The following is a 208,097-nucleotide window of genomic DNA, read 5'->3' as shown; positions in this document are numbered from 1 at the left end:
TCCTAGAAACAGTCTACTGGAAATGCCACAGCCAGTCAACTGGGACAGCACTGCACCCCCAGCGTCTCCCTGGCCACCCCAGCTACACAGGTGTCCTGATCCAGGAGGCTCAGCCAGGTGGTGGCAGCGTAGTGCCCCGACCAGAGTTCAGGCGAGAAGCTGGGCCATGTTCAGCTTTAATGGGCAGTGACACCGGCCCACCCTGTTACTGTTCTGTGCCTTGACCCCTCTCCACCTACCTACCTTCTGTGGGGCGAGCCAGGCTAATGACACCTCCAGTGAGTCCTGAGCTACTACCCCAGAGGTGGGGGCCAAGTGTGGGTGACAAGGGCCATGGAAATCGACCCCCCCGGTCATGATGCCTCTGCCCTTTGCTCACACCCAACTACCAGAGGCAACTGCCTGTCTTCCTACCCAGCCGCCTGCTGACCCAGTTCTGCCCCTTCCCGGGATTCAGATTCAAGGTCCTCCTCCACGGATCTTCGTTGCTGTGGCTGTGGCATAGGCCAGCAGCTGTAGCTCCAATTCAGCCCTAGCCTGGGAACCTCCATGTGTTGCTAGTACAGCCCTAAAAAGCAAAAAAATAAAATTAAAAAATTAAATAGAATATGTGTAACTGCATGAAGAAGAGCAGGAAGCTGAAAGCTACCCTGGTTCACAGCATCTGGTCAGGGACCCCTCTGCCCCCCTTGCCCAGCCTCCTGGACAAGAAGGTGAGTCTTAGGTGGTGCATTCGGAAGACGGGCCCTGGTCACTGTCTGACAGTGCAAACCCACTCTCCAGCCCACCCTGCGAGGAGGCCTCCAGGATGGCCTGAAGCCTGGCCCCTTTGGGCAGAAGCAGAGTGATCCCTGATTTCAGGCCTCACCCAGGTGGGGGGCAGGGCTCCATCTCAGGGTTAAAGCCCCTTCCCTGTTCTGGGGGAGGAGGGGGAAACCAGGATCTCAGCATTGCTTCCTTTTGAGTCACAGCCCCACAGGGAAGCAGTCCTTTCTTGGTTCTCCAGAGCCGCCTGCTGGCCACACTCAACCAGGTGACCCTTGCTCTTGATTTTGGTCTCCTTGGCCCCAGGCTGTTCTTCAGATTCCTCTCCCTCACTGATCTTACCCAGGGTCCTGGGGTTGAGCCATATCCACATGGTGACATCTGAAGCCCATCCAGAGTAGGGCCCCAGACCATTATCAGGAAGTTCACCATGTGGCTGGGGACGCCCCAGCACTGCCCCCGAAACCTAGGTGGACTCCTACCCTGCTCTGGCCTGTGTCTGCATCCTGCCAATTACTGCCCTATCTGTCCCTCCACTTCTGTGCCTGTAAGTAGAGACAGCACCTACCTCGGCGGGGGGGGTCATGAAGGGTGAATGAGCTGCAGGGCACTCAGGACACTGCGTACACACAAGTGTGCGAGAAAGAGGCTAAAATGAAAGACAAAATTTCCAAGTTTCTGACCTCTTCTGATGGCACCATTGCCCTGGACTGGATCATTCCAACCTCCTGGCAGTCGCCTGGACCTGCCTCCTCCTGCTTCTCAAACACACCAGCTACAGGGCCTTTGCATCTGCTCTTCCCCTGCCTCCTTCACTTCCTTCAGGCTTCGCCCCAACCCCAGTGCCAGCTTCTCAGGGACACACTCCCTGGCAGATCCCCCCACTCCCCATAACTCCCTTCCCACAGACTGGCTTCCCCACTTTCTGTCTCTACCTTCTGCACTGGGAAAAGAGACCAACTCGGGAGGGCTGGCACACAGAAGGGGTTGAATGGACATGTGGACAGCCTATCCCTATGGCAGGGATGAACACATCACCCAGGAACCCCCTCAGCGCCCACACTCCTCCAGATCCCTTGGGGCTCTGGCACTGAGAAGTATAAGACCTCGCCTTGGCTGGTCAGAAGTGCCATGGCCGGCTCAGCACACATGGATACGGTGTTTCCTTCCTGCCACCCCACTGGCAAGGTGAGTGCCACAAAACCCACACACCTTAGGTTACAGACAGACTGGTTCCAAGCTGCTTTTTAGTCTCATTTTTAAATATGAACAAACTGTCAAGGTCACCCAACATTTGAGGAAATCCTTTAAAATTACAGAACAGGGTGCACTTCCCATTGTGACTCAGCAGGTTAAGGACCTGACACAGTGCCCATGAAGATGCAGGTTCAATCCCTGGCCTTGCTCAGTAGGTTAAGGAGCCAGAATTGCCACAAGCTGCAATGTAGGTCACAGATGCAGCTCAGATCTGATGTTGCTGTGGCTGTGGCATAGGCTGGCAGCTGCAGCTCTGAGTCGACCCCTACCCAAGAATTTCCATATGCCACAGACGCAGCCCTAAAAAGAAAAGAAAAAAAAATTACAGAGCAGGGAGTTCCCATTGTGACTCAGTAGGTTAAGAACCTGACTTAGTAACCATGGGGATGAAGGTTTGATCCCTGGCCTCACTCTGTAAGTTAAGGATCCAGTGTTGCTGCAGCTGTGGCATAGGTAACAGATGCAGCTTGGATCCAGTGTGCCTGTGGTGTAGGCTGGCAGCTGCAGCTCCAATTCAACCCTAGCCTGGGAACTTCCATATACCAAAAATGCAGCCCTAAAAAGCAAAAAGAAAAAGAGAAAAAAAAAATTATAGGCCAGGGACAAAATGCAACAATCAAGGAACAAACAGATGAAAGAAAACTAAAAATAAATTGAGATGCTTTAAAAATCAGTTTGCGTCTTCTCAAGGGAAAGAGTCTGCAGAGTGGAACTGACCCATCATGCCCTCAAGGAATGGACAGTGTCAAAACAAAGAGACAGCACCTGAAGCTGCCAGGGAGGAAATCGGGTCACACACAGGAGACAGGACTTCTCGACACCCTGCAAGGTAGAAGCCAATGGAGCAACTCCCAGACTCAGCAGGAAAGTGATATTCAACCTACAATTCTATACCCAGCCCAACTACCACTCCACATCCTTCAAAAGCATTTTCAACATTGTCTCAAAAAATCTGCTTCCCATATGTTCTTTTGTCACGATGGTATGGAGGAAATATGCTACCAAAACCAGTATGTTGCCCAAGAAAAGATCACACAAGAGCCAGGAAAGAGTACTCCTGACACAGGACAAAAAGGCAGGACCACCCCCACCCCCCACCCTGTCCCAACTGTACAGGTCAGCAGGCTTCAGAACAGATGCTCCCTGGGAAAAAGAACAGATGGCATTTGATTCTGTGGAAAACTAGTGGGAGGCATTTCAGTGTCAAAGGGTGGAGAAAGCCTCAAAACAAAAGGAGCAATTGAAGGGGAGTTCCCACTGCGGCACAATGGAAATGAATCTGACTAGGAACCATGAGGTTGTGGGTTCGATCCCTGGCCTTGCTCAGTGGGTTAAGGATCCAGGGTTACCTTGAGCTGTGGTGTATGTTGCAGATGCGGCTCAGATCTGGTGTTGCTGTGGCTGTGGTATAGGCCAGCAGCTACAGCTCCAATTAGACCCCTAGCCTGTGACCCTCCATGTGCTGCAGGTGTAGCCCTAAAAAGACCAAAAAAAAAAAAAAAAAAAAAAAAAAAAAAAAAAAAAGGAGCAACTGAAAAAAGATTATTAAACCTCAAAAATTTCAAGAAAGGCCAGTACCCTGGTTAGCCCAGCAATAAACAACTGTACATAGTGATAATGAGTAAAGATTAGCCAATCATTCCAGCTTTCGTAAATGAAGTTTCATGGAATATGGCCACACCTGTCTACTTACACTGTTGATGGCTGCTTTTGCTCTGACCACAGTGGTGAGTCACCGGACTATTCAGCCTATAGTCTACCACTTGGCTACTTTACAGAAAAAGCTTGCCAACCCCTAGATCATACTAAACACCTGATAACCATCTGGGGGAAAACAAGGGAAGGGGATGAGGGTAATAAACTGAAATTATTTCCTACTGTAAACCCACCCTATGGCTGCCTGTACAACATGGGCACGGGCTTGGAAGGGCAGTCATTTTCATTTTAAGCCTTTTTAAAAGCCATTTGATCATTCTATGTTCAAGTATTGTTTTTGCTTTGGTTTTGTTGGTTTTTCTTTTTTTCTTTTTTTGCTTTTTAGGGCTGCACCCAGGGCATATGTAAGTTCCCAGGCTAGGGGCTGAATCGGAGCTGCAGCTGTTGGCCTACACCACAGTCACAGCAACGTGGGATACAATCCGTGTCTGCGTCCTACACCACAGCTCATGGCAATGCTGGATCCTTAACCCACTGAGCAAGGCCAGGGATGGAACCTGCATTCTCATGGATCCTAGTTGGGATCGTTAACCGCTGAGCCATGAAGGTAACTCCCGAATACTGTTTTGATAAACCAAAAAATAATTTTAAAACAATTGAACTTACTGAGAGCTAGAATGCCTGTATTCTTCTGGACATGCATCCACTGCTTGCCCTGTAGCCGCTTGGACATCTGCAGACCACGGAGTCAGTAGGCTAAGCCAGCTGACCACCCTCCCAGCCCCAATGCTGCTCCTCCTGGGTTTTTCCTCAGCCTGGGACACAGAGATCTTATAAGAGGGACAGTCCTTCAGGGAATAGGATCTACTGTCCCCAAACCTGGAAACTAAGATCACCCCCCCATCCTCACCACACCCAACCCCAAGACCAAGGGACAGGAAGCAAAGAGCCCTCCCTGCCCGGTCTGACTCTATCATTCCAGTGGCTGGTTCTGGACACGGACCACACCTCCTCATCCAGGCCACCAGGGCCACATCCCCTCTATACATACATCTTGTTCCCCAAACTGCCTCATCCACATTGGACCAACCTGCCCAAGATGATGCTGACTCCAGTGCTTGGCTCATAACCCACACACCACCACACGGGGCTCAGCCCCCTTAGGACGGTGGCTGGCTGATGTCTGCCACCCAGTTCCCACCCTCCTAGGTCTTGGACGCACTGGCAAGAGAAAGGAAAGCAGTTTGTCTCTTAGTGAGAGAACAGAGGCTCCACGCAAGAGTTTTCAATCAAGCTTTTAATGAAAAGATCATAAAATAACAGTTTCTCATCACTGTACATTAAGACTGCACGCTTCTGAATGGAGAGATGGGTGAACTGCTTTACTATGACACTTGAGGGCCGCATACCTGCAGCCCCAACCTGAATTTATCCAAACTCTCAAGGGAAGTGAAGATGTGACGACAGCGGCGGTGGCCGGTACAGGAGTGCGATCATGGTCCCCTTCCTGTTCCTGGGAAGGGTGCGTATTAGGACGTGGTCCCTCTTCCAGTTCCCATTAAACAAAACAGCTATAACCCCATCCCTCCCCTCCCCCTCGAGGTATTTGTGAACGGGCCAGTGCCCAACCTGGGGTCCCCCAACAGGGGAGGGGGAGCAAGTGATGGGTGGGGACAGAGAGGCTCCCCTCAGCACCTGGCCCCACCGCCCCCCAAGTGGGGGGGGGGGCCTGGGGACTCTCCCTGCCCCATGTGAGGTCTGTTCTGCAGCATATTTGAGGTCAATAAATACAGCAATAAATAGCAAGGTGAGGTAGGGGGAGGGGTTCCCGGTAGAAAATTCAAGTGGGGCGACAAGCTGGCGGTCCTGGGAAGGGGGTCCTGGGCAGCCTCCATTCGATTCCCACAATGAACACCCACCCTGATTTGGAATGTCAGACTGAGGCACCGCTCCGCCCCTCACTCCTGGCATCGGTCTCACAGGTTCAGTAACGCCCAACCCGACTCTGGAAGAGCGAGGCCTTGGTCCCTGTGCATGGCACAGCAGGGCTGAGACCCCCCTGGCGCCTCTGCTTTCGTCCCCCAGGCAAGGGGATGGGATGGATGAAGCCGCCTCAGCCCTGAGCCCTGCCCTCCTGGCTGCCCAGGCCTCACCCCAACTCAGGACAGCCAAGGGGAGGGTGGCCGGGGTCTGCCCACCCAGCCGGCCCGCCCGATCGCACTCCTGCACACGCGGGTCCAGTGAATACTGACGGGTTGGGATGGGGTGGGGGCAGGGTTAGCCCAGTGCCCCCAAGTGGCAATGGAGGGGTAACACACACGGCTGCGGCTCTGTCTGGGTCCAGGGTGTGGGTCTCACAGGCTGCAGTTATGGCTATGCCGTGAGTCTCTGAGATTCGTATTTGCTTAAAGGTTCATCTTTGCTTCTTTACCTTTTTTGCAATCCTGGAGGAGCCCTCGCGGTGGGCTCGGTCTGGTGGGAGCGTGCGGTGGCGGAGCCCAGCCTGCCGCTTGCTCACCCCGAGTCTGAGAAATAAATACATTCATCACTGCACAAACATATTGATACAAAAACAACACTGTTCAGAGTGTTTGCACCGTCTGTGTAGGTAAGGACCGGCCCAGTGAGCCCCTCCCACTGCTGGGGTGGGGGGGGTCCCCAGAGGGCGGAGACCCGCTGGAGTTGTGCAAAGGTCCTGGTTTTTGGCTTGAGAGGGACCCTCACATCAACCCACCTGAGGGTCGTGGGCAGGGCAGTGGGGTGGAGGCGCACCTCCCTCCCAGGGCCCAAGCCCAGACGCCAGTCCTGTGGCCAGAGCTGACGGTCACCCCTGCTGTGCCAGCTGGCCAGGACCGCCACGGTCTGACCAGGAGGCCTGGGGGCTGGTCAGCCCAGGCCCAAGCTCTTTGGTGCCAGCTGGACTGGGAGAAGCCCGGGCTGGGGAGGAGGCTCAGGCAGATGCGGGGCCTCCACGCCAGCCCCGGCCCCACAATGGCCCCTCAGCCCGAGAGCCATTCCAGGGCCGACTCAGAAGGGCCTCCAGCAGAAGGTTGGGATTCACGGAACTGGCCTTACAGCTGCTGAGGTCTGAAACTGTAAAAGTTTATGTAAACAATGAGATAAATATATTAGCATCTTTTTTCTGAGCCCATTGAGGTTCCATACGCATTCAAAATGTGCTTTGGTTTAAAAAATAGGTTTTGTGAATTTGGATGTGAGCTTCTTTTTTCTTTTTTTTTTTTTTTCTTTTTGTTGTTTATCCTCTTTCCTACATGACATCTGCTATTTTCTGTTTCCTGTTTCTCCGAAACATTCAGGAATTAAGTGACTAAAGCAGAGAACTGTGAGCCGCCCTCGGCCTCCAGCGGCCTAACCTCCTGGCGAGGCTCTAACACATCTCCACACACACAACTCGCGAGCACACGCTCCACTTGAAACCAAAGGAAAAGGAAAACAAAACCGAGTGTTGTGTTAACCCCGCCCACCCCACAAACCCTTAAAGTCTTAAATAGGAAACTAGTGTTTTGCTTTCTTGTTAAAATACAGAGAAGGCTCGGTACAATCCTCAGGTGGGTACAATACTACGTCGCGCGAAGGTCGAGTGAGGGCTTCTGGCCCCTTCCCTGAAGCTCTGCCATGAACCACCTGCTTCACCGGGGGCCGCGCCCGGGGTGTGTGTGCAGCTCCCGATACAGACTTTTGTCGTGTGGCTTAAGTGCTGACGGAGTGGGGGGCTGGGGAGCAGAGGGACTGGGACAAGTCCCCAGAGGGAAGAGGGCTGGTCTGGGCCAGGAGCACCACCAGAGGGATCAGCAGGGCCCCACGTGGCCAGAGTACCCTCATTCGCGACACCCACCATCCGGGTCCCTGAACTCAGGCTGTTTTCAGCTGGGGGGGTGGTCTCTGCAGGGGTGGAGGAGTGGGGGTAGGGAGTGACTCCGCAATTTTTTGGTCTGAACTTAAAGTAGAAAGAAAAAAAAAAAAAAAAGAAGTAAGAGCCAAAGCAAAACAAAAACGACAAAGCTGCTTGTCCAGCTCTGTGGCTCCAGGCGGACGAGGACAATGGGGCTGACCTCGAGACCTTGGTTTGGCCTTGGCAGCCTGGCTCTAGGCCCATGGAGGTGCCTGAGGCTGGAGGAGAACTAAAGGTGAGGGGCGAGGGTGGACTAGGGGCTGAGCCGAAGGGTGGCAGCCAGACTCTCACCAGAGCAGCCATGGGCCAGGATGGCCCAGAGGTGCCCTCTCTGTCGGGGCAGGAGGTAACACACCACTTTGGTCAGCCCCTCTACCCTGACCAGGCAGGAACTGCAGCCCTCCTGAGGTCAAGTTCTCATAGGCCTGGGTGACAAGATGGGAGGGGCTCACTTCCACCCCATCTGGGTCCAGAAGGAAGCTTTGAGGGCTTTGTCCCACAGCCAATGCTTGGGCTCCCTGGAGGCTGGGGCACTTGCACCCCGACTTGGCCCAGATTAGAGGGCTGCTCAGCACACACTCAGGGGCGGCGGCGGCGGCGGGAGGGCGGGGGGGGGATGGCTAGCTGCATAAGCACGGAAGAAATGCAGGCGCCTCTTCTGAGAGGACCCCAGGAGGCCCACTCATTTGAACGCACATCTTCCTGTGCACACTGACAGGAGGAAAACACAAGTGTCACGACCACAACTGCCATCACCAACGTCCTATTCTCGAAAATTCAAGAGGTAGCAAAAGGTCAGAAGTCTCTCCACCTTGATCGGGAAGGAAGGGAGGAAGGAAAGAAGGAAACGCAACGTTGAGTCCACACGCACCGCACACACCACACACACACACACACACACACACACACACACACACACACGAGAAAATGGAAACGCGTACCGACGCCCTGGCACCAAGTCCAGCCTCCCCCCCCGCCCCCCACCAGCCCCAGACCTTCCAGTTCAAACATTCACATAAACATTACATGGGGTTTCCTCTTAATAAAAAACAAGTACCTCTAAACAAAGAATATTCCTCGGAAACTATGGGAAAAGCACTCTCTCTCCTGAGGCAGCCGAGGCAGGGCTCGGGGCCCAGGAAGCCTTTGGCCAAGAAGGGCTTCTGGGGCCTGGAGGGTGGGTGCCCAGCCTGTAGCCAGGCAGGGCGGGGCAGGGCCCCGGTACATTCAGTCTGCAGACCCAGGCTCAGCCCCGAGGGGCCAGAAGGAAAATAAACTCTTGTTGGTTTTGGTTTAAAAAACAAAATTCAAAAAGAAGAAAGGAACAGATCAGTAGGAATAACAGCCACACAGGCCCAAAGGGCTCTTCAGTTGTGGAGAGGTAGGCGGTGGGGGCCCTGACTGTCCCAGCGCCAATGAGTGGTGACCCCTGGGCTCAAGGAGAGAGGGCACTGTCCCCCCCACTCTGGCACCACTCCCCTCAGAGCCAGGCTGGCTGCAGAGACACCCAGTCACGGCAGCCCTGCGCCCTCCGCCCCCCTCCCACAAGGAGGGAGGCCCCACTCCCCCTGCTCCGACCTGGCCTGCCGACCGGTGACCCACTCCCGCCAGCCCCACTCGGCCTTTGCCATCAGGATGGGGAGGCAGGTAGCTCAGTGGCCATCCTCCTCGCCCCCGGTAAGACTGGATTAAAGCTCTGGGGGTGGGGGCCACAAGCCGCTGGGGCCGGAGGTCTTTGGCTTCTAGGAGGGGGAGGTGTGCATGCGCAGGTGGCTGATGAGGTTGCGCTGCTGTGTGAACTTGCCCCCGCACAGCTGGCACTCATAGGGCTTCTCGCCTGAGTGCACGCGCATATGCTCGGTCAGGCGGTACTGGCGGGTGAAGCGCATGCCGCACTCATCACAGGCAAAGGGCTTCAGACCCAGGTGGCTGCGCATGTGGCGTGTCATGGTGCCGCGCTGCGTGAACATCTTGCCGCAGATGTTGCAGGGGAAGGGCCGCGTCAGCCAGTGTGTCTTCTCGTGCTGGCGCAGCGTGGCTGGGTCCTTGTAGGTCTTCTCGCAGACCGAGCACTTAAAGGGCCGGGGCTCAGCTGCATAGGCTGCACTGGGCGCTGACAGGTCCTCGGCTTCCTCCTCGGCGCCCTCCTCCTTGATGAGGAGCTCCTCCTCTGTGTGCGTCTCCACATGGGCATTGAGCTGCTCGGAGCTGGGGAAGCCCTTGGCGCAGGGAATGCACACATACAGGTTGTCCCCGTAGGACACTGTCTCGTAGCCCTCTGGCCGGTAGAGGTAGTGGGCACCAGCGTGGCCGCTGCCCCCCTCACTCCCACTCTGCCCACTCTCCTCACTTGCGTCCTTGCCGTTCTCCTCTTCCTCCTTGCAGGGGTATGGGGGCTCCACGTAGGGCCCACCTGCTGTTGCCATGTTGCTGGCCAGGATGCCATTGGGGACCCTGTCTCCAAGCCCCTCGGCCTCCTCCCCTGGGGAGGGGCCCTTGGGTGCCACTTCCCTCCGCTCAAAGGGGGAGGCCACCACCGGCTCTTTCTTGGCCCACTCTTTTTTGCGGGCTGAGTGCCGGAGGCTCTTCCGGGGCTGCCCACCAGGCCCCTCCAGCAGGCTCAGGTGGTTGTCCTCAGCCCCCTCCAGATCCATGGGCTCGCTGGGGGCACCCCCCAGCTCGGCATAAGAGGCACTATTGGAGACAGGAGGGGCAGAGGCTGAGAGGGGTGAGCCGTGCTGACTGTCGCTCAGGTGGGCCGGGTCGTCGGGGGTGAGGGGGGCCCAGGGGTAGTGGGGGGCAGTGGGGGCTCTTCTTGGACAAGTCCAGGCCCAGCTCCTGCTCACAGCCCCCACTGCTCCCATTGGTGCTGCAGCCCCCCAGGCCAGCCTCCCCGCTAGTAGGACACACTGGCCGGCCCAGGCCATGCACACTCTCCTGGCTGGAGCCACCCAGGAAGAGCTCGTCATCTGAGCCTTTGGCCTGGGGGAGCTCTTGGGGGGTGAGTGCCCCCTTGCGCCCATCCATGAGCCCCGGATACCGGGCCTGGATGACGGAAGCTGTGGACAGCCGCTGGCTGCGGGGTGGGCGTCCCAGGCCGGCCCCACCCCGCCCAGAGCTAAAGGGCTTGCCAGATCTCTTGAGTTTGCGGCGGCAAAGGGCTGCCAACTCAGGCAGCTGGAGGTAGCTGGCGGCGGTGAGGAGCGTGCTAAAGTTGGGCTCAGCTGGCTGATCGCTGGGCAGCAGCTTGCCGGTATAGATGAAGTCTAGGATCTGCTGGAACACCGTGGAGCTGACCATGTCTGTGTCCAGGTTGATGAGGTTGTCATGAAGGACCAGGGACTTGAAGTAGATGCTGCTGGCGGCAAGGACGTTCTTGTGGGCTCGGAAGATGGAGTTCTCCACCATGATGATGACGTCACACAGGAAGCCCTTGGTCCTCTGCTGGTTCAGCTGCAGCAGGAGCTGCTTTGAGTGGCTGGGCAGCTCCATGTCGGGCCCCATGTCCCCACGCCCTGCCCACACGCACCACCTGTGGGCAAGAACAGGCATGCACGTGTCAGCTGGGACCCTCCACATGAACCTGGCCACTGGCCGCCTCTTGAAGCACAGTGCCTGTGCAGGGAACTCATACTACCCAGACTGGCCAAGAAGGTGAGCGGCAGCAGCCCATATGCAAGCAGAGGACAATGAAGTCACGAGATGCCAAGCAGACAAACTGGGATTTGAATTTGGCTCCACAGCCCAAGGTACCATCTCTGCACCAAAGGTGGCCAACTCCATGCCTGGGGGGACCCAGAAGTAACCGGCAAGGGACTAGGAGATACTGGGTAGTAGCAGGAATTGAAGGGACAGGAGCCCCTAAGTGGGTGGACTTCCTACAAGGGCACACAGCTCCCCAGCTTTCAGAATAAGTCAGAAGGAATTCCTGTTGTGGTTCACTGAGTAAAGAACCCAACACAGTGTCGGTGAGGATGGGGGTTCAATCCCTGGCCCCACTCAGCGGATTAAGGATCCAGCAGTGCCACAAGCTGTAGCTCCAATTCGACCCCAGCCCAGAAACTTCCATATGCTGCAGGTGCAGCCATAAAAAGGAAAAAAAAAAAAAGAGTAAGCCGGAAGTCCAGATTTCCAGATGAAACTGCCCGATGCAAAGTGAAGGTTCTTTTTCCTTGAACACCATGTGGGCTAGATCAAACACGCAGCCTCTGGTCTGCGATCCCTGCTTTAGGCTGGGTCCTTCTCAACAACCCTAGAGGCTTCCCAGACTTTGAGGTCTGCCAGTATCACCTAACACTACAGCCTAAGGGCCACCCCTGCCCCCACCCCACGGGCACTGAGCACCTTCCTGGCCTGGGTCTCTGGGAGCTGAGAAGGAGAGGTGGCCTGGGAAACTCACCCAGCCTGGCCAAGATGCTAACTGGTGTCACTGAGTAGTAAACACGCCAAGGAACCCTGTCAGTGGCCATGGGGCACTGTGCCTGAACCATGTGCCCATACCACTGGGCAGCAGGGCCGCTGGGCAAGGCCGTGGCTCGCAGCCCCTCCAAGCACTCCCCCAGGTTCTCTGTGCTGTGAGGCCAATGAGGGGCCTTCAAGTTCTTCCATTCAGAACCTGACCTCTGACCTCTGAAAGGAACTGATTGCGGAGCTTCCCCACCCACATGGCACGCAGCCCTGCCTCCCTGTGACACAAAACTTTCTCAGGCCCGCATCTGCCCTCATTCTCAAAGATGCAGAGAGCCCTCCCATAACCTGTGCACCCTAAGGAAGGCTTCCAGTGCCCTGTGAACACTTTGGCCAGCACCCAGGGCTGACAGCAGGAGGCAGCAAGCACCTTGGGCCAGCTCAGCCTCGTCACACTGTTTCAAGAAACTCAGAGGCTGGAGCCTCCCCAGGGAACCAACCCTGCACCACTCCCTGCCCTTGAGCCAGCCAGGTAGGAACAAAGAGCCCAAGGCATGGTTCCACACTGGCCAGGACACCCAGCCCAAGGGAAATGCTATGTCAGCTTCACCAGTACCTGGGACGTGCAGTCTCCAGGTCTGGCAAAGGAACTGACGAAGGGCAGGAGGTCCCAATCTCCAAGAGCCTGAGCCCACAGTAGCCCCTCCTCCCCAAGCCCCAGCCTCTCCTCCATGCTCCCCAGTGCTGCCTGAACACAAAGGACTGCACTGCAGGCCAGGGTGCAGGCCCATGGCAGCTGTGGGCTGCCCAGAGTCTCCAGGAGAAGGCCCAGGCATCCTCCCTCTGCCCCTCTCCCACACCTCCCTGGCCCTCCCTCCCCAGCCTACCGGAGTGCCAGGGGCCCAGAAACCATGTGAGCAGCAGCCAGCGGGGGTGGCCTCCTTGAGCGTGTGGCCTCCCTGAGGGTGCATCAATGCCTGGTCACCTGGGGAGGAGAAGATGGACATGGTTACTTGGACAGGCATCAACTAGGGGAGGGGGACATGAGGGAGAAGTGCCTGGGGGCCCTGGAGCCCTCACTCCCAGGAAGGTCTGGGGTGTCTCTGGCTAGGACACCTGAACAGCTGAGCAGGAGACAGTGGCCACAGTGGCCACAGTCAGGCCTGGTGGCAGGGAAGAACAGAGGCTTGGGGAGCCCAGCTGCACCCTCCTCCCACCCTCCCCCTTCCCCGGAGATTTAGGACACTCCAAAGGCCACCTAGATCTGGGGGAACTGGTGGCAGGCATATAATTCCTGGTAGGCCGACAGGCCTGGTGGCAGGAGGCCTGGGCAAGGCCCTTCCCAGGCTGGCCACATTTACATAACAAAAGGTCAAAATTGGAGGCACTGGTGCAAGGGGCTATTTATAAGAACCAGTCTCAACCGCTTCTGGCTCTCCTGCCTCCTTCCCTTCCCTGCTCTCGCCCCCTCCCTGCCCAGAGCGCCCAGCCCCCTCCTGCCTGGCCCAGCCTGACCACATGGCTTTCGAAGGCTCGCCCTTTCAATACCAGCCCGCCAAGGCCCCTGGCAGCTGCCGCCAGATGCAAGCAGGCTCCCTCTGCTCCCCACCCCAGAGCTTTGGGAGGGGGTCCTGAGGCTCTGGCTCCTTGCCCCCAACTCAGGAAGGCCTAGGTTCCCTCAGAAGGGAGCCAGGGGTGGGGGAGGAAGCCTGTAGCAGCCTGAGCCCCTCCCACCTGCCCTTCCTCCGCCCCCAGGGCCAGGGAAGCTCAGCAGGTCCCTCAGGAATGTGGCCAGACCCGGGGTGCGGGGTGGCAGGGAGGCCTCAGCCCCAGCCTGCCAGCTGTCTCTCACCAGGCCCCCTGCACAGCACAGCTCCCCTCTGGCAGGGCTGGCGGGGGAGGGGGCACAGTTGTCCCAGAGGGCAGCAGAACCAGCTCTGTAGGTCCAGCAGCCTGAGTGCGTCCACATTTCATGAAGGAGACCTGAGCCCCTTGTCAGCCTCTCCCACCAGCAGAGGCCAGAGAGGCCATGGGACAGAGCCAAGTCCACCCTTGGGAGGGGCCAGAGACCACCGAAATGCTTGAGAGTGCAGCTGGGGAGAACAGACAGGAGCCACACCAGGGTCCCCACCTGACCCCAGAACAACCCAAGCCCCACCCAGGCCGTGCCCACCCAGCAGCCCCTCCTCTGCACATGCCAGACCGAGCAACCAGCGGCGCCCCCTTGTTCTTGCCGAGATCAGGCTGACCAGCTTGACCACTCCTCCCTGGGAAGGCTGAACTACTGACGAACTGACTCCACCACCCTACACCGGGGGAGGCTCAGCAGGACAGGGCAGAAGAGGCCTCACTGCACCCTCCACTGGGCGGGGGAAGGGGGGTGGCTGCCAGCTAGGAGGCCACCTCCAGCACAAAGCTGCCCTACCTGCCGTCCACCAGGTTCAGGCTGTATGGGGTATGGGCATAAGCTCATCACAGGTGAGAGCAGGACCCCTGCAAAGCTACCCTCCTCCCAGGCCCCTCAGCCCTATGGCTCAGAGGTGGGTGTGGGGGCAGCCAGCACCCACCTTGGAGAGCCCAAGTGGGATGGGGTGGGGGATAACTAGAAACATAGCTGTGGGGCTGGCCCAGCAAGCAGGCAGTAAAATGAGGCTGCGCCTGGCTCTGGCTCCTGGCACCCAGCAGCTGCCTGGCAGCAGGCCCTGCCAGCACGCCTACTGGCCCGAGGTTCCCACGCCCAGCACAGCCCGCTGCCCGTCCAGAGTGCTGGCTCCAGGATACCTAAGATCTGTGGTAGTGGGACAGCTCAGAAAAGTCCTCCTCGGGGTTTCCTTCGTGGCCCAGTGGTTAACAAATCCGACTAGGAACTGTGAGGTTGTGGGTTCAATCCCTGGCCTCGCTCAGTGGGCTGAGGATCTGGTGTTGCCATGAGCTGTGGTGTAGGTCAGAGACGTGGCTTGGATCTGGTGTTGCTGTGGCTGTGGTGTAGGCCGGCAGCTACAGCTCCGATTAGACCCCTAACCTGGGAACCTCCATATGCCGCCAGTGCGGCCCTAGAAAAGGTTAAAAAAAAAAAAAAAGACAAGTCCTCCTCAAAGGCCAGGACCGGGCCCTTCACAGTGAGTGGATGGTGGTCCCCAGCTGGGCTCACCCCTGTGGACGGGCTCAAACACGAGTCTGAGGAGAGGGGGGCAGCTCTGCCCCTTTATGAACAGAGACCTGATTTACATTCCTACTAGGTCCCTGCATAGGGACGGCCAAGGCCCACCTCCTCAGCAGCGCTGTTGCATGGTGACCTGGGGCAGGTCCAGGCCGAGTCCTGAGTTCCTTTTCTCCCCCTCCAGGCCCAGGCCATAGAAAAACCAGGAAGGCACACCTGTCCCCTGCCCCACCCACACACTGAGAACAGGCCCAAGGCTTGGAGTAGCACAAGCCCCAGGAAGGCCAGGCCCATACTGCTGAACTGGTGTCCCAGGCAAGACTGGGGCCCCACCTGCCTTAGATGGTCCATCAGACTTAGGGGATCCTGGCAGCCACAAAGGCAGGAGGTCTCCAGATGAAAGTGGTCCTTTTTAAGCAGAACACCGAGGAGAACGACTCTCAATCCCCATGCTGACAGGAACTGCCCCAACTCAGCCGGGAAAGCCACGGTGCCCAGAGCCCGGACTTTAGCCATGAACAGGTGGGCATCCCTGGTGTCAGAGGGCATCCCACAGGCACCCCCAGACCCACGAGGGGGCCAGGCTCAAGCTGTGGTTTCAGCCTTTAGTCATGCCCCCAGGAGAGTGCTGCCCTTTCCAGCAAGGCCCCACCACTCACATCAGGAACAGACCCCCCCAAAGGCTCCTCACCCAACCTGACTGAAATGCCTCCCAATTTCAGGTAATTGCCCTGCCCACATGCGGCTGGGATGGAGGGTGCTGAGGGGTGAAGAAAAGGTGCCGCCACCACCAGGTCCAGTGGCCCCAACCTGTGCCCTGCAGCCCTTCACTTCACTCTGGAGGCCGGAGGTATGCTGAGTCCCGGGTAGCACCTGCCCACCCAGGCCAACACCCAACAGGAGGCTGCACTTTTTCCTCAACCGCCTCCTGGCTGAGGAAGCCCAGTCACAGAGCTCACAGGGATCTTCCAGCTGAGAGTGAGGGCCGTCCACTGCCCACCGAGGGCCCACTGCCAAGGGAGACACAAGGATCCTAGGCAGCTGCTGCCCCCAGGGGCTTAAGCACATCTGTGTCTTTGAGGCCCCCAGACAAATGCTGGACACAGCCCCCAACCCCAGGCCCAGCTGACCCCTGCTGTGGCCACCTGGAACTCCAGAGGTGGCCCCAACAGGTGCAAGCACTGCACCTCCCCGTAGGCCCGGCCCCTCCCAGGCTGCAGGAGGGCAGCTAGACAGCAGAGTGAAAGGGTCCAGAAGCAGCCCAGGATCCAGAAGAGCCTAAAGTCCAGCCCCGAACCCACCCACCAGTCCAGGAGGCCATCATCCCTCCTCACTCAGGAGTGCCCCTGCGCCCAGGCCGTGCCACGCCCACCCCAGTCTGAGATGGCATTCTGCCTTTGGGGAAGCCTCCGGGGTATTATCACCACTTCCAGTGTCAGATAAGCCCACAGGTTCTGGGGGTTAAGCAACCTGCCCAAGGTCACACGAACAGGCAGGTAGCAAAGCAAGGACTTAAAGCCTGAGTCCAGAGCCAGACTTTCCTACCCTGGGGATGGACACTAATTCCTCCTTCTCCCAGGTCAGGGGAGCCAGCAGGGCCACGGTCTGCAGTCCCCCCAACCCCCACACCCCCTAACCTCAGGGCCCATCCCAGCAGGGCCTACCTGGGCTGCATTCTCCTGAAGAGTGTGAGGGTGCTGCATCTGCCCTGCTTCTCAACACCCAGAGCAGTGAGAAGCTTCTGGCTGGAAGTGACAAGGTGGGGCCCTGGCACACAGCATGCTTTGGGGACACCCCTGGCCTCTGTGACCTCTGGTCTCCAGGCATGGGCTGGTGGCAAATGGGACTCAGGGCTCCGGGCAAGCCCAGTCGGGTAATCCAGCCCAGACCTGGATGCCGGCCAGCAGTTCTGGCTCTTCTCCCAAACCAGCCTCCTGGAAAGCAACAGGCTCCATGAATGCCAGGAGCCCTGCCCTCCTTCTGTCACGGTGTCTATGAAACCCTCGGGCTCCATCAGCACACTGCCATTCCTTCTCCCCTCAGCCTGGCCAGCTGCCCACCCACCAGTTCACCCTGAGCTGTGAGGAGGTGGTGTCCACTCAGCCTGACCTCCCCGAGTCCATCCTAAAGTCTGTACTCCCCCTGCCCTCGCCCAGAGGATCACGGGGCCATGAGGAGGCCTGCACACTGGTCTTCCACCCAGCCCACACTCCCGCTGGGGGCCAACGAGAAGTGAGGCCAGGATGACCCAGGGGATCTGCAGCTGGACTTCCCCTGCTGGCACTGGCACAGCTGGCACCAGGGCGGGTGCAGAGAGGGGCCTGCTGGGAGGCCAGGAGGGCTAAGCCAGGTGAGACCGGGGTGCTGCTGGGGAGACGCAGCCAAGTGCTGCCCAAAGGGGAACAACAACTTAGGAGAATAATCATTATTATGAAAACTTCCAGATTCTGTGCCCACATTACCCTCACTCTGGGCCTGAACTCTTTCTTGGTAAGAGACTTGCTAGCAGCAAAAGAACTGGAGCCTGGAAGGAGGCAAGCCTGCAGGAGGCTGGCAGGGCAGGTCAGCCAACAGGAAGCAGAACAGGGGATGGTGCCACTCCATCAGGCAAGGAGCAAAGGGACACTAGCCCTGGTGTGCGGCTCCTGGACCCCCAGCCCCACTTCCTATTTGTCCTGCTGGTTGTCAGCCAGGTCCGAGAACCAATGGCAGCATCACCCTGGGTTTTGAGAGAAACGCAGACACTCTGGCCTAACTCTAGGCCTCAGAACCAGAACCACATTTAACCCCGAGGTTCTGCAGGCACACTGGGGTGGGTTACAAGCTTTCTACTGCCCAGGGAAGCCCAACACTTGGCAAGCAGTAATTGCTTGGCCAGTGGAGATCAAGAGGAAGGAGGTGGCCCCAAAACGGAGGACACAGGCCCAGGGAGTGACTGATCAACATGGCATCCCCAGAACATGAAAGCGAGGCCACAGAGGTGACCGCAGGCATCTTGGAGGCACGATGGAGGCTGCGGGCAGCAAGGGGTTTGGGGCACGGGTGGCAGGCAGAGGACCTGAGGGCTGGAGGAGAAGCAGTGACAGTCCCACATGGGGGAGCTTGGGCCACCTGCTGGAAGGGACTGTCACCAGGCATCCCTCACCTTTTTTAGGAGTCACAGAGGACACCGTTTTTAGGAGTCACAGAGCTGCAGCTGCTCAGGCTTCTCCCGGACAGAGAGTCCAATGTCACAACTTCAAACGGAATCCTAGAAGCTAACAATTTCTTAAACTAAGGACTAAAAGATTTAGAAAACAAAAACTACCATCTCCTATCATCATCACTTCCTGCAAGATGAGACCTCATGACTGATGAGCAGGAAGAACCACCTCAGTGTGGAGTAGTCCACCCCCTAGAAAGGGCAGTTTGCCTGTCCACCTGTATGGACACCACGGTGGCCATTATGAGACATGTTCATCTGGGGAAGCCAAAAACCAAGTGAGACCCAAAATCAACGCCAAACGCAACGATGTGGCCTGAGTAGCTGATCAGAGTACCTCCCAAGGAGAAAGGAGGACATCACATTTTTAAAAGACTAAGACTGCAAAGACACAGATCTGGCGCCCAGAAAGCGCACCTGAGGTGCGCACCAGCAAGACCCACCAGCACCAGGGCCACCCTGTGGGCCAGAGCAGCCGAAAGCCATGTGAATCTGCCTTTCAGGGTCAGAAAGAGCTGACCATTGGCAGCACCGCCCAACCTGACTCCCTCGCACGAAGGGCCTCAAACAATCGGCTCAGCAGAGTAGCCAGATCCAAAAGGTGGTTAAGTGGAAATCGGGGGAGGGGACTGGGCTCCCAGGACACAGGGGCTTCTGGGATTATGTTTCTCATGCTGGATGCATGTCCACCTGGGCCAAGGCCGTGGTGCCTCACAACTGTGCACATGGCAGGTATGACGTACTTGGATTCCACAGATGCACAGGGGCCTCCAGGACAGACAATAGGGCCCTCCCAGTCATGATGGGTGGGCCGACCTGAACTTCAGCTACTCATAACGATCCTGACCAGGAGCAGGCACCCACAGGACAAGTGGAAGCACCGCCTCAGGGGAGGGGAATCTACCCACCAGCAGGGAGCCACAGGAAACCGAGACCCCCTCCCCGCCCCCCCCCCCCCGCCCCTTCCCTGAGACCGATCAGTGTTTGCCAGCCAAAGGCAGCAACCACCCCTGGACATTCCTAATCATCCTAGTGTCCAGCTGACACTGCCAAAGGGGGGGTGTCTTCAAATCCTGCAGCACACCTGGGAAAGGAGAGGAAACCCGGAATTTAGCCGGCTAGGCACACACAGCGGCACCAAGGAGCACCCAGCAAGGACAGAGCAGGCAGCACTGAAGAGAAGAAGCCCGGAAGAAACTAGACAAGGCTCTCAGGGGTCAGGGGTCAAAGGAGGTTGCTAAGCAGAAGGAAAGGATCCTCTGCCCCACGTGGAGAACCAACACCAGACAGCAGGGCCTCTGAGCAAGGGCTCAAGGAGTTAAAGCCTTGAGCCTCTGGAGTTCCCATCGTGGCACAGTGGAAACGACTAGGAACCATGAGGTTGCAGGTTCGATCCCTGGCCTCACTCAGTGGATTAAGGATCCAGCATTGCTGTAGCTGTAGTGTAGGCTAGTAGCTGTAGCTCCGATTCAACCCCTAGCCTGGGAACCTCCATATACTAAGGTGCAACCCTAAAAAAAGCAAAAAAAAAAAAAAAATCAAGGATCAGATTGTTTTAGGGAAAATGGGGGAAAAAAATCGAGTAGAAGTTCCTGCCATAGCTCAATGGATTAAGAATCTGACTGCAGCAGCTCAAGTAGCTGTGGAGGCATGGGTTCAATCCTCGGCCTGGTGCAGTGAACTAAGGATCAGACATTCCCACAGGTTAGGCTGGGATTCAATCCCTTGCCTAGGAACTTAGATATGCCTCAGGTGTGGTTAAAAAAAAAAAAAAAAAAAAAAAAAAAATCAAATCTAGTAGAGAGGCCTAGGGCACCACCAGAGTTTTATGGTTTCCAAATGAGACAGGTTGGGGGGTGGGGAGGATGCACTGAGGGTTTGAGATGGAAATGCTATAAAATTTCGTTGTGATGATTGTTGTACACCATAAATGTAATAAAATTCATTAAGTAATTTTTTAAAAAAGCTATTTTTACGAATAAAATTAGATTGGAGTTCCTATTGTGGTGCAGTGGAAACAAATCCAACGAGGAACCATGAGGTTGCAGATTCAATCCCTGGCCTCGCTCAGTGGGTTAAGGATCCAGAGTTGTCGAAGCTGTGGTATAGGTTGCAGATGAGGATTGGATCCTGAGTTGCTGTGACTGTGGCATAGGCTGGCAGCTTTGGCTCCAATTATACCCCTAGCCCAGGCACCTCCATATGCCGCAGGGACTGCCCTAAAAGGCAAAAAAAAAAAAAAAGGGAGTTCCCCTAAAGTCTCAGCAGAAACAAATCTGACTAGCATCCATGAGGACACAGGTTTGATTCCCAGCCTCACTCAGTGGGTTAGGATCCTGCGTTGCCGTCGGCTGTGGTGTAGGCCAATGGCTACAGCTCCGATTAGATCCCTAGCCTGGGAACTTCCATATGCCATGGGTGTGGCCCTAAAAAAAGACAAAAAAGACAAAAAAGGAACGAGGTCTAGAGACAGAAAATAAACAGGCTCCTCTATGCCTGAGGAAGCAGAGCTGGGGGAGGGGTAAAAACTGGGCTACTGATATCACCCTATGATGACAAGAGGGGGGACAGTGCTACCTTGGAACACTGCTCGTGGGGCCAGAGCGAGGGAACCACAGTGACGCCCAGAACTGAGGTGAGTCTCAAAGCACCAAGTGCCCACCTCCATGGACAGTGCAAACCCATGGCAAGGGTGGGAGCTATTGACCCAGGATTCAGAAGGACAGCAGGAGGGAGCCGGAGGGCAATGTCCAGGATGAGGGGGTGTTTCTCACACAAGTGGGGATTGGTGTGTGCCCCCCATTCTCATGACTCACTTGTGATGATTGCAGCAGTCTCAAGCCTTCAAGGAGCCAGCGTGCAAGACAGGAGGACACAGGCTATCTAGATCTGGGAAGGGCTGAGCCCAGCCCCCTGACCACAGGACTCCACCAATGGCCAGATAGCCGGGGATGTGGCAGCAAGGCATGAATGAGGGCTTCAGGGAGGCCAGTCCCACAGGATGTGCCCGGAGAATATCACTCATCCCAACGGGTAGTAATGGAAGCCAGAGCCTCTGTACTGGAGGGTGGGCGGTGGACCCACAAGAGGAAACCTCAGGAATCCCCTGGGACTGGAGCCCCTCCAAAGCAAAGATCCAAGTCTAGCACACATCCCCCCGAAGTACTGCCCCTCCAATTCTGAGTCCAATGAGCCCTGTGTTATCGTCCTGAAACACCAATCTCATCAAGTCACACCCCTGCTTGAAGCTTTCAATGGAATCCTAGTGCCTGGATAAAGTCCACACCTGGCTGGCCTGCAGAAGGCTTCTAGAGGGCCAGCCACCTCAGAGCAGCCCTTCCAGTCACACCCGAGTGCCCCTCCTCGAGGCTGCCTGCACTTCTCTCCCAACCCAACATCAGCACCAGCTGCCCAGCTGCCTCTCTCTGCGTACCTCCCAACGGGCTCCCAAGGTCAGAGATCCTGTATCCCACTGACCTCTCCGGCCATACGGCAGGCCCTTGTGCATGTTCATTAAGTGAGCACATGCCAGAGTTGGAAAAGGCAGTGCTGAGGGGACAGGGTGAATAATACATGTGAGGAGGAGCAGAGGTGGGAGAAGGGAAGGTCATCAGGGAGCAGGCTACCGGCCCCCCACCCCCACCCCACCCCACCCCAACTCAGCCCATGGTTCCAGCACTGCCATTCACACTCTTGAAAATATAGGAAACCCAAAGAACTCTTATGTGACTTGTATGTTACTATTCTGTCCGCTGTGTTAGAAAGACAGGTAATTCAAGAAAAATACTTAGGTAGTTCTCCTGTGGCGCAGTGGGTTAAGGATCCAGCGTTGTCACTGCTGTGGCACAGGTTCAATCTCTGGCCTAGGAATTTCCATGTGCCAAAGGTGCAACCAAAAAAAATTTTTAATTGGCCTAAAAATCTCAACAATAAACCAATTTCATGTTAACATAAATAATGTTTGCATGAGGGGGAAAAACTATTCCAAAAAAAAAAAAAAAATCTAGGAAGAGTGCCACTGTTCCACATTCTTGCAAATGTCTGGAACGTCTGGCTTAAGAGAAGTTGCTGGATTCCCGCACCTGCCCCACACTCAGTCTGTCAGGGCACATGGTTTTGACTGAAGTCCATAGAGAAATCTGACCTTCCAAAGACAGAAGAGTATTTTAACCTCTGCAGATAAGGATGGCTCTTCTTCCTTCATATCCCACTTAAACACAAGTAGTAGTTTCTTAAAAGTTACAATGTGGAATATGAAATCGTATCAGTGACTAATTCATACCTGTTTACACAAAAATCCATCAGTCTACCCTGTGCTCACATCCACCCAGGATTTTGCAACATCGAGCACTGGTCATTTGGAAAATATCGTTTCACTGAGTTAATCAGATCCTCCCAATGTTGTCAGACTCCATCACACAGCCCAGGCCGTCTACAACAACACTGTCTCAGAAGAGGTCTGCCAAGTCAGGCTTTCCAAAACTCCCCCTCTCCTCTGGCTCTACTGCTGGCAACAAATATCATCAGCTGTTTTCCTTCTAGTGGCAAAGTTCATCTGAGAGAAGGTATAGCAAACTCTCCAAGTCTGAACAACCACCACCTTGCCTATTAGCCTATTAGCTCTTCTTTCAAGTAAAACTAATGTTCCCTGAGAAAAACTGGCTCACAGACACGAAGTGTTTTTTCCTGCAACAACGTCCTGCTTCCGTCTGAGGCACAAGAGCCTTCCACGTCCTCCCCAGCCCATCACAGAACACTAAACACACAAGTACCCCAGAGTCAAGACTCAACACTGGATCACCGGTACACAGGAGGGCAAACAGCGGTCACAGCGGTGTGCACCACGGGCTGGAGAACACGGCCCTGGCGGTGTGCACCTCGGGCAGGGCAGGACCACCCAGCACAGCTCTGCACAGATGGCCTGAGTGCCACAAGTCAGTAACTTTTAAGTATTTTGAAAGAGTCCTAGGACCCCCCAGGGGTCTGCAAACCACTTTAAGAACAGCTGATAGTCATCTCAAATATCTCTACCAACCCGTTTTACAGGCAAGAAAAATGAGGTGCAGAGAAACAGGCTTCACGCCAGAATCTTCCCACAAAATCACAGTTGTTCACCAAATGCTGAAATCCCAGGCAAGGAGCCAAACCTGAGAGTGACGCATTTCAAAGAAAGGAAAGGAAATGCCACTTCAAATGGCCTCGGAAAACACCCTTAGAGGCAGAGGTTGGGAGGGGGAGGCAGGGAGGGGGCTATAGGAAGCAGGTGTGTGCCGCCTGCCAGGGCATGTGCTCCGAGACCCCGCCTGGCTGGGCACCTTATCACTGTCAAAACGCGTGGAATGCAGGACTTTGGAAACTACCCTCACTCCTGCCCACACCCTCTGGGGCTCAGGCTCACCTCCCAGGCTACAGGGCCACCCCGGCCCAGCACCCACGACCCAGGCTGCTGCTGGTGGCCCAGGGCCCCCTCCCTCAAGGCCGATCACCCAGACTCCCTGGGCCCATCTCCCACACGCCCAGAGGGAGGCCTCAGAGGACACCAAGAGAAGGTGGGGCTGCCTTGCCTGAGGCCGACCTGGAGGTGGCAAACTCAGGCTTCTGAGGGGCAGAAGGGAAGAGCAGTGACCAGAGGGAGGGGTGCCTATCCACAGGCCTACAGTGGACCAAGCTCAGCTCCAGAACCAGACCCCTGCTCTGCTCAAGACCACCATGCCACCACCCCACTTAAAGGAAAATCCTTCTAGAAAGTTCCCATGTGGTGCAGCAGGTTAAGGATCCGGCACTGCCTCAGCTGTGCTGGAGGTAGCAACTGCAGCATGAGTTCAATCCCTGGCCCAGGAACTTCCACATGCTGTGAGTGCGAAAACCGCTGCCCTTAGGCCCAAGCACCACTCAGAGGCAGGGGCCCAGATACCACACCGCACACGTCCAGATGTGTTCGTTCCCCTCCTAGAACTTCTCTACCCACTTCCCAGCAGTGTAACCTCTCCCAGCTGCTCGCATAGTGGGGATGGTAGGGACTGCAGAGGTGTGCTCTGCATAGGTGTGGCCCACAAGGCCCAGCCCTCTCCTGCCACTACATCCCCAGCACTCCAGTCAGGAACTGTGCAAGAACCATCCTCCTCCCAGTTTGCAAGCACCTGCCAGAAAGAAACAAACCATCATCCCCTTTCTACCAAAGGGAAGCACCATGAAGTCCTGGGGTGAAGACACAGGACAGCCGAGGCAGGAATCCATCCCAGGACCATTCACTCTCAAGGCAGACCCACTGGCCCACCCACCAAGATGCACAGAAGCCTAAAACGACAGAGGACAGCTGACTGCCCCAGACCACCCGACCACTCAGTCCCAGCTCCTCCCTGGCCCCAGGCCAGGCTGCTCTTCGTGTTCTGAAGGACAGCACCTCCTACCCAGGACATCAGGCCCATTCCGAACACACCACGCCCAAGGGCTTTGGTGCTCACAGCACATGGTAGGTGGTCCAAAGTAGGCAGGGGCTGTCTTGCATCCTGTCTGCCCTCAGACAAGAATTAAACCCCAGAACAGCCCATTGTTTTGTCCCAGCAAAGGAGGCCAGACCAAGCTAGCCCGACCTAACCTGAAGCTCTACTCCCAGTGCCCCTCCCAGCCTCACTCTGTCCCCAGGTCTCTCGCACACCTTACCCAGACAAGAGCCCAGGGAACTAACCGCAGGAACCAATCCCCCTCTCCCAGGTACCTTGAAGTCAAAGAGAAAAAGAAGGGGCAGGACACAGTCCCAGTGGGTCCCTAGTATCTCCCAGGTCACTATGCCAGGGCAACCGAGGCCAAGCAGGGCCCCAGAATGTAACCAAGAGACCAGAACAGGCAGTCTCTGAAGGCCAAGCAGGATCAAGAGCCCTGGGGTCAAAAGTGGCAGGTGGTTAAGAGTTCCCACTCAGTGCAGCAAGTTAAGGATCTGGCACTGTCTCTGCGGCAGCATAAGTTTGATCCCCAGCACAGCCCAGTGATTTAAGGACCTAGAGTTGCCATAGCTGTGCGTAGGTTACAGCTGCCATTCAGATTCGATTCCTGACCTAGGAACATCCATATGCCCAGAGTACAGCCAAAAAAAAGGCAGCAGGTGGTTCCCAGGGGGTGCTCCCTTAGCACACACCCACCAGTCTGGGGTCCCTCCCACTGCCACCCAGTGAAGAGGAACCATAGAAAGGGTGAGCCCCTTTGTACCTGATGCTCTTCCAAGACCCTGGTACCTAACAGAATCAGCCAGCTGGCTCTGTAAATTCAACCCCACTGGGCCCTCCGAGTAAAGCAGTTAGTGACCACCTCTGCTGGTCTATTTAGACTCACCACTGCCTTGATTCTATTACCAACAAAGGCTTATCTCCTGTTAAAGCAGTGGTTTGCTGCCCATTAGATCCATTTCAAAAGCTTTAGGAAGAATGGCTGCCTGGGTGCACCCCAAATATGGGCTGGCTGGGCTCAGCCAGCTCCAGGGGATCCTGATTCACCAGGCTGAGAACCAGGGCACCACCAGGCAGGCCTCCACCAGACAGCACTGGGAACAGCACATACTCACGGAGTCAATGGGCAGCTCATGCTCATCACAGGAAAATTTCCCTGTGTCCACCTGGGGCGGCTACCCAAGCCCCAAACCCCACTCTCCCAGCCATCAACTCTGCTCTCCCCCTCTCATTCGTTCTCTGAACAAGAATTCACCAAGAGCTTGTAATCCAGAGCAGCACAGAGATGGGCAACACAAAGGCCTACACCAGGCTGATGAAAAGGCTGATTCCCTGGTGTGGGGAGTGGGGGTATGAGGGAGATCATTCCTGAGGCACTGGAGTAGCCCCTCCCCACAACTGCCTGAGAAAAGCCATCCCCAGAGGTGCTGTGGAGAACGAAGTCTAAAGGCCAAGACAACAGTCCTGACCCCTGGAGGTAAATGTGACAATGGTCTGGCCTGGACCAGAGCCAGGGAGCAGCCCCTCCACCTCCTTAAGACACCACCTCCCCACCTGGACTCCTGGCCCCTGCCAAGCCAAGCCAGAGCCCTGCCTTTCCTTAGGGGCCTTGAAATTCCCACGAAATGGAAGGGAGAGATGGCAGAGCACCTGAGGAAACCGGGTCACCTGCCTTCCACTTCCCACACCCACACCCATGCCCATGTGCTCAGAGATGGACTCCCAAACAGGAACCAGCACCCACTCTGCAATGGGCACTCAGCAGCCAGGCCCTTGGCAGAAGGACCTGCTCTAACCCCAAGGCAAAACCACCCTCCACTCACAGGAAACAGGCAGTCTCTCAGGGTCCCTCTTCCCACTCAATCTGATCACTCCCATCCTGCATAGCCCAAGGCCCCAGCCCTTCCCTCCAGGACTGTGGTGTGGGGCCTCGAGTCAGCTCCTGGTTTTCCCTTCCTTATCAAGCTCACCAAGGCCCACTCACAACCCCCACCTCGCCTCCGCCTGCTTTTCTTGCTTTGCCGCTCCCAGCTCCCACTGGGCACCCCCTCCCCCAGCTTAGGTCCTTAACCCTTAGGGCAGGGCCCCTCCCAGCAGGAAGCACAGGCTTTGCTGCCTGCCAGGCAACGTCAAACTGGCCAGGCTTGCTGGGAAGCCCCTGACCTGAGGGAGCCAGGGTAGGATCTCCAGACTCCACACCAGGCGGGCTCTGGAGCAAAGGCATTTACCCTCCAGCCCCAGCTGGACCAGCTGTATACCTGCAGCTCCAGAATGTCACGCGCCTGCCTGTGAGAGAGCTGAAGTGGGAGGATGCGAGAAAGCAGGCCAGTGCCTCTCCCTCCCGGCTTAAGGCCACTTGTTGGCAAGGCTATAGTGCCAGAGGGCGGAGAGCAGCATGCTTACACTTTGTTGAATGGAAACAAGCTTGTGCAAGAGCCTCACAGGTGCCTGGTGCACAGCAGGTGCTCCTGTGCCAGCTCCTCAGAACTCAGAATCATGCTCCTGCCTCCCCAGCCATACTCACACTGCCGCTGCTGCCTTTCCAAAACTGAACACACTCCCCACAAACACCCCTGAACACCCCTCCCCCACAGCTGACCCAGACATAGAACGGGCCCCCTCTCTTGGGGCCCCCTGCCCTGCGGTGCCCTCCATGCAGCACAGTGCTAGCCCCCACCACCCCATCCTCTAATCACTTGTTTGCTGTCTGTCTTCCCCAGGCTGAGCTCTGCAGAGCAGCTATACATGAATGTAAACTCTAGTTCTGTTCCCATTTTAGAAATGGGGACACTAAGGCTCAAAGAGTCCATCACTGTCCAAGGTCACAGGGAGAGTAAACAGCATTGAGCCCAGGCCCCCTCTCACTGCCTGCCAGGAGAACCCCCTCACTCAGTCTCAGAGGGCCAGGAGGAACCAGACTTTTGGTTTCTTCTCTGCAGAAGCAGCCAGAACTGAGAGCCCCTGCCCTCCAGTGATTGGGTCCTGGGGGCAGTGGCCCTCAGCCCCCGTGGGCCAGGCAGGCGAGCTGTGGGGTGGGGCTGACTGCAAAAGGGCAGGGCTGCAGGTCCCCTGGGTAAACTGAACTTTATTCCCTCCTCACTCCTGGCTCTGAAGAATTGCCCTGACAGCCCTCTCTGGGGGCGCACTGCCGAAGAAAAGGCACTGCCCCCACCTCACCCCACCCCCCAGGTCCAACCCTGGCAGACAATAAGGACTCTGGGAAGGCAGCAGGCCTGTCAGCTCAATAATGCAAAACCCTGTTGCTGAGTCCACGACAGCTGACTTCAAGTGGGTTGGAGACTGTGCTTATTAACAAAATGAGAAATCTGATCTATGGAAAGAAAACACTACGTGAGGATTAATCCAGGACCGCAGCTTGTGGAGGAGGCTGGGCTGCTGTCCAAGACCAGGCAGAGAGAAGGGGATGTTGCCTACCTGTCCCCGGCAGGTACCTCGCTACAGGACAGGGCACATCGCCTCCACCCCACCTGCATCTCCTCCTCTCCCTCCAGCAACTGCAACAATCATTTCGGTTTTGCTTTAATTAAAGGCCTGGATCCCTCAGGCTGCTGCTTCCTCCACTCAGGGCCTACAACCAGAGGGAGATTTTTCTTTTCAGGAATCGCTTGTAAAAGCTGAGTGACTAATCTACAAGTCCCAACAACTGGCAAGAAAACACTGCAGGAGAAATCCTGGGTACACAACAGCACTCAAGTCAAATGGCCAGGGAAGCTGGGCAATGAGCACTCAGCTACACCCCAAAACTGGCCTGCAGGAAGCCAGGAGCCAAAGGAAAGCAACCTGGGAGTGCAAACCCCAAGGCAGGCGGCCAGGTGGGAAACCCCCTCCCAGGCTTCCTAGGCTCCTCCTTGACCATGGGATCTAGAGGTTTTCATAATAAGCCCAACCACACACACCGGTTCACTCACAGGCAGGGAAGGCAACCCACTCCATGGCCAAAGGACTCGCTTCGGCCCCCAAGTATCCGCCTCCCATCCCCCCAGCCCCCCTTCGGTGCTAAGAGGCCACTAAACCAGCAATCTCACCACACAGCTTTGTCTCTGGAGGCCAGCCTGAGGCCGGCCCATCTGCTATTTTTTTTTTTTTTTTTTTTTTTTCAGACCACTCCAGCGGCCCTGCTCTGCTGAGCTTACGCCAGCTCCTTGAGCCAGGGCTACAGACCGGCCACATGGCCTGTGCTCCTGAAAATGTCTGCTGAAAGGCCCAGGGAGTCCAGACGCTGGCAGATGGGAACAGAGGGGAAGAAGTAAAGCCAGGAGCCAGGAAGCAATAAATGCCAGCTCCAGAAAGGTCCTGGGTTTGGGCGACCCAGCTCCATCCCTTCAGCCAGGGTCCCTGGGGAACAGCCCCAAGTTCAGCCTAGAGCTCTGGAGGCCCCTCCGCTACCTGCCAGCTCTCCCCCTCCCCCAAGCACAAGAGGCACAGCTATCCTCACATCAGTCAACAATCTTACAGCCACAGGATTCCTATGGGCAAGGCTCTGCCCCTCCCCCCCACCACCACATATGTCAGAGGGGTGGCCTCCCTGGGTTACACTCCTCCTGCTGGGAGCGGGGGGGAACCTAGCTTTCCAGATGTGCTTGGCCACTCTTACTAGAAAAGACACTTGAGGTGAACAGGAGAAACACCGATAAATAACTTCAAAACCGTTCCGGCCCATCCGGATCCTCACTGGGCTCCCTTCCCCAGGCAGTACCACGCTGTTCTGGGTGGGGCCGCAGGGAGCATTATCGGACCACGTTCCCTCCTCTTTAAGTCGCCACCCCCCGGGGAGAGGCATCCCCGCCTCCCCCCACCCCAACTAAGCCAGAGTGAATATGAACCAGCTCAGTAGATAAACAGAGAGTGACAAGCTGGGGCCCTTCAGCTCCCTCCCCCTGCCAGAGACCCCCTCCCCCAAGCCCATCTCTCTTCCTGCCAAGCCGCTGCCTACGGGAGAGATCTGGGGGCAGGGCAGCGAGCCCACCAGACGCAGGCCCGGACCTCGGGGAGCGGCCCCTCCAGGCCTGCCCCTGCCCTGCCCGCGCGCAGCCGTCCTCCCGCGGGGAGGGGGCAGGGAAGGGACGCGGACGGAGCGGGGCCACAGTTGTGGAAACCGCGAAACCCCCTGTGAGGGGCGGCGGCAGGCGCACGGCCTCCAGAATAATGGGAGCCCGCCTGTCAGGCAGCGCCGCTCCCGGACACTGCTCGGATTAGACCACTGAAGAAAAGGCACAAAGAGCCGGCGCCCGCCCGCCGTCCCCACGCCGCACACCCGCGCGGCCGGAGGCTTTGTACCCGGACCCCGCTGCCCGCCCAACATGCGGGGACCACAAAGCGCGAAGCGCCACAGGCAGTACAGCCAGCGGCCGGCAGGCCGGGGGTCCCGCCCCCTCCCACGCGCGCAGCCCCACGTCGCCGAGCGCGCGCCCGCCCACGCCCCTCTACCCGGGGGCGCGCCCGCCGCCCACTGCCCGCGCCCCAAGCCCAGCGCACCTCACCTCGTGTGCGTCGGCGGCGGCGCTTGCCCGCCGGCCGGCCAGCCCTCCCGCGGCCTCGTCCTCGGCGCCGCCGCGCCGCCCGCGCCCGCCCCGTCCGCCCGCCGCCGGCCCGGCTCTCCGCCCCGCGCGCCCGAGCGCCGCTCACAGTCGCCCGCCTGGCGCCATCTTGGAAGCTTGTGACGTCGGCGCCGCCCGCTCACCCCTGACCCACATCTGAATGGGCGAGCGGCGGGGCGGGGGCGGGGGCGGGGCCTGAGTGTCGGGGGCGGAACCGGGGCGGGGCTTGTGCCGCACGACGGCGCCGTAGAGGAGGGGCGCGGGAGGAGCAGGACCCAGACCTCCTGCGTTCGACTGCACCTCCTCAGGTGCGGGGTCAGCCGCGACCTCAGTCTCGGAACGTCGGGGCTGCGCTCCCACCGAAGGGGGTCTCGGCACTTACAGGCCCACGGCCAGCCCCCGAACACGGAGCCGACCCCGCCTTGAGCCTGACCCTGACCCCTGGCAGCCCCGCGTTAGTTACTCCTTCTCAGCCCGGCTCCTTGTACACCGCTGGCGGCCAGCGTCACCGCGCAGCTGCGGGCTGCAGACGGCGTGGTCCGGCCCGCTGGCCTGGCCGTCAGCGTCCGGAGAAAAGAAACCCCCTCGCCTATCCCCGGTCCCGGCGGCCCAGCGCAGCAGCGCCGGCCGTACCTGTTCAGAGGGCGCGGAGGTCGCCACTCGCCGTGCTCGGCCAGACTTTTCCGGTGGCCGCAGCCCCTCGCAAGCCCCCAGGGTCAAGCGAAGCACCCAGACCAACCCACCAGACCCAGACTGTTGGCAGGGGATGGGGTGGGCCCGGGGCCGCGGCCCTGTTTTAGGAGTCGCTTGATGGACCTCTCCCCACTTCGGACACCAAACGAAAGGGCTCACCATCTAAAGAGAGGGACCCAGGACTGTGGGGTCTCGGTTCCAGTCGAGAAAGCTGACTATGCCCCGGTTCTAACAAATTAACATATATGTTTACTGCAGTGTTAGCAGGATGGTTCTTGAGATTTTAAAATAATTCTAACTTCACCTGAAAGAATAAATAGCCAAAACCAGTTATCATTTCCCTTCACGACAAATTGTAAAGTTACTGCAGTGACTCAGTGCTAGCCAAGAAACAGACTACAAACAGATTCCAGAAATGGTAAGAGCCTAATGAAAAAGGAAGTATCAAAACATAAGTGAAGGGGAGGAGTTCCCAGTGTGGCGCAGGGGCAACGATTCCAACTAGCAACTATGAGGTTGCTGGTTTGATCCCTGGCCTTGAGCGGCCAGTTAAGGATCTGGTGTTGCCATGAGCTGTGGTGTAGGTTGCAGATGCTGCTCAGATCTGACATTGCTGTGGCTCTGGCGTAGGCTGGTGGCTACAGCTCCAACTGGACTCCTAGCCTGGGAACCTCCATATGCTGCAGGTGTGTCCCTTAAAAAAAAAAAAAAATCAGTAAAGGAGAAAAGAAATAACCCAGGAACAGAGCTCAGTGGAGAACTACTATTTGAAGAAACCGCTGAGAAACTGTCAAGGTCCTACTCACCAAAGATATTCAAATTAAAAGAAGTTACTTTTTTAGTTTGTTTTAACAGATTAGAAATCAGTTTCAGATGATAACGTTCAGGAGTTCCCATCATGGCTCAGTGGTTAACGAATCCAACTAGGAACCATGAGGTTTCTGGTTTGATCCCTGGCCTTGCTCAGTGGGTTAAGGATCTGGTGTTGCCTTGAGCTGTGGTGTAGGTTGCAGACTCGGCTCGGATCCCAAGTTCCTGTGGCTCTGGTGTAGGCCGGTGGCTAAGCTCTGATTCAACCCCTAGCCTGGGAACCTCCATATGCCGCAGGAGCAGCCCCAGAAATAGCAAAAAGACAAAAAAAAAAAAAAAAAGATAATGTTCAAATACAGACAGAAATCTGGCTGGTAATGACTCTGTTCAAAGCACATAAATTATCTGAAAATTCCTGAACATGAATTTGGCAGGATGAGCCAACAATAAAAATCCCTTAAAATGATCACAACACTTGGATCAGTAATCCCTCTTCTGGGATTTTGTTCTAAGGAAATTAACCTCATTTGTAGACTTCATGCATTATTAAAGGTCTCTCTAACCACACTGTAAGCTTGGGGTTTGGAATCCTGGTGTCAAGAGCACACCTGATGCTTAATAGACACCCAATGGTCATTTGTTTCATTGGCATTTGAAAATTAATGTATGATAGGAGTTCCCAGCATGGCACAGCAGAAATGAATCCAACTAGGAACCATGAGGTTTCAGGTTCGTTCCCTGGCCTCGCTCAGTGGGTTAAGGATCTGGTGTTTCTGTGAGCTGTGGCGTAGGTCACAGATTCAACTTGGATCCCGTGTTGCTGTGGCTGTGGCGTAGGCCTGTAGCTGTAGCTCTGATTCAACCTGCAGCCTGGAACCTCTATATGCCGCGGGGAGTGTGGCCTTAAAAAGCAAAAAAAAGAAAATTAATGTATGATCATATTTCCTTTTCTTTTTTTTTTTTTTTTTTTTGGTCTTTTTGCCTTTTCTTGAGCATATGGAGGTTCCCAGGCTAGGGGTCTAATCAGAGCTGTAGACGCCGGCCTATGCCAGAGCCATGGCAACGTGGCATCAGAGCCGCGTCTGTGACCCACACCACAGCTCATGGCAATGCCAGATCCTTAACCCACTGAGCAAGGCCAGCGATTGAACCCACAACCTCATGGTTCCTAGTCGGATTGGTTAACCACTGCGCCACAATGGGAACTCCAATCATATTTTCAAATGTCATTTATAATAATGAAAAAGTCATCATGCACAAAGTAAATGTCTGGCAATAGAAGACTGGTTAAGCTGTCTACATGATGGAATGTTAAGAGGCCACCATGTATGGTGTTTATAAGGACATTTTACAATCTAGAAGCATGCAAATTATATTAAGCCAAAAATAGGGAAAAAGCAAACTACAGAATGTATGTGCCTAATGCATACAAAATATTGATCCATGGAAAAGCGAATGAAGGGAGTTCCCGTCTTGGCGCAGTGGTTAACGAATCCGACTAGGAACCTGAGGCTGTGGGTTTGATCCCTGCCCTTGCTCAGTGGGTTAAGGATCCGGCGTTGCCGTGAGCTGTGGTGTACGTTGCAGACGTGGCTCGGATCCTGCGTTGCTGTGGCTCTGGCGTAGGCCAGTGGCTACAGCTCCGATTCGACCCCTAGCCTGGGACTCTCCATATGCCGCAGCAGCAGCCCAAGAAATAGCATAAAGGACAAAAAAAAAAAAAAAAAAAAGAAAAGAAAAGCGAATGAAGAAAATGCATCAAAATATTTACAGAGGAGTTCCCTCTGGTGCAGTGGGTTAAGAATCTGACTGCAGCAGCTTGGGTCACTTCAGAGGTGCAGGTTCCATCGAGTCCCAGCTCAGTAGGTCATGATTTGATGTTGCAGCAGCTATGGTGTAGGTCACAGCTGCAGCTCGGATTTGATCCCTGGCCCAGGAACTTCCATGTACCACCGTTGCCGCCATAAAAAAAAAAAAAAGGCTATGAGTTCCCATTGTGGATCAGTTGTAATGAACCCAGCTAGTATCCATGAGGACATAGATTCGACCCTTGGCCTGATTCAGTGTTAAGGATCCAGCATTGCCATGAGCTGTGGTGTAGGTCACAGATGTGCCTCAGATCTGGCATTGCTCTGACTGTGGAGTGGGTTGGCAGCTGTGGCTCCAATTCCACCCCTAGCCTGGGAACTTCCATGTGTCAGGGGTGCAGCCTGAAAGAAAATAAAGTCTACAAATAATAAATGCTGGAGAATGTGCAGAGAAAAGTGAACCCTCCTATACTGTTGGTGGGGGTGTAAGTTGGTACAACCACTATGGAAAACAGTATGGAGGTTCCTTAAAAAACTGAAAATAGAGGGGTTCCCGTCATGGCTCAGTGGTTAACGAATCCAACTAGGAACCATGAGGTTGTGGGTTCGATCCCTGGCCTCGCTCAGTGGGTTAAGGATCTGGGGTTGCCTTGAGCTGTGGTGTAGGTTGCAGATGCAGCTCGGATCTGGCGTTGCTGTGGCTCTGGCATAGGCTGGTGGCTACAGCTCCGATTCGACCCCTAGCCTGGGAACCTCCATATGCTGCAGGAGCAAAAGGAAATGGTAAAAAGACAAAAAACAAACAAACAAACAAACAAACAAACAAAACCCTGAAAATAGAACTACCATATGGGAGTTCCTGTTGTGGCACAGTGGAAACAAATCCGACTAGTAACTGTGAGGTTTCAGGTTCAATCCCTGGCCTTGCTCAGTGAGTTAAGGATCTGGTGTTGCTGTGAGCTGTGGTGTAGGCTGGCAGCTGTAGCTCTGATTTGACCCCTAGCCTGGCAACCTCCATATTCTGTGAGTGCAGCCCTAAAAAGCAAAAAAAAAAAAAAAAGAACTACCTTATGATCCAGAAATTCCACTCCTGGGCCTCTATCCAGAGAAAACCGTAATTTGAAAAAATATATGCACCTCAATGTTCATTGCAGTACAATTTATAATAGCCAAGATATGGAAGCAAGCTAAGTTTCCATGAACAGAGGAACGGGTAAAGAGGATGTGGTACATATATAAAATGGAATATTAGTCATTAAAAAAATGAAATAATGAGAGTTCCCATCATGGCTCAGTGGTTAACGAATCCGACCAGGAACCACGAGGGTTGAGGATCCGGCGTTGCCGTGAACTGTGGTGTAACCCACAGATGCGGCTCAGATCCCACGCTGCTGTGGCTCTGGTGTAGGCTGGCGTCTACAGCTCTGATGAGACCCCTAGCCTGAGAACCTCCATATGTCGCGGGAGCAGCCCAAGAAATGGCAAAAAGACAAAAAAAAAAAGCAAAAAAAACAAAAAGCATTACTTCTTTCTTTTTTTCTTTTCTTTTTTTTTTTTTGTCTTTTTCGAATTTGTTAACCACTTAGCCATGACGGGAACTCCGAAATAATGTTATTTGTAACAACATGAATGGACTCAAAGACTATCAAACTAAGGGAAGTCAGACAAAGACAAGTTTCATGTGATATCACTTATATGTGGAATTTAAAAAATTGATACAAGTGAATTTTTTTTGAAGGCTGCACCTGAGGCATATTGAAGTTCCAAGGCTGGGGTCAAATCAGAGTTGTAGCCACCAGCCTATACCACAGCCACAGCAACATCAGATCCAAGCCTCATCTGTGACCTACACCACAACTCACAACAATGCTGAATCCTAAAAAAATAAAATAAAAAAAAATTTAAAAAAAAAAGGAGTTCCCGTCGTGGCACAGTGGTTAACGAATCCGACTAGGAACCATGAGGTTGCGGGTTCGGTCCCTGCCCTTGCTCAGTGGGTTAACGATCCGGCATTGCTGTGAGCTGTGGTTTAGGTCGCAGACGCGGCTCGGATCCTGCGTTGCTGTGGCTCTGGCATAGGCCAGTGGCTACAGCTCCGATTCGACCCCTAGCCTGGGAACCTCCATATGCTGTGGGAGCAGCCCAAAGAAGTAGCAAAAGGACAAAAAAAGAAAAATGCTGGATCCTTAACCTACTGAGCAAGGCCAGGGATCAAACTTGTGTCTTCATGGATACTAGTTGGGTTTGTTACTACTGAGCCACAACAGGAACTCCAGACTTTGAAAACAAGCTCATGGTTACCAAAGAGGAAGGTGGGAGAGGGAGGGATGGATTGGGGGCTTGGGATTTGGCAGATGTACACTTTTGTAAATGGAATGGATGATCAATGGGGACATGCTGTATAGCACAGAGAGATCTACTCAATGTTCTGTGATAACCTATATAGGTACGGATGTATGTATATGTAGGGCTGAATCACTTTGCTATACAACAGAAATGAACACAACATTGTAAATCAACTATACTTCAAGAAAATTAATCATAAAAAATAAAATAAGGGAGTTCCTTTTTGGTGCAGCAGGTTAAGAATCCAGCATTTTCACTGCAGTGGTTTGGGCTGCTTCCACTTTGGCCTCAAGTGAGACCCCCCCCAAAAAAAAAACCCAAAAACAGTTTTAAATGGTTAATTAATTAAATCCCTAGGTACTCTTGCCTTTGCTTCCTGCAGTTTTCTAGAAGTAGAATCTATGGGTTAAATGCCATGTATGTGTTTTTAGTTTGAATAGTTCCTACAAGAAATACTTGCCCAACATGGTGTAGCAATTCAGATCCTGTGGGTGACGGTTTATTTTTCCTGCTTCTTTAACTTACTAAAACATTCCAAGTTTTCCATACTTAGTACATATTCCTGTCAAAGTCAGGGAAAGAAGTGGGGCAGGAGGGTGGGGGGAGTTTTTTTACATGGCAGTGACCTATACCCTCACCATCTCTGTCATCTCTGAGCAGCCTTGCATGGTGTCTCCAGTGTCCACCCCCAAGGCCATTTCCTGCCAAGCACTTTATAATATCCAAACATGGTTACTCTGACGTTTCTAGTGCACTATTACATAGACATTTAAACACTGAAAACTTGGAGGACAGACCTCAGATTCTCATACAAGTGAAGTAAGTCAGACAGACAAAGATAAATATCATATGATAGCACTTAGATGTGGAAACTAAAAAAGATACAGGAGGTGTTCCCATAGTGGCTCAGTAGTTAACGAATCCGACTAGAAACCATGAGGTTGAGGGTTCGATCCCTGGCCTCGCTCAATGGGTTAAGGATCCAGCATTGCCATGACCTGTGGTGTAGGTCACAGATGTGGCCCGGATCTTGTGTTGCTATGGCTCCGGCATAGGTCAGCGGCTATAGCTCCAATTAGACCTCTAGCCTGGGAACCTCCATATGTCTCGGGAGCGGCCCTAGAAAAGACAAAAAGACAAAAATAAATAAATAAATATAAAAATAAAATAAAAATGATACAAGAGTTCCCATTGTGACTCAGTGGTAATGAACCTGACTAGGATCCATGAGGACGCCAGTTTGATCCCTGGCCTCACTCAGTGGGTTGGATCCAGCATTGCCTCAGCTGCGGCTTAGGTTGCCACTACAGCTGGGATCTGATGCATGGCCCAGGAATTCCATATGTTAGGGGGCATCCAAAAAAGAAAAAAAAAAAATGCTGAAGTTCTGGAGCCAGCGGTTGAACCCAGGCCACAGCAGTGACAATGTCAGGTCCTTAACCTGCTGTGCCACCTGGGAACTCCTCAACTACGCTTCAGTGAAAATTAAAAAAAACAAAAAACAAAAAAAACTTTGGGGAAAGTTTTTGATATATTTTTTGGATATAATATGAGGTGAATTTGGAGATTTCAAAGTTTTGTTTTCACTGGCAGCCTCCCCATAAACTATACTTGATTGGAGAGTAACATGGAAATGGAGAAACCATACCATGGTGGAGATGGGAAAGCCAGAGAGAATGAGGTGTACTTTTCTTTTCTCAATGCCCTCTGGATTCTGTGGGTCTAGTACAGGACCTAACCTCTCTGATCTTCAGATCAGTCATTGGGGAATAACAATGGCCCCTTTCCCCAGGGGCTCCTGGGAGGATTCAATGAAATGAGGCTGGGCAGGATCTGGGAAGCCCTGGGTAAATTAACTAAGATTATATCCTGGAGGATGGCTGAAGTAAGGACAGGAGAACTGACCTGCTATTTTACCATTATCTTCTCTCAATTCAAAAACAAAGAAAAGAAAACACACAAAATATGCCCAGAGGGTAAATCACTATTTCTTAATATGACAGCAAGATTTAACAAAAATACAGGATGAGGAAGTTCCCTTTTGGCACAGTAGGTTAAGGATCTGGCGTTGCTGTGCTGTTTGATCCCTGACCAGGGAACTTCCAAATGCCTTAGGTGCAGCCAGAAAAGAGGGAGAGAGAGAGAGAAAGAGGATGCCTGGTTAAAAGCTGCAGTTTATTTATTTATTTATTTTGCTTTTTTAGGTTCTCAGGTTAGGGGTCAAATTGGAGCTGTAGCTGCCGGCCTACACCGCAGCTATAGCAACTCGGAATCTGAACCGAATCTGCAACCTTCGCCACAGCTCATGGCAATGTCAGATCCTTAACCCACTGATTGGGGCTAGGCGTCGAACCCACATTCTCATGGATCCTAGTCAGGTTTGTTAACGACTGAGCCTCGACGGGAACTCCCAAAATCTGCACTTCATTTTTATTTATTTATTTTTTATTACTCAATGAATTTTATTTCATTTATAAATCTGCACTTTAGAGAAACTGAAACTAATACTGTTTTATTTTATTATTTATTTATTTTGCTTTTTAGGGCCGCACTTGTGACATATGGAGGTTCCCAGGTTAGGGGTCTAAATCGGAGCTACACCTGCTGGCCTACACCACAGCTCATGACAACGCTGGATCCTTAACCCCCGAGCGAGGCCAGGGATCAAACTGGGAACCTCATGGTTACTAGTTGAATTCGTTTCCGCTAAGCCACGATGGGAATTTCCCTAATACTATTTTAGCATAAGTGCATCCCATGCAGTATCACATCTTGCCACCCTGCCCCAAGCTGCATCAAAAAACTCCATTCCTTATACATCCCAATTTCTCCTCCCACCTCTGGGTGTTGGGCACTCAGAGCTCCTGCTGCCTGGGCCACACTTCCTCCTCCCCACCTCTGCCTGGAGAGCTCCTATCCAGCTCAGACATCCCCACTTTCAGGAAGTTTCCCTGCCCCAGTCTCAGGCTGTTCACCCTATGAAGTCTTGCTTCGGTTGCTGGACAGATGCCACAGAGGCAGGGAGAGATCTTGTTCCTTCTCGTTTTGTTTTGCTTTTTAGGGCTGCATCTGCAGCATATGGAAGTTCCCAGTCTAGGGGTTGCATGGGAGCTGCAGCTGCTGGCCTATGCCACAGCCACAGCAACGCAGGACCCAAACTGTGTCTGTGACCTACACTGCAGTTCACAGCAATGCCAGATCCTTAACTCCCTAAGCGGGGCCAGGGATCGAATCTGCTTCCTCATGGATACTAGTCAGGTTTGTAACCTGCTGAACCACAACAGGAACTTCTGTTTCTTCTTGTAGACTCAGTGCCTGGCTCACGCCGGACATTGAAAAGTCACTCAATGAAAAGTCAAAGCAATGAATGAATGCGTTTCCTCTGGACTCCCCTTTTCTCCTGTAGCAAAGCCCAACCCCACCCAACCCCTGCTGCTTCCCAAGCCTTGTGCGGTTCCTTCATGCCCTTTCACAAGGGATGCAATGCAGGTGGTACACACAGGAGACAGAACAGCACTGCCGAATCTCTGCATTCAGGTCACTCAACTGGGAATCAGGATTGCTCTTGCAAGAGCAACAGCCCCACCCAAATTCTAGCTTCTGATTTGGCTCCGGACATTGATTCCTCACTCTAGGGAGAGGGGCTACTCTTCATTGCCACCTCTGATAGACTGAGAAAGCGGAGGTTCAAAGAGGTTAAGGTCATGTGCCCAAGATTACACAGCTGAGCTCAAACTCAGGTGCCTCTGACAGGCAAGAGCTTGGTGTAGCCTCTTCCATCATCACACCATCTGAAGGAAGTCCCCACCAACAGGCATATTCCCTCCAGCGAAGGACCTGCCTTGGGATAGGGGCCTTTCCCATACTTTGCTGTGAGTTCCTGGCAGGGAAATGACTGCCCTGGTCTTTGAAGCTGTGCAGTGCGCTCTGCCCTGCACGCTGTTCTTCAACATCAGCTCCAGAGCTGTTCCTGGCCCAGCAGCATCCCTGATGGCCCCCTAGCTCTCTCAAGAACCTGAGTTCCACACTGTCTGGTTCACTGCTGCTGCCCATGCCTAGGACCCAACACCACCTGTATGATGGGTCACGATTTGGTGCATACGTGAATAGGTGAGACCCAAAGGCCAAACTTTGGGTGTGAGGCAGGGTGAGGCCAGGCAGGGGAGGACCAGGTACAAACTCCTGAAAGGAGAGAAGGCTTTCTGAGGCACCCAGAGGAGGCTGGCAGGGCAGATGTCAAATGCAGGGGACCACGGGAGCATCATAGCCTGGGCCAGTATCCAGCGTTTTGAACAAATTTGTGCTAGAAGAACACAGTCCTCTGGTAGGGAAGCCAAGAGAGCTCTGGAACCCAGCTGAAAGTGGTGGCACTGTCACTAAGTAGACAGACAAGGAGGGGTGAAAGGTTTACTGTTAAATTGGCCAAGACATTCTGCTCAGTGGAAGAAGCAAGATCCAGAACACTGTGAAAATGTAATCACATGTATGGTTTTTAGAAATTACAGGAAGTTTCTGTTGTGGCTCAGTGGTAACAAACCCTGCTAGTATCCATGAGGACGCAGGTTTGATCCCTGGCCTCGCTCAGTGGGATAAGGATCCAGCATTGCCAGGAGCTGCAGTGTAGGTTGAAGATGCTGCTCAGATCCTGCATTGCTGTGGCTGTGGCATAAGCCAGTGGCTACAGCTCCATTTTTTTTTTTTTTTTTTTTTTTTTTGTCTTTTTGCCATTTCTTGGGCCACTCCCTCGGCATATGGAGGTTCCCAGGCTAGGGGTCAAATCAGAGCTGTAGCCGCCCAGCCTACACCACAGCCACAGCAATGAGGGATCCGAGCCACGTCTGCAACTTACACCACAGCTCACAGCAACGCCAGATCCTTAACCCATTGAGCAAGGCCAGGGATCGTACCCGCAACCTCATGGTTCCTAGTCGGATTCGTTAACCACTGAGCCACGACAGGAACTCCTCCTTTTTTTTTTTTTTTTTTTTTTTTTTTTTTTCGTCTTTTGTCTTTTTAGGGCTGCATCTGCAGCATATGGAGGTTCCCAGGCTAGGGGTCAAATCAGAGTTACAGCTGCCAGCCTACACCACAGCCACAGCAATGCCAGATCCAAGCCACATCTGCAGCCTACACCACAGCTCATGCCAACGCTGGATCCTCAACCCACTGAGCAAGGCCAGGGATCGAACCCGCAACCTCATGGTTCCTAGTCGGATTTGTTAACCACTGAGCCACAATGGGAACTCCTGTCACGTCATGTTTATGTAATTAGGAAGTATAGAAAAAAAAAATCTCAGTGAGTCCCCCTCCTTTCTTGGGAAGCTTTGCCTGCCCCCTCCTTGCTTGCAAACTCCCACAGGCCCTGGGCCTCTGCTCCTGATTAAACCGTACCTTGCTCTTTGGTTTTCTGGAGCTGTTGTGGGGTCTGTCTACAGGAAGCTATGGCCCCTGCACCTGGCCCAGGTGAATGGATAGATGAAGAAGGCGACCCAGACATTGCTCTGAGATGTAAAGGGCAGTTCTGTGTTTCTGGGGGGAAGCCGCAATTGGACCTGGGTCCAAATACTGGCTGTGCCACCAACCAGCCAGCTGCCTTAGAACTGACCTTTCTGAGCCTTAGTCTTCCCACCTGTACAATGGGCCCAAGAGCTGTGTCTACTCACTGGCTTGGGTATGCAGGCAGAAGCCCAGCAGAGCCTCAGGTGAGGAGTGGGGAGAGGCAAGGCCCGCAGAGGTGGAGTCAGGTGAGGCGATGCCCCACTTACCTAGTGAAGTTCCTCTTGGCAGCTGAGGGGCAGAGGGGAGAAGTCTGGCTCCTCCGAATTAGCTGTGGGCAGGGTCCGGGGGGCTCTGCTGGGTAGCCAGAGGGGCGAGGGCAGGCCAAGCCTGCTCAGGGTGCGGAGCACTTGGAATTTCCAGATTCCAGCTTTGCAGTCTCCTTTGGGGAGCCTCCTCTCTCCCCAGGGCCTCGTGGGGCTTCCTGTGCAATGGGGGAGGGGCCAGCTCCCTCATGGCCTGGACACCAGGAAGCCCCCGGGCTGGGATAGCAGCTTCTGGTCACAGTCACGAGGCAGGCTGGGCCCAGGGCCCTTATCTTGCCCGACCTTGTGGGGCTGACCACTCCCTCCTTCTGGAAAATGTGGCCCCCTGCCCTCTCTGAGGCCTCTTTCCCCTTAAATCCTGAGGATCCTGGGGTGGGGCCTTGGCGCCTAGTTCTACCCCTTGGCTCACTACTCTGGAGTGCTCACTGGCCCCAGCCTGCACCACCTTCCAGAAGCCTCCCCCTGGAGACCCTGGGGCATCTCTGACTCAGCAGTCTGTGCCTGCCCTGCTGCCCCCTCCCCCAGGGTCGCTCTCAGAGGGCCCTGTTGCCCAAGCCTTAAGTGCTGGCCACTCCCAGGCACCTTCCGCCCTCCCCCACCAGCTCTACCAATTTGAATTCCTGACCAGCCCTCCCTCTGGCCTCCTCCCTAGACCCAAGCCCTGCCCCCAGGCTGGGGGAAGGAATCCTCCAGATAAGGACAAGGGGCAAAGGGACACACCTGGGCTCAGACCCCCTGCTCTGCCACCTACGCCTACACGCTGAGTAACCTTGATGAGTGACCTCTCCTCTCTGGGCCTGAGTTTCTCTGTCTGTAAAAAGGGGAAATAATTATGCCCTCCTGGATACACTGGCCTGGGGTGGGCATACGTGAGCTAAAGCACTGGACCAGTGCTCTGGAAAGGTCACTTCTCATCAGGAAGGGCAGCCACCGGGAGCCCCAGGCCAACCCTTTCTTGAGGCGGCGTCCGGTTTGATGTCTGCTCCACACCAGCACAGGATGCCTGCATGGAGGGTGCAAGGAGGAGCAAGACAGCATGATAGGGAAGGCAGCAGAGTTAATGAGTAATTCCAGGGCTCCAGGACCATGCCTGGAGGCTGTCCAGGCACCTGGGAGGGGCGGCTGAATCCAGAGAGGGCGGGTGGGCTCGGGAAGGCTGTCCTATGACATGATAGAGGGCGCCTCTGAAGGACATCTTGGGAGTGAACTGGCTGAGGTGGTAGGGCCACCGCCAGGCCAATTTTAAGAAAGAGGAAATTGAGCAGGAGAAGCCCATCCTCCAGGGGGTCACCTCTGACCAAAGCACCCTGACCAAGGGGATGTGGCCCATGAGGTCAATGTCCTGGACGTCCAGCCAGGTGGGTACAGCCCAGGATCAGTTATTGAAGGATCTGAAGGGAATTTCCCTGAGGGCTCAGGGCACAATGGGCACACACACCTGTAGCCAAGTATCAGTGGGCTTTCAAGAGAGGGGGAATCTCCAACCAAGGGCATTCCCTCCCAGACAGACCCATGACAGACTCTACCAGCCACTGGCACTTGGCCGGGCTGGCTGGCTCCGTGGGCTGGCTGGAGTGTCAGTGGTGTCACCACTGCTCCTGGAACCCTCTGTACCCAGGATCCTGGAGCCAGCTCCATCTGGAGACACTAGATTTGACAAGACCTGAATGGGCCTAGCTGGTTCTACCTTAGTTGGAAAGACTGACCTCCTGCAAGCCTCATCCAGCCTCCAAATCCGATCTCCAAGGGATGCGACAGGGAGTTAGGGTGTGACAGAAAGGTGGAATGAGCTTCAAATGGGCCTTGAAGGTGTCTCTGGGCTTTTCACTCTGTGACTTCATGCTGTGCTCTTATGAACACAGGTGTCACATAAGGACTCTGAAATGTATCGGTTAACATTATGTTCTGAGAGGGTTCCCACTGTGGCTCAGCAGTAACAAAACCAACTAGTATCCATGAAGATGCAGGTTCAATCTCTGGCCTCACACAGCAGATTAAGGATCCAGCATTGCGGTGAGCCATGGTGTGTCACAGACTTGGCTTGGATCCCATGCTGTTGTGGCTGTGTTGTAAGCCCCTAGCCTGGGAACTTCATAAGCCTCAGGTGCGGCCCTGAAAAGCGAAAAAAAAAAAAAAAAAAAAAAAAACAAGCAAAAACTAACAAACAAAGAAACACCAAACACCCCACAAAAAATTATGTTCTGAAAATGGGCATTGACAGAGGGTGAGATGGGTGGGCAGATCAATGAGAGGCAGAGAGGGGTGACTGGGGGTCCCCCCAGCAGATGAGCCTTGGAAAAGGCTGGCCATGTTGAGGCTGGTTCGCTGTGGCGGCTGGCTCTTGTCTCCTTGTGGGTCAAGGGGGGTAACTGAGCCGGCGGCATGGGGAGCCAGAGCAGAAGAAGAGGTCTCTGATGAGAAATGACCGGGGGGAGGGCTGGCGAGGTGCTGAGACCTGACCGGAGGCCCCCAGGCAGAAGTGGCCGGCGCCAGGACAGGCGGAGTGACCCTTGCTCCAGAACTCTCCAGACTCTCTAGACACTGCCCGTTGCCCACCCCACAGCTTCCTCTGCCCTCTGGCCAGCTGGGCTTCCATCCCCCGTCCCTTCCTGGGCAGGCCTGGACAAGCTTTGGGCCTCCAGGTCGTCTCTGGGAAGGGGCAGGGCAGGCATCTGCCCCTTTCCAGCTTCTTACCTTGCGACTCCTATATGGCCTCCCCTGCCCCCGCTTAAAATCTTATTTATTTAATTTTTTTTTGTTTAAGAATCATAGAGTTTACTGTTTCTTTTCCATCATTTGGCACATATCCGAGGCACATTAGAAAATTAAAAATCATAAATTACTTTGTAGAAAAATAATCAGCCCCTCCCTTCTATATTTAATTTTTTTTTTTTTTTTTTTTTGTCTTTTTGCCATTTCTTCGGCCGCTCCCGCAGCATATGGAGTTTCCCAGGCTAGGGGTCAAATCGGAGCAGTAGCCACCGGCCTAAGCCAGAGCCACAGCAACTCAGGATCCGAGCTGTGTCTGCAACCTACACCACAGCTCATTGGCAATGCTGGATCCTTAACCCATTGAACAAGGCCAGGGATGGAACCCGCAGCCTCATGGTTCCTAGTCGGATTCGTTAATCACTGAGCCATGAGGGGAACGCCTTAATTTTATTTTTATATTATTTAGTTGATTTACAGTGTTTGTCAAATTCTACTGTACAGTAAATTGACCCAGTCGTACTATTTTTCTCATACGATTTTCCATCATGGTCTATCATGAGTGATTGGACATAGCTCCCTGTGCTATACAGCAGGACCCCATTGCTTATCCATTCTAAATGTAATACCCTGCTCAAAATCTTCAGGTCCCCAGGGTCCCTGGGGGAAGCAAGCTGGGCCCCGAACCATCTGCCCTGCCATGGACCCCCTTACCTGTGCCTTCACCAGCTTTCATGGTCTTCTTTTGGTTCCTGATCTGGCCAAGTGCTTTTTTCTTTTTCTTTTTACGGCTGCATCTGTGACATATGGATATTCCCAGGCTAGGGGTCGAATCAGAGCTGGAGCTGGTGGTCTATAACCCACTGAACAAGGCCAGGGATTGAACCCACATCCTTGTGGATACTATTCAGGTTCCTAACCTACTGAACCACAATGGAAATTCCTGGGACAAGTGCTCTGTACATATGACCTGCTCAGATCAAAGCTCCTGCCCCCAGCCCTGCCACAGATGAGGAAACTGAGGCTCAGAGAGGCCTCCCAGCTGTCCACAGGCTGGCTAGGTTCCGACCTAGTAAGCTGTGGCCTCAGGGAACTGGGATTTGCAGGTGGAGGCTTTGCTGTGGCTGGACATCCACCTCGCTGGGCCTCACACAGGGTACCTGTGGGCACGCGGGGGCTCCCCAAGTTGCTCTGGGGAGAGCAGTGGGGGAGAACAGGGCTGAGCAGGGCCTGAATCCCAGGCCTGCAGGGTCAAAGCGATTGTTTCTGCTGGTGCTGAAGCTGGGGCTCAGAGACTGAGCAGGAGGCATGGGCCTAGCGCCCAGTCCCTGGGGAGCAGCCCTCGTGCATGCAGGCTGCCCCCCGGCGGCGGCATGAGAAAGCTCTGGGGGACTGTTTCTGAGACCCTTCCAGGAGAGGAGGCCCTGGCCATCAGGTGTGTCCCGGTCCCCAATTCCTACGCGCCCCCCCAAATGCAACCTGTGCCACTGCTCACTGAGTTTCCCCAAATGAGCAATCACTTATTTTCATGAGTGGGGCCTTTGTTTCTGCAGTTCCCATTTCCTAGGATGCTCCCTCCTCACCCACTCCAGGGCCTATGGTCAGAATTAGAGCCTTCCTCTGCTGCCCAGGGTCCATGTCTGACTCTGTTTCAGGGGATGGGGAGGCCCAGTGCTTGGGGTGAAAACCTGGAGCCCTGAACAGGGGCCACACACAGAGGATGTCAGAAACTGCTTGCTCCTTCATGCCACATAAATTTATTGAGGACCTACCATGTGCCAGGCAATGAACAAGCCAAAGAGGTCCCTTCCTTTGTGGGGCTTACATTGGGCTAGAATGTAAGGGGTGGAGCTCAGATAACAGAAGAACCACAAGGAACATACCAGGTGTGGATGAGCACTCTGGAGAAAGATAAAGCAGGGTGGGGGCTGGAGTGGATGGTGGGGGTGCCACTTCATGGCCAGGATATTAACTACTCTGCAGCTTCTGGAAAAAGGCAAATGATCTTGGTCGATGATCAGGGAAGGAGGTTGTTCCCATTGTGGCTCAGCGGAAACAAACTCAACTAGTATCCATGAGGACGCATTTTTGATCCCTGGCCTTGCTCAGTGGGTTAAGGTCCCGCATTGCTGTGGCTGTGGCTTAGGCTGGCAGCTGCAGCTCCGATTCGACCCCTAGCCTGGGAACTTCCATATGCCTCGGGTACAGCCCTAAACAGACAAAGACAAAAAAAAAAAAAAAAAAAAAAAGACTGATGGGACAAAGAGTTCCCTGGTGGCTCAGCAGGTTAAGGACCTTGGCATTGCCAAGGCTGTGGCTCTGCTGCAGTCCAGGTCTGATCCCAGGTGTGGCCAAAAAAAAGAAAAGAAATTGTGAGATGATCTGGATTGCCTCCCCAAGCCAGCCAAGCAGCCTCTGAGTTGGCCTTCTCACTGTAAGACGCGATGGGTGTGTGACAGGTGATCATAGAGTTCAGTGGACAGGCCTGAAGTCTCAGCTCCCAAATGGTGATTACACTGCCCCCCTGCTGGTACATGTGTCAGGTGTCGGCATCCCACGGGCCTACCCCTCCCAGCCTCCTCCAGAGAGAACGTGCCCTGGCTCCAATCCTTCTAGCCAGGATGCTTCTGGTAGGTTCCTCCTGTCCCCAGGGAAGGTGGTGCCCTTCCTCTGACACCAGAGGAGACATGAGGCATCAGATAGAAGCAGAGAAGAACAGAGACCACCCTTGGTCTACACCCTCTGGGGAGCCCCCCAAAGGCTCAGCTCCATAGCCAAGGGGCCCTCTGAGCCTCAACTGCTCTTCTGTAAATGGGGTGACTGTGGACATGCCCTTCCATGGAGGCCCCTCAAGGACAGGCACTGGGGAAAGGGGGCCATTAATGCCTAACGCAGAGCAGGGAACCCAGTCTGGAAAGGGCTGACCCCAGGGGCACAGCCTGCTATAGGGACACCCACAGTAGAGGCTGGCGGGGCCAGGTCTTTGGGGTTCTGCTTCTCATCTCTGGCTGTTTGCTGGAGCCTCTGCAGCCCTACCAGCAGATACTGAGCTGAGCCCCTCTAAAGGGAACCTCCCCACTACCAGGAAAACATGCCTGAAGCCCTTGGAGACCCTTGGACAGAGAAAGGGAGGAGAGGCGGGCTTGGTCCCTGGTTGTGCTTTCACTTCTAAAATATTCTCTTTTTTCTGAACATTTTAATGAGGAGTTGAACATGAGATAAAAACTAACATTCTGGTTGCTTTTTTTTTTTTTTTTTTTTTTTTTTTTGAGGCAGGCTTTTCTTGAGACTTTCATACAAGGCAACAGGTGAATAAAGATAAACTCCTAACGAAGACGCATTAGGAGCACAAGAAAAAGCACTTCTCCAAATACCTGCTGCAGTTACCAGTCTGTGTCACACTCTGGGGGCTATCTGCTCTGCTTCTTTTTGGACACAGCTCAGGACAGACTCATGCCCTGCCGCTGGGGAAGCCAGGGAGGCCAGGGAGGATGGGTACTGTCGCCAGGTCTGCACAGCAGCATGTGGAGCAGGCGTTGCTCATGGAAATGAGGAGGGTGCTGGTGGTGGGTTGGTGTTCCCTGTTCCGCGGGGCTCAGGTGGCGGGGGTGCCACCACCCTGGCAGGGAGTGGCGCTCACTCTCTGGGGAAGCACATGTCATCCAACAGGTGGGCTGGGATCAGGCCCCTGTGGCCACCTGACTCCCCGTAATAGAATCCCTTGTCATCCACAGGCCCGTAGACAGTGACCACGTCCCCTGCCCTCAGTGACAGCATGCCCTTCACTGAGCCCCCTGCTGGCCCATCCCTGGGGTCATAGTCCAGAGCCGCTAACATGGTCTTCGGAGTCCACAGTGAGGGCCTCTCCTGGGACCTGGGGGAGGAGTGCTGGGGGCTGGGGAGCCCCCCCAAGTCACGAAGGTAGGCCCCAGAGGGCGGGTGTCCTTGCCCCAGCAGATGCCACCTTGTTCCAGTGCAATCTATGTCTGCCTCCACCTCAGCCGCCAGGTGCCCAGGGATGTTGCCCACCTGCTTGTCATGCTCACTGCGATAGAAGCCGTGGGGGTCCTGAGAACACCACACTCTCAGCAGCTGCCCTTTCCTCAAGGCCAGCTCCTCCTCTGCAGCCTCAGGGGAGGCAGACATCCCCAGAGGGTCGTAATCAGAGAGGGCCACAAAGATGTTGGTCGGGTCTGCCCTGGTCCCCAGAGGTGGGGCGCTGCCCCTGGACATCCTGACGACCTTGCTGGACAGAGCAGGACACAGTGACGAGCTGGGCTCCTGGGGCCACCGCTCTCTCTTGCCCCCCAGAGCCAGACCTCGCCTGCTCTGCCTCCTCGGCACCTTCCTCTGTTCTTGCCCTTCTGAGCCCCACAGACCGAAGCACCCTGCCTCCTCCCGCAGAATGTCATAGATGTCAGGCACGGATTGTTGGCTGGTGCCCAGTGGGAGAGGGGCATTTTGCATTTGTTTGGGGATCTTATCAAGGGCAGCCTTCTCCTGAAATGGCTCTTTTCCCGGTCCACCCTCAGGGGACAGCTGGATGACTCCTGCAGAGGGGCTTTGTTTGATGCCCATGTGCCGCTGGTAGTGGCTCTCTTCTCTCCACTCCTGGCCCCTAGGCAGAGGTGGCCCATGGTTCCGGGGACCCTTCTGAAAGAGCAGATCCTTTCTGCAGAGCCCCTGGGCATCTGCAGGCCCCTGGGCTTGGCTGCCCAGCCCTGCACATGGACATTCTCCTTCTGAATTCAGCATGGGCATCGGGGACCGCCTCTTTTGGGGTTCTTCAGGGAAGGCTACTAGAGACTTGACCTGCGGCTCCCCACAATTTCCAGGGGCATAGGGATTAGCCTTGGCACTCAGGGGAGACAGTACCAGTCTCTGAGGGCAGAGGGTGAAGGTCACTGCACAGGTGGAAGGGTCCCTGCAGGTGTAGCTAAAGGGAGACATCTTTGGCAGGCGGTCACAGGGGAAGCAGCTATGAGGAATTTCAGCTGGCACCGAGTCTAGGGACTCACCATAGAGCGACATGGTTCGCACCGAGACCTTCTGGCACATCAGGGGCAGCTGGAGCTGGGAGCATTCGATCAGGGTGCTCCCAGCAGTGGCATCGGTGACCTCTGCCACCTTGAGCCCATCAGCATACACAGCATAGCCAGTGACTTGGACTCCATTGGAGGACCCGACTGAGTCGATGGTGACAGGAAGCCAGCTGACCACCAGGAGGCCCGGTGAGGTGTGGTGCTCCACCAGCACATCCAGAGGAGGGTCAGGGGGTCCTGCCAAGGGGGTGTTGAAGGTGATGGTGGAGGACATGGTTTCCCAGTGCCCCTGCAATGATTCCTGTGGCAGGTACACCTCCACCTGTGCCTGGTACCTCGTGCCAGGATGCAGGTGGTGGAAGGTATAGCAGCTTACCCCTGCTGGGGTCAGGGCACTCTCCAGGTCATTGAGGTACACCATGTGGGAGTGGTTGCTGCCAACCCAGGTGATCTCGGCCCATGTGGCTGCAACGCTCTGCAGGCGAAGTTGCATGGGGGGCACACAAAAGACCCTTCTGGCCCCCAGAAGAGGTTTGGAGAAGCCCCACTCATCTGCACTCCGCTGAGGGCCCAGCCAGCCATCACCAGTCTTGGTACCTGAGCCCTCTCTTGCCAATTCTGTCTTGGAGCCCAGCCTCGCCATATGGCCTGGCACCCTGTCCACTGCCCCCTGGGCTTTCCCAGCTTTCCCAGTGTCTTCCTTCAAAGCTTTGCCCTGCCCAGGCAGGAGTCGAGTGGGGCCAAGGTCAGGGAATGCAGGGGGCAGGCAGCCCAGGATGTCTGGGTCTGGAATCTGCTCCACCAGGTTGGATGGCACCAGCCCCCACCGGCCGTCTTCAAGTTCCCCTTCATAGAAGCCATCCTCGTCCATGTCCCCGAAGATAAACACATACTCCCCAGCTGTCAGGGGCAGCTCACTTTCTGGGTGCTCGTTGGGCCCCTCGAATGGATTGTAGCTATACCGAGCTAGGAAGATTCTGAGCTTGGAGGTGGCGGGGGCCTCTGAGTCCCCCACTTCCTGGGTTGAGGACACACTATCAGGCTCCAGATCCTCCACCTCTCTGGCTGTGTCCAGAGTAGGGCAAGATGGCACAGTGGCCCACATGGACTCCACCTCAGAGGAGGAGTTGGATGTGGAGCTGGTTTTCTTTGCCGGGGGCCTGGAGTCCCGAGCTCGGCTGCCTGGTTCTCTGTCTGGCTCTTGGGGGTCTCTGGCTGGTTCCTGGGGGGCAACAGGCTTCTCTAGCAGAAAGTCTTCCTTCTCCTGTTTGTCTCTGCCAGGTGGTGACCATGTTTGGTCTTCAGGCCCTGACTGCAACTTGGTGCCCCTACTATTTCTCCCTGGAGGCTCTGTGGCTTGGGGGGCCTTCCGGGGTTCCTGGGGAGGGTGAGCAGGCTGACATTGCAGGGTCCTCATCTCCTCTGGGGCAGCCTGGAGATCACACAGGGCCTTCTGCAGGTCGTCCTGCAGCTGCTGCTGCCTGTCCTGCCCTTGAGCCGTCTGCTGCAGCAGCTGCCCCGCCAGCAAGCCGCCATTCTCAAGCTCCTGCCACGTGCGGCCCACCTGCCCGTGCACTTCGCTGTCCTCGGCCACCACTTTCCGCGTCCAGTCAGCCTGGGCCTGCAGCCGAGCGTTCTCCTTGGCCAGCCAGGCGCCCTCGTGTAGCGCCGCCTGCAGCTGAGCCTCGGCATCTTCGCGGCCTTGCCGTGCCTCCGCCGCCTGCGCGCCCAGCTCCTCGCACTCTCGCCGCCGCGCGTCCAGCTCGAGCTCCAGCGCCTGCACTTGGCGCCGCGCCTCCTCGCAGGGCGCGCTCTGGCCGCCCGCCTCCGCTCGGCCGCTGCTGGTGGCCTGCTGCAGCGTCAACTGCCTCTGCAGACGCAACACTTCCCGCTGGGATTCGCGCTGCAGCCGGTCCAAGTCGCTGAAGCTAAGCCATTCGGCGCAGGCGGCGCCCCCTCCGGGGAGCGGGGCGCTACCAAGGCCTGAAGCAGCGCGCGCCTGCAGCAGGTGGCACTCCTGCCGCAGCTCTTCGATCTGCTTGTCCTTGGCCAGCAGCGCGCTCGCCTGCTCCGACAAGTCCCGCGAGCGCTGGCGGGCGAAGGCCTGGCACAGCTCCAGGCCAGCGAGGCTCTCGCCGGGCACGGGCGCGCTCACAGCCCGCAGATTGGTCTCCTGCAGCTTGCGTGCACGGTCCTCCAGGCGTCGCGCAAGGCTGGCCAGCTCGGCGTGCTTCACCTTGAGCCGCTTCACCTTCTCTCTTGCCTCGTCGGGGAAGCCCGCGCGCCTCACCTGTAGGTTCTCTTCGAGCAGGACAGAGCAGTGGCGCGCCAGAACCTGCAACGCTTCGGACAGCTCCGAGTTCCGCTTCACCAGCTCGCGGTAGTCCTCGCCCTGCGGCAAGGGGCTCGGGGCTTCGCACGGCTTACTCCCCGACTCTTCCCCTTCTCGCATGTCGCCAGGTCTTCTGTGCTCCGACGGTGGTGGCGGCGGCGGGGGGCCTGGGGATCCTGGGATGAAGGTGTCTGGCGAGGAGGCTTCGGGGGTCTTGGGGCGACTCAGGGTGCTGCCGAGTGAGCAGGAATGCGCTCGGGCCAAGGAATCGAGGGAGCTGGCGCGCGCGGGGAGCAGGCTGTCTGGGGACTTGGAGCACGCAGCGGGCACTCGGTCGAGGGAGCGGGAGCGCGCGCGGGCGCCGGCGTTCCCGCCATCAAGGGATCCGAGTTGATGTGGGGACTTTGCGGTGGTCTCGTGGGACGGCTCTTCAGAAGAAGGCACGACCGGAGGGTCGGCGGCGCCGGACAAGGCGGGGTGCCCGCGGAAGTGCTCCAGGATATACTTGAGGAAGAGCTGGCGCTCCACGTCGAGCGCCGCCTGCAGGTGGCGGATGCGCGAGGCCTGCTCGCCGTCAGTTTCCCAGCGGAGCTGGGCCAGCACATCCTGGAGGCGACAGCGGCACTGCGCGGCGGCGACTTCGGGCGCCCCCACTCGGCTGCAGTAGCCGCGGTTCACCAGCTCCTCGGCCAGCTGGCGCTGTAGCTCCCGAGCCTGGCGCACCACGCCGTCGCGCTCGCGATGCAGCAGCTGCTGCAGCTGCCGCATCTCGGCCTCCTTCCAGCGCAACAGCTGCCGGATCTCGGCCTCGCGCTCCCGCAGCACCTCCTCCTGCAGCTGCCGCAGCTCCCGGCCACGCTGTGCCTCCCACTTGGAGCGCAGGTGGTCAACCAGCTGCTGCCGCTCCCGCTCGGCCGCCTCCTTCAGCTGGCGCGCTTCGGCTGCGAAGCGCCGCCGATCCGCCCGCCCGCGCGCCCGCTCAGCTTCCAGCTCAGCCCGAAGCTTCTCCAGCTCCCGCCTCTGCTCCTCCAGTGCCGCCGCCGCCGGGCCCGGAGTAGCCAGCTTCTTGGGTGTCGCGTGGCCGCTGCCCGAAGGGCTGGGCGAGTCCTTGGTCATGGTGGCCGCGGCCGGGCCAAACGTCTGACCTCTCCTGGCCCAGGCCGCCTCTCGCCAACGGCAGCCGACCTGGCCGCGGCCAACCGCCGCACGCGCCCCTTCCGGTGCCTGGCTGGGTCTCCTCGCGCCCCTCCTGTCTCTGGGTGCGTTCCCTACGACCTGCGGTGGGTGCACTAGCCTGCGCTCCACTCCCGGCTGCCTATGTCGGGGCTGGGCTCCTGACACTGGGCTCGACACTGCCTATGCCCTTCCTGGAATGCCCAGGACTCCCTCTGGCCCCAGGCTTCTCCCTGGTCCTACCACCAAGTCCCTAATGTCTCACCCCAGCCCTCTTCCAGGGACTGTATCGATCCCTTTCAGGCCCTGAACTCATGGGAAGTCTGAGCTGCTTCTTTGAGCTTGGAGAAGGGGGCTTGGTGTATGTGTCAAGATCACCAGTGGGGTGTGAGCACACCCCACCTGGCACTGCTGTGGATTCAGGTGGTCTGGCGGCTAGGAATCACCACAGGATATGCCCAAACTTGGGTGTGAGCCCTGGGCTCACCTGCAGGGGAGGGGGGAGCATCTGGCTCCTGCATCCCCACTGCACCTACCCTTCCAAAGACCCTTTCCAAGGACTTGCATGCATTATTTGTTTAAAACTCCTATTCCAAATTTACAGGGAAGTCTGCAGCCCAGGGGCTGGGCATGGTGCCAGGGGAGACAGGGGAGAAGAAGGGCTTGTTCAGGACCATAAGCCTGGCCTGCGGTTTCTTGGTTAGTTTTTACAATCACCCTGCAGGGTTGCTCAGGGAGATACGGACCTCCCCACAGTCACGTGGCCCAGAAGTAGCTGAATGTGGATTCAGGCCTGCATAACTCTGCCTCCTGATGCCATCTAACCAATCTCAGGGTCACAGCTGGGAGGGCCCCCCTCCCAGTCTTTTACCCAGTGTGGAGCCTCACATTTAACATGTTGCAGGAGAGTCAAGTGAAATCCGGAGGCAGGGTTGGAGAGGCAGGGTGGGAGATGAGAGGATGGGGCTGCCATGAGGGCCCGGCCTGCCCTTTGGTCTGGCTCAGAAGTGCCCAGGTCTGCCTGTGTTTCCAAAAAGTAAATGATTGGCTCGCTGGCTCCCCACACCACCTCCCTGGAGACAGCAAGGCCAGAGAGCTTTCCATGGTTCTCTAAAGGGCAGTGTGTCAGGTAGTTAAAGCTGGTGGGTCTTCAGAGTCAACTAGTCCTTAGCTTTTTCAGTTGCTCCCATGTTCTCATCTGTAAGATGGGCTAATAATGCAGCTCCCTCCTGTGCTTCGTGACCTCTCAGGGTTCCCTGACTTCTTGGAGCATTCATTTCCTCTGTTTATAAGGTTTCAAGGAGGTGAGAGTTCACAGTGCCCAGACAGAGCAAGGCTCCCTGGCAGCTCTCTAATTTTCATCCTAGTCCCTCTTTCACAGCTAGGGAAACTGAGGTCTGCAAGGCAGAAGTTTGGCTGGGGCCAGGCAGGGCTGCCATGCTGAAGGCAGGTACTCTCAGCCCCCTGAAACTCACTATGGATGCTCTGCCACTTTTTGGCTGAGGGATCACTGCTGGTTCCTTCACCTGTCCCAGCCTCTGCACAAGGGAGTATGTTGGTAGAAACAGACTCCCAGGGTTGGAGAGACACTGTCAGCCACAGGCTGGGTATATGGTAGGAGCTGCACTGAGGTCTGTGTAAGTTCCTATCTCCCCCATTCAGGCTCGGCCTGGACCTTTACAAGCTTCTTCCAGGAGTCTGAAGAGCCCCCTGGTTCAAAGGCCTCTGGGCCTTTGCATGTGTCATTCTCCCCTGTCTGGGATGCCAAATGGCCTGAAACAGAAATAACACTGCCCACTGTGGAACTACTATGTGCTATGCTCAGTGCTAATGCTTGCCTTTATTTATTTATTTATTTATTTATTTATTTATTTATTTACTTTAGGGCTGCACATACAGCATATGGAGGTTCATGGGCTAGGGGTCTAATTGGAACTACAGCTGCCAGCCTATGCCACAGCCACAGTAATGCAAGATCCGAGCTGTTTCTGCGAACTATACCATCACTCATGGCAATGTCAGATCCCCAACCCACTGAGCAAGGCTAGGGGTTGAACCTGCAACCTCATGGTTCCTAGTTGGATTAATTTCTGCTGCGCCACAATAAGAACTCTGGTTTAAACCACCCATTTTACAGATGAGAAGTTTTAAACTCCTATGGATTAAGAGTTTGACTCCAGGTGATCAGGCTAGTTAGTGGTTTTGTCCACTCACTTATATTAACCTTGTCTTATCCTTTGGCCTCTGCTTAGCAGTTCTTTCTCCTCCTTCAGGAAGCCTTCCCTGACTCTCCAGGCCAGGATTGGGCAACCCAGGCCTCTGCTGCCCTGATCGCACCAACTAATGCTTCTCCTTTTGGACCAGGGATGTATCTGATACACGTTTGGGTCCCTGCCCACAGGGGGCTCAAGGAGGGGTAAGTGAAAGTCCCTTCTGAGAAAGGAGAGATGGGAACCCAGGGCCAGGCAGGCAGGGCCTGAAGGGTGCAGACCTGCTTACTGCTCACCTGGCCTGCTTACTGCCCACATTCAGGTACCACCTAGAAGCAAGGGCTAGGACCCCAGGCCCCAGGCTGCCCAATGGGGCCTCAGGCAGAGGCATCAGGCTGGGCGGGGGGTGAGGCTCAGTCCTCAACAGAGATGTTGTTGGAATCCTAAGCTGTGGAACATGTGTGCATGTACACACACACACACACACACACACACACACACACACACACAGCTGTAGGAGCCCTACTTAAATCTGGCTCTCCCTGCCCTTCCTGCCCTGGCATCAAGTGGCTTCTGGGAGATGTGGATGGACATTTGGTACCTAGTCATTTGCATCCAGTCCCTAATGCTGTGACCACATTGAGACCCTTCTGCTTCTCAGTGTGTGGTGCCATCCTGGTCTGGGTTGCACCCAGAGCCTCTCACAGCTCAGGCTCTGCTGCTCTGAGGATGGCTTTCTAGCCACAAGCCACCCTCAAGGCCCCCAGGGTGAATCCCCCCCAGCCTCTCTTCTCTGACTCACCTTCCTGGGTTGCTCCTGGTGCAGAACAGACAGACGGGCCTCTCAATTTCATAGCCATTTCTCAGGTAGGTGGGCAGACCATCTCGGCCCCATCTTGCCGGTGGCAAAACCAAGGCTCAGAGAAGCACTTGCTGTGTTCATTCAGCATGTGGCCCTGTTGGCCCCACCCTTTTGCTGTACTCATGTTTTTCAAAATGGGTTCCCTTGAATGCTGATGTGCCATGGGTGATGCCATTGGGCAGTGGTGAGTAACATGAACATGGGGAATTTGGCTGCAGGTGTTCTTTTTGAGAGGTGAGGTGGATGCGGGGATGGGGAGTTGAGACACTGGAATGTCCAGGTGGTCGTGGGGCCACAGGGAGCATGTCTTCAGGAGACCCTCAGCACATTTCTGTTTGACAGAGGCTAAGGCCCTGAGGCTCAGCCAGAGCAGGTGGCTTACAAGGGCCCAAGGGCATCTGGATGGTCACCTCAGTGCAGTGGGTGGTGCTCTGCAGCCTGGCTGTCCTGTTGCAGCCCCGAGCAGTGGCTCCAATAGTCAGCGCAGGAAGGCAGGCTGCCACCAGGGAGAAGGACCCTGTGTGACTCTGGGAGCCCCACAGGCGCCATCCAGCCACCGCCCATGCTGGCACCACCCGAGGCACGTCAGAGGCATCTGGAATGTGGTCAAGTGGAAGAGCAAGCCAGGGCTTCACCGGTGCCAGGCTCCTGCCATCCCACACTCATCATGCTGTGCAGTGCTTGTGCAGTGACCTGCCTGTCACCCCCATGGATGACTTGGAGCACCAGGCTGCCTTCTCTGGGCCCTGGCTGTCTTGCCTAGAACATGAAAGGGACAGATTACTTGGGGTGGTTTTCAAACTGGGTTACTTCCCTACTGTCCTAGGGCTCCCGGACAAAACCGTAGGGGTGGGAAAGATTGACCAGAGCTGAAGGGGAGACACTGGCCCCATCTGCTTCAACAGGACACAGCCACTGGAGATCCCTGTTGTGGCTCAGTGGGTTAAGAACCCAACATAGTGTCCGGAGGATGCATGTTCGATCCCTCATCTTGCTCAGTGGGTTCAAGATCCAGCATTGCCTTGAGCTGCGGTGTAGGTTGAAGACACAGCTCAGATCCCGCGTTGCTGTGGCTGTGGTGTAGGCCAGTAGTCGCAGCTCTGATTTAACCCCTAGCCTGGGAAGTTCCATAGACCATAGGTGTGGCCCTAAAAAAGGGGGAAAAAAATAGGACACAGCCACTCACTCATGTCATTGGTCAGGTTCTAAGGAGGACTTTGGTTTAATAGTGTTTGAAAGAAGTGTGCTGCTAGGGACACATTTAAGACCATCAAACCTCTGGGTTAGAGGCTCCCCTGTCTATTATGAGCGCAGACACCACTGCCCCAACACCGTGTGACTCCAACGATCCTGAGAGGAAGCTTGTGCCCCTCACGTCTGGGTTCACCCTGTATTCCTGGTCACAGACCTCTGGGCCATGTGGTCATAGGGTCTGGGGTCCTGGGAAAGCTGATCCACAGCCCTCTTTTGTTGCCCGTGCCCTGAGCTTTTTGGAGCTTTCAAACTTGGTGAAGGTGTTCGGTTCCATCCTGGGGGCCCACCGGAGCATTTTAAGCTCCTACCTTCCGTGGCTACAGTCGGTCCAGGTTTCTTATTTTGGGTTAATATGTTTCCTATTGTTCTCAGACATCTCCCCAGCATTTAGAACAGTGTCTGGCACATGGTGCTCAGTAAACACGTGACTGAAGAAGAGAGAGGTGTGGCCTCTGTCTTCATGGAATTCACAGTCTAAGGGCAGACGCAGATGCTAAACACAAATGTGGCACAGGAACAGTGAACTTGGACTGTGGCAAGTGCCATGGGTGAGGGGTGTGGTGCTAATGGTAAGAGCACCAGCAGGGCAGGCTCCCCATGAGGCGAGGCCGGAGACTGAGGGCTGCCCACAGCTGAGATCAGGTGTCGGGCGGGGGGACCTGCAAGCCCTGCCCAGTGCAGGCTGTGTCCTTCTCATAGTTTTGTCGTGGTCCCCCTGTGCCTGAGGAGAAACTGGGGCTCAGAGAGAGCCACTCAGCAGCAGCCCAAACAGGGCTTCCTGCTCTAGGTGGTGGGAGGCCTGCCATCCTGGCTGTGCCCCTTTCTGGATGGATAGCAGAGGGGATCTACTTCCTGGGCCCCACAGCTGGCTTTGGCTGGTCCATGCCCTCCTGGGTGGCGAGAGGCAGCATGTGCCAGCTTCTAGTTCTCTGGCTGGGCATTCCCTGGCCTGCTGGGCTGGTCTCTCGCCCAGCCCGGCAGCCCTGGCCCTGCTCCCCAGGCGTGTGCCCCTGTGGGTGGCCAGCTGACTCCCACCTGCATGTGACAGGCCTTGCACCTGAGTCTTCACCACAGCTGGGGAGGCTGGCACGTCCCCTCCAGAGGAGGAAACTACTTGGGTTGCACAAGGCCTTGTGTCCAGGCCCATGTGCCCAAAGTCTGGGCTCTGAGCTGGTGCCCATAGAGCCTGGCCCATGGGCTCTGGCCACCCGAGTGTCCCGGTAATCCCCAAGCTGCTGCTCCGAGGACACTTCTATTGCCGGCAGCATTCTGACTTGCAGCTGCCTGCTGTGGCCAGGACGGACCAGACAGACCATCTTCTGCCTTCTGCATCTGCATTTGCTCTCTGCTCTGGGCCTTCGCCAGTCTCTCTCTCTCTGCAGCCTGCAGCATGAGGCCTTTGTCCATCTCCCCACTGACACCAGGGGCAATGCCTCTTGTCGGTCATTTAGTCATTGCTCTAGGTCATGGGATGATCTTTCCCTCATTGAATTTTTTTTTTCTTTGTCTTTTTAGGGCTGCACCTGTAGCATATGGAGGTTCCCAGGCTAGGGGTTGAATTGGAGCTACAGCTGCAGGCCTATGCCACAGCCACAGCAATGCCAGACCTGAGCTGTGTCTGTGACCTACACCACAGCTCACGGCAACACTGGATCCTTAACCCACTGAGAGAGGCCAGGGATCGAACCTGCATCCTCATGGATGCTAGTCAGATTCATTTCCTCCCAGCCACAACAGGAACTCCTTTCCTTCTTTGAACGTTTGCTGAGCACCCAATCTGGTCTATGCAGAGGGTGGTGGGCAGGTGGTATTTTAATTTCTGCATTCGCTAAGCACAGAGAACCTCCAATGGGGTTTATGAAGGAAAGGAGGAGGGAGCAAGATTGGGTGGAGGGGTAGGAGGGAAGTGGGGAGGGAAAGAGGGCACCCTTTGGGTTGACTAGGTCTCCCAGACCTTGCTTTAGACCTCATGGTTCAAGAACAGACTTGGGCTTCACCTTCTGACTAACTGGGTGGCCGAGAAAAACTTGATTTTTCTCAGTTTCTGCCTCTGCCAATGGGGCTGGTAAAACTTTTCACCTCAGAGGGTGGTTGGGGTGACAAAGGGAGGCTTGTGCATTCACACTGGTGGGACCCAGCACTCCACAGGCAGTCAAGTTCTCCAAGCAGGCATGGCAAGTCATGGCCTGAGGCATGACCAGCACTTGGCGGGTGGACAAGGTCCCACAAACAAAGGAGCTGCTTGGGCAGAGGCTTGGGTGCTGGGTGTGGGAAGGGAGGACTGTGGGGCACAAGGCTCTGGTCAGCAGAGGGACGTCAAGGCAGGGTCTCACTGCAGGGACCACATGGGGGTCTACTCCTGGGGCCCCCTTCCCAGCTGGAGGAGGCAGGGCAAGCTACTTTTTTTTTTTTTTTTAATTACTCAAATGAATTTATCACATCTGTAGCAAGCTACTTCTTTTGGGACTTCCTCACTTGTGACATACAGCATTTTAGCGTGGCTCTGTGGTGCCAGGGAGCTAGGTGACTGGTGCAAATGTCCAGCCCAGGCCAGTCAGCCCTAGTGAGTGTGAGTGCCATGGCTAATTCCCTGCCCTGGCAGAGGGACTTTCTTCTCCCTGCAACACCTTCTCCTGTCCCAGGCCCCTCCCCTCCCCTGTCCTCTGCCTTCATCAAACGTTCACACCTCTGTCACTTTCAAGTTGTTGCCTCCTCAGGGTGTGGCAAGCCCCTGGATGGCAGGTGACATTTTGTATCTCCCTCCCTGAACCCAGCAGGTGAGAACCTAGGACCTGTGCTGATTGGAGGAAGAAGCAGCATGTGGTAGTTTGAGCAGAAGGGCCAGGAACCTAGAAGGAGGAAGAGGCCTTTTAAAAAATTTTTTGGCCGTGTCTGTGGCATGCAGAAGTTCCTGGGGCCAGGGATTGAACCCCCGTCACAGCAGTTACCTGAGCCACAGCAGTGACAATGCCAGATCCTTAACCTGCTGAGCCACCAGGGATCTCCAGGAGAGACCTTTCTTTTTAAAATTTTTTATGGCCACATCCGCACCATGGAAATTCCTGGGCCAGAGATTGAATCTGAGCCACAGCTGCAACCTATGCTGCAGCTGTGACAATGCTGGATCATTTAACCCACTGCACTGGGCTGGAGATCAAACCTGCACCTCTGAAGCAAACTGAGCCACTGCAGTCAGATTCTTAACTCACTGCTCCACAGTGGGAACTCCTGGGAGAGGCCACTCTTGATGGGAGGCTTGAGGAGGTGGCATGAAAGGTCAGGTCTGGATGAATAGGGTGGCTGAGTGGAGGGCAGAGATGGTGTGATCACATGCCAGGCTTGCTTTAGGGAACAGGAAAGTTAAAAGGATGGGGGCCCCAACGACCAGGCAGCTTTCACATTGGGACTGTGTGCTTATGCACAACGGCACTCTGCTGCCCAGGGCCTACGGCACTCTGCTGCCCAGGGCCTCCTGTTCCCCATTTCCCAAGTCAGCACAAAGGAGCCATCTTGCTGGGGAGTTGCATTGGCAAACATTAGTTCTTGGCAGTCAGCCTCTCTCAATCCCACCCTCTATTCCTGGTTGAGCCTGTCAAGGTGAAGGGTATGCACTGTGCTTCCTCTATTGGCTTGCAATTCTTCAGGGCAGGGTCCCCTTCTTTCTTCTTCTTCTTTTTCTTTTCAGGGCCACACCTTCCTCATATAGAAGTTCTTGGGCTAGGGATCAAATTGCAGCTGCAGCTGCCAGCCAACACCACAGCCACAGCAACACCAAATATGAGCTGTGTCTTTGACCTACACTGTAACTTGTGGCAACGTTGGATCCTTAACCCACTGAGTGAGGCTGTTCTTAACCCAGTAAGCCACAATGGGAACTCCTCCTTCCTTCTGAGAAAGCAGTTTCCAATAGAGCTGTGCACTTTCTTTGACCTGAGTCCACCAAGCACCAAGCCCAATGCACACTAGGACCAGGAGTCAGATCCCAGGCCAGGCACCCAAGTCTTCCACGGCTCTAGGGAACTGCCTGATGGAGTCCCTCCTACATGTGCCATAAATTTACTGAGCACCCTCTGTGTGCCAACCCTGGGGGGAGATAAAGGGCAGACAGGGTCCTTGATTGCATGAGGCTTATTATCATTTAGTTTCTGCACCATTGCCTCCCCGTGTTAAGCCTGGGCTCTCAGGACACTGGGTGGGAGACTGGCTCCCTTCCAGGCTAAACATGTCTAGTGCCCTTTTCTTCTTTCCTCTCCTGACTGCTCTTAAGACAGAGGAAAATGCCTTCCAAAGCCAAACTGATCTGAAGCTGAACCCCCCCCCCCTTTGGCCTCACTGCCCAGAGGTCCAAAACACCATGACTTCTGCCTGGATACCTGCAAAAGGCTTACGAATGGCCCTGCTCCCCTTCTGACCCCTACCTATTTCAACCTCCATTCTCTAACCAGAGTACTCTCCTTACACCCATGCACCTGACTGCGGGCTGCTGTTCACATCCAGCATGTAGAAGAGGACCCAATTCCTCTCACTCCTTCAAGGCCCCAAGGTCACCGCCTCCCTGTACCCCTCAATCCTTCTTACTCCATTCTGGCCACTCAGACAGCCTCGTGGTGTTGGCACTTCTGCTTGAAGCATCCCCCTCCGGTCCTCAGAGCTGCTTCTCATTCTTCAGGTGCCAGCACCTGGAGCGGGCACTGATCAGCAGAGGAATTCCGCTCCTGGCCAGAGGCCAGACCTTGGGCAAATCGCTGGCCTCCACGGTGCTTCCTGAGAAATGGGGTTGTTCACTGTGTTGGATATAATTAATTCACTGTTTCCTCAGTGAGGCTTCCTGACCTCCCTGTGAGAAAGAAGTATGTCCCACAGCCTCTTTCCCGTCACCACAGCGCCTCTTGCAATAATCCTGCTCAGTCACCCATCTCACACAACCAATGTTCACTGCGCACCTACTGTGTGCCAGGCATCGCTTCCCAGTGCCACCTCCCCGGACGCCCTGCGAGGGCAGTGTCTCTGCGGGGGGCCCGGCTCTCGGGCCTCCAGCGTGCGCCGGGCGCACAGTAGGCGCTTCGCCCGCCCGCTGTGCCCGCCCCTCCCCCGCTCCAGGAAGTGCGGGGGCTCCGAGCCCGGCGGCCGCGCTGCATTCTGGGCCGGCAGCAGCACCAGAGCCAAGATGGCGGCCAGCAGGAGGCTGATGAAGGTAAAAGCCATTCTCCGCGCCGGCGGGCGGGGGGCGGCGGCAAGCCGGGGCCCCGCGGCCGCCCGGGCCCATCGGGGCAACCGCCGCCATTCCCCGCCCCGCGGGACCACGCCGCCCCGGGCCGCGAGCGCCGAGGGAACTAACCCTGCCGCTAGGCCGCAGCCCGGGCGGGAGCGCCAGGCCGCGCCGCCCTGGCCCCTCACTGGCCCGGACCAGCCGCCTGGCCGGCCCGCGGGCTCCCCACCGCGCAGCGGCGGCTCCCGGGCGGCGGCGGGGGGCGGGAGGCCCACCGGGCGCCTGCGGGAGGCCCCAGCGCCCAGCCAGGCCGTAGCGAGTCCTCGCCGCGGAGCCGCCCCGCCCTGGGCCGCAGCGCGCCGGGCTGGGCGCCGGGGGCCGCGCGGGCGGGGGCTGGGGGACGGGGGCCGACGGCGAAAGTTAGGCCGGTTTGTTGCGGCTCTCGGGCTTGCGCCGGGTGCCAGCGGACCGTCGCTGTGACTGCAGAGTCACACGGCGGCAAGTTGAGCACCGGGAGGCGGAGGGGCGGGGGACGGCCGGCCGCGACGCGGGCCTCTTGCCCCAGTCCCTCCCGGCCCACCTCTTGGTCCTCCGTGCCCCTTTTCCTGCTGGAGCAAAGTGCCATATGGGGGGTGGGATGGGTTGAAGTCAAAACCGGCTAAAGTTTATAAAAATAACTTGATACTTTGTATCTTGAATGCAGCCGGGTGCCTTCTTGCTAATTGGCTCCTCGGGTGAGGAACACAGATGCCACCCGGGCCTAGTTCTTTCTCGAGTGTGTTTGCCGGCGTCTCCCGGAATGGATCTCGCCTAGGTTTGCAAGTCGGCCGCCCTGCCGGTGGTGCTGCCCGGCTATGCCCGGCCGGAAATAAAAAGGAGCCAGGAGCTGGTTTCCTGAGAGGAGATAAAGGGTTGGGGTTCCTCCTGGACAGAGCAGTACTCCGCAGACCTGGACGTTGAACTTGGAGTCACAGCCTCTGGGCCCTCCCTCCCTGGAAACATTTCCTTTCTTTTGTTCGCTAAGGGTTAGAGACATTGAACTTCATAAAACTGGATTGGAAGTGGGCACAAAAGAACCGTGGACAGACTCGAGGCTTCTCTCTTCTCTGTCCCCGACACCACCGTTCTGCCAGTACTCTGGATGAGAGAACTGTTACTTATTTCCCTGCTCTATTCCCCAAAGGCAGTTATCTTTTATGCCTTTTGGATTTTACTTTAAACATTTCTCGAGTGTGTGCCTTCCTCTGTAATCTTAACTGAAATTAGTTGAATCCATACCCTCATCTCTCAGGTACCTTCCTGAGTTCTTCTGACTGTCTTCTTGGACACCATGGTTCATTTTCTAAAGCAAATATTTAATCCTTTCCCTCTCCTGTGGAAAACCTCTGTGATTTTATTGTCCTCAGAAGTTAATCCTGACTTCTTGGCATGCAGGACCCTTAGGTTGCTGGAAAGTAATCTGCTCAGCCACACCTCCTGATCCCTAGTTCCCCACCACTACACACCACTCTTGCACCTAATCACAATGGCTGCCTTTTCCCCCCAGCTTTTACTTTGTGCAGCTCTGTACTTCCCATTCATGATCATGTTTAATCCTGCCTGTGAAGTAGACCCTATTATTCCCATTTTGTAGGTGAGAAAATGGAATGCAGGCAGATTTGCTGGCTTGGCCCAGTTTTTTAGGAAGGGAGAGAGCGTCTCCTTCGTACATGCTGTTGGCTGTGCCTGAGAAAGGCGGTCTTCCCCTTGCCTTTCTCCCTTCCAGGGAAGTTCTGGTTCAACTCCAAGGCCAACTATGCTGAGGCCTCCCCTCCATCCCCCTTTAGAGTGAGTTGTTTCCTCCTTTGTGTGACCACACCACTTTCTTTATGTTTCTCTTTGAGCACTTGTCACAGTCTGATTTGTGTTAGACTTGCCTTTCCTGCTGGGTTCTGAGTTCCTCAGGGGTAGAGATCTTGACCTAATTCATCCTGGTATCTCTGAGTCTAGCTCAGTTGACCCAGTTTGGGGCTTCCAGGTTCCCAGGGGTCTCAGAGGGGAGTTACTATTTGTTTGTTTGTTTGTGTTTCACAAAATTTGAGCTTAGAAAGAAAAAAAAGTAGTGAAAACTGAGTACATATTAAGTGCCAGATCCTTTAGATAAGTTTTTCCTTATCTTTTCAATAACTCTTTTTTTTTTTTGTCTTTTTGCTATTTCTTGGGCCGCTCCTGCGGCATATGGAGGTTCCCAGGCTAGGGGTCGAATCGGAGCTGTAGCCACTGGCCTACGCCAGAGCCACAGCAACGGGGTATCTGAGCCGCGTCTGCAACCTACACCACAGCTCACGGCAATGCCGGATCGTTAACCCACTGAGCAAGGGCAGGGACCGAACCCTCAGCCTCATGGTTCCTAGCCGGATTCGTTAACCACTGCGCCACGACGGGAACTCCTCAATAACTCTTAAAGTTAGTGTGTTGTCATCTTTATTTTAGCGCACCATCCTGGGAAGAGATGAAATGCTGCCTCTCCCTGGTCCAAACCCCAAGTTCCACGCCCTTTGTCACACTGCTTCCTTTCTTGTTACAAGGATGCATGGAGAAGGATGCTGTTTCTTGAATTCTGGATGGAAATTTTTTAGTTCAGTAGGGGAATGCTGATCATTGGCTATGAAAGTTTAGGCCTGATTAGTTTAAAAAAACAAACAAAAAAAACTACTGAATCACGAGTTCCCATCGTGGCACAGTGGAAACAAATCTGACTAGGAACCATGAGGTTGTAGGTTTGATCCCTGACCTCACTCAAGTGGGTTAAGGATCTGGCGTTGCCATAAGCTGTGGTGTTGGTTGCAGACACGGTTCAGATCTGGTGTTGCTGTGGCTGTGGCGTAGGCCGGTGGCTCTGATTGGACTCCTAGCCTGGGAACCTCCCCATATGCCGCACATGCGGCTCTAAAAAGCAAAAAAAAAAAAAAAAAGAACCCCAAAAAACTACTGAATCAAGTTGATCAATACATGGCCTGGATTATAAAAGGGATTTTCAGAGGTGATAAGTAAACATGTTGAATAATCAAATGGATTAAGTCAAAGAACTTTAGGTTTCCTCAGAAAACAATTTCTGAAACACTTGGAGTCAAAGTGTAGCAATGGTCCGCCTGCAGATAGTGTGAAATACATTATTAAAAGTAGAGTCATGTGCTTATATCAGGCTGAGAAGTTATTTTAGGCAAAGTGAATATGATAAAGTCTTTAATTTAAAAAGTAGTTGCTGAAAGGATTAGCTTTTTTCAGAACACTCTTTTGGAACTACAATGTTAATAAAACATTAAATACATTTTAATTTGCAAGCAGCTAATTCAGCACTGATGGCAACAGCCAGATTGTAACCAGTGCTTTGGTCAGGAGGGGAAATAGCTACAAAAGTGAAACCAGTAGGTGTGGCTGTGGGAAAATTGCTCTCCAGCTGGGTATCTTCCCAGAATGGCTTTCCTCAGTGGGGAATTTGTAGGTTTAAAAGAGGTGTGACATTTTATTAGTTATTATAATGTAACTGTTGAGGTAAGGAATTGAGATTTGTAGCAATCTTCTAATGCTATTTAAATAATGCTCACTCAGAACTCCATATTGGTGTACTTTCGGCCCATAATCACATACGAATGAGTAGGAGGAGTTGCTAAATAACAGCGCATTCCTTGGAATTCACTGTACTAAGCAGCCAACTACATTGCTCTTCAGTACACGCTTATACTCCCTGAGATTGGGTCATTAACATGAAGGAGCCGTGTGTGTGTCTGGTGGCTGTGTTAACGTGTGAGGGAAGTTGTACAAATTGTGTCATGTCACTGTCACTGTTCCGAACCTACAGGGTTTTGGGGAAAAGAGGGAAGCATTGTGTTTTTTTACCCTAAATTCATGCAATCTAGTAAATTGGGACTATTTTAGCCTCCCTTAATGTTACTCTTTGTAAATGTTTTGCCATTAAGAGGTAATTGGGGTAAGCCCTGGGAAAGAGTAGGCTCGTTACTGCACTGCTGGGAGCTTTTCTTAAGGTGTACACTAGAACAGAAACACTCGTCTAAGGGTACTTGGGCCTTTTCTAGTCTTGTTACAGCTCTCAATTGAGAGGCTGTTGATTTAGCATTTTATTATACCGGGTCACTTGAGAGTATCCTCGTTCTTGGAAAGTATCACTAAATGTTCATGAGATACTTCTGTTTTCTTTGCTGAAATTGCACATTAGGAATTAAAGCTTAGAGAACCATAGAGACATCCCTCCTGGTCCTGTGTCCACCTGCCTTGGGAGTTTCCTTTGAATGGCACTTGGACCTGCAGGCCTCGGGGTCTCAGGCCCGCCTGTGCCCCCACCTCTGCCTCGCCTCCCTTAGTTAATAAGCCGCTTGTGTACTCCATCTCCATGGAAGAACCTGGGGGAGCCTGCCTCACCCCTTCCTCCCACATCAAGCTACTTGCCAGATTCTGCTGAACTAGGCCTTTATCTCCATCCCCTGCCTGTCTTTTCTGCATCCCCACTGCCGCTCCATCCCCATTTGTGGCTGACACCTGCCTCGGGTGGCTCAGTGATTTCTTTGTGCTCTGCTGTCTGCCTCCACAGTTCCACACCATTCCTATCGGGCTGTACTCATGTCCAGGCCCCGTTCCCTGAAACTGGAACCAAGTCCAGTAGGGCAGGACTCTACTAAGAAATTCCCGCTCCCCAGCATGGTCCTTCCAGGGTGGGTCTCGCCAGTTCTTTCTCCCCCCTTTCCCAGGGGATCCTCTCGATGTGTATGCTTTGGCCACTCCGCTCTGTGCACCAGGGCAACTCTGCTCCCGGGCCTCCTCTTCTGGGCTCTGCCCTGCAGGAACTCCGTGAGGGGGAATAACAGCACAGCCCAGAACAAAGATCCTGGGCTGCCCGTGTGTGCTGGATGTCTGCCAGCTGAGTAGTGGTGAACAGGAGGGAAAGACCTTTGAGTGGGAGGAGGGATGGAATTGACCAGGTCCTTCACAGAGAGTAGGGTTTAATAGTCCGCTTGGCAGCCAGTGAGCTGGAGGAGCTCTCCTTCTTCAGAACGGGTGCAGCAAGCCCCAGGATGGCCGCATGAACCTGACCTTGCCCTGTCCCTCCTTGGATTTTAGCTAGGCCAGCCCCTGGGGAACTGGCCTGGTTTTACCCATGTTTGGAATGCCCAACGTGCCTGGCCCTCCAGAACCACCAGCCCTTCCTCCCTCTGCCCTGGCAGGACCACGTCCTCAGGCTAGCCACTTGAGAGTTACTACCTCTCCCTGAGGGGGAACCATGGAGGGCGATGCTGGTGGGTTTGAGGACAGGTAGCAGCAGTGTTGTGTCTTTCAGTTCAGGGGTCTGATGTGTCCCCCAATGTGGCATTGGTAAGCAGCTGCTTGCTGGTGAGGTCTTGGCCTGCAAGCATCTGGTGCCCAGCCTCGCCCTCTCTGTTCTTGGGGGCTCAGATGAGCCTAGCCCTCCCCCCAGTAAAAAAGAGGGAGAGAAGTGTTTTTCATTCAGGGCAGAGCAACTGAGAGAGAGGATACTGTGCAGGGGTTAAGAGCACAGGTTATGGAGTTTGTGTCCTGTATCAGCCTTAGTTGAGTGAACCCAGGCAAGTTACCTAACCTCTCTGTGCATTAGTCAGTGTATCTCTGTAAAGATTAAGTGAATTAATAGGTATCAAGTTCTTAGAAGGGTGCTTGGCACCTACTAAGTGTGAGATCCATGTAGATGTGACGTCACCACTGGAAGCCAGGTGAGCAGCCTAGCAGGAGGGGAGGAGGGTGGAGGGTTGGGGCGGGTAGGGGTGGGCCTGCCCAGATGGGACTGGACAGCCGAGGCAGCCAGGGCCCTCCTCACCGCAGCACTCTCCCACTCCTGAAGTAACCTGTTCCTTAGGGCTAGTGAGAGGCTCACGAGACAGCTGTGTGAACGTGTCTTTGTTGAAAAACGCTTACTTTTTCCAGCAAAATTGCAAAGCTTTTGAGTTCAGTTTGTCCATCTCTCAGACTCTCACCCCGTGTCTCTTCTCTTCCCACCCTGATGTTACAGGGCAGTGAGCACCCCAACTGGGGGAAGAGGAGCCCCAGTGACGGAAGCAGTTGCCGCTGGCATTAGAACCACGGCCTTTCATCTTCTCTTCCAGCATTGAAGCGGGAGTGAAGGCAGCTTGCTTCTGGTGGCTGCTCCCCTCCTCCGGGCCCAGGCTGAGGCTCAGCGACTGCCAGGGGCTGGGGGAGCTGTGCACCCGCTGCTCCCAGGGTGTTGCTGCCGCTTGTCACAAGGCTGCTGTGGGTTTTAAGGAGGGACAGGACAGGGTGGAGAGTAGGATTCATCCCAGGTTAGGTGGCGGCTGGGTCTCTGCTGTTTGAGCAGTTGCGGGTCTTTGTGGGTGGTAGTTTTCTGGATTCTTTGTCTGCCAGGCTCGCTCTGCATCTGGCTGTTGAGCTGGGCAGGGGTGAGTGCTGGGCAGTGGTAGGTGCCATCAGGCAGCCCCTAGGCCCGCAGGCTTGAGCAACCAGATGGCATCCTGAGTCAGCTGCCATGTCCTGAGAGGGGCCTTTCTGAGATGCTTCATGGGTGCCTCCTGCCAACGTGCTTTCTGGAAAGACATGTCACACATGAGCTTCTGTCCTTGTCCTATGGCACTGAGCTCAGATGGAGTGTGTGACACAGCTCACAGGCCTGACTCACCCGAGTTGAGAGGGAGATACTCCTCCGGAGCAGGGCCTGCTCAGCTGGGGTCTGGCTGCGGAGCCTGGGGTGTGGGCTGTGTGCTTCTCTGAGCCTATGCTGTATTCTCTGCCGTGTGCCCTGAGGATGGCCTGTGCACGGTCGGCCCACCTCCCTGATGCTGTGGTCATTATTAGGGACCTGGGCTCACACCTTATCTATGGTGTGGACCTGTCTGTGTCCTCACCTGGAGCCTCAGCATCCTGATTTCTCCAGAGGCACAGACAGTGAAACTCCCATCAGGGTTGGGACAGTAGCTGAGTGTGCTAGTTGCAGTGACAGCTCAGGCTGAAGTAGTGTCCTGGAAGGGCGGCCCCTGTGGCTTAGTAGTTGCTGAAATAGAACTCGTGTTCTGGGGCTTTGAAGCCTTATGTTTAGATTTACAGTGTGTTGAGCTACATTAAAGTCACAAACTAGTGTCATTGCTACCTGTGGTTTTGTGCAAACTTGGAAAGTACATTACTGTCAAAATCAGTTACGCAAGCAGGAAGTAGCACTTTTCAGGTTATTGCTGTCCCATCAGTTGTGGAGCTGGTATTTGAGCCATGGGGGTACTCACCACTGTACTGACAGGACAGCACAGCTGCTGTTTAACAGAGATCCTATACATCGGGTTCCATCTGCTGACTTCCGTTCTGCCTGAGCAGGAGCCAGAAATGTTCCCTGCACAGCATAAACTCCTAGTTGAGGCAGAGGCTGTGTTGTCATGCTTTTGTCATTAAGAGCACGCTGAGCCCCACCATCTGCCCAGGGCTAGGACCCCTGAGCTCTCCATTTCCAGCAGCAACCTCTACCATCCTAATCCTCTCTAGGGCCCATCTGGTCTTGGCTCTGTCCTGTCCAAGGCCTGTCTGTGACTGGGCCTCTCCAAGCTTCTCCGTGGCCTTCCTGTCTGTGGAACAAAGCTGACTGGCCCTCCTTGGAGTGTCGTGAGGCTCCAGCCGTGTCCTCACTGAGCATTGTCTTCCCACCGCTGCTTCTTGTTCAGGGCCTGGCAGCTTTTCACAGGCTCCTTTGGGGGTGTACCTATTGCACAAAGGCACGTGTCTTCCCTAGTATCCCTTCTTTTCTGCTCTTTTTTGGGATTTTGAAGGTGCCCTGTGGAAAGGGGTATGATATGCTGTTGGCAAGCCCGCGTCTTATATTTCTTATATTTCTTTCTCTCTTTCTTTCTTTTTTTGGCTGTGCCTGTGGCCTACAGAAGTTCCTGGGCCAGGGATCAGACTTGCCCCACAGCAGTGACAACACTGGACTTTTAACCCACTGAGCCATCGGGGAACTCCTCTTTTTCTTTCTTAACTGGGATATAATGGGTCAGATCATTTCTGAAAACTTTGTGTTAACAACTGTAAACATATTCATTTCTAATTTAAGCCCTGTGAACTTTGATCATATGCTGTCAACATCAGTGACATCACTGTCATGTCTGTGTCCTATTATGGAGAACAGAGAATGTATGTATGTTGGTTTCCTGACACACTTAGATTTTAAGAAGTGTGGTGAGGAGTTCCCTTGTGGCTCAGTGGGTTAAGAACCCAGCATCACATCTGTGAGGATGCAGGTTTGCCCCTGGCCTCACTCAGTTGTTAAGGATCCAGCGAGTTGCAGCGTGGGTTGCAGATGTGGCTTGGATCTGGTGTTGCTGTGGCTGTGGTGTAGGCCAGCAGCTGTAGCTCTCATTTGACCTTTATGCCACATGCGTGGCCCTGAAAAAAAAAAAAAAGAATTGAGTTGCACAGTTGTGAACAGGTATAAAACTCACATTAGTTGAGGACCTACTAGGAGTGCTAGCTCTAAGCACTATCCAGCCTTGCTTATAATTCTCAGCAGGGCCTTACGAGGTCAGTTTCCTATCATTTTCAGGTAAGAGGTAGACTCAGAGCTTCAGGTGGTACGAAGGGTGGGGCCAGGGCTGATCTCAGGCCTGTCCAACTTCGGAGACCTCTGTTCTTCCTGGTCCACTGGTGATTTGTTGAAGCAAATAAATAGCATTTCTACATGTAATGTATAAAATGCTGAAGAGGATGGTTGGGGTTAGATTGTTTGGTTTTTACTGCCCATAGGAAGCTTCAGAGTAGAGAACAGGAAAATCAGCAACGTAAGTCACAGAAAGCAGTCACTTTCAAAGAAAAACTTAAGAATGATTTCAGGGTTGCTCTTAGTGCAGACTTAACTGCAGTCAGAGGATCCCTCGCCTTGCTTCTGTGTGCCTGGCTCAGTGGCCCATCTTTGCTCTGTGAGGAGCTGGGTTAATGGCAGTGAGGCTGGGTTAGTCAGGGCCTCCGTGTCTTCCTTGCTGAGAGCCTGGGCTGGCTGAGCGTGGTGGTTCCCTGGGGACCCCTGCCTCAGTGCTCAGTGTTCTCTAGAGGTTCTCGTTCCACGGGTTTGAGGTGGGCCTAGGCAGGAGTGAGTCCCCCAGCCCCATCCACCTGGGACTGGGCCCTAGCCCACACCCACACCCTGTGAGTCCTCCAGGGTTAGTAACCACTCCAGCCCAGCTTGGTCCCTCTGTGGCCCTTACCAGCAGGGGCTTTCTTCCTCCCGGGGCTCTGTGGGCCTTGCCCATGGGGACGCCTCTGTTCTCAGCCTCCTTCAGGCTGGTGTCAGGCCTCTCTGCTGCCACCTGCCACCCCTCCCTGCAGCCTGACCTGCAGGTCCCCAGAGCAGCTCCGCCCTCCTAAGCCAGTGCAGCAACGGCGGGGTGGGGGGAGGATATGGCCTTCAGTCGGACTTTCTGTATGTACTCTTTCAGGGCAAGGTGTGCCTTTTTCCTTTAGCAAGTAGGAAATTACAGCATGGTGTTAACTAGTACCTCCCTGGATCCTTCCATCCATAGTGTCGATTTGACTTAGGCAGCTGGGCAGCTGGTTTTTCCTCTGCATCTATCTGGATTGATCTTTCTTTCTTTCTTTCTTTCCTTCCTTCCTTCCTTCCTTCCTTCCTTCCTTCCTTCTTTCCTTCCTTCCTTCTTTCCTTCCTTCCTTCCTTCCTTCTTTCTTTTCTAGGGCCGCACCTGCGGCATATGGAGATTCCCAGGCTAGGGGGTCTAATTGGAGCTGTAGCTGCCAGTCTACACCACAGCCATAGCAACGCAGGATCCGAGCCGTGTCTGTGACCTATACCACAGCTCATGGCAATGCTGGATCCTTAACCCACTGAACGAGGCCAGGGGGTTGAACCTGTGTCCTCATGGATACTAGTTGGATTTGTTAACCACTGAGCCACAATGGGAACTCCTGTCTGGGAACTGCTGTCTGGATTTCTTAAAGAGGGCCCTGCCTCACGCTAATTAGGAACCGCTTTTGAATTGTAAAGGCCCATTATAGAGCCTTTACTCCAGGAGGAAAAAAAACAGAGACTTTGTTCAAATCTTTTCGGATTTGCTCCTGAGCTGGGGATGGGTGGTGGGTGTGTTTTACTGGGTCTCGTCCCAGGGGGCCAGCACCCACTTTTGGGCCCAGGCTCTGTCCTGGGCCAGCTCCTACAGGCCCCTCAGGTGGCTTCTGCCCAGAGTGTGGGTGACCAGTTGGGCAGCTCCCTCAGGTGAGGCCCACTCTGGGCTTTGAGGAGCGCATTGCTTCCCCCTCACTCTCGCCCTGCCTAGGAAGCCCACTCCTCACTGCTGGCTGTGCTTTCCCTGCCCCTCTTGCTCCTCTCACTCTGTGGGCTCTGTGCCAGTCACCCGGAGCAGCTGACTGCTCCTTTCCCAGAGCAGAACTGAAACAGACCTTTGTGGGTGTGTTTTGTAAGCTCCTGTGGTTCTTGGATTTGGCTTCATGACTCTATTCTGGAGCTGGGCCCCTCCTCCGCTGGGCCTTTTCTTCCATCATCTGTTTTACGTTCCAGCTCTGAACTGATGTTGCTTCCTTGGCATCCTTCCCCTGTCCTTCATCCTAAGCTATGAGGGGGCAGTTTTGCTGGATGGTCTGTCAGGCCTTCAGATGAACCTGCCTCTTCTCTGAATGACCCGGATTAGTCTTCAGTGGAGGCGTGATTGACATTTCGGGCTGCACAGTTCTTGTCTGCAGGACTGTCTTGTGCAACTCAGGACTTTTAGCCTCCCAGCCCCTGAGAGTATCAGTGGTTGTCAGCAGCTGGGGCGGGGTGGTGTCACAGGCCTGGCATCTAAGGGGTGGGGCTCGGTGCTCTAGTGCAAGGTCCTGCCGGATGCTGGTTCTGAATGCTGTGCCACCCTGTTGAGGAACTCTCCGGGACTGCCTGACATTCCCTGGAGATTACAGTCTGGCTGGCTGGTTGTTTGTCTTGGTTTCTCTTACTCCTGCCTTATACCCAGTTTTTATTGGTTAGAGTTATGCAAAGGTGCTTGCTGCTTCATCTTTGCTGAGCCTAACATGACAGTGAGATTAACTGTGCTCTGGACTTCCTGAGGCTCCCAGTCTTCTCAGTGGGAGGTGAGGACAGGGAGATGGTCCTCCTCACACCCTTATCTCTTGATATCTAGGTGTTGGTAGGTGTCCCTGCACCCCTGCCCACATACCCACTCAGTCTCTGGTTCTTGAGCAAGGTTCACTTTTTTTGCTACTCATTTCTTCAAAATTTACCCTTCTGTATTTATTACCCATACATCATGTTGTTAGTATATGAATTTCTGAAGCTGTAAAATGTATTTATAGATTATTTAAAAATTTTCTCTGTCCCATGTATATTATATCTGTACTCCTCTGTTGTTTTTGCTTCTTTTTCTCCTTTTTTTTCTTTTTCTTTTTAGGGCCGAACCTGCAGCATATGGAAGTTCCCAGGTTAGGGGTTGAATTGGAGCTGTAGTTGCCAGCCTATGACACAGCCACAGGAATGCTAGATCTGAGCTGCATCTGTGACCTACACTACAGCTCACAGCAATGCTGGATCCTTAACCCACTGAGCAGGGCCAGGAATTGAACCTGCATCTTCATGGGTACTAGTTGGGTTCCTAACCAGCCGTGCCACAATAGGAGCTCCTATTCTTTTTTTGACTCCAATTTCAAAATTCTATCTGGAATTTTTTTGCTTGTCTATATTTGGTTTAAACATCTTTTTTTTGTTTTGTTTTGTTTTTTTGCTTTTCAGGGCTCCACCCACAGCATATGGAAGTTCCCAGGCTAGGGGTCCAGTCAGAGCTACAGCTGCTGACCTATGCCACAGCCACAGCAATGCAGGATCTGAGCTGTGTCTGTGACCTACACCATAGCTCAAGGCAACACTGGATCCTTAACCCACTGAGCAAGGCCCAGGATAGAATGCTCATTCTCATGGATACTAGTTCGTTTTGTTTCTGTTGAGCCACAACAGGAACCCCCGGTTTATTTTATTTTATTTTGGTCTTTTTGTCTTTTTAGGGCCGCACCCAAGGTATATGGAGGGTCCCAGGCTAGGGGTCTAATCAGAGCTATAGCCGCCGTCCTACACCACAGCTACAGCAATGCCAGATCCTTAATCCACTGAGGCCAGGGATTGAACCTGAAACCTCATGGTTCCTAGTCAGATTCGTTCTTGCTGCGCCATGCCGGGAACTCCAGGAACCCCCTTGGTTTAAAACATCTTTGTTAGCTTGGTAGGATTCAGACCATAAGGGGTGTGGTATCTTTCTATTTCTAGCCAAGCATCTTACTCTGGTGTCTTGCCAAGGACCAGAAGATCAAAGTACATAGAGCCCTGCTCATCCTGAGCCCCTGCTTCCCATCCATTTCCTAACACGATCATTAAAGCGAGTGTTTAAGCATGACCCTGTCTTTGGGGTGATACCAGAGTGGGAGTGTGGGTATGAGACTTTTCTCTCCCTCCTGAACCTGCTCAGGTGTTAGGATCCCCAGGTGAGCCTTTGTGATGAATCCAGGCATTAGGAGGCAGGCTGGTAGGCTGAGTAGTCTCTCAGGCTCCATGCTTTCCCCCTGCAGGCTCTGGAAGAGAGGCCAGGCCACCCCTTCTCCCGCTGCAGGGCTCACAGCTATGGTTGCCAGCATTTTCCTAATGGAAGCTAAGCATTGCTTTTTTTTTTCCCCGTTTTTTGACACAGCATATAGAAGTTCCTGGGCCAGGGATTAGATCTGAGCTGCAGTTGTGACCTACGCCGCAGCTGTGGCAACGCCGCCGGGTCCTTAACCCACTGTCCTGGGCTGGGGATCAAACCCAAGTCCCAGTGTTCAAGACACCACCAATCCTATTGTGCCACAGGGGGAACTCCCTAAGCATTGCTTAGAAATGGAACTCTTCTTCTCACTGTGCAGCTCTTTAAAAATCCCCATTTCTTGGAGTTCCCGTTATGGTGCAGTGGTTAACGAATCCTACTGGAACCATGAGGTTGCGGGTTAGATGCCCGGCCTTGCTTAGTGGGTTAAGGATCTGGCGTTGCTGTGAGCTGTGGTGTAGGTCGCAGATGCGGCTCAGATTCCACATTGCTGTGGCTGTGGTGTAGGCCGGCAGCAACAGCTTCGATTCGATCCCTAGCCTGGGAACCTCCATATGCTGTGGGAGCGGCTCTAGAAAAGGCAAAAAGACAAAAAAAAAAAAAAAAAAAATCCCCATTTCCCTCCACCCCACACCTGCTGGGCAAGAGTTTCTGGCCCTGGGGCCCAGGCCAATGATTGTGGTGGGCAACTAGGGTTGACAAGCCAGAGTGCTCTGTCCCCTGCCATAAAACACCAGTCCATCCCAGCCGTGTCTACTGAGCGTTCATCTGACACGCTATCCTCGTTTTGCTCTAAGCCAGGCACACATGGATCCTCCAACTCAGAGCCTATGCCTGGCTCAGGCCCCTTTTCTTGGGAGTCTTCTCCTTCCATACCTTGTATTCCCCAGGGTGCCTGGTAGACTGGCTGTGTGATAGGAAGGTGGAGTGCAGAGCATCTTTTGGGCTGATGTGGGGGTTGATTCAGAGCCTCTGCAGTCATAAGCCACACCACCAAACACTGAGGGGCTTCCTAGTTCTAGAGGGCTGCGTTGGCTGGACCTGCAAAGAGGAGGCAGGGTCTGGCCAGATGGTGCTGTGGGATTGCAGAGAGAGGCACCCAGGAGGTAAAGAGCCTGTCGTGGACAAGAGGCTGGGTGGGGGCTTTAGGGGAAGCAAGCACCTCACTCTGGGGTCTGAGGATGGAGGAAGCTTGGGGACACAGGTTGGGTGTGCACGTACAGTGGGTAGCTTGTGCTGTAACACCTGCTGGACAGTCACTTGAGTTGTGGGGGAAACAGTGGGATATGTCAGGCTAGTGCCTGTCAATTGAGAAACAAGTGATAACTCTAGAGGATGCATTCAGGCTGGCTGTGCTTTCTGGGTGAAACAGCGTCTGCTGCACTGACCGTTTGTGTAATAACCCCTCATGTTTGCGGGGTGTCCTGTGGCTCACAACACAGTCCCCTCCTTGTCTACACTCGGTTTCACTACTCCTCTTTTGCACCTGAGGAAACGGAGGCTCAGTGAAGGTTTCCTATGCCCCACCCCCGCCCCGGCCTGGCTAGTGGTGTTCTTCACCTTAGTCCTGCTAGGTGGAGTCTTTCTGAGACCACGCTCACATCATTGGGTAGAAAACTCTGTGGGCATATATTTGCCCCTTGTCCCCAGCTCCGTCTTTTTCAGATCCCTGCCAACACATAGTCAGTGCTTCATAAATCCAAGTCCATGCCACGTGGGAACAGCCCAGGGGAGTGAGTGCACCCCAGGGGCACATAGATCTCCCCACTGGGTTCTCTGGGTTCACCAAGGTGGGGTCTTATCTTGGTCTGGGGAACAGGTTGAGGGGCCCAGCACGGCTCTGGGCCTCTTTGCCAGGCCTTGCCATCCTGTCCAGCAACGCCCTGGAGTGTCATCGTCTGCAGTGTTGGTGCTCAGTTTACTTTGAGGGAGTCAGGAGGGATCTTAATATGTGGTGCTTTCCCCTATTTGACACCCCTTTATGCTTTGTCAATCAACAGGAGCTTGAAGAAATCCGCAAATGTGGGATGAAAAACTTCCGTAACATCCAGGTTGATGAAGCTAATTTATTGACTTGGCAAGGGCTTATTGTTCCTGTGAGTATTGAACACCTCCACTTCCTACCAGATTATTCTTTAAGGTGATGTGTGTGGTGCGGCTTCTCTCTCTGCTCCCGAGTGGGCTCTGAGTTTAGGCAGCCAGCAGGTGCTCAGGGGCGGCTGTCACTCGAGCCTCCAAGGACAGGCTGCGCCTCGGGTCCCCAAGGAGGAGCCTGTCTGCTCTGGGGCCGAGCTCTCCAGGTCTGCGGTTATTGGCCCAAAAAGCAGTGTGCGTCGGTGTTGCTGATCTTCCCTGGCTCTCTGCCTGGCTGCCTTAGTGCAGGAGGGCTGCCTTCTCTGACCTCACCTCTCTTGGGAGATGGCTGATATTTCCATCTACATCTTTTCTTTGCTTTCCTGCCTGGTTTTACATCTGTGTCTCTAACCCTCTGGACACCCAGGTCTGGGCTTTATTGCTGGTGCCCCCCAGTCTGTGCCCCTTGTTGTTCTCAGATCCCTTTGCCTAATGGCCCCCGGTCATCCCTCTTCCTGAATCTTTCTGGAGCTTCTGTCTCCAGGTCTGCCCCCCCACGCCCCTGCTCCCTGTCACACAGACTTTCTTCAGGCAACTTGGGCCTCCTCCTCACTGCACTCTCCTGTGGCCTCAGTGCCCTCTTGATTCAATGTCTGCTATTTCTCCAGCCTTTCATCTCCTCACCCCTTAAGAGGCTTGTTCTGTGCTGACTCTAGTTGTGGTCCCAGATTCCCTGCCTTCCCGTCAAGCACACGCCTCTGGCTCGGCAGTCCTGGGGTGCAGAGCCCAGCAGTGTCCCAGCCCTGATTCCGTGGCTGGAGTGCCCTCCCTGCTGCTGCTTCTCTCTCTGTTTTATCTCTCAGGGACCCTGCTTCTCCCAGTGTCAGATCACGGGGTTGTCGTTTTCGGCCTCCGTTCCTGCTCGCTCCCTGGAGCCCCATGTCTGTCCTGAGGGTGGCCTTGCTCAGATGTCCTGTGCGTCCAGCATCCCTGGTTAGGGCCCTCTGTGTGGGTGCACCACTTCCTCCCCCCACCTTGCCCTGTGCCTGCCCTACCCTCTGTTGCATGAAATCTCTGTATATGAGCAGACTGGTCACTTTGCTGGGGCTGAGCATGGAGCGTGCTAACCCCAGATGCTGCTTCTTGATGCTCCTTGTAGGTGGTGCCTTTTTAAAGTCCCTGGGGAGTTCCTGTCGTGGCTCAGAGGAAACAAATCTGACTAGCATCCATAATGACGCAGGTTCGATCCCTGGCCTCGCTCAATGGGTTAAGGATCCGGCTGTGAGCTGTGGTGTAGGTCACAGGCATGGCTTGGATCTGGCATTGCTGTGGCTGTAGCATGGGCCAGCAGCTGCAGCTCTGATTTGACCCCTCGCCTGATAACTTCCATATGCCATGGGTGTGGTCCCAAAACAAAATAAAACAAAAAAAGTCCCTGGGGAGTTCTTGCTGTGGCACAATGGGATCGGTGGCATCTTGGGAGCACTGGGACACAAATTCCATCCCTGCCCAGCACAGTGGGTTAAGGATCTGGTGTTGCCGCAGCTGCAACTTTGGTCGCAACTATGACCCGGATCTGATCCCTGCCCTGGGAATTCTATATGTGGCCAAAAATGGGGGAAAAAAGTCCCTGGAACTTGAACAGCAAATACTTAATTTTGTAGTTTATTTTTATAACCATTTGGATAACTAAGGAAAGATACACTTTATAGCATTTCAGTACACACCAAAAATTATTAGTCTGGGAGTGTCCAGCCTGGTTTTGACCCCAGCCCTTGCTCAGTCTAGGGACCATTTAGGTGCTGAGTGGAAGGAGGACCAAGACCGTCTGACCCCTAACCCTTTCTAATTGAGACTTTGTTTCTTATGAATAAATTAGGTGGACACTCACTATGTGGAACTTCTGAAAAATGCTGAGAATGAATGGGACGGTTTTAAGTGGTCAGGCGTGGGCAGTTTACCTGGAAGCTCAGTGGCCTGAGACTGCGGGCTGGCTCTGGGGCAGGTGGCTATCCCGCAGGCCTCCCTTTGGTTTCATGTTGGCAGAGCCTCTGGAATGGCCTCATTGAGCCCATGGTAGAGGTGGCTGGTGTGCCTGGGCTGAGGCTCTGGGGTGCATCTGGGGAACCTGCACCTGGGACAGAGGCATGCCAGGGCTGCTCTCAGCTCTGTTCACACTGTGTCTTCCTACTTCTCTGTCTTCCTTCTTTCTTGTGCTCATGGCCCAGGGCCCCTGGGTGCTGTGAGGAGTTTCAAGTAAGCAGTTGGTAACTGATCTGTCCACATCACCATGAGTGCCCCACACTTGGTCTCCCTGTACCTCAGGGATTGTCAGGGGGTATTCTACCCAATCTTACCTGAGTTAAAAGTGCCAGCTGATAAAGACATTGCCCCCCAAAAGTATGCCTTGACATCAGGTGCTTGCTGGTCCTGGGAAAGCCACTTGGCAAATCCACCCTTGCTGTACTTCAGAGAGGGTGCAGACCTAGACCCTGAGGGAGGAGTAGGTGGTGGCCTGGAGAGGCAGTTCCTGAAGGCCCTTCATTGTTATTGCGGCAGTTCAGGTTGATTCCCATTATTATTGTTATTATATAATATTTTTATAATATAAAACTTATTATATAAAATTTTTCCACTTAAAATTCAGATGGGAGGCGTTCCTGCTGTGATACAGTGGGTTAAGGATCTGGCATTGTCTCTTTGGTGGTGCAGGTTTAATCCATGGCCTGGTGCAGTGTATTAAGGATCCAGTGTTGCAGCTATGGCTTGGATTCAATTCCTAGCTCAGGAACTTCCATATGTTGTGGATGCAGTCCTCCAAAAAAAAAAAAAAGAAAAAGAAAAAGAAAGAAAGGAAAAAGGAAAACAATGCAGATGTGAACTCTGAGGAAGAAAGAGTTCTATAATCTCATTATGAAGAAATTCAGTTTTTGGTACCTGCCCTTTAGGAACCTTCTTGAAACTTCTCACCCAATGAGCATGTCCATCCCTGACCTGGTACATACCCTCCAGCCTTGGCACAGGCCACTTATACTGGGAGGATGAGTAATGTCATATCTCCATCATTTTCTCACTCTTTTTTTTTTTTTTGCTTTTTAGGGCTGCATCTTCGGCATATGGAGGTTCCCAGACTAGGGGTTGACTCCGAGCTACAGCTGCCGGCCTACACCACAGCCACAGCAAAGCCAGATCTAAGCCATGTCTGTGACCTACACCACAGCTCACAGTAATGCCAGATCCTTAACCCACTGAGCAAGGCCAGGGATCGAACCTGCAACCTCATGGTTCCTAGTCGGATTCGTTTCTGCTGCGCCACAGCAGGAACTGCTGTCACTGCTTTGAAGCTCTTCATGAACCTAAGTTTTAATAACTATAAAATATCCCATAATATTTTTAATGATTTTTTTCCATTATAGTTGGTTTACAGTGTTGTCAGTTTTCTCCTGTGTAGCAAAGTGACCCAGTCACGCATACACATATACATTGTTTTTCTCACATGATCCTCCGTCGCAAGTGACTAGATATAGTTCCCAGTGCTGTACAGCAGGATCTCATTGCTTATCCATTCCAAAGGCAATAGTTTGTATCTATTAACCCCAGACTTTCAGTCCCTCCCACTCCCTCTCATGGTATTTTATGTGATCATTTATTTAATCATTCCTTTCATATTGGCTGTGTTGTTGCTGTTTTCCTTTTTTTCTTTTCTTTTCAGGGCCACACCTGCAGCATGTGGAAGTTCCCGTGCTAGGGGTGGAATCAAAGCTGCAACTGCCAGCCTATGCAATGGCCACGGCAGCTCTGGATCCTTAGCCCACTGAGCGAGGTCAGGGATCAAACTTGCATCCTCATGGAGACTAGTCAAGTTCTTAACCCGCTGAGCCACAACGCGAACTCCCAATTTTTTAAAAATTGTGGCTACACCCGTAATTTCCCAGGAAGTTCCCAGGCCAGGAACTGAATCCGAACCTCTGTTTCAACCTGCACCTCAGTTGTGACAATATTGGATCCTTAACCCACTGCACTGGGCTGGGGATTGAATCCTTGTCTCCACGACAACCTGAGCCACTGCAGTTGGATTCTTAACCCACTGCTCCATGGCAGGCACTTTTGTTTTTCCATTTTTAGAATAATTTACCCACAAACATCTTTAATTTATTTATTTTGGCTATGGTGTGCAGTAATATGGGATCTCAGTTCACAGACCAGGGATTGAACCTGGGCTGTAGCAGTAAAAGCACTGAGTTTTAACCACTAGGCTACCAAGGAACTCCCTATTTTATTTTTAAATTTTTAAATTTTTGTAGTGAAGTATCATTGATGTATATTATATAAGTTACAGGTGTACGATATAGTCACCTTTGTTTATTTTAGGTTCTACTCTTACAACATAGCATTCTGTATTATATATTCCATTAGGATCAGGGTTGTATTATATGTAAGGAAGGACCATCTGAGGGCTATTTACATTGTCAAATTATTTTTCGGAAGGGTTGTTGCCATTTTAAACTCCTGTGGGCCCTGTCTTCATAAGTGCCCACACATGTCTTTGGAGTAGTTCATAGTTCAGGCTGTGGCTTCTGGCTGCAAGAGGGGATTGGCATGGTGGTGGTCTTGTGCCAGCTCCACAGTTAGTTCCAGTACCCTCACCTCTAAAAGGAGTGCTTTTTAGAGTTCCTGTTGTGGCTCAGCAGTATCAAACTCGACTAGTATCCTGGGTTTGATCCCTGGCCCAACCACAGTCGGTTAAAGATCTGGCGTTGCCATGAGCTGCAGTGTAGGTTTGCAGACTCGGCTTGGATCCTGAGTTGCTGTGGCTGTGGTGTAGGCCTGCAGCTACAGTTCCATTTCCACCCCTAGCCTGGGAACTTCCGTATACTGAGGGTGCAGCCCTGAAAAGAAAAAATAAAAAAATAAAAGGAGTGCTTCCCCTCTGGCCATTGTCAAAGCTGGATAAGTGGGTGTGGTGGTAGTGGGGCTCTCTGGAACACTGTTTGCTGATATGTGACAGAGTCTGAAATAAACATGTGGAAAGAAATCATCATTGTCAGTTTTGATGGGTGCAGATGTTCTCTGGGTTTTTTTGTTGTTGTTGCTTTAGGCGCTGCAGGTGTGGCATATGGAAGTTCCCAGGCCAGGGGTTGAATCAGAGCTGCAGCTGCTGGCCTATGCCACAGCTGCAGCAACGCATGATCCAAGCCGAGTCTGTGGCTTACACCTTAGCTCATGGCAGTGCCGGATCTTTAACACACTGAGAGAGGCCAAGGATTGAACCTGCAGCCTCATGGATACTAGCCGGGTTCGTTTCTGTTGAGCCATGATGATAACACCAGATGTTCTCCTTTTTTTTTTTTTTTTTTTTTTGCTTTTTAGGGCCACACCCAAAACATGTGGAAGTTCCCAGGCTGGTGGCTGAATTGGAGCTACAGCTGCTGGCCTACGCCACAGCCATAGCAACTGTGGGATCCGAGTGCCATCTGCGATCTACACCACAGCACATGGCAATCCCGGATACCAAACCCACTGAGCAAGGCCAGGGATCGAACACGCATCCTTATGGATTCTAGTTGGAGTAATTTCTGCTGTGCCATGACGGGAACTCCTCAAATGTTCTCCTTTTGATTTGTGTCTTTGTGCCATTTGGGCTGCTGTATTCAATGGGGTAGCTTATAAGCCATAGGAATTCATTTCTCAATGTCTTGGAGGTTGGAGGTCAGAGGTCTATGTTGAGGAGGCCCCTAAAAAGACAAAAAGACAAAAAAAAAATTTCTCTCTCTCTTTTTTTTTTGTCTCTTTCTTTTTTGTCTTTTTATCTGCGGCATATGGAGGTTCCCAGGCTGGGGTCAAATCAGAGCTATAGCTGCCAGCTTATGCCACAGCCACAGCAACACCAGATCCGAGCTGCGTCTGCGACCTATACCACAGCTCATGGCAATGCCGGATCCTTAACCCACTGAGGGAGGCCAGGGATCAAACATGCAACCTCATGGATCCTAGTCCGACTTGTTTCTGCTGTACCATGATGGGAACTCCATAAGTTTCTCTTTTAAAAAATTAAAAATCTGGGGGGAGTTCCCATTGTGACTCAGTGGTAACGAACTTGGCCAGTATCTATGAGGATACAGGTTTGATCCCTGACCTCGCTCAGTGGGTTAAGGATCCGGTGTTGCCGTGAGCTATGGTATAGGTCGCAGACATGACTCAGATCTGGTGTGGCTATGGCTGTGGTATAGGCTGGCAGCTGTAGCTCTGATTTGACCCCTAGCCTGGGAAGTTCCATGTGCCACAAGTGCAGCCCTAAAAAGCAAAAAAAAGAAAAAGAAAAAGGATCCGGTGTTGCTGTGACCTGTGGTGTAGGTCACAGATGCAGCTTGGATCCAGTGTTGTTGTGGCTTTGGCTATGGTGTAGGCTGGCAGCTGCAGCTCCCATTCAACCCCTAGCCTGGGAATCTCCATATACCTCAGGTGCAGCCTTAAAAAAAAATGTAAAATTTTTCCTTCATCAATTTTTTATTGTGGGAAAATATATATAACCTAAAATTTGCCGTTTTATGGTCCTTTTTAAGTGCACAATTCAGTGACATTAATGACAGTCAAAATGTTTTGCAGCCAGAGTTACTGCTGTGGCACAATGGGTTAATGATCTGGCTTGTCTCTTTGGAGGCACAGGTTCATTCCTCAGCTCAGCTCAGTGGGTTAAGGATCCAGCATTGCTACAGCTGTTGTGTAGTTCGCAGCTCCAGCTCAGATTCACTCGGTGGCCCAGGAACTTCCATATGCCTCAAGTATGGCCAAAAACGAAAAAAATTTTTATAGCCATCATCATTTTGTACTTCCAAAATTTTTCATCACTCAAACAGAAACTCTATAACCATGAAGTAGTAACTCTCCACTTTCCTGACCCCAACACCTGGTGCATTCTAATCTACTATCTGTGTCAATGAATTTGTTTATCGTAGATTTCTTATAAGTGAATCATATAACTTAACCTTTTTTTATCTGGCTTATTTCAATGAGCATACTTTTTTCAATGTTCACCTACCCTTGTACCATGTATCAGAACGTCATTTTTATGGATGAATAATATCCTGTTATATATGAGCACCAGTTTTGGTTATTAGTCCATCCATGTACTGATGGAGACTAGGGTTGGCACTTTTGACCCTTGTGGGTAATGCTGCTGTGACATTGGTTTGCAGGTGTCTGTTCTCATCCCTTTGGGTGAGTGTAGAGGTGGAGTTGCTGGATCACATGGTAACTCTGTGATTAACTCTTGGAGGACCTACCAGACTGAGTCCCACGGCTGTTGCACAGTCTTATGTTCCCACTAGCAGTGCACAAGGGCTCCAGTTTTCCCACATCTTCGCCAGCACTTATTTTCCTTTTCCTTTTTTTTTTTTAGTTATAACCATTCCAGTAGATGAGAACTGGTTTCTCATGGTGGTTTTGATTTGCATTTTCCTCATAGTTAAGGAGGTTGAGCATCTTTTCATGTGCTTATTGGCCATTTCTATATTTTCGGAGAAATTTCCAAAGTTCTATTGCCCTTTTAGAGGCTTTTTTTTCAGAGCAGTTTTATGTTTACAGCAAAATTAAGAGGAAGGTGCAGATATTTCCCATATACCTCTTGCCCTCCAACATGGTCTCCCCATTGTCAGTATCTCCTCCCCACCCAGAACAGAGCATTCTTCTAACTGATGACCCTCAATGGTACAGTGTGATCATCTATAAGGCACAGTTCCCATCAGGGCTCAGTCTTGGTGTTGCACATTCTGTCAGTTTGGACAAATGTGTAATGACATGTACATACAATCATAGTATCATATAAAATATTTTCACTGCCTTTGTGCTCTGCCTAGTCAGCCGTCTCCGCCCATGCCAACCCTAAACTCCTAGCAACTACTGTGTTTTTGTTTTTTCCTGTCTTCACAGTATGGCCATTTTGAGAATGTCATATGGTTGAAATCATACAATAGCTTTTTGCATTGGCTTCTGTCATTGGTAATGTGCAGTTAATAGTGGTGTTGGGAAGGTTCAGGTAGTTGGACAGCCACATGCAAATCAATGAAGTTAGAACACACCCTTACACCACACATAAGCATAAATTCAAAATGGCTTACAGAAGTTTCTGTTGTGGCTCAGCGGTATGGCTAGTTTCCATAAGGATGCAGGTTTGATCCCTGGCCCCGCGCAGTGGGTTAAGGATCTGGCATTGCTGTGAGCTACGGTTTAGGTCACAGATGCAACTCAGATCTAACATTGCTGTGGCTGTGGTGTAGGTCAGCAGCTGCAGCTCTGATTGGACCCCTAGCCTGGAAACTTCCATATGCCACAGGTGCGGCCCCCCAAAGAAAGCTTACAGACTTAAATATAGGACATGACACGATAAAACTCCTAGAAGAAGAGTTCCTGTCGCAGCTCAGTAGTAATGAGCCATACAGTATCCATGAGGATGCAGGTTCAGATCCTGGACTCGCTCCGTAGGTTGAGGATCCGGCATTGCTGTGGCCTGTAGTATAATAAGTCAAAGATGCAACTTGGATCTGGCGTTGCTATGGCTGTGTTATAGGCCAGCAGCTGCAGCTCCTATTTGACCCCTAGCCTGGGAACTTTAATATGCTGTGAGTGCAGCCCTAAAAAGACCAAAAAAAAAAAAAAAAAAAAAAAAATCCCAAAAAAACCCAACTCCTGGAATGGAACACAGACAAAACATTCTCTGACATAAATTGTAGCAATGTTATCTTAGGTCAGTCTCCCAAGGCAGTAAAAGTAAAAGCAAAAATAAATGGGACCTAATCAAACTTACAAGCTTTTGTACAGCAAAGGAAACCATAAGTAAAACGAAAAAACAACATGCAGAACGGGAGAAAATAGTTGCAAATAATGCAGTCGACACAGTATTAATCTCCAAAATATACAGACAACTCATACAACTCAACAACAAAAAAAACACTCGAACAATGGGCAGAAGACCTAAATAGACATTTCACCAAAGAAGACATAGGGATGGACAATAGGCACATGAAAAAATGCTCAACGTCACTAATTGTTAGAAAAATGCAAATCAAAACTACGAGGTACCATCTTTCATGGGCCGGAATGGCCATCATCAAAAAGTCTACAAATAGGAGTTCCCTTTGTGGCTCAGTGGGTTAAGAACTGTATGCAGGTTTGATCCCTGGTCTCAGTCATTGGGTTAAGGATCCAGCATTTCCGTGAGCTGTGGTGTAGGTCGAAGACACAGCTTGTATCTGGTGTTGCTGTGGCTGTGGCGTAGGCCGGCGGCTGCAGTTCTGATTTGACCCCTGGCCTGGGAACTTCCATATGCTGCAGGTGCGGCCCTAAAAAAGATAGGAAAAAAAAAGTCTACAAATAATTAATGTTGGAGAAGGTTTGGAAAAAAGGGAACCCTCCTACACTGTTGGTGGAAATAAAAATTGGTACAACTACTATGGTGAACAGTACAGAGGTTTCTCAATAAACTAAAAATAGAACTATCATATGATCCAAGGATTCCACTCCTGGGCATATATTCCAAAGAAAACTGTGACTTGAAAAGATACTTGCACCCCAGTGTTCATTGCAGCACTGTTCATGATAGCCAAGACATGGAAGCAACGTAAATGTTCACTGACAGATAAATGGATTAACATGTGGAATATTTATACAATGGAATACTACTCAGCCGTAAAAAAGAAATAATACCATTTGCAGCAAGACAGGTGGACCTAGAGATTATCATTCTAAGTGAAGTAAGTCAGTGCTTACTGATTTAAGTGGGAGAAAGACAGATACCATGATATTAGGTATGTGGAATCTAAAATATTATGCAAATGAGCATATCTACAAAACAAAAACAGTCTCAGCAATTTAGAGAACAGACTTGTGGTTGCCAGTAGGAAGGAAAGTAGGGGAGGGAAGGATTAGGAATTTGGGATTAGCAGAGACAAACCAGTATACATGAGATGGATAAATTAGAAGGTCCTACTGTATAGCACAGGGAACTATATTCAATAGCCTGTGATAAACCATAATGGAAAAAACATGAAAAAGAATAGATATATGTATAATTGAGTCACTTTGTTGTCAGGAGAAATTAACAATGTTGTAAATCAACTATACTTCAATAAAATTTTTTTTAAATACAAAAAGATTTATATGGTTGTTTTGATAGTTCATTTCTTTTTAGCACTAATATTCCATTGTCTGAATGTACTCAGTTTATTTATCTATTCACCTGAAGGATATTGTGGTTGCTTCTAAATTTGGGTGATTGGAGTTACTGTTGTAGCTCAGTGGTTAACGAACCCAACTAGCAACCCTGAGAATGCAGGTTAGATCCCTGGCCTTGCTCAGAGAGTTAAGGATCTGGTGTTGCTGTGAGCTATGGTCACAAATGCGGCTTGGATCCTGAGTTGCTGTGGCTGTGGTGTAGGCTCTTGGCTACAGCTCCGATTTGACCCCTAGCCTGGGAACCTCCATGTGCCTTGTGTGTGGCCCTGAAAAGACAAAAGACCAAATAATAATAATAAATTTGGGTAATTATGAAAAAAGCTGCTATATACTTCTTTGATTTTTTGGCTGCACTCAAGGCATGTGGAAGTCCCTGGGCTAGGGATCAAACCCAAGCCTCAGCAGTGACAATGGTGAATCCTTAACGTACAAGGCCACCATGGAACTCCAAGCTGCTAGGCCCATTTTGAGTTGGGCTGCTTGTTTCTTTGAATTGTGGGAGTTCTTTATATATTCCAGATATTAAATCTTTATCAGAAATATAACTTGCAAATATTTTCTCCCATTCTGTTTGTTGTCTTCTCTTTTCACTGTCTTAATTGTGTCCTTTGCTACACAAAGTGTTTTGTTGTTGTTGTTTTTTATGTTTTTTCAGGGCCGCACCCTCGCCATGTGGAAGTTTCCAGGCTAGGGGTTGAATCGGAGCTGTAGCTGCCGGCCTATGCCACAGCCACAATAATGCGGGATCCGAGCTGCGTCTGAACCTACACCACAGCTCACAGCAACACCTGAGCGAGGCCAGGGATTGAACCCAAGTTCTCATGAATCATTTCTGCTGAGCCACAACGGGAACTCCTGCTGCACAAAGTTTTTAATATTTATTAGGTCCATCATATCTGTTTTTTCTTTGAGTGCTTTCAGTATATATTTGAGAAGCCATTTCCAAATCCAAAGTTATCAAGATTTTCCCTTGTTTCTTCTGAGGTTTTTATAGTTTTAACTTTTTTTTTTCCTTTCTGGCTACACCTGTGGCATGTGGAAGTTCCCAGGCCAGAGACTGAATCTGTGCCACAGCAGCAACCCAGGTTGCTGCAGTGACATTCCTGGATCCTTAACCCACTGCACAACAAAGGGAACTCCTAGTTTTAACTCTTAAACTTAGGTCTTTGATCTATTTTTAGTTAATTGTTTAAAATGGTGTTTTTGCATGTGAACATCCAGTTTTCCCAGGACCATTCATCAAAAAGACTGTGCTTTCCCATTGAATGATCTTGGCATCTTTGTCAAAAATTATTAGAGTGTATATGAGAGGGTTTACTTCTGAATTCCCAGTTCTGTTCTGTTGGTCTGAATGTCTGCCCTTAATACCAGTACCACACTATTTTGATTCTTGTAGCTCTTTTTTTTTTTTTTTTTTTTTAAGTCTTTTCTTGGGCCGCTCTCACGGCATATAGAGGTTCCCAGGCTAGGGGTCTAATCAGAGCTGTAGCTGCCAGCCTACGCCACAGCCACAGCAGCTCACGGCAATGCCGGATCCTTAACTCACTGAGCGAGGCCGGGGATGGAACCCAGCAACCTCATGGTTTTTAGTCAGATTCATTAACCACTGAGCCACAACGGGAACTCCTGATTCTTGTAGTTTTATAGTAAGGTTTTAAAATCAGGAAATGTGAGTTTTCCGACTTTGATCTTCGTCAGGACTGTTTTGGCTATTCAGGGTCCCTGTGTAACCGAGCAGGACACTGTGGGGTCTTCTAGATACAGACCCCTCCCTGCCCCATATCGTCTCTGCTTTAGCTCTTGTCCCAAGTTCCTAGATAATAGTATCTGATACACATTTCCTGAGCTTTCCATTCTACCAAATGGGAGAAATGAACTACTTGAAGACCATGAGCATGTAGCCCCCGGTCTGGCACTTAAGGATTGATAATGTTAATCTGTGACACCACCCAGTTACCTCACCATCAACCAGAGTTGTGCAGGAGCTGAGATAGTTTTTATCAGTTTGGTTTTTTTCTTTAAAAACATACTTTTCTGGTTTTTTTATATGCTTTGTGATTGTCGTCGAAAATTGAACACTTGAGGAGTTCCCATTGTGGCTCAGCAGTAATGAACCCAGCTAGTATGCATGAGGACTCAGGTTCAATCCCCGGCCTTGCTTAATGGATTAAGGATGTGGCGTTGCTGTGAGCTGTGGTGTAGGTTGTAGACTCCGGTCAGATCCTGCATTGCTGTGGCTGTGGTGTAGGCAGGCAGCTTGTAGCTCCGACTCTACCCCTAGCCTGGGCACTTCCATATGCCGTGGGTGTGGCCCTAAAAATAAAAGGAAAATTGGGCCCTTGAATATTATAATGTGGAAATCAGATTCTCCTCCTTCCCTGGGCCTTGCTGTTCTTGATTGTCGAAGGCTCTGCTTGTGTTTCACCAGTGTTTCAACTGAAATTTCCTTGAATGCCAGGATCTTAAAGAGTCTTCTCTGTCTTTGCACATCGGCTATGTGTTGGGGGACTTCTTTAACCTGCAGCCAGGCCAGTTACATTTGCTTCTCGCTTTCCTTGAGCCTGCAGTTAGCCATTGCTGAGAGGTTCAGATCTCCGTTCTTTTCTGAGTGTGTAACCTGTCCTAGGCACGTGTGTGACTTTCTCAACTTACCAGGGGACTTGGGACCTTCCTAGTGCCCTGATCTCCCTGGGTTTCCCTCCGGGTTTTCCCCTTTGGCTTCAGACAAGCTTCTGTGTCTCAAGTGCTATCCTTTGCTGTAGGCAGCTGTGGATTTCCATTGCCTTGCAATCTTTTGGAGCAGTTCCCAGCCCTTCCCACCTTCTGGATTCTTTGTGAGACAAAACAGATGAGGACCTTGGGTCAGCCCTTCAGGTTAGAATAAACGGTAACTTGCGAACAGGTTCTGCTCTGGTCCCTCTGGAGGCAGGGTCAGGATCCACAGTGAGCAGTGGGGCTGGGTAAGGGCAGTTTTCCTGCAGTGTTTTAGTTGCCTTTTTCTTGATTCTGCATCCAATTGGTTGCTGTAAACCTTGACCATTCTCCAGAGTTCTGACAAAGCTGGTTCTGACAGTTTCTGCGTGTTTTTGTTTTTATTTTATGTTTCTGTGCAGCAGTGGGGCTGCCTACTTTGCCATTTTGCTGAGGTCACTCCCTGATTGTTTCTCTTTTAATCAGGAATGAGTGGATTTCATTAAAGACCATATTACTTTTAATTAGGTTTCAGGAGTTCCTGTCGTGGCTCAGTGGTTAACGAATACGACTAGGAACCATGAGTTTGCAGGTTTGATCCCTGGCCTCGCTCAGTGGGTTAAGGATCCAGCATCGTGAGCTGTGGTGTAGGTCACAGACGCGGCTTGGAACCTGTGTTGCTGTGGCTGTGGTGTAGGCCGGCGGCTACAGCTCAGATTAGACCCTAGCCTGGGAACCTCCATATGCCGTGGGTACAGCCCTAGAAAAGACCAAAAAAGAAAAAAAGACCATATTACTTTTAATTAGGTTTTATGGTATGGGTTTTCTTACTTTTTTTTTTTCTTTTTTTGGTGTGGGTTTTCAAAATGGCAGTTTTCCTGCAGTGTTTTAGTTCCCTTTTTCTTTTCTTTTTTTTTATTTTTTTATAATTTTTTTTTTTTTTTTATTTTCCCACTCTACAGCAAGGGGGTCAGGTTATCCTTACATGTATACATTACAATTACATTTTTTCCCCCACCCTTTCTTCTGTTTCAACATGAGTATCTAGACAAAGTTCTCAATGCTGTTCAGCAGGATATCCTTGTAAATCTATTCTAAGTTGTGTCTGATAGTTCCCTTTTTCTTGTGTGTGTTCCTATGGTCATATGTGAGATTGGCTTGTGTTTTCTCTTTTAGTGGATTTTGACAGATGGCCATACTCTGACTTCATGTATCAAGAAGTAGAAATTTCTTTCTCTCTCTCTCTCTCTCTTTTTTTTTTTTTTTTTTTTTTTTTTTTTTTTTTGGTCTTTTTAGGGTTGTACTGGCTGGCATATGGAGGTTCCCAGGCTAGGGGTCGAGTTGGAGCTGCAGCCACTGGCCTATGCCACAGCCATAGCAATGTCAGTTCCCAGCTGCGTCTACAACCTACACCACAGCTTATGGCAACGCCAGATCCTTAACCCACTGAGCGAGGCCAGGGATTGAACCTCTGTCCTCATAGATACTAGTTGGGTTTGTTACTGCTGAGCCATGACGGGAACTCCCCAAATTTCATTCTTTTTTTTTGTCTTTTTGTCTTTTTTTTTTTTTTTTTTTTCTTTTTTGTTGTTGTTGTTGCTATTTCTTGGGCCGCTCCCGCGGCATATGGAGGTTCCCAGGCTAGGGGTTGAATCGGAGCTGTAGCCACCGGCCTACGCCAGAGCCACAGCAACGCGGGATCCGAGCCGCGTCTGCAACCTACACCACAGCTCACGGCAACGCCGGATCGTTAACCCACTGAGCAAGGGCAGGGACCGAACCCGCAACCTCATGGTTTCTAGTCGGATTCGTTAACCACTGCGCCATGACGGGAACTCCCAAATTTCATTCTTTTTATCTGTTTTCCAATTTCCTAATTTTTGCTTTTATGGTAATTTCTGCTTTTGTGTTGTGATGTCTTCTGTTTTCCTTTCCTGTTTGCTCTTTGTCCTTTTCTACCTTTATGATTTGAGTGCTTAGTTCTTTTTTTTTTTTTTTTCTTTTTTCTTTTTAGGGCTGCCCCCATGGCATCATGGCATTTGAAAATTCCTGGGCCAGGGGTTGAGTTGGAGCTGCAACTGCTGGCTTACACTACAGCCACAGCAACGCCAGATCCAAACCACGTCTGTGAGCTACACTACAGCTCATGGCAACATGGGATCCTTAACCCACTGAGCAAGGCCAGGGATCGAACCTGCATCCTCATGGACACTAGTCAGGTTTGTTACTGCTGAGCCATGACAGGAACTCCCAGGGCTTAGTTCTGTAAGGGGGATGTTGGTCCCAGCTTGAGTTCCTGTTTTGCCTGTGCTGCTCCCTGTCCATCTCGTTGTTACCCTGAATTTAATGATGGTGCTGCTGCTGATTTGATCTTTGACTGAGAAGGTAAGACATGCGCATGTGACAGCATTTCAATGAGAGCTTGTCTTTCTTCTGTCTCTGCCATTCTTTATTTGAGAAACGGAGCTAGTCAGTGCCTGCTTCTTGGTAACATTGAGTCAGACCGACCCAGATTTCTTTGCCTTTGGGCTTTAGAAATGCACTTATGAACGTGCTTTGTAACCCTAAGGCCTTTGTAGCCAAAGCTGTGTCGGTAGTTGTTTTGAAAATGAAGTAGTTGGGAGTTCCTGTTGTGGCTCAGTGGTAACAAACCTACCTAGTATCCATCAGGACGAAGATTCGATCCGTGGCCTTGTTCAGTGTGTTAAGGATCCAGTGTTGCTGTGAACTGCAGTGTAGGTTGCAGACACAGCTCAGATCCTGTGTAGCTGTGGTTGTGGCTTAGGCAGCTATAGCTCTGATTTGACCCGTAGCCTGGGAACTTCCATATCCCACAGGTGTGGCCCTAAAAAAAAAAAAAAAAAAAAAAAAGGACAAAAGAAAAAGAAATAGAGGTGCCTAGAGGGCCACATATCATCTTGGTTGTTGGGAGAGGAAGCAGTGTGTCTGCCATTGCAGTGTCTCTGGGGCTCTCTGCCCCTTTCAGTGCCCACACGCCAGCCCTGCTGCGCCCCTGTGTTTTCAGGGATGAGCATCAGGCCTGATTGCAAAGACCTGGAAAATACCTTAGCCATAGTTAGGTGTTACCATCCCAGGGTTCTTTGTAGCACCTCAGGCTCCAGTCTCCCCACCTGGGCTCAGGAATCAGCCTCTTTGGAGGAGCTCTGCACCCTTGTCCTATGGGCTGCAGGCCAGTGCCCTCTCCACCAGCTGCGATGGTCTGAGGCTGGGCTACTTGAAACCAGCTGATTGTTGAGCTAAATAGCTGTTGATTAATTTCCAGAGAGGGATGGGCCTTCTCAGGGACCACTGTGCCTCTTCCTGCTCCTGAAGCCACATGTCCCCCTTCCAGCAAGGCCTTCCTCCTGCTGCTAAGTCTCTGAGATGCTCCATCCCTGGTTCTGGGGAGTCACTCCATCCTCTGTTCCCTCCAGTCATTATTCATACCAGTGAGGTTGCTTTTGACTGAAAGTAAAGGAAAAGGGAGAGTTCCTGCACTTGACAGGTAGTCTTGTGGAGGTTCTCTGGGCTGGCTCAGCAAGGGTGCATTAATCCTACACGCTGCTGACCTGTCCAGCTCCCCCTGGTCCCCAGCTACCGCCACAGCACTAGACTCAGGGAGGTCCCACTGTTTCCTGGAAGGAGGAACCTTCTTTGCTCTCTTTTGGAGCTTTTTGTTTTGAGATAATTACAAATTTTAATGCAGTTGTAGGAAATAACAGAGATCCCAGTGGTTTTCACCTATTGCATTGCTAAACATAGTATCATAACCAGGAAGTGGACCGTGATCAATCCACCAGCCCTAGACAGACTTCCAGTTGTAACGTGTGTGTGCATGTGTGTGTGTGCAGGCAGTGACCAAGACAGACACACCCATCCCAGGGGCTTCTGCAGACCCCTCTCATGTCATTATCTAGAAGCAGGATATGTGGCCACCCCGGGTGTGTCACTGGCCAGGTGTGCGCAGTACCACAGTGGGCTGTGTTGGCCAGTAGGAATAGAGTGTGTGCCGCAGCTGTGCTTTTAAATTTTCTAGTACTCCCGTTAAAAATGGGACTGAAATTGGTGGAATTCACTTTGGCAAGTATTTTACCTAACACAGTGTATTAAAAGTATTCTTGTATGTAACCAATATAATGAAATATTTTATGCTTTCTTTTTGCACATCTGAAATCCAAGTGGCATTTTATACAAACAGCACACCTCAGTTTGGAGGACTCATGTTTCAGGTACACAGTGGCCACCTGTGGCTAGTGGCCACCACATTGGACAGCATGGGTGTAGATCAGTCAGGATTTATCTACTTCACGAGGGAGCAGTGTGTATGAAAACAAAACTGGGATTTTGCCAGCAAGGAAACAGCTAGGAAATGGCTGCTGCCCGGACAGTGTTAGGCTCTGCTGTGGTCCAGCCCCCCTCTGTCTGGGGCTCTTCACAGGGTGACTTCTGCTTAGAAAGTTGTGGTCTGGGCATCGTCTCAGTGGGTTATGGTTCAGGCAGATCTTTATCTGCTTCTCTCCTACTTCCTATCCCTAACATTGTGTCACACAGCAGGCACACCACAGTTTTGTATTACTGAACTTGTAGCAGTGTTTCTCATGGGATCGCACTGCAAAATGCATTTTGATATGTGTGTGTAGGTTATTTGTCTAGGACTGTCTGTTTCTTGTTCATTAGATGCTGGTAGCCCCCTTTGTCACTGGGACAACCTCAGACATTTCTCGACCACCCCAGGGGGGGCAACAATACTGTCCTCAGATAAGAACCCTGCACCTGAGCTAGCTTTGATTTCTTTTTTAACGGTTTTAGTGAGAGTCACAAATCATTTATCTCACCCATTTAAAGTGTCCAGGAGTTGCCACTGTGGCTCATCGGAATTGAATTCGACCAGTACCCATGAAGATGCAGGTTTGATCCCTGACCTTCCTCAGTGGGTTAAAGGATCCGGCGTTGCCGAGAGCTGCTGTGTAGGTCACAGACTCACCTCGGATCCCATGTTGCTGTGGCTGTGGCGTAGGCCAGCAGCTGTAGCTCCAATTCGACTCCTAGCCTGGGAACTTCCATATGCCACTGGTATAGTCCTAAAAAGACAAAAAAACAATTTTTTTTCCAATGGCTTTTAATAACTCACGGAGTTGTACCATCACCACAATTTTAGAACTTTTTTTTTTTTTGTCTTTTTGTCTTTTTAGGGCCACACCCGTGGCATATAGAGGTTCCCAGGCTTGGGGTCTAATCAGAGCTGTAGCCGCCAGATTATGCCACAGCCGCAGCAACGCCAGATCCAAGCCACATCTGCGACCTATACGTCAACTCATGGCAGTGCCAGATCCTTAACCCACTGAGCAAGGGCAAGGATTGAACCTGCAATCTTATGGTTCCTAGTCCTATTTGTTTCTGCTGCTCCACAACAGGAACTCCTTAGAACTTTTTTTTATTACTCCTCAAAGAAATCTCGCCTTCTTAGTCATCGCCCCCAGACGGGACTTCCAGGCATAGGCAACCACAAGTCTACTTTGTCTCTGTATGTTTAGCTAGCCTGTGTGTTTTTTTTTTTTTTTTTTTTTTTTTTTGGTCATGCCAGCAACATGTGAAAGTTCCCAGGCCAGTAATTGAACCCAGGCCACAGTAGCAACCTGGGCCATAGCAGTGACAATGCTGGACCCTTAATCTACTGTGCCACATGGAAACTCCATAGCCTTTTTATTTCATATAAATAGAATCATATGATATGTGACTGCTTGTGCATGGCTTCTTTCCTTAGCATAATATTTTCAAGGTTCATCCATATTGTAGCCTGCATTGTTTGTATTTCATTCCTTTTTATTGCCAAATAATATTGTCACAGATATATCATAGTTTATTTTTCCACTTGATAGTTCATAGGCATTTGGGTTGTTTCCACTTTTTAGCTATTATGAATGTTGCTGTGAACATTCATGTACAGGTTTTTATGTGGACATGTGTTTTAATTTCTTCTGGATATTTACCTAAGAGTGGAATTGCTGGGTCGTATGGTAACTTTACATTTAACCATGTGAGGAAGTGCCAGGCTGTTTCTACAGTAGTTGCACCACTTACCTTCCCACAAGCAGTTGTGTGGGGTTCCAGTTTCTCCACATCCTTGTTAACATTTGCTGTTGTCTTCTTCTTCTTCTTCTTCTTTTTTTTTTTTTGTCTTTTGTCTTTTAGGGCCACACCTGCGGCATATGGAGGTTCCCAGGCTAGGGGTCTATTTGAAGCTGGAGTTGCTGGCCTACACCACAGCCACAGCAACACAGGACCTGAGCCATGTCTGCTACCTACACCACAGCTCACAGCAACACTGGATCCTTAACCCACTGAGAGAGGCCAGGGATTGGATCTGCATCCTTATGGATACTAGTCGAGTTCATTAACTACTGAGCCACGATGGGAACTCCTGCTGTCCATCTTTTAATCACAGCCATTCTAGTAGATGTGAAGTAGGAGATCATTGTGCTTTTTTTTTCCCCCTTTCTTTTTTTGACCACTCCATGGCGTATGGATTTCCCAGGCCAGAGATCAGATCCAAGCCACAGTTGTGACCTCTGCCACAGCTGTGGGAACCCAGATTCTTTAAGCCACTGTGCAGGGCTGAGGACTGAATCTGTATTCTGGAGCTCCAGAGACACTGCTGAACTCCTCTCATTGTACCTTTTTTTTTTTTTTTTTTTTTTTTTTTTTTTGTCTTTTTAGGGCTGTACCCATGACATATGGAGGTTCCCAGGCTAGGGGTGGAATTGGAGCTATAGCCACTGGCCACAGCTACAGCAATGCCAGATCCGAGCTGCATCTGTGACCTACACTACAGCTAACAGCAAGGCCAGATCTTAACCCACTGGGTGAGGCCAGGACTTGAACCTACATCCTCATGGATCCTAGTCAGATTCGTTTCTGCTGAACCATGACAGGAACTCTCCTTGCCCATTTTAAAATTGGATTATTACTCTTGTGATTTCATTTTTAAAAGCTGTATGATCAGTTTTTCTTTCCTAACAAGAAGTTATTTTATTTCCATGTGAATGACCTGGAATTGAACCCCTTCCTCCTAAATGACTGTATGGTTCTCAAACTTCCTGCTTTATTAGCTGCCATAAGCAGTAACTGGTGACTGGGGTATTGTTTCCTCTTCTGTAGAACAAGCTCCAGGCTGGTTCTGAGGTCATGGTGTTCCAGGTACAGTGATAGACCATTGTTGTGAAAGCAGACACTCTTAACAATATTCAGAAGAATAACAAACTCGTGTTGATGATAGTTAAGAGGAAATGTTGATGGTTTAGCAGTTCAGGTAGCAAACATTTGAAGTTTCAACTTCAACTTCAAATGCCTCTGTCTCAGGCATCTCCTGGACTAAGGAGAAAACAGGGAAGTAGCTGCCAGTGTGCCGTAGGGTCCCACTGGAACCTCGGGGCCCTTCTCCTACCTTTTCCCATCTTAGATAAACCCAGGCCTCTTCCTCTCTGAAAACATCACCATGGACCTTGTGGCTTCCTGGAATGTGTGCAGCAGCCTTGCCACCCCTACTGCCCTTCAGTGCAGCCCAGTGCTGTCCTGGGAGTGTGTGGTAGCTTTATTTTTAATAAAGAAGCATTTGGGTTCTTTGGTGCTGTTGCAGACACTTGTGCTTCTGTTGCTTGTCTTCGCAAGGGAAACAGTTCCCACCCGGCAGCCAAGGGGGTGGTAAGGAAACCACTTTGGCTGACAGTGGAATTCTCTGTGACCATCTTGAAGGCCTGGATATGTAGAGGGCTTAAGTGATGGGGGTGATGCCAGCAACAGTGGGATGGTGGAGCTGACAGTCCTGTGTCTGTGCAGGGGCAGGGGGTCACCAGGCGGTATGTCCCCTCTGTGCCTGCCCACAGCCCACATTTTCTACAACAGATGTGGATTTCTCCGATTTTTTTTTTCCCTTCAGTCTTTTTAGGGCCATATCCGTGTCATTTGGAAGTTCCCAGGCTAGAGATTGAGTCAGAGCTGCAGCTGCCAGCCTATGCCACAGCCACGGCCATGCCAGATCTGAACCTTGTCTGCAACCTACACCACAGCTCATGGCAATGCCAGATCCTTAACCCACTGAACAAGGCCAGGGATGGAACTCGCATCCTCATGGATACTGGTTGGATTTGTTACCACTGAGTCACAACAGGAACTCCCTGGATTTCTCTGATTTTAGTGGCTCAGAGGCTGGGTCTTAGCGAGCAGAGTATGTTCTTCCCCGGCTGCCTGCCCCTTGCCGAGCACCCTTCCACCTCAAGCTCTTTCTTTCCTCCCCTCCCAGGAGAGGTGGGCTGCCTCTGTGCAGTGAGGCACAAGGTGCAGCTCACTGGACACTTGTATTGCCTGAGGTTTTTCAGTTGTTGCTTGATGAAACAGAGTGTGTTTCTCAGGTGTTGAGGTCTTGAGCTTAGAGACAGGTGGTGGCACAACATTAGGAATTTACTAAATGCCACGGGGGCTGTGCACTTTCTGATAATTTCACCTCAATTTAAAATTTTTTTCCCCACTTGTAACAAAACTTCAAAGCTGCCTGAAGCCAGGAAGGAATTTGGTCTTCTCTCTTCTGTTCCTGGGCTCTGATGGGGGTGGGGGAGGCAAGGAGCACCGGAAACCAACAGGGCTTGGTGTCCTTCCCTCACTGCCTGCAGCTCTGGCCCTTCCTCTTGCGCCTGCCCCTTCGCATTTGCGTCCCCACACCACCTCTGGCCTCCCTCCTGCACTGGTGCCTTCTGGAGCTTCTTTCCTCTCCCGCCGTGGTGTAGTGGTTGAGGCTGCAGGAGGGAAACCCTCTTTTCTGACCCAGAGCTGCACATGAAGTCATCTTGCTACCGCCCCAGGGAGGAAAAGCCTGCCTCTGTGCACCGCCCTCCCAGAACCCTGGTTCCTTAAACAGGGACAGCAGTTGGTGCAGCCATCCAGCAGGAAGAGCTTGCCACAGGGGCTCACAGCCCTATCCTGGGGCTGGAAGGTCTAGTACTACTTTTTTGGTGTGAATATTTTATTTCAATGAGAAATAATAGGACAGCTACCTCCATTCTGAGATGGAAAGTGGATCATGCCATGACCCATGAGTTTAGGAGGGAAGTTCTTGTTAAATTCAGTCTAAAGGAGACTGTGATTTTAAATTTAGATGTACGAGTTCTCATTGTGGCTCAGCAGTAACAAACCCAACTCTCGTATCCATGAGGACATAGGTTCAATCCCTGTCTTGCTCAGTGGGTTAAGGTTGCAGTGTTGCCGTGAGCTATGTGTGTAGGTTGCAGACTTGGATCAGATCCTGTGTTGCTATGGCTGTGGTATAGGCTGGCAGCTGTAGCTCCGATTCGACCCCTCGCCTGGGAACTTTCATATGCCGCAGCTGTGGCCCTATAAAGACCCCAAAAATAAAAAATATAAATAAATAAATAAATATATTCATGGGGTAGTTTGGTCATGAAAGATTGGAGAGTCAGTTCTAAGAATACTTAATTCCACTAACATTTATTTTTAAGGAAATATGATGGGGTTTTTTAATGTTTGAGTATTCATTGACAAAGATCTGTACTATGGAAAGTCCTACAAACCAAATTATTGAGAACAGTGCAAAGAAGTCATCCTTAGAAAGCAGAATTAGCAGAAGGTGAATCTGCTAATTGAGCAAATTTTGTGATTCAGGCAACCAGGAAGCTTGTTTTCAGAACAGATAAGAGAGATGAATACTTCACAATTTACAAAGGGGGCTCAGAGATCAGGAGCTTGCTTTGGCTTTTGACCACACTCTGGAATAGACCGTGAAGGTCTGAGAGCATGGAAACCAGCCTCAGGCGCTGGAACAGGGAGTCCTCCTCCTTGTCCCCCTGTCACAGGCAGGTCTGGACTAGACCTGGGCTAGACATCCTCCTTGCTAGGGAAAAGGGCGAGCCTGGCGTCACCCTAGTGGACAGCCTTCTAGGAAATGGACATCCTTCTAGGACCTGCCATGGGCTCTTGTGATTTCAGTGCCTCAGGGACTCAGTGTGGCAGCCAGAGAGCTATGTCATGTCCTCACTGAGTCACAGGGAAAACATTACTGTGGTGACACAAAACTGACTGATGGGGGTGCTGGAAGGACTCTAGGTCTTCGGTTAGTTAAGAAATGACATGGGGTACAGGTGGGCCTTGGGGTTCTCAGCAGGTTGCTATGGGAAGGAACAAAGTGGACACATGGTGGGGGCAGGGGCGTTGGTGCTGTGCAAAGGGAGACCCTCTTGGTCTTAGCGGCTGTGGCCTGGCCTTGTGCACTGGCAGGGCGGGTGAGGAACCAGTCTGGGGGTCTGGGGGTGCTCATTTGGTGGAGAGGACACGAGACTTCCCAGGCAGAGAAGGATAGTTTGAGGCAGATTCCTGAAATGTCGAACACCCTGTTTCTACAGCAGAACATTTTTTTCCCTGGGGTCCCTTCCAGTTTCTGAGCTGTCTTCCCACAGAATGAGTTTACATCTAACGTGGGAAACTCATGCATGCTGTTTTAGGCCTTAATCCAGAAGTATGTCCTCTGTTGAATTTTTGCACAACTTCCTTGACAGAAATCGCTAGGATGGACACATGGATAGACTGATTGACAGTTTGTGTGATTTGCACACACTTGAGCCACCCCTTTGGTCACCAGAGCCCTGGATAGGGACAGAGGCTCAGAGGAGTTAAGCTGTGCTTAGCCAGGTTCCCTGGGGAGCAAGCAGCCCGGCCTGTCCTGCCTTGCACAGCTGTCGCTGTGGGCAGCAGACATGGCAGGCAGCACAGATTGCTATGTGTCCCCGCCCCACTGCGCCACAAGTGTTCATGAGCATCCCAGCATGACTCTCCCTTGTCTCCCAGCTCCTGGCACGCAAATGGGCAGGTGGCCACCCTGGGGCAGCTGGTTGGTCCTGGGAGATGAATGAATAGATTGGCAGATCTCAACTTCCAGAAGTCATACTGTAAAGCTTTTTATGTGGCTTAAGCAAATCTCTTCTGAAAATCCCAAAGCAGTCTTCTCCAAGCTCCCCTGTGAGCTGCTGGTAATGTGGAGTGACTCGGGTGGGCAGGCAGGTTAGGGCCTGGGATGGGTCTACTGCCACTTTAACTTCTGGATAGTGTTCTAGAGAATTCTGCATTCCCTAAAGAAGAGACTAGGGGAGTTCCCATTGTGGTGCAGTGGAAACGAATCTGACTAGGAATCATGAGATTGCGAGTTTGATCCCTGGCCTCGCTCAGTGAGTTAAGGATCCGGCATTGCCATGAGCTGTGATGTAGGTCACAGATGCAGTTTGGATCTGGTGTTGCTGTGGCTGTGGTGTAGGCCAGTGACTATAGCTCCAATTTGACCCCTAGCCTGGGAACCTCCATATACCATGGGTGGTACGGCCCTAAAAAGACAAAAAAGAAAAAGAGAAAGACTAGGGGACATTTTGTTGGGGTGAAACAATTTTCCAGTCCAGCCTTAGCCCACCCTCCCCCAGATATGCGCAGGTTTGCCGCTCACACGGGCCCCTGTTAACCAGCTTCTGCTCCCACATCTGCTCCCTGAGGCCCCACCTTCCCCATGCAGTCATCTTCTGCCTTCGCACCCTGCTGCACACACCCTGCTACTCAGATGGGCGGTTCAGACCCCTAAATGTGGCCCCAGCCTCCTGTCTTGCCCCTTCTAAGCCCCTGCCATCCTAGTCTTGGGTCCTCTCTGCCTGCAAGGTGTCTCCCACCCCTCAGCCCTCCCTAATTTTACCTTCCTGGGTGGGAACAAAATGGGGGACAGTGTGGAGACCTGGGGTGTGCCAGCTTCACTCCCCTGCAGGGAAGTGGAGAATGTCCCTTGAGGCTTGGTCTTCTCAGGTGGGGTGGGATAGGTGGGACCCAGAAGAGCTGGAGTATGAGGGAAAGCAGACAGAGGGCTTGCTCAGCTCAGAGATGGAGAGTTGGAGAGAGGCTGGCTCCTTTCCCTGGGGCCATCAGTGTGCAGGCCTGGAATGCTAGAGTGATCCTAAGCACAAGGGGGTGGGATATGGTGCTGGCCTTGCCTGGTGACCAGACAGGGACCAGCTGTCCAGCTGGGTTCTGGCTTTACTCTGGGATGACCACTCTGGCCAGGATCTGGAGTCGGCCACCTCTTTGGCCTGTCAGCACTCAGTCTGGTCCAGGTTGGCTTCTTATTTACCCCTGGTGTGACTCTTCGAACCTTCAAAAAAGATAGAGATATTTGCAGAAGACATCATCTAAAAAAGGACTGTTACCCCAAATATACCAAAAAAAAAAAAAAAACCCTCTTAAAATAATAAGAAAACAAAGAACCTGATTTTAAAATGGGCAAAAAATCTGAAAGAATTTTACTAAAGAAGACATGCAAATGGCAGATAAGCGTATGAGAAGGTAGTCAGCACCATGTCATTAGGGATTTGCAAATTAAAACAATGAGGTGCCACTACCCACCTGTGAGAATAGTGGAACTCCAGAACACTGAGTACACCAAGTGCTGGCAAGGATATGAAACAACAGGAATTCTCCGCTGTTGCAGGTGGGAACGTGAAACAGTACAGCCGCTTTGGAAGACAGTGTTAACAAAACTTAGCATACTCTTAACCTACAATCCAGGAATCGTGCTCCTTGGTATTTACCCAAAGGAGATGAAAGCATATGCCCACAGTAGCTGCACATGAATGTGTACAACAGCTGTATTCCTAATTGCCAGAAGCAGCCAGGTATCCTTCAGGGGGTAAATAGATAAACTGTCCATCCAGATAGGAGAATAATATTCATCACCAAAAAAAAGTGTTCTAACAAGCCAAGAAAGGCCATGGTGGAATCTTACGTATTACTAAGTGAAAGAAGCCAGCTGAAAAGACTCCTTAGTCTGTGATTCCAGCTTCAGGGAATGATACCAGCAAGTGAAGCTGCCATGGACTGTGGATGAGGGTGTGTCCGTGGCGGTTGGTCAGCCATAACGGGCACCACTCAGCTGCAGGGTTTTGATGGGAGGGCAGGCTGTGTGTGTAGAAGGAGGGACATAGGAGAATCCTGTACTTTCCTCTCAGTTTTGCTGTAAACCTGAAACCTCTCAAAAAAATAATAAGTTTATTAAAGAAGAAAAAGGGTTCCTGTTGTGGCTCAGGGCAGCGAACCCAACTAGCATCCATGAGGACGTGGGTTCAATCCCTAGTCCTGCTCAGTGGGTTAAAGGATCCAGCATCACCGTGAGCTGTGGTATAGGTTGCAGACGTGGCTCAGATCTGGTGTTGCTGTGGCTGTGGTGCAGGCCAGCAACTGCAGCTCTGATTTGACCCCTAGCCTGGGAACCTCCGTATGTTGTGGTTGTGACCCTAAAAAAAAAAAAGAAAAAAAAGATAAAGAGGCCAGGGCATTAATCTTAGACCTTTTCACAGTTTAGCCCCTGTGGGGCTGCCTGGAGGGGGAAGTGGTCTCTAGAAATTGTTGTTTCCCTGAAGGTGATGAGACTTCAGGTCATATAACCTCTTGAAACAAATTAATTTTTCAGGTAAACAATTAGAACACTTCTGTCTCAGCTACAGGTTCGCTCTGACCTCTTTTCTTTCCCTTCAGGACAACCCTCCATATGATAAGGGGGCCTTCAGAATTGAAATCAACTTTCCAGCAGAGTACCCATTCAAACCACCGAAGATCACGTTTAAAACGAAGATCTATCACCCCAACATCGATGAAAAGGGGCAGGTCTGCCTGCCGGTAATTAGTGCTGAAAACTGGAAGCCAGCAACCAAAACCGACCAAGGTAAGGTGTCTTCTTACATTTTCTGGGGACACTGCTGCAGGCAGGGCCTCCTTGCTGCTGTACCAACCCCAGTGCTCAGGACTGATCAGGCCACCAGTCCCATGGTCATGGCTTGTCTCAGTTAAACTGTGCCCCTGCACGGGTATTCCTGTGCTTGCAACCCAATGGGGACACACATAGGCCAGCCCAGCACTGGCTGCCAGTGCAGTGACAGGGCATGAGCACTGTCCCTGGGAGTTTTCCTGAAGGTCTGTGGGGCTGCCTGGAGGGGGAAGTGGTCTCACAACAGCACTTGAAGTCAGACCTGGGAGTGGGTTGGGGCGGTGGAGAGGGCTCAGTAGGGTCACTGTGAGAGGGCACAGCCAGACTTGAGGGCTGTGTGCCCAGGTAAAAGCTCATGGGTAACTTTGGTGGGTTTGGGACTCCTGAGAATTGGATGTGGCCCTGGGTCCCTGTGTCTGTGTGCTACTCTGTAAACGTACATCCCATGCACATTTTGGGAAAAGTACTTGATTCAGTATTGTGGTTGGCCCCCCCTTTTGACCCCTGCAATAACTGACTTTGTTATAGACTGTATCTAGTTTTCATTCTCAATTAGAGAGCTTTCTTTTGTAATCCTAACTCATATTTGTGGTGGCTTTCTTATAAGACTCCCTGAACTACTCACAGTCTCTTTATTTTTAAATTTTTAAAAATTTTTTGGCCACCCAGCAGCATATGGAGTTCCCACGCTGGGGGTCAGAAACCAGCTGCAGTTGCGACCTAAGTCCCAGCTGTGACAGTGCCAGGGATCAAACCCGCATCCCAGCACTCCCAAGACACTGTTGGTCGCATTGCACCACAGTGGCAACTCTTTTTTTTTTTTTTTTTTTTTTAATTATAGTTGTTTACAATGTTGTGTCTCACAGTCTTGTTTTAGATTAAAGAGATTGCATGAGGCTGGAATTTGAGAGGCTGCAGGTTTCTTTTTTTCAGTGACTGATATGAACAGTCATTTTCTAGCAGAACCCCTGGAAGATGGATTGAAAAGCCTTTCACACGGGAAGGCTCACTGGAAATGGTCGTTGTGAAAAGTGTGCACTAGGCTCCCACAGCTGAGTAGCAGAAAGGAGTGGGTGCTGAGCGTGGAGCCACGGAGGGGTCTCCAGGGGACTTGGCACTTGGTCAGACACAGGTTGATATCCATAAAAGATTGACAACGTTCTTGTTGTTTTGGCCGCACCCTGGGCATGTGGAAATTCCCAGTCTAGGGATCAAACCTGCGATGCAGCTGCAATCTGTGCCACAGTCATGGCAATGCCAGATCCTTAACCTGCTGCACTATGCAGGAGCTTCCTGATTTTTCTATATAAATTCTTAGCTCCATGTTGGAATCTAGCTGTTACATTTGCTCAGGTGGCCAGACCACAAGGTTACAGGTCTCCTCCCACCCTAGAGCTGGGTTCAAATGCACAGGCTTTGCCTGCTCCTGTGGGGGTGGGGTGGGTGCCTAAGAGCGCTGTGTCAGCATTAGTCCTCTCTTTTGGTTTAGATCTAGGTGCATAGCCAAAATGCTCTGCTTTTCCAGGGTGTGGGGATTTTTTTGTTGTTGTCTTTGATTTTCATTGCCACACCTGTGGCCTATGGAAGTTCCCAGGCTAAGAGTCGAATTGGAGCTACAGCTGCCAGCCTGTACCACAACCACAACAACATGGGATCTGAGACTCATCTGCCACAGCTCACAGCAACACTGGATCCTTAACCCACTGAGCAAGGCCAGGAATCGAATCCACACCCTCATGGATCTTAGTTGAGTCCATGTCCACTGAGCCACAGCAGGAACTCCCTAAGAGAGGTTTTTCATTATTTTTGTGCTTGTTGACTTAGGTTTTGAAGATAAACATTTTATCTTAAACAGGGTGCTATTCTACATGCAGGGATGGGCAGAATTGCTGTTTTCTGTTGGAGGCAGGTTTTTTCCCTAGAAGATCATTCTGTAGATTTGTCTTGGCATGGCCCTTGATCTCATCCTCACACACGTCAGGAACATTGTCCCTGGCATCTGACAGCATGTCCCCATATTTCTGTTACTTATTAATGGTATTACAGACCACCTTGAAATTTAGTGATTTAAAGTAACAGTTCATTATTTCTCATTTTGTAGGTTGGCTGGCCTCTACTAGGTGGTTCTATAGCTGGTCATTCCTGGGGTCACTCAGAGTTCACTGTAATTCAGCATTCACAGCAACTTTATAATACATAACTGCTGCAAATAATGAGAATCAACCATATATGAAATATCCAGAACATGCAGATCTATAATTGAAAAGTAGATTAGTGTTTGTCAGGGGCTGGGGGAGGGGAAGAGGAAGTGATAACTAATAAGAGTGGGTATCCTTTTGAGGATGATAAATATGTTCTGGGGTTAAATAGTGGTGGTGTCGCACAATTTGGTGAATATCTTAAAAACAACTAAATGTTAGGAGTTCCTTGGTGGCTCCGCGGGTTAAGAATCCAGCATTGTCACCACTGTAGCAGGTGTTTGATCCCTGGCCCAAAGAACTTTTGCATGCCCTGGGCATAGCCAAAATTTTTTTTGGTCTCTTTTAGGATCGCACTGGCTGGCATATGGAGGTTCCTAGGCTAGGGGTCAAATTGGAGCTGTAGCTGCTGGCCTACACCACAGCCATAGCAATGCCAGATCCGAGCCAAGTCTGCAACCTACACCACAGCTCATGGCAATGCCGGATCCTTAACCCGCTGAACAAGGCCAGGGATCAAGCCTGCGTCCTCATGGATGCTAGTCAGATTCGTTTCCACTGAGCCATGACGGAAACTCTGGTAAGTCTTGAAAATGTTTTAAAACCCCTACACTTTGGAGGGAAAACATGCTTCTGAGTAGCCTTAGGGTCAAGGAGGAGATCAGGAATCCGGGGCTTGGTCATTTGTAAAACGTAAGTTTCCTGTCCTGTAAGTGACAATGACACGAGGTGGCCATGGTTGTAGTTTGAAAAGCATTGTGGCTCTCAGTGTTCTGTCAAAACAAGCTGAGCTCAGCTGGGTCTTATTATGGGTTAGCTCCCAGAGGAACAGAGAAGGGATGAAATACCATCTGAACTACACAGTAAACTTGAAAATATGTAGGCTTGATTGCATAAATAAAAGCAAGTTCTCAGAAAAAAATTAGACAAACTGCAAACTTGCAAAGTGCGTATCTTTTTTTTTTTTTTTTTTTTGCTTTTTGGGTCCTCTCCTGCAGCATATAGAGGTTCCAGGCTAGGGGCAAATCCCCACAACGGGAACTCCAAGTGCATATCTTTTGAAAAGCAAGTCTTAGTGATTGACAAATGGTTTATACTGATACATTAGGTATTAAGATGATCGAAGGAGGAGTTCCTGTTGTGGCCCAGCAGTAACAAACCAGACTAGTATTCATGAGGATGTGGGTTCAGTCTCTGGCCTCGCTCAGTGGGTCAAGGATCTGGCATTGCTGTGAGCTGTGGTGTAGGTTGCAGACACAGCTCAGATCCCTTGTTGCTGTGGCTGTGGTGTAGACTGGCAGCTGCAGCTCCAGTTGGACCCCTAGCCTGGGAACTTCCATATGCCACAAATGTGGCCCTTTAAAAAAAAAGAGAGAGAGAGAAAGAGAGAGAGAGAGATGATCCCAATGAAAGGCAGAGAGCCTGACTTTCCATAATAGAGGAAAACTTGAAACTCATCATTGTCAGCTCTGCCACAGAGCCATTTTTAATTCCAGACAAAGATGGGGATTCCCCTATTTACACTGTAGGGCTAGTGGGATTCAGGCTTCCCAAAAGTTAAGAACAAGAAAGGTTGAGAGTGGGGTGGAGAAGTCTCAGAGGGCAGCAAGCTGGGGTAGAGCTCTTGCAGTGCTGGCAAGTGCCGATTGGAGGCCTGGTTTGGGGTGCTGCTTCTTCTGGCTGGACCAGAGGCAGCTGCAGGGTTTGTTTAATGTCTGTTGATGCCTTCAGTTTACTGCAGTAGGTAATCTTAATTTTGGGGGGGGGGGGTCCTGCACCCAAAGCATATGGAAGTTTCCAGGCTGGGGCTCGAATCACAGCTTCTGGCCTACACCACAGCAATGCCAGATCCGAGCCATGTCTGCAGCCTACACCACCGCTCACAGCAATGCTGGATCCTTAACTCACTGACCAGGGCTAGGGATCAAACCCACATCTTCATGGAACCTAGTTGGGTTCATTTCTGCTAAGCCACAATGGGAACTCCTAAATATATTTTTGATGTGATTTAAAGCAATATATTATGCAAAGAATCATCTAGGCTCCATGTGGATTAATGGCAAACAAGGGGAAAGAAGAACAAATAGCTTTTTTTTTTTCTCCTTAAGTGTGGTTGGCGTACAGGGTTGTGGTAGTTTCAGGTAAGTCTTTTTTTTTTTTTTTTTTGCCACGCCTATGGCATGTGGAAGTTCCCAGGCCAGGGATCCAACCTGTGCCACCACTGTAACCAAAGCCACAGCAGTAACAAGGCTGGACCCTTGACCCACTGAGTCATAAGGGAGCACCCATATATGCTTTCTTTTTTAGATTCTTTTCCCATATAGGCTATTACAAGATTTGAGTAGAATTCCCTGTGCTATACAGCAAGTCCTTGTTGGTCATCTATTTTATATATAGCAGTGTGTATATGTTAATCCCAAACTCCCCTCCTTTCCTGCTTTGGTAACCGTAAGTTTGTTTTCTCTGTCTATGAATCTATTTGAATGCTTTTTTAGCCCATTCCTTGTGATGCTGGAATGAAAAGCATAGGCTCCCAATAAAGCCACCTGGCATTGGCAGTCCAAAGGAGAGGGGCCTTTTTGCTGGGACAGTGGGGTGCTGGTCCTTATGGGGAGTGGGGTGACTGAGGGGACATGTGAGAAGTGTGGAGGCTGTGTGCACTCTACTTCTGAGGGGGCCTGGGGTTCCTGGGCCTCCCGTGCTGCCCTTCCCTCCCTCTACTCCTTCCTGGCTCTTCCATCCCAGTCTTGCCCTCCAGCCCATCTGGGCCTTACTGCCCTTTAGGGGTGCATTGTGGACTCCCACCCTGAGCTATGGGTTCTCCTGCCTCTGGAATGGGCAGTGTGATGTTGCTCAGGGTTACAACCCCCAAGGGCTTAGACAGGATGGTTGAGTGAACCTTTCTTTTTTTTTTTTTTTTTTTTTTGGTCTTTTTGTCTTTGTTGTTGTTGTTGCTATTTCTTGGGCCGCTCTCGCGGCATATGGAGGTTCCCAGGCTAGGGGTCAAATTGGAGCTGTAGCCACCGGCCTATGCCAGAGCCACAGCAACGCGGGATCCGAGTCACGTCTGCAACCTACACCACAGCTCACGGCAATGCCAGATCGTTGACCCACTGAGCAAGAGCAGGGACCGAACCCGCAACCTCATGGTTCCTAGTCGGATTCGTTAACCACTGCGCCACAACAGGAACTCCGAGTGAACCTTTCTTGACTGTTCAAAGCTCTGTGGGCATATTATCCATTTACACAGTTCAGGCCTGTCAGCTCATGCTCACAGCACACTTTGAGCGAGAGTACCCTGAACCAAGTGTAGTTCTCCTGCTCTGGAGAAGCTCTCGACCTGCCTGAGAATAGGAGTTGGAGTGCCGGACCTGGCTGAGGTTTACAAAGTTTGGGAGGGGGTGAAATTGACAAGGCTGGGACATCCCCAGTGTGTCAGGACTGGAAGGCTTCCTGGAGGAGGCAGGGGTCATTCTGTACAGTTAGTCATCTACTGTAGTGCTGTCGTCCATCACTTTCTTTCTTTCTTTTTTTTTTTTTTTTTTGTCTTTTTGCCATTTCTTGGGCCGCTCCCGCAGCATATGGAGGTTCTCAGGCTAGGGATCGAATCGGAGCTATAGCCGCCAGCCTACACCAGAGCCACTGCAATGTGGGATCCGAGCCACGTCTGCAGTTTTTTACCACAGCTCATGGCAACGCCGGATCCTCAACCCACTGAGCAAGGCCAGGGATCGAACCCGAAACCTCATTGTTCCTAGTTGGATTCGTTAACCACTGAGCCACGACGGTAACTCCTCGTCTATTACTTTCTTCTAGTCACAGGGGAACCATGGGTGCATGCTGGTGGTTAGATTTTTTTCTTTTTAGGGCCACGCCTGCAGCAAACAGAAGTTCCCAGGCTAGGGGTCAGATTGGAGCTGCAGCTGCCAGTCTATGCTGCAATCACACCACCAGATCCTTAACTCATGGAGCAAGTCCAGGGATCAAACTCACACCCTCATGGATGTTAGTCAGGTTCATAACCCACTGAACTGCAATGGGAACTCTGGGGGTTAGAATTTTGGATAAATGGGAGGCCGCTTTGTGTAAAAAGCCTGTAGGTGTTTACTGGAAGCTGCATTCTTGCCGTGCCTCCTGGAGGCCTTCTAACCAGCAGTGCCTTGTCCTTTTCTTGGCAGTCATCCAGTCCCTTATAGCGCTGGTGAACGACCCCCAGCCCGAGCACCCGCTCCGGGCTGACCTAGCTGAAGAATACTCTAAGGACCGTAAAAAATTCTGTAAGAATGCTGAAGAGTTTACAAAGAAATATGGGGAAAAGCGACCTGTGGACTAAAATCTGCCGTGATTGATTCCAGCGAGTGTGAGCAGAGACCCCGAGCAGTGCATTCAGACACCCCGCAAAGCAGGACTCTGTGGAAAATTGACATGTGCCACCGCCTGGCGTCTGCTTGTGGCAGTTACTAACTTTCTACAGTTTTCTTAATCAGAAGTGGTCTAGGTAACCTGTAAAGAAAGGATTAAAAATTTAAGATGTTCTAGTTCTGTTTTCTTTGTTTTAAAAATCACTGCTTCAATCTACTTTAAAAGAATGGTGTTTCTTTTCCTGTCTAAATTTATCCCAAATCTTCAATTTATATTTAGCCCTAAGGTTTAAAAGAAAAAAAAGGAAAAAAAAGGTTGTGGTTCCCCTCTTCCCTTGCCACTCCCACCTTCTTGCATTTAGTTTGTTTTCCACTCACTGGCTCCCCAAGCCCAGGCACCGCCTCCTGCAGGAGATGGGACAGTGCTGGCATGTCTGCTCCTCTCCTCCGTGCTGCACAGCCTGGTGTGGGAGTCAGTTCAGATCTTGACTCTGACTTATAACATCCTTTTAAGAAGTTTAAAAAACAAGCAACCACCTCCACCCACCCACCCCTCTCCCAAAAAAACGCCGTGGAAAGGGAGGCCCAGCTCTTCTGTAAAACTCTGATCAGATGGGCAGCCTCTGAAGTCTGTGTTGTGATGGAACTGTAACCCAGCCGGCCTCCTCTAGGGAAACCCCCCAACACCAGGCCTGTGATGGTCCCAGGGGGGCCCGCCAGCCAAAGGATGGGGGACTCGTGGGAGGAATTTCTCACCAGAGGCTCCCGAGGCCACAGGTTGGCGCTTCTCCCTGCAGCTATTCTAGAAGATGTCCGGGTCATTGCAGACTAAAACCAGAGTGTCCATTTGAAATTTGATGCTCTCCTGTCACCGCGCTCCACCCGACCAGCCAACGTGGCTCTGGGCTCCCTCTTGCCACCTCGGTGCAGCAGGCCTTCATCAGCACGGTCTGACCCTCTGGCATTCTCCACTGTACCGGTACAAGCCTGGGGTTGCTGGCACCTAGCTGGCCCTGCCTTCGGAGCGTCCGGCCGGCCCAACCAAGGAACAGGATGGCCTTCTCCTCCCTCTGGACTCACGGCCTTCGCAGAGTCAGGATCTACTCGAAGCTCGCTCAGTAATATCCTTTACATGTTTTATATTGTTTTGACTGCCTTTTTTTGTAGAAATAAAAATTGACCGTAGAATTTATCATCAGATGAACTTGTAAAGATTTGAATGTTAATGTCTTCTCAAAGCAAGTGGCACTGTCCCTGAAATAGTAGTGAGTCCTTGTCACTGACACCCAGAGGGAGCCAGTGGTCCAAGCACTGGGTGTCACCAACTCCACTTCTGCCATGGGGACTTCCCTTCTGGGTTCTCAGGGGGCTAGATCCTGTGGAGATAACTTAAACTCTGCTTTCTGTTTTAGTTTTCCTTCTATAACTTGAGGTCTTTCTGGGGCTTGCAGACCTGTGAGGCAGCTTGGCTTCATCTGTGCAGAAGTGGGTGTGGTGGTGGTTAGGCCTTATGACCTTGTGTAGTTGTGCAGGCGTGGGGCCTACGGTGTGTTATGAACTCAGCTTCCTTAGTCCTAGGTACGTGAGAGGCAGGTTCTGGAGACTCCTATGCCCCTGGGATGGCAGGGGCGCTGGGCCAGCAGTCCACACCTGTCTCTTCATTAGCAGAAAGGTGATGATGGACTTTATTTCACCCACACGCAGATTTGTAATAAAATGCCAAATTCTGTCAGATGCTATCCAGACAAGCCACCATCTGTTCTCGTTGCTTCTCTGAATCCAGAAATGTTGCCATCCTTGGAAACTGTCCATTGCTTCGTATTTCCACCAGCGTAAATCTGCCCGCCTGTCGCACCCTCCCTTCTCCGCTCGCCACTGGGAGGTCGTCCACCCTGGTCAAAGCTGGCAGCCCCTCGGGGACTCATACCCTGGCCTTATCAGGGCAGTGGGTGGTCCCCGCTCCCACCTGGTGCCTGCTCCGGCAGCAGGCTGAGGCCGAGGAGCTCTTGTGGGCAGTCACCAAGCCCTCGGGCAGGCATGGAGCTTGCTGGGGGTGGCCTTGCTACTGAGCCCAGTCAGCTGGGTCCTCCAGAGCAGGGGAGAGCTGGCCAGCAGCCCACTGACCGGGCCCACTCAGGAATTCACACTCCCGGGTGGGGTTCCTCGAAGCACGCCCAGTCCCCCGCCCCTCCCCCCTTGGTGGGGACTAGGCTTTCTAAGATGCTGCGATCCGCTCTGCTGCCCTTAATAAAAATGCTCTCGGACACTGGTCTGGTTGTGTGGGTTTCTTCCTTGCGGGGTGTGTGGGAAGTGCCAGTGTTCTGTGCCCTGGGACGTGGGGGTGGGGCTGAGGCTTGGTGTCTCCTCGCCCAGCCTCCAAGAGTGGCACACAGTGTTTGGGCCATGCCAAGGAAAGCAGAAACAGCTGCAGGGCAACCCCTGGATGTTGGGGTAGGGGTGGTGACTTCTACACACAACGCTTCATGGCTTAATAGGGTTGGTCCCGTGACTACAGCTATAGTGCTGACTCAGCACAAGGCCAGCTCGTGCCCTGGACACAACTTTTTATTATCAGCTGAGTCCCCTGCCTGCAGTTGGACACCAGCTGGGACCCTGACGGCTAGGTCTACAGGCCTCAGAGGGAATTTCTGGGGTCATTTCACCAGCAAGTGGGGAGGGTAGGGGGCTTCTGTTCCTCAGTGGGACTCTGTCCCTGGTTACTGAGGACACCCTGTGGGCACAGTTCTCCCTACTTTCTCAGAGGACATGCTCAGTGACCTGGCCAAGAACACCTGGCCGGTGTTTTTACCTTTCACCACTTGGCCCTCTGTGAGCCAGACACAGCCAGTCCCTCTCCCAAGTCCATGGGACCCTCAACTTCTTCAACCCCCTGCTCACCATGCTCTTGCCTTCCTCGTGCTGTTCCTCATTCAGCTCAAAACACGCATCTACTTCACCACCTTGGCCAGCTTCTGGAGCCATCCTGCCCACTGGGGCTCTGGCCAGGGCCCTGCTGTCACTCTTTGGCAGCACTTTGTGCCACAGCCAGCAGGGCAGGCCTGAGCCAGTCTCAGTTCTTCCTGCCTTGTGTGTCTGTGCTGGCTCTCCCTCCTCCCCTGCTTCCCTCATGCACATCTGGGAACGGCACCTCCAGGAGTGGAGCTGAAGGTTGGTCCTGCACAGCAATGCCCAGCCCAGGCCTCTCTGGGTAAACGACTGTTTCCTGGATGCCTGGGCTCCTGGGGGTGCCACATGGACCATGACCATCCAACACTGCAGAGGCCACAGCCGATGGTTGGATGGCTGGTCAGGAACTTCCCTCTGTCCTCACACTGCTATGTGCTGTGCTGGTGTTCCCACCCCCTACTGCAGCCCAGGTCACACACAACTGTCCCCATCTGTGTACCAGACTGTGAGATCCTTGCAGGCTGTGTCCCAGCCCCCAGCCCTGGCCTGGCACAGAGCTGATCCCCCATGCCTGGTGAATAATGGCTAACAGTAAACCCCTAGCTTGGCCATCCAGTGCACAGCAGGTTTGACATGAAAAATGTCCTGTCTCCCCAGTGATCAGCCCCCAAAATGGGCTCTGTTCCACCTGAGGCCCTCTGCCTTCTTGGCACCTTCCCTCCCCTGACAAGGTGGATTTCCATCCCCCGATTATCCTACCAGTGTGGCCTGCCCCCTCTTCTCTCTGCTCTTGCATGCCCATGGTCTAGGGCTGGTTAGGCCCTCATCTCTGCTCATCCCTCTCATTTCCTGGGTGACAGTAGCCCCTCCAACAGCTTCATCTAGCATCTGTGCAGACCCCCAAGTCTCTCTGCTGTCACCCACACCTCTCTCCTGGGCCCCAGAGCCACATAGCTGCTTCCTCCCCTCAGTGCAGCAGAGCCCCCTCAAGAGAGGTGTCTCTGTGCTGCCTTTAGGCCACCCCTGCCCAACTCCAGCCAGCAGCCTGAGAGCAGGGCCAGACCCCAGTGGGCCAAGGCCAGGAGGCATAGTCGAGACAACCGGAGGGGCCAAATCACAGCCATTCCAGTTCACACCGCTAGATGAAAGGCAGGAGAAAGGGGCCAGTGGCTGGAAAAGTCATGGTCAGAGGAACGGTGGCGGAGAGGCTGCAGCCAGAAGGAGGGGGAAGAGGCCACCAGTCAGAGGGATGGGGCCACACCCTCACCCCTTCAGAAAGCTGCAGAGAGCTCTTGTGGCCTTGGTTCTATGCTTGGCACAGACTAAGGCCCAGTGTGTGTCATAAATGAACAGGAAGCTTCAGAGCTCTGCTCTGACTCCCTTCTCTAGGTTTGCAAAATGGGGACACTGGTCCCTGCGCATCATCACTGTGATGTGACATTACGTGAGTCAAGAAGGACCACAAGGTGTTCCATCTGCTCCCTGCATCTTCTTGACCCAGGCCACAGGAGCCCCAGGCACAGGGTATCCACACCTCCCAGGGATTCCATTTTTACAGAAGACCTTCCCTCCTGGCAAAACGTAAACACTCCTGCAAATTTGCAGGACCTCCTCAGGCCTGTCCCCTAGGATGGCAAAGGGCTGCTTTGAATAGGAGATATCTTCCAAAGTCAGAATTGAGATTATAACATGCCTCCCAAAAAGTAGACTGGTGAGACATTCTTCAAACCCCTCTCCCAAAAACAAAAACAAAAACAAAAAAAAGGAATGAAAGGAGCCTAAGCATAAGCAACACCAGATGTGGAGCATGTTGCAGGACTTTTCTGGAATGACCTCTGTCAGCCTGAGTTGCTTTGTCCTTTGTGTCTGGGAGGTTTTCCTGGGCACAGTCTATAAACACCCAAGTTTACAGGACACATGTTACTTTATTAGTCATCTCTGCCCAAGGAAGATGCTTACATGGCACCAAGAAAGCCCCCAGTGCTTGGAAGGCCCCAGGCCCAGAGGTCACCGCTGCTACCCGCAGCCAGAGGGCTTGCGGAAGCTCTGAGCCATCAGGACCTGCGTACAGAGATGGCAGAGTCCAGCCCAGGAAGTCACAGCCTGCTTTGCCAGGGTCATGGTGAGGAGGGCTCCAGCAAGGTTTCCAGAGTGGCTTCATTAGGCTTCCCCTCTCTGGACTTCTTGGAGTCTAGGTCGTCAAGGGCACAGAGTTGCACGCCGTCCTGGGCAAGTCGAGCCCGCAGCGCCGGGGCGGTGAGGACGCGCAGCTCGTGCAGCCGCTCCCAAGAGCAGGAAAAGGCATCAGGGCCCTCACCGCAGCCCCCAGCTGGAGGCACACTCGGGTAGCCCGGGTGCGCCATCAGCTCGGCCGTCACTGCACGGCGTGGAGGTATACCTTCCAGGGCCCGAGCTAGTGCCCCTGATACACGGTGAGCAGACATGTGCCGGCCACAGGTGCTCAGACCCATGAAGGCATCGGTCCACCTACGGATGCAGGGGCATCAGGAGCAGGGACCACAGGACCACGATGGGCAGGGCAAGGCCAGATGGGGGTGGGGACAACGTTAGTCCCTGCCTGACCCGCTTCGAGGTTGAGAAACAAGGTGAATGGAGGACGCACTGGGACCTGGACTAGGCAGGGGATGGGGACCTTACCGTAGGCCATGGCGGGCGAAGGGGCCGATGGCAGCCCGGGCGTCCTGCTCCACAGCGCAGGCGAAGGCGCGCGCTGGGCCCTCGAGCCAAGTGCAGCTGCCCACCCCGCGCTCCAGCGGCAGCCTGGTGAAGCGCACCCCGAAGGCCTGCAGCGCCTCGGCGAACACCTGGCACACGCCTAAGGGTGGGGCGGAGTCAGGGAGAGGCTCGTGCCGCACACGCCCACGCCATCCTGGCAGCACCATCCCTCGCACCTGGGAGCACATGAACGTGCTGGTGCCCGTCCACGTGAGTTGGGTCCCTGCCCAGTAATTCCCGGAAACGGCTCAGCTGAGCCTCCAGCTCTTCTCGCACCTGAAGAGAGAGGACCGCAGGCAAGCTGAACGTCTGAAAGCAGCTACGGAGGAGGACCCGCTCAATGGGCTCAGCCCCCTGTGAGCGCTCCAGTACTTGAATCTGGGAGGCATCCAGCGCGGGCTCTTGCCAGTAAGGGTTTCAAGATACTCTGGGGGCGGAGCCTTGGGGGAGGGTCCCCGCAAGCTTCTTCCCGCAGCCGCACCTGCGCACCTGAGGCAAGACTACGTCTCCGGCAGCCACCGCCTCTCGGAACCCCATCTTGCCGAGGAAGAAGCCTTTGGGGCTGAGCAGCGACGAGGAGCCTTGGCGGGCCGGGCCCACGGGGCGGCCCTCGGATAGGTTGGCGTGGAGGCCCGTGGGGATTCGGTGCCTGCGGGCGAAGAGCTATCGGGAGCACGGGCGACTCGGGCGGCGGCCCTCAAGCCCGCCCAGACCCTTCAGGGGGCTGCCGCTCACCTCCTGGCCAGCTCAGCCGCGCTCTCGGCGGCCGCGCCGTTGACCAGTAGGGACACGCTGGTCACAGCCCCCGCCAGAAAGGCTTCTACGATTCCCTCGTCGCGCCGCGGGCAGTAACCAAAGTCGTCGGCCGTGACCACCAGCCGTACGCGTGGCCCTGCCATGGTGCCTCCGCTCGCGGCTGGGGGAGGAGCGACGCGGTCCAGGCACTTCAGGCCCCGCCCCAAGCATGCCCCGAGGCCCCGCCCCCACGCAGGGACCCGGCGCACAGGCACTTGGCCTTTGTTCTCGCCGCCTGCTGGTCCCCGGGCTCCCTGCAACCACCAGCCTGCCTTCACAGCCATCCCAGCCGCTGCAGTGAGTCTTAACGCACTGCGCCACAGCGGGAACTCCAATGATGTAGCTGTCTTGATTTTCCTAATGGACAGTGCAGTATCTGAGCTCAACCTATGGAGCTTGTAATTTCATTCCTGTTTTACAGTTGAGGAAACAGGCTTCGAGAGGGGAAGTATCTTGTCCTACATGACTGCAGAGAGCAGTGGAGCTGGGACCGGCCTCCAGAGTTCTGGTCGGCTCTGATCTTCTCATCGGTTGGCCCCCTAGGTCAGGAGGAGAGCGGACAGAGCCAAGTTCGAGGATAACAGGTATACCCATTCCATGGGGGGAAGGATTTTAAGAATTGGAGACCTCAAAGAGCCTGTCACCAAGTTGGCAGGACTATTGTGTTCAATAGTGATTGTTAAATTGTGGTACCTCAACCGACCATCGTTCTCTGCTGGGAAGCTGGTCCTGGGAAGGCCATAAGCCCTGAGGGTCTCCGGATTGGAACGAGGAAATTCACATTTGCTGAGCACCTACTGATATTAGAAAGATCATAGATTAAGGATGAGCACCACATTTGCTATCCCCAAGGAGTGTGATCTGACAAATAACACAGTGTGGCAGAATCTGGGATAGGGCTGGTGATTCTCTTGGGGGACAGGCCCTCTGGGTAGGCTTCTCAGAGGAGGAATATCCCTAGCTGTGGGGAAAGGAGGGAGAGGAGGTAGAGAGGGATAGGGTCTAATCACGGTGCGGGTGTGTTGTACGGTGATTTGATTCAATCTCCAAACTCCCATGTGGATGGCGCTCAACTCCACTTACAGAGGAGGAGTGGGTGATCAGAGAGATTGAGTCACATTGGCAGGAAACAGCGGGGCTAGAAGTTGAAGCTAGTCTCTGATTTAGAGTGGGGACTCCTTCCACTGAGCTCCAGACAGACTCTGGGGAGTCCCCACTGGTCTAGGGGAGGACCCTGGAAAGGAGCCGTCCGCGAACCAGAGAAGAGCTGAGGAAGGTGCTTGTGTCACCAAGTGGGGGGTGGGGGAGGGAGAGTCCGTGGCTTTTTCCCTTAGGCTCCCCTCCAGGCGGGACCGAGTCCCTAGACCTCCCACTTCTGCTGCGAATGTGGGCGGGGCAAAGCCGGCCAGGTGGGGGAGGAGCCATGTGGACCCGCCCCAACCATTGTGCTGTGGCGAGTGATCGGTAGGTCGCGAGCCAATCAGGAAGCTACATGCAAATGAGCAGGCCTGCGGGCTGCACCCAGCGACGTGGCCACCCAGCATCGAGCAGGGATATCGACCAGATCTGGCGCCTACCTCGCGCGGGATTGGTGAGCGGGTCGGCAGAGGCCTGGCGTATGACTGGGCGCTGGGGCCGGGAGGAGGGAGGCGGACAAAACCTAGCCAGAGATGGGCGGAGACTGGATGCAGACACCCTCGGGCACCGCCCCGCCCCCGCGACTCCGGACACTGATGCTGCACAGACGCCCAGGGGCCTCCTAGCAGAGGACAGACCGGATGCATGAAGGACTTGGGGTATGGGGAGCCAGGGACCACCGGCTCCTGGGGCGGTGGACACAGTAGCCAACGGACGGACAGAGACTCGGATTCGTGTTGGCCTGCGGGAACCCTAACGCTCTCTCCCCTCCTGGCACAGAGTGGAATTCTCAGCTGCACTGCCGCACTGATCACTGACGAGACAGGAGGAGGGCATCGGGCCCGACCACCTGCAGCATGACCAGCTGTCGCCACCATTCGGGATATTTGGCCGACGACGAGGCTGGTCCCACCACCTACGTTCCTCGGGTAAGTGTGCCAGGTAGGGCCCAACTCTGAGGCTTCCAACTTGTTCCCCAGCAGTTCTGGCACCCCAGATCACCACTTTCTCCTCTCTGGGCCTCTTAGTGACCTGTCACCTTGACCACTCCTTTCCCCCTAGCTGGGCTCTAGTCATCTCAGTCTTATTCTCTGTACCCCTTCCCCCCACCCCCCCACCCCTTCAGCAGCCTGGGAGGAGCATGGTGGCCTGGGACCCAGAGCTGGAGCATGATGTCTATGGCTCCAGGTGCAGAGGCAACCATGGGGTGCACAGGGCTCAAGACTACAGTCTCCCAGAAGTGGAGACAGGGCTCAGAGCAGTTTTGTGATGCCTGTTCATTCCATGTGTGAAGGCAAAAGCTGGCTTTCAGACTTCCCTGGCATCTTATATATGTGAAATGTACTGGTCAGGAAATCTTCAGGGCAACCCAGAAGACATCCCCACTTTGCAGGAGGGGGAAATGGATCTTAGGAGGGGCCATAATGCCCACAGTCACATAGCCTGAAGCAAGCAGAGCCAGTATCCAAACCCAGGGATGGTTCACTCCAAAATCTAGTTCCTTCCAATGTCCACCCCCCACCCAGCTCCTGTGTCCAAGGAGGACCCTGGGGACCCCTCCCCACCATTGGGCATCCATGCCCACTGTAACATGCCTGTCTGCTCAGGTGCAGCCACCTAAGAAGCCTCTGTTCCCGGAAAGGGGACCAGCCTCCAAGGTGGGCCACATGCCACACCCGCCATCAATGCATAGTCCTGTGAGCAGTTCAGGGCTCCGTGGCCATTGCCGAAACCTCAAGGGCTCTCGACCATTTAGGAACTTCCTGGATTTCCTTGTTGAGGGCCAGGTGCTGGACAGCCTGCAGACAGTGGTGGAAGTGGCAACTGAGCGTATGGCCACCATGAAGACAGGAGCAGGATTGCCGCTGGTGGAGATACAGGACCCAGTGGAGGTGCCAAAGGTTGGGCGACGGGCATGCAGCCGGCCTAGCCTCAGTACCGTGCACCGGCACCGCACCCGGCCCAGTCTTTGTGTGGGGCACCCCAACAATTACCCATCCTGCTCCAGCTCCATGTCTGACTCCCACAGCAGTTTCAGAGCCTGCTGGCCAGGCTCCCAGTGCCGGGACAGTGCCCTGGATGCCCACAGCTTGGGCCCACTGCCAGCCGTGAAGGACAGACTCCTGCTGGAGAAGAGCCTCAAACGGCTGCTACAGCTGGAGAACAGGGGGGTGAGGACTGGGGTCCCAGCCCTGTTGTTGGGGGTGGACCCCAGGGCCAGGCCTTGCTTGGCTGCTCCCGGACGACCCTGAGAAGTCTCCCTCTCTCTGCAGAAAGGCCTGGGGCAGTGCTGCTCCCACAGGGACTCGCTGCCGTGGGACTCGCTTGACAGCCAGGCCAGCAGCCAGTGGACTCCAGAGACGCCCCTGTCCTGGTTCTCAGGGCTGCTGGGCTCGAGCTCGGGCACTCTGGAAGCATCAGAGCTGGGGCCTGGAGAGCAGGAGCTGGTCTTCCTCAAGCGAGAGTTCAACAAGCAAATTAAGTCCTTGCTGAGCCAGCCGGTGGCTTTTGACCTGCCTGGCTACTGCGCCATCCGAGAGCCCCATCGGACCCTGGACTTCCTGGCTGAGCACCACCTCTTCCCTGCCCTACAGAACGTGGTCAGTCAGGCTGTGGACAAGCTCAGTGGTGCCTGCCGGCGCAATGGCCGCCCTCTCTTCCCATCAGAATGGGAACCCACCACAGAGTCTAACTCCAAGCTGGCCACACCCACCAATGGAGAGGAGCCCGATAATTTGCTGCCCACCACAGCATCAAGCCCCAAGGTGGACCACAGAAAGAACGTCAAGCCCAGGGGACGCAGCAAGCCCAAGGGAGGTGGCTCCCCTGTGTCCAGCATTCAAGTGGACACCAGGTTCCGGCTTGAGATGACACCCACAGAAGACCCAAGGTCCCCTCACCCCACCTCAGGCACGAGGTATCTGACAGGGACCCCAAAGTACAAAGACCACCCACACCAGCTTCTGGGCCCCCGAGTTCCAGCCAGAGGTCCCGGCCCTGGCGGAGCCTGCACCTCACTCTGCCTGGCCCTGGGGTCGTGTTGGAAGTGCCCTCCAGACAGACCCACCTCCCAACCCTGGGCTCAGCTTCATTCACTTCTCCCTGCCCTTCCCCCTCCTACCACCTCCCTGCATTCTCACCATACACCTCCGCAGTAAGGGGCCTCTCCCCATCGCCTGCCACGCTATGTCCAGAGGTGACCTCCTCAAGATTGGGGCTAGGGGTCTTAGGGGTGGGTTTGCAGTGGAAGGGCTCCAACAGCCATCGCTCCTAGCAGCCACCATCACTGGCAGGTGCCCAAGGTCCAGGCTTCTTGCCCTGCCCTTGTGGAAACCACCTGAGCAGGAATGAGCTGACAGGGTCCCCAAGAATCTGAGCCTAGCTCCTGCCATGTGTTGTCAAAGATGAATAAAGGCTATTTTTTATTCTGGGTATTTTTTTTAACGTTTTGCACATAAATCTTGGAGGCCCTCCCATGCAGGGTAGGTCCTGTCCCTCGTGGACAGTAGCCTGATCCCAGGGTAGGACTCGTGGTCTAGCTCCCTCTGGTCCTTCTGCCCAGGACAGGACTCTACAGTGTGTCCTCCCTGCCCAGTGGGCATTGCTCAGGAAGGGTAAGGAGACAGAGATGGCTTCACCCTGGTGGCTCCCCAGCACAGCCCTTGACTCTGCTTTCACCCATTGAGCCCCAGGCATGCTTCCACCTCTGAGCCCTGGCCTGGGAGAGGGTGGGTGGTATAGGCTCCCACTCAGCTGATACTGTGACTGAGGTCACTGGCCTCCACCCAGGCCTGACCAGTGTGGCCAGCATGTCAACGGTGTGGTAAGTGTGTTCTGGGCCAATGCACAGGGCCTGTGCTCACCTCGCCTTCAGGAAGTCGCAGGATGTGGTAAGGCTGCACCCTGAGTGCAGCACCATGTGGGTGACCTGGAGGGTGTCTGGGTGGGAGGGTGCCCAGGGGAGCAGGAGTGGATGACATATCTGCCTTTTCCTCCCTGGCTGCCACACAGAGCCCAAGTTACACGTTCCCCAAGAAGAAGCCGCTGCCTTCCATCTTGTCCAAGTCCAGCAGTGTTTCCCACCTCTCCAACCCCTGGCAGGAGGAGCTGGTCAGCTACCTGAAGGACCAGGCCGTGTCCTTGCTCATCTATAAACACAAGTTTGAGAAGAACCTCACAGGGCAGCTGGGCTTCATCTCCTTCCCAGTCACCGAGGCACTCATGGACCTCTTCCTGGGTTTCAAGAGGGTGAAGGGCTCACGCATCCACTTGTCCTCCAAGATCAACTGGAGCTGCCTGTTGCGCCGGCTGGAGGAGGCCCAGAGCAGCCAGCAGGTGTCACAGAGGGCAACACGATGGGTGTCCCGGCCTGCATCCCAGGAAACCTCCCAGCACAACACCCCCCAGCGCAGCCCAGAGACTCCCACTGTGCAGCCTCAGTTGGCCACCAGAGCCACCAAGGTCCAGGACAAAACCACAGAACCCCACCTCGACACAGGGCTGCTGCTTACCCCACAGGAGAACGCAGTAGATGCAGGGCAGGAGCCCAGTGGGTTTCCAGAGCCCAAGGTGTCCACATCAGCTGACACTAGCGTGGCCTCCCATCTGTCCAAGCAAAAAGTGGACAAGAAGGACAAGCAGAGCATTGAGGAGGAGGTCAAAGAGGAGGAATTGGAGGAGGTGGAGGAGGAGGAGGAGGTGGAGGAGGAGGAGGAGGAGGAGGAGGTGGAGGAGGAGGAGGAGGAGGTGGAGGAGGAGGAGGTGGAGGAGGAGGAGGTGGAGGAGGTGGAGGAGGTGGAGGAGGTGGAGGAGGAGGTGGAGGAGGTGGAGGAGGTGGAGGTGGAGGAGAAGGGGGAGGAGTGGAGGAGGAGGTGGAGGAGGACGATTTCTTTGGAGACAAGGATGAGCCCCAGAGCTCCCCAGAGTCTCCACTGGAGGCCACAGGCAGCCCCTCCGCAGACTCAATTGTGGGCCCCAGTGACTCCCCGTGAAGCCCTGAGCCACACTGAGCACTCAATGTCCTGCTCCTCCACTCTGTTGGAATGCCACCCTCCCAGCTGCTGCCCTGGGCAGAGGCCAGCTTGTGCCCATGCCAAGCTTTGCTGAGCCTCTTGGGTAGCCAATGGGACCAATAAAACTTGTGTCGATGGAGCACAGTTGGTTTTCCTGTTGGAGATTTCAGCCTCCCTTTGCGCACCTGCCCCCAAGGTAGCCTTCAAGTCAGCGGAAGGCCCTCTGAGCCCCATGGCCTCACGTGCTCTGCTTGTGGCTCTCTTCCACTCCAGTCTGCATATTCCTGGCTCTTTGAGTCTCTTAGAGCTTCTGGTTCCTGCTCCCTCAGGGCCCCATGCATCATGTTCCCATTTCCCCAGGGCTGCTCCTCTGCCAGGGCCCATCTGCCCATTCCTGGGTGCCTTCCTAATTTGTAATTCCTGGCTCCGGCCCCTGAATCTTCTTCCCTGCAGGTCATGTCAGGGCTGCTGGTCAGTCAAGCTATGGATTGGCTGCCCTGGGCTTGCCATGTAACTACCCTTCCGCAGTTGTCCTGGGCAGGACAGCTCTTTCTCAAAGGGTCTGTGGGCATGGCTAGGTGCTATGGCTGGCAGTTCTCATCTCCCAGCCCTGGAGTGTCCAGCCGCTCGGTGGCCCCAGCTCAGCACCCTCCTCCCGTCTGCCTGTTCATTCCTATTCAGGCATTTTCACCCAGGCTTCAGCCCCTGGCTGCTCCTCCCCACCCCATGGGAAGGGAGCACTTGGAGGTACTCCACTCTGCCTCGCCTTGCAGGCTGCCACTTCAGGAGCCTGGTGTGGCTTGCCTCCCCTGGAGTTCGCTGAGTATGTGGAGGCCGGGCCAGCTCATCCTGGACTGACCATGCTCAGTGGCCTATGGGTGAGGACATAGCCACTGTCAGCTGCTTCTGCAGCCAGGCAGGAAGGACCCTCTATGTCACATCCATACACTGCGATTTGGCGGGGAGCACTTGCTCCATTGCCAGTCAGAGGGGCTGGTGTCCTGAGGTGGGGGATCAGGGACCCATTTTTCCACAGAGCTCTTGTAGCATGGATCTTTTACAGCACATATTTGACCTTGAGGCCACCCACTGCCCCCATCACCACCATTCAGGGCCACAATTGACTGCCATGTCACTTGGCTGCTGATTGGCCCTGTTGGCACACCCAATATCCTCTGGCTTCCAGGTGCCACTGTGTAGTCTCAAGGGAGTAGAGCACATGCCCCACCTCAGCCTCAGAGGTACACGTCTAGAGACAGTTCCTGGGGTGGGAGCAGCCCCTTTTGGGCACCACTGGCACATGATGCTAGAGACATCTCCCCGTAGCTCCTGTTTCAGGCTATGTAACAAACTGAGACTCAAGTGGCTTCAGGCAAAATCAGTGTTTGTAATGACACTGGTGTTTGACAGGCTCAGCTGGCAGTGGTAGAGCCAGAATGGCTGCTTTCAGCTGGGGTCCAGTCTATGGCTGGAACTTGCCACATGGCCTCTCCCCTTCCAGCATCTCTCTCCGTGTTGCCCCTGGCCATCCAGTGGTCCCTCTGGCCTGGGACCAGCAGGAACAGTGGCTGGCTTCCTAGAGGGAAGAAGCCAGACTGCTGGAACTTCCCAAACAGCATTTCTGCAGCATTCTCATGGTCAAAGACACTTGTGATGCCTGCCCAGGTTGGGGATGGGGGGAGGGACCCCATACTTTGAGGAGAGGAGCAGCTGGCACTTGCAAGAGTGGGAAGAATTGTTAGCAGACTTGATTGGAAACAAACTACCCCCCCCACGCGCCTGTCACTTATTACACCTTGAGTAGGGCCTGGGAATCTGAACCTGGAGACAAACCGTGGCCTCCAGGTGGAGGGTGCTGAGCACCTACCTATGAGGTGAGCTGGGGATGTGGTATACAGGAAAAGGGACATCCAGGAGGAGCCATGAGTCTCCAGAAACTACAAGTGGAGCCACATTGGCTTCCCCAACTCAGTCTTGGGGTCTCTGCTGCTATTGGAACCCTTTCTTTGCCTTCAGGGAGATTACTAACCCTGTTCTTGCCATCCCCTCATTCCCAGTGTAACAGGAAACCATTGGTAGCTTTCAGCAGACACCTGGCATGATCCAATTTATGATTTTTAAGGCACAAACCACTTTCCTGTGTAGAAAATGTCTTGGAGGGGCCTGAGTTATCAGAAGCAGGGAACTCTTCTAGGAGGTGGTGGTAGATGTGGAGGGGTGGGAGGCGCCTTGTATTAGGGTGGTGAGGGTGCTGGGGTTGGGGCAGGAGAGATGCCTCACAGCCTGATTTGGAGTCAGAGCCATCTAGACGGGGTGAATTGAAAGACTTGGAGTGAAGTCAACGTAGGAATGTTCCACAAATGAATAAATAGTGGTGTAAGTTTCTCCCCTTGAAGACTGAGCCCACAGACCTCTGAGAAGGCTATGGGTCTGAAGCCCTGGACGCAAAGTAACCGAGGCTTGGTCCCCAGTTACTTGGTCTCCCTCTGCTCTTGTTTCCTAAGACAGCTTGGTGGTGCTTTCTGGGGACCACCTGCCACTATCCTCTACACCACAGCTCCCTCTGCTGCCCAGCGGCCTAATGACCATGAGATTCTGCCCTGGAAGGGGTCAGTGAGTGGCCAAGGAATTCAGAAACTCCAGGGTCCAGGAACTGAGGTGACCCAATGCAGGAGAAGGGGTAAAGACCAAGCGACTGGGGAACCAGTCCATCCTGGGGTCCAGGGACTGAAGGACCAGGTGACTGAGTTTTTGAGATGTGTCCACTTGTGACCACGTAATCCAGTGGTCGAGCAACATCAAGACCCTGCAGCTGCGGGACTTAGGGCCCAAGGAAGACACCATGATTGAGGTCCTGGGGATCTAGGGCCAAGGACCTTCGTGAAGAGGCGAACCAGGTGTTCTGGGGCCCAGAGGCCACGGGAGGGCCGCCCTCACCTGCAGAGCGAGCCACCAGCTCTCTCCGCTCGGCACCGCCCCAGTCTTCCCTTGATACTCATTGGTGAGTCCTCGGAAGCGTGGACCAATCATAACCCTCCTCGTGTCTCCAACCCCCTCCCCGCCGCGTCTCTCGAAAGCTGGGGGCGGGTCCCTTCCACAAGGACTCAATAACAGTGCAGGCGGAGCGCCGTGCAGGCCGGCGATTGGCTACCGTGGTGGGCTCTGTCAGAGCCCGATTGGCCGGCAGCGGAGACGGAAGCGTCCACGGGCCGAGTTGCCAGAGCCCGGCCGGGGCGATGTGGAGCGCGGGTTGCCGGCGAGCTGCCGGACCGGCGCTGCTGGGGCTGCTGCTAGCGCTCTTGGTGCCGGGCAGCGGTGCCGCCAAGACCGGCTCGGGCCTCGTGACCTGTGGGTCGGTGCTGAAGCTGCTCAACACGCAGCACCGGGTGCGGCTGCATTCGCACGACATCAAATACGGATCCGGTGCGCGGGCTGGGGCTGCGGCATCCGGGCAGTAGCGGCCAGGGGTGGGGGTCTGACAGAGGTGGGGCGGGGGTCTGCCGGCCAGGGGTCTGGGAATCATCAGGGACTGAAGGAGTTGCGGACCAAGGGGCAGAGTCTGGCTGTTTGACGGGGTGGTCGCGATGTCATTCGGGAGCTTCGGACCAGGTGACTTGAGTCCCGCCCGGGCGGGAGGGGCTGAGGGAGCCACTGGGTCCCAGGGTTGAGCTTGTCCGGGAGAAATGATGGTGTCCTTGCCGAGGGTCAGAGTTGTCGCGTTGACGGCAACCCCGGGGGTGGGGTATCTCCCCCTAGGCAGCGGCCAGCAGTCGGTGACCGGCGTGGAGGCGTCCGACGACGCCAACAGCTACTGGCAAATCCGCGGCGGCTCGGAGGGCGGGTGTCCGCGCGGGTCTCCGGTGCGCTGCGGGCAGACGGTTCGGCTGACTCACGTGCTCACCGGCAAGAACCTGCACACGCACCACTTCCCTTCGCCGCTGTCCAACAACCAGGTGAGCCCCTGGAGTATATGTGAGGGGCCGGGCGCCGGCTCTGAGCCTCGACTTCCTCTGTGGAACGGGAATTTCAAATCAGAAGTGTTTGTTGAGCGCCCCCTCTGGGGACACCGAGGTGACTGCATGCGTCAGGGTCCTGTCCCCTGGAGCTCTCTGCCCAGGCAGAAAGAGCCATCTAGCTAGACAGTGCCATCCCTGAGGGGCAATCCGACAGCGGAGGAGGAGAATCCACTATGGCCACTGGAGTGAGGAATGGAAACCCTCCAGGGGAGGGGGAACTCAGGCTGGGCCTGGAAGGAGGAGGAGCCCCCCAGGCCACAGAGAGGAGAGTGTCTCTGAGGCCTAAGGAAGAGCTTGCATGTGGAGTTCATTGGAACTGGGTGGGAGGTGGGGCTGGAACAGAGGATGCTTTTGGACGGTTATCAGAAGAGAAAGTAGATTAATAGAACCTTAATCTTAAGCCCAGCCTGAGGTGTGGGCTTTATGCTGAGTGAGGGTCAGAGGGATTAGAACAGGAGGAACATGGAGGAGCGAGGAGAAGGTCTTGGCCCTGTGGGGGCCTGTGGTCGCTGCCCAGATGAGGTGGGATGTGCTGGTGTTTGAAAAATTTACGGAGGTGGGGGGTGGGGGGCTTCTGAGTGCTGGGGGTAGGAGTTGTGTTGTCCTATTTTGCAGCTGTGGAAACTGAGGCTCAGAGAGTTGCAAGGCAGGCCCCTGGGTGTGAGCGCAGTGCTAGACAAGTGTCTACAGGAGTCTCAGAGTGCCCTTCATAATGACTACTGTCCTCCCATCCTGCCCCACCCGCACCCACAGGAGGTGAGCGCCTTTGGGGAGGATGGCGAGGGTGATGACCTGGACCTGTGGACAGTGCGCTGCTCAGGGCAGCACTGGGAGCGGGAGGCTGCAGTGCGCTTCCAGCACGTGGGCACCTCTGTGTTCCTTTCGGTCACCGGTGAGCAATACGGGAGTCCCATCCGTGGGCAACACGAGGTGCACGGCATGCCCAGCGCCAACACTCACAATAGGTGGAAGGCCATGGAAGGCATCTTCATCAAGCCCAGCATGGACCCCTCTGCAGGTCATGATGAACTCTGAGTGCTCTGGATGGGTGGATGGAGGGCAGAAGGATGGGTTGACTGCAGACCCACTCTTGGGGGAAACTTTGGGTTTGTAGGGATTCTTAAGTGCCTTTATGATTAAAGAATGTTGGTCTATGGTTGTATTTTGCTGTGAGTCTAGGGGTGCCCAGCAAGCGCCAGCCCTCCCTGGCCTGGTTCAGCATCTCTTCCTCAGTGCAAAACCTCTATCTCCATAACAGTTGGCAGCTGAACCTGTCCAAACCTCTCTGATGCTCTTCTGTACACTCCCAACACTGCTCTGGGCCATCACAGCCCCTGCTCTACCCTCAGATGGTCCAGTGGCAAGTGACCCCAGCTCCCAGGCCCTGAGCTTTACAAACCTTCCTGATAAGGGTGGGGGCCAGGGCTGGGGTCAGGGGGAAAGCAGGAGCCCCACTCTCTGCCAGCTGGGATGGGCACAAGTTCTCCAGCCCCCTCATCCTTTGAGGTGCTCCCCCTCCTCTTGGCGCCTCTTGCAGTTGCTGCAATCTCACACGTCTTTGACCAAGAACCGGGTCAGGACTCTGCCTATCTGCTGGAAATTTGCATCACAGTTTCCCTCACTCTTGGTGCAAATAGCACTCCACACACCAAGCCAGCCCTGGAATGTAGCATCTCAGGCTCCACTACAACCCTTCAAAGTCCTGAGGCCATAGAGAAATTTCAAAAGATATCACAAGGGAAGTAACCACAGAGAACTGCCACCCTGAAGCCACTAACAAGTCTTCCTGGAAGACAAGACACAGTTTTTTCTTTTTTTTGGCCACACCTTCAGCATGAAGAAGTTCCTGAGCCAGGGATTAAACCAGTGGCATAACACTGACCCAAGCCACAGCAGTGGCAACACCAGGTACTTTTTTTTTTTTTTTTTTTTTTTTTTTTTAACATTTTTAGGGCCACACCCGAGGCCTATGGAGATTCCCAGGCTAGGAGTTGAATAGGAGCTTTAGCCGCTGGCCTACACTACAGCCACAGCAATACAAGATCCGAGCCACGTCTGCAACCTACACCACAGCTCATGGCAATGCTGGATTCTTAACCTACTGAACAAGGCCAGGGATCCAACGTGTGTCCTCAAGGATGCTAGTCAGATTCGCTTCCACTGAGCCACAACGGGAACTCCAGCACCAGATCCTTAACCGGTTAGGCCACCAGGGAACTTGGAAGAGGCACGATTTGAGCCAGCAAAACTTTGCAACTTAAGAAAAGGAACAATAAATAAATAGTGTTCTGATATACGAAGGTAACAGTAGTTTTTCTGGTGTGTGGGTGCCCTCTAGAGGTGATAGTGGAGATTACATCCCTAGAGGCTTTGGGGAGCTGCTGGAGGTGGAGGATGCGACTTTGCAGGATGAGAATAATAGAGCCCAAGGAGAGGATGGGGGTGGCAGCTGGTTGGAAGGGGCTTGGAGGAGGGTGGGCAGAGCACCTCACTTTTGAGAACTCATTGACCTTAGTGGGTGAGAGAAAAGCTCTAGTCAATGTGAGACCTGAGGGGAGGAGGGTCACGGTTAGGTCCTTTGCTCCCCCTGCCCTCTCCCCTATGAGCTCTTGCTCTGCTCAAGCCTTTTTTTTTTTTTTTTTCTTTTTTTGGCTATGCCTGTGGCATATGGAAGTTCCTAGGTTAGGGGCTGAATCGGAGCTGCAGCCACCAAACTACACTGCAGTCATAGAAACACTGGAGCCAAGCTGCATCAGCAAACTATACCACAGCTCATGGCAACATTGGATCCTTAACCCAATGAACCAGGCCAGAGATTGAACTCACATCCTCATGGATAATAGTCAGGTTCTTTACCACTGAGCCACAAGGGGAACTCCTGCTCAAACCTCTTGAATAGTGTCTACAAGTCTAGATTTCTCTACCATCACTCATATGACCTGAGACAGGAGTGCAAGCAGGTTGTTGGTAGGTGATCCCACAAAACACTGAGGCGGAGGAATAGGGCTTAGAGGAGCAGGAAGGCAGCCGATGAAGCCTTATTCACACTGGGGAGCTCTAGGACCCCATGGAGAACATACATTAGAGTTCTCTCCACCAAAGGCTAGAAAGTGGGGCACTCATCCAACCAACATATCTTCTCTCATTGTCTGAGGGCTGCTGGGGGTGGGGTGGGGCAGGGATTTACTCTGCAGCACTTCCCAATTGCCCAGTAGTCCTCAGCCAGAGAAGCATCCTTTCTGTAGAGGTGAGTGTCAAGGGAATGGAGGCGGGGCACCAGCAATGTGGACCACATTGCACTCCTCTGGCCCCTCTGGGCTGTAAGAGCCTGCTTCTGCTTCTGTCACCTCACTTTCCAATTACCACACACAGAAAAGTGAGAAGTATTAATTAAGAGCAGAATCCAACAGTGCACAGCATGTAGGAATCCTTGGGAAATCAAGGCTGAAGCTGTGGGAGCAGGTGAGATGGCTGCATGCAGAATGCAGGGCAAGACCAAGAATCAAAACTGCATCAGCAGCAGCCGTGGTGCTCTCATTTATTGAAAACTAAGTGCCAGGCCCTAGGTCAATGATTTGCACAGCATCTTATTTGCTCCTGGCAACACCTGTAAGAAGCACAGTTCAATTCTCTTCTTAATTCTGCAGACGAGGCAACCAAGATTGCTGAAGACTCAAACCCAGCTGCACCTTCCTGCGTAGCATTTACTCTCAGGCTTTGGACGGAGAATAAAAGAGGAAAGGGCCCAGATGCATGGTAGCCAAATCACCCCCCACCCCACCCCCAACACACACTGCAGCTCTGTGAGGGCCAGGAGAGCTGGTGTACATCATTCCGGGTCGTCAGGCTCCGTAAGAACTTAATGGAATGGTTATCCACAATCACGCAGGTACCCAAGCGAAGCCCCCTTCCCTGTGCCTCCCATCGTTCCACAAGGCTCCTGGGGCTCCAAGACCAGGTCCTGAAGCCCAGGCCTATTCAGCGGCTTCAAGCAAATCTCATTTGTGTCAAGTCCCGCGATGCCGTGGGGAGGGGGCTACCCCAGTCAGAGAGCCCACCGCAGGCGAACGTGCCCTTCCGGGAGGCCCAGGGAAAGATTTCAGTTAGCAAAACGAGGTAGCCAGCGGCCCAGAGGAGACGGGGTGGACTGCGGGTCTCAGCATTTTCCTCGGGTCGCAGCCACCTCCCCAGGGGGCTTGGTCGCGAGGTCTGCGCCCCCACCGGGCTTCCAAGCTCTCTTGCCGGCGCAGCCAAAAAACTCGCGGAGCCTGGAGCTGCGAAAAGGCGGGCAAAGTTCCTTTTGATAAGTTATGAATGGGGAGAAAGTGTTTGTAGAACTCATTGTTAAAACCGCGGAGCCGCAGCCTCGGCCCGCGCCCGGCCAATCCGGGCCCGCAGGCTATTTTGAAATCGCTCTGGCCTCAGCCAATGGGCGTGCGGGAGGCTAGGCCCCCGCAGGCGCTGGCCAATCAGCGCGGCGCTATGCTAAGAAGCCGGGGGCTGGGCCGCCGCCTGTCAGCGGGTTAAAGATGGAGCCGGCGGCGAGAGGGCGCCACGAGGTGCGGGGTGGTCCTGGGGGTCACCGCGGGCAGACTGCCATCCAAACCTTTCCCGGTAACCTCCCGAGTCCTGTCCCGCCCCGGGGCGTAAGGGGCATCCCGCCGTGTGAGTAGCCGGGGCCAAGGTGGGAGCGCGGGCAGGGCGGCCCTACCCGGTGGAGTGTGTGGAGGGGCGCAGCCAGGACTCCGGGCGTCCCCTCCGGGCAGGGAACCCCAGAGAGGCGGGAAACACCCCCCGTGCTTCTTCTTCGCTCTGGGTCGCCGGGCAGGGAATCTACTGGACAGAACGCGGAGCTCAAGTTGGGGACCAGGAACCAGGGGCCAGGGATGGGGCCTGAGCCGGCAGGGGCACGTCGACCCGGAGTGGGGCCAGCTTTCTTCTTCCAGAGACGCGGAACGGGGTAGGGAGCATGGTCGTCGGGCAGTATCCACCCTCGCCCTGGGCGTGAGTGGGCTAAGGACAACCTTGCCGCGCCGGCCCCTCTCCTTTGTGTGTGCGCCCTTTCCCCCCGTCGGCTCGAGCTCCGGGATTGGAGCTGCCTCTTGGTCTGGGGTCGCTCCTCCATGGCAATCTGGAGGTGCTGGGGAAGGTCTGGCTGCCTTGGGGTTCTGAGGACCTCGAGGAAGGCAGCCCCACTGAAAATCTGTCCCCTCTCTGCCCTGATTCTAGGAATGGGCCCCTAGCCCCACCCACCCTCAGTGGAGCTTGCCGCTCCGACTGTCTTGGGATCGGTTGGGGTCCCCCCTGCTGGCCGCAGGTGCTCTGACGAGGTTGCACTACTGTGCTTTGAGGAGCAGTGCAATGATATTGTCAAAGCATCTGGGACCAGCCTTGGGGACCCCCTCCCCCACACTTCCACTTCCCCTGCCCAGGCCAAGCCCCTGGACCCACAGGCCCTCCCTTCCCCCCTGCCCAGTTCGCTCACTTCTCCATGGAAACTTGAGATCCTGGCCAGGCCTGGGCCTCTGGGGTCAGAGGGCACACTTCTCCCCAGGCAGAGGCCCCGCCCCAGTGGGCCTGCATTCCAAGTCTCAGATCCCCACTCACCACCAACCCTGGACCACCAGGAGAGGCTCTGGCAGGCCTGCCTGACACTCTTTCCCTGTTGCACTACTGTGGGCCACTGGGAAGCAGTGCAATGATGAAAGGGCATCAGTCAGGCCCAGCCTGCCGTCCACAGTGCCTGGGGGGAGGGGGGTCTTGCTGCCTCATTCTGCTTCCTAGCAATTAGGTGCAGGTGCGGAGCAGGGCTGGACCCTCCATCAGAACGTCAGGTGAGGGCAGAGCTGGAAACTCATCCCCTAAGCTCTCTGTCTGGGTCCTGGCTGGACAGGGCAGGGGCAGAGACCCCAGAGTCAGAAAAGCTATGGTTTGAAGATGATCTTTGCAACCAGCACTCAGGTAAGCCTGGGGGCTCCAGGTTTGGTCAGGACCCAGTGGAGAAAGGCCCATTGCTTTGCACAGAGGGTCTAACTGGACCTGGCTTAGACCCTTAACCACGTGGAGGTGCCCTAAGACCAGCCCTCTTTGAAGGCCTAGGGAGGGCCAGGCCTAGAGAGGATGTTCTGGGTTCACAGCAGGATAAGCACAGTCTGGGGTGGACAGTGGACTTGGGATACAAAACCTGCAGCTCGTGCCCTCTGACCTAGCCCACCTGTTCTCTCCTGGGGACAAATGCTGCCCTGAGCCTGCAGGAGAGACTGTGGGGTGCCTGTCACGCCCACCCTCACAGCTGGCACTAGGGCTTGAACTGCCAAGGAGCCTGGCCCCATCATCAGGACGAGAGATTTTTGTGTGCTCAGTGACAGTCATTCAAACCTGTTGCTTTGCAAGGGAGCCCAGGTCCCTGCATGGGCATTTGGGAGTACACCTTATTGGTGGCTAAGCACCCGTGGACACTGGCTTCACCCCCACCCTGGAGGCAGAAGCCCTGGCATCCCTGGAGGATGAGGGACAATGCCACATGCTCCTGACCCCTTGGGTTCCTCCCTCCCAGGGTCACCTGACTCAGACCCATCCTCCCTCCCTCTTGGTTTCAGGCATTATGGCTGGAGGTGATCCTGTACCCACTGGCCAAAGACCCCATGCAGCTGTCTCCTGCCCTTACTGGGAGGGGCTTGTGAACGCAGGGCTCTGCTCAAATGTCCCCTCCTAGGAAAAGCCTTCCTTTGGCTCCAAAGCATCAATGTTCCTCCACCAGAACCTGTTAGATCACACTTTTCTCTCTGTGGCTGACACTCTCTTTACACGGGAAGGCCCTGAGGGCAGAGACCATGTAGTTTTTTTTTTCCTCTTTTGGCAGTGCCTTGCACTGTACTCTTTAAAAAATACAAATAAACATATAAAGTGTGAACTATTATAAGCATAACATGACATGATGGGGTGTTAATCAGGGGTCTGCCTGATCTCTTAGAGGAGGCTTGTCCTGTTTTTAAAGGCACATACTATATATTTCAAAGTCAAGTCTGATTTTGTGAGTCACACGGGGGCAGGCAGCAGAATGAAGATTTGAGCCCAGGTGTATCTGAGTCTGTCTACACCCAAGATGCAAAGGCCAGACCTTCCTCCTTGGTGGATCCACCTTGCTCTCTGACCTCAGTGCAGGAGGAAGTGAATGCCACCTCCTGTGCTGGGGGAAGCTGGGGCTAGAGGGCTGGTGATGGCCCTCTGAGGTATGGATCTCAGGGCTGGTGAAGGGGGGTGAGGTGGGGACAGGAAAGAGGCAGTCCAGGATGCATGTCCCTTGTTAGTGGCTGGGCTGAATTGTGGTGTTGGCCACTGACTAAGGAGAGGGAAAAGAGAAGTGGGTTGAGGGCAGGAGGGAAGAAACTGTATGTCAATCTGGATGTGTTCAGCATCAACTGCCCGGGAAATGCCCCTTTTACTCTTGGATGTGAGTCTGGAGCTCGAGTTGGGGTTAAGAAGTGGGTTGGAGCTAAGAAGTGGGTAAGATGGTCCAAGAAGGTCTGGAGAAGTCAGGACCTCATGATGGGAGGAGAATGTGGAACCTGGAGAGTAAGTCAGGAGGAAGAGGGTGAAAAGTGTCGAACACGGGGGCAGAAAGGAGTGTTTGGGGCCTTGACTACAGACCAGAAGGAAGGGGGGGGGGAATAGCTGGGGTAGAGGGCACTAGAGGCTGGCCACGGGGCAAGGGCCATAAAGAAGTTGAAAGTTTGCGCAGCCGTCGTCGGGAGTATCCCGCAACTATGGGCCTCCCGCTGCGCAGTGCCGCAGCGACCATCTCATCGAGGCGTGAGGGCGCATGCGCAGAGCGGCAGGCATTGTCACGTGCGCCCGTCCTGCAGGGATTGGCCCGCGGTCTCCCGGGACGGCCGGAGCGGTCCAGCAAGCGCGGGGCGCGGAGCGAGCCTTCGGCGGCGTGGCAGCTGGGGGACAGCGGTGCGTCCCTGGGCTTGGCTCTGCCTGGATGGTTCCGGCCCTCGGGGATCTCTCTTTTCTCGTGGGGCTGATGGGGTGGGCGGGCCCGGACCCTGGTGGTCCCACCTTGACGGCCGTTCTGTCCCTAGGCAGCCAGGCCGCCCGAAGCCCTCAAGGATGGAGGTCCTGGACGAGTTCGACAGCGAGTTCCCCCAGAGTGTGGCCTTCTGCCAGCTCATCTCGGAGGAGGACTTCGAGAGGCAGGCGGTGACTTACACGGAGCGCGCGCTGCGCCGCCTCTTCCGCAGCATCGACCGCAACCCGGCGCTGGCCGAGAGGGTGGTGCGCAAGGGCAAGCAGGCAGAGTGCGAGCAGCGCGGGATCCTTTCCTTCCTTTGGGTGCGGGCCGGCGGGGCGGGCCCGGTGCAGGGGCGGAGCTCAGCTCTAGGGGGCGGAGGCGGGGCGCCGCCGTCCGTCCGCCTGGGCAGGCAGGTCGGGTCTTTCAGAAGGCTGCGGCTCATTTGTGGGCTTCCAACACCCTCCTCTCCCACTATGGTCGCAGGCCAAATTCTCCAGCGCCATCCAGGGGGAGCTGAACTGTTGCAACAGCATGGGCGCCCGGGAGATGCACCGGCGCCTGGAGCAGCTGAAGAGGCGCATCCACCGCGTGCACCTCTACTCCCAGGGTGAGGCTCCAGAATCCAGTGAGGATTCTGGTCACGTCTGTGGGAGTCCCCTTTGAGGTGGGATGCCCTCACTTTCCCTTGAAGCCATCGACGAAAGAGCAGTGTTGTGCTTTGGGGTACCCACCTAATAGGTTTGTAGCTGTGTCATGGTCCAATGGGGAGTGCTAGCTTTGTCTTTCTTCCTCTGACCGCCTTGATCACGTTTGGGTTTGGTCTTTGGGTCTGTCTGCGTTCAGGGATAAACAACGGGGGCCGTGGGCTCCTTTGTTTTGTATCACACTGGGGGGCCGTCCACCTGGAGGTTCCAAGTCTGTGGTGCTGAGTGTGCATGCTCCACATCACTATTTCCTGATAGCTGGACCCACAGTGCCTGGAGCTCTTAGTGCAGCCTCCCAAGGTGACATCAGTGTGTTATTTGTGCCTGTTTTACAGAAAAGGATATGGAGATCCAGGGAGGTTGTCCAGTGTGTGTAGGTCACACAGAAGTGGTGGATTGGACTGGGACTCAGGACAGAGTTACTCCAGGCAGTCTCAGCCTCCAGCCAGTGCACCCTGGTAGCACTCTCTCATTCCACATGAGGTGTTTGAGGGGCTTGTTAACTGATACTTTGCTGGTGGCTTCAGTCTTTTTTTTTTTTTTTTTTTTTTTTGCTTTTTAAGGTGCAGTTCTAAAAAGCATATGGAAGTTCCCAGGCTAGGGGTTGAATTGGAGCTGCAGCTGCCAGCCTATGCCACAACCACAGGACGCCAGATCTGAGTCACATCTGTGACCTATGCCATAGCTCACAGCAATGCTGCATCCTTAACTCACTGGGCAAGGCCAGGGGTTGGACCCCCATCCTTATGGATAGTCGGGTTCCTTGCCACTGAGCCTTCATGGGAACTTCTGGCCTCCAGCTTTGAACAGTAGAAATACCCAGACTCGTTGGAACAGGAGAGGGGAAGGGGGCAGGCCCCAGTTCCTTCCAACTCCAAGCCCACCTCTGAAATTCTTCCTCCACCTGGGTGGGCCCTTTGCACACTCCCGGGATGACCCTGGGCTGGGTGGAGTCGGTGGGCTCACTGTCCAGGGCCTGGATACCCCACTGGGTTGCTGGCCAACTCAGGCTTTGCTCAATACCGGGGAAGGTGAATGGCAGACCAGGCTGCTCAGGCCAAGCCCAACCCTCCTTGGCGGTGACACTGCATCACTTCCCACGAAACCCTGCCCTGGAGGTGAGACTCTCTGGCGTGGATCCTGCCTGTAGTTGGTACAGTTTGAGCTCCGTTTCAGCTTGAAATAAAAGTACCCTCTCCCCATGGGGTGGTTGTGGGGCTGGGAGTTGGTTGGTGGCCTGGAGGGTCACTACATTGTGCCCTTTGTGGGGGCCTGCTTCTCCTTGTTGTTGGAGGGACTGTGTTTGGCCACCATTCGACCTTTCTGGCCTCTGGGTAGGCACTCACTGACACCTTTTGTCCCAGATGCCAAGAAGAAGAGAAGGAAGCCAAAAGCAAAGAAACCAGAGCCTATCATCTTGCGAGATCAGTCGACCTCCCCGTGCCTACCACCGACCCTGCTGCCACCTCCGCCACTGCCACCACCTGCCACCACCGTGACCTCCATGGTGGCACCATCACCTCCTGTCTACACCATGCCCAGGGTCTTTGGCCCCTTCCCTCCGCTGCCTAGCACATCGGTCAGTGGCTCTGGGAGGGGCAGCCTTGCCTGCCTACTTGGCATCACCCCAGCGATTCCCAGGCCCGCAGCAGTGGGTCTCAAAACTTTCTTTTTAATCTGCAGAGAGGGCTCTGCAGGCAGTAGCAGATAGAGCAGAGTCACAGGGGTGGGGGTGGGGTGTGCACAGAGCATCACTTGCCTGGCCTTAGTGCCCTGGGCGGGATCCTGGAGCTCCCAGAAGACAGGTGGAGAATGGCCCCCATCTCCACCCTCATGGGTGTCATTCTCCAGGCTGCCCTCTTGCTGCCTCTGCCTTTCTTTCCCTCCCGACTCCTGCTCACCGGCCCCCAGGCATGGCAAGCACGTCCTCTTTTGGCTCCCATCCCCCAACCCATGCCTTCTCCCCCAACCCTGAGCTCCGAGTGGAACCAAGGATGAGCCTGACATGTTTGCTGATTGACTGAAAGACTCATCATTTTCAGAGCTCTTGGAGAAGGTGTTTCTCTTTGTGACAAAGATCCTGAATTTGTCCTAAAATTTCCTTTGTTTCCTGCAGGTGGAGAAATTGGAAGCTTCAGAGTCTGAGGTGAAATTGAACTGGACAGGCCTGCCATCAAACCCCAAGAGGTGGAAGGAATTTATTCTGGGCTCAAGGCCAATGAAAAGGGAGTGTCTGGAGGATCCTGCTGGGTGCCGGTCCTGCTATGATGCCTTCCTGTCCTCTTAGTTTTCCCTCTCCACAATCCCGAGTAGATCCCTCATCCTGGGGAGGAGTGGGGCTCAGAGATCTGCCTGTGGGCGAGGGTCCCCGTGCCCATGTCAAAGGTGAGCCCCCCAGGCCAACACATGTTCCCTGCCCTGCTCTGCTTTGCAGCCGCATGGTTGATTTGACCCCCTTGGTGCTCAATCCTGGAGGCTTCCACTTCTCCTACCTGGCCAGGAACAGCATGCCCAAGCTCCACTGCCCGAGATTTCCCTGGTAAGTGAGGCCCTAAGCCTCCTGGCATTGGGGTGGTGTACAAGGGGGCTGGAGGAATGTCCAGTGTGACGGTCACTTCCACTTCTAGGAGGGACCATGGTGTCATTAACAGTAAGGAATCAGAAACAGGAGTTCCTGTCGTGGTGCAGTGGTTAACGAATCTGACTAGAAACCATGAGGTTGCGGGTTCGATCCCTGGCCTTGCTCAGTGGGTTAAGGATCCGGCGTTGCCGTGAGCTGTGGTGTAGGTTGCAGTCGCAGGATCTGGCGTTGCTGTGGCTCTGTCGTAAGCCAGCGGCTACGGCTCCGATTAGACCCCTAGCCTGGGAATCTCCATATGCCGTGGGAGCAGCCCTAGAAGAGACAAAAAGACAAAAAAAAAAAAAAAAGAAAAGAAATCACAAACAAATAGGCCAGAAGTTCCCATTGTGGCATAGCGGAAATGAATCCATCTAGGAACCATGAGGTTGGGGGTTCCATCTCTGGCCTCGCTCAGTGGGTTAAGGATCTGACATTGCCATGAGCTGTGGTGTAGGTTGCAGACACAGCTCAGATCCTGCATTGCTGTGGCTGTGGCATAGGCCAGCAGCTGTAGCTCCGATTCCACCCCTAGCCTGGGAATGTTCATATGCTGCAGGTGTGGCTGTAACAAGCAAAAAAAAAAAAAAAAAAGGAAACAAATAGGCCAACAGAAAGGAAACAGTTCCATCAGTTCCATCAGCTGTGGGCAGCCCCATGATTTACCTACATGCATGTTTTACAAAGTCGGGATTTACTGAGTATGAGTGTTTTTCTTTCTTTCTTTTTTTGGCTGCATCTGTGGCAAGTGGAAGCTCCCAGACAAGGGTCTGAACCCAAACCATAGCAGTGACAACGCCGGATCCCCAACTCACTGCACCACTTGGGAATTCCATGAATCATTATTTTTAACATTTTCGTGTTGATTTTATTTTTCAGAATAGTTTAGGGTTCACAGTAAAACTGAGCTGAAAGTAGAGTTCCCACATCCTTCTGCCCCCCCCACCCACGTGCAGCCTCCCCCAGAGTGCCCTTGAACCTACACGATAACTCATTATGTCAAATCCATAGCTTATGTATGGTGACATGCATCTACCATTATAGCGTCACATAGAGTGGTTTCAAAGTCCTCTATGCTCTGCCTTTTCTTCCCTCCCTCTCCCCCAACCCCTGGAAAGCACTGATTACTGTACTGTCTCCATAGCTTTGCCTTCTCCAGAACGTGTGTACTTGGAATCACACAGTGTGCAACCTTTTCAAACTGGCTTCCATGACTTAGTGGTGTGCATTTAAGTTTTCGCCATATCTTTTCATGGCTTGACAGCTCATTTCTTTCTGGTGCTGAATAATATTCCATTGTCTGGATGATTCATGATTTATCATCCATTCACTTCCCAAACGACATCTTGGTTGCTTTCAGATTTTGGCAATTATGAATAAAGCAGCCTTAAATATCCGTGTGCAGTTTTGTTGTTTGTTTTTTTGTCTTTGCCTTTTCTAGGGTCACTCCTGTGGCATATGGAGGTTCCCAGGCTAGGGGTCTAATCAGAGCTGGTGCTGTCAGCCTATGCCACAGCCACAGCAACTCGGGATCCAAGCCACATCTGCAACCTACACCACAGCTCATGGCAATGCCGGATCCTTAACCCACTGAGCAAGAGCAGGGATCGAACCCCCAACCTCATGGTTCTAGTAGGATTCGTTAACCACTGAGCCACGATGGGAAATCTTTTTTTTTTTTTTTTAATCTAAGGTTTTGTGTTTTTTTTGTTTGTTTGTTTGTTTGTTTTTTGCCTTTTTAGGCCGCACCCGCAGCATATGGAGGTTCGTGGGCTACAGATCCAATTGGAGCTGTAGATGCTGGCCTATACCAGAGCCACAGCAACGCAGGATCCAACCCGCTTCTGTGACCTACACCACAGCTCATGGTAATGCTGGATCTTTAACCCACTGAGCAAGGCCAGGGATCAAACCTGAATCCTCATGGATGCTGGTTGGGTTTGTTAACCGCTGAGCTATGACAGGAACTCCTAAATCTAGGTTCTTTACCCCTTTGGGCTAATATCGAGGAACATGATTGCTGTTTAGTTGTGCAAGATACATGTGGTTTTATAAGGAACTGCCAAATTCTCTTCCAGAGTGAATTCCATTTTGTATTCCCACCAGCCGTGAATGAGCGTTCTGATGTCTTAATGTGAGAAATTCACACGGTTCTATGAGGATGATTCTAAATTCCCAGTTGGTAAAAGACTTACCAACAATAACACTCAGAGAGTAAGCAGACCTTTAGAAGTGTTTTTGGCTTACTTAGTAATGAAAAATGTACCCACAAGATTGCTAGCATATATGTTACATATAATCATTCAAAAATACCAAATGAAAGGGAGTTCTGTGCTGTCAAGGCTTTAAGAAGAGACACTCGGAGTTCCTGTCATGGCGCAGTGGTTAACGAATCCGACTAGGAACCATGAGGTTGCGGGTTCGGTCCCTGGCCTTGCTCAGTGGGTTAAGGATCCGGCGTTGCCGTGAGCTGTGGTGTAGGTTGCAGACGCGGCTCGGATCCTGCGTTGCTGTGGCTCTGGTGTAGGCCGGTGGCTACAGCTCTGATTCGACCCCTAGCCTGGGAACCTCCATATGCCGCGGGAGCGGCCCAAGAAATAGCAACAACAACAACAAAAGACAAAAAGACCAAAAAAAAAAAAAAAGAAGAGACACTCATTTTTTTCTGTGAAAATACTACCAATTGTCTTAGTCCTTTTCTAAAGACCTTTTGAGATAATTGACATTGCATACAATCCACCCACCCAGAATGTCCACTGCAATGGCTCTCCATATATTCACTGTTGTGCAACCATCACCACAATCCAATTTTAGAACATATTCGTTACCTCAAAAAGAAGAGGGAGGAGTTAGCTGGTGATCTAGCAGGTAAAGGATTTGGCATTGTCACTGCTGTGCCTTGGGTTTGATCCCTGGCCAGGGAACTTTTGCATGTCATGGGTGCAGCCACCCCCAAAAAAACAAACAAATACCTGAATTCCCCCAGTGATAATAGATGCGGAACACCCCACTGTGTGGATGGTGCATCATTTACTCAATTTCTTTTGCTTGTTGAAGTATTTTATCCATGGGGACAATTTGTAGCCGCCAGTTATGGATTGCTTTCTTTTTTTTTTTCTTTTTAAGGCCGCACCCATGGCATATGGAGTTTCCCAGGCTATGGGTCAAATCGGAGCTGCAACCGCTGGCCTACACCACAGCCACAGCAACTCCAGATCTGAGCCGTGTCTTCGACCTATACCACAGCTCATGGCAATGCCAGAACCTTAACCCATGAGCGAAGCCAGGGATCAAACCAGTGTCCTCATGTACCAGTCTGGTTCGTTACTGCTGAGCCACAGTAGCAACTCCCATGGATCACTTTCTGAGTGAGCTGTGCTATCGTGGCACCCACCATCAAAAATGGGTTATTTAAAAAAAAATTTTTTTTTGGTCTTTTTAGGGCTGCACCCATGGCATATGGAGGTTCCCAGGCTGGGGGTCCAATTGGAGCTGTAGCTGCTGGCCTAAGCCACAGCCACAGCAATGCCAGATCCAAGCCGCATCTGCAACCTATGCCACAGCTCACAACAAAGCCAGATCCTTAACCCACTGACCAAGGCCGGAGATCAAACATGTGTCCTCATGGAAACTAGTCAGATTCATTTCCACTGAGCCACAACGGGAACTCCTAAATTATTTTTTTTAAAAAGTTCACATAAGGAGTTCCTGCCATGGCATAGTGGGTTAAAAATCAGACTGGCCACTCAGGTCGCTGTGAAAGGGCAGGTTTGATCCCCAGCCCCAAGCAGTGGGGTAAAGGATCCAGTGTTGGCACAGTTGTGGTTGCAGCTGTGGCTCAGATTCAGTCTCTGGCACAGGAACTTTCATATGCCATGGGTGTAGCCAACAACAAAAAAAAGTTCACAGAAGCACAACATATTCTATGGAAGAAAGTTCACAATACAGAATGAAGGCATAAAATTTGAGTCCCATACAGTGGGAAAAAAAAAAAAATTATTAAAAAGATTTAAAAAAAAAAAAAATTTGAGTCCCAGGAGTTCCTTTCATGGCTCAGTGATAAGGAACCTAACTAGTATCCATGAGGACATGGGTTTGATCCTTGGCCTCATTCTGTGTTAAGGATCGGGTGTTGCTATGGCCAGCAGCTTCAGCTCTGATTTGACCCCTAGCCTGGGAACTTCCACATGCTGTGGGTGCCGCCCTAAAAAGGGAAAAAAAAAAAATCCCAATACATTGGTTAATTTTTTTATTTTGTCTTTTCTAGGGCTGCATCCACGGCATATGGAGGTTCCCAGGCTAGGGGTCTAATTTGAGATGTAGCAGCTGGCCTATGCCAGAGCCACAGCAATGCTGGATCTGAGCTGAGTCTGCAACCTGCACCACAGCTCATGGCAATGCCGGATCCTTAACCCACTGAGCGAGGCCAGGGATCGAACCTGCAACCTCATGGTTCCTAGTCAGATTTGTTAACCACTGAGCCATGACGGGAACTCCATCAGTTTTTTTTTTGTTGTTGTTTTTTTTTTACATTGGTTGATTTTTAAATCAAGGCAAGATGATATAGCCTGTACTTCTCAGAAACTTGCTCTTTTCTGTTACTGTACCACTGAGGCGGCTTTACTTGTTGGGATATATAGACCAACGTGGTTCCTTAAACAGCTGCAGAATGGTCACAGCAGGCATAGCTACACCATGATTCCTTAAGCAATTCCCTGACGAACTTTTTTTGGGCTGTGCTTGCAGCTTGCAGAAACTCCCAGGCTCAGGATGAACCCACACCACAGTGGTGACAACACTAGGTCTTTAACCCCCTGAGCCACCAGGGAACTCCCCCAATGGTCCTTTAGATTGTTTCCAGGTTTGCATAATCACAGACATTGCCACAATGAACAGCCTTGAACAAACACCGGTGGGAAGGGCTTCCAGGGGTAGAGACGGATTGAGAACCACCCCACAGCCTGGGTTTGGTTATAGGACCCTCTGGTGGCCCCGTGTGCCGGGTCTGAGCTCATGGGCACATCTTGCCTGTCTCCTGTACAGGACCGCAGCCTGTAGTGGCTTGCCCAGCACCGAGGAGATGCCATCGCCTTCTGTGAAGGCCTCCATCTTCACGCCGCCTGTCCTGCTCAAGTTCCAGCCTGTGCCCCATCCCCAAGATGACTCAGAGAATGACCCTGGCAGCGTGGAGCCTGTGCCCTACCAGAGGGACCCGTAACCTCTCTTGTGCAAAGCACGGCCAGAGAAATGAATAAATTCCCCCCGGAGGTGCCTTCCTTGTGCCTCGCTCCCCAGGGACCATGCTGTCCCTTGGGCTTTCTCCTGTCCCAAGTAGTGGTCAGGGTACTGCAAGCCAGAGGCTCATGGGTCTGAGCCTGCACACAGTAGGTGGTCAGGTGGTCAAGTCAGGGAGGCTGGGATCCAACATGGGAACTCAGCCTACACCACAACCACAGCAACTCAGGATCCGAGCCAAGTCTGTGACCTATACAGCAGCAACACCAGATCCTTTAACCCACCAAGCAAGGACAGGAATTGAACCTGTGTCCTCATGGATACTAGTCGGGTTACCTCTAAGCCACAACAGGCACTCCCAAGAGTGCTGGCAATTTAGTGTTTGGGAATCAAGGGATACAGTGTTTAAAGCCATCAATCTGGGCAAGATCACCCAGTGCTTGACTGTAGAGGGAGGTCCAGGGCTTGGCTGGGGCACACAAACATGGTGGTCTGGCTGAAGAGACAGAAGGTATCATCAGGGCTTTGGACTTTCAGGCTTGATGGCTCCTGCCCCTGGGCCTCCCAGGAGAAGGGCCTGGAGGCAGTGGGAACTGTATGGGCAGTGAGCGGGTGGACAGAAAGTGTGGATGTCCCTTTTGAGCTGTCTGCCTTGGGGGGGCGGGGGGGGGGTAGTTGAGGAGTGGATATGGGGCCTAGTGGGAGTTTTCCTTTATATTTACTTTTTTGTTACAATCGCAGAATGTGTAAAGTTCTCAAGCCAGGGATCAAATCCTGCCCTAGGTGCAAACTGCACCACAGCTGTGGCAACGTGGGATCCCTAACCCGCTGAGCTAGGTGGGCTTTTTTTTTTTCCTAAGGCCGCACCCGTGGCACATGGAGTTTCCCAGGCTAAGGGTGGAATTGAAGCTGTAGCCGCTGGCCTATGCCATAGCCACCGCAACGCAGGATCCGAGCCGCGTCTGAGACCTACACCACAGCTCACAACAAGGTGGTTAAGCGGATCATTAAGCCACTGAGCGAGGCCGGGGATCGAACCTGAGTCCTCTAGTCAAATTCGTTTCAGCTGAGCCACGACAGGAACTCCCAGGCGGGCTTTTTAAAGACCTGAGAAATCAGGTCAAACTAGGGTGGGTCTAAGCCCTGTGGGGCAGATAGGCAACGGTCCAGAGAAAGGCACCCGGGAAGATGGGCCTTCGGGGTAAGGTGGCTCTGCCTAGGGCTGGCCCAGAAGCCCCAGCACCCAAGCGCCCCCCGCCCCCCACCTCGGGCACGCGCGCTGGGCACCACGGTTCCCGGCATACCCAGCGCCAGCTTCCGGGGCGGGGCGGGGCGGGGCGGGGCGGGGGGGGGCCAAGGGACCCGGAAGTTGTTACGAGGTCGACGGAGACGCTGGAGTCTGAGTTGTCTGCGATTGTTTTTCTTCGGAGACGCGGCTGTCTGAGTTGTCTGGGGTTGTTTTGCCACGTTCGCTCGTCCTGCCGGCGCCGCCGCTGCCACCGACGCCATGGGGAAGCGACAGCACCAGAAAGACAAGATGTAAGTAGCCCCCCTCCGGGAGCGGGCCCCGTTGGCCTCAGTCCCGCCTGTGGCCGTTCCTGCGTTGCGCCTTTTCCCCGAACCCCTCTCAGCTTCGCTTCCCCAGAAGCCTTCGGCCTACGCCGGCGGGGCGGCCCCGTAAGGCTCAGGGTTTCCCAGGGTCCCCGTTCCTTCAGCTCCGCCACTGCTGTCTTACCCCGCGCGCGGTTCACGCCCCCCAGCCTACCCGAGAGTTCCAGCATCTCCTATTAGAAACAGACCAGCCTTGCCCCACCAGCTGCCATCGAGTTTCTTTGATTTTCTTCATGGCAGGATGGGAAAGGCCTGTGTCTACCTGCTGTTTCTTGCTGTCCTTTTGAAACCACAACAGCCAGGCACTCGACCCCCCCGCGCTGCTCTTGTTGGGATCCAGTAACTTTTGCGTGGCTACATCTGGGAGTCAGTTTTCAGACCTCGTTTTGTTGGGCTTCTCAGCAGCGTGTGACACGGCCGAATAGCCCTTCTCTGGTGTCTGGGACACCATACACTCCTCAGGGGCTTCTCTTTCTCCGTCTCCTTTGTTGGATCCTCCTCCCCTCTCTCGGACCTCATAGTTCTGTACCGCCCCCCCCCCCCTCCCAGTTTACTCTTCTCCGCGGTGGTCACACCAGTCTTGCAGTGATCAGCTGCTTGCCAGACACCTCCTTTTGGAGATCTGAGGGACATCTCCAATTCACTATGCCCCACGTGGAGCTCTGGATTGTTGCACCTGAGCCTGCTCTGCCCCCATCTTTCTTTCTTTTTTCTTTTCTTTTTTTAAATTACTCAATGAATTTATTACATTTATAGTTGTACAATGATCATGACAATCCGATTTTATAGGATTTCCATCCAACACCCCCAGCGCATCCCCCCACCCCCCAAACTGTCTCCTTTGGAAACCATAAGTTTTTCAAAGTTTGTGAGTCAATATCTGTTCTGCAAAGAAGTTCATTGTGTCCTTTTTTCAGATTCCACATATCTGATAGCATTTGATGTTGGTGTCTCATTGTCTGACTGACTTCACTTAACATGATGATTTCTAGGTCCATCCATGTTGCTAAAATTTTTCTTTCTTCTTTTTTTTTCTTTTTAGGGCTGCACTCGTAGCATATAGAAGTTCCCAGGCTAAGGGTTGACTCAGAGCTACAACTACAGGCCTACACCACAACCATAGCAATGAGGGATCTGAGCCCCGCCTGCTACCTACACCACAGCTCATGGCAATGCTGGATCTTTAACCCACTGAGAGACCAGGGATCGAACCCAAATCCTCATGGACACTAGTCAGATTCCTTTTCACTGTGCCACAAAGGGAACTCTGCCCCAATTTTTCCATCTCAGTGGTCATACCACTGCTCAGTTTGCTGGGGTCAGAAGGCTAGAAGTTTCTCTTAGCTCCCCCTGCCTCCTGTTGGCCAGTAAGTCCTGCTGGCTTTTCCAGGAACTGATCAGTTCCCCCTCATCCACCACTCCTCCCACAGGTGGAGTTTATGCCATGTCCTTCTTAGACCTTTGTAGTTCTCCTCTCATTGGTTTTCTGCTGCCTCTTGCTTGTCCCTCTGCACCCAGCAACCAGAGTGAATCTTGGAGGACATTCTCGATCTAGTCAGGGAATGACTGTTCAAAACCCTCCAGCAGGAGCTCCCGTTATGGCACAATGGAAACGAATCTGACTAGTATCCATGAGGATGTGAGTTTGATCCCTGGCCTTGCTCAGTGGGTTGGGGAATCGGGCATTGCCTTGAGCTGTGGTGTATGTTGCAGATTCGGCTTGAATCTGGCATTGGTGTGAGCTGTGGTATAGGTTGCAGACACTGCTCAGATTCTACATTGCTGTGGCATAGGCCAGCAGCTACAGCTCTGATTCACCTCCTAGCCTGGGAGCTTCCATATGCTGTGGATGGGTCCCTAAAAAGCAAAAATAAAAAAAAAAATCCTCCAGTAGCTCTCCACCTTACTTGAAGCAAATCTCGAATCCTCACGTGGCCTTTGGGGCCTCTTGTGATGCAACCATTACCCTCGGCCCTATCACCAGTGGCCATGAGCCCCTGTGTGTGCACTTCATCTTCACTTTACCCATCTTCACCTTACCCATTTTGGGGAACACTCCAGCTTTTCCTTTCTCAGCGTTTTTGTACTTGATTAGCCTGTTTAGTCCGTCTGCCTGGAAAGGTCTTCTCCTAGATTGTCACCTGGCCGGCTGCTTCTCATCATTAAGCCTTCTATTAAATTCAGTTCATTTCCTTCAGAGCAGGATGGTTTGTGTTTGCTTGCTGGTTTGTGTGTCCCTGTGTTCTTTTGTGTGTATATCACCATGTGCCTAATGCATGTAGGTGCTTAATAAGCATTTGAAGAATTAGTGAAATGGTTCAATTGTCAGTTCCTTACTTCCAGAGACTTTGTTTTCCTTATTAAGGGGATGGTAGTAAGATTCTCTCTTTTCAGGTACATCACCTGCGCAGAATATACTCACTTCTATGGTGGCAAGAAACCAGGTAAGGTTTGAAATCCTTCTGTGCCCCTTTGGTGTATGTGTGAGTGTAATTAAGGAATGATGCCTTCACGGTACAGTGAGCCTTAACAATTAACAAGAACATGGGAACTGTAGTAGATAAATGGGCTGAGGCATGGGCAGCTCACAAAAAAGGGAACACACTAAACAGAGAAATGTTTAATGTCCGTGGTGATTTTTTTTTTTTTTTTTTTTTTTTTTCTTTTTAGGGCCGCACCTGCAGCATATGTAAGCTCACAGGCTAGGGGTGGAATCAGAGCTGTAGCTGCCAGCCTTTGCCACAGCCATAGCAATGCCAGATCCAGGCCGAGTCTGAAGCCTACATTACAGCTCACAGCAATGCCCAATCCCCAACCCACTGAGCAAGGCCAGGGATCGAACCTATGTCCTCATGAATACTAGTCAAGTTCATTACTACTGAGCCACAACGGGAACTCCTGATTTTAACATAGGGTAAAATAATATTTTTTCTATCAAGTTAATAAAGAATAAAAAGCATGGTAATACCTAAAGCTATCAAGGCTGCAATAAAAAGAACAGTGTTGGGAGTTCCCTGGTGGCCTAATGGGTTAAGGATCTGGCATTGTTACTGCTGTGGCATGGGTTAGATGCCTGGCCTGGAAACTTCTGCATGCTGCAGGCATGGCCAAAAAAAAAGAAAAAATGAGCACCCTCATGATCACTGGTGAGAGCAAAACTGGCACAGCCTGCCTCAAAAACAAAGTCAAAACCCACAGCAGGGGTGTTAGTTAGGGTTGTGGCAGAAATCCATCCAAAGTGACTTAAACAAGTGTATGCTTTTTCCTCTAAGCCTGCTCTTGATGTTTTGCTTCCATCTATAGAAAGGTATGAGCCCACAGCAATTGCTGCACTAGGTAATATACATCAACGTTTTGTTTCTTTTTCTTTTTAAAAAAAATTTAGCAGCTTTTATTATTTTTATTGATATGTAATTTACCTACAACATTGTATTACTTCTGGGTGCACAACATAGTGATCTGGTATTTCTGTTCATGGCAAAATGAAACCCAAAAACGAAGGCTAGTTACCATCTGTCACTATAGTTACTACGACATTATTAACTACATTCCTCACACCGTATTTTTCATCCCTGTGGCTTACATGTATTTTTTCTTAAAATGTGAGTTGTTGATAGGAATACGTTTGTCAGGTCTTTTTACAGACTGCATTTTCTGTCTTTCATTTTCATCTTAAACAGATATCCCACAAACAAATTTTCGCCGCTTACCTTTTGACCACTGCAGGTAAGAGTTTAGAGTTAAATGTTCCTGGCGATTGTTTTTTTGGTGCTCAGTTGTTTGGCAGTGAGTCTGATTCCTGGAGGTGCAGGTGTAGCTGTTGTCTGTGCCACCCCCACCCCCATCTTTACTGAACTGGGGAAAGGTGACCCAGCAGTGAAAACTGATGATTTTCTGCATTTTCTGTGTCTCTATTTACGTGCATTGTCTCTTAACTTTGCTCCTACTTTTCTGAGGTCGGTCAGCTCTGTTGTTAAGCATGTTTTACAAATAAGAGAGTCAGTGCCTAGAGGAGGAAAGTTTCTTGCCCAGTGTCCCATCCAGGAGGCAGTGCCACTGAGGCCGAGCCCCGCCTTTCATGCTTTACTTTTGGCCCAGAGTCCAGGTGGTAGCCTGGGCAGCAGTCATTGGACCAGGGGCCCCCTTCCCCTTCCCTTGAGTGCAAGTCACTGGGGGGATTGTCTCAGCCGTGGAGCCGCCTCTGTTAGACTCATGAACCTCAACACTGGGCTTGTGGAAGTGGGCAGGTCTGGTGGTCCCCTTCTTAGCCCAAGTTTGAGCCATGGTCATCTCTGTTCTGGACACATGTGTCTACACAGCATGCTCCCTGCCTTGCCCCCTCTACCTCCTACCACAGTTCTGCTTCCATAGGTTCAGGTGAGCCTTGAGAGCTGCATAGCTCCCCTGGGCATCCCAGCACCTAGTTGAGGCAGGTCACCTGGCTCCCTCAGGGGAGTGAGGGGCCGGGAGGGCTGGGGGATGCAGTGGTTGGACCTGCCGAGGGGAGCTAGGAGGCCCCACGTATGGTGAGTGAGGGCTTTTCCTGCTCACTGCCCCTGCTCAGGGTTCCTGAACAAGTGGGGCCTGGTAATTGGCTGGATTTCTCCCCATCGCTTCCAGTTTTGTCCTCAGCCTCCGGGGAGTAGGCGTCTGAATGGGTGTCCTGGAGATCTTTGGTTCCCAGTTTCTCTGGGAGGCCTCTACTCTGTGGCTCGCCCATTTTTCAACTAGCCTGGGTTCTGGGGTCTCCAGGCTTTTAGAACATGCCCTTAGGGCCCTGTTGGGAGGGAGATGCGCATAGGTTGTCTTGCTCTTGGGACCTTGTTTTGGGTCCTGTTCTGATCAGTCCACAGCAGCACCACTAGGTTAGTGTCGAAGGCTGGGTCTGAGAGGGAGGTGGTGAGGTCGCCCCACCAGGGCTCCCTGGGGCAGCATCTGGGGAAGTGACCTCAATGCTGCCAGGCTCTCCAGGTCCTGGAACTGACCTGTGCTGACCAGACTCATAGGTGACCGGGTACAAACAAGCCTGGTCAGTCGGGCCTCTTGATGACTGACAATGGAGACTCTACACCGCAAAAGAGGGTTATTGGCCCAAGGAAGCCCTCCAGATACAGTTCTCCACCTATGGGCCCTGCTCTTCCTACGCAGGCCCTCCACGTGGGCCTCTGCCTCCACCTTGTTGCATTAGGACTTAGGGCTCCCGGGTGTCAGGTTTAGCCTGAGTCACATGCCTACCCCTTGGAAATGTGGGGAGAATGGGGCACCCCTTCCCAGAGCCCCACCAGAGTCTCTTGGGATGGGAGAGACTCAGGCGGAGTAGAAAGATGTGGTCTTCTCTGTCTGCTTTGTGAGTTTAGGGGAGTGAATTCCAGTCCAGCCTCCCTGAAGCCACCTCCAGGGGCCTCATTGGGCTTGAACATGGTCACATGTATGATTTGACAAAGCAAAGGCTGTGCGGGGAACCAGGCAGCTGTCATCCCAAGGCGCCCTCACTGCCTCCTGGGACCCTTGCCTTGTACTCAATGGTCTGTGGCAGGAGCCTCTGAGGGCAGGGATTAGGGGTCCCCTCTGTGCCGGCCTTCACCCCAGGCTGGGCAGAGAAGCCCGGGAATTGTTGGGGAGCAGTAAATGAAGTGGGAAGGCGAGGGAGCAGCTGCCACTTTCCTGGGGTGACTCTGTCACTCTGTCCTTCCTCAGTCTCTCTCTGCAGCCCTTCGCCTACCCGGTCTGCACTCCTGAAGGCATCGTCTTTGACTTGCTGTAAGTTTTCCCTTGACATCTGCACTAATGAATGTGGTCACATGGTGAGGTTGTTGGCACTTGGAAGGGGATGTGGGGCCACCTGGGGGCATTCACAGCCCCAGGCAGTGCCAAGCCGAACGTGCTAAGGTCGCAGTAGCCTGGGAATCCCTGGCTGGGCCTTTTGTGGACCTGGGAGGGACTCTCAGGGCATCAGGCACGAGGCAGCAGTGCTGCTATGATCTCTACCCACAGTGGCACCGACCCTCCCCACAGTGGGGCCTGGGCATTCTGTGAGCCCTGCACCTGTTTCACAGTGTCAGCGAACCAAGTGTTTTTCACTTTATGAAAGCAGAGCCACTACTAAAGTGCACATTTTCCTAGTGTTGTATTTTGGGGTGTTTTGCTCAGTTTTATGTTCTGGCTTGAACCAGCTTCTGTAATTTTCTCATGGTTCAGACTCCTTTTAGAAAGTTTGGAAAATACTTTGAACTAAAAAGAAAACTTACCGTAACCACACTGTCCAGGATGAGCACTGTCAGTCCCTCACTCCTCCCTTTCTTGGGGTTTATTTGCAGTAACCTGGTTAAGGTTGTATGGTGAACATAGTTCTGGATCCGTTTTTCACTGAGTTATAATGAGAGCTTCCCCCCGCCCCCCCCATGTCATGCAGAATCCTCAGGAAGTATGAGTTTTGATGTTGGCTCAGTATCTTCTTGTACACATGCATCCATGTGTATGTTCGTCTTTTCCCGCTGGTTTGTGTTGTTTACACATGTCTGTACATGACCGCGGTGAAAACCTTGAATGTACTTTGAAGAGCATGTCACCAGAAATCTCCTGTGGCCGCTCTGATGGTGCAGAGCCCCTGCCCACTCTCCCCTGGACTGCAACCTTGTCGCCAGGCTGCCCCAGGCTGCCCCAGGCTGCCAGCTGACACGCTCTTTTCCCTTCCTTCCAGAAACATCGTTCCTTGGCTGAAGAAGTACGGGACCAACCCCAGCAACGGAGAGGTAGGCGGCTGTGCAGGAGCCTTCGCGGTGTGGTCGGTGGACTGTCCCCTCCTCCTTCACACCAAGCCTTTCTAGACTGTTTCTCACACAAGTACGTGTGCCTGCAGCCATCTCTCCTCGGCACTGATGCTGCCACGCACGTGACTGTCATCCCGCGGGGCTGGGATCAGCATGTCTGGCACTGCCTGCGCCTGGAGTGTCCATGTGTCCCTTCCTGTGGGCCCTATTGTTACAGACAGTGGTCAGTCCTCCTGGAACTGCTGGCCGCTGGGGGGCTGTGTTCTCAGTTTGGGAGCTCCTGGCAAATTCTCCCCCCAGAGAGGTCACGCTGTTCCAAACTCCTGATGGCAGCGTGTGAGACAAAATGCGTTTCCGCAGACCCTAGGCATCTCTGGGTACCAGCCGTCTCTGAGTGTTCCTCCTTAGAGGCAGCAGTGCTCTGCAATCTGCACCCCAGTGGTGAGGGCGGGTGAGCATGGTGTGTCATGCAGGCCTGTGTGAAAGAGTCCCGGGTTAAGGTCTGGCTTACCTCCTGTCCACATGCCCCGCTCACTATTGTCCTAAAGCCCTGGCTCCTGTGTCGTGCTCCTCCCCTCTGCTCTCCTGTCCCTTCACCTCGAGTTAGCCCTCCTTCCATTCACTCAGCAGGAAAGTGTTAGCCATGCTGTGTGGGGCCTGGCACTGCGAGCAGAGTAGGTGGGAGGCTGGATGCTGATCTGGGGAGGATGGGTGGGCCTAGGGACGTCTCTGGAGCAGCGCCATTGAGGCTGAGACCTGGGGATGAGGGGAGATGGTAGCAAATGGTCAGAGGCACATCAGGGGCCTTGCAGGCCCAGGAGGGAGCTTGGCTTTTTTCTGGGTGGGCCAGAAGCCAGGCAGGTCTTTAATCTGGAGTTTGCTGCAATCTGGCTTTTTGAAAGGCTCTCTCTGGCTGCTGTTTGGAGAACAGACTGCAGGAGGTTGAGGGTGGGGACCCTGGGCAAGAGGTGCCAGTGGACTTGAACCAGGGTGAAGGCTGAGGAGGTGGAGCCAAGGGCCTAGACCACTGGGACGTGCAGAGACATCAGGACAGTGGTGTCTAGGAGGATGGGTGGTCACTGTCTTGGCTAGTCCTGTGTCTGCAGGGATGGGCAGGAGGAGCTGGGAGATCCAGCCTGTGCCCAGCATCTCAGGCTAGTGATAGAAGGGAGATCCCTCAGGGTCGGAGCGAGGGTGGAGGGGAAGGAATGGTTCGGGGAGGAGCAGGGGGTGGGCTGGAGATGGGCTGAGGAGGGCAAGCAGGGAGAGTGGGACCTCTGCTGGACTGTGGAGGACAGATCAGCTCCCCCAGGGTGTCAGGGGAGGTCACCATGATGGAGTCTGGCCCACTCTGGGGATAGCAGGCAGTGTGGGGACCAGCATAGCCAGGACCCAGGCCCAGCGGTGGTTAGAGCCCTGTCTGCTGGGATGAAGCACACCCTGCATGGGTGGGTGAGGCCTGGTCCGCTCTGGGACAGATCCTGGAGGCTGTGTGGAGAGTGGAGGCCATCATTGTCATTGTCCTCCAGGAGGCCCACATGGACCCAGGTGCTGTGAGGCTGGGGGCACAGAGTGTGAGCAGTGTCCTGGCAGCTGGCTCCGGATGTGTGAGCTGCGGCCGGTTCAGTCTTGTTACCTGTTCCTGCAGGTCAGCATGTGCCAAGTCGCCACTGCAAGGGGCTTGTTTTCCGGGTCCACTGCCTCCCCAGCATCAGGCCATGTCTGCCCCCCCGGAGCAGCTGTGTCGAGGCTGGGGTTCCTCTGCTGGGGGCCCTGCCCTGCCCCATGTCCTGGTGGTTCCTTTTCTGCACCTGTCCCCAAGTCCCCAGTTGCCTCCTATTACTGTGTGCTCCATGGGTGCTTGTGGGTTCCAGACACTTGGCCCAGTGTGGCTGCTGACTCGTCCATGGTTTGGGCTCCCCTCTCAAGAACTGGCCCTTGCCTTCGCTCCAGGCGTCCTGTTGGGGGAGTCCCCCTGGTGCCCCTGGCCTTGGAGGCGGGGCTTGGTCAGCCGTGTGGCCTCAGCAGAGCCCCTGCCGCACCTCTGAGTAGGGTCCCCATGGCATCAGCCACGGGAGGAGTGTACTGGGGGCCTCCCTGGGTCATGTGTGCCTGGAGGAGGGGGGCTGGCCATGGGAGCAGCCTGGGCGGCCCTGCCTCTGTCCTGGCAGAGGCGTGCCTGCACGGGGCATGGGGCAGTTGACCAAGGAAGGCGGCGGCAGAGGAGCAGGTGTGGAGAGGACAACCGGTGGCCGCAGGGGCTGCTTCCTGAGTCCAGTGTTCCCAGGGGTGCTGTGCCTCCCTGCCCGAGGTCTCCTGCAGCCCCTCACTTCCTTGGGCCAAACCTCCACTTCAGGGGCTCCTCTGGCTGCCCAGACCCAGCTTTATTGTCCAGCTTCCCATAGAAGATTAAGTCACAGGCACAGTACAGAAATTTTGAGAAATACCACATTTTTTCTTGGTACTTGGGTGTACTTATTCCTTTTCCCCCACTGTTTTTATTTCTCTGGTAGTTATACAGCAGAGCGTTAGGGTGAACGCCTGTACCCACTGTCTGGCTGAAGAAACATTCATTTAAAAATTTCATGGGTGGTTGGTGCTCACCATAAAAATGCCTGAATGTTGTTGAGGCGTGAAACTACCCTCCCCGCCTCGGCCTCAGCTTGGGCGGCACCTGGAGTAAGTTGCTTTGAGGGGGGCCATCCATTCCAGGTTCACCACCAGGTCCTTGGGCCCCCATGCCATTTATAGTGGCAAAGGCTGGGGTGGTCAGAGGCTGCTATCTGCCTGTTGCACCAGCTTTGTGGCCTCAGTGTTTGTCATATTTTTCATTGTTATTAATTATTATTTACACTTTTCCAGAAACTGGATGGGAGGTCGCTGATCAAACTGAACTTTGCAAAGAACAGTGAAGGTGAGTGACTCCTTTATAACCAGCCCTGGGATTGGCCTGTGGAGCCTGAGGCCCTGCCCTCACTGAGTCCTTGTTCCTTTCTGATCAGGCAGGACATTTGCTTTTAATTTCTCAAAGATGTAATACTTTCTTCTTAAACATTTGGGTAGTCTAGAGCTGGGGGGTGTTTGGGGCACTTCTTCCCACATGTGGGCCACGGGTGGCCTTTGTGGGCACAGCTGGGCCCCTCGGACACAGGCCCTGCCCGGCTGTGGCTCTGGTCTGGTCCCTGCTGGAGACAGAAACTACTTGGGCTGCAGCCCAGGGTGGGCGGCTCTGGGGCTGGTTTCTGCTCACCACTGATCATAAAGTCCAGCCCAGTCTTGGGGTCCCCCTGCTCTGCACCCCTCCTTGCTGTCCACTGTTCTGGTTGACCAGATTGCCTGTGCTGAGGTGACCTTGTAGACACTCTTTGCTTTTGGTTCTTTATGGGCAGTTCTCTGTGTTTTGGGGAGGTGCTTAAGCACTCAAGGCTGCCCGGCCCATGGCAGGTGCTGGCTCATGGTGAACCTTGGCTGTGAACCTTGGGGGACCAGAGCACGGCCCTCCCTGATGGGTAGAGCACCATGGGCTTCCGCTCAGAGCAGCTGCTTCAGGGAGGTCCACGGTATGTCCTCTTCCACAGATGTTTACTCAGTGCCTGCTGTGTGTAGAGAGCAAAACACGCAGGCCTCTCCCGAAGTGAAAGGAGGGAGGACATGGGACAGCGGATCCTTGTAGTGGGTCTGCTCCTGCGTGCGCCAGGGTCAAGTGAAGCAGGAGAGGATGCTGACACCAACAGAGTTTGAGTGGGACTCTTTTTTTTTTTGTCTTTTCTAGGGCTGCACACGTGACACATGGAGGTTCCCAGGTTAGGGGTCCAATTGGAGCTGCAGTCGCCGGCCCACGCCAGAGCCACAACGTGAGATCTGAGCCGCATCTGTGACCTACACCACAGCTCACGACAATGCTGGATCCTCAACCCACTGAGCAAGGCCAGGGACCGAACCTGCAACCGCATGGTTCCTAGTTGGATTCGTTAACCACTGCGCCATGATGGGAACTTCTGAGTGGGACTCTTGAGAGGAGCAGGGAGGGAGCCCTGTGGGGGAGGGGAAGGGGGGAGAGCATTCCAGGCAGAAGGCTCAGCCAGTGCAAAGGCCCTGAGGCTCAGCAAGGAGGCCGGTGCTGCTGGAACAGCATGAGTGGAGGCAGAAGTAGGGGTTGCAGTTAGGAGTGAGGTGAGATGGGGTACAGAGAACTTTCGAGAGATTGGCTTTTTTGGCTTTTTGTGTGTGTTTCAGTTGAAATCCTCAGGCACGGGAAAGTAGAGAGTGTTAACGGGCCGACCCCCTGCCCTCCGTCCAGCCCCCAGCTTCCACTCCCACCCGCGGCCACTGGGTGTCTGATTTTGTCTTTGCTGCCTCCCTGTGTCTGCCAGGTGGTTTGAAGCAAATTGCAGACATCATACCATTTCACGCTTAGTACTTCTCAGTGTTTGTCTAAAAGCTAGGAACTTAAATGACAATCACAATGCCTTGGTCACCCATAGAACGTTATAGGAGTTCCTTAGTGTCATTGACTGTCCATCCAGTGGTCAAATTCCCGGAATGCTTTCATCATTATTTTCCTGTGGTTTTGAAGTCAGGATTTTTGAGTCCACCCAGCTCTGGGGCTCTCATCTACTCATGTTCCCCCTTTTGCAGTGTATCTATGGGGACTTATTTGAACAGGCGCCTTGGCCGTGGTTGGGGGGTTGATGCCATAATCTGGGTGAGGGGCATGGGTGGTGAGGGGTTGAGCAGTGTTTGAAGGAAGGGCTACTGGTGGGTGTGAAGCGGTGCTAGGTCAAAGGAACAGTCCAGGTGAGCCTGGAAGGACGGCCTTCCCTGAGGGGTGGAGGCGGCCAGGGTGGCCACCGGGGTGGTTTGGGAGCTGATGGAGCCAAGTCCTTTGAGGATGGCTGTGCAGGGGTTGGGTTTTGTAGGCAAGAAGTTCATGCTATTGGAGGAGGGGGCCTGAGCAGCTGGCGGGCCCTTGAGGACCGGCTCTGGGCACGCTGACGGCATTCTGCCTCCTCCCTTTTCTGTCGGGCTGCCATCTGACCAGCCTCTCTGCCTGTGCCTTGTCACCAGGGAAGTACCACTGCCCGGTGCTCTTCACTGTGTTCACCAATAACAGTCACATCGTGGCCATCAAGACCACTGGCAATGTCTACGCCCATGAGGTGGGTTGTTGGAGCCCTGGGCTGGCACTTCCCCTGGGGCCCATGTACTGAGGACCTCCAGCACAGCCAGGAGAAGGCAGGGGCTGCCTGCGGCCTCCGGATCTGAACCAGACCACTGTTGCCCACTGAGCAGGTCCTCGTTCCCACAGGGGCGTGGGGACTGATTCCCACAGCGGTCCTGCTCTGGGGTTTGTACGTCCATCCCTGGAGGTTGCCTCCTTGGGGCTCGGGGTCCCAGATTCTTAGAGATGCATGGCTCGTTGGGAGACAGGTGTGACAGCAGTGTCTTGCCTGGGGCCCAGGAAGCTCCCCATCTCAGCACATGCCCATCCTCTCCTTTATCCTTTCTCCACCTCTGGGTGGGCGTGTGGGGCAGGCATTGTGACAGTGGACTTGTCCCGGCTGTAGGCAGTGGAGCAGCTAAACATCAAGGCCAAGAACTTCCGAGACCTGCTGACCGACGAGCCTTTCTCCCGGCAGGATATCATCACCCTCCAGGTGGGTGTCCCTGGGGCGGCCCCTCCCACCTCCATGTCCAGACAATGTGTGCTCAGGACCCTCAGCAAGCACAGGACATGCCCATAGGTGTAGCCCTGAGTGGGTTAGTGAGAAAATCGGGTGACCTGGATTCTTCTGGGCTGGGCCCATTCTAATCAGAGACCGACTATGGGGTCTGGCAGCCTGCTGTGTCCTCTGGCTTATGGCCAGAGGCACCCATTTGCTCTGTGCCGGTTAGTGAGCAGCTACGCTTGTGCCCCAGCTCCATCCCTGCTTGTGAACCTTCCCAGGGAAGAGCCCCACCCAACCTGGAGCCCCTGCAGCCGCCAGCCTCTGCCCTCCGGGCCCGGCCCCTCTTCCCGTGCACGCCGCCTTTGTGGCACAGCAGCTACGCAGCCCAGGACAGGTTTGGCTGTGGTGCCAGGCTCGCTGCCACATGTGTCCTTTTTGCCATAGGACCCCACCAATTTGGACAAATTCAATGTCTCCAACTTCTTCCATGTGAAGAATAACATGAAAATAGTAGACCCAGGTATGTACGGCTGGGGCTGGCCCAGGTGCAAGGGATTTGGCAAAGGGTCAGCACTCCTGGGCACAGTCACAGCGGGCAGGAGTCTCGCCTAGCTCTGCACAGGCCTTGTGTTTCCTGAGCCAAGGCTGCGTTCTTGCTTGGTGCCATCTGGGCCATCCTCGCAGTCAGGACTGGCTCCAGGGCCCCTCAGGTTCTCTGTATGGGCGGGCAGGCTCCGTGAGGGGTGGTGAGTGCACAAGGCCATCAGAGTCCCAACAGAGCAGAGACAGAGCGGCAGACATGCTTTCTTCCTCCACAGGCTCCTCCCAGGAGGATATGGCTGTTACAGAGGCTCTGGTCACATTGGCCCTGTGTCCTAGCTGGGTCTTCTTCCCCCACCCGCCGGTCTTTCCAGGGCCACACCCGCAGCACATGGAAGTTCCCAGGCTGGGGGTCAAATCAGAGCTGTAGCTGCCAGCCTACACCACAGCCACAACAACATGGGATCTGAGCCGCATCTGCAACATACACCACAGCTCACGGCAATGTCGGATCCTTAATCCACTGAGCAAGGCCAGGGATCAAACCTATGTCCTCATGGATGCCAGTCAGATTCGTTTCCATGAGCCACGATGGGAACTCCCCTAGCTGGGTCTTCTGTTCTCACAGTGGCTGTGGCCTCCCTTCCCTGTCATGACATCTGGGGACATTGCTGAGCTTGGCTGTTCACGGGCACCATGCTGTTTTATAGATGAAGAAAAGGCCAAGCAGGACCCATCTTATTATTTGAAAAACACAAACACGGAGACACGAGAGACGCTGCAGGAGCTCTACAAGGCATTCCAAGGGGACGAGGTGCTGGCGGCTACCATGAGGGTCCCTGAGAAGACGAAGGTGGACAAGCTCAATGCAGTGAGTAGGCAGAGGGGTGTGCTGTTGCCACCTCAGCCCCTCTCAGCTCCTGGGGATGGAACACGGATGGGTGCGCTGGGGCCACACAGGGGAGGGGGACTGAGCTGGGCATGTCTGCCCGTGCTCTGGCCCAAGTGGCCAGCCCGGAGCAGATGTGCTGGGTGGATGGCTGCCTGATGGCTTCAGTGGCTCCTCACCAGCTAGCAGCCTGGGTGTGTGAGTCTGTGGGCAGAGTCACTGCCCTGCAGAGCAGAACGCTCGGTGCCCAGAGCAGACCCAGGGTGCCAGGCTGCTGGGGGTAGGGAGCTGGTGGGACATGGTTGCCTGGTGCAAGCCCCTCCCAGGCCTCTGCTAGGCCCTCGCCTTCACAGCCCACACAGCTAAGGTTGGTCCTGAGGCCCCATCCGGCAGTGATGGCACCAGGATTTGCACCCTGACCTGTTCAGGCAGGGCCTCGTGAGCAGAGGGACACGGAGGAAGAGGGGCCTCTGAGGTTCACCCTCAAAGAATTATCCAGAAAACTTGGCACGGTACAGGAAGAAAGCTTGTGTTCCTCATCCTGCTTCTAACATGGTGGCTCCTTGGCTCCTAGCATTTATTTCTTTCTGATGGGAAGAAAACTTTTTTTTAACAGTGTTTTAAAAATTTTTATTAAGAAACCTTTTTTTTTTCTTTCTGCCTAGGCTAAAAAAAAAAAACATTGATCAAGGCTTATTATTATCTGTAAGAACTTGAAACGTTTAAGAAGAACTCAAGTTCCCAGTGCTCTGAACCCCAGTGGTGACCAGGCTTTGCCTGGTGTGTTTTTTGGGGTTTCTCTTGGTGTGAGAGCCTTGGCAGCTGGGCCTTCCTAAGGCCAGTGGGCTGCCAGCTCCCCGTGCTGTCTTGCCCATCCCTGGGAGGCTCCTGCTGGCACTGTAGGTGGTGGCCAGGGGCACACCCCTGGAGGGGAGGCACTGAGCCGGCCTGGGCAGCCGGCCTCCTGGTGTTGCTCAGCTGACACGGCTTCCTCTGCAGGCCCACTACTCTACCGGGAAGGTCAGCGCCTCCTTCACCTCCACTGCAATGGTTCCCGAGACCACGCATGAAGCAGGTAGTGGTCTAGCGGCCTTTGTCTCCATTGCCAGTGTTCAGTGGCCAAGGACGGGGCGCCCTGCCTCCCTGCCCCGTCAGCGCTACTCCATCCTGCCTGGGCTTCTCGGCTCATAGACACCTCCGGAGCAGCCAAGCAGGGATGGGCCCTGCTTTCGGCAGGCTTATGCCTGGGGTGGGGGTGGCTGTCCCCAGGGCTCACCTAGTGGCAAGAAGCCCTCCTGGTGCTGGGGCCACCCTGCCTCAGGCTCTAGCCCAAGCCCCCTTCCTCCTGTTCTTGGCTGGTCAGGCCACCCCCAACCCCAACCCCTCCCCTCCTCCCTCCCCCAACACAGCCTGCCTCCCTTAATGGCTAAGCCCTTCCTTGCCCTGCCCTGGCTGCGCTGCCCTCCCCAGCTCTGGGGCCCTCCCAGCCAAGGGCAGGCAGCCAGGCATCTTGGGCCTCTGCTTGCAGCCGCCATCGATGAGGACGTATTGCGCTACCAGTTCGTGAAGAAGAAGGGCTATGTGCGGCTGCACACCAGCCATGGGGACCTCAACCTGGAGCTTCACTGTGACCTGGTAGGTGCACGCCCCTCTTCTTACTCCCTCAGGGGCCCGTAGCTGGGTGCCACCCTCCCTGGCACATTGCCGGCTCACCTTCCATGGCACGAGGACCCCAAGGGTGTCTCTGATCCTTGCATTGCTGCTGTGGCTTCACAGAGGCATCTGGCCTGTTTTGCAGACACCAAAAACCTGTGAGAATTTCATCAAGCTCTGCAAGAAGCAGTATTATGATGGCACAGTCTTCCACAGGTCCATCCGGAATTTTGTGGTGAGAGCCCCATGCTGGCCACAGAGGGCAATGCCTGTGGCCTGGGCCTGCTCCTCGGGCCAGAAGCCTATAGGCTAAGCCCTCTGGCCCCCAGCCCAGCCGACCACACGGGGCTTGTCGGGGGGACCTGAGGAGCAAGCAGCCAGGACTCACTAGCTTTTGTTCTTCCTGCAGATCCAGGGGGGTGACCCCACAGGCACAGGCACAGGTAGGTGCTGGAGCTGGGTGTGGGGACGGCCCACATGCTGTGTAGCCCACCGCCCCTCGCAAGCCCCTCAACCAGCCTACAGGGGGCCAGGTCTGCTCCCTCTCCCCGGGTGCTGCGACAGGAACCACTGGTCTCCTGGGCCCTTTGCTCCCTGTCCTGGGGGCTGAGCCCCTTGCAGGAGCTCTGACGAGGCTCCCTGGGAGCTCCATGCAGATATCTGAGCTGGACCACATGCGACCTGGCCACTGTTGCTGCCATGCGCTCCCTCCTCTTCCAGGCGGGGAGTCCTACTGGGGAAAGCCCTTCAAAGACGAGTTCCGGCCCAACCTCTCACACACAGGCCGAGGGATCCTCAGCATGGCCAACTCAGGGCCCAACACCAACAAGTCTCAGTTGTGAGTCCGAGGGCGGCCATGGGGGTCGCCTGGGGGGGGTGCTTGGGGAGGGGCCGCTCCTGCAGGCTCCCTGTCAGCCCCGCCCTCAAGTTGTGGCGACCTGAATCTAGTCTGGAGAGTGTGGGGACACGTCCAGAGCTCCCTACATGCTAGGTGTGTACACCTCTGTGTAAAACGAGTACTCCACAGGGTGCAGGTGTGGGTGCGGGCGGCCAGGGCCCAGGGACCACGTGAGAGGTAGAGAATCCTGCCGGAGCACCCACCTGGGTCCTGGTAGGTCTAAGCTTTGGTGCTGAGAGGGTGAGAATGGGCCAGAAGTCCAGGTTTGGGCATCCCTGTGTGGCACCGGGAGCCATGGGACTCAGCCTGGCGGAGGGGAGTGTTTTCCCAAGAGCCACATACTGCTGGAGGTTGGTGTGGGCACCCCAGGCTACTGATGGCACGTTTGAGGGCGGTTGGAGGGGCGGCTTCTGTGTTTGCTGGGTCGCCTGCAGAACTACCTGGCTTAGGGGGTCGGGCCCCAGGCGGGTTTTTTGTCTCTTTTGGTCATTCTTCTCTAGGAGCTTTATGATTCCTTATCTGCATTTCAAGTATCTTTTTTTTTTTTTTTTTTTTTGTCTTTTGTCTTTTTAGGGCTGTACCCGTGGCATATGGAGGTTCCCAGGCTAGGGGTCTAATCAGAGTTGTAGCCGCCGACCTACGCCACAGCCACACCAGATCCGAGCCGCGTCTGCGACCTACACCACAGGTCACAGTAACACTGCCTCCTTAACCCACAACGAGTGAGGCCAGGGATTGAACCCGCAACCTCATGGTTCCTAGTCAGATTCGTTTCCACTGCGCCATGACGGGAACTCCCCAAGTATCTTCCAGAGTTTAAAAGCTTCGTGGGAAGGTAGCACAACTTCTTACCTATTCTGCGTCCAGCCTGTCTCTCGTGTGGCATTTCCCATTGTGCCTAAGGAAGCCCCACCTCCCCCACTCCATGCAAGTCTGGGGAAGCTGTAGAAGGCTTGCTTCTGGGCCTCTCGTTTCTCCATGGCGTTTGTGTGTGGACGTGAGCACCGCGTTTCTGCGTCCCCCTGCCTCAGGTGGGTTGCAGACTTTTTGGTGAGGTTGTCCGTCATAGCAGTCTCACCCCGGCAGCTTCGGCTGGTTGGCCCTGGGCAGTGGTGGAGCCAGGGAGGGGCTGGGACCATGCCTGTGGGGAGCCCCCGAAGGGTGGAACATGCCCTCGTGCCCTGTGGGCTGCTCCCCTAGCTCAGGTAACTTGTTCTCGTGATGTTCCCATAAATCCTCCAGCAGGGCCTCCGCAGAGAAGGCACCCCGCAGACCCCATCCTTCTGCACCCATGTGACATGTGCCTGCCCCTGTAGGACACTTTGTCACTCACCCTGGCTCTCTGTGCCAGGCTGTGCAGTAGTTCTAGAAGGCAGGGCCACCCTCACTGTGTCCACATCATCTTGGCTTGACTTGCTTGCTTACTCTCTAATCAGGATGTTATTCCACTTGGAGTGATGTGATTTGTATGTCTTTATTTTTTTCTGTGGCTAAGAGTCTATTCCCCAGTTGCAGGCAGTACCCTTTTCATCCTCTGACATGTGTTTTAGAAGGAGGGGCCTGAGGAGTTCCTGTTGTGGCGCAGTGGTTAACAAATCCGACTAGGAACCATGAGGTTGCGGGTTCGATCCCTGCCCTTGCTCAGTGGGTTAACGATCCAGCGTTGCCATGAGCTGTGGTGTAGGTTGCAGACGCGGCTAGGATCCTGTGTTGCTGTGGCTCTGGCGTAGGCCGGTGGCTACAGCTCCGATTCGACCCCTAGCCTGGGAACCTCCATATGCCGCGGAAGCGGCCCAAGAAATAGCAACAACAACAAAGACAAAAAAGACCAAAAAAAAAAAAAAAAGAAGGAGGGGCCTGTGGTTTTGTAGTTCTCTTCACACGGGTCCCCTGCCTTCTTGAGTAAAGCTACTCCTTAAGGGTTGTATGGTTTGTGATCTTTAGGCAAATGGGATTTTTTTTTTTCTTTTTTCCTATTGTCTTTTTAGGGCTGCACCCATGGCATATGGAGGTTCCCAGGCTAGGGGTCAAATCGGAGCTACAGCTGCTAGCCTACACCACAGCCATAGCCACGCCAGATCTGAACCGCGTCTGTGACCTACACCACAGCTCATGGCAATGCCAAATCCTTAACCCACTGAGCAAGGCCAGGGATCGAACCCGCAACTTCATGGCTCTTAGATTCGTTTCCGCTGCGCCATGATGGGAACTCTGCAAATGGGACTTTTTCTCCCCTAATTCTGGGTGATTATTGCTCATGTAGTGAAAAACTAGTCTATATCCAGACACTTTGTCAGATTCTGTTCATTTTCCATTAGTTTTTACTGTGAGTATCTGGGTTTGGGGGGGCATCCTCTCCTCTGGTGTGAAGTCCCCTCTGTCGCGCTACAAGGGGAAGGCGTAGGTCTCAAACTCCCCACTGATGCACACACTGTCCCTTCGTCTGATCTGGTTCATCCTTGGGTGAGGCTGCCAAGTTGGTGGACACTTAGCATCTTGCCACTGGGTCGTGTGCTGTGATTGTAGCCACTGGACCTTGCTGGCTGGACTGCAGACTGTGCCTCTGTCTCCAGTGGGCGTGGCTGGGGCATGTGCACTGGTTTGATGGGTCTGAGTGTGGCGCCTTACAGCCTGGGGCAGGGCAGCAGCTGCTGTGGGATCGCTGGGCAGGGCGGCATGTGGAGTGCTCTGCTGGCCCCTTGGCTGCACCTCACAGGCCTGTTGGTAGTTGACATTCAGCCAAAATGAGCCTTGTCCATCTCTGATTCCCCCACCCCTCGCCTCGCCCCCATTCCTGGCTATATCTGTACCTGTCCTTTCTCAGGGCCCACGAAGGGGTCTGTGGTCAGTTTCAGTTTTCACCTTGAACTGCTCCTTCCTAGCTTCTTTCTCTCCTTTCTCACCTTTGCGTCTCTGCCACTGAGGTGTCGGCGACTGCCCTGTGGAGTGTGTGCATCTCCTGCCCACTGCTCGCTGCTGCAGCTGTCAGTGTGCTCCTGGTGGGGCTGTGTGGGGCGGCGGGGCCACCTGGAGGCAGGGCCACATAGGGGTGGTAGTTGCTCTGCAGGGTGTTGGTGGGGCTGGGAGGGGTAGTTGGTGGTGTTACCTTTTGTTATTGTTTCTAATTCTGGCTTAAGTAGCAAAGAACACTGCTATTGGATCTGTGGTGTTCTTTTTTTTGTTTTGTTTTTTTGTCTTTTCTAGGGCCACACCTGCGGCATATGGAGGTTCCCAGGCTAGGGGTCTAATTGGAGCTGAAGCCACTGGCCTACACCACAGCCATAGCAACTCAGGATCTGAGCCACATCTGTGACCTACACCACAGCTCACGGCAATGTCGGATCCTTAACCTACTGAGCAAGGCTAGGGATCGAACCTGCAACCTCATGGTTCCTGGTCGGGTTTGTTAACCACTGAGCCACAACAGGAACTCCCGGATATGTGGTGTTTTTCTTTATATCTAATATTGTGCTTTGTCTTTCAAAGAACTAACTTTAGGCTTTATTGCCCTTGTGTTCTGTCTTGGTTTCCCTTTTATTGTTTTTCTGTTTCCCTCCTAGTCCTTCAGGTTTATATCCTCTCTTCAGTTTCTTTCTTTCTTTTTTCTTTTTTTTTGTCTTTTTGCCATTTCTTGGGCCGCTCCCGCGGCATATGGAGGTTCCCAGGCTAGGGGTCGAATTGGAGCTGTAGCCACCGGCCTACGCCAGAGCCACAGCAACACAGGATCCTAGCCACGTCTGCAACCTACACCACAGCTCACGGCAACACCGGATCGTTAACCCACTGAGCAAGGGCAGGGACCAAACCCGCAACCTCATGGTTCCTAGTCAGATTCGTTAACCACTGCGCCACAACGGGAACTCCCTCTTTCTTTTTTTTAAAATCTTTTTTAGCCACCCCATGGCATATGGAGCTCCTGGGCCAGGGATCAGGTTGGAGCTGCAGCTGCTGGATCCTTTAACCCACTGTGCCGGGCTGAGCATCGAGCCTGTGTCCTCCTCCAGAGATGCCACCTATCCTGTTATGCCCCACCCGGCATCTCCTTAGTTTCTTTAACTGTTAGAAATGAAAACAGGAGACCCACATGGTGGCTGGAGGTGGGGGCTGAACAATTTTTGAAGGCTGATGATTGGTGGGCTCAGGAGTGTGCTCCCTGTGTGGCTGGTGACACATGTCGATAAAACTTGGTCTCTTGTGGGCTGTGGGGACGTAAGGGCCTCACACCACTTCTCTAGAGACCACTCTGTGCCCTTGTGGGCTCTGACCAACCCCATACGCCCCTTCTCGTGTCTGTCTGCTCCACCCTCTCTGCTTTCAGCCTCGAAGATTCATGAAGCTCTGAAGCAGTCTTTTTCATGTCGCATACCTAGATCTTGGTTTATTTTGATTCAGCCCAACAGTCCTAAGTGTGCGCTCACCATTCCAGTTGCCGCTGCTTCCTGTGACCATAGCTTTTGCTTTCTCCTCTGTTGTCCTATCCTTTGCTTCGCTCCTCCTGCTCTGGAAGCTGATGTCTTCCTTGGGCTCTTAGGTCAGAAGCCGTCTGCATCTCAAGTCTGAAGTTACTGCTTTGCATCCCTCCTTCCGGTCACCCTGGCCATCTCGCCCAGGCATCTTCTCAGGGAGTTTCATTTGCCTGTTTTTATACCAAATCAGAGGTGAAAGTTTTTGAGGCTAGGCCTTATATTCATTCCTGTGTGTCTCCACGTCCCTACCCTTTCTGCTCCTTGCTTCCTTTCTTCCAGTTCAGTATTTGCAGTCCTGGGATGGGTATCTGCCCCACGGGAGGCTGGCAGCAGCCAGGCCTGGAGGCAGGACCCTGCCCCCTCCCAGGATGCCTGCCTGGTGGGGGGCCTGGCAGGGGCTGGCGGTGAATGACACCAGCTTCATCGCCTGACCCTTACCATGCCCTGACGGCGGTCTCCTTCTCCAGCTTCATTACCTTCCGCTCCTGCGCGTACCTGGACAAGAAGCACACCATCTTTGGGCGGTAAGGAGCTGTGCACGGCAGGGCGGGCGGTCTCCTTCCCCCTGGGCGCCCTCGCTGCCTGCCACCAGGCTGGCCCTGCTATCACACCGGTGGGGATATAGGGCTGCTCTGGGATGGGGAAGCCTGGCCCTCCAGACTGCGGGCTCAGCAGAGGAGATTGCTCTGCGCCCTGGCTGGCTATCCTGTCCCTTGAGTGACTCTCAGTCTGGAGTCTGGGCCTTCCTGCCCCTCCATCTCTTGTCCAGGGCTTGGCACTCTTCCGGAGGAGGCCCAGGTGCTGTTCCCTGCTTTGCGGCTTCATGGTCTGTCACAGCCCAGCTCTGGGTGTTGCTATAGACATTACACAGTCAGTGAGTGGGAACATGTCCTAGTAAATCTTTACTGACAGAGCCAGCAGCCTGCTGACCTCATTCTTGCTGCTCCTTCAGCCCCTCATCTCCTGGGCCTACTGGCCTGCGGGGGGCCTTGGCCTGTGGGGGAGCCCTTCTCGGCATTCTCAGGTGCCCCATCATTGTCGTCCTACTGCAGGGTCGTTGGAGGCTTTGACACACTGACAGCCATGGAGAATGTGGAGAGCGACCCCAAAACTGACCGCCCCAAGGTATGTGCCAGTCCTTGGGCAGGGCGGGGGTCGGGGCCCACTGCCGCCCGCTGGCCCTGCTCATCCTTCTTGCCATTGCCAGGAGGAGATTCGCATCGACTCCACCACAGTGTTTGTGGATCCCTACGAGGAGGCTGACGCTCAGGTGAGGGGGCCCTCAGGGGCGGCCCAGTCCTGCCCCCGCCCCAGGAGTTCGCCGCACCCAGTTCAGGGGGTTCAGGCCAGCCATTGCCTCACCAGATTGCTGAGGAGCGGAAGAAGACGCAGCTGGAGGCAGAGGCCCCAGAGAGCACAGCCAAGCCAAGCCAGCCCAAGCAGGGGAGCCAGGGTCCCCAGACGTACCGCCAGGGGGTGGGCAAGTACATCAGCCCAGCGGTCACGTGAGTGTCCATGGTGTCCTCCTGGGTCAGAGCCCTGAGGCTTCTGTGCGGGATGGAGGGATGGGGGATTTGGGGTGGGGGTGCGTGCAGCTGAGGGCTCCCCACTTGAGGGCCTGGCACCCATGCGGCGATGGAACCTGCTGCTGCTTTTCCCAGGAAACGGGTAGCAGAGGAAGAAGCATCAACCAGTGCAGCTGCCCCAGGGGCCAAGAAGAGGCCCAGCCGAGGCTTCGGGGACTTCAGCTCATGGTAACAACGGGCCTGCAGCTTGGGATCCTGGTAAGGACACAGGGCTGGGGCCTGTTGCACGGTCCCCTTTCTCATCCCTGGGAGCCACATGTCATATCCTCCCTTCTTTGGCAGAGGGGTCTAGCTAGCCCTTAGACTGGTGTGGGGTGGAAGGAAGGGCTGTGTCTGCTGATCCATGTCCACCCATCCCTGATTCTGTCATCTTCTCAGGGATGTCCTGTCCGCTTGGTGTGTCCTTCAACCAGCAGTATCACCTGGGACCTGGTTAGAGATTCGGGGGCAGGACTCCTGACACCGATCAAGCCAGAGGACCCTGGACTAGAGCTTTGATGTTTCTTTCAAAAACTTTTTCTGCTGCCTCTTGCTTAGGCTCACTGGGTTTTCCCAGCTCATCCAGCAAGGGTCACGGGCCCTCAGCCTGGGCTCCCCTCTGCCTTGGTCTGGAGGGCAAGGCCAGCCAGCTCCCAGGCCCCAAGCTGCTGTGTCTTCACCCAGCTCTCTCCATCTCAGGGCCCGGCCTTGTGCTCCAGCGCTGATCCACCCGCCTGCTCGGGCTTCCTGGGTGCCACGCCAGCGTTTTCCCATCTTTCTATTAAAGATCTTCATAAAGCCTGGCCATCCTGTTCCCTTCATTCTGCAGGCTTCTGACCTGACACCGCTACCTCAATTTTCCAGAAGTACCTGCAGGAGCTCGGGGACAGCTGCCTCCTCCCAGGACCCCATCTCTCTCTGCTGCGAGGCCCATAGGCACTGCCACCCCTTACCTGCTCCCAGTGCCCGTGTCCTAGGCCAGCACAGCTGCCACCCCCCATTTCTTTCCTTCCCTCCTCGTCCCAAAGCTCACAGGAGCAGGTCATGACAGCTCTTACTTCTAGAATGTACCAGGCCTCCTCCCATCTCACTTCCCTTCTTCGAGCCTGGCGTGCACCTCCACACTGATAACAGCATCTTCCCCACTCGGGTAGGCCCCCACCCATGACTCAGCTGGGGACCACCCCACCTCCCCTCCCAGCTACAAATTGATAACACACGTGTGTGAGGCTTACCCACGGTTCTGCATCAGACCTGGGTGTGCAGGGAGGAGACGCTGGACTGGGCATGGTGACAGCCAGTGTAAATGCCACTAGGGGGCGCCTCCTTGGGGCTCGTGGACCCCTGGGGCAGGTGGTCTTATCCCTCAGACTGGTGACGCTACTGACCAGGAGACGTTGGGTGCCAGAAGCTTTATTTTTGAACCTCACACAGATGACAGAGGGCTGGACATGGGACGAGGGCAGCTTTTCGCATGGGCTCCACAGACCCGCTCGGCAGGCAAGCCTTCTAGCTGGCCTGGGCTTCTGTCCCTCCATCTGTCCAGCGGCTGTGCCCACCTGCCCTGAGGGAAGTCCGGCCCCCCTGGGCAGCAGGCCCATAGTGCTGCTCACAGTGGGAGGACAGGCCTGCCCAGAGCCTTTGCCTTTACATTTCTGTAGGTTGGTGTATAACTGAGATTAGTTTTCTAGATACTGAAAATGCTCAGATTTTGTAAGTCCCTGGTGAGGTCATCAGGTAAATTAAAGGACTTTTGAAACAATTCCCATTTCTGATCCTTTCTAATATATCTGACAGATGCCATCAAGAGTAAGTGTTAAAGTATAAAAATACTATATATATATTGTATAAAACAGCAACAGAACTAAGTTACATTTCTAAAGCAGATGTATTGTGCAGAGGACACTACATAGTGTAACAAATGCATTTATAATCCTGGCATCACCTCCCACTCTTTTCAAGGAAAAAATATCTTAAATAATTTAAATAAAAGCCGTGGGGTAGTATTTACCGTTTAGGAATTTAAGAGGGTGGAACATCCCAGCACTTTGCTAGCACATCTGGCTGTGGTCTCATGAGTACCCTTCCTGGAAGCCTGCTCACGGTCAATTCATTTGGTTTCAAATGGAGCTTGGATTTTGCAGAAGATCAACAAAAAAAGTGGTAAGAGTTTCTGTTGGTGTCAATTATGAAAACACAAAAGTAACCATGGACCACTGATAGAAATGCTTCAGTGCCACCACCGAGATGGTACAAAACCAAAGTGCTCAAGTCAGAGGAGCAGTGACTGTGCCCAGAACATACAAAAGCTATAAATCTGAGTATGTACAGAGATCGGGCAGAGGAACTGGAGATTCCTTGGGGTCTGAGAGCATCTTTCGGGGGAGCATGCTGGCCACAGGCCAAGGCTCAGGGAGGAGCCCAGCGAGAAGGGAGACGCCAGCTCAGAAACTCATATTCACTCCTCCAGACAGGTGCAGGCCAGGCCTTCAAGGGTTCACTGAGGACCAGGCTGAGGGTGGCTGCTGTTTCCTGGGGCCCTAGATCTGAAGCCTCCTGGGTGACAGGGCCCAGCTCACAGGGCAGCAGAGCTCCTGCAGCTGGAGGCCTAGCTGGGCTGAGCACTTCCTCGGCACCTCGAAATGCATCCAGGCCTGCTGGGCACAGCATGGACAACCCTGCACTCAGGACAGCCAGGCTGCGAGTCGTAGATGGAGTGCCAAAGGGAAGCCTAGGTGAGTGGCTGGGCCAGACCCCCAGGATCCTGATGTACCAGCGGGGACTTGGGACCCAGGGTAGGCTGGGGTCGGGGAGGGGCCTTTTCTGACCGGTTGACAGTGCCTGCTCCATCCCCAACTAGCTCCAGCTTGTGGCCATGGGACCAGCTTTGTCTAAGGGAGCTTCAGAGCTGGCCCGCTGCCCTCCTCTTTCCCTGTCCCTGGCTCTTCCTGTCCCTTGGCCTGGGGTCCCGGGGTCTCATGCCACAGTGACGACACTGAAGACCCCAAGACGCCAAGAGTGGCGGGCCAGGTTGACACTGAAAACCAAAATTAGGAATGCTTTTTGGCCTCCCTTCTCTGCAAAATGCCAAAACCCCTGTGCAGTGCCCACGCCCTGCTGAGGCATGGGTGGGTCGGAACTTGAATGTGAGGCAAAAATGCAGGACTTGGGAGGCTGCTGGACCCCATCTGTCAGCTGACGGGACAAAATGTCTTCAGAGCTTAAACCTGTCTTGCAACTTATCCTTTTCTGAAAAACTTTTCAAACAAACTGGCAAATCTTAAGTTTGTGAGTTTGTCCTGTTTTGGCCTCTTTCATATGCAAAAAAAAAAAAAAAAAAAAAATCTTCAAGTACATCGGAGCAGGAAAGGAAATCCAATTTTACTTGGTCCAGTGCTTTAAACTGTAAGCCATGGACCAGCCAGCTGCTCAGTGCCCCACATGGAGTCCCCAGTGGAGCCTGCCAGGGTCCAACTTTGCTAATGACTCCTTCGCTCACTTTCTAGATTAAGGAGCCAGTGGCTTCAATAAACAAGATGATCCATTAGACACATTTCTCTATTTATAGCTTATCTAAAATGCTATCAGTGGTGTCCTCCTAAAAAACACCCTTGGTGCATAGATTCATAGACTGCTTCCAGAAGAATCCTAAGTCAGCACGGCCCTCACAGATCATCTGTCAGAGGAACAACCCATGTGTCCTGCGAACTGGGGAGGGAGTGGCTCTCATACCTTCACCCCAAACAAGAGGGGAGACTGGCCCTCTGAAGCTACCCTGCCTGTGGTCTCTAGAGGTGGGGTTTGGTCTTCTATGAGTATGAAAGAGCATGGCCAGACACTACCATAAAGGCATTGGTTAAAAGAAGGTATTAACTAGATGGGCAAGTCATCAGTCAGTTAAGTCTTTCGCTTGATCTTGAGAAGTTAAAAAAAAGTCATTGAAACATCTCAGAAACAACTGTGTACGTGAAGAGGACACAGACGGGAGGGACACCTTACCCACAGGATGGGCCATAGAGGCCAGCCTTCGAGGCTCAAGGTCAAGAAATACTGTCACCCAGAGGTTCCCATTGCATTTACCGTCTTTCAGAAAATAGGATTCAAAAGGGAACAGGAAGTTTCCACTTTACTCCCAACCATTGTCTTTGATCATGTGAGCAAGCTCAATGATAAATTTTCCTTCCTTATATTTCTGACTGCTTTCAAAGGCATGTTCCTGGAAAAAAGAGAAGAAGTTTCAGGGCAGAATCTCTGTCAATTTTCAACTTCAGTCCCATCTGCCCAGAAAACAATTGTAGTACCACGTCTCCCCACAGGCTCCCTGTGCCTTGCGGACCAGGGCTGTCTCAGTGACCCGCCCGAGGGCAGCACAGATCTACCTGGACTCTGAGTGACAGTTAAACTTGTAGGGAACTATCAATGCAAGCTTGCTACAAGCACTGGCCATGGTCGGGGGAGCAGAGCTCAGGGTAAAGGGGAGTAAGGCCTCTGGGGTCACACCTGATAGAGGAGGCCCTTGGCGGGGTGGCACACATTGGCTGCAGAGACAATTCCCATAACGAGGCCCCCAGTGCTAGAGTTTGGGGTAGGGGACACAGGACCCCAGGCAGGTCCCTGGTAGGGGTCCACGTGCTGCAGAGGAGTCTGCTGCGAGAGTGACTGCAGAGTCACCTTCACTGCACTAGCCTCCCTGCCCTGGTGCAGGTACCCTCAGCAGTTCCCATCACCCCTTGGCATGTTGTTTGCATGGTGTTTGTTCCCCTGACCGGGCAACTCACATATTTCCACCCAAGTGTGGTCTTGCAGTTCTCGCAGTAGATGTCCGCCACGGCGTGCAGGCCGGTGAGAAGGACCCGCTCCTCCGCAGGGCCGCAACCCACATTCACCCTGTGGGGAGGGAGGTGCTGGGACCTGCCATTGCCTCTGGGCCCGCAGCGGTATCCTTCCTGAGTATCCCTCCCTGCCCAGCTCCCATATGTCCCAGGGTTTGGGGGGCTGTGGGGAGGTGCCCTTGGTCCTGCTGTCACCTGAGAAGTCCCATCCGCCCGCAGGGGGAGCAGGAGCAGCAATACTCACACAGAATTGAAGAGGTAGGCTCGGCCCTGACTCCCCTGAAAGGACTGCAAAGGAAAAGGGGGTTTTAGGCCATTGTGGGGATTAAAGTGATGCCAAGTTTTGCATTTTGGGTTGAAAGTGGAGGAGCTACGTGTCAGGCCTATGACCTCGATGTGAGTGGGGGCTGCCTGGCAGGACCAGTGAGCATCAGTGCTCCCCTGATGGGGCCCCAGGGCTCTGCCAGGATGGGATGCACCACCATCTGTCAGAGATTAAGGCCAAGGGGAGGTTTCCATTCTTTTCCATTTGAAATTTTTTGGTTTTTTGGCCACAGTAAACAGCAAGTTCCTGGGCTAGGGACCAAACCTGTGCCAAAGCAGTGACAACACCAGATCCTTAACCAGCTGACCCACGAGGGAACTCCTCCATTGAAAATTTTAAGTCAGCCCAAGACGACTCCTTTCTTTGAGGAAAGCTCTCAGCACATTCACACACTCTTGAGATGACCAAGGAGGCAGCAGAGGACATTTGTGCCCCCTTGACACTCTGGCCAATTCCAGATTTCATGGCCATAGGAACCAGGGGCCACACCAGATGGGGTTGCCAGGCTCAAGTGACCAAATGGGACAGAGAGACCTCAGAGATAATCTGAGAAATGTAAACCAAACATGCACCTTTGGTTTTTGCCTGTCACGCAGGCCGAGCTCATAGGCTGTGATCAAAGCCGCCTGGGGCAAAGGAGATAGTCTCCACCTGCAAAGGGCACATGCAGAGACCCAGCAAGCCCACTGCTGAGGAGAATGTGCCAGAAAGAGCCACTAGATCAAAGGCAGGAAGTAGCAAGAGAGGAAGATCAGGACAAATCGGGGACAGGGACAGATAGGTTGCGAGTGGGTGTGCAAAGACAGCTGTAAAACACTGCCAGCTGTGAAATGACAAAAACAGACATTACACACCAAACCGCCAACCATGAGAACTCAGGAATGGCTGTGGGGTGAGGAGGAAATGGCAGGTCCTGTCTTCACATCATGGACACAGCCACAGTTAAGGAGGGCAGAGCTCCAGCTGACCCTCTGTCCACATCTCACCGGAGCAGAAGTGAAGCCTGCATTTCAAGTCCTGACCTCAGGGCCTCTTCACTGCAGCCTAGAACCTGGCCTCAGGCCAGCAGTACTTTGGTTTAAGAATCAGCGCTCAGATTTGGAAGCAGCCTTCCCTCAAGTGGCTTTTGAGGCTTAGGAATGTTTGATGTCCAATCTGACAAAGAATCATCCTCCTCAGCCTTCAATTTTCCAGCCTGATTTTCCAACTCCCCCACCTATTCAGCAAGTCCCTCTTTTTTCAACAGGGCTTGGTAACCTGATCTGATCTGTGGTTCAGACTTGGGCCAGCCTGACCCGAGCACAAAAGTAGCCACAGTCGATATATCAATGGATAAGCACAGCTACAATCCCCCAGAACCATGCATGAGTGGGTGTGGCTGGCAGGACCTGTGGACAGTCTGCATAGTGCACAGCTCAGCAGCAGCCAGAGGCTCCCTGGGCTGGATCACCTGTTAGTGCAATGGAGACCCAGAAGCTTGTGAAGCCCAGCCTCACAAGCTGGGTTACGGGAGAGCAGTGCAAGGGAGGAGAGCAGTCATTTCCTCCCCAGCTGCAATGCCAGGCCCAGCCTCTGGCAAGCTCCATCCTGAAACCCTCCTATGACATCAGGCCAGCCTCTACCTGGCAGGCCTCTGCTCTGGATTACAGCCCACCAGAGCTGGGCTCCTTTGAAAGCAGCTTGCGTTTCCTTTGGCCACTAATGACGAACCCCACCCCAATCTGCTCACGGCCCTGGCGCAGCTCTGCCTCAGACACTGTGCCCGAGAGACTGCCCTTCCCACCTGAGGCTTCTGGGCCAACGGGGCCGCAAGAGGAGTGACAGTGGCCCAGAGGATGACTTGTCTGAGAGTTGTTACTTAAGATGATGGACAACAGCTTCTCCCTATTACCTTGTCACTGAGCGAGGAGATAAATGTTTTTCTAACCACCTGAAACAAGAAGCCTAAGCAGAGAGTCTAGAAACTTCCTGATAGACTTTGTTTTCAAAGGAGTAGAAGGCTCACTGGGCCCAGAGAGGCAGACCCCTGAGGGAACATTAACGCTCCACTGTGTTGGGACCATTTCAAATGTTCCCAAGTGGTTGGTTATAAACATGACAAACTGCTAATTGAGCTCAAAGCAATGAGGACAAATCCTGCTCTTTCCACATCCAGAGGCCGCCTTGCAGTGGCTGCATTGGAGCTCCCATCCCAGCCACCTTCCTGTAAGGTCCCATTACCCCACCGCAGCTGCCTGCCTTCTTAACCATTCTGAGTTTTTAAAATTTCTTCATCCTCTATCACTAAACTATTTCCACAGATTTTCCAGGCTTCCTCGGTTCTGACAATGTCCTCTGGTTTTACATTAATTTTAGGTCCAGCTTCCAAAACTCCCCACTAGGCAAAGACCAGCCGCACCTGCTCACACACACCCTCCAACAGCACAGCACACGAAGGTGGTCCAGGGCTGTCGGGGTGCATCTGCTACTCGGGCTCAGGGCCTGGCCAGACCACTTGCCTTGGAGATCAGCTCGTCGTGATTGGCCAGATGGGCTCTGCAGTGGACACAGCTGTACGTTCGATGGCAATTTGGCAGGTAGGCTTGGAAAGTTTTGGACTTTGTCATCTTCACCATCTCCACTGGACACGCCTCGCTCAGCTCAGGGCTGGCACGGGAGGAACTGCAGCTCTGCTGGGCTCTCTGACAGAAGAAACACTGCAGCACGCACGCAAGAGCCGTTGTTGGTCAGAGGGTGTGTGGCTCTGTCCACACCGCTGGGGTGAGAGAAAAACGCCACAACCTGTCAGCAGATCAACACAGGGCAGTGGGTTATGGGATAATGAAACATGGAAGGAGGTGTGTTTAGAATGTGTGTGCTGTGAAGAACAGGGAAGGGCAGGCCTACAGGTTCAAGACCTAATTCTTTTATTTTTTTGCTTTTTAGGGCCACTAGGGGTTGAATCAGAGCTGCAGCTGCCAGCCTACACCACAGTCACAGCAACACTGGATCGGAGCCATGTCTTCAACCTACACCACAGCTCACAGAGAGGCCAGATCCTTAACCCACTGAGTGAGGCCAGGGATTGAACCTGCATCCTCATGCATATTAGTTGGGTTCGTTACCACTGAGCCACAAAGGGAACTCCAAGACCTAATTCTTTAATACTGATTGTACATAAAAACAATGCTAATACCTAATCATGACTTAACCATTCTAAATTTAGTTGGAAGTGGCAGGTAGATGACCTTTACACATACACAATTTGAGAAAACATCTGATCAAATACATCTAATATCATGTGTGGTTTCAGGAAATGTGAAAGGAACAGCAGCCAACAAGATTCCCATCTGTAAGCAATGAGATACTGCTGTGTAGCACTGGGACCTATATCTAGTCACTTATGATGGAGCAGGATAATGTGAGAAAAAAGAATGTATACATGTATGTATAACTGTCAATTTTCTACCATGCTGCACAGTAGAAAATTGACAGAATACTGTAAACCAGCTGTAATGAAAAAAATAAAAATCATATAAAAAAATAAAATAAGGAGTTCCTGTCATGGTGCAGTGGAAATGAATCCACCTAGGAACCATGAGGTTGTGGGTTCGATCCCTGGCCTCCATCAGTGGGTTAAGGATCCAGTGTTGCCATGAACTGTGGTGTAGGTCACAGATGCGACTCGGATCTAATGTTGCTGTGGCTGTGGCATAGGCTGGAGGCTACAGCTCTGATTTGACCCCTAGCCTGGGAACCTCCATATGCCGTGGCTGCGGCCCTAAAAAGACAAAAATAAATAAATAAAATAAATAAAATTAAAAAAAAAAAAAAAGATTCCCATCTGAGTGAGGCCAGCAGCACTGAATATATCTTGTCCCAAATCGTGGAATTAGTGACTGAAAGCACCGGGCCATTTACAAATGTATGTGATGGATAAAGTATTAATCTTCGAGAAATTATAATGGGGGGATGCTGTTCCCCTCGTGGTGCAGCGGAAACGAATCCGACTAGGAACCATGAGGTTTGATCCCTGGCCTCGCTCAGTGCGTTAAGGATCCGGCGTTGCCGTGAGCTGTGGTGTAGGTTGCAGACACAGCTCAGATCCAGTGTTGCTGTGGCTGTGGAGTAAGCCAGCGGTTACAGCTCTGATTAGACCCCTAGCCTGGGAACCTCCATATGCCGTGGGTGTGGCCCTAAAAAAACAAAAAACAAACAAATCAGGAGTTCCTATTGTGGCTTAGTGGAATAAGAACCCAACATTGTCTCCATGAGGATGTGAGTTCGACCCCTGGCCTTGATCAGTGGATTAAGGATCTGGCATTATTGCAAGCTGCAGCATAGGTCACAGATGCACCTCAGATCCCACATTGCTGTGGCTGTGGCGCAGGCCAGCAGTTTGCATCTCAGATTTGACCCCAGCCCAGGAACCTCCATATGCCACAGATATGGCCATAAAAAGTAAAAAAAAAAAATCACATAAAGTTAAGGTAGCAAAAGGATAGAAAAATATATAATACATAAGTAAGGTAACACTATATTAATTAATATTTCCCTTAGGGAATTACATTTAAGGGAAAAACTTTATTAGATAAAAATAGCAGGGAGATAAATAGCAAGTATAAATCTTATCACTTGATAACATAAGTCTCAAAATATGTGTCAAAAATGTATGTATTTACAGTATACTTAGCAAATATAAACACATAATATATATTTGCATGTATAAAACATAGTATATAAATATATAGTATATATTTTACTGCAACTTTCAGTAACAGATAGGCAACACAAAGCAGGGCAGATACCCATGATTTGCACAATATGATGAAGAAACTGGAACTAAAAGACATGTAGAAAACTGTATCTAAGAACCACAGTGTCCGGTGAACACAGACATATCCAAAAGTCAACCACACAGCACACATCAACAGATTAAAGGACAGAAATCACAGTATATTCTCTTGACTACAATACAATTAAATTAGAAATAATAAAACATAGCTAGAAAAATCCTCCAATGTTTAGAATTTAGGAAATGTACTTCTACATGTGTCTAAAGAATAATGGAAATTAGGGAGTTTCCACTGTGGCTCAGCAAGTTATGAACCTGACCAGTATTCGCTATGATGCAGGCTCGATCCCTGGCCTGGCTCAGTGGGTTAAGGATCTGGTGTTGCCATGAGCTGTGGTGTAGGTTACAGACAGAGTTTGGATCTGGCATTGCTGTGACTGTTGTGTAGGCCGGCAACTACAGCTCTGATTTGACCCCTAGCCTGGGAACCTCCATATGCCATAGGTGCAGCCCTAAAAAGACAAAAAAAACAAACAAAACAGGAATTAAAAAAAAAAAGGGGGGGAGTTCCCGTCGTGGCGCAGTGGTTAACGAATCTGACTAGGAACCATGAGGTTGCGGGTTCGGTCCCTGCCCTTGCTCAGTGGGTTAAGGATCCGGCGTTGCCGTGAGCTGTGGTGTAGGTTGCAGACTCGGCTCGGATCCCGTGTTGCTGCGGCTCTGGCGTAGGCTGGTGGCTACAGCTCCGATTGGACCCCTAGTTTGGGAGCCTCCATATGCCGCGGCAGCTGCCCAAGAAATAGCAAAAAAGACAAAAAAAAAAAAAGACAAAAAAAAAAGTTAGAGAAGTAACAGTAAAACAACCCCAAGAAAATATAAAGAAAGAAATAGGAAAAAAAATATTACAGAAAAGGAAAACATAGATCCGATAGAGAGGATTAAAAGGCAAAGCTGTTTTCTTGGAAAAGAATGATGACCCTGAGCTGCCATCAGAAATTCAAATGCAATGCAGAGCACCTTCTGTGGGCAAGACTCATGGGGAAGAGATGCTGTGATCAATTTAGGTCAATATGTTTGAAAACGTAGATAAATTCCTGGAAAATAAATCAATGTAGGAGTTCCTGTTGTGGCTCAGCAGTTAACAAACCTGACTAGTACCCATGAGGACGTGGGTTTAATCCCTGGCTTCGCTCAGTGGGTTAAGGATCCAGTGTTGCTGTGAGCTGTGGTGTAGGCAGTAGACACAGCTTGGATACTGCGTTGCTGTGGCTGTGCTGTAGGCCAACAGCTATAGCTCCAATTCAACCCCTAGCCTTGGAATCTCTATACACTGAGGGTGCAGCCCCACAAAGTTAAAAAATAAATAAATAAATAAATAAAACTACTTAAAACATGACAAAGAAAATATAGGAGTTCCTGTAATGGCTCAGCAGTTAACGAACCCAACTATTCATAAGGACGTGGGTTTGATCCCTGGCCTCACTCAGTGGGTTAAGCATCTGGCATTGCCATGAGCTGTGGGTGTAGGTTGAAGATGTGGCTCGGATCCCATGTTGCTATGGCTGTAGCATGGGCTGGCAGCTACAGCTCCTATTCGACCCCTAGTCTGGGAACCTCCATATGGCATGGGTGGGCCCTAAAAAGATTTAAAAAAAAAAAAAAAGAGATAGAAAATCTGTATAATGTTATAAACATTAAAGAAGTCAAATCACTCATGAAAAGCCTCTTCTCCCAACACACACATATCAAACACACACCTACAGGTGGAGAGCTCACTGCACTTCAAGGAAGGACTCATTCTAGACACAAACTCTTCCAGAAAAGAAAAAGAGGAAGCACCCTCCAGCCATCTGATGTAGTAGGTTCTCCTGACACCACATCTCCTTCAGGGCGGCACAGGAATGGAATTTACTATAATGTACTTCTCAGAAACCAAGAGGCAGACATCCTAGGACCAAACAAATCTATCACTATTTTAAGGATGGTACAATATAATTCAGGTGATTTTATCACTGGAATACAAGATCATTTAACATTAGAAATGTGATTAACACAGTTTACCATTGACTGTTCTGTTTGTCTTAGTAGAAACACACACACATAGAAAAGCTTTTGACAAAATTCAACATCCATTCACAACTTTTAAAAATACTCCATGCAAGAGTTCCTGTTGTGGCTTAGAGGGTTAAGAACCTGACCAGTACCATGAGGATGCAGGTTCAATCCCTGTGCTCGATCAGTGGTTAAAGGACCCAGTGCTGCCACAAGCTGTGGCATGGTCACAGATGATGTTGTTGTGGCTGTGGTGCAGGCTGGCAGCTGCAGCTCCAATTCGACCCCTAGCTGGGGAACTTCCATGTGCTGCAGGTGCGACTGTAGAAAAAAAAATGTAGGAATAAACCATGATGGCCTCTATACCACCACTTTCATTCCACAATTCTGAAAGTTCAAGCCAGCTCAGTAAGGCAAGAGAAGGAAATAGGGGCTTTAAAGAACCCACTCTCACACAACAGTGCAACAATGCAAAGTATCTGAGAGCAAATTCAAAGATCTGAAACACCTTTTCAGAGAACATTATAAAACTCTGAGGGGCATTAATAAAGACCTAAATAAATGGAGAGCTATACCACGACCAGGACTGGAAAATATTATAAATATATGAATTCCCCCCCCAAAGGAATTGTTAAAGGCAATTCAAATCAAAATCCAGAAGGCTGTGTACAAATGAGCCAGGGAGGCAGCCAGCCAGAGAGATTTGAGTCTAAACTTATTCTAGAGGTGTTTGCAGGGGAGGAAAAAATTTCCTTGACTCTCGGGGTCCCTGGTATGGGCAGGGGTGGTCCACACTGAAGGAGTAACTAGGAAAATTTGTTTATACTGATTTCTCAACCCCAAACCCCCCCCGCCTGCCCTCCGCCTGAGGCAGGTGGCCCTTCACAGGGGAGCTTTATGGCGGCTCAGGGTAGAGGGTCATTCTGACCTCCCCCTTCTGCCATTTTATCAAACTTCTTCAGCTTAAGATACTCAGTAAGGCAAGGAGCTGGGTGCTGGGGCAGCATGTCCTGAATCCCATTGTGTCAAGGCTGGAAGCAGCAGGAGAAAGCCCGTGCTGTCCAGAAGGCAGCTGGGGAAGGTCAGGCCCCCTAGATGCACCCAGACAGGGTGGGGTCCTGGCTCAGGCTGATCAAGGAGCCCAGACCCAGCCCAGGCACAGCTCTTGGGAAAGAGCAGCTTTCTCCAAAAATGGGTGCTGGACAACTGGGTATCTATAGGAAAAGGAAAACACAATTGGATCCCATCGCTCACCATGAACAATACAAAGAGCTCACACTTTCCAACGCAACATGAGGAACAGCAGCAGCAGCAAGACAGCCATGGAGGAAACTCCCACACAGGGATGCACGTCTGCCCCCCGCCACCCCAGGGAAGCCTGTGTGTTTCTTCACAACCAAGTGAGGAGGTATTTCTGGATAAGTCTGATCATATGAGACATTCCCCATCGGTAAGTCCCCAAACCTGAAACTTTTTTCCCAGTAGTGCCAATCCTGAATTTTGCCCTTGGGTTTCTTTAGACTCAAGGACAAGGTGTCAGATTAGCCCTAATGCATTTCATCAGGTTCTCGTCATTGTCTGACCTCTGGGGTCCTTTATGAATTTGAGTCCTGGCTTCCCTCTCACTTTTGATAAGCTCCAGGGAGGTGATGGGGATATGAATCACCTCAGAAACCACCTGCCCCCACCCAGCTGAGGATCCTGCCCAGCTCTGGCCCCAGCTCTGCTTGGCCAAGGGGCCCCTGCCATCCACACGGACACATTCGAATCCACACCTGTTCGTTCCACCAGCCTTACTGAGCAAGAAGGAAGGAGCTTGTTCTTCTTATCCGAGCATGTGATATTTTTACTATCTTCACCTTGAGTTTTCCTCCCTGTGGTTAAAGGTGCCTTAAATGAATAAACTGTTTTATCCCTAGTGACTCAGACTTGGGCCCCTGGAGCAGCTGGAACAGAGGCAGCAGAAAGGGCCCTTCACATAGCCCAGGCCTTAACCAGGCACTACCACTCTCACTCATAATGAGAGTGGGGGCCACCCCCAATTTCTAACTTGGAGTTACCTCTCTCAGAACAACACTGTTTAAAATTTGCCAAGGGCCTTCTGTTTCTTTTGAATTTCTCCATGTCGTGAATGCTGGTCACATCCTGCTGGCTTCCCTGGACAGCTCTTCCCTCAGGATGGCCTGCTCTTCCATCCTCGGCAGCCAGAGTCATCCTTCAAAGTCAGGCGGTGCCTCCTGCTTGCACATCCTGGTCTCCGCCCCATAACTGCCCCTCCCAAGTAGGGCCGGGCCTATATCTCCATCACCAAGAAGCCCGTCCGGTCATGAGTTAACCAGGCTTTCACAATGGATGTTCCTGAGGTGCAGGGAAGTCCTGGCCAAGCTTTCCAGCAACCAGTACACAGGTGGGCTCTTCCAACAAGGCTGGCCAAGACTCAGAACCCATCTTAGTAGCTGGAAGGCAAACACGTCGTGACTCCTGTCTCCCATGGGTCACGATGTCCCCTGAGCTTGGGGAGCAGCCAACAACGCCCCCCCCCAAAAAAAAGATGTGAGTGTGGGATAAGTTTTGGAGCAAAGACAATATTCTGGATTCCAGAAGTTTCTCTCCTAAAATAAGCATGGACGTTTATTTTAAGAGAATGTGAATCAGGCTCATGTCCATATGGTACAGTTACCACACTTCTAAAGACAAAGCCTGAAAACCAGAAGTCAGCAGCTGACATTCCTGGCACAGAGTGGAGGTGGCCGAGGGTGCGGGCCCCGGCCTCCAGTCCCACGCGGGTTCCCTTGTCCTCCTAGTCACCTCACTATGGGTGGGGGCGGGGGGGGGGTGGGTAGAGGCACAGGTGGGCAGGGAAGCAGGGGCTCCCTTGGGCCGTGGCCAGTGCAGAAGAAAACAACTCAAAAAGCAGAGTGCTGCCTGTGCAGGCTGCCATGTCAGCAGGAAGAGTGGGCCCCAGACGGGTGGCACGCAGACATCCATCACCATCGAGACAGAGACCATCCTAGTCTAAGCAGGTGACTGGTGCTTAGACTGGCAATGAGAATCACATGAGAGCAGCAGCCACAAGAGATGAGAGGTCTTAGTCCCACTGCACAGACAGGGAAATGGAGGCCCAGAGAGCCAGAAAGGAAGCTGTGTAGCTGGATTCAAAGCCAAGAGTCTAAACCCTGGACCAGTGCAGACACGTGAGCAGGTTTAAGCATTGCCCACCATTGCAAACCAAAGTCACACTGAACCTGTGGGCTGGCAATGACTTTTTTTTTCCTTGTCTTTTCAGGGCTGCAGCCATAGCATATGGAGGTTCCCATGTGGAGGTCGAATGAGAGCTGTAGCCACTGGCCTATGCCACAGTCACAGCCAGAGTAACGAGGGGTCCAAGCTGCATCTGTGACCCACACCACAGCTCACGGCCGTGCCAGATCCTTAATCCACTGAACAGGGCCAGGGATCGAACCAGTGTCTCATGAATGCTAGTCAGATTCCTTTCTGCTGAGCCATGATGGGAACTGGAGGCAATGATTTTTTAAAGTTGACAATCCCATTGGTGAGGGCACTGGCAATATTTCCATTTGGTAGCACCCACTGGTGCTCCCAGGCACAGGCCCCCAGACCCAGGCCGATCCCCCTCCAGGCTGACTGGCACTTGTGCAAAGTAACCAGGAAAATGCTATTACAGTATTGCCTGTAATAACAAAGCAGGTCTGGCCAAGGGCACTGAGGAATGGATCAGAACTGTTTTCAAGGCGGGGCCTCACTGGGCAGGAGGCTCTGGGAAGGCGAACTCCTTCTCACCAGCTATTTCGGTAACTTTATTTTATACATGTTTTTTAGGGCCAAACCCATGGCATATGGAGGTGCGCAGGCTAGGGGTGGAATTGGAGCTATAGCTGCTGGCCTACGCCACAGCCATAGCCACTCCAGATCCAAGCCGTGTCTGCAACCTATACCACAGCTCATGGCAATGCTTGATCCTTAACCCACCGAGGAAGGCCAGGGACTGAACCTGCATCCTTATAAATACTAGTCAGATTCATTTCCCCTGAACCATGACGGGAACTCCTGTTTTGGTAACTTGAGATCTTAACAAGTGTAAGGTACTGACTACAAACACACACAAACATAGCACATGCGCACACAGGCACAGAGAGGTCTGGAAGGCTTCTCATCAAAGGGCAGGTATACAATTTGCCTTTGGTGGTACCAGCTTCCCTTAGCACACAGGCACGTCCTTCCTACTTGAATTAAAGGTGAAAAGCTTTTTTTCCACGTCTCACAAACTGCAGCTTTGTTGGACCTGTGGATGTGCTGGGAGGAGCTAGAAGGCCCCCTCCCTCCTACCAGCTGCCTCCTGCGCCCTCAGCTGCAGTGCCCACACTCATGGCCTCCCACCTGGCCCTGGCTCCCCAGCTATGGACCCATCACTCCTCCCACGGCCGCCTCTCCCAGATAGCTGATTAATGCCTTGGGTTGGGGCTGAGCCTTTCTTTTCTAAGAACCTGTGAAACCTTCTTTCTTATTTCTCCCACTAGTAACTAAGTTTCCCAGCCGTGGCCCTAGGATACATCCTAGCCTTTGCCTGCTTCCTTGCTAAGAGAAAAGGTACAGGAATGACACAGGCAGTGCGGCCATCTTTTCAGCCTAAAGGGTAGGGACGAGACTGGAGGACTGGAAGCAGGAGGAAAGAGGCAAGAGCAAGCATTCGAAGCAAGGGAAGGGAAAGCCCTGAGACACAGAGAGGAGCCAGATGGGGGCTAATGCTGGGGGTGGGGGGACAGTGTGCAGAAGCTTGGAGGACAGGTGGCACCACATGGGAACCAGCAGGTGGCCTGGCAGGGACAAGACTGAGAAGGAGCTGAGTGGGTACCGGACCTGTAAAATGGGGGTAAGGCCTATGGTGACCCAGAGAATCACACCAGGTGTCACGATGCTGTCACTTTGGCAAAGGGCTGGCAAGATGCCTCAATGCCTCACAAACCCCATGGGGACCCTGGTTCGGAGGCTCTGCAGGTGCCAGAGCAGGGGTCCCTTCCCAGGTATGATGAAGCTTGGCTCCGTGATTTCATTTTTCTATCGCCTTCCAACACGCTTTCAGCAGACCTGGTGCTATTACAGGAGGGATGTCACCCAGCAGTCAACTGGACCTCGTCCTCTCGACTTCTCTCCGGAATCCCACTCACACTGCTTTCCCCAGAACCCAGAACTTTCTCCATCCTCCCCTCAATTCTCTTGTCAAAATTTCCATTCACTCCCTGGAGGTTTCACTGATTAGCAAATCTAAATACTTTCTAAAGAGTTAAAACCAAGTGATTCTCAAATGAAGAGTGTTAAAGATGAATGGTTTTAAAGCAAGATTTCTGCTTCTGTACCTTTGAAACTATTTTCCACTCATCAGTCTTCCAGGGAGAGAAAGACACTGAAACCACCATGACAAGTCCCTTGCTCCCTCCACCCCCACCACTGTCCCCCTGACAGAGGGTTCTGATGGAACCTAGTGGAGGAGGTAGGAATCAGACAGACAGGAACACGGCTCTCAATATAAAGAGTTTTATAAATTTTAGTTCTTCAAAAGTGGAAAAAATATTGCTTGGAGTTTAAAGAATGTATCTTTATCAGTTTTTAGTTTTGGCAAACACACCATGGCAATGTGGGGCAGTCACAATGGGGACACTGGGTGTGGGGAACGTTGGGACTATCTGTACTATCTTTGCCACTTTCATCTAGATCAAAAGTTATTCCAAAACAATATTTAAAGGAGTCCCGTCGTGGCTCAGTGGTTAACGAATCCGACTAGGAACCATGAGGTTGCGGGTTCGATCCCTGCCCTTGCTCAGTGGGTTAAGGATCCGGCGTTGCCGTGACCTGTGGTGTAGGTTATAGACTTGGCTCGGATCCTGCGTTGCTGTGGCTCTGGCGTAGGCCAGCAGCTATAGCTCCGATTCGACCCCTAGCCTGGGAACCTCACCTCCGCATGCCGCGGGAGCGGCCCAAGAAATAAAAAAACAAACAAAACCAATATTTAAAGTCAGAAAAACTATGGGGACAAAGAATGAATATCTAAATTGATATATCTGAGTTCCCTTTGTGGCTCAGCAGTTAATGAACCTATCATTCATGAGGACATGGGTTTGACCCCTGGCCTTGCTCAGTGAGTTGAGGATCCGGCGTTGCCTTGAGCTGTAGTGTAGGTGTCAGAAGCCGCTCCAATCCCGCGTCGCTGTGGCTGTGGTATAGGCTGGCGGCTACAGATCCGATTGGACCCCTAGCCTGGGAACCTCCATATGCCAGGGGTGTGGCCCTAAAAAAAGACTAAAATAAATTTAAATATCTGATTCACTTTACTGTACACCTGAAACTAATATAGCAATACAGTAAGTCAACTATACTCCAATAAATAAAAAATCAGAGACTATTAATCAGATTGGTAATTAAGATCATTTGCCCAATCAGGCCAGGCCCTGTGCTACAGCTGCGGTAAGACATGGATTCCCCAGGTCCTGGATGAGGGGTTCCCACCGTGGAATAACTCTAGCTCCGTGGGATGCAAGGGGAGGGCGGTGGGTAGGGGGTGCCCAAAGGCTCAGAATTAGCACCCCTCAGACCAAAGCCCACGGCCAGGGCTTGGGGAAGCAGGGAAGGATTACAAAACTCCACACGGGGATGGAGCAGACTCCTGCCACATCTCCTAGAGCAGGGGGGAGGCTGGAGCGTGCGCAGGTGACACACCTGAAACTGATCCCCAGAGGAGGTAAGCTCAGGTAGTTTAGCAGAAAGAGGGACTGGAAGGTAGAAAGAGTACCATTCCTGGTAAAGGAAACAACAGGTTGAGGGGTGTGTTTCGCGGCGAGAAAGGAAGAAAAAATGCAACCGAACAGAAAAAGCTCGGGGGCGGGGACACTGATTCCTCTGAGGCATCGTCCCATCTTCCCTCCCTAGAGCTCCAGCGCCCGCAGGAGGCAGGCCCGGGGGAGGGACCACGGTTTTGGGGAGCTTAGGCTGTGCAAGCTTCGCACCCACAGAGCCCTGGTGGTGCCACAAGTGGTGGACGAAGGCGAGCGTTTCACTTCGGCCTCGACCTTCACGTGGGGAACTCGAAACGCCCCCTTTGCCATGAACTCGCCGGGAGGCCTCTTTTGTCCTCATTTCCCTCCCCAGTCGAGACCTTTTTCTAGAGGGAAAAGCCTATTACCATCGGGCGCGGAGCTCCTTCCATCCCTTCTCCGGGTCAGGGGGAGAGAGAACGGGGGAGACGCTCCCGGTCCCGCCGCCCTCCAACCAGCCCAACGACGCCCGGTGAGCACCCCCGGCCCGCCCTACTCACGGCCGCCCGCCGGTCCGCGCCCCGGCCCGCAGCGCCCATCGGCACGGCCTCGCTCAGCGCGGGCGCGGCTCTCCGGAGGGCCCGGCGCGGCCCGGGACGCGCTGCGGCGGTTGGCGCCTGGGCCGCGCGCGAGACATCCCCGCCGCCGCCGCCCGCGGGCCGCCTGCCCTTTGTTTTGGAGCTGCGGCCCCGCCGCGCCGCCGTTAACGGCCTCGGAGCGCGGCACCGGCCAATCAGCGCCCGGCCCCGCCGCAGCCCAGCCCCGGCCCCGCCCCGGCGCGCCTCCTCCTGTAGCTCGGCCCGCTAGCCCTCTGCAGGGCGGGGCGGGGCGCACGTGCGCCGGGGCGCGCCGCGCTCCCATTGGCCTGCCGGCGGAGCGCGTCCTCGGACCCAGCCTGTGAGGGTCGAGGGGCGCGGGGTGGGGCCTGGTGGGGCGGGCTCAATGAGGAGCTCAGCGCGCCGGCGCGGATTGCCTTGGGTTGGGCGATCCGCCTGCACGGGTCTCGGGCGGTGGGGACTTCGCACCCCGGAAAGGCCCCGGTCACCCGCTTTTCCCGACATTCGTGCGTTGGCCGAGAGGACTGGGAACCTGGGGCGCGAGTGGGGCTTCCTGGCCGGACCCCTTGGCCACCCCATCCCGGAGCGAGTCCTCCGCGTCGCCTGCCCAGACCCCCTCTAGTTCGCTCGGAGCCGCTGGACTTGAGCGCCTCGGATTGCGCACCTGGCCTGACGGGAAGCCCTTGGCCCGGCAGCTCCGTCTGCCCCTTAACCGCACTCCGTCCCCCAGGCCTCCCTGGCGGTCTTCGTGTGGGTCCCAAAGCCTTTCTCCCTAGATTGGTGTTTAAATCACGTCGTCAGCACCACCATCGCGCACCGTCGAGGTCACAGTGTAGATACCATTTTTTACATGGTAGCACCCTTGAAGCTTCTTTCCTTTTTAGGATACAATGTATCTGCACGGCTCTCGGTGGCTTGGGTGAGCTCTGATTCACTGTTAGAGAGCGGCTATGTTTCCACAAGCCCGCCGCACAGGGTCTTGAAGCTGGTTCCTCAAAGGAGTGTCAGCATCTCTTCATTAACTATTAAGCCTTTCAGGTCTCCTTCAATTTCCAACTGAGTTTCTTTTTTCTTCTGAATTTCAGAATTCCTTAGATTGTTTTAAATATTAACTTTTAGTTGATTTTTTTTTTTTTTTTTTTTTTTTTTGCCTTTTCTAGGACCGCTTCCCGCGGCATATGGAGGATCCCAGGCTAGGGGTCCAATTGGAGCTGTAGCTGCCGGCCACAGCCACAGCCACAGCAACGCGGGATCCGAGCTGCGTCTGCGACCTACACCAGAGCTCACCGCAACGCCGGATCCTTCACCCACTGAGCAAGGCCAGGAATCGAATCCGCAACCTCATGGTTCCTAGTTGGATTCGTTAACCACTGTGCCACGACAAGAACTCTTTTTTCTTTTCTTTCTTTTTTTTTTTTAAGGGCAGCACCCACGGCATATGAAGGTTCCCAGGCAAGGGGTCTAATCAGAGCTACAGCTGCCGGCCTACACCACCACAGCAATGCCAGATCATTAACCCACTGAGCGAGGCCAGGGATGGAACCCACAACCTCATGGTTCCTAGTCGGATTCCTTTCCGCTGCACCACGACAGGAACTCCTTAACATTTAGTTGGTTTTCCATTGCAAATATATTTTCTCAGCCACTCCTTTCTTGAAAAAAGAAATCCTCGTTTTGATGTGAGCCATAGTTTATATAATTTTGTATCCTGCTTTTTTCTGTTTTTGCAGATATTTTTTTTCCCAAGATGTGCAGAAGTTCCCTGGCCAGGGATTGAAATGGCACCACTGCAGTGATCAGAGCCACAGCAGTGACAGTGCCAGATCTTTAACCTACTGAGCCATCAGGGAACTCCCAATTTGCCGTTATTCTTTGCATTATGGTTCCTACCTTCCTTCTTGGAGACACAGTTCTCCCTTAGAATCAAAGTGACTGAGGTATATACCCGAATCTTGGAGGACTCCGCCAGTGCCCTGGCCTGTCAGCTCATTGGCCCTTTTTTGCAAGGATCTTGTCCTCTGTGTGACTCTGATGCACACTGACCTCTCTGACCACTGACCAGTGCCTTCCAAATATTTTTTCCTTTATTTTTCTTCTTTTTAGGGCCACACCTGCAGCATATGGAAGTTCCCAGGCTAGGGATCGAATTGGAGCTGCAGCTGCCAACCTATAGCACAGCCACAGCAAAGTAGGATCAGAGTCATGTCTGGGACGTACACCACAGCTCACGACAACACCGGAACCTTAACACACTGAGCAAGGCCAGAGATCAACCCACATCCTCATGGATACTAGTCAGGTTCTTAACCTGCTGAGCCACAACAGGAACTCCCCTTTCAAATATTTTTAACTATGACTACAGTTAAAACAAAACATTGGATGTTCCTGTTGTGGCACAGTGGTTACGAATCCAACTAGAAACCATGAGGTTGCAGGTTTGATCCCTGGCTTTACTCAGTGGGTTAAGGATCCAGTGTTGCCATGACCTGTGGTGTAGGTTGCAGATGCGGCTTGGATCCCACATTGCAGTGGCTCTGGCGTAGGCCAGCGGCTACAGCTCCGATTTGACCCCTAGCCTGGGAACCTCCATATGCCGTGGGAGAGGCCCTAGAAAAGACCAAAAAAAAAAAAAAAAAAAAAAAAAAAGCATTTTACTGGAGTTCCTGCTGTGTGTTAAAAGGATCTGGCATTGCCAAAGCTGTGGTACAGGTCGCAGTTGCAGCTCAGATTCAATCTCTGGTCCGGGAACTACAATATGCCACAGGTGCAGCCATAGAAAAAAATACATTTTATGGGTATGAAGTTTCTGTTTAGGATGAGGAAGAATTTGGGGAATGGATAGTGGGGTCCCATGGTTGTGTGACCTGGATCATCCTCAGCTCTCCTGACTTCCTGCTTCCATCCTTGTGAGCCTTTAACCAGCTAGATGTCCAGAGGGACCAGTCCCAGGGCATCACCCTCGCTTCTGACACCAACTGCAGGCTTGGGGTCTCGAGGATGACCTCAGGTCTGACCATCTCCTAGAAGGACTCATAGAAAGTGGTTACACTTGCTGTTTAAGTTACAACAGAGAAAGGGTATGGGATTAAATTCAGCCCCTGGAACAAGCTCATGAGCATGGAGGCCCGGCTGTCCTCTCCCTGTGGACTCATGAGGCCTCTTCTCCTGGCACCAATATGAGCGTTGCCGGCGAGGAAGCTCATGGGGCCTGGGGCAGAGTTTTCTTTGGGACTCCATCACACCAGCATTGTAACCAAGCAGGACCCTCTGGAACTTCACAGAACAGACCCCCTTCCATGTCCTCCACTTGCCTTTGGTCTGTAGAAAAACTTTAGTCAAAGAATAAATTAAATCAGGAGTTCCTTAGACACATGAAAAAATGCTTGGCATCACTAATTATTAAAGAAATGCAAATCATAACTACAATGAGGTACCACCTCACACCAGTCAGTATGGCCATCAATAGTAAGTCTACACATAACAAATGCCGAAGAGGATGTGGAGAAAAGGGAACCCTCCTACCCTGTTAGGAATGCAAATTGGTACAACTACAATAGAAGACAGTATGGAGGCCCCTCAGAAAACTAAACATAGAACTACAACATGAGCCAGCAGTCCCTCTCTTGGACATACATTCTGGACAAAGCTTTTATTGAAAAAGATTCATGCACCCCTATGTTCACTGCAGCAGAATTCCCAATAGCCAAGATACGGAAACAATCTAAATGCCCATCAGCAAATGAATGGATTAAGATGTGGTTACAGGGGAGACCAGATTAAGATGGAGGAGTAGAAGGACTGCAGCTCACCTTCTCTCATAAAAGCAACAAAATTACAACCCACTGCTGAACAACCGTCAACCAGATAGACTGCAAATTATCAAAAAAGATATCCTACCCCAGAAGACAAAGAGAAGGCCACATCAACATGGTAGGAGGGGCGATTACATGATATAAGCAACCCCATACCCACTGGATGGGCAGCCCAGAGACTGGAAAGTAGCTGTATCACAGAGACTCACCTACAAGACTGAGAGTTCTGAGCCCCACGTCAGGTGCCCACGCCTGGGGATCTGGCATTGGGAGAAGGAGCCCCCAGACCATTTGGCATCGAAGGCCAGTGGGGCTTGTGCACAGGAGCTCCATGGGACTGGGGGAAATGGAGACCCCATTCTTGAAAGGTGCACCCAGGTTTCCTGTGCACTGGGTCCCAGGGCAAACAGAGACTCCATAGGAATCTGGGTCAGAACCGACTGTAGTTCTTGGAGGATGTCCTGGGGAATCAGGGAGTGACTGTGAATCATTGTGGGGCAAGGACATTGGAGGCAAGGTCTCTGGAATAATCATCAGCATGAAATCCTCTGGAAGTGGCCATTTTGGAAAAATCTGGCCCCACTCATGAGCGCTGAGGAGCCAGGCCAAACAATAATCCAGGTGGGATCACAGCCATACCCATCAGCATATAGGCTGCCTAAAGACCCCCCAAGCACACAGCCCTGCCTCTGTATCTCACCCAGAGACAAAGCCCCACCCACCAGACGGATAAGAATCAGCTCCACCTACCAGTGGGCAGGCACCAGTCCTCCCATCAGGAAGCCCTTAGCAAGGCCAGTACCAACTTCAGCCACAAGGTGGGGCAGTCACCAGAAGTAAGAGAGGCTACAACCCTATTGTCTGCAAAAAGGAGACCACATCAAAAATCTATACAAAATGAAAAGGCAGAGAATTATGACTCAGATAAGGGAGCAAGGAAAAAACCCCAGAAATACAGCTAAGTGAACTGTAGATTATCAACCACCATGAAAAAGACTTTAGACTGATGATAGTTAAGATGATTCAAGACATTGGAAATAAACTGGAGGCAAAGATTGATAAATTACATGAAACACTGAGCAAAGAAATACAAGATTTAAGGATTAAGCAAGCAAAGATGCAAAATAAAATAACTGAAATAAAAAATTCATTAGAAGCAACCAATAGCAGAATCCAGGAGCAGAAGAACAAATAAGCAAGGTGGAGGACAGACTAGTGGATATCACCAATGTGGAACAGAAAAGAGAAAGAAAGATTGTAAAGAAGTGAAAACAGGAGTTCCCCTCATGACGCAGTGAAATGAATCCGACTAGACTAGGAACTATGACATTGTGGGTTCGATCCCTGGCCTCGCTCAGTGGGTTAACAATCCGGCGTTGCCCTGAGCTGTGGTGTAGGTTGCAGATGTGGCTTGGATCTGGCGTTGCTGTGGCTGTGGTGTAGACCGGCGGCTACGGCTCTGATTGGACCCGTAGCCTGAGAACCTCCATATGCCGCGGAGTGGCCCAAGAAATGGCAAAAAGACAAAAAAAAAGAAAAAGAAAAAAAGAAAATTACAGGCCAATATCACTGATGAACATAGACCGAATCCAACAATACATTAAAAGGATTGTACATCATGATCAAGCAGGGTTTGATTATCCCAGGGATGCAAGGATTGTTCAATATCCACAAATCAATCAGTGTGATACACCACATTAAGAAACTGAAGAATAAAAACCATATGATCCTCTCAATAGATGCAGAAAAAGCCTTTGACAAAAATCCAACACCCATTTCTGATAAAAATGCTTCAGATAGTGGGCATAGAGGGAACCGACCTCAACATAATAAAGACCATATATGACAAACCCAAACCTAACATCATTCTCAATGGTGAAAAGCTGAAAGAATTTCCACTGAGATCAGGAACAAGAAAAGGATGTCTGCTCTCACCACTAATCTTCAACATATTTTTTGGAAGTCCTAGCCACGGCAATCAGAGAAACAAAAGAAATAACAGGAATCCAAATTGGAAAGGGAGAAGTAAAACTACCACTGTTTGCAGATGACATGATGCTATAGCTAGAAAATCCTAACAACACTACCAGAAAACTTTTAGAGCTCATCAATGAATTTTGCAAAGTTGCAGGATACAAAATTAATATGCAGAAATTGACACATGCCTATATACTAACAATGAAAGATCAGAAAGAGAAAATAGGGAAACAATCCCATTCACCATCATATGGAAAAGAATAAAGGAGTCCCCGTCGTGGCTCAGTGGTTAACGAATCTGACTAGGAACCATGAGGTTGTGGGTTCGATCCCTGGCCTTTCTCAGTAGGTTAAGGATCTGGTGTTGCCATGACCTGTGGTGTAGGTTGCAGACGCGGCTCAGATCCCGCATTGCTGTGGCTCTGGCATAGGCTGGTGGCTACAGCTCCGATTCGACCCCTAGCCTGGGAACCTCCATATGCCATGGGAGCGGCCCAAGAAATAGCAAAAAAAAAAAAAAAAAAAGAAGAATATACCTAGGAATAAACTTACCTAAAGAGACAAAAGACCTGTACTCTGAAAACTATAAGACACTGATGAAAGAAATCAAAGATGACACAAACAGATGGAAAGACATACCATACTTTTGGATTGAAAGAATCGATATTATCAAAATGACTGTACTACCCAAGGCAATCTACAGATATAATGCAATCCCTATCAAATTACCAAGGACATTTTTCACAGAACTCGAACAAGATATTTTAAAATTTGGGAGTTCCCGTCGTGGCGCAGTGGTTAACAAATCTGACTAGGAACCATGACGTTGCAGGTTCGATCCCTGCCCTTGCTCAGTGGGTTAAGGATCCAGTGTTGCCGTGAGCTGTGGTGTAGTTTGCAGACGTGGCTCAGATCTTGCGTTGCTGTGGCTCTGGCATAGGCCGGCAGCTACAGCTCCGATTCGACCCCTAGCCTGGGAACCTCCATATGCCGCTGGAGCAGCCCAAGAAATGGCAAAAAGACAAAAAAAAAAAAAAAAAAGATATTTTAAAATTTGTTTAGGAGTTCCCATCGTGGCTCAGTGGTTAATGAATCCGACTAGGAACCATGAGGTTGAGGGTTCGATCCCTGGCCTCATTCAGTGGGTTAAGGATCTCGCATTGCTGTGGCTCTGGTGTAGGCCCACGGCTACAGCTGCAACTCAACTCCTAGCCTGGGAACCTCCATATGCCACGGGTGCAGCCCTAGAAAAGGCAAAAAGGCAAAAAGACAAAAAGACAAAAAAAAATAAATAAAAATAAAAAATAAAGTTTGTTTGGAAGCACAAAAGACGCAGAATAGCCAAAGCTATCCTGAGAAAGAAAAAGAGGAATTAGGCTCCCTAGCTTCAGACTATACTACAAAGCTACAGTTATCAAAACCAAATGGTAGGAGTTCCCATCATGGCTCAGTGGTAAAGAACCCAACTAGGATCCATGAGGATGTGGGTTCAATCCCTGGCCTCACTCAGTGGGTTAAGGATCTGGCATTGCCTTGAGATGTGGTGTAGGTCACAGACATGGCTTGGATCCTGAGTTGCTGTGGCTATGGCATAGGCCAGTACCTGTAGCTTGGATTCAACCCCTAGCCTGGGAATCCCCATATGCCGTAGGTGTGGCCCTAAAAAGCAGAAATAAAACAGCCTATATGGTACTGGCACAAAAACAGAAATATAGATCAGTGGAACAGGATAGAGGGCCCTGAATTAAACCCATGCACCTACAGTCAGCTAATCTATGACAAAAGAGGCAAGAATATATAATGGAGAAAAGACAGTCTCTTCAATAAGTGGTGCTTGGAAAACTGGACAGCTACATGTGAAAGAATGAAATTAGAATACTTCCTAACACCATACACAAAAATAAAATCAAAATGGATTAAAGACCCAAATATAAGACCGAATACTGGAGTTCCTGTTGTGGCACAGGGGAAACAAATCCAACTAGGAACCATGAAGTTGCGGGTTTGATCCCTGGCCTCACTCAGTGGGTTAAGGGTCTGGTGTTGTCATGACTTGTGGTGAAGGTCGCAGATGTGGCTTGGATCCTGCATTGCTGTGGCTGTGGCATAGGCTGGCAGCTGGATCTCTGATTTGACCCCTAGCCTGGTTATCTCCATATGCCACAGGTGTGGTCCTAAAAGGCAAAAAAAAAAAAAAAAAAAAAAAAAAGAAGGAAAGAAAGAAAGAAAGAAATGGGACCTAATTAAACTTAAATGTTTCTGTACAGCAAAGGAAACCCTAAACAAAATGAAAAGTCAACCCACAGAATAGGAGAAAATATTTGCAAATGAAGCGACTGACAAAGGATTAATCTCCAAATTTATAAATACCTCCTGCTGCTCAATACCAAAAAACAAGACCATCTAAAAATGGGCAGAATATCTAAACAGACAATTCTCCAAATAAGACATCCAGATGGCCAAAAAACATGAAAATATATTCAACATTACTATTAGAGAAATGCAAATCAAAACCACGATGAGGTACCACCTTACACCAGCCAGAATGGCCATCATCAAAAAGTCTAGAAACAGGAGTTCCTGTTGTGGCACAGCAGAAACAAATCCAACTAGGAACCATGAGGTTGCAGTTTTGATCCCTGGCCTCGCTCAGTGGGTCAAGGATCTGGCGTTACTGTGAGCTGTGATGTAGGTCATAGACAAGTCTCGGATCTGGTATGCTGTTGCTATGGAGTAGGCCAGCAGCTACAGCTCCGATTAGACTGCTAATGGGAATCTCTATATTCCATGGGTGCGGCCCTAAAAAGACAAAAAAGAAAAAAAAAAAGTCTGCAAACAATAAATGCTGGATAGAGTGTGGAGAAAAGGGAACCCCATAACACTGTTGGTAGGAATGTAAATTGGAGCAACCACTGTGGAAAACAGTACGGAGATGCCTCAGAAAACTAAAAATAGAATTACCATTTGATCAGCAATCCTGCTACTGGGCATCTATCCAGAGAAAACCATGACTTGAAAAAATACAAGTACTCCAGTGTTCATTACAGCATGATATACAATAGCCAAGACATGGAAACAACCTAAATATCCATCAACAGAGGAGAGAATAAAGAAGATGTGGTACATATACACAATGGAATATTACTCAGTCGTTAAAAGGAAAGAAACAAACGGCATTTGCAGCAACATGGATGGACCTAGAAATTACCATGCTAAGTGAAGTCGGTCAGACAGTGAGACACCAACATCGTATGCTATCACTTGCATATGGAATCTAAAAAAAGAACACAATGGACTTCTTTGCAGAAGAGATACTGACTCACAGACTGAAAAACTTATGCTTTCTGCCAAGACCAGCTCAGCAGGATGGGGCTGAAGAACGGGTACTGTGAAACTTAAGGAAAAAAGTTAACATAAAACCAGACACAGAGACAGTAAAGGTGGGAACCATGGGACTCAAGGTCTCAAGGACCAAGAGCCCTGCCTCAAGAAACCACACCTTTGTGCTCTTTAGATGAGATCAAGTGAGGAGGAGCTATGGGTGTAGTGGATATAGGGTTTGTTTACTATTTTATAAGTTCTTTTACTATTTTAAAAGCCACTTAGCTGGTAAAAGGTTAAGCTTTTACTCTGACCTTTAGGCACATAACAGTCTTTGTTCTTAAGCTTAAGTCATTTACCAGCATTGTGACTGTTTTTCCAAGCAGGAAGATTGGCTAAAGTAAAGCAAGAAGACGGGATAAAGTAAAGGACAAGATGGATTTTTCAGAGAAATGTATCTCGGGACAGGTTTCCAGAGAAGACAGGTTGGGGGTAGGAGGATGGCCTGGTGGTTTGGGATGGAAATGCTATAAAACTGGGTTGTGATAATGGTTGTACAACTATAAATGTAATAAAATTTATTGAGTTAGAAAAAGATGTGGTACATATACAAAAAGGAATACTAACTTAGCTATAAGAAGAACAAAATAATGCCATCTGCAGCAACATGGATGGAATGAGACTCTCATACTAAGTGAAGTAAGTCAGAATGTGAAAGACAAATACCATATGACACCACTTATATCTGGAATCTAATATATGGCACAAATGAACTTATCTACAGAAAAAAAACAAACTCATGGACTTGGAGAACAGACTTGTGGTTGCCAAGGGGTGGGGAGTGGGAAGGACTGGAAGTTTGGGGTTAGTAGTTGTAAACTATTGCATTTGCAGTGGAAAAGCAATGAGATCCTGCTGTATAGCACAGGGAATGATATCTAATCACTTGTGATGGAACATGATGGAGGATAACTTGGAAAAAAGAGTGTATATATATGTATAACTGGTTCACTTTGCTCTACAGCAGAAATTAGCAGAACACTGTAAATCAACTATAATAAAAATAAATAAATAAATGAATCAGGAGTTCTCATTGTGGCTCAGCAGGTTAAGAACCCAACAAGTATCCATGAGGATGCAGGTTCGATCCCTGGCCTCACTCAGTGTATTAAGGATTTGGTGTTGCAACAAGCTGTGGTGTAGATCATAGATACTGCTCAGATCCCGTGTTGCTGTGGCATGGGCTGGCAGTTGCAGGTTCAATTCGACCCCTGGCTTGACAACTTCCATATACTATAGGTATGGCCATAAATAGTTTAAAAAAAAAAGAATAAATTAAATCAGAGAGGTGAGAAAATGCAGAAAGGGAAACAGTCAACCAAGACAAAATAATAATAGTTTTTAGTCATTAAACAAAGTCAAGGCCTTCCCATCATGGCTCAGTGGTTCATGAACCCAACTGGCAGCCATGAGAACTCAGGTTTGATCCCTGGCCTTGCTCAGTGGGTTAAGAATCTGGCGTTGCCGTGAGCTGTAGTATAGGTCACAGATGCAGCTAGGATCCTGAGTTGTTGTGGCTGTAGTGGAGGATGGCAGCTATAGCTCTGATTTTACCCCCAGCCTGGGAAACTCCATATGCTCTGAGAGCATCCCTAAAAATATAAAAGACAAAAAAAAAAAAAAAACCAAAAACAAAGTCAAGGATGTTTAGTTCCTCCTCAAGGGCTAGAGATAATATTCTTTTCTTTTTTCCCCCTGCTTTTCAGGGCCGCACCCTTGGCATATGGAAGTTCCCATGCTAGGGGTCCAATTGGTGCTGCAGCTGCTGGCCTATGCCACAGCCACAGCAACACTGTGGGATCCGAGCCCCATCTGTGACCTACACCACAGCTCATGACAACACTGGACCCATAACCCACTGAGGAAGGCCAGAGGTCAAACCCACATCCTCATGGATACTAGTTGGGCTCATTACCTCTGAGCCACAACAGGAACTCCTAGAGACAATATCCTGAGCCGTGTCCTTTCAGCTGTTCTGCAGATACTGACACCCCCACTAGGTGGAAGAAGTTAACTGGATGCTGCCCAAAAGCACTAGACCCCAGACCAGTTGGAACCAGAAGGTTGGTGATGTTGACTCGCAATTACCTCACCAACAACCAATCAGAAGAATGTCCACGAGTTGATCACACACCCAGCAACCCCCTTCTTTACCTTGTTTTTAAAAACCTTTCCCTGAAAGCCTTCGGGGACTTTGGGTCTTTTAAGCATCAGGTTCCTGTTCTCATTGCTTAGTGCCTGCTGTAAATGCTGGGCTTTCTTTCAGCACCACCGGTGTCAGTAGATAGGCTTTTCTGCCTGAGGCAAGTGAATCCAGTTTGGCTCCATAATAGCCTGACCTGAGCTCAGGCTCCAGCCCCGAGTGGGTATGTGCCCACTTAAGTCACACCTTTGGTCTATTCCTGTGTGGTCAGCCCAGCCGGAATACTATCCAGAGTGTTCTCCCTGCTTTAAATCACATTGTTTGACTGTCTGAAGCCTGAAGACCAGCAACTCCCCCTGCACCCGCCGCCCGCAAACAGATACTCCTATGAGGGCTTAGAGGTTACCTCCAGAAGCGAAGGCCAGATTTTTGGGGCATTGACCAATTTTTTCATATGAAGCCCCCAGCTCACCAACACCCAGGCACACTGCTTCTTTGCAGCGACTCTGCACTTGCTGTCCCCTCCCCTGGAAGTCCTTTCTTTCTCCGGATTCCCCTCCGGTGTGTCCCCATCAGAGAGGCCATGCCTGCGGGCCACTGTGCCTGCCACTTGCCATCTCTCCTTCCCTGTATTGGTTTTCCCTCCTCAACATCACTGCACATCTTCTTTGTTTGGTTTCTTGCTGGCTCGCCTCACCAGGATGTAAGACCCCGAGGTTGGGGATGAGGTTCCTTCTCGGCCACATCCCCAGTGCTTAGAACATTTGCTGGGTGAGTGACTCCTGCAGGGTGATTAGGGCTGAACTGGGCTCCAAGACCCCAGAAGGGTCCCCAGGGCACCAGCTGCAAAGAGGGTATAACATGATGTGGCCAGACATCGGGCATGGAGCAGGTTACATGTTTCAAAGGTGGGTTAGAACACGGAGTGCAGGACACTGCAGCTGGCTCAGTGCCTGGGCCCTCCGCCCCTCATGGCTCCGAGGTGGCGGGGTCCTAATCCAGTCTGACGGGTGTCCTTTTCTTTTCATTCATTTTTGGTCGCCCCATTGGCATATGGCATTCCCGGGCCAGGGATCAGATCTGAGCCACAGTCGCACAACCTAAACCACAGCTGCAGTAATGATGGATCCTTAGTCCACTGTGCTGGGCCAGGAATGGAACCTGTGACCCAGCATTCCCCAGACACCGCCAATCCCATTATGCCACAGTGGGAGGTCCCCAACTGGTGTCCTTGTGAGATGGAGACACAGAGGGTGGTCATTCAGGGACACAGACAGAAGATGACCATCTTTAAGCCAAGGAGAGAGGCCTCAGGAGAAAGCAAACCAGGCAACACCTTGATCTTGTATATCTAGCCTGCAGACTGTGAGACATAAATCCCGTTGCTGAAGCTGCCCAGCCTGTGGTCCTTTGGTATGGCGGGCCCAGCAAGTGAACACACTGGGCTTGAGGGGTAGAAAGAGGCCTAAAGCAATTATCCAAAGCATCCCCCTCCTGCCCCCCTTCCCTGTCTGCCTAAGACCCCCAGGGAGGCCAGACCAAGCAGCCTGGGTAGGGACTTCAAGGCAGGCTGGTGGGTGCCTGTGGCGACTGGTGCCCTCAGCCAAGGGAGGGCGTGAAGCCTTGCTGTACCTCCTTGAGGTCTAAGATCTGAGAGTTGCTCATGGTTTCCTGTGTGATATTCAAGCCCATTAGGAAGTATTCGCTGTTGGCATAGCAACCACATGCCATCTTATGTTCTTTCCAAATTAAAAATATTCCCAGCTTCGAGACTGAAGAAAGATGCAAAAGCAGAGATGAAATTAAGTTACTGATGGAAGTGGTTGCCATGGCATCCTGCTGTCCCTGGAGTCTGCCAGCTGCCACTGTGATTTCTCCATCCTTCATGCAAATGAAGGGGCCCCAGAGTAAATAAAGACCAGCCTCCCACAGTGAGGGAGGAAAATTAAGGCTGTGTTTTAATTAGAAATGGTAACTGATGATGGGAATTTATTTATTTATTTATTTATTTATTTATTGGCTGCCCTGAGGCACAGGGCATTCCTGGGCCAGAGATCAGATCTGAGCCACAGTTGCAAAGGAAGCCACAGGTGTGGCAATGCCAGATCCTTAACCCACTGTTTCAGGCTGGGGATCAAAATTGCATCCCAGCACTCCCAAGGTGCCATCAATTCAGTTGCACCACAGCCGGAACTCCTTTATTTATTTTAAAAAATGTTTATTTTTTCTTTTTTGGCCTCCCTTCAGCACATGGAATTCTTGGGCCAGGAATCACTTCTGAGCTGCAGTTGCAACCTACGCCACAGCTGTGGCAATGCTGGATCCAACCCAACTTACTGTACTGGAGATTTGAACCTGCGTCCTGGCACTGTAGAGACACTGTCCCATCCCATTACACCACAGGGGGAACTCCTGATGGGAATTTATATCTTGAGAATAACTATACATTCAATGGACAGAGCTTCCCAAAATTTAAACAAATCACCTAGGAATTTATTAAAATATTTGCTGAAAGGCAGGATGTCTCAGGTGGAGCCTGAGATTACGCATTGTAAGTTTTAATTGTGGTAAAATGTCCATGGCCTCAACTGTGCCATCTTACACCAGAGATTCTGTGCTTAAACGGGCTTCAGTGATGGGGGATGCTGCTGGTCCCTGGCCCATATTTTGTGCATCAGGCTTTATGAGCCTTTCTTTGTACAAGTGTTGGAGGTAGGAGGCTGCCATACCCAAATGAGCAAGCCACACAGCATGCTTTCCAGGAACCTCCTGGCAAGTGGACGAGAGAGGAGGCAACATTACTCGGGGTGGGGTGGGGGAGAAGAAAGCATCCAGATCGGAAGTGTGGCTAGGACCTGCGTGTTGGAGAGCAGTCAGGACACTGGTGTCCGGACTTGCTGCTTCTTAGAGAGAATGCTGGGTGTGGAGGCTGATGACTGCCTTCTGCTGTTGCAAGTAATGCTGGGACAAACACCTCTGTCATGTGGCTGTTGTCCCTAGAATTATTGTCTAGGGAAAAAAAGTCCTAGAAATGGAATTTCTGCATCAAGTACGTCTTCTGGGAGTTCTCGTTGTGGTGCAGCAGAAACGAATCCGACTAGGATTTGCGGGTTCGATCCCTGGCCTCACTCATCTGGTTAAGGATCCGGCATTGCTGTGAGCTGCAGTGTAGGTTGCAGACATGGCTCAGATCCTGCATTGCTGTGGCTGTGGTGTAGGCTGGCAGCTACAGCTCTGATGAGACCCCTAGCCTGGGAAGTTCCATATGCTGCGGGTGTGGCCCTAAAAAGACAAAAAGACAAAAAAAAAAAAAAAAAAAAAAAGAAAGAAAGAAAGAAAGAAAACCAAACACATCTTCTGATTGGCTGCTGTCAGTCTCTATTCATTTACAGCACTACAAGCAACACATTACAACTTCACAATATCTGGCTTTTATAGTTTCGCTTTTGCTGAGGGGAAAAAAAAAAAAAAAAAAAAAACCCAAAGCAAAGCAAACCAAACCACATCACCACCAACCCCTAGAAAGTAGGGGGTGTACAAAACGGCGCTTCATCTTGACTTTGCATTTCCCTGTTTACCAATGGCACTGGTCACTTTTCCTCATGTAACCAGACAATGCTCTTTGATTACCTTGGTAGTTGGGAAAGAGTTGAGGTGTTTGTATTTTTGTGATTCTTTTTGTTTTGGAAAATAGGCTCTTATTGTTGTTCCCTTGTGGTGGACATGCCCCTGGCTGCAGCGGTGTCCTCTGTGCTGTTTTCCTTGCGGGCCTGTGTTGAAATCAGATGTGTGGAGTTCCCGTCGTGGCGCAGTGGTTAACGAATCTAACTAGGAACCATGACGTTGCGGGTTTGGTCCCTGCCCTTGCTCAGTGGGTTAACGATCCGGCGTTGCCGTGAGCTGTGGTGTAGGTTGCAGACGCGGCTTGGATCCCGTATTGCTGTGGCTCTGGCGTAGGCCAGTGGCTACAATTCTGATTCGACCCCTAGCCTGGGAACCTCCATATGCCGAGGGAGCGGCCCAAAGAAATAGCAAAAAGACAAAAAAAAAAAAAAAAAAAAAAAGAAAAAAAGAAATCAGATGTGAAGATGCTTCTCTCCAATCCTCCGGTCTGTCCAAGACACTGGACTTATTACTCTTCTCCAGCTGCCTCTGCTGCACCAACACCTTGCCCTTCTGGATGCGTTTGTTAGGAAAAGCATTGGGCAGGGGAGTTTCCACTGTGGTTCAGCAGGTTAAGAAACTGACTAGTATCCATGAGGATTTAGGTTTGATCCCTTGCCTCATTCAGTGGGTTAAGGATCTGGTGTTGCTGTGAGCTGTGGTGCAGGTCACAGACATGGCTTGGATCTGGTGTTGCTGTGGTGTTGGCCGGCAGCTGCAGCTCTGATTCAACCCCTAGCCTGGGAACTTCCATATGCTGTGGGTGTGGCCCTGAAAAGACAAACAACAACAACAACAACAAAAACCCCCCCCCAAAAAAAAGGAAAGAAAGAAAGAACAAAAAGAACATTGGGCAGCCAGCATGAAACTGACTCCTGGTTTTAGCTCCAACACATGAAGAGTTTAGAGGCCTCCCTCACCCTCAGAACAAGAAAAAATCTGAATAAACTGAAAATCAATGATTTCTTCTAGATTCATCAGAGGATTGAGGGTACAGGACCCACCCCCCCAACCAATACATACAAGCTGTAAGCATCACAGCTTACATACTGGAGCCAGGAACTGGCAGGAACATGCAAAAAGGCCCCACAAATGCTGGAGGCTGGGAGTTCCTGTCATGGCTCAGCAGAAACAAATCTGTTTAGCATCCATGAGGACACAGATTTGATCCCTGGCCTCGTTCAATGGGTTAAGTGTCTGGTGTTACTGTGAGCTGTGGTGTAGGTCATAGATGTGGCTTGGATCTGGCATTGCTGTTGGTGTGCCATAGGCCAGCAGGTATAGCTCCAATTTGACCCCTAGCCTGGGAACCTCCATGTGCTGTGAGTGCGACCTTAAAAAGACAAACAAACAAACAAAAAACAAAGGCTGGAGGCGAGTGTAGACTAGCTTGAGAGTTAAAAACTCATGGGGACCCAGGCTAAGGGGGCCCACATTTTTATGACTTGTGCCTCCAAGGAGCCCCACCAGGTTCTCACAGGGAAGATTGGAGGAAAACCCCATGTGCCCAGGGGAGAGGGGAATAGTAACCATTTTGAAACATGCCCAGATTGTTCTTCACTAGGAAGTGCAGCAAGGAAGGGACAGGATTTTCTCAGAGCCTCATTCAACACAAGGGAAGGGAGAGATATAACTTAACCTCCCTAGGCTTTCTGTCTTACCTAAGGGGGCAAACAAGCCCCAAGAAACACAGGGACATGATTAGGAAGCACTCCCCCTCCACCCACATCCTCCTGCCCTATCAACAGGGCTCCTGTACACTGCCAAAAATTGCAGCTAGGTTCAGATTCCACCTAAGGAGGAGTCTCTAGGGAACCCCAAGGACAACAGGGGAAACAAAGCAGAGACACTGGAGGAAATTTCAGTCTGAAGCTACTGAACAAACAGTAAGCAGAGCCTGACTTCCAGCCAGGAAAACAAAAACCTCACACTAAAGGCTTGTCTCCTCCAGTTCTTTTACCCAATAGATCATGTCTGCCTTCCAACAAAATGTTACATGTGTGCTAAGAGAAAAAACACAGTCTGAGGAGCAAAGGAGGAATCAGAACCAGACCTAGATATGCAGAGATTTTGGAATTATTGCACTGGGAATTTAAACCACCTATGATTAAGGGCCCTAATGGAAAAAGTGGACAACATGCAAGAACAGATGAGTAATGTAAGCAGAGAGATGGATACTAAGAGTCAAAAGAAAACCCTAGGGGGGAAAAACCCTAACAGAAATGGAGAACAACTTTGATGGGCTCATCTGTAGATTGGACACATCAGAGGAAAGAATCAGTAAGCTCGAAGATCTGTCACTAGAAACTTCTCAAACTGAAACACAGAAGGGAAAAAAAGGAGCAGGATGTCCAAGAACTGTGGGAAAATTATAAAAGACGTTAACACATACACAATAGGAATTCCAGAAGGAATTGGAAATGGTTAAATAATGGCTGAGAATATTTCAAAATTAATAATCTCAGCTAACACTGAGTAGGAAAATACCCAAAGATCTCTTCGTAGGCATATCATATTCAAGATGCAGAAAATCAAAGACAAGGAGAGAATTTTGCAAGAAGCCAGAATAAAACAAATAAAACTCTGTTACCTATAGAGATACAAGGCTAGGAATTACATCAGACTTCTCTTCAGAAACCACACAAACAAGGAGAGGAATGGAATGTTTTTTTAAATGTTTAAAGAAAGAGTTTTGTTTGTTTGTTTTTTGACTGCCTTGAGTGGCACATGGAGTTCCAGAGTCAGGGATCATATCTGAGCTGCAGTTATGACCTATGCTACATCTGTGGCAACACCAGATCCTTAATTCATTCTGCTGGGCTGCGGATCAAACCTGCATCCTAGTGCTCCAGAGATACCACCATTCCGTTGTGCCACAGCAGAAATTCCTAGGCCTGACTTTTTTTTGTTTTTTTGACTCTTTAGGGCTGCAACCGTGGCATATGGAGGGGTCAAATGGGAGCTGTAGCCGCTGGCCTACACCACAGCCGCAGCAATGCCAGATCCAAGCCACGTCTGTGACCTACACCACAGCTCATGGCAATGCCAGACCCTTAACCTGCTGATCAAGGCCAGGGATCAAACCCGTGTCCTCATGGATACTAGTCGGGTTCATTAACCACTGCGCCACTTCAGGAACTCCTGAATTTCTGACATATATCATTTTCTTTTTCTCTGAAGAACTCTTAAAACATTTTTTGCAAAGTAGATCCACTGGCAGTAAATTCCCTTAGTTTTTTTTTTGTTTGTTTGTTTTGTCTAAGAAAATATATATTTATCCTTTTTTTTTTTTTTTTTTTTTTAGGGCTGCACACGTGGCATATGGAAGTTCCCAGGCTAGGGGTTGAATCGGAGCTACAGCTCCTGGCCTAGGCCACAGCCAGAGCAATGCCAGATCCTTAACCCACTGAGCAAGGCCAGGGATTGAATCCACATCCTCGTGGATACTAGTTGGATTTGTTTCCACTGTACCACAACGGGAACTCCCTACTTATCCATTTTTGAAGGATAATTTCAGTGAAAACAAAATACCAGGTTGTGTTTTTTTCTTTCAATATGATGTTCAACAGGAGTGGTGAGAGACATCCTTACCTTGTTCTTCATTTCAGGGGGAAGGCATGTACTTTCTCATTATAAAGTATGTAACCTGTAGGTTTTTGTTTTTTAAATCAATGCTCTTCATCAAATTGAGGAAGTTCCCTTCTATATCTAATCTGCTAAATTTCTATGATGAATGGATGTTGAATTTTGCCAAATGCTTTTTCTGAATCTACTGGAATCATGTGATTTTTCTTTAGCTTGTTGATGTGATGGATAACAATCAGTTTCCAAGTGTTGAACCAGACTTACATGCCTGGAATAAATCCAACATGATGTGTAATCTTTTTCTTTTTTTGTTTGTTTGTTTTGCCTTTCCTAGGGCTGCACCCTTGGCATATGGAGGTTCTCAGGCTAGGAATAGCCACAGCCACTCAGGATCCGAGTCATGTCTGTGACCTATACCACAGTTCACGGCAATGCTGGATCATTAACCCACTGAGCGAGGCCAGGGATTGAACCTGAAACCTCACGGTTCCTAGTCAGATTTGTTTCCACCACGATGGGAACTCCTTTTTTTTCTGCTTCTACTTTTCTGGAACAAATTCTAGAGAATCCGTATAATTTCGTCCTTAAAACAACTGTGCCTGGTTCAGTTGTTCTCTTTGATATTTACCTGAATGACTTGAAAACTTGTGCCCACACAAAAACCTGCACACATATGTTCATAGCAATTTTATTCATTATTACCCCAATCTGGAAGCAACCAATATGTCCTTCTGTAGGTGAATGGGTAAACAAAGTGTGGTCCTTCCATACCATGTAATCTTATTCAATGGTGAAGAGATAAACTAGAGTGGTTACCAGGCGCTGGGGGGTGGGGGAAATGGGGAGATGCTGGTCAAAGGGTACACACCTTCAGTTACAAGATGAATGAGTTTTGGGGAGTCTGCAGCATGGTGACTCTACTTAATGATACTATACTTTATACTTGCAATTTTCTTTTTCTTTTTAGGCACTTGAGCCACTGCAGTGAAAATACAGATACTTGATCTGCTGTGCCACAGATGAACTCCTACTTGCAATCTTCTAAGACAGAAGATCTTAGGTGTTCTCACCACACACAGAAAAACCTAACTATGCGAAGGGATAATGTGTTAACCAATCTGATAGTGTAACCACTCCACCATGTATATGTATATCCATCCAATCACCACGTGGTACACTTTATTGATTTATTTATTTACTTATTTATTTTTAGGGCTGTGCCTGTGGCATATGGAGGTTCCCAGGCTAGGGTTTCTAATCAGAGCTATAGCTGCTGGTGTAAGCCACAGCAACACCAGATCCAAGCCCACGTCTGCAATCTACACCACAGTTCAAGGCAAAGCTGGATCCTTAACCCACTCAGCAAGTCCAGCGAACTGAACTGGCAACCTCATGGTTCCTAGTCAGATTCATAGTTCCTAGTCAGATTCGTTTCCACTGCACCACGACTGGAACTCCACACTTAATTTTTTTGCATTTTAGGGCCACACATGTTGCATATGGAAGTTCCCAGGCAAGGGGTCAAATCAGTATGTCCTGACAGCCTAAGCCACAGCCACAGCACGCAGGATCACGTCTGGGACCTATACCACAGCTCACGGCAAAGTGTACACACCTTAATCCACCGAGCGAGGCCAGGGATCGAACCCGCAACCTCATGGTTCCCAGTCGGAATCGTTTCCACTGTGTCATGATGGGAACTCCAGTACACTTTAAATACATACAATTTTATTTGTCAATTTTATTATGATGGATATGTTGTGGCCATCAATCCATGGACATGAAGTAACCTTAAACGCATGTCACTACATGGGAGAAGGCAATTTGAAAAGGCTACAATTCTGTGTATTTCCAACTATATGACACTTGAAAAGTCAAAACTATGGAGACAATAAAAAGATATGCGGTCACCAGGGGCTGGGAGGAGGGTGAGAAGGAGTGAACAAGTGTGTCAAACGCTGGTTATTATCTGTCAATTACTCTGTAAATTTAAAGCTGTACTAAAATCAGTAAGGTCTAAAAAATGAGGATATGAGCAAGACGGGCCAGGTTTGGAGAGAAGATCTTGGGGGATTCGGGGATCAGGAAGTGCTTAAAAGGGGGCTTGAGAACACCAACGATGACAGATCTCTCAGGGTTCTGACAAAGGAAGGTTAATACCTTCCAGACTTACTGTGTATGGTGGATTCCTGGGGAGCAAAATGAAGCATGTGGCTGCTGTTGATGTGGATGGAGGTAGGGATGTGGTGTCGAGGACCAGATGGGACAGAGACAAGCTCTCTTGAGGGTCTCCAGAACCAGAAACGTACATCCGTTACCTCAAGGAAAAT

At 52.4% G+C, this 208,097-nt stretch overlaps 10 protein-coding genes and 1 non-coding gene across 21 annotated transcripts; 7 read left to right on the top strand and 4 right to left on the bottom strand.

The window, feature by feature from the left end:
* Positions 4,961-30,393, bottom strand: HIC2 (HIC ZBTB transcriptional repressor 2). The gene is given in 4 exon segments (XM_021072792.1): positions 4,961-10,369; positions 10,371-11,123; positions 12,886-12,983; positions 30,300-30,393. Coding segments are annotated over 3 exon segments (1,815 nt in total). The 5' UTR covers positions 12,912-12,983; positions 30,300-30,393; the 3' UTR covers positions 4,961-9,333.
* On the bottom strand, positions 46,857-54,931 carry LOC100153093 (RIMS-binding protein 3A). Its single transcript, XM_001926953.5, has one exon. The coding sequence runs from the start codon at positions 53,037-53,039 to the stop codon at positions 48,186-48,188; it is 4,854 nt and encodes a 1,617-aa protein (XP_001926988.2). The 5' UTR covers positions 53,040-54,931; the 3' UTR covers positions 46,857-48,185.
* UBE2L3 (ubiquitin conjugating enzyme E2 L3) lies at positions 62,559-112,866 on the top strand. Of its 2 annotated transcripts, NM_001185133.2 has the most exon segments (4): positions 62,559-62,616; positions 77,255-77,350; positions 103,815-104,001; positions 110,420-110,827. In NM_001185133.2, coding segments are annotated over 4 exon segments (465 nt in total). In that variant the 5' UTR covers positions 62,559-62,589; the 3' UTR covers positions 110,575-110,827.
* YDJC (YdjC chitooligosaccharide deacetylase homolog) lies at positions 115,415-117,155 on the bottom strand. Its single transcript, NM_001243562.1, has 5 exons — positions 116,981-117,155; positions 116,735-116,894; positions 116,422-116,521; positions 116,168-116,345; positions 115,415-115,996 (listed from the first exon to the last, which is right to left on the bottom strand). Exons 1-5 carry the CDS (start codon positions 117,142-117,144, stop codon positions 115,627-115,629), a joined length of 972 nt encoding a protein of 323 aa, NP_001230491.1. The 5' UTR covers positions 117,145-117,155; the 3' UTR covers positions 115,415-115,626.
* On the top strand, positions 117,225-122,109 carry LOC100154312 (coiled-coil domain-containing protein 116). Its single transcript, XM_021074433.1, is given in 5 exon segments — positions 117,225-117,337; positions 117,462-119,106; positions 119,785-120,348; positions 120,451-121,057; positions 121,060-122,109. Coding segments are annotated over 4 exon segments (1,635 nt in total). The 5' UTR covers positions 117,225-117,337; positions 117,462-119,034; the 3' UTR covers positions 121,452-122,109.
* Positions 122,108-126,055, top strand: LOC110256815 (the record flags this gene model as incomplete). The annotated part of the gene is made up of 3 exons (XM_021073687.1): positions 122,108-122,857; positions 123,963-124,067; positions 125,975-126,055. Coding segments are annotated over 3 exons (936 nt in total), but the record flags the coding sequence as incomplete, so codon positions are not given.
* On the top strand, positions 126,332-128,361 carry SDF2L1 (stromal cell derived factor 2 like 1). Its single transcript, XM_001929542.5, has 3 exons — positions 126,332-126,612; positions 126,946-127,142; positions 127,959-128,361. Exons 1-3 carry the CDS (start codon positions 126,426-126,428, stop codon positions 128,238-128,240), a joined length of 666 nt encoding a protein of 221 aa, XP_001929577.2. The 5' UTR covers positions 126,332-126,425; the 3' UTR covers positions 128,241-128,361.
* LOC100155534 (proline-rich receptor-like protein kinase PERK2) lies at positions 131,660-143,815 on the top strand. Of its 2 annotated transcripts, none has more exons than XM_013983173.2 (7): positions 131,660-131,870; positions 135,297-135,508; positions 135,706-135,829; positions 137,291-137,505; positions 138,043-138,113; positions 138,361-138,465; positions 143,587-143,815. In XM_013983173.2, the coding sequence occupies exons 1-7, from the start codon at positions 131,735-131,737 to the stop codon at positions 143,759-143,761; spliced, it is 1,038 nt and encodes a 345-aa protein (XP_013838627.1). In that variant the 5' UTR covers positions 131,660-131,734; the 3' UTR covers positions 143,762-143,815. The 2 variants fall into 2 exon arrangements, with proteins under 2 accessions (XP_013838627.1, XP_020928729.1); XM_021073070.1 differs by having other exon boundaries at positions 131,734-131,870; positions 135,297-135,542.
* On the top strand, positions 132,848-132,927 carry MIR130B (microRNA 130b). The gene has a single exon (NR_035391.1). It is a non-coding gene; the product is annotated as a microRNA 130b (primary transcript).
* PPIL2 (peptidylprolyl isomerase like 2) lies at positions 145,123-171,161 on the top strand. Of its 7 annotated transcripts, none has more exons than XM_001929539.5 (21): positions 145,126-145,317; positions 147,784-147,833; positions 149,070-149,115; positions 151,087-151,149; positions 152,090-152,141; positions 155,022-155,073; positions 157,227-157,318; positions 157,727-157,816; positions 158,273-158,348; positions 159,079-159,239; positions 160,257-160,332; positions 160,786-160,892; positions 161,056-161,145; positions 161,320-161,353; positions 161,631-161,748; positions 166,742-166,798; positions 167,327-167,399; positions 167,482-167,544; positions 167,640-167,779; positions 167,936-168,058; positions 168,239-171,161. In XM_001929539.5, exons 1-20 carry the CDS (start codon positions 145,286-145,288, stop codon positions 168,030-168,032), a joined length of 1,569 nt encoding a protein of 522 aa, XP_001929574.1. In that variant the 5' UTR covers positions 145,126-145,285; the 3' UTR covers positions 168,033-168,058; positions 168,239-171,161. The 7 variants fall into 7 exon arrangements, 6 of the variants coding, with proteins under 6 accessions (XP_001929574.1, XP_005670973.1, XP_005670972.1 ...); XM_005670916.3 differs by having other exon boundaries at positions 168,669-169,797; XM_005670915.3 differs by having other exon boundaries at positions 168,539-168,644.
* YPEL1 (yippee like 1) lies at positions 169,236-187,327 on the bottom strand. 3 transcript variants are annotated; one of them, XM_003132989.4, is made up of 5 exons: positions 187,150-187,327; positions 175,495-175,777; positions 172,916-172,959; positions 172,618-172,726; positions 169,236-172,055 (listed from the first exon to the last, which is right to left on the bottom strand). In XM_003132989.4, the coding sequence occupies exons 2-5, from the start codon at positions 175,609-175,611 to the stop codon at positions 171,966-171,968; spliced, it is 360 nt and encodes a 119-aa protein (XP_003133037.1). In that variant the 5' UTR covers positions 175,612-175,777; positions 187,150-187,327; the 3' UTR covers positions 169,236-171,965. The 3 variants fall into 3 exon arrangements, with proteins under 3 accessions (XP_003133037.1, XP_020927941.1, XP_020927943.1); XM_021072282.1 differs by lacking the exon at positions 187,150-187,327 and having other exon boundaries at positions 175,495-178,942; XM_021072284.1 differs by lacking the exons at positions 175,495-175,777; positions 187,150-187,327 and adding an exon at positions 175,395-175,487.

The sequence above is a fragment of the Sus scrofa genome, chromosome 14, assembly GCF_000003025.6.
Source record: "Sus scrofa isolate TJ Tabasco breed Duroc chromosome 14, Sscrofa11.1, whole genome shotgun sequence".
Lineage (NCBI taxonomy): Eukaryota > Metazoa > Chordata > Mammalia > Artiodactyla > Suidae > Sus > Sus scrofa.
Note: the sequence above shows the minus strand (reverse complement) of the source record. Positions and strands in the feature narration are given on the sequence as shown.

Excerpts from the sequence above, each read along its gene's own strand:
- YDJC (NM_001243562.1), bottom strand. The coding sequence starts at position 117,144 with ATGGCAGGGCCACGCGTACGGCTGGTGGTCACGGCCGACGACTTTGGT. Across the intron at positions 116,895-116,980 it reads GCGGCTGAGCTGGCCAGGAG|GCACCGAATCCCCACGGGCC; the intron begins GTGAGCGGCAGC and ends CTTCGCCCGCAG. Across the intron at positions 115,997-116,167 it reads TTCGCCCGCCATGGCCTACG|GTGGACCGATGCCTTCATGG; the intron begins GTAAGGTCCCCA and ends CTGCATCCGTAG.
- LOC100153093 (XM_001926953.5), bottom strand. The coding sequence starts at position 53,039 with ATGACCAAGGACTCGCCCAGCCCTTCGGGCAGCGGCCACGCGACACCC.
- UBE2L3 (XM_005670877.3), top strand. The coding sequence starts at position 62,590 with ATGGCGGCCAGCAGGAGGCTGATGAAG. Across the intron at positions 62,617-103,814 it reads CCAGCAGGAGGCTGATGAAG|GACAACCCTCCATATGATAA; the intron begins GTAAAAGCCATT and ends CTTTCCCTTCAG. Across the intron at positions 104,002-110,419 it reads AGCAACCAAAACCGACCAAG|TCATCCAGTCCCTTATAGCG; the intron begins GTAAGGTGTCTT and ends TTTTCTTGGCAG.
- YPEL1 (XM_003132989.4), bottom strand. The coding sequence starts at position 175,611 with ATGGTGAAGATGACAAAGTCCAAAACTTTCCAAGCCTACCTGCCAAAT. Across the intron at positions 172,727-172,915 it reads GCCTACCTCTTCAATTCTGT|GGTGAATGTGGGTTGCGGCC; the intron begins GTGAGTATTGCT and ends CCCTCCCCACAG. Across the intron at positions 172,056-172,617 it reads CCACACTTGGGTGGAAATAT|GAACATGCCTTTGAAAGCAG; the intron begins GTGAGTTGCCCG and ends TCTTTTTTCCAG.
- LOC100155534 (XM_013983173.2), top strand. The coding sequence starts at position 131,735 with ATGGAGCCGGCGGCGAGAGGGCGCCACGAGGTGCGGGGTGGTCCTGGG. Across the intron at positions 131,871-135,296 it reads CGTAAGGGGCATCCCGCCGT|CCAGGCCGCCCGAAGCCCTC; the intron begins GTGAGTAGCCGG and ends GTCCCTAGGCAG. Across the intron at positions 135,830-137,290 it reads CGTGCACCTCTACTCCCAGG|ATGCCAAGAAGAAGAGAAGG; the intron begins GTGAGGCTCCAG and ends CTTTTGTCCCAG.
- SDF2L1 (XM_001929542.5), top strand. The coding sequence starts at position 126,426 with ATGTGGAGCGCGGGTTGCCGGCGAGCTGCCGGACCGGCGCTGCTGGGG. Across the intron at positions 126,613-126,945 it reads CGACATCAAATACGGATCCG|GCAGCGGCCAGCAGTCGGTG; the intron begins GTGCGCGGGCTG and ends ATCTCCCCCTAG. Across the intron at positions 127,143-127,958 it reads CGCCGCTGTCCAACAACCAG|GAGGTGAGCGCCTTTGGGGA; the intron begins GTGAGCCCCTGG and ends CCGCACCCACAG.
- PPIL2 (XM_001929539.5), top strand. The coding sequence starts at position 145,286 with ATGGGGAAGCGACAGCACCAGAAAGACAAGAT. Across the intron at positions 161,354-161,630 it reads CCCCACAGGCACAGGCACAG|GCGGGGAGTCCTACTGGGGA; the intron begins GTAGGTGCTGGA and ends CTCCTCTTCCAG. Across the intron at positions 167,545-167,639 it reads ACGAGGAGGCTGACGCTCAG|ATTGCTGAGGAGCGGAAGAA; the intron begins GTGAGGGGGCCC and ends TTGCCTCACCAG.